The sequence below is a fragment of the Haemaphysalis longicornis genome, unplaced genomic scaffold (genome assembly GCF_048455015.1).
Source record: "Haemaphysalis longicornis isolate Haplotype H1 unplaced genomic scaffold, Haemaphysalis longicornis Haplotype H1 scaffold_2, whole genome shotgun sequence".
Classification (NCBI taxonomy): domain Eukaryota; kingdom Metazoa; phylum Arthropoda; class Arachnida; order Ixodida; family Ixodidae; genus Haemaphysalis; species Haemaphysalis longicornis.
The window spans coordinates 9086596-9374953 of NW_027526295.1; the positions used below are offsets into that span (position 1 = coordinate 9086596).

Consider the following 288358-nt stretch of genomic DNA (forward strand, 5'->3'; position numbering starts at 1 on the left):
ACAGTGCCCTGAGGTGTGTCAAAGGCGAGAATGTCGATATGATCCATAATTATGTCTCCAACCTTAATGATCGCGGTGCGGTACATCAGGAAGCTTCGCACATAGTTGTAGGCGCGCTCTCTCGGGGATACGGTAGTTAGTCCCTGTATGATAGCTGCATGGGAGGCACGGTCAGAGGCCTTCGTGAGGTCCAATGCAAGGATGGTAGCCGTGTCCCCTGTATATGTTAAAATTATGACTTCATGAAACAAATTAAGGTCGCTATCCTGGGTGGATAGTTCATAGCGAAAGCGAATCATTGAATGAGGGAAGGCATTTATGGAGGTGAGACGTTTCGTCAGAAGTGCATGTATGTGTTCGGGAACTTTCCCCGTGCCCGACGTAAGTGAAATCGGCGTGAGGTGATCAATGCTGAGAGGTTGTCATGGTCTTGGGATGAGGAAGATTTTCGCGTGCTTTCCGGACTGGGGTAGGGTACCAGATGTCGAAAAATGATTAAAATACTTGGTGAGAGAGATGGAACGGTCATCTAAGATACGTAACATTTTGTTAGTAATTCCGACTGGTCCCGGAGCTTACGTAAGCTTCGTACACATGTGCGACTGGTGCGCTAGTAAAAAATCTAGGGCCAATAAAAGGCGGGAGAACAGTAAGCCAAGGAATGAGTAATGAGGAATGGAAATCAAGTTGAACTTTTATTGTAAATTCTAGGACCAAGGTACGGGAAGTACTTTCTTGCGCAGGGTGAGCTAACACAGCAGTCAACAGCACGGCCACACATTTGTGATCTGTTTTTCTGCCTAAAGGACGCAGTCGCTGTTCATTAAACATTCATCATGATTTGGGGACGCTTACTGCACAAGCATTGTTCAAGGAATAATCATCTGAACTTCTGGGAATGCTGAAAATAAAGAATACACAGCCAATGCCATATACACTTGTTATTTCCTTATCCGACGCCCCTGGGTTGTGGCGGAGTAAAAATTCCAGATAAAAATAATAATGAGAGTGGGCATGGTCTAGTGGTCTGAAGTACTAGATGTAGTGCGTCGCAATGAGCAATGAGGAATGAGAATCCCGATTACGCTTGTTTCAGTTGATTGCATCTTATTTAGGTAAAGTAGTCTGTACTGCTCACCATCTAGCACTGCGGCGTTCATTGCGCCACGAGCTAGACTGAGACTGACACTCTGGCGAGTTCTCGGTGGCTTGGTGTTGACATAAGCACAGCCAGCTTGCGGGCACAGTGGCGAATCAGCCGACTGTCGACCGTGAGCGAACATGCCTCTTATCACACAAGGACAAGTCAGGCAAAGAGAGCCTTGCAATTGGGTGTATCCAATGACATGGGGGACGATCATTCGCTGCGTACGCCTCGTCTAATGAACATTACGCTTTTAAGCGGTGCTGGCATTTACCTGGCCTATTCTAGAGCCGGCAACTTTGCAGAAGCGCGGTATGCCAATTCCGGGGATATCCAGATTTCTCAACCAGATAAAAATTCGTATGCCAAGCATGTTCTTGCACGGACCCAAAACCAAAACTGGTTTGAACTCCAGCCTTGGACATCGTCCAATCATATCGCAAGAGTATGCGCGTCACTTCTCTTTTGGCCGCTGCGAATGTGGCATGGCAGTTTATCTTCTTTCAGGAAAAAAATTAAAAGCGGCTTTACCGATCGGATAAACTATGAAAAATGTGTTAATTTGAGCCAGTCTGTGCAATGCTAAGAAAACCAGAAGTTCGACAAATTCACTTCAGTGTCCCTTAAACGCAAAAATTTTGGTCTGCTTGCCTGAATGTATGCCTTGCTTGTCTGTCTGCCCGTCGATTCAGCACCCCGATCAAAAGTTAAAATGAATTCTTAAACGGGAGGTTGATATAGGTTCGAACTGCTAAATCTGGTGGCAGTGTTCAAACTTATAAACATTGTGCAGCAAACAGAAAACATTAGTCATATTAGAAGCGAAACATCAATATTTAAGTCGAATTTGCAGTCTTCTTTTAATTAAAAGTACATGGCTGCTTGATTTCGGCGATTGAAATTAAAAAGATATGAGTTGAGAACAAAGTTTTACACAAAAAATACATAAATCGGTAGCGCCTGACCCCAGACCTCGTGGCGGTATTACAAGAAGTTCAACATAACTAAAGGTCCCAGTAGATGACGGGCTAGTAGTGGAACGGGGTAAAAGGGAAATCATTTGAGCTAACCTCCGCCGTGTTTATCGCGTGAGGATCACGGTGGTAGGGGAGGTTCGTGAAAGGTGGGCTGGGAAGGGAAGTGGTAGTATGAAACTTTAATGAGCCTTATAAAGTAGGAGTGGTTCCCTAGTCCGGGAATCCAAGTTATGACCGGGCGATCGACGTCTTGATGCCAGTTGTTGCTGGACGTCGAGGTGGTCGCTGGTAATCAGGTTCTCCCACACCTCATCGAGGGGGAGGGGGAAGGAAATTGTGGGAGGTCAGGGTTAGGCGCACACTCTAATAAAATGTGGACAAGTGTGCCAGGCTTGGAGCAAAAAGTGCATTGGGTGGGAAATTGAGTGGGAAACATGTGGTGCAAGCGAATTGGATCGACGAAGGTAATGGTTTGGATGCGACGAAAGGTCTGATTTCGACAGCTTGTCTGTCGAGTCGATAATACTGTCTAATGTCCTCAAATGTAACCAATGGTGTGGAGCACTTGTTCTTCTGGGGCCTGGGAGGAGAATGCGCAGGCTTGATGATGAGCAAAATTATTGCCCGTCAATGTACAGTGGGTGGGTGTCCAAACGAGGGCGACGTTTCTGTGTGGCTGATGTTGCGAGAGGAAGCGGAAAGTTGGTGGGGCCACCCTCCCCGCCAAGAAGCTCCGACAGGCAGCTTGGGAGTCGCTTAAGATGACCGCGCTCTTGGTGTGAATAAGTGCGAGTGCGATCGCCATTTCTTCAACAATCTGCGTGGAGGTCGTGTTAATTGAACCACGGTTTATAAGGGCTGATTTGGTGGTGACGATTACAACCTCGTGCTACCCGCCTGGATACGAGCTAGCGTCTGTATACATGACGTTCAGACGGTTCCCATAGATGTTCTCGTGGGCTTGACTCCGTGCTTGTCTTCTGCCCGGGTGGAGATCAGGGTGCATGTTCTTCGGTATTGGGCGAACCCGTACAGCAGTTCTCCAAGCCTCGGGGAGTACAGGAATAGCGGGAAGAGGTGCTGGGTGCGCGAGTCGTAGGCGTTTGAGTAAACCAAGGCCCGCAGGTGTTTGAGTGAGTCGGACACGTTGGCTGACACGGTGGCCTTCAATTAATTCTGAAACAGTATTATGAAGACCCAGTTGTAGAAGCCGCTGAGTACAGGTGTTCATAGGAAGGCCCAATGCTTGTTTGAATGCCTTGCGTAAATATCTCGGCAAAATTTGCGCGGCTATCTCAAACTCACTCACATTTTTTTTTTTTTCGAATAACCACTCACTCAAAATCTGACTCAATGCTGAGCGGCACATCTGCGCTCACTCAAACTTAAACTCACAGTAAGCGCAGAACTCAGAACTCCCTCGGACTCAAAACTCGAAATGTACTCAAACTCAAAATGTACCTAAATTCAAAATGTACTCAAAACTCAAAATTTACTCAAACTCCAAATGTACTCCAACTCAAAATGTACTCAGTACTCAAAATGTTCTCAAACTCAAAATGACTCAAAACTCAGAATGTACTGAAACTCAAAATGTACTCAGAACTAAAAATGTACTCAAACTCAAAATGTACTCAGAACTAAAATGTACTCAAACTAAAAATGTACCCAGAACTCAAAATGTACTCAGTACTCAAAATGTACTCAGTACTCAAAATGTACTCAAATTCAAAATGTACTCAGTGCTCAAAATGTACTCAAACTAAAAATGGACTCAAAACTCAGAATGTACTCAAAACTCAAAATGTACTCAAACCTCAAAATGAACTCAGAACTCAAAATGGACTAAAAACTCAAAATAAATTCAGAACTCAAATGGACTCACAACTCCCTCGTGCTAGGAATTTTCTGGGGCTCAGATGAACTTTGATTTCATTAGCATTCAGAGGTTTAAAATTCAAGCGTGGTAAAAATATTACAGGTGCGAATTCGTGAGCTCAAACTCTTGCATTCGGTGCGAAATGTCACCGTAACCCCTGTGAGGTCAGAAACAATTTTTGTTGCAGATTTAATACAGCTATACCTGCTGGCCGTGATGATTAGCGCTTGTTGCAAGCAATTGTATGTGTATATTGGATACCAAACTCTTGATGTAGGCTCCGTGTTCGTGTTCATGACAGAGGGGGTCCAGAATCGATGGTGTGCTAGGGCCCTTGGGCAAAACAAACAAGATTAGGCGAGGGGACGTGCGCTCACTGCTCCGTTCATTTACGTCGAAGCTGTTTATTGTTATGGTTCCGTGTATTCTTGCTCTGCATCCTGAAAAAACACCTTGTGTCAAAGCGATCTGTCCGCACAAATCCCTGAAGTGCGGGGCGTTCATAAATAGACCTTTGCTTATTTAACGCAGCGTCTTCCGGTAACAAATATATGGTTCACTTATGTGCTCTTGTAACTTCTCTTTTTTGTTCTAATAAATGCGTGTGTGTGTTGTTAAACTTGTATGCCTTACGTATAAACATTATTAGAAATGGTATAATTATCTGCTAAACATTATGTCAAACACATCCGCATGCGTCATTGTTTTACTGCCTCGTTATTTGTCGCTATTTATTGTATAATGAACCGCTAGCTTGCCTCGTAACGCTTGAATTATCGTGCTTGTGTTGCTTTTCTTGCCAGTGAACCGGTCATTTCGCTGCTTATTGCGCCTGTGCAATGTACTTTGGGTGTCGGGGCCCTAGTCAGGCAGCTTGTTGCCTTTAGCCCTCTCATCCTGGACAATGTATGTCTGAACGAAATCGGAAATATGCCCAGGTGATTCCCCGAATAGAAACCACGGATTTGATACCCCATTTGCTTTATCGGCCTGTCCTTGAATTTTAATCCAAATCTATTTTTCACCATGACTATCGCATGATCAGAACCAGGATGCCTTTTTTTATTTGTCGCGCGTGGTGCCCCTCATCAAGATCGCAAATTTTATACCCTACACACCCGAGCGGGTTCACTTCGAATTATAACCCTGTATAAGACTCGCCATGACGATCTCATGAATATAACCAGGAAGTATTTTTGTATTTATCCTACGTGATTCCCCTCATAGAGACCATTAATTTGATACCAACACATCCTAGTGGCATCAATTTGAATGTTAACCCAAACAGTGACTAACTATGCCTATCTCATGATATACCCATACCGCATTTTTGTCACACCTGATTTGTCTCATTGCAACCTTCAATTTGATGCCCCGCATACCCTAGTGGCATCATTTTGAATTTTAACGTATTAAGTTAATGTCATATGATAATAATCAGGAAGCATTGACATATTTGTCCGACGTGATTTCGCTCATCGAGACCTTTAATTTCATACGCCACACGCCCTAGTTGCATGAATTGGAATTTTAACCCAATTTATGACTAGCCATGACTAGGTCATAATATAACCATAACACATTTTTTTCCCACGTGATTCCCCTCATCTAGATCTTGAATATGATTCCCCACATGCCCTCATGGCAGCAATTTAGATTTTAACCCAATCTATGACTTATTACAACTGCCCGATGACTATACACAGGAAGCATTTCTTTAATTTACCTAGCGTGATTCCGTTAATCGGGGCCTTTAACTTAATACCTGACACGCCTTAGCGACATCTGTTTGAATTTTTACACAATCTATCTAATAATGCGATCATTATTCTATCTGAATGGGCGTCCCCCAGTCAGTTCAGTTGATAACTCATTTGAAACAGCGAAGGGGACAGCCGCTGCCCCTTGCGCCCGGTGCTCACCTCTCCATTTTTGACCCTAACAAATTAAACCGTGAACAGACGCAGGCGAACAACCAGCAAGAAAGCGCCGCCGTGTCATTTCCCACTACCCTCTCCCACCTTCTTAGAGAATCCATCAAGGGCAAAAGGTGCGATAACCCTTTTTTATGACCTAACGAGTCGATTATTGTTCACATGCCAACCCACTAAATCAGACACCCCCCCTTCCCCACCATCCGCCCCCTACCCACCAACCGATCATGCGAATCGCGAACGTTGCCGTACCCAGAGCTAACCTGAATTGCGAGCCCAATGCCTCCCATGAAACTTAACCGCCAACCATATCTGCCTCCTAGGCTTCTCATGTACTCAGAACTCAAAATAATGTACTGAAAACTCGAAATGATATCAAACTCAAAATGTACTCAGTACTCAAAATGTACTCAGTACTCAATATGTACTCCAACTCAAAATGTACTCAAAACTCAAAATGTACTCAAACTCAAACTGTACTCAGTACTCAAATTGTACTCAAACTCAAAATGTACTCAAAACTCCAAATGTACTCAAACTCAAAATGTACTCAGTACACAAATTGTACTCAAACTCAAAATTTACTGAAAACTCAAAATGTACTCATTACTCAAAATGTACTCAAACTCAAAATGAACTCAAAACTCAAAATGTACTCAAATGCCAAATGTACTCAACTCAAAACTGACTCAGAACTCCCTCGGTCTCAAGCGTACTCAAACTCAGTCGGGCTCAAACTCGCTCAAGCGCAAACTCACCATGCTACAGTAGCCTCGCGCTCACTGAAGCTCAAACTCATGTGTGAGTTTGAGTCCAATGGAGTCTGAGTGAGTGGACTCATGAGTGAGTCCGCCGACCTCTGCTTGTGTATGAGCTTGTCAAGGGCGTACAAGTCTCCTTTCGTGAGGCAGAGTTATGGAGCAACGTAGGTAACTCTAGAGATCAGGCATGCTCGAATCAGTCTAATCATATTGCTACGTAACTCCCGGAACGTTTCACATGTAAAGGGGAATAGCAGTCACAATGGTAGTTGATCGTGGGGGTTTATTTAAGCCGTAGCGTAAGGCAACGGGCCGAGTGCAGGTCCAGCCGGTATGAGCTCGTGAGCGTGAACGTCCGAGTCGGGCCTTCGTCGTCTTCATGATAATCCTCAGGGCATACCCGGTTGGGCAAATGGCGCTTAGGCATCTAATATTGTTGTTCAGCGTTAACTCTTCTCGTTACAATTGCCCCCGGTGCAAAAGGAGCTTTTTCAGATTCAGCTGCAGCCCAGCTCTTGCAAGGCAGGTCAAAACTTGCCGCAGGCGGCCGAGGTGCGTTTTGCAGTCCGAATAGAAAACAACGACGTCGTCCAGATAGCAAAGACACGTCTTCCACTTTAGTACGCTCAAAATACTGTCCATCATTCGCTCGAAGGTGGTAGGAGCGTTGCAAAGCCCGAACGGCAATACATTAAATTGGACTGAAGCAGCATTGGACTGGAACACCTGGTGGTCAATCCATCGTACACTTCATCTATGGGTACGTGCCGCATCAGTGGGCGCGCACGGCAAGCCGAGAGACAAGCCGAGAGAGCACGGCCAGCCGAGCACGGCAAGCCGAGAGAGAGATCGCCCAGAAACGGACTGGCACAAGCTGCATTTGATTCCTTGGCTTTGGTCTCTTGGCCTTCAGCTGTAATTATCTGTAAATAGATTGCTTATGGGCATCTGCCTCGTAACATCTCTTTGGTGGAGGTTGCGGACTGCCCTCCCTGTGCCTGTCACCAGCGCAGCTACACCCTACCACAGAGCTTCGGAGTGGGCGACACATTGGTCGACGAACGATGCCTCCTCCCTCCGAGACCTCACCCACCGCTTCACTCGTCATTGTTTCCCAGCCCCGTGACCCAGGCTTTTTCACCGGTGAGGATGGTGCCGACGTTGGAGAAAGGATCCGCATGTTTGAACGTGCCAGCGCCCGTAACAGGTGGGATGACACAATCATGCTGGCTATTCTGCCTTCTCTTCTTAAAAAACGGCTAACACCAGGTTTGAGACAAATGAGCACACATTGACCTGCTGGGACGTGTGCAAAAAGAAGTTGCGCGAAATATTTGGCCGACTCGTCGAACTGCACATCGCCGCAAAGCTGCATCACGTACATACAAGATGTTTTGGCCTTCTGTTCAAGAGTTGATTCGCAAATGTCGGAAGCCGATAACGTGGGCAACGTACTCAAAGGCATTGCAGATGAGCGCTTCCATCTGCTGATCTGTAAGAATTGCACTACCTTTGACGCCATCCTTAAGGAGTGTCGGCGCTTTGAGGAGGCAAAATGTTGTCGCATTGCCTACCAGTTTGCTCGACTGCCTCACACGGCGGCAACCTCGTCCTGTCAAGATGTGACGCTGCTACCGCGCACACCGCTGACGTCAAACGCGGAGGCTCAGACAAAGCTTGACCTAAATAGTGCGCCGGGAGATCGAGGCTATGACCCCAGTCGCTGCTTCTCCTTACACGCGTGACCGGACGAGATAGCTTTCGTGGGCCTTCAATCGGTTTGTCTTGGGACGCTACGATCCCTGCGACGGGGTACGCGCACCCTGTACCCGTAGTGATGTCCCGCCGTGCTACGATGTCCCACCGCGGTTCTGACGGCGCAGCCCTGGTGAATGATGAACAGCCGATGACCGTCCCATCTGTTTCAACTGCCATTGCGTTGGCCATGTCGCCCGTTACTGCGGTAGCAGCTGGTCGTCATCTCCACGTCTACGGTTCTTCGACAACCGCTACTCCGACTACCACCCTCGACGATTTCCTCCCGGTCCTCAGAAGCCCTTCGCAGCCGACAAAACACGACGCAACCGCACTGGCCGCTCGCCATCACCGCAGCGTCGCCAGTCGCGTTCGCCGCAGCCCCGAAGCCAAACCCCGCCGCCTACTTTCTCAACCTCCATCTCGGAAAACTAGCCAGTGCAGCTCCCGGAGGTGATGCTGCAATAATGACCCGGCCTGAAAATCCTCTGTTGACTACGATTACAAAACCCAATTTGATAGACGTTCATGTTTACGGTGTTCGTGTTAGCGCGTTAGTCGACACAGGCGCCAGTATTTCAGTAATGAGTTCGAACCTTCGCCGCACTCTTCGGGAAGTTATGACGCCTGCTGTATGCCACACCGTACGAGTCGCCGACGGAGGAACGACCACTGTAGCCGGAATGTGCACCGCCCGCGTCTTAATTGCCGGACGTGACAACCCGGTCTTGTTCACCGTGTTGACACATGCCCTTACGAAATTATAATCGGACTAGACTTTCTGACTGACCACGCCGCCCTCATTGATTGCGCCGCTGGGGTTTTACGTCATGAGCTGCCCACCTTGCCCCTTGATGAGACCGAGCCTATTTACCGGCTTTGCAGCACCGAGCATGCTCGATTAGCACCGAAGACCATGCACTACGTGCCTTTATTGTCGCGCCCGCCAGTCCCAGATGGTGAATACCTTGTCTCTCCCGTCACCGATGTGCTTCTTGAACGTAACGTGACCCTTCCTCATACAGTTGTAACAATCGCGACGAACGAAATAAGCCTCCCATTTTTGAACTTCGGTTTCTCCACCCAAGTTCTTCCCCGGGGAATGTCGCTGGCACCCCGTCGCACCTCCTCGCACCTCGTCGACACTACCGGAGTTCAACCTGATCCAGACAAAATCCGCGCAGTAAAATACTTCCCTGTTCCTCGATATGTGAAAGACGTTCGCAGCTTGGTAGGGCTCTGCTCCTACTTTCGCCGCTTCCTCAACACCTTCGCTGCAATTGCCAGGCCACTCACGGATTTGCTTAAGCACGATACCCTGTTCTCTTGGGGCCTTGAGTAAGCTTCCGCTTTTTCAACCCTCGTCGACCGCCTCACGAATCCCCCTATTCTGGCGCACTTTGACGGTTCCGCTCCGACCGAAGTCCACCCTGACGCGAGTGGCCATGGCATAGGTGCCGTACTGGTTCAGAAGCACGCCGGCCTTGAACGAGTAATAGCGTACGCCAGTCGCCTTTTATCACCTTCCGAGCGAAACTATTCAATCACCGAACTGGAATGCCTGGCTCTTGTATGGGCCGTGAACAAATTCCGCCCATATTTGTGCGGACGTCCTTTTTCCGCGGTCACTGACCATCATTTCCTATGCTGGCTGGCTTCCTTAAAAGATCCTACAGGCCATCTTGCACGCTAGATTTTGCGCCTTCAGGAGTATGACTACTCCGTTGCCTACAAGTCTGACAGGCTTCACAGCGACGCCGACAGCCTGTCGCGTCAACCAGTCGACCAACCGGACACAGCTGACCACTAAATCGATTGTTGCGTCCTTGCACTATTTGACTTTATCAACATCGCCGACCACCAGCGCCACGACAAACCATTGCGGTCGATCATTGACCGTCTCACCAAAATGCCATCAGACCCGGCATTAAACGCATTTTTGCTCCGCGACAGCGTGCTATTCTGCCGGAACTTTCGCGCAGATGGCCCTGCCGAGCTTCTTCTTGTTTCTGAGCACCTCCAACCTGACATCCTTCCCCAGCTGCACGACGAGCCGACGGCTGGCGCGTTGGCATCGCTCGAACTTATGACCGTGTGCGTAAGCGCTTTGATTGGCCTGGACTCTATCGCTCAGTCCGCCGCTACGTCACGTCGTGTGACCTGTGCCAGCGCCGGAAAGGCCCTTCCTTGTGGCCAGCCGGACGGCTCCAACCCATAGAGATTTCTTCCGAACCTTTCGTTCGTATGGGTTTGAACCTACTCGGTCCTTTTCTTCTGTCCCGTTCAGGAAATCGCTGCATTGCTGTGGCGACCGATTATGCTACCCGCTACGCTATTACGCGTGCGCTTCTCTCCAGTTTTACCACAGACATTGCTGATTTCCTGCTTCACGACGTTATCCTACACCACGGTGCTCCTCGTCAGCTCCTCACCGACTGTGGCCGGTACTTGTCTCGGGTTGTTGACGACCTCCTCCGCTCTTATCGCACAAAGCACAAACTAACCACAGCCTTTCATCCTCAGAATGACGGACTGACTGAAAGATTGAACAAAACCATCACCGACATGCTCGCAATGTACGTTTCCCCGGATCATCTGTATTGGGACGTCACTTCGCCATATGTTACGTTCGCGTATAACTCATCCCGCAATGACACCGCCGGCTATTCTCCATTTTTTCTTCTCTACGGCCGTGACCCCACTCTTCCATTGGATACCCTCCTTCTTGATGCAATGCCTCTGGCTACAGAATATGCTCGTGATGCTGTCGCTCACGCTGATGTGGCCCGCCAGGTTGCCCGTGCCAAGCTCTCGGCTTCCCAGTCCGCTCAGAAGCACCGACCAGCAACACCGCACCGCCCATTTTACGCCCTACTCCTTGGTCCTGGTCAGTACCCTATGCCGCCGAAGTGGACTTCCCGAAAAACTGCTGCCTCGCTTCAAAGGCCCCTATCGCTTTAAGTGCATGGTCACACCGGTCACCTACGAAATCGTTCCCGTTGCTTCCTCCTCACCGTCACTGGACCCTGGAGCTCAACTAGTCCACGTCGGCCGCCTCAAGCCCTATTTTTCAACAGCCCCACCTGCTCCCTGAGCCTAATTGCCAATGTGCACCGAGACGGTGCTTAGCCCGCCAGAGGAGGTCATGCGACGTAACTCCCGGAACCTTTCACATAGCATTGAACTGGATCACCTGGTGGCCAATCCATCGTGCACTTCGTCTATGGGTACGTGCCTCATGAGTGGGTGGGCACGGGAAGCCGAGAGACGAGGAAGAGATCGCCCAGAAACGGACTGGCACAAGCTGCATTGGATTCCTTGAATTTGGTCTCTTGGCCGTCAGCTGTAATAATCTGTAAATAGATTGCTTATTCGCATCTGCCTCGTAACAATATCTTGTTTTTTCACGCCCCGATGGCGGTTAGAGATGGGTCGGAGCATGGGCGTAACTTGAGTGAATATCTTGGATAATTTGGATAAGGTCAGATCGTTCCGCGTATTCGCTCGTATGGTGAGACCAATAATTTTGATTGAAGAGCTGGGTTTGATGTCCTGGCCGTCCAAATGTAAGGAGATGGGTGTGATGAATGGCAGCGTGAGCGATTAGCCGCGAAAGTGAGCCAGCAGAAAGGCAACGACGATGACAAAGAAGAGCGGCCGCGCATAAGTGATCGCGGAGGCTGGAACGTCAACGGCTGGAAGCGAAGCGGCGGAACAGGGCGCGGTCCGTGGGAACTACCCCGTGAGACGCCTGGGCCACCTAGACGGGACCGAGCTACCCTCCGCCAAGGCTCGAGAGCTCGTCTGGGCGCCGTCATCCAGGTGCTGGTGCGCCGACTGCTGACGCGCCATTCCGGCTGTTGGGCGCTGCCGTTCCTGCTGTTGGAGCACCTAGAAACGCGTCGTGACCGTCTGAGAGTGAGCTGACTGGCCTATTAGGCATTGCTCTCGGACCTTGTGAACTCCGAGGTTACTTTGTGTATCTTTGAACTGTAGACTGTGTGTACGTGTGACCAAAACCCATCCTCTCTGTTACATCCCGACCTCTACTATGCTCACGTCCTGTGCTTGTCCTCCGTCCTCTTAAATATATTCTTCGACGTGTTAAACAGTGTTCGTCCACTGCCTGCCTGCGTGGTCCTTGGCCCATTCATAACAAAAGTGGCGAGCCTGCCAGGATACCACCCATAACATCTGCAGAACGTTGAGTGCTGTGAGAACACGTCAATGAAGACTAGCATGGATGTGGAGAAGCTAGTGGCGATCGGGACGCAGCTGGGTCTCTCAGGACTGGAACTTCGCCAGTGGATCGACGCCCAGCGGGCGGAGCAGCGTGCAGAGAGGGCAGCTGAAAGAGAGGCACTCCGTGAAGCTGCTGAACGAGAAAGAGAGGGACGGCGAGAAGCTGCCCAGATAGCAAAGGAAGCTGCCCAGATGGCCAAGGAAGCTGCCGAGAGAGAAATGCGAATCCTGGAGTTGAAGATTCGTCTTCAAGAAGGGTCGCAAAGCAGCAACGTCGTCACTGCCGGGAACGAAACCAACCCAAATGTGCCCTTCGGGAATCCACAGAAGCTCCTGCCCCTGTTTGATGAGAGGCGCGATGACTTACACGCGTACTTGCAGCGGTTCGAGCGCGTGGCGACTGGGCAAGGGTGGCCGCTGGAAAAATGGGTCGTCTGCCTCAGTATGTACTTGTCCGATGAAGCGCTGACCGTGATTGGCAGTATGACTGCAGAGGACTCGCTTGACTACAGCAAGGTCAAGAAAGCGCTGCTCCAGCGGGTCCGATGCACGGCAACGGCGTACCAGGAGATGTTTCGGAAGGCCCGGGCTGAAGATGGCGAGACGGGAAAGCAGTTTGCGGCGAGGCTCTCGGGCTACTTCGATCATTGGGTGGAAATGGCCAACATTTCCAAGACCTACGAAGGTCTCCGCGATTTGTTAATCTCGGAGCAATTCTACTGTTGTTGCCACCCGAGACTCGTCACCTTCTTGAAGGAACGCGAGTGTGCCACCCTGGATGCCTTGGCAGACGTCACGGACTGTTTCCTGGAGGCGCAGAGCTTTGGGAACTTAGGGAAGCTTCCAACTGACGCGCCGGACATTACGAAGGGTGCAGCCAACACACCGGGGAAAGGCAACACAGAAGTATTCTTAGGCGATCGTCGTCGACAACGCGCGCAAGTCTGTCGCACTGTGACCAAAGAACATGAAAACTGCTCCAAGCATGGCCGCCCAGGTGGCAGTTCCGACAATTGTCGAAGCGGGTCAGGAGACCAAGATAATGTTATCGCATGTGCCATTTACGAGCCTCCAAAGAGAGTCTCAAAAACCAAGTTCCACAGGAACCAGATGTCGCGCACAACTGGACGTGGTTCCAACTATATATTAACACCAGCGGTAGAACTTCACCGTTTCTCGTCAAGGGAATGCCAGTTGTTCCTGGACGAGTGCTAGGAAAATTCGCCAGCGTGCTTCGAGACACTGGAAGTGACACAGCCATCGTCCGCCGAGATATGGTCGACGACAACTGCTTGACTGGGGTGACACGCTGAGTTGTTCTTCTTGACGGCTCCGTCCAGGAAGTCCCAGAAGCAAAGATCCAGGTCCACACGCCCTATTTGGTGGGAGAGATCACCGCAGCCTGCATGAGTCGTCCCATATACGACCTGATTCTCGGCAATATTCCAGGCGTCAGGGAGCCTCACCACCCAGATCGTGACTGGGAGTATGAAGTGGCTGGCGACAGGGAAACACCGAAGAGCAGCCTGGGACGAACACTACGTTCGGAGCCTTGCTATCTGATTTCCGCTGTTGCAAGGACTGAACGACCGCAGACCACACGGTCCAACGTGCCACCGCCTTCGTGCACTCCTTACAACCGAGATCGACTACCCCAAGAGCAGCGCAACGACTACACTTTGAGGTCCTGCTACCGAAAAGTTGGGAGGGAGTCTCGGTCCGCACGAGGTCACCGCTACACTTTCCTCGAAAGCGAAGGCCTGTTATATAGAGAGTGCCAATTTGCAGAGGGAAAGACGGTGAAGCAGATGGTAGTGCCGAAAATCTTCCGGGAGTTCATCATCCGAGCGGCACATGAAAACGTCACACTTCGACATGCGGGCATTCGCAAGACTGGTCAGCGAATTTTAGACAACTTCTACTGGCCGGATCTGCAAAATGATGTTAAGCGGTTTGTGCGCTCATGCCACATCTGCAGCCAGAGAACGACGGACAAGTTACCGCTGCACACATGCTAAACGACACGGTTTAAGGGAAGCTACTCACTGATAGTTTGAGAACCAACCTTTCGTCCGCTTCCTTAGTCCGTGCGTATGAACCGGCAGCGACAAGCCATCGTGCAACTGACTATTTCTGACTGTATGCTTTGCTTGAGTGTGCTGTGACCGTGACCCGGGGCCGGGACTAGTAGAATAGTTGTTTGCTCCCCTAACAACTTTCTTAAGGTGGGGGTGATGTGATGAATGGCAGCGTGAGCGATTAGCCGCGAAAGTGAGCCAGCAGAAAGGCAACGACGATGACAAAGAAGAGCGGCCGCGCGTAAGTGATCGCGGAGGCTGGAACGTCAACGGCTGGAAGCGAAGCGGCGGAACAGGGCGCGGTCCGTGGGAACTACCCCGTGAGACGCCTGGGCCACCTAGACGGGACCGAGCTACCCTCCGCCAAGGCTCGAGAGCTCGTCTGGGCGCCGTCATCCAGGTGCTGGTGCGCCGACTGCTGACGCGCCATTCCGGCTGTTGGGCGCTGCCGTTCCTGCTGTTGGAGCACCTAGAAACGCGTCGTGACCGTCTGAGAGTGAGCTGACTGGCCTATTAGGCATTGCTCTCGGACCTTGTGAACTCCGAGGTTACTTTGTGTATCTTTGAACTGTAGACTGTGTGTACGTGTGACCAAAACCCATCCTCTCTGTTACATCCCGACCTCTACTATGCTCACGTCCTGTGCTTGTCCTCCGTCCTCTTAAATATATTCTTCGACGTGTTAAACAGTGTTCGTCCACTGCCTGCCTGCGTGGTCCTTGGCCCATTCATAACAATGGGCTCAATAGTTCGAGCAGGTGGGTGCTTGTGCACAATTATAATTCTGACTAGGTGGTGTGCATTGAAGGCCCACTGACAATGCGTAAGACTGCACAATGTCTGTGGCTTCTTGGAAAGCATATTGTATGTCTACTATAGAGTCAGTATCTGTTCATATGGTGATATCATCTGCATATAGAGCATGATGTATCTTGGGGAAGGCATCTAGTTGTTTGGGCAAGTCGAGTAAGACCAGATTCAGCAGAAGTGGGGATAATACGGAACCTTGCGGCGTGGCTCGATCACCGAGCAATAAAGGATCTGACGTGAGGTCGCCAACTTTCAGGATAGCCTGGCGTTGGGTCAAAAAATCAAATGATCTGACGTGAGGTCGCCAACTTTCAGAATAGCCTGGCGTTGGGTCAAAAAATCAAATGTAGGAGTGGACGCGATGGCCACATCCAGTCTGAGTGAGCCGGGAGAGAATAGCTGAATGTAAAACGTTATCGAAGGCGCCCTTAGGGTCAAGTGCTAGGATGGCCCTCGGAGAATGACGGGTAGCCGGCGCCAATACTTCTTCCTTCAAACGAAGGAGGATGTCGTGGGTACTGAGGTATTTGCGAAACCCATACATGGTATTGGGGAATAGACCTCGGTCCTCCAGAAATGGTTGAAGACGTCTGAGTATAAGCCGTTCTACCAGCTTACCCACACAGGATGGGGGGATATCGGGCGCAAGTTGTCCAGATGAGGTGCCTTGTTAGGCTTAGGTATGAAGCGTATCTCCGCGGTTTTCTATTGGGGAGGGAGGCGACCACATGACCAGTGGGTATTAATGTGGGGAAGTAGATGATCTAGGGAGTTGCAGTCCAGGTTTGCCAGAAGCCTGTAAGTTACTTGGTCTGGTCCGGGAGCGCTATTGTTCTTGCATTCTGAGAGACCTGATTCCAATTCGTAAATGTGAAAGTCCCAGTCAAGTAGGTCATTCGACACTCCTGTGTATGGGGACGGGGAAAAGATCTTGCTGGTGTTGAGGTATCGATCTGTTAAGGTTTGTAGAAGGGCTTTTGGGGGACTTTGAAACGAATGTATGGTCCGAATCATGCTTCGTTTGAATTCACTCTTGCTAATGAAGGGATCGATCAGACGTCTAAGTAAGCGCCAAGTATTACGTGTGGTTAGCGTCCCTTAAAGACTATCGCATGGTTGAAGCATATTTTCTTTTGATAGTTGTCTGGCATATTCAGTGGCGGTTTGATTTAGTGCGGCAATTTTATGGCGAAGTCGGCGATTATGGCGTTGGCATTTCCATCGCCTATTGAAGCTCCGACAGGCTTCCCAAATGTGAAGGAGTTTGCGGTCGAGGCTGGGTGTTTGATAGGACGTGGCGATGCTTTTGGTGTGCGTCGGTACTGTTTAGACAAGGGCGTCAATCCAAGCGCTAAGGGGTTGAGTGGCTGTCATTTGTGCGGGAGGATGCAGCCTTTCGGAAGGCGTCCCAATTAGTAATACGGGCCACACCTGTTTTGGCGTTGTAATGCTTATTCCGGATGGTGAGTTGAACAATGTCGTGATCATAGCCCAAATTTCCATGAGCTGTAGTCCAGATTACATCTAGATTCCCGGATAAAAAAGATAAGTCGGGAGTTGTGTCCCTGGCAGTACTTGTGCCCGTAGGGGTGGGTGAATCCGGGTGATTGAGCGAGATAAGGTGAAAATCTTCTGCGGCCTGGGCCAGCAGGGCGCCTCTTTTTGTTTTGTACGTGTAACCCCACTGCGGGTGGGTGGCGTTGAAGTCGCCCGCTATTATCAATTGTCTGCCATTCACACCGAGATTTGTATCTCTTATACTGGTGGCGATATGAACTGTCTTTTGAGAAGGGCGAGAGTATACAGGATGAAAAGGCTAGACTTACATTCAATCGAACGGTAGAGGAGGTGGATGAGAACTTGATTGCATCCCCGTTGTCTGGTGATGTGATGAATTCCTGAGATGGTTTTATGCAACAGAGTAAGCGTAGAAAACGTGTCAATGGAACCAAAAGGGACGTAGCCAGGTAGTTTGGCAGATGAATTAGCCTCCTGCAAGGCGAAAACCACCGGTTTTTGTGGTGAAGGGCATTCATAAACGTATTTAAGGCAGATCCTTTTTGTTTAAGACCATGGCAGTTTTATTGAAGGATGGTCGTAATATTAGACTGGGTCCCGGCCATCTGGAAGAGATGCGGTGATGCAGTTGTGGGGAGTGCGTGAGTATGGGACGCCTGTGCGTTAGTATGGGACGCTGGGCCCTGTAGAAGCGGAGCGGCTAGAAAGAGGAAAGAAATCCTTGGGTCACGTGATCAAAACGTGACGTCACTTAACTTGTTTTTGAGCGCCTATGGACAACGCTGAACAGAGACAGTAGGAAAAGAAACCAGACCTTGGCGCGCAAACCAACACCTGCTTCGGGCATCCAACGCGCCTGTGGTTTGTCTTTTCTCAGTCCCTGTTTCTCGTCCAAGTATGCAGCGCCCGCTCAATTCAAATTACGATGTTATGTCCCCACGCACTCTGGCCGCATTTTCAATCGTTTCGTTGTTATTCCTTTTGTGTAGGATCCCATAACATCGCTCAAGTTTGATGGAACCGTAGGCGTGTACTCACCTAAGCGCAGTCCTGGATGCGTGTGGTACAGTGCCTTGATCGTAAGTATGCATGTGTTTGATAGCGTTAATCTCGCTAGTATGTCGTGTGCACGCATCAGAGTTCTAGCTCTTCGTGCAGTTAAGTTGCGTTGCGGGAGATGAATGGAAAGAGTCGCTTCTCTACAGAGAACGTAAGGATATCACGGCCAAAGCAAAAAATCGTGAAGCCGTGAGCCAAAAAAGACGGAAGAGGGAGAGAGAAAGGATAGACCAAACAACGGCGGTAGAATCAGATCGTCCGACGGGCTGTGAAGGTTACGTGGCATTTTGGGCCCTTCATGAGGAGGCACCAGGAGGAACTATCAAAGATGTATTATTAGCCTACCCAACTTTCAGTTGTGCTGACACACCATTTAATACTGTTCCTGCGTCATCTGCATAGGAGGGCTTTCAGTGGAAAAATAGTGCTTATACCTGGCCCCTACAATGTTGGTGCAGGGCATGGAGGGAAAGCCTTGGTCTACACCCTTTCTATGTAACCATGGAAAGCAGGTGAATGCCTCCAGAAGTGGGTTGTTTTGAGGTACACTCGAAATTAGCAGCAGACAGACTGCGTCTGCTCGGAGACCACCCTGGTAGTATGAGAACCAAATATGTAGCTGTGATCTACTTACTAACGAAAAGACTTGATCAAACATCAACTGCCAATCTGTTCAAACGACAAAAACGGGGGATGTGAGGCTTTCCAAAACCAAGTCCACTACCAAATTAACCAGCCCAAAACTGAGCACCTGTTTCTTATCGGGACGGTCTGCTACACCTGCAGTTGTGTCTCTAGTGCTTTACTGAAGCAGGCAATTCATGATCTTCCGTAGTGTGCAACCATTGCCGTTGGGGGTGTGCATTTTGTATGTAATTTTGCCCGTCCATGAAAATCCAAATTGCTTCGACTGTGCTGGAATGGCGCAATGGGATAGATGTCAGCTTCATAACATGAGGGACCTAGCATACATATGTCAAAGGCTACTCCATGGCGAGGGACGAGTCTGTTTTGGATTACCTTGACATAGCTTACTAAAACTTTCAAGGTATTGATGTGCGGCATTTATGGGAAATGTTTAAAGAGCATTGCAAATTTTGTCTAGAGTCTTTTATACCTGATAAGAAAAAACGAACCAAAAGGGACAATCCATGGGTTAACCGGAATATTATTCACTTAAAACGGCGAATTAAACGTATAAAGAAGACTCGCAGACCCGATTGTAATGTCTTAAATAGGTTCAATAGGTCTCCGATCTTTCGAGCAGCGTAAAATTCGCAAGGAAACGGTATTTTTGCGAAGGTTTGCATCAGTTCATTTTAAACGATCCAGGAAAGTTCTGGAATCACATCCGTAGTGCACGTAAATCGGTCGATCAATTATTGGTTGATGGCAAGATTCAAACATCTCATCACTCCATTGCTAATGCTTTCAATTCCTTTTTTCATTCTGTGTTTTCAAACGATCAAGGTGATGAATTTTATATGGAGGCTCATTCGGAAGATCGAGCTTGTTTCTCTTGAAGGAGTTTTTGAAATGCTTCTGCGATTAGATCCTAAGTGCACTGCTGGCCCGGATGAAATCCCGAACGCCTTTCTGCGTCGCTATGCAGAATCTTTAGCTCGGTTTTTGACAGCCATTTTTCGTGAATCTTTTCGGACGTCCGTGCTGCCCCATGATTGGCTTATGCCTAGGGTAATTCCAGTTTTTAAAAATGCTGACCACTTGCATGTTGACAGTTATCGACCAATTTTCTTAACGTGGTGTTGTTGCAAGATCATAGAACATATTGTAGCTAACCATATCCTTAATGTACTGGAAAAAAATAAAACATTGAGTCCCTTCCAACATGGTTTTAGAAAGGGATTTTCTGCCGTTACGCAGTTGCTCACCGCCGTTCACAGTTTTAGTTCAATCTTAGATCACTCCGGCCAAATTGATATTTTGTTTTTAGTCTTAAGCAAGGCGTTCTACAGGGTTCATCACGGTAGCCTTCTTTTAAAACTTAAACAAGCAGTAATTCCATCTACACTTGTAAATTGGGTTAATTCATATTTGAAAGATCGAACGCAATTTGTAGACATCGATGGTACTTGTTCCTCTTCTCTAACAGTGACATCAGGTGTCCCCCAGGGAAGTGTGATGGGGCCCCTGCTTTTTTTTTTGTTGTATGTTAATGATTTAGTGTCTGTGGTTGGTGATACTGTGAATACTGGAATGTTCGCGGATGATATCATGATTTATACTGAAGTGCAGTCTGCTTCCGACCAACATCGGCTAGATAGGGCTTTATGTGACATATCATCTTGGTGCGACAAATGGGGCATGAAAGTTAGCACTACAAAAACAGTTCTTTTACGTATAACCAGGAAACGAAACCCCCTAACTTTTCGCTGCAAAACTAAAAACACCTTAACCGAGGAGGTTAGTAAGTTTAAATACCTAGGTATCGTATTGAACTCCAGATTAGATTGGAACTACCACGTTCGGCATGTAACTTTTTCAGGGCTAAAAAAACTTGGTCTTTTACGCCATAAACTTCGAGGTACACCTAGTAACGTTAAGCTTTTAGTGTACAATTCCATAATTAGGCCTAAACTGGAGTATGCAGCATTTGTTTGGGACCCGTACACGAACAAGAACATTAACGAATTGGAGAACGTTCAGAGGAGGGCTGTTCGTTTTATTTATAATAAATATAAAAGAAGTGATTCTCCGTCAGGTATCATGGCACTCAATAAAATCCAACCACTACACATTAGACGCCAAATTACCCGCTTAAATTTTCTGGAATCCCTAATTGAGTGTAAGTCTGGATTATCACCCACTCCATTCATTAGTCCGTTAGCCACGAGGAAAACACATGTGTAGTTTATCCCCATTCCTTGCCCGAACAAATAACTTTAAGTTTTCATATTTTCCACGCACGGTAGATGACTGGAATAAATTTCCAGGAAGAATTTTTAGGGGAAATTTCACGAAATCCCTACACGATCATTTTAGCAACTTTTAATTACTGACGTTCGGGTTTTTAGCGACGCTTCTCAAAGTTGTGCGTGATTTTCTAGTTTTATTTGGATTGGAAACCCTGTTATGTTTGTACGAAAATTTAATTTCACCGTGGCCTGTTTATTTTGTAGTCTCCAAGTGAATTCTGAGTTGATGTTACCCCATTGTTTTTATTGCATTGTATGTGCGTGTACATTCTTTTTGTTCTGCCCGTCCTGCTTGGAACATTTACGTGGTCTACAGTATTGTGTAAATAAAATAAATAAATAAATAAATAAATACGCATGTGTACAATTTATGGTGCACTCTTATTTTTTACTACTCGCTTTTTAGCGTATCTGAAATTCCTTTAGGATAGCTTCATATTACATATTTCCAATAACAACATCCTGAAAAAAATTCAGCGACCTTGTGCTGTGATGAAGAACGACTAGCGAAGCTGAGCGCAGTCCAAGGAGTGGGCGAAACAACATTCTTTTGATTAACATCTGTGATATTGTCGCTGGAGTTTCACTGCTCACCCTCCCTCACAGTGTGCGAGGCTGATTAGTTTTTTTCTACCTCAGGCATTCTATCAAACATAGTGATCTAAGGCTTTCGCTTTGGAAAAATAGGCCAAAATTAGGAACAAGGCCTGAGCCGCCCCTTCGTGTTTACTCGTCCCTGGCATTCCCGTTTTCTTTCAGTCGCCCTTTCGCCTCGCTTGTAGAACCCCGGCTGGGCTGTGCTGCAAGGACAAACAATAGAATTCGGAAGAGTGGAGCAAACAGACCCCGGAGAAAAAGCGAGGCGCGTAGTGGTGCTCGTCACTATCGGGGTCCTTGAGACAAGCAGCTTGACCCCGGTGGGTTTCGCTGTCTTTGTTCAGTGAACACTTCTCTCCTTGTGCAAATGACCTCACTCAGAAGAGTAATGCATTCTGCCGTTTACTTTTTTAAAGCGCTAACGCGTTTTAAATTGCACACCAACGTCGTTTTCTCGCGTGCTTTCTAAAGCTGTTCATTAAGCCTGCTAAATGGTGGGCCAAGACGGAGCGCTAGGCGAACTTCTACACGACGTTAACTGCTTACAGCAAATGCCGGCGAGTAATGCGTGTGAGCGCTGGGCTTGTTTTTCAAGTTTTCCGTTGACTGGTGTTTTTGCATCCTCCGTTTCGTTGGGTGACAGACCTCAGCCTACTGCGTCACGTATTTTTTACACGTGGGAGAACTCATTCCATCTGTATGAGAGAAGAATTCATAATTGCCTTGAAATTTACATAGACGGAAACTTCAAAGAAAGTCTTTTTGGTGGTTTTTTACACAAACAGGGCAAAAAAAGGAAAGTCAACCTGGCTAGATTCTAGTTTGCTTTCCTGCACGTGGGAAAGGGAAGATTGTGAGTGACAGGTATGCCCAGCGTTACGGGACGAATGAGAAAAAATATGGCTCCGCTCGCACTGGTGGTGCAAGTCTGAAAAACAGCAGCGCTAGCGGCCCATCTCCCTTTATCGGGGACCGGGATATTGCAACATCAACAGCAGCGCTACACGAAGCCGAAGCAGCAGCAGCAGCATGAAGTGAGAAGACTTCGCCTGCAGTGCCCCACTAAATCCATTGCAGGTCAGTCTTGCCCCATCGACTTCGAACTGCTCCTGTCCCGCGCCGCTCGAGTCCAGCCTTTGCCTTCGAATTTTCTTATTAAGTCCCTCCATCGAGTAATTGGCCTTCCTCTTTTTTCTAGAAGCGCCTCTCGGTGTCCACTGTCTCCCCCTCGTCGTCCACCGGTTGTCATTTCCCCTAATTACGTGGTCAGCCCAAATCCATCAATTTTTTTTATGTCAACTGTGACATCTCCTGTTGTCTGAACCAGGAAGCACGTAGCCTGTCATTAAATGTTACTCAGACCATTATTCGTTCCATGTGGTCCTTCGAGAAGACCTAAGTTTGCATTCTAGTTGTTTAGTGAGACGCCCAGTTTCCGCTCCACATGTCATTATTTCTCAACTTGCCGCTGAAAGTTCTCCATGACTGGAAGGCCAGGATCGTTTCGTCCGCAGGCTTCCACACCTCTCCCAAAGTGGACCGCGTACAAGGCCAAACCAAACGCCCGCGCTACGAGCGCAAAGCAAATGCTGTGCGCCCGGAATGCGGCGCCAGCTCAATCTGATAGACGCCGGTTCCATAGCGCCAGGGACCCAGGTTTGATTCTGACCCCGGGAAGCGTTTTTTTCTTTCAAATTGTCTGCACGTTATTGCTCACCACCCCTGCTAACCCATGCCGCAGGGCCTTTGGAGTGACCCAATGGTTAGGTTGCCAGCTTCACGGCGTAGAGGGGCGGAGTGCGATTCCCTGGATCTCCCTGGCCACTTTTTCTTGTTACGGATTCGTGATTTTCTTGTGGATGTCGTCCTCGGTAACTTGCATGGCGTGCGAGCAGCGTGGAAGCCAGATCAAATCTGGTAGAGCACAAGCTGCAGGGACGAGAGACAGATTGGCCCTCTTAAAGAGACAACGCTCCGCAGCGCACATATGTACCGAACTGCGAAAGTTCGCTTTCCTCCTGCTTTCCAATAAAGCCTGATGCCACTTAAACATACGCAAAAAAATTACGCGTTTTTTTTCTCTCAAAATGAGCCAGATCGAGAAAGCGAAACTAGGTCAGACAAGGCCAGCTGCAGCGACAAGAAAAAGTCGCAAGTTTCATCTGAGAAGTGGGTGAGCCACATCCTGTTGTTTCATGGATCAAAATGAACCAAATGCATTTGTGCAATACAAGTTCACTTTTGGCTAAGCTGTTCAGACTGTTTCGTGGGGGTTTTCACGATTTTTAGGTGCGACGCACCTTAAGACCTCGCAATGTCCGACCGTTGGCGTCCGTGAGCACATCAGTAGAAACCGAACATGTGTATGTCAAACCGCCTAAAATGTTGCAAAACGTGGCAAAAAAGCAAAAACCATGACTATCAACACTAATACGCGGAACAAAGGGTAGAGAGAGAGAGAGAGAGAGAGAGAGACGCACCAAACAGTGCAAATCACAACTACTGTGAACAAAAGGTGAACAAGAACAATATAAAAAGTTCACAAAAGGTTAGATAGACAGACAGAGGCGCACAGCACCGGTAAATCGAAACATTGTGAACCAAAGGTTCACAAAGGTTAACAAGAACAAAATAAAAGCTTAACAAAAGGTTAGATGTAGAGAGAAAGATTCACAAAAGGTTAGAGAGAGAGAGGTTGAACAGTTTTGCGTGGCTTCTGGAGAGCCGCTTCTGCGCATGCGCATGCGCGATTTGATTGAATTGGATTTGGATTACAATGATTGAAATGAGTTAAATTCGATTTTGGATTTCGAATGGATTGGATTGAAATGAATTGTATAGGATTGGATCGGAACTCTATATTGTTCCTTTGCAAGAATGAAACAGGCGAAGTAGAGGGCAAAGACAAATGGAGATTTATTTAGGTGAGCTTGTGCCTCTAGAAATAAAGCACCAAAAAGACGTGGTCTCACGCGAAGCGCCGATCACCCAAATCAGCGTTCTAAAGCACGAGCCGTTCTACGAAGTCTCCTACACGCACCACTCGGAGGAGCCTTTCGTCGTCGTCTTCATCTTCGTGGCTCCGCGTCATAGTAGACGCTCTTGTGACAATACACTGCACACACGCGATATCACTCATTCGCATGCGCGAGTGGGCAATGCCACGCGTGATTCACAGTAAGAACGATCCCCAGTCCTTCGGCCACTCGTCATGATTCACTTCGTTTTGATTTGATTTGCTTTTCAGAGCTGGCTTATCGTAAATTCAGACGGCCATTAGGAGATCGGCGAAAGATCATTCCCGGGATGTCGACGACGAAATGAACGGAAGGAGTGAATAAAATGTAACTGAGAGATTGGAAACAAGGATGTCATCTCGTCTCCCCATTCCTATAGAGTAACTCTGGTCATATTTGTTTTTACTCCCATAATTAAAGTTTTAATACTTAACTAAATAGCCACCGCTTACAAGTACGCCCTGCAAATCGCCTGACCCACCCCCTGTGGGGGTACGAACCACTTCATTAAGGTGAAGAGGACGGTATAAGCAGCCTTCTTGGGAAGCGTTTTGGAAATTCATGACAAGGTAATGAAGAGCTTGCTTACTTTGTCAGTGCCTTCCGGAGTGCCAAAGAAAATTATCCTACAGAATAATTCGCCCGTAAAAGAGCAGACACCAAGTCGTTCATCTGCTCTCCATGTATAATTTTACTGTTCTTGAAGTCCTTTTGCTTATTGCCACGAAGCCAAAAACTACACAGTTGTATTCAAGGAAAAAAACTTTATTGGAGCGAAGTTGTACTCCCCTAACAACTCAAAGAATACACAGGCGGCAAAGCACCAGTCAACAAAGTGACGTGCGCAGGCGAGTGTCGGCAAGTCGAATAGTGCGGCACCTCTTCTGAAGGCTTTTATATTTTGGTGCGTGTGGTTCTTGAACCGTCGATTTACGTCCAGAACATTGTAGACCAAAGAAGATTATTCTAGGCTAGTGACGTTAGGGTGAAGCACTCTTATCTGACTGAGATAACCCATGCGGCATAAAAATAAAAGATGGAACCCGCGCTTCGCTTGGGACACAGATCGCCGAGCCGGGCGCAGCCGGGCAGTCTAAACAAATCATAAATTAACAAACCCCATGCATGGTTCGCGTCATTACCCCCTCTAAGAGTGCATCGACCCGATGCTGAAAGAAAACGACAGGTCTGACAAACAACCACTACAAAAAAAGTCCGTCATCTTTCCCAGTAAGGTTTGAGGGGAACCACGTGGACGACTTCGGGTCCCGTGCGTCGTCGTGATGTGCCGGAGTCACCATAGGGGATCACTCCGTAGGTAAGTTGGCCTACACGTCGTAGAATCTGGTGGGGTCCGAAATACCTACGCAGTAGTTTCTCATTGAGTCCGCGTCATCGGATGGGAGTCCAAACCCACACACTATCCCCTGGGTGGTACTCGGCGTCTCGGTGGCAGAGGTTGTATAGTCCCGCATCCACCTCCTGCTGGTTCGTTGTACGAACTCGAGCGAGCTGGCGGGCCTCCTCCGCACGCTGAAGGTATCCCAGGACGCCGGCGTTGAGGACGTCGTCTTCTACGTGCGGAAGCATGGCGTCAAGAATCGTAGTCGGCTGTCTTCCGTAGACAAGCTCGAACAGTGTCATCTTTGTAGTTCCCTGGATCGCTGTGCTGTACTGCTGTACGGAAACGTAAAATACGGAAGGACTTCGTCCCAAGTCTAATGTTCGACGTCAACGTACATAGACAGCATATCCGCGATCATTTTCTTCAGATGTTCCGTTAGTGCGTTCGTTTGGGGTGGTACGCCGTTGTTCTTCGGTCATCCGTGTTGCTGTAGCGTAAGATTCCTTGCATGAGCTCCGCATAAAGGCAGTTCCGTTGTCCGTAATTAGGACTTAAGGGGCTCCATGTCGCAGCAGAACTTGGTTTATGAAAAATTTCACGACTTCTTTTGGAGTCCCGCTCGGAAGAGCGGCGGTCTCTGCTTAGCGCGTCATGTAGTCTGTCGCTACGATAATCCACTTGTTCTCGGAACGTGACGTTGGGAACGGGCTGAGGTGATCCATTCCAATCTCTGCTTTCCACAGATTGGAATGGATCTCCTTAGCCCGTTCCTCGATGGGACGCCGATCGGCTGCAGAAGTCCGGCGGGTCTCTTCGGCGGCGTTTTTCGTCGCTGGCAGTCACGGTAGCTGCGGACGTAGTGGAACACATTGGTTGTAAGGCGGAGCCAGTAGTACTTCGCCTTGATTTTTCCCATAGTTCGTGGTGTGCCGAGATGTCCGTAAGACGGTCGTCGGGTTCGCTTCCAAAATTTTGTCACGAAGGTCTGCGGGGATGACAAGAAGATAATTTTTTCTCGTTCCAGGGTTAATATTTTTCTTCGCGAGGATGGAGTTATTGAGGCTGAATGCAGGTAAGTTGCGTTTGAAGACTCTTGGCACGCTGACGTTGCGTCCTTCGGGATATTCGATCATGACGCGTAACTCGGGGTCGGCGCGCTCCTGGGCGGCTAGGTCGCTTTCCGTCACGGCTCCGAAGAATGCGCCGTCTTCGTCGGAACGTTGTGGTGGTGGGTCGACGGAGGCGCGAGACAGGCAGTCGGCGTCGGAGTGTTTCCTGCCGGATTTATAGACCATTGTAACGTGGAATTCTTGCAGATGCAAGCTCCACCTACCGAGTCGGCCGAGGGGTCCTTCAAAAGTGACGATCCAACACAGAGCATGGTGCGCTGTCATAACCTGGAACGGTCTTCCATATACGCACGGGCGAAATTTTGAAATGGCCCAGGAACTCTTTCTCAGAGGCTGAGTAATTTTTTCTTCCTTTTTCAGACCACGGCTCACATAGGCGATTACTTTTTTGCAACCGCTTTGCTTTTGGAAGGGGACGGGCCCCATGCCTATGTCACTGGCGCCCGTATGCATTTCGGTTTCCGCGTTATCATCGAAATGGGCAAGCACAGGTGGGCTTTCCAGGCGATGTTGCAGCTCGCAGAATGCTTCCTCTTGGCAGCTTTCCCAACTGAAAAAGGTACTATTTATTTATTTTACTTAGCAATACTGCTAGCCCCAACGTGGGGCCATAGCAGAGTGGGTGTACATGGTACAACAACAAAATCAACAGTACAACACTGAGGTCAGAACACAGAACAATGCACTTCAAACAACATAGACAAGGTTTCACATGCAAAGAAAGCAAGCATAGTTAGTCACATATCAATTTTTCAAATTCCTCAATACTGGTTGTTTCAACTTAATTTTGCTGTCAAGCTTATTCCATTGGCAGTGCGCGGAAGAAAAGAATAGTTGCAAACAGTATTTTGGGGCTGGAAAGGAACGACAGTGTGTTTGCGGCCTTGTCTGGTAGAGTAACCGGAAGAGAAGTTTATTTACCTGTGGTGCTAGTTATTCGACCATTAAAGGGGCCCTGAAAGGCGTTTTGAGCACAATAAATGAAGTAGCGCAATCGTTAAATTTGGTCGTCAACGTCATCTGTGCCAAGTATTACTCTTATACGTGCAGCGGAAAGCTCACCCTTCTGTTGCAAAGTTTGTCGCCCTTTTCTCCCCTTCCCTGCATGTTTTTGGACGCCGCCATCTTCACATGTCCATGTCATCGATTCCCAGGTGTGCGTCATGAGGTAGAAATCCTGCTATCGGGCGGATTTTTCACGCATTTCCGGCAAAGGGATGTGTCGTCTGCTCAGCGTCGGCTCGCCGGCTGATCTGCTAGCGGAGTGCCGGAGTGCTTGGACATTTTGCGACTATCAAAACAAGTGTAAACAAACTCTTAACCGTTTGTACTGAATGCAATACGGCCATAACACGACATGGATATTCGCTTACCTGAGTACGTTTCATAAGAAAGCGTTGAAGCCCCGTGGCACTTCTTTCGTGGAATCGCAGAGAACGGCCGGAGCCCAATGCCCGGGTTCGACGCATACATTTTATTCAACCTAAAACAATCCAGATGCGTTTCGAACGAACACAACGTCACAAAATACATTGCAAGTCTGAACCGCGATTGACAGACGATCGGTTGCCTCCTCCTGCGCGTCCTGAATTTGGCACTCACCTCTTGCGCGGTTTGCGGGGACGAACAGCAAGTCGCTTAACTCTGCCGCGCAAGCCGAGAAGGCTTTTAGCCACGCACACTGCACATACCCCATGCGAGGTTCAGTCGTACGTCGCTCGAGAAAGATAATCCAGACTATGGGAAGCACTATCCACCCGCAGAAGCGCAACGTCGCATTTCATCGCGAAACAAACGCGTCCACACACACCATCGCCTCCTGTATTTTTACAATGCCAAACGCATCGCGCACCTTCGAGTGAGTGGTACGCCTACAGTACCCACATGTCGCGAGGTGGGGCCCCGAGCTGAACCAGGATCACGAAACCCTAACTGACTTCGAGAGCGGTTTGTGCCTTGTTGCCAAGGCAACCTATGTTTGAGATTGTCAAAGGAGTGGCGGCCGCGCCAGCGCTAGAAGGCTCATAGCTGCGGCGGAGCATGTTTTTCCAACATTGCCGCTCTCCAACACGCATCGCCCCAAGCTGAACGGATCACATGATTGAAACGCTGGGAAAGCTACCGATTGTGGGAGAATAGAAGGAGAGGGCTTGGTTTTCCTATCCGGTGTGATGCGTTTGGCATTGTAAAAATACAGTAGTCGATGCACACACCCACACACAGTTTCAGTTGCTGGCTTAGCTTAGCTGCAAGCTTCGTTCGGACAGTTAGCGATGTTGCGACGATACAAATCTGCGTGAGGGCGACCTGCTAACCACTCGAAGTATTTAAAAACACAGGGGCAAAGAACTTGGTTCATCGGAAGCAAATTACTGTCCACAGATAAGCACAGCCATGGATGGTTGTCGCGCCGCTACTTGCTGCCATGTTGGAAATGCAAGCGGCCTCACGTACGCACGCTATTTTGCTGAAATAGCGTCCGCTATTGTTCCGTCCACTAAACGCAGAAGCGTCTTAACGTACGGCGCATGCGCAGTGCGAACGATGCAAAAAAATAGCTCTCGGTAACTGTTTGCGTACGGCTGCGTACGTTATTCTAAGACTCTCTATTGCTACCGTTCACAAGATATGGGTGCAGCTTCTCAGAACACGGGTGCACGCTGCTCAAGCGCGGCGATGGTTTGCTCTGCGCCTCCCCGTTCATCGCCACTGATAAAGCGATCCGAACCGACGCGTTTTGTGCACGGGTTCTGTATCGGTTTAAAATGTCTTTTTCACATGACGCCGGTAGGAATTACCACCCCCCCTAAATAAGACCCTGCACCGGCGGGGCCACATCTGGTACGGCGCTTTTTGGATAAACAGTGCGCGGTGCATCAAAGAGAATTGAGCGCACGATCCTCCCCGTGCAACTGCGAGTTCGCCGCCGATAAAAAGTCACGTGTAGCCGATAGCAACTGCAGCAACGTACACCGCGAAAGGGCAAGGCCAGGCCGCATACATGCGGTCAGGTGTTTCGTTCGCTTTTCCAGCCTTGGGCGGAGTGCGGGATTTATGGTGTCAACAAAGATGAGAAAGCCAAAAGAGCTTGCCCGCACCAGACGGCACTCTGTGGAGCGCAATAGCGGAAGTATGTCGGCACTGAGGAACGCAGTATCATCGGAGGGAAGGCTCGCGCACAGTCAACAGCGAAGAAAAAGTGTAAAGGAGGAGGAAATGCGGCGCGACGATAATGCGCGGTTTCGGTTTTACGATTAATCAGCTAATACTCATCGTTTTAACAAAATTCTTGCGGGAGGATATTGCTAGTACATTACTTTACTTGTACATCCATGCATCGGCGGAAGGTATTTCAGGACCCCTTTAACTATCTTAAAGAAGAACAACAAACGGGCAATTCTATTCCTTTCTGAAGTTCGTTTCACCACCGCTTGGCAACTAATTCAGAGACGGACATTGGGCCGTATTTATTGAAAATAATTCGGATAGCCTTGTTTTGGATTCTATCTAGTTTATGGATATTGACATTGGTATAAGGATCCCAGATAATGTTTTCATAGTCAAGAATGGGCTGGATAAGAGATTTTTATGCCAGAATTTTAGTCTCGCATGACGAATATCGAAGAGAACGTCTCAAAAAATGTAATTTCATCATTGCATTGTTATCTATGTAGTTGATAAGTCGATCCCCGTGGAAGTTGCTACATATATGCAAGCCAAGATACTTGTACTCAGTTACTCAATTTAGGGTGTTTCCATCAGCTGTGTAATTATAAACAAGGGGACACTTCAGATTTGTTATCGACATAGCCACACTTTTCTGATAGTTGTCACACATTTGCCAACGACGCCACTTCATGAGTTTCTCAATTACCCGCCGCGGTGGCTCAGTGGCTAAGGCGTTGCGCTGCTGAGCACGAGGTGGCGGGTTCGATTCCCTGCCGCAGCGGTCGCTTTTCTGATGGAGGCGAAAAGCAAAAACGCCCGTGTGTACGAGATTTCGGCGCACGATAAAGATCCCCAGGTGGTCAAAATTAATCCGGAGCCCTCCACTACGGCGCGCCTCATCGCGTTGCGTCGGCGCGTTAAACCCTACAATCAATCATCAATCAATCAATCAATCAGTTTCTCAATTTCTGTGTTAAGCTTTACTTGGCCTTTGACTGTGTGAATAAGAGAATCATTGTAAAATCATTGCCTACGTTAAATGTATCAGTTCTTGGGGTCTTCGGTGTGATGGTCCTGTGAAACGTAGCTGGTACCTCCTTTACCAGTGTGCTTAAACAGGCGTTATATAAATTGGAACGTTCCTGCTTCATTTTTTTCTTAAGTTGACGAGAAAAGAAGGGCAACTCCCCCACCACGAGAGTTGCGATCGCGAGGATAAACATAAAAATTTGGGGGAGTGAATTAGTTATCATAAACACCACTGTGAAGCCAGGTTTCAGTAAGCGCGATAATATCAGGCTCGTGAATTGCCGCCAAGTGTACAAGATAGAGACCGTTATTCACGATGCTTCAACTGTTTACATTAAGCAATTTTAAGGAATTGCAACCGGTTGTTCGTCATGTTTAATGGCGTTTAGGAACACGAACAATAGATCCGCTGGTATCTTCCCACATGTAAAGAACATCGTTAATGGACACCTTGTCGATGATCAGCTTCACTGGCTGTGTATTTTTTACTATTTTCTGTGGTGCAGTCCCACAATTTTGATCTAATATTACGGACTTTCTGAGAAAAGTCTTCTGTGATATAGCAGTTTGACCCCTTGAGTTTAGCGCCGATTTTTAGAATTGCAAGCTTTTCACGGAAGTCAAGTAATTTCACGATGACAGGAAGCGTTTGATCAGGCCGTTTACTGCCAAGTCTGTTTGGCAGTAATTCTGTTTGGCCAAGTCTGTTTGGCATCTTTCTGTTCCTGATACAGTAAGGTCGAGCTGGTCATGCAAAAAAAATTGCGTTGCTCTGTCCCGTAATGATGCACGAGTTTCGCCAGCGGGTTCTTCAATACATGAATAATAATGTGGTTACGACGACTGCGATTTTCTAGATCATCAGTTTTATCGACCATAGAAACAACACTTTTTTGCAGATTGCTAACTTCAGATTCAATGGCTTCCAGTTTGCCTTGCATCAAGGATAAATTGGCGAGAGCCGACTCCAGCGAATCAAGCCTACCCTTACACGGTCAGTGTGTCAGATAATGTATTCTGCGCAGCACTGAATTCGTTCATGCGCTTGATAATCATTTTCTGGCCTGTAAGAACATTGAGTATCAGGTCGCGATCACTTAAATCTGAGATCGATGCTTTGAACTCGGTTACGCCTTCATCGTTATCAGAATCAGGCCCCGGATTTTGCTCGACATCCCCACATTGTACAATCAAGTCAACAAAAGCGCACAAAATGGAACAAACATAATTTAGCACAGGGGGGCAAGGCATCAACACTAAGCAAACGTTATTACTACGAACACACTTAGCATTGGGCAGATAACTATCCTGCACAAGAAAGAAGACGTGCTTGTTCAGCATTGCTGTCGACGTGCTGCCACATTGCCCACTGAAATGCCAGAGGGACGTCGGCCGGTATAAGTAGCTGTCAAGTCGTGACGTGACTCCGAAGGAGACGCTGTAGTCGGTAGCTTCCACGCGTTCGTGCAGCATCGGCTCAATGAAATCGCAGATTGTCGAAACGGTGAATGCGTCCTTTCCTTCTAGAACTGCGGCAGCTGGCGAATCCAAGCGGAGGGAAGCATTTTCCAAGGCAAGCGCATGCTCACAAAAGGTGACCGTAAAAATCTGCACAAGAAAGAAGACGTGCTTGTCAAGCATTGCTGTCGACGTGCTGCCACATTGCCCATTTCTGCCACATCTTCTTCCTGTTACTCCTGCCACAGATGTGCTGCAACATCTTTCGTCAAGTGCGTGAGTGGCTCTGCAATGCGTGCGAAGTTTGCGACGAAGCGCCGGTAGTACGCGCAAAATCTGAGAAATCCTCTCATGCCGTTCTTGTCTTTCGGTTTTGGGAATTCCACTATGGCTAAAGTTTTCGCCGGGTCAGGCAGGACTCCCGCGGCGTGGACGACGTGGTCCAAAAACGTGAGCTCCTCGTACGCGAAGCGGCACTTTTCAGGCTTCAGCGTTAGCCCCGACGTACAAATGGCCTCGAGTACAAACGCCAACCTTGCAAGGTGTTTGCCGAAAGTCCGGTAGGCTTCCTTCGCTTGCCTTTTTTTTTTTTTGTTACTGCGAATACCAGGCAAACCAGTGGCAGACATTTCATTCAAAACCTGCGTTTACTGAACATCCCTCGGCCAGTGTTTAAAGCGAGCACAATGACGGGCTGCCATAATTTTCTTCGTGAAGGCAGTTTTCTTATGACGCGGATGAGCACAACTGTTGTTTAAATGAAGCTGGCGGATGCAATCTGCAATGCACCACCGCCGGCCGACTAGCCCCTTTGTGACACCCCATAAAAACCAAAGGTCAAAACAAGGAGGAGGTTGGGGGTGGGGGGTGGCGCAGTCGCTTCGCTATCATATTTCTTTTCTTGAGATGTCCCTCATTGCCCTCTTTAGAAAAAATTGCCCATGGTGCTGACTGTCGGGACAGCCTGACTTGACCAGCAGCTCAGCAGATGCTTGTTATCAGACGTGCGCATGTCTCGAGACTGTGCCTGTCCCCACCCTCGCTTACTAGCGGCGTCTCGCGACAGGTGCGACTTCCTGGAACACGGCCGGACTCACAAACAACCAAAAGGTCGAAAACCGAAAAAATTAAAATATTACAAAAATCAAATAACGAAAGAAAGAGACAAGTAATAAATAATAACATTCGTCTTGAACGCATCAAAAACGCGACGACTAAAATAAAAAAAACGCCGGTGAAGAACGGCGGAAATACGAGTAAAAAAATTCCCAAAACGAGCCAATCGTGTAATGAATGAATGCCCTGCACTTGCAGAAAAATGCGTGGCTGGCCGAAATACCGCGGTTAATCGTTCTAATAGCGCAAATTGAGCTAACTGGTTTAGCGAAATCTGAAAAAATTAAGAAAACAAAAATAAAGAAACCTAAGAAAAATATAAACTAAACGCACTCCAGCGAAATAGAAAAAATTTAAAGAGAGACCCCACGTGGAGTTTTATAGAGTCATTTTGCCGGAAGAGGTGCCTGGGACCATTTGCTCCGGGGCCTTAAGTTCTAGGACCATAAGTTCCGGGACCATTTTTTCCTACACCCGTGATGAAGCCCTGAGCCCACGTACGCGGCGACATGCTGTACGTCCACAACGTTCTACGCTCCGTCGCCCTTCCTGAGGAGCCCGTTTCGGTTTCCCTTCCCCGTGCGCTGTGATTTTCTGCACTTCACAACGAGATCCACAACCTTTAAAAGAGGACAAAGAGAGGACAATTTAAGAGGAAACCAAGTAGCACCGACAAGTATTCTATAGTGACAAGAAATAATAACCTGAGGTGCGTGACAAACTTCGTGCATAAGAGTGGCAAGGCCAGAAATTAGCTGAATAATGTGGGGTTCAGAAGGGAAAAGGTTCACAGCCACACAGAAAACAAGCGCAGTAAAAAACAGAGGACCTGCCTCGTCCTCCGCTTGTTTTCCGTGTGGCAATGCGGGGTGATGGCTGAACGCAAAGGAGGTGAAACATGCGGCTTGAAGTGGGGACGAACGCGTGGATTTTGATAACGCAGACTCGGCCGGCGCTGGCTAAACTGGGCAGGCAGTGTGGAAAAAGCGGTATGCGCGCACCCAACACGCGAGTGGGCCTGGCAGGACGCGGCGCGTCGCAGCTCCAAGGCCCTGTGCCTAATTACGGCTCCGGCCGGCGCGCCCCTTGACCCCGCTCGCGTCGTCTTCGGCGGCCCGCAGGATCCTGTTCCTCTCCCCGGCCACTTTCTTCCGTGACAGCAGCGGCGAGGCGGTCAGGTTCAAGGCCGCAGTGAGCCGGAAGCTGCGGGAGAAACCCGTGTTGTCCCCCCGGCCGGGTCACCTGCACCAGCACGTGCGCTCCGGGGGATTTCCCGAGGCGCAAAGAAGCTCTCGGAGCGCCCCCACTTGGGAGGCGACGTCACAGGGCGCGATTCCGGTTGGGCGTGCGGCGGCGGCGGCGGCGGCGAAAGTGAAATGGCGTCCAGCGCGTGCGCTAGTCGGGCGCCGTCCGTGCGCTCCTCGGTCTCGCCCGCGCCCGCCGCCCGCCCTCTGCACGGGTGACCCTCGGACACTCAGCTCGCCCGGCCACCTGGTAAGTGTGAAGCCGCCGAACCTGGATACGGCGCGAGAATCCTCCTGCTCGCCGTTGGCTGCGCTCCGGCTGTAGTTCCCGAGAAACTCTGCTTGCACCGGAGTGTTCTGCGGCATTGGTGCTAATACAATTCCGAGCTTACACCGCTGGTGCTGCCGCCGCTAGCCGCTGACCCGTGAGCAAGTTATGCTGACAGAGTTGGCTTTACGTTTGCGCAGACCATCCAAGATTAAACTACAAAACGCTAGCAATGGGGTATTTACCGCAACAATATAACCTCTCTGCCCTCCACTACGGCGCGCCTTGTCGCCTGCGTTGCGTCGGCGCGTTAAACCCTACAATCATTCAATCAATGAACATAGCCTCTCTGAAATCACCGCGATTTTGCTCAAGTCCAGTGTGGCTGATTCCTGATGGATGTCACGGGGGCGGCACGTCAAGTTGCCGGACCATCTTATATGCGAAACTTCTCTTCATGGCATTGCATCTGCTGCATTGCATCTACGGCATTGCATCTGTTGAAATTATTATGTCGATCTACTACCACCGGTAAGAGCAAGGAAATAAGAAACTAAAAGGTTGCAAACTTACCTTGCAAAAACGTCGCCCAACGAAGGGACCGCACCTCCATTGCAACTGCGAAATACGTATACAGCGCTGTACTTGCTCGCTTATAGCTCTGCAATATCGCCTTCCCGCACCGCTGATGTGCCGTTTCGGAACCTGCAATTATAGCGCCGTATTAGGTCTTCTCGACGCTCACGTCGTCCAATGCGCGCGGGAATTTTCGGCGCGTAGGGAAGTCGGCATGCGCAACGGCGGCCGATGTGCCACAAGTGTGGGCTATCGGCACGAAAAGCGCTTTTATCGGCCTCGCATCGCTCTCTTCCCGCGCTTGACGGCGCTCGGAGAAAACGCGCTTTCGAGGAGCCAACGGTGCCGACCAAGTTTCGCTATACAGGCGGAAGAGCCGACTTTGCGCAAAGCTCGCGGGGCTGGCAGTCCGCGGGCGATCGGGCCTATCGGGCGTGAGCGCGATCGTTTCCACTGCGAGACTCGGGCGGATAGCCTTCGCTCGACCCGTTCCACAGGCGCCATAACCGGGTGAGGAGCCCTGCTCTGGCCTCACGCCAACGCAAAACGTCACGCCGCCGCCGCCGACAAGGTAACCACCGCCCAGAGGCGAAAAGCACCGCTGCGCGAACTCAAGGAGCGCGCCCTTCCAGGCGCTAGGCGGCGGGAACACTTTGCGCCGCCGACACAGCGTCTCTTTCGCTGTTTGTACAATTGCGAAGGAGGCATAGGGTTTTCGCAATCCTGCGAAATTTTTATTTATTTATTTATTTATTTATTTATTTATTTATTTATCAGGCTGTAAGCCTTGTCAAAGGCTCAGACAGGAGTGCTACAGTGCAAGAAATATCAGACTTAAAACACCTCTCTACAAAGGTGTTTAGCATGCAGGGGTTAATATTGGTAGCATACATTTATATTTCGCAGGTTAACATACTTTCATTGATGATCAAATTTACAATGTTTCGACTTAGCAACAGGCATGTCCATAGGACGCGCTTCAACAACTTCACTGGGTAATTTACTTCATGTTTCTATTGTTTGTGGAAAATTAAAAAAATTGAAAGTGTTACTGCAGCGATGAACGAAAGGCCTTATATCACGGCTATAACACCGAAAGGCAGGCTAGTTGGTGGCAATTCATAGCTCTAACTTGAGCGCACAAAAAACGAGGACTGAACGAAGACCAACGCTATGGCTGGTTCTACGGGTATAATAAAAAGGTGGTCGGAGGTACGTATTTCATATTTATGTTTAAGCCGCCATGATAAAGGAGATAGAGGAGCTTTAAGAATGTGACAAGGCTGGGAAATTAACTGGTAAGTTGAGGATGGCAGCGTTGCTTCTCTATTGACAGCTTGTTTTCCGCAAGAGAATAGCCCAGGCTCAGCGCCATCTTTCGGTTTTCTTTCGCGGCCTTCCCATTTGCTCTCTTGGCTACTCCTGCCAGCTTTGATTGAGTTGCCCTCTACGGAACAAATTGATCGACAGCACCAAATCTACGTCTTGTCTATCAAACGACAGATTGGTAACAAAAACAGTTCAAAAAACGGAGAGCCGCTGGTCTCTCATCCGTAATTTTCTGACCTTCAAAAATTGTTCCGCCTCTGAACCTCGCTTTTTTTATCAAAACCAGAGCCTGGTTAATGCTGGGCATTGTTCTGGGTGAGACAGAAGCTCCGATAACGACGGGACAACGGGCACGAAACAATTCAGTTACGCTGTCGTGGCTCAGCAGAAACTTGGGCAGACTGGCAGCTTCAAATGCTGAAAATTCCTAGATCAGCTCTTGATCCCCTGCCTGCTGAGTAGGGTAGAACCGATACTAAACAATTACACCCAGAAGAAACGTCCGTCGGAAGCATAGCTTGTGACAAGCATTTACAGTGAGCCACAATTGTTTACACTCCTCTGGACAAGTGACTCCTGTCTTACGCCTCTGGCGTGTAGAGCAACATCTTGGGCTCCCTGCTTATTAAATCGCGTCGCCTGAAGTGCAATGGGAAAAATACACGGATCGCGAAGACAGCGCTGACAGGATTGCGGGAGTCCTGCTGTGTCCTTTTTGTTCGACGTCCATGCCTTTTTTCTTTCATTGCACGGCTGGTATGGCAGCAGGTAAAATACTAAGCGCACCTAACAGGTAAACATAACTAGCTGTGCATAACGGAGTTCCCGTTACGTCAAAATGGTAGATCCATTCGATAAATGGGCTTTTACAGTAACTATGAGTCCAACGCTAACGGCAGTTGTCGTTTCTCTAGAACTGTGATAGTTAAAACAAATTTTTTACCGAATAGACAGGAGCGATGCCGCGCGTCTTGAACCAAATGGGAACTGAACCGTCTCTTCAACTGAGCTTTGAGCACGGCAATTTTACCGCTTAGCCTCGTTGGTCCCCATGATTGAAAGATGTGCCACACATGATAGGTTCGTGGAGGCTTGCTTGTTGGTCACCACGACTAGTCTCGCCTCGGTTGAATAGAATGGATTAGAATAGTTTATTTTGCGTCACAAAGGCCTGCGAAAAAGGCCGAGGAAAAACAGCTTGATGGAACCGCAGGTCCCCACGTTGGCAGGTGAAAAATGCGGAATGTCAGGCGCGATTCTCTGCAGAGCGGGGTGCGGCAAATGGAGAAGAGTGTCTTTGCTCTTGCCGCGTCACCACGCTCGCTCCAATTGGTAGCTGTCAAGACGATGTAAATCGGAGAGGCCTTTCTAATGCAAGCACTTCCTCTACAGCAACGGGAAGGAACACGGTGAAAAAAGTGCAACAAGGTCGAAATCTGGGCGGGTTGGTATATATTCATAATGATTAACCAGCGCAAACTAAACGGGACGAGAGAGAGGAGTACACAACACGAGCGCTGGATAAGCAACTTCAATTTCCGGCAGTGACACCGAAGGCGAGCTAATGCACGTGTCAGAATTCTTTTTTATTAAGAAGGCTTACGAAATATTCCTCGTGCACGTGTCATTGTGCGCAAACAAAACACTTGTATGGTTAAACTTGGGGTACCAACCATGCTTAGAGCAATGCGCCGAAAGGTGGGACGTGAGTGGGCCCTTTAACGTGTTGCGATGCTCCCGCAGGCGCTCATTAATGCACCGCCACGTCTGTCCGATATACATATATCTTATCACACGACAAGGCGATGCAGAACACAACGTTCGTTTTGCATTCAACAAACTGTGACTGGACTCTGACTGTGACTAGCGCTCGTGTTGTGTACTCCTCGCTCGTCCCGTTTAGTTTGCGCCGCGAACCTCTCTTCTCCACTCCTCTAGCCCGATCCTCCCGTGACAAACACGGGGCATGTTTGCTGAAATCACTTCAATTTCCCCCCCTTCTGCTGGTCGCGCTATCATTTGGAACTTTTTGTTACAGTTAATCTTGGAACACTGCCACGAGGTCCGGCTCGCACGAGCTTTTGTTGTATTTTTGGGTCAAGGTATTGTTTACAACGCGTATTTTTTATTAACCGTAGCAAGTATCAAGCACACTTTGATTTTCAGTTAACCAGTTGTGCATTTATGTTTTGCTTCAAAAGTATGTTAGTTTTCTTTTTTGCTCAACAAGGTTTGCAAGCACGAAGTAGATCTCCAGGTTTAGTGCTTTTGAAAGATTTTGCACATATTAACTTCTAGTTCCAGAATTCTTTCAACTTTTGGCTGGAGCGATGAACAGAGGGGCGACAGACAGACAGACAGACAGACAGACAGACAGACAGACAGACAGACAGACTCTAATTTTCGAGTGGAAGCCGCCCAAGAAACACCATCGTCTTTAAAAAAACTTACGAGGACACCTAAGCCCTTCTTATGCGTTGTAAATGCGAAAGCATTGATGTTCATCTGAACGCCTGTGGCGTGTTGCTCTTGCCTCACGTTGTCGAAGGGTTTCGCAATCTTTCCAGCTGAGACGCCTTTCTTCGCAATCCGCGCTAACGCGTACTATGGCTTCGATTTGTCTCGTTCCTCTCGACGACGATGCTAATTTCGCTGCCTGTCTATTAATCGCTCATTGGCTCCGTCCTTCCACTCCGTCACTTCTTCTGCTGTGCGGACGTCCGGCTAGCGCTACTCCGTGTCTTGGCCCGCGCTATGGAATTCCCCGCGCTGTGGAACGCTCTGTGGAACGCTCCGTTTGACGGCTTCCGACGCCGACGCCGTTTTTTGCACTCAATGGGCCATTTAATGCTCTCGGATTCTAAAGCAAGAAGTCATTTTTGCACAAACTCCCGCTTTATGCTTCGATGAGCGCGAGTATATATGTGAGGCCGAAAGCTGTCGACGCTATCACGCACGGCAAAAGTCTCGTCGTGAACTCGCTTGGTCCGTGGGGAGGACGTTTCAAAGTGCGTGAACACTCTTCGAGTGGGCGCAAGAGTCGGCCGGTTATATTTTCTGCATGGCCAATAGGCGGCCACTGCGGTCAGCAGCGGTGCCTTGCAAGATTGCGCGGCTCTCGAGCGACCTTGCAGCTTTTTTCCCTTCTGATGCTTGTGTGTTTTGAGTCTCCCAGTTCGGCCGGCGAAGCTGTGAGTCACACCGGGGCAAAAAGAACATCTCGGTTCGCATGTCGTAATCGGCCGATGCTGTCGGTGCTTGAGCAAGCAGCGGCTCCAAGTTAGACATGTCTCTCCGGAGGAAGCCTTGCGGCAAGCACCGCTTTCTTTTTCCTCGTTTCGAGTTGTTTACAGCGTACGTACGAGCAGACGGTGCGCCTGCGACGGGACTGAAGGTCGCCTGCCCCGCATTCCTTGGTGTCCCGAGAGGTTAAGGCACGGCTCCTGCACACGCGCCTCGTAGCAGCGGCTGCGTTTGCCAGTTTCGATGGCCCTGGATGTGATTCATGGCCACGGCTGGCTTCACGGCACCACGTGGGTTTCTTGCGACCTTTTTTGGTACTATAGTTTGTCGCGGGTGACCCAAGATCGAAACAACTGTTCTGTTCGTCAGTCTGTATGTCATCCGATTCAACGTGCCGGCCAAAATACAGGTGAAAGACCATTAACCGTGAGGTATATGTGGGCAAAGCCATTCCGAACCACCCAAACTGCTGGCATGCCTCAAATTAGTGTACGAATTACTCCGCGCAATGAACACTTCAGCCATATTTGGTGCAAAATGTAAATACAAAACCGACAGCAACAGCGCTCTTTTAAAGCGGCCATGAAGACAAAATTCAAGTTTGCTTGGCTAAAAAGTTCAAATAATATGGTTTCAATAATAACCATATCATTTTTATCACAAACTGCAAAAAAAAGTCTATACTTAAGGAAACATAGATGAAGTAGCGCTTCACCTGCGAATTTCTCGGCCAGCCCATATGACGTCACAGGATCTTGTTTGTGCTACAGGCGACCGCCCACCTGATCCGCCACCAAGAAACAGCAGTTGAAGTGGTGCCTCTAGCTGCGTTTCGTCGGACCATTTCAGTGCTTACGGGCCGTTAACCTCTGATAACTGCGCTTTCAGAGTTCTCCCCAGTGCGTCACTGCTCGTGTGTAGCGCGAAATTTGAACAGCTTTTTATGTGTTACTTTTTTTCAGCTAAAAAACGTCTTTCGTGGCTGGGGCGGAGATCTGTGAGTTACCCAAAGCTAGGTCTTGCAAATAAACGAAGTTGTATTCGGCCGTCATGACCCTTTTAAATAACAAACGCTGCATTCGCTTTTGTGACATCAAATTACGAAGAAAAACCCGTTACAAACGCTGGCGTAGACAGGCGGAATAACTTGCGCTGCTGCAAGGGCAAGACATCCCGACAGAGGGCGCGCGAGCAGTGCGAACGCGGGAGTTGATTTTAGCGAGCGTCCCTTAATTCCAAGAAGGGTGACAGGGTTTTACGTGGCGGCAAAAGCAAAACTGCTGCCTCTCGACGAGTTTTGCAGCAATGTAAGCAGATACGCGGCAGCTTTTCTTTTTTTGTCCACGCGTCACAATTCATGCGGACTCAGGAGTGTTACCGTCACACCCTGAGTGAAACGCCACAGCCTTCTCTGATTTTTTTTTTGTGTGTAAGTTTTTCGCAGTGGCAAGTTTACCGCATTAGATGACGACCTTAGGGCGGCGAACGGCAGTCTATTCCTCTAGGAAACGGCCAATGCAATGGTGGCTGCGCCAGACAGATTCCGTAAGCCTGAAAGATTCCATCCTAATCGCGGCTGTGCCTACACATTTAACAAGTTGCTGTATAACTAACAGCCTGAACCTTAGGTATGCCGTCTGTGAAACCCGTGCCATGAGCATAGGCTATGTTACACGTATTCATGTCTGTGACTCGGGGAAGGTAATTGCAGAAATTGAGAATAACGACAGCATTTACATTCCCCTATGAGCGGTTTTTCCACCCGCATACCCTGGGTTTACATCACTATGTATCTTGTTTCTCGGTGCCCAAGACCAACGCAAAAGGGAGGCATTGGCCTTTGCTCCTGTGTGGCGTGGGACACTTAAGAATTCCCCCGGACCCGCGGCACTTTTCATGCTTACCGATACTTTTTATAGCAACTGTTTTGTTTACTGCTACATCATACTTGCACCTCCGTCTTGACCTTCGTTTCTTGGTTATTTGGTCCGAACTACTTCAACCGGCTTCCTTTCTCCTACACCGTCTCTTTTTCGCCTTCCTTTTTTCGTCGTCCGGCGGGAAGCAGACTAGAAGACGCCACAGCTTGTCTGGATTCTGCGTGGCTGGTCTGCACCCGTTCTACTCACCACTGCAGGACGGAAGCGCGTTTTGGGCTCCAAAAAGAGGCAAGCAAAACAGCGTTTCTGGCCTCTAACGTCGTAAGTTAAGCACTATAAATTTTCATATAAATTCAAAAAATCTCATATGAAGACGTGCGCCACCTTTATCTAGGACAGGAAAACCAAAACCGGTATTGTTTATAATAGAACAATAACAGTTGAAAACGGCCTTTCAATTGTTCCGTAAAACTGTTGGACTACTGACGATTGAACAAGAGCACTGCTCACATTCACGGCCACTGTAGCTTGCGGAGGCATGACTTGAAGGCTGGGAATACTGTATAAAGAAACGCTGCTTTTTTGCCCTAGCGAATCTCGTAGAGTGAATTTCTCCCCAGGCGGTGAACCCCTTAAAAAGTATATCACATTAAAAAAGTAAAGGAAGCCGACACTAACTAGTAAGACTTGAAGGTAGCGAAGCTATGCGCAACCTTCGCGACCATCGCAACGGTTAGTGTGCACCATTGCCGCCGATTTTCTCCTTCGCAGCCGCAGTGACCTTCACTCGATCGTTATTGCTAGAAGTGTGCGCTTTCTTATCTTTTTTGAAAGTGATAATCATTGGACACCACCTTGGAAGGGCGTACGCTATGACGTGTCTTGCCAAGTGTTGCCACGATTACGACTACCGTTGGAGCGTTTTTCTTTGGCCAATCTTGGCGAATCTCCCTAAGTGGGTATGCTCGTTTTGCCCAACTTGTCCAGTGTTCCTAAGTGGATACATTCGGCATTTTCTTGGTATTTTCAACTGCGGGCAGGAAAAATTACAATTTGTCAAACAGCTTCGTTGTTCAAAGCCGCGTGCAGGTCTTTCTTTTGCTCTTCGCTCTCCTTGGCATTCGCCAACCGCTCGGGCCATCAGCGCGGCGGCGTCTGCTGGCCGGCGCGTCCCATTTCACTGCTGCTCGCGGTTGCCGTCCGGTAGTTGGGTAAACTAGAGGTCTAGGTTGAACAGCATACAGATCACAGCAGTCAACATTTCCCGACAACGTGGATAACGATCTTAAACTGCACTCGAAAGAAAATGTGTTCATGTAGGCGTGGAGCTTAAAGATAGGCATTTATAGGCACTTAGGCGCAAACGCCAAAACACGGATTTAGAGGCACGAGAAAAACACCAAAAGAGCCCTTCTTAAAGGGACTCTGCAGCACGCGTTTAGCAGTTCAAATAAACCTGCAGGACGTTTAAATGTCACTGCCAGGAATACCTGAGCCAAATATTACACGCGCACGGGAAGCATTAAGCGCGCGAATATCTGTTAAAGTTGTGGAAACCCAACCGCGCTCTCTTCAATTTCCTTCATTATTCATCGCTTTAACTACGTCATTGCAACGGTGGCTGTCTTATTAGTTGTCGCTAGGGGAACACGGTTTATTTTTCGCTCTTCCGCTCACGATACGCCATCGTCGGCGCTGTGCACCAACCTCTTCTATGCCTGAACCTGCACGAACAGTTTTGGCGTTTCTTTGCGTTTTCAGTGCGCGCAGAGTTTTAGCGACGAACTCAATACTTAACTTTGAACCAGACAACTCGTCAACAAGCGTTTATTGCTTCAAAAATGCTAAAAAATGCGCTTGCTTGCGAGCAGGCACCCATAACTGCCTGGTCGGGAAATCGACTACTCCACATTTCGGAGAAAAAGAGAAAACGCCCCGCCGAAAAGAACATCACCTAGGGGGCGTTGCGCGCAGGCGCAGCATTGAAAGGGAACGATAATGCTCAATTTTTAACCTCGCGCAGCTCCGGTGACAGTGAACCGATTTTGTTCATTCTTGTGGGAGGAGATTGGTGGGACGATGTCCTCTAACCCAAAATTGATCCCATATATTCGGTGGTCCCTTTAAATTCTAATTCAGGCTCATATATTAATGTGGGGCGATAAGAGAGCAAGTAACAAAATAGGCATTTGCCTAAAATCCGGTCCTTCGTCACGTTCAGGTGTGACACTGCACGCAGTATTCTGCAAATTTTACGTTTCCAATTTATAGTTTTGGGAATTTTATGAAGTGGCCCCCTCTACACTCCCGAGATTTTCGGCCGATCTTCGAAGTGCCGCTGTTGTGCAGACGCGGGTTCAAACTCCCTCAATAACACAAGGCAGGATTGAAGGCCCGGGTTTTAGCACTCGGCGAGTGAGTCAGTCCTTAGTTTGACAAGCATCCCGCCATAACCAAGTGTTATAACCGTGCTAATTCAATATTGTGGCGGTAGCGTTCCGGATGCCATCACATATTATCTGCCTGCGGCCCATCCGACACGCCAAATAATTCATTTTCAGTGGGGCCTGACTAGTTACGCCCTTCGAGTGTCTGCGGAAGGGAAAATCACGGTGCGCGGTTGTGTTCCGGTGTCTCGCGGATGTGGCGAGCGGCTGACCCAAAATGGCCGCGCCAACACATAGTCTGTCCATCCTGTACGGCGGAGACCGCAGGTATCAAGGCACCCTAGAGCCTGCGAGACCACTGCGCCGTCTATGCGTGAGTCAGGGAACCGCCTCGCCGGTGGTTCCCTGACCCACGCATAAACTATGATCTTGTGGCGAAGCCTAAAGTGAGGAGCAGGAAGATTGGCGCTGCCCTGCGCCAAGATTTTGGGTTGCCTTGATTTATATTCCATTGATCAATGATGATCAACTCCCACTTGCCGCCTGCCCTCAGTTGCAGTGCTTGCGTGCTCGGTTTTGCAACCTCTGGCGGGGCTCAAGGCGCTGTGGGGTGAGGGCGCTTCCCGTGCAGCTTCGACTTGAAGCAACGAGGTCAGGAGCGATGCGAACGCAGAGCTGACGTCACCTTCTCGGCACGGGCTTTATCGGTTTGTCCTCTGTTCCTTCGCTGTGTTGCAGATCGACGACGCAATATTTTTGTTGCCCTATGTCCTTATTATTTCTCTCACAATCAAATATGCTCAACACGGGTGCGGCGACCAAATAACAGATTACGCTACCTTACCTCGGCAAAATCAGCAGCGTTCACCGCTATCCCGCTTGGCGCGTGCGCCAACTACAGGTTTTCCTGCTGAATTTAATCCAATCGCCATACAATTTGATCCAAGCGCCAGCCAATTTAAGCCCAGTGCCATCTAATTTAACCCAAACGCCATGGAATATAACCCAGGTGCCAGCGAATTCAACCCAAGTGCCAAGCAATTTAATCCAAGTGCCAACCAATTTAATCCAGCTGTAGGAACGTTGTTCAGGGGTGTTTTTTGCGGAATTAGGCAAGCTTTGCGGGCTTTGATGCGTGTGGTGTGATACAAACGTGGTGTTCTTGATGCTTTACGTGCAAAATATCATTTGCGCGTAGCTTAATGGACAGTTACTAACATCCGCAGACCAGGAGATCGGTCTCGTTTGATCCGTAGGTGGCGTGTGGTGATCGTCTGCGACATCGTCAGAAGTGTCGTCTGCACGCGTATTGTCACTCCAGTCCCCAGCAGAGGTAGAGTGTACTAGAAGTTTTAGAGTGGCCCGACCGGCCGCCCGGAGAGGTGCTCGTTTCGCGCAGAAAATAGCGGCGGCGCTGTAGTCAACAACAACTGAAAGCGGCGGCTGGCCGCGCGTACGGCCGCGCGCCCAGTCGGGCCAGGAAACGCTGCTTCTTTCCGCGCGGAGCGCTCGAAATTTGTTCTGCGGGACATCCAATTGCTTCAATATACTGTAGGTATAGTGGACTGTGGGTAACGAAAGGAATAATAAACGCTGCAGCTCATTTTGCGTTAGTTTTGCCTTTCCCGCTCGACAACAACGAAAAAATTACGGATTTTTCTTAATTGAGCGCAACATTCTTAGCGGATTATAAATAAAGTATTTGCATCGACATTTTGGCTATTCCAACTTCCCATCAAAATTTATTTTGCGCGAAATTGCCTGATATGAACCAGTTCATGATTGCTTGATGAGTGTGTCCTTATTGTCCTGCTTGATGGACATAATTGGTCGACACAAATGACATGAAAAAATATGAGGACTGGGATGATGGCTTTTCAGAAGAATTTCTTATTTATTGTCACGCACTTTACGCTCCGACTGCAGTTATGTGGGTTAATATCATAGGTTGTGTTTGTTTTTTTTATTGCGTGAGTTGTTATTTAAGCAGTGGCCCGCTTGTGATAATTAGGGGTCACGGTGGTGTTAATGCTGTCGCCTGTCCGAACAGAAAATTACACGCGCAAGGGAGATATCTTTTTAAATAAAAAAGGGATAGCCCAGCGGTTATCTCAGTTGTTCCAATCACCGTCTTTCACAGAACTATGCCCATAACATTCTATTAATCGCACCACCTTCAACCTGATTCGGTCAAGAAAGGATTTCAATCAAATTAACACAAATTTAATTCACAAGTATGCTGAGAGTATGATTAGACGCACATAAAACCAAAGCAAAGCATAGATCAGAAAATATATTGACCGCGACAAAAATGAAATATAACACGGGAAATCATACACAAAGTCAAGAAAGCTAGCTAACATAGTGGTTCAAATAAACGAAACTAGAACAAAATACACATTGTGTTTTCATTTTCAATAGCCCAGCATATAAAATGTTACGCGGGAAATCATGCACAAGGTCTACACAGGTAACGGTTTGGGAATGACGCTAACAGGGAGATTTAAATTGACATTTTTGGCCAACGCATTTTCATAACTCGCCTGCAATCATTAGCGACGGCTAAGTTTAAGGTGTTGCTCCCGCCTTCGCATGTAATCCCGTAACTTGTTTAAACCTTTTATATAGAAATGAATCCGTGTCACAATGTATACGAAACCAACCAAATTTGCTGTCAAGGTCTCGCTGTGCTGGTCGCAACCAACGCCGTTAAGGTGTTTGTTGTGAATAAGGGCTGCAGCACATCCATAACGCTGTCATGGTGGAGCTCCTTGTCGCTGAAGCAACCGGTAAAAACGTCCTAGAGATCGCTAATAAACTTTAAAAATGCACGGAAGGATTGAGAAGTCCCCCATTACAAGCCTGAGGTAGTAAATACAGCGGCATCTTCCCCTGGCATGCAGGAAGCAGTAGTTGGTTCTGCAGAATTATTTTGGCACTTCGTTTTCAGTACACACTTACTGACCAAGTGCCTGCGACATAGTACGTTAATAAAATAAGAAAGCCCACTAATGACAGTACAAGTACCAACGTTAGGGGTATCTCATAAGAAGGCTCTTAATATTTTCGTTCCAAATAGGAACGTAAAAAAACAGCAAACTTTTTTCAGCCTATAGAATGTGCACCCCGCCGCTTTTGCTTCACGCGCAGAGTCAAGAAGGGCAAGGGAAAACATTCCTGGTGCCTGTCCGTCAAATTAATCCCTCGTTAACTTGAACTCATGCTATCTCAGAATATATTCTCGAAACTTCTTCTTACCGTGTGTTTACCTCCCATAGGCCATACGCATTTGCCCGATTTATCTCGAAACGTTTTTTTTTTTTTTTCGGAGGACCACGGATATATTGAAATACTGGCAGAGAGGACACAAGGCAAAGTCCGCTACAGGCAGCTGATAAGGTCCCCGTTCGAATGCTTGCTCCAACTACGCACCGAACGCGGCCGTGAAATGCAAGTTTAATTACGCGGACTACGCGTCCCGTTACCGGAATGCTGTCTGGCGCGTACATCATTGAGAAAGCTGTGGACGACGCAGCTGATCATGCGGAGGAGGAGGAGCCCCCAGAAGTGACTACGACGGCAGATACAACATACAACAACGGCCGATACAACATAGATGCTGCGTCTGCTTCGTAGCAAGGTAGAATGTAGCGGTGGCGACCACCAATTCATACCATGCATTGAGAAGCTCGAGTAGGCTTTTCTGGTATGCAGATGCGAACGCGGCACAGCCGAGCACAAAACAGTTCTTTCTTCTGCAATAATAAAAGTTTCTTTTTCCTGCGAATTATGTGGCCTTTATAACGAAATCTCCCCTGTGCAATAGTGCTTTTGTTAGAAGCACTAGCTGCTTTTCAGGCCACAAATTTCCTGCATTTGACTTAACTCGAAACTCCGCGCTTATCTCGAAATTTTCAGCTACTTTTACGACTTTGAGTTAACGAGAGATTACTGTAGATCAACAACGTTCTCAGAATACGCATCAAAACATGAGAAAGTATTTGGGGGGGGGAGGAGGGGGTTAGATAAATGTTGGGTCGTACTAGTTTAAAGTTTGATCAAGCGGAGTCATAACGGTCTGCGTCTACGTTCTAAATCACCAAAGTAGATTTAGCTGACCAAAGGCGCGGGTTTGATTCCCGGCCGCGGCAGCCGCTCTTGCGATGGAGGATAAAAGCGAAAAGCGCTCGTGTCTTCGAGATTTCGGCGCATGCTAAAGATCTTCAAATGGTCAAAATTAACCCGGAGCCCTCCACTACCGCTTGCCTCATCGCCTGTGTAGCACGGGCGCGTTAAACCTCATAATTCAAACTAAATCAGCAGAGCAAGCGCAAAACACCGCAGCGAGCAAAGCAAATCTTGCCGCGCGCAGGTGCCGGGGAGCGTCGGCTGTTCAGTTGTCGGCGACAGCAGCGCCGCCGCTATACCGGTTTTATTTTCTGCGCGAAAGTCGACCAGGCGGAGCAATGGGAGAGGCCGCCGCTCGGGCCACTCTAATACTTCTAGTACACTCTAGCAGAGGATACTTCTGTCGCCAGCAGGCGATATATCTGACGATGTCGCAGACGATATTTTGATTCGGAAATGTTGCTTAACACTGCAGAAACGCATTGAATTATTGAAATCAAAATGCAAAGGGCATTTATGTAATGTGTCTTTATCAAAGGAACGTGTGCAGGCAATGTTACGCGAAGATCAGACGATACTTCTGACGTGTGTTATCGACGGCACTGTTGCAGACGATCAGCTGACAGCAATGTTCTGCGCGTGTTGGTAAATGTATATTCAGCTGTTCGCATGACATATTTTGCGCCTATTGGATCAAGAAACACCACGTTTTCATGACACCACTCGCAATAAAGTCCGCAAAGCTGTGCCGAATTTCGCACAAAACTCTTCTGAACATTCTTGTGGTATCTGGATTAATTTTGTTGGGGAAGGAATTAAAATTGCAGGCGCTTGAACTAAATTCTATGGACATTTGGATTAAACTGAGCCAGAAAACCTGTAGTTGCAGTCCGACTTGAGAGTGGTAAATAATCACTTAGACATCTCATCACTTTTACTCCCCAAGCCCCCGATTCTGCCGTTACCCGGTTATAGCCTAACGGATATAAAATCAGCCCCTTTGATTTACTCATTTTCATGACACACGATCCGCACGTCTTATAAAATTTCCTGCGGTAATAACGGCTACATGAATAGATCTGTGAAATTCTTTATTTAGTGGGTCTTTCACATTACAGCGCACAAAGAACAAGTGAACAGCCTTACGACACCTCGCGATATCTCGAGGTGTAATATGTAGCGACCGCACTGAATGTGTTTAGATATTCTCCATGTTAATGGCAGCGCGAACAAAAGAAAAGTTGTGTCTGTCAAACGCTTCACATTCAACGCGAATGATGTTCACAGCGGCTTTTTTCGCGGCGTTAACAACCATGGAGCGCCGGGGTTGTTTTTTTGTCACACCTGCTGGCGCGTTCAGGAGCGCCTGTCGATGTTCCTCTAGGTAGGCCTTGACGTTGAACTTGAACTTTGAAAACACCTCTTAAGTTGGATTGAAGAAAGGGCTGTAGGTCGGAAGTCTTTGGATGAAAGCCGCCACTTCCGCCCGTCGATGGGCTGGAGCCTAGTCAAAAATAAAGACCGCCTCGCCGTCGGGGTCCCGTTCATGTGCTTTCTGCGACCCTTCTTCAAGGAATTCGTTGAACCCTGCCCAGTGTACTTTGTCGGCGATACTCCAGTGGACGATGCCGTTGGCCGACATACAGAGCAGGATGTTTACATTTGCCCTTCTGGTGCCCGTCACAAGTTTTACGGACGGAGCACCTCTATTCGCTCCGGAGCACCACCCATTATAATTGGTCTCATCAATGTAGTGGCGGGACACCGTCCTGCCATCGTTTTGCAGCCATTCTGCGTACTCCCGGCGCTTCGCCGAACTTGCGGGCTGTTTCTCTCTACCGGTCTGAGCGTGACCAACTTCAGGGAGTAGCTGTGGCCATCTAACAACCGGTCGATGCTGGAGAAACTAATCTCAAGGTCTGGTGTGATTTCGGCGAGGGCAAACCAAATCCGAGAAAGCGTGGAAGATGGGTTATTGTCAACAATCTCGGTCAGCGCGTGTACGACGGTCACGTCGAACTTCTTTGACGAACCGCCACGCTTTCTTGTGGTGCTGCCATCCGTTGCTGCATTGGAACTAGCCGTCTTGACGTTTATGCCAAGCGTCTCAGCTAGAAGTTTTAAGTCGCCACCGTGCCAATAAACCTCAACTATCCGGGCTCTGTCGACATTTGAAACGGAGTTGTACTACTTCTTGCCTTCACCCGGCACTTTCTTCGGTCTTGATCGGCACATTTTCTAACACTCGCAGGCCAGGACAGCGGTCTTTTTACTGCGTCGGTGCCGTGTGATGATCGTCTGCGAGTTTGTTGGAAGTATCGTCTGTTCCGGTATTGTTACACCACCAGACTTGCCAGTGTAGTGTAACCCGCGTCAGAATTATCGTCTCCTCCTCGCGTAACAATGCCTTAAGACATCGTATGTAAAAACTCATTAATTATTTTCTGCATTGTTAAGCGATATTTCCGAATTATAATATCGTCTGCGAGATCGTCAGAAATATCACCTGCTGGCGACAGAAGTGTTGTCTGCTCGCGTAAAAATACGCTGGCAAATCCAGAGTTACTGGATATAGGAGTTGCGAAACTCCCCATAGGCCCCATGTATCAAAAAGTGGCCCTGAGATTGGTCCACTGCTTTGGATCTTGTTTTACAGTGGCGCCATCTTTTGGTGACAAAATAAACTACACAACTTGCTTCACGGCCTCCGCGATCGCGGAGGCCGTGCTTGCTTTGCCGCTCGACGACCTGGGCGATAAATGGTATTTGAGTGCTTATGTAAATTTGTTATGTCAAAGGAGCCCAATGTGTTGAACTATGCAAGTGTTTTACATGCATACGGAGCAAAAGTAGTAAACAGAAATGCGACCATGGGGTCAACCATCGCTTATACACTGTCGTCTGCTGCTCGTCCTCTTCGGTCTTCTGGCCACGAAAAAATAAATAAGTCGCTTCGATGGCTTTATGCCACCTGCAACTGCTTATTTAGAGTCGCTTGATCGACTACTGGATTATTTTTGGCATACAATGAGCTGTAGGCCAAACGATAACTCCGAATTGGGTACTTGAGTTCGGACGTATGTTGTGCCGGAGTGCCCGCACAAGCGCCAATTCGTCGAGGCAGATGCGCGGACGCAGAAACAATCGCAACCTGAAAACCGGAGTTAAGACAGCAATTAATAACTTACTAAGCACCAAAAATAAAGAATTATGCACTTTAAAACCAAATTTAACCTTAAATTGTCAGTTCGAATAATTATTTTGTTTTTTGGATAGTGCATGCGGCGGCCGCAGTGGCGCCACGGTACGCACGATCCAAAGCAGGGGGGGTCCAGGCGCGGGCCGTTTTTTGATGCGGAGTTTCGCAACTGCCTACATCGAAGTGCTCTAGCAAATCTGCTGGGGTAACAATACGTCGACACTTCTGACGATCTCGCGGACGATCACCACACGCCACCTAAGAATCAAACGAGACCGCTCTCCTGCTCTGCGGATGTTAGTAACTGCCCATTAAGCTACGCGCATCTAATATTTTGCCCGCAAGGCATCAAGGACCACCACGTTTTCATCACACCACGCGTATCAAAGCCCGCAATGCTCGCCTAATTCCGCAAAAAACACTCCTGAACAACCTTCCTACAGATGGAATCAATTGGTTGGCACTTGAATTAAATTGGTTGGCACTTGGAATAAATTGTATGGCGATTGGATTAAATTGAGCGGGAAAACCTGTAGTTACACCATAACAAGAACAGTCACGTTGTTGGGAATGTCTCACATTTTGCGTTCGTCGTAGCACTGAGATTATTTTGTGTTCGTTAACGGCTTTTCATCTCACAGTCCTCTATTGTTTGTGCGACATATGGCGAGAGCCGTGCATGTTTGTTCAGATGGCGCAATAAACCTAGGCGGACGTTGAAACTGCATAGCTGGAGACCAGCATGGATACAAGCGCAGGCGGTGGTTTGATAGCCTTCTCGCAGCGGCCCCGCGAAGCGGTGAACGCTGTTTAACGCGCGGACCGCGTTTGCCGCTGGCCGAAGCGCTCAGCTTCCCCCCTTGACCAAGAGAGCGACCGAGCCAAGAGAGCGACCGCTGCCAACTGGATAAGGGCCGACCTTCGAGGCAGCGTTGACGGAAACCAGCGTGCTTTCCGCTGCGTGTGCCCTGTTGCGCGCTTGACACTCGGACGGCTCGTCTACTCTGAGCGCAGAGATTCGATGATTGCTACAGCAGTCGCTCGGCCGCCGAAACGGGACAGCAGCGCCGTAGGTGCTTAAAAATGTTTCGATGTAATGTGCCTCTGTTTACCGCGCAACCGAAGGACCTCGAGTGGAAGAAGCTCGGGTGGGAACTCCCTCGTTGCCTTGGCTGTTGGACGTAATCTGGGAATGGTTCATTAGGCTTAGCACTCCGCGATATTCACTGCGTGAAACGTTCGCAGAGGGTAAGTTAAGGTATTTCCGTTCTGCGAATGCTGGTGCGAACGCTGAATGAATCATGACATGGCCCTGCCGCCAGAGAATCATCACTTTGATCACGGTCCGAGTCCTAATACTTGCCTATAGTTCATTACACAAGCTGCATGCAGCACTGTGGAGGCTGCGTTGTTGTTAACAGAGCGCCCACTGAGGGGGCCTAACTCACCGCGAAAGAAAGCTAGAATAGGCGCCGCGGATTTGAGGTTCCACCGGCCGAGAAGGGAGACTGAAAGGTCCTTTCAAAACCCCGTTCGCGCTGAGTTAGGCGCCCTCAGCGAATGCTCTATTGACAACAATGTAGCCTCCACAGTGCTGCATGCAGCTTGTGGTATGAACCAACTGCATGCATGCAGCTTGTGGTATGTGGTATTGTCCAAAGGTCCACTTGGAACGCATACGTTGTTTGGCATCAACATTTCGGGCCTATGAGTCAATTCACACCGTGCTAGACAGGTGGCCAAAGATTACAGGATTGGTTCTTGGGCTTGTTGGTTGTTCCCGGCTGATTCTCGCGCCCGACACCTTTGTCCAATACGGCAAGAGCCCCGACATTTCCCGCTTTCTTTTGGGGCTAGAACACCCGGGGGCCGGAGAGGGCGACTTTCTACCCGGGTGCATTCTTGATTCCATATCGCGAAGGGGCCCATGACGCATGGCGCAATCTTGGAGAATGTTAGAACCTATTTATTTATTTATTTATTTTACCACATTGATCAAGTGCATTAGAGAGGGAAGCGGGGCTAATCTAGGGGGAGCAACGCAACAAAAAAATGAAGCAAGTGCAGCAGCAACAGTAACTGTACAGGTTCATTGTTATTAATGCAGTGAGGAAGCGTTCTCTATCTTGGATACTAGCAATTGGTCCCGCAAAGTGGTTCCATTCGTTCGATGTACGAGGAATGAATGACTGCAAGCAAGTGTTAGTCCCGACGGCTCCTTTGTGGGAGTGATCAGTGCGGGACGAAGGTGGGGAAATAAGGACTGGGCGCAAAAAGGTATTGTGGTAGTAAATTTTGGGAAACAAGCAAAGCTGATTGCATTTGCGACGAGTAGCAAGGTTAGGTAACTTCAAGGAATTTTTTATGAATGTTACACTAGCTGTTCTGCTGTAATTGGGAAGAATGAAGCGAGCGGCGCTGTTCTGAAATAGTTCTAAATTAGAGCTTCCGATCTTCGGTCCCAAATAGAATCTGCGTAATCAAGTTTTGACCGAACTAAAGTTTTGTGGTTTAGTCTCACTTTTTTTCGTCGCGTCGTTTGCGCTGTTTTTCTTAGTCTAATAATGTACCAACTGGCCCGTCAGCATACCCTTCGTGTATAACAGTGTTTTCAATGAGACCGGTCCGGAACGGAAACTGCGACGTAGGCGGCCTAGCATGCGATTAGCGCTGTTAATTAAATGCTCAACATGCAAAGACCAGGTTAGATTATCGGAGATATAAACGCCTAAGTACCCATATGATATAACGGTTTCGAGCGGGGTGTTATTGAGATAGTACGCAGAGGAAGAATACGCCGACCGTGAAATAGGCGAAGGTTTGCATTTAGTGGGTTTAAGTTTCATTTGCCAAAATTTCCATTTCCAAGAATTTCCTCCGAGCACAATCCTGAGATGGCAGCTGAAATTAGATTCTTTTTAGGTACTCGAATACTTCGTTGTAAGAATCCCACTTCGAGGGATCATTCATTTTGACGTTAAGTTGTTAGCAGACGGCGCGCGATCTCGGGTTTCACAAATCAGATCATGCGTAGGCAACGCTGACCACTGCGCACGCAATCGTTTAATACGGCAATAAACGCCTTCTTAGGGGCGAATAACCACACTTCGTACGTGGCCGGCGGCTGGAAGGGGAGAATGTCGCCAGGCGATGCCCAGGGGCTGCAACGTTTCGACTGCCAGGAGCGTCGTTCTCGTCGGCTGGCTGAACCCTAAAAACTTGGACGTTGTCCAATCACACTGCAAACGCCTCTCGCGTAGTTCTACGTCACTGCTGCAGCTGTAGTTGCAGCCGCTGCAGACGACGCAGGTTATTTTTTCTTGAACAGGTTAGCATTCCCGGCACGTAGGTACTCCATTATTACAAAAAATGTGGTTGATCCCTCTTTCATAGGAATCGGCAAAACACAAAAGGGAAGTGGGCCTTCACAGGAGCAGTTGAATGTTAAAAAGAATTTCCTTCTTGTGCGAAGGGTACCCGAGCCTGACCCCGCCAGACGAAGTGACACCGACACGCAAGAAAGGAAAAAGAGGGGAGGGTGCCTCAATTCGCGCGCGTCCCACGTACACGAAGGCGCTGGCCAGCATCGAGGCGCCAACTGTCGGCGCTCATTAGCGTCATGACGCTCTACTTCGCTTCGCCCCTTCTAGCCGGTGCGCACCTAGTGAATGAGTTATAGGGAAGGACATAAGGCGCGTTTGTAGCATGTGCTCACGCCTCGGTTCGTAGCGAAGTGCGAAGAGCGCCACGTACCTCCTGTTGCGGCCTGAGAGTCGTGGGATCGAAACCGGGCGCCGCCGCGTCAACGGAACTTTTTCTGGTGACGTCACTTCCGTGACGGATATCACGTCACCAAACTCTTTCTGTAGCCGGGCATAAAACAATTTCGTGTTAAAAATAATTGCTCAAAAAGGGGCTGACACGGACGAAGCGAGGACGAACACACGATTTTCCACTACATTTTATCATTTTATTGCGCCACTGTATGAAACTTCTTACCTTCACAGGCATCGACAGCGCATGCGTAAGCATTAACCTCGGCGATGCGTTGGCCAAAAAAGCCTACTCCTTCTCGGTGAGCGCAAGCGAGGGGGAGCTGACACATTTATCTCCGAGTCTTGCTAGCGCCTGAGCATCCGTAATTTCTCGCATAAGCTGCCTCCTGCCACGGGATAAGATCGCACACTTGTCAAAGGTAGGTTTACAGCCGCAGTTTAAACAATGTGCAGCCAAGAACCCGCCAGTGCCAGTCTTAGTGTTAGGGCTGTGCTCGCGTATCCGGTCATTCAGACAACGCCCTGTCTTTTACAATTAAGCCGGAGGCTGCACAACACCCTGACCGCACAGGCAACAGACCTTTTCCGGTGCATCTTGTTTCACGTCTCGGGGTGGGGCGATTGGGGTTCGTCAATTTACTCAGCTTACCAAGCTTGTTGGGTGCCGAGAAAAGCACCTTAGTGTTCGCCTTCCTTCGAATCTTCTTGAGGTTGTGAATACCTCCTGCATGTAGGCAACTGCACCGAATTTTGGGCGATTAACGGATGCCACATCTTGAGCTGCTTGTTATGCGCTGGGTCTTGCCTTTCTCAAAATTCTTTCCGCTGCTGATACCAGCACAGGCTTACGATACCCTGCCGAAGATAGACGCCCTCCTTTTTTCTGAAAGCTTGCGTGCAGGAGTGGCAGCAAGGCTTTCTTAGAGCATTCTTAAAGTACAAACTGACGACAGCCCGCATTACAAACCTAGAATGGGCTGGCGTATATGGCAAAAAGGGTTTATTGGCCTGCGGCTGCTAGGACCAGCATGTGTGGCTATTACTGAAGGTGGGGCGAAGGTCAAGAAACCGGATCGGCCCTTAAACCGGCAATTAGTGGGTAACTAAAAGGGGCGTTAAGCAGTTCTCAAACGTAGATAAGGCAACATTCGCCTTCACAGCAAACGGGTCAGAAGGGCAGTCAACAAAAATTTAAAAAATCATCTACATATCTGAAAACTTTATAAACAGTGGTACACCGCATCTGGTTAAAGAGTTTAAAAAGTAGGCTTCATGGTCTCAAGAGGTTAAAAAAAAAAGTCACTAAATATTGGAGCGAGGCAAGAACCAATGCGGTGAACTTGTAATAACACGATAAAATCTCTATGAAATGGCGGTTCTAGAAGGGAATTAACAGCGCCGAGCTCGTCTATATTTTGCTCGATACATGAGAGTACGCTGTCATGTGGTAGGGAATAACAGGGAATCATACAGGTCCTTATTGTCGGTTCAAAACCCCTAGAGGCGTCGTTACGGATCACATTTCAACAAATCAGTCCTGGTTTCTAAGAAAAAAGGAATCGCTAACAGATACGAGGCCGAGCTTGTCCGATAAAAACAAGGCAAACGGCTCTTAACAAGCATCAATTTCTGAAACAATCACGCAGAACGGGATATCGGGCTTGTGCCATTTAGCACTATAGAAAAACTGAAGGTTACCCCCTTTCTTTCTCGAATGTCCCTAGCCAGTTTTCGGAGGTTAAGCCGGTTGCAGAATTTCTTCGCTGGCACTTTTCTTTTAGAGAGGGACACATCCTCAGCTAAAGCTAAAAAGAGCAACGAGTGCTTCGAGAGGTTTGGCGTCAAAATCTCCTGTTGAGAACATTACAGCGACGAGGCAGAAGGTTTTGCTTTAGGTTTTACCTCAACTCTTATTACATGGGACAGTGAATGCTATTTGCAAAACACTGGTGTCTGTATCGGCTCTTACATGGCTCCCACTCTTCATGGCCTGTTTTTCGCCTCTTTAGAAAATGCACTTTTAAGCCAGGTGCGGTGTAGCACTGTTTGTAAAGTTTTAAGATATGTGGATTATTTTTTAAATTTTTGTTGACTGCCCTGCTGACCAGTTTGCTCTGGAAGCGAATGTTGCCTTATTTACGTTGGAGAACTCCTTAACGTCCCTTCAAAAAACCCGCGAGTTGCTGGTGGAGGGGCCGATCCGGTTTCTTGACCTTCGCCCCACCTTCAGTAATAGCCACACATGCTGGTCCTAGCAGCCGCGAGCCAATTAACCCTTTTTGCCATATACGCCAGCCCATTCTAGGTTTGTAATGCGGGCTGTCGTCAGTTTGTACTTTAAACTTTAAGAACGCTCTAAGAAAGCCTTGCTGCCACTCATGCAAGCAAGCTTTGAGAAAATAAGGTAGACGTCTATCTTCACCCTCTACCAGCATCCTATGCCGGTGCTGGTGTCAGTACCAGAAAGAATTTTGAGGGAGCCGAGACCCAGCGCACAACAAGCAGCTCAAGATGTCGCATCCGGCAATCGCCCAAAAATCGGTGAACATGCGAGAGAGGTCCCACAACCTGAAGAGGATTCGAAAGAAGATGGAAATTAAGGTGCTTTTTAGACCCGCCGCGGTGGCTCAGTGGCTAAGGGGTTGTGCTGCTGAGCACGGCGACGCGCGTTCGATTCTCGGCCGCGGCGGCCGTTTGTCTAATGGAAAAGCGAAAAGCGAAAACGCCCGTGTGCATGAGATTTCGGAGCACGTTCAAGATCCCCAGGTGGTCAAAATTATTCCGAAACCCTCCACTACGGCGCGCCTCATCGCCTGCATTGCGCTGGCGCGTAAAATCCTACAATCATTCATCAAGGTGCTTTTTTCGCGGCCCAACAAGCTTGGTAAGCTGAGTAAACTGACGACCCCAATCGCCCCACCCCGAGAAGTGCAACAAGAGGCACCGGAAAAGGTCTGTTGCCTGTGCGGTCAGGGTGTTGTGCAGCCTCCCGCTTAATTTTAAACACAGGCGTTGCCTGGATTACTGGTTACGCGAGCACAGCACTAACACTAAGACTGGCACTGGCGGGTTCTTGGCTGCACATTGTTCAAACTGCGGCTGTAAACCTATCTTTGACAAATGTGCGATCTTATCCCGTGATGCAAGAAATTACGGATGCTGAGGCGCTAGCAAGACTCGGAGATAAATGTGTCAGCTCGCCCTCGCTTGCGCTCACCGAGAAGGAGTTGGCTTTTTGGCCAACGCATCGCCGAGGTTAATGCTTACGCATGCGCTGTCGATGCCTGTGAAGGCTAGAAGTTTCACACAGTGGCGCAGTAAAATGTAGTGGAAAATCGTGTGTTCGTCCTCACTTCGTCCGGGTCACACCTTTTTCGCGCAATTATTTGGTGTGAGAATTTCTTCTTTCTCCTTTCCGTCTTGATAAATTAAAACCACTTGAGTATCTGGGTAGCCGATTAAACATATGCTCATTTGAGCGGAATTGAGGAACATCTATCTGGACAGAAGTTTAGAAAAATCACTTCATGCCCCCTTTAATGAATGGCACCGGGGAATTCTCTCATAATATGAGCTCCAAACAATTCTTAATTCTTCCGCTTTCTTCGGTCTGACCTTGCTACTTCTGCGTTTCTTTCCTATCAGCGATAAGTTTTTCTTCGCGTCTACATTTTTTTTTGTGTTTGCTTCATGTCCCCTCAGGTAACGGCCCTCAAAGGCCGAAGTATGGATAAATAAAAATGAACCAGTGTGGTCCCGGACAACTGTAGGTCGTAGTACCGACAATACGGTTTAACTGCAAACCCTGAAAAACACTGGCCCCATGTTAATTTTGCAGCTATGGTTAAATGTGGTCTATGTCCGTAGTAACACTAGTCTTGCAGCGAGTAACAGAAATAGCCCAATATGTGGTGTGCTTTCTCATTGTTTTTCTAGTTTTGATTGTGACATGGCCAGATGTTAAGGCATTTCCCGTGCGCCGTGTTTTGTTGTAACTCAGTGTTAACCAAGTCGCTGCTACCCCTTTGTGAAGAACCGGTCCAAGCCTACCGAACTGCCCAGCACTTCTTGGTATGGGGACCCATGCCAATGGAAATAATTCTGGGGACAGTTTGACCAAATTATCAACAAAAAAATTGGCTGGCGATTAAGATACGCCCTAACGCGATATTTGGGCGCAGCAGCAGTACGCTGAGGCAGCACTGACTCGTGAGTTTTCTCGACGGCAGCTATGATGTGCCTCAGTTTCGGCGGCACGAAGAGCGTCTCAGGAAGGGACCGCGGACTGCGCCTTAAGCGAACGCACATCCTAGTCACGCGCACGCCACCCTCACGTTTTTGCCAAGCGTCGCGCCGTCGAGCGCCTCGTGCGGGCACAGCATACTGCCCCCTCCTCACCCTGACCGCACGCTTCGGTTAGCGCTGGCTCTCGCAGCCACGGCGAACCACCCTCTCCTCCCAATTTCGCGACACTCTCCTCCTTTGCTTTCTTTCATCGTTCGCTTTTTCTTTCACTCACCGGTCCCGCCATCGTTCACTCAATTACGCCGACAACGCGGCACAGCCCAGAGACGCCCGCCAAAGGTCTGCGCCCTAAAACGACAGCCTTTCAGTTATGAGAAATTCAACTACCTACGGCTCCTGCGAAATGGTGATGCTGTTTCGGCTATTCGGGGGCTAACAACGACAGAGGCTTGCTACCAGGATGCTCTTAAAATGCGGAAAAACGGCTTTGGTGATAGGACCGCCTGGGGCCGTTCTGGTACTTTCCAATACTCCTGGTATTTCGCGATGCTGTAGGGCGCTAGTTCACAAGTAGCCTCCACCGTTCAGACATCTTCCGGCAACTAAACAAAAAGCTCGGTGACTTGCTGCCAGTTCATGTTTACAAAGGCGCAAGAGGACAAGCACGAAGGATGGTTTGTGCACACCTCAGTCCCTCTCTTCTTGCGCCGTCGTGAACATGATGTAGGTACTAGCGCTATCATACGACATCGCGGTTCAGTGTCACCTTATCCGCGCTGCTGAAGTATTTCTCCGCAATCAGGAGAACCCGACGAAGTGCCTGCAGAACTAGGCCGTCTCCCGAAGTTCCCGAGCATTGAGCTGGAGAGCATTGAAAACGTCTTCTTTAGGGTTCATAGAGCGTGACACACCATTCCTGAATACGCTTCGAGCAAGCTCTTCCGCGTTAGCGACACGAAACTCACGTCGTGTGCTCTCCACAGCGACGGAGCAAACTCCGCTGAGGAACGCTCATTTTGCACACACAAACGTCACCTCACCTCCACGTGTTTGCATTCGGTGGGACGTTTTGTCGAAGGACGTGCCTCGCTTTCGCTGCGCGATGAAGTGGCACCGAATACGAGACCGTCGCCGGAGGATCACCCGCACTGCACTGCGGGCGCAGGCAGACACGCATCCATAATCTGCGACCCTCCCAGAGGAAATGCGCTCGCTCTGCATACTGACAAAAGTCCGAACCCGAGCACGACAGTATGCACAAAAGCCTCTTAACGTCGAAATTACAAGTGTCCGCACTGTACTGCTTAGGCGGTAAGTGGCAGTGCCTGTCGCTACGTCAGCGCACGACGGCATGCCCGGTCGCGCTTCAAAGGCACAATCGACGGGAGCACTGAGGTCCAACGGCTTTGCAAGGACGTCATGTTAAAATGCATTAACTTCTTTGAATATTGCTGTAAACACTTTCGCCAGCAGGAAAAGCCACCTTACTTCGCGGTGTCGGATCGTCCAGCTTCGATTACAAAGCCAATTTTCAGATACCGATGTTGTCCTGAGCGCCATAGAAGTACCCCTCATCTGCCATGTTATTGGGGCTCGCTGAGCGGGTGGTGGTTCGCGACGCGGCTGATGAGTTGATCCACCCTGAGGGTGGCAGATATGCACCGTAATTACTGAAGAATCTCTGAGGTCGGGTAAACAACTCCTGGGGGGGGGAGGCGGGGTTTAAATATGCGTACGTGCTTTTGAGGCGCATTCTCGGGGATATTTTTGAACATCTTGTTTGCTGCTACATTCTATTTGCATATCTGTCTTCGCTTTTGTTTATTTTTCCTATGGCGCAAATTACATTGACCGGCTTTTCTTTGTGCCACTCGGTGTATGCGTCGCTTTCGTTCAAATCCCATTCCACTTTTAACAGAAAGGGCCATTTTCTTGACCGGGCAACAACAACGACGACGACGATTACTGGAAGAATTGACGCTTAAGGCTTTCGCCTCAAATCTAGGCCGGCATTGCGGTAATTCCAAACATGGGCGGACGTTTCAAGACATAAGTGCCAAGGCGACAACGAAACCAACCATTTTATGCCGATGGCCCGGTTTTTTGCGGTTGATGTAGCAGCTTGCGACCAAATTTCTCGAACTTTCTGGGAAGTCGAGAGCCCAGAGCTCACCATTTCGCCAATCGGAGGCTACCTCAAAGAGCGCAACGGTACAGCCACGGCCGCACATCGAGCGGCCTTGGTATGGCTCTCCGAGAACATCACCGCCTTGTGGCATCAAAGATGTAAAATGCTGCTCCCACAGAAGACCGATTCCGAGGCTTGCTACAATAATGATGTTGCTTGCAAAGCTTCAGCAACTTCTTTAATGTGAGACGAAGAAAGAAGAGGACTGCTGCCCGTCTATGGCGCGAACCAAACTTGTATTTAAAGAACTGGCTAGCTACAGTGCGCATTACGTAGAAGCCGTCGTCAAGTCTACGTTTCTTACTTTTATCGGAGCAGGCATAGGACAACCGTGTACTTTCACTCCTGCGTGATCTCTTACGCGGTCGCAGACGCACGGTTGTGCTTACCCAAAAGAGCAGCCCAAGAAACGCCCCTGCCACCTGTGTGCGCATAGATGCCGTGCGCGAACACCAGTACAGAGCGTTTGACGGAAAAATTCTAGATACGGTGGATGAAAGAATACTTGTTGCCGCTTCAGGGCGCGCACCTTTAAAGGACGAAAACGGCCACCGGAGTGTTAGCAGGAAACGTGGTGTTCGTTTATTAAACAAAGCCCTCCGCCGAATGTGGAAACTAGCTAGAGTCGAGGACGTCTACAATAGAGCCCATGGGTTTCTTCGCACTTGCAAGATCAAGCTGCATGATGAATTTGTAAAAAACAGAGCGATACAGAGGCCTCTTGAAATTGCCGCCTAAAATTTTTCTTGCGGTCCGGAATGTGTCGAAACTGGCCATCCTCGATTGACCAGTCTTGGATGGCCCGTGGGCAGCCCAAGGACTCTGTTTGGACCGAAAGTCCCGCAGGATTACATGGGGAAACCAAGCGCCGGCTCGTGCCTCCGGCAGTCTTCGGGCGACCCGGGACTGATAATCGAGGAGGTGTCCACTATATTTCTCTGGGGCATAAAGAAGAGGGGAAGGCCAGTTAGTTGCGAAGGAGAGGCCGAGCATACGTTTCGCTCCTCGTAGTTCGAGAGTCGCCTGGTCACCTGCGGCGCCCATCTGGACCGTTTCCTCTTTTCGATTAAGGGCGAGCTTCATTTATGGATGCTCGCTACGCCTTCGCAAAATACTGAGTAGCGTAGTCCCTCTTCACTTGGCAAATTTAATGACACTGATCGAGTTCTACTCCTGGCGGGGAACCTACTAAATCGTGGCGCACAATAATCGCGGCACGGTAAATAGCAGCGACATGCAGCATAGCCTGAGGGGTGGGCTCCATTGCGAGCCGTCGTCTGCGACGCGAGTGCGCGAGGCGTCCTTGAAGGCTCAATGTCGGCTGCCCGGACGATTTCCAGGAGGTGCTCGGGAGGAAAGCCGCCATCCGGGGTCGCGATAGCGCCCGCCGTCTGGGCAGTCTCTCGCGGATACCGGCGCGTGGCACGTCCTGCGTCGGACGTCGTCTTTTCTCACCGCGTACAAAGAGAGCGTAAGGCCGCGGGTGCGTGTAAATACGAGGCGATTTCTGTGGGAGCCATTGTTCCTCAGAAACAGCGCCAGCGCCGCCGGCGGCGGACGCTGAGCGGAAATGTCGGCCGAGTCCTTGGCCGGCTGGCAAGTGTCGCTCGCAGCCTAGCGTATATGCGTTTCCTAGGCAGTACCGCCAGCCGTCACCTGAGCTTGCTTATGGGGGTCATATCACAGCATAAACGTACCTAACGTTTACAAAACCACCGGAATTGAAATAAATTACAACCGAAACGGACATGCAATGGTTGAAAACCACGGTGTAGAAAAATATTCAACAGAAATCGCCGAAACCGACCTAAAAGGGGAAATCCCGCCAACACGCACAAGAAGCAGTAGTTGAAACTGACCAACAGGCAACGAAAATACCCGAAATCACATTTATAATGCATAAAGATGCCATAATGCATAAAGATGCCATGACAAACCCTTGAAAATGAAAAAAACAGTGCTAACGGTATTTGAACCCGGGTTAGAATGTTCACTTCGCAGGAGCGGAACTACTACATTACGAGACCAAGCGGTTCTGAGCGAAAAAAATTGAGGGCCACATGCACGGGAGCATAGTTTCAAACATGCCCCTAATGGCACCATGCGTCGCTTGGCTGTGCTGACTAGGAAACGCCTATGCGCCGTAGCGTCCGTGTTACCCTCCCTCGCTAGCGCCAAGTCACAGATCGTGTTTGTCCTCATCTGGTGTTCACAGTGAAACTGTCTCGCCGTAGGTTCTGACCGAAATTGCGTCGTGCCTCCATCGGGTGGCGTCGACAAGGAGTCGCACGCGCACACTCCACAGCCTCGCGTTCCCTCATGAAAATGGACTTTGAGCTTGCTTAAACCTTGTATTGCGGTTCTATAGAGTCAATAAAAAGTAAATTAAAACTGATACTTTATGGTATGACACAGTCAATAAACATTTTATTGCACAAATTCAACAAGCATTCTATTGCTTTCAAGATATTGAGTTCATATAGCGTTCAGAGTTTTAACAAACCGTCCATTGCGTTCCTATAGGGTCAATAGAACTGCGAACTTGTAGACTGTTACCGTTAGACAGGCACTTACCTTTTACAACGAACATTGAGCAAGCATGGTATTGCCTTCAAAATGTTGAGTTTTAAAAGACTATTGAATTTTTGTTGTCGATCCATGCAGGTACGCTAATTTATCGGTGCATATATATGTGGGGTGCTATTGCGCAGCGTGAATGAACCGAACCAACGCATGAACCGATATCCCGGAATGAACGGCTTCCACTTCGTCTTGGCAGCCCATGGGAGCGGTGGTGCCTGGGATAACGGACATCACTATACTCAATAGGATGTTACGACTATACCAAATAACAATTTTATGAAAAGTTAATTGAGATATATTTCACGAAAACTGAACAGACATTCTATTTCTACTTAGCCCATATGCAACATGATGTTATGACTGGGCACAAGAATAATTTTATACACGTATGACTGAAATAAATTGAAAACCGTCCCAAACTCTATTCAAACCTGGCTCACGCAATACCATGTTAACACCACACTAAACAGAATTTCTGAGAAAGTTTACATGAATTTAACAAAAACTCATAAGAAATTCTATTCAAACTTGACTCGCATGCAACAGGATGTTCCGACTATTCTCATGGAATTTTATAGAAACAGTACTGAGAAACCCGTCAGAACTTCCATTCAAACTTGACTCACTCGCAGCAAGCTGTGACGGCTATACTCAGTAAAAATTGTATAGAATGTTTATGGAGTTTATGGAGACTTTTGTAAAAGCTTTAAAAGAAAATCATAAATAATTATATTCATAACCGCTAACACCTTTTGATTCGGATCTACACACTTTCAGTTAAGACTAAGCGGTGAATTTCTAATAGAAGCTCAGTAGAAATATTTTATGAAGTGTTAACAAATTGTTTATGGGATTCTCTTGATCAATCTCTGTAACAAGTTTATTAAATCTCGGTAAGCATTCTTATGAGGGTTTGCTCCAAAGCTGTTGAAAAATGTTTTTTAACGCGATAGCGTTATTACGCTCATTTCTCGGATTTTCCGTGCGTGGTAGCTGTCCGCTATCAGCCATGCTCCGAGGAACTACGTCAACGAGGCTAACAGGAAACTACAACTGGCGCAGCGAGATACGAGGGCTCGCCCTAATCGGGAGTACAGAGCAGCGGCAACTAAATCGTGGAAAGGAGGACAATTATTCTAAAGCTGAGACGAAAGACCAGACGCGATTTAAGCCGGCGCTGCGCCTGCCTGCGCCGTGTGATTCGGGGGCGCCCGAAAGGTCGCCAGGTGTGCTCGCAACTTACACCACCACCAAAGTTACTAAAACGCAAAAAAATATGGCGGAGATTGCACTAGGGGTGCAAGGCTGGAAAAACAGCGGAGCTGGGGGTCAACCTAACTTGTTTCCTCCTTGAAAATCCGTTGTAACTGGGGGAACACACTGGAACAGCCTTGTAAAATCCTGCTAAACTGGGCCTCACCCCTCACACATAGCCTAGCCTAACAAGAACATCGCAAAACCTTACAAAACTCAGCAAATCCTGGCAGCACCTAGCAAACCTTAGCAACACCGGAAGATACTAGGTTGACACCCAGCTCCTCTGTTCTTTTTTCATACAACTGCAGCCCTATTTCACACCCTTTCAACACCATGCAGAATACCAAGGGCGTTGCAGTCGGTCAGCACCCTTTCACCACACAAAAATAGTGTACTACTAACTACAGTATTGGAACCTAAGAAAAATGACTTTGCAACATTCTTTTTCCACGTATACTACACCTTTTTTACCAACAGGAGTGTGAAAAAGGTTAGGCGGAGTCTTTTTTACTTTAAAGGTCAAATTGACTTTTCACGTGCCAAAGCTTAACTGGGGATTGCAGCGCACCGTATATGGAAACGAGCGATCAATGCAGACGAATTCTTTTTTTGCTTTTGAGCATTTCTTGCGAGGTGTTCAGGACGGTATGAGGCGATGCCTTGTCCTTCGCGGGGGAATTATACATGCATGCATGACCTCAATTGATGAGCAGCTGAACACCTTTTCTACACCCTTTCAACAGCCTACCATATACCAAGGGTGTTGAAGTCGGTCAGCACCCTTTTTCTCACACAAAAACAACGTAGAGCTACGAATAAGGGTGTTGAGATTCAAGAAAAATGGTGTAATGTCTTCCCAACACCCTTTTTTTTAGTTATACTGCACCCTTTTTGACCAAGGAGGGTGTAAGAAAGCTTTGTGTGTCGTGCCTTGGAGCTTGGTTTCCACCCTGGAGGTCTACGTTCCCTTTATCCCCTTTTCTCAAACTGACATTAAATCTTTCTCGATAAAAAAATGAACACTTTGAAACACTAACATTGTCACCATCTTGCTCAAACTGGCAAACACACCGCAGTCGCCACCTTTCACGGGCACATTTTAAGCCAGAAAAGCGTAAATGGTCCCCGCCTTCCCTGTTCCGCAGTGATAAAAAAGCGTTGCTGCTACTCCAGCTCTCGCCTCTGAACTGCGGTTCTTGGAAAGCACGAATGTTAACTGCGGGAACTCCGATTCAAAATGCTCACCCCACGCCGAAGTAACGCTATAGCGTCATACGTCTTAAGACGGAGACGTAGATGTCCCCTGCCACTTTTTTTTTTGTGCGTTTATTTAGTGCAGGCATCTTCAACTGAAATGGGCCGCTGAAACGATCGTATCATTCCGCTGAGTTTTATTTACTTGTGACTATTAGTTAACAGTGAATTTGTGAACTGCTGTCAATACACGCCCTTCTCCGAAGGGAGTACCGTAATAAAAATGCGGCTCTTGTGTTATGGAAACTTCACTTCACTTAACTTCACTTAATTTTCTTAAAGACCCCACAAGGGGGTGTTACATGGGGGGTAGGTTGTACAGAGATGTTACAAATGCCACAATTTTTTAGCAAGACAGGTACATGGATACACTTTGAACAAAACGTAGTGGGCAGGTGATAGAAACGATGTCGCGGGGAAGGCTATTCCATTCTGCAGCTGCGCGGCAGAAAAAAGATGCAGACAAAGTTCTGGTGCCAGAATGGGTTCGGGAGACTTGAAGTGGGTGGCCCGTGCGGGGGGAAATGCGTGCGGCGGGAGCGATGTAAGGTGGGCGGCTGAAAGAACTGTGATAAATCTTGTGGTAAAGTGATAGTGTAGCGATTCTGAGGCTAGACGAAACAGTGGACATACGAGATTCATTTTTCAGGGATGGCATGCTGTTATCATATGAATAGGAAGCATGAATGAATCAAGAAGCGCGATTTTGCACTGCTTCGGTAGCGTTGATCAAGTAAGATTGGTGAGGGCTTTAATTGGGTGATGCGTACACAAGTTTGGGCCAAATTAGCGATTGGTAAGCCAAAAGTTTTATGTGGTGGGGTGAGTGACGCAGAAGTTTTTTAGAAATCGTAATGACAGGTTAGCCGATGAAATAATATTAGTAATATGCGTGCGCCAGGAAAGATCAGTGGTCAGTGTTACACCAAGGTATTTATTAGAATGACTTGCTTCGACAGGTAAGTTAGCGATTTCATAAGAAAATAGGAGCTAATTTTTGCGGCGGTGAAAGGAAACTAATTTACATTTGTTAATATTATGGATCATTAGCCAGCGGTTACACTAGTCTAACCCTATATTAAGGTCATTCTGTGGGGCTATTTGGTCAGAAATGTTAGTTATTTTGCGGCAGATAACACAGTCGTCAGCGAACATGCGGATGTTGCATAGTAAGTTGTTAGGCAAGTCATTGATATATATTAGGAATAAAAGCGGGCCGAGGACAGACCCCTGCGGTACACCGGACGTTACAGGAAGCGAGTTAGACTCGACATTGTTAAGGTAAACAAATTGAGAGCGGTTAGTCAGAAATTTGGCAATCCAGTTTAGAACGTCGGGTGGCAGATTCAAATGAGAAAGCTTCAGTAGTAGGCGCTTGCGGGGTACTATATAAACGCATTGGTGAAGTCAAGAAAGACAGCATCTGTTTGTAGGTTAGTGTCGAGGTTAGTATGCAGGTCATGAAGGAAAAGTGCTAGTTGGGTTTTGCATGAAAGGCCTTTTCGAAATCCACGTTGTGAGCGATTAAAAAAGCTGTTGGAATCTGTTGGAGTAGGAATCTGTTGGAAGCTGTTGGAAGAGCTGGAATCTGTTGGAAGCTGTTGGAGTAGGAATGACTTGAGAGTATATGATATGTTCCATGAGTTTGCACAACACACTGGTTATTGATATGGGGCGGTAATTTAGCGGACAGTCTCTGTTACCTTATTTGTGAACTTTAATGACCTTCCCACACTTCCAGTCGCAAGGCAGAATTCCTGAGGACAAGGATTGAGAAAAGAGCAATAGTAAAAATTCGGCAGATATGCGCTTTGTGTTTTTTAAGGGCTTGGTATTTATTTCGTCCGTACCGGTAGAAGATGACTTGATTTATCTATTAAAGACAGGATAAGGGCAGACTAACAGAGAACAGTTCGGTTTCAGCAGAGTCAGGTTGGTTGGAAACAGCGCGTTAAAACGGGATCACGAAGAAAAAAACCGGACAGGACGAGCGCTAAGAATCAACTGAGATTTATTGAAAAAGAAGAAACGTTTATACATGAAAATTTCGCTGGAAAAGAGCCCGCTGAAAAATAAATGTACGGATCTCACATGAAACGAAATTTTGGATGTCGTCGATGTACATCCAAAATAAATGTGGACCCAAATCAGAACGCAGCGATTCCCGGGTGTGACAGAAGTAGGTGACGATACGATATTACTATGCCACAATGCGGTATATTCATTAATATTTGTCCGCATGGTCGTTCTACTAATAAAGTAAAAACTGCGTAACGTAATTACTAAGCGCTGATCAGGAACCAAATTAAAAGGTGTTAAAAGTCAACAAAGGCTGCATCAGTTTGGTTGCCTGCACGTATACTGAAAATCAGTCATGAATTGATACAGTTGAGATTTGCAAGATTTCCCACGTAGAATAGTATGCTGATAGGAAATAGGAAGTTATTGGAAGAGAGATGTCGCATAATGTACAAAATACGTTCCAAAATACGTTCCAATATTTTGTAGGCTACAGCAGTCATATGGGCCTGCAAATAAAGTCGGTTTGGGGACCTGCCTTATAAATTGGAACGAAAGCTAACTTCAATCTCCTGGTAGTATGTTTTTGTCCAAGGATTGCTGAAGCAAATTGGATTGATTGATTGAATAAACTTTATTCAAAACAGCAAGCGCGATGTTAGGGCGCCCGCCCGGTGAGAGGCGTCCTCAGTCCAGGATGCCTTGGAGGTGACCTGCTCGCGTTGCCCTCTCTACCAGCATGCGCTGGGTAGAGGGGTCGGAGCTGGCCAGCAACTCCACCCACTGCTGTGTGGTGATGTTGGGGAGTGGCGGTTGGGTAGGGGTGTTGGGGCATTCTACGGTAATGTGGTAGAGAGTTCCCATGTTTGGACAAAAGTGACACGTGGCTGGGTATTGGGTAGGGAACATGGCGTGGTACAGTGTATTGTGGGGGAAGGTGTTTGTCTGCAGCTTGCGTAGTGTAACTGCGTCGGTCCTGGAGAGAGTATGGTGAGGAGGTGGGTATTTCTGTCGTTGTAGCCTATAGTGGGCGAGGATATCAGTGTATGTGAGGAGAGGCGTGGACAGGGTTGGGGGCGGGGCGAAGGGGAAGGAGTTATTAGGGCAGTCGGCAACGGCCCGGAGTACATGTTCGCGGGCCGCGGCATGAGCCGCTTCATTGCCTTCTAATCCCATGTGACCTGGAGTCCATACGATATGTGCGAGGGGCAGATGGAGATTCTGGCGTAAAATTCGCAGGGCTTGGTGAGAGATGCGGCCGGTGAGGTAGTTGCGGCAGGCTGATTGGGAGTCTGTTAGGATCGTGATATAATCTTCTGTGGTTTGTAACGCGAGGGCAATGGCGACTTCTTCCGCTGTGGTGGGCTGTGAGGTGCGAATCGTAACGGCGGTGAGTTCTTGACCCTGGTGATTGGTGACGCTGGAAACAAAAGCTTGGGGATTGTATGCCGTAGCATCTACGTACCGAGTGGTAGTTTGTTGGGCGTATGCAGTCGAATGGTGGCGAGCTCTGGCTTGACGGCGGGCGGTGTGGTACTCTGGATGCATATTGCGTGGTATGGGGGCGATGCGCAATTGCTGGCGGATTGAGAGAGGGATTCGTTCCTTTTGGTCATGGCGAGCTTGAGCTGAGTAGCCGAGTGTGGTGAGTAAATTCCGGCCAGTAGGTGTAAGGGTGAGCCGACGTAGTTGTGTGGCTTTGTGGGCTTCGATAAGTTCTTGCCATGTATTGTGGAGGCCCAGTTGGAGTAATTTCTTGGTTGCTGTAGTAGAAGGAAGGCCGAGTGCTGTCTTGTAAGTTTGGCGGATTAGAATGTCGAGCTTCTTGATTTCTGCAGTTTTGAGGAGTAGGTATGGTGTGCCGTACATGATGCGACTTGTTAGTAGTGCTTGGACGAGTCTCGTGGTGTCATGTTCTTTAAGGCCGTGTCGCCTTCGTGCTACTCGATGTAGGAGGTGTGTTAGCTGGGTTACGGTGCGCTGTAATGGTAGGATTGTTTGTGACCCGGAACCGTCTTGTGGGATATTGAGACCTAATATGCGAAGTTGAGAAGCATGGGAGATTGCTTGTCCGTTCAAGGTAACTATCGGTAGAGGAATTTTGTCCTTGACGCGATGAGAGGTCCGTTTTGTGAGAGTCAGAATCGATGATTTTTCGGGTGCACATGTGAGACATCTTTGTTGCATGTAGTCTTGAATGATGTGGACAGCTTGCTGTAAGGTGTCTTGTTGTTCTCCAATAGAGCCAGTGGAGGTCCAGAGTGTCAGATCATCCGCATAGATGGCGTGTTTGAGGTGCGGAAGGGCTTGCAGCAGCGGAGGTAGGTCTTTCATTGCCAGGTTAAATAGAAGAGGGGAAATTACCGATCCTTGGGGCGTGCCTTGTGGTCGTGTAGGAAAAGGGGCAGTGCGTAGGTGGCTTAACCCCACTGTGGCTGTACGATTTGTCAAGAATGCTTTAACGTAGTTGTATGTATGTTGTCCGCAGTTTGTCGAATTTAGTCCGGCGAGTATGGCTTCATGGGACACATTGTCAAATGCACCTTTAATATCAAGTGCCAGGATTGTATAGCGATTGTGAGAAGTAAGGTGGTCGAGGAGGTCTTCTTTTAGGTATAAGAGTATGTCTTGCGTTGTGAGGTGGGGACGGAAGCCAAACATAGTGTCGGGGAAGTGGTGATCATCTTCTAGGTATGCAGAGATGCGGTTGTGAACGAGGTGTTCAAATAGCTTTCCCAGGCAAGAGGTCAGGGAGATGGGACGGAGATTGTCCAACTTGAGGGGTTTGTTGGGCTTAGGTATAAGGGTGATGTCTGCATGTTTCCATTCTGGTGGGATAGTGCCTTGCGCCCATTGTTCATTGAGATAGTCCAGAAGGTGATCAAGGCTAACATGGTCCAGGTTTCTGAGGAGCTTATTTGGTATCTTGTCTTTGCCAGGTGTTGTATTGCGTGTAAGTTTGTGAAGGACGGCTTCGAGTTCGGATAGCGTGAAGGGGGCGTCCAATTCTGGGTTAGGTTGTCCTGTGTACACGGGAAGGGGGGTAAGGGAGTCAGACTGGGAGCTTGCATAGCGTTGCATGAGGTCGTGAAGTATCGCTTGTTCCGAGCCCGGGTAGTTATGGATGAGGCGACGAAGTTGATGAGTTGTAGTTGCTTTCGTTTCTCGTGTGCCCATCAGCGTGCGGAGGATATGCCATGTTTTGCGGGTCCCAAGTGTACCTTGTAGCTTGTCACAGAACTGATTCCAGTTCAGCCTGCTTAGGTATGCGGCGTACTCGGCTGCTTCCTTTGTTATGCGTTCGATGCGTTGTTTCAGCTTTCGATTAGTGCGGTGTTTTTTCCAGCGTTTAAGTAGTCCTGCGCGGGCATCCCACAGATGTTGCAAATGAGTATCTATTGCAGGGTAGTCAGGGGTAAGGGGGATTTCCGTGGTGTACTTGCCGAGTCTGGTAATTAGATCTTGGCTCCATTGTCCTATGTCTGTGATTGGTACATCTTGTTGATGGTCGCGGAACTTCTTCCAATTGGTTAATCTGGCAGTGCCAAAACGGAGTTGTGCGCATTTCTGATTGGTGATCGTCAGTGCAAGGAGGTAGTGGTCACTGCCCAGAGTGTGTGTCGTACATTCCCAATGGGCGTCCTTGATATTCTTGGTAAGCGTGAGGTCAGGGGTGGTGTCTCGGGAAACGCTATTCCCTATTCGAGTTGTTGTTTGAGGGTGGTTTTGAATCGTAAAATTAAATTGTTGGATGGCCTCTTGCAGTTTGGTGCCTTTGATGGTATTTCGTCCGTAGCCCCAGGCCATGTGTGGCGCGTTAAAATCACCCAGGACAATCAGCGGGCAGTGTTTCGCACTGATCGTGGCGCGTTTTAGTAGGTCACGAATTCCGGTAAGCAGATGCTTTGGAGGACTGTAAATGTTAAGTACGAACAAGCTTGGTTGGGACTTGTGGGCAGGGAGAACTTCTATAAACGTGTGGTCTATTGTGCTTGGTAGGGTTATAATCTGCGCAGTAAGGATCATGCGGACAAGGATTGCAGTGCGGGAGTTTGAATTTGACGAATAAGCCGTGTTGTCGCGGAGCTGAACATGGGGAGTGCCGGTTTCTTGTAATGCGATGATGTCTGGTCTGCTCTGTTGAGCGAGCGGAAGAAGTTGGTCGCGTTTATTGGTATACGAGCGACAATTCCATTGCCATACAAGCAGTTTGTTTGGAGCCACGGTGGTCTTCTGGTCAGGGGGGAAATTAAAGGGAGTCCTCATCGTCGCAATCAGGTAGTTCCATTTGTTCAGGGTCAGGAGGCAGGGGATGTTGCTTGGACTTCTTGTGCTTTTTGCCCTGGGGGTGTTCTAGTTGCTCTAATCGTTCTTCGCAGTTTTGGAAGCGGTGTTCCATTCGGTCTATGCGGGAGTTTATGGTCTTGACAGCGTCTGACAGAAAGGCCTTGATGCTGTCTGTGGCGAAGTTTATCAATTCTTGCACTTGCGGTAAGGTGGGGGCGATAGGTGTAGACATCGGGTCATTTTGGATAACATCACCATGGGAGGGGGCGGGGGATGAGGGTTGCGAGTTCTGCATTGCCTTGGAGGTGTTGTTCGCCGTGATGAGTTGTTTCAGTTCAGTGATTTGGGCTTGCAATGCATTAATCTGGTGTGTTTGTTGAGAGAGCTGATTTTTGAGGCGTGCATTTTCTTCTCGGAGGAGGGCTACTGTTTCAGGTTCTGGGGAGGTAGTGTTCGTTGTGTGGAGGGTGGTTGGAGCAGTATTTTGTGGCGGGGCAGCAGTGGGTGGAGGAGAGACAATTGCTGACCAGCTCACCTTCGTTGAGTCAGCGGGAGCCAGTCTTGGGTAGTTAGCTTGCGTCAACGAAGGGGGCATAGGTAGGGCTTGGCTGATGACGTTTCGGAAAGCAGGTGGGGGTGATGGCTTCAGCTTGCGTTTGCACTCCTTGCTGGCGGTAGTGTGAGTAAGGCCACAGAGTTTGCAGCAGGGCACACAGTCATGGGTCGGAGTGGGGTTGGGGGTGTGACACTGCGCGCAAATGTTCCTGTGGGGATCGGGGCAGATGTCTTGACGGTGACCAAGTTCGCCGCACTGAGCACAGCACTGATATGTGTTGCGGTAAGGGCGACAGCGAGTTAAGGCACTGTACGCCCTCACAAAGAATGGAACGTGAGGTCCGTCGAAAGTAATAAGTGCTGCATGCGACTTCCCGAGCATTCTGATGTCCAAGATGGGTGGGCCGGTGGTATGGATGGCCATGCGGAGTTCATGCGGGGTGGTGCCTGGGGTGATGCCCTGAATAACGCCCCGGGAAGTACCCGGGGGCGGCTTCATGTAGGCCGTAACTTCGTATGCAGTAGAGCCGAGTTGGATAGCGGTAAGGAAACGGAGGGCGTCAACGATGGCTTCATTGGGAGTGCTTACCGCAATGAGGTTGTTTTGGGCTTGGGGTTGTACCGTGACTTGGGAGTAGAACTGTGCGGCTGGTATGTTGCTGGCGACTTGCAGGCTGTTGGTTATTTGGTTGGTGGTCCAAGCTCCGACCCGAAGGCCCGAGCGCGGGCGGATAATTATCTTGTAGTCTGTGGCAGGCAGTCGGGGAACAGGCGGTGCACGGGAAGCGGCAGGGGGAACGCTGCGTTCAGGGCTTACTTGAGGCGTACTCGGATGGTTGTGGTTCTTGAGAGCTTGTCTTTGGTGTAGTACTTGTCTCCAGGGGTCGTCGCGTGGCAACGACCGTCCGCTCAGGGGGTCAAATGCTGGTGCGTCAGATGCTGATGCCATAGTGCTTGAAGAGGGCTGCATACGAGGCGCTAGATGTGCTGCCGGCGCAGCTGCCGGGAGCCGAGCGCGTGCCAAAAGCGCGGCGCAGCTGGGGCTTGCGAGCTAGGCCTGATAGGCCTAGCGAAGTGAGCGGCGTGGTCCGATTTCAAAGAGCGATTGCTGACCAGTGGTAGTACGGATCCTGTTGTGGGTGGTGTCCAGGTGAACCGCGTGATGTAGCGATCCTCGTGGTGTAGGTTTTACCGCGATAACTGGAAATTACCGGTCAATACAGCAATCAAGGCGGGAGCCGATGGGGAGCATGTATACATGACGCGGCCCCCTAGCGGCCAGTCAGCAAATTGGAAAGAAAAAAGAGAACTGCATTTCCGTTAGCTTTATTAATTGAGACGTTGTTTGATCAGATGTTATTTGACAGCTATTAGTTAAACGTTGTATGGCTCCTGGCAAACTTTCCAAAGTTATCAAGATATCGGAAATTACGGCATTCTCAGCGTGAGAGAGAAATTATAGCGGCGGAGATATCTTTCAATGGTCAAGACACAAGACAATGTTGTGTTTGCGGCCCAGCTACTTTTAATGGGGTAAAGAAGACGGTTTGTTGAAGCGGGAGTTTTGCTTTCGCTGTGTTTATTAGAATTAATGGTGCTCCAGAATTGCTTGCGATGATCCTAGCGTGAACAAAGCAAGTTTTTGCTTTTTAAATTACAGCATTGCAGGTGCATGAAATTTATTGTGTATATTCCAGTCATCAGAGTGACTTGAACGCTGGGTAGCTTCGAGGGCTCGTTTCTTTCTTCCAATTTAACCCTACGCATAAACCACGGACGTTGCATTGAAATGTAAAGTCGTAGCTTTGGCAAAGAGGTCCCTGACATACAACAAAGCCAAGTAATTAAAACCAAGTTTTGCCCTACTGATTTAGACCTGGAATTGTGTAAATCTTGTACCAACTACTCGTTAAGGAACTCCTTGATCACAGACAAGTTTGCTTCTGAATAATTGCTAATGAACTTCTGTGTTTTTCACTCCTTTGAAAAGTTTAAACAAAGTCAAAATTAGGTTGGGCTCATTGCCCTCTATTTATTCGTCAAAAGCGTTTACTGTAATGCTTTCAGGGTAAGTAGCTAAAGCACACGGTATTAAGGGTGGCTTTCCCTCGAGTGTGTTCCTTAACCTTTGGTTGTAATGAAAACGCATCACGTAAGTGCAGAAAGTTTTTGCACCCGTTCCTAATTGGGCGTACTTGATCGCTCCGCCAATCAATAGCATAAAAATTAGCTACCGCCATGATTACTGGAAGGCGCGGAAACGAGCAGTAAATGCATTCGAGTTCGGCTTGAGCAGTAACGCCGATGGTAGGACGAGCCAATATGAACTTATGAAGATTTAGAGGAAGCGGGGAGAACAAGAGGTGAACATGTCTGCATAGAAGAGAGTAGAACAGGAACGGGAGAGCGCTGAGGGACTTGCGGAGAGCGATTACCATTATATATTATAATTAGATTATAGCGCGAGGGCTGCGGATGTATTTTGACCACCTCGAAATCTGTGCATGTGACGTGGGCAAGACAAGATGGTCTTGTTTCGGCAAAATGCTGCGGAAATTTCCCATCAAAAATAATAAAGGCATACGTTTCTTATCGGAATCGGGGCGGCCCTTGCACTGACGTTCATTTAGGAGAGGAGACTGGCCCCGTATCAGAAGGGTAGCTTTGTGCGGTACAACGGCCTCAGAAGCTGGATGATGTCAAAAGGTCCGTATCATAACAGTAAACGGTTTTTTGCGGGGATGACGAGGTTAGGCGGCCCTGCGGAGAGGAAACAAGGCATGTTGGCGCCATGCACAAACAAAAAGAATGATATATGTTCACGGGACAGGCTACATAACACACCTATGGAAAGCAAAAAAAAAAAATGGCTCCAATCCACGCTGTGGAGGCAGTTGGACGGCGAAGCTGTAAACGACACCCACAACGATTACCCATGCGGCGTCACATGAATTCACACACCTGGCATCCGCTCACTGCTGCCACCCATCACTCTTCGCCTCCCTGTCTCACTACTCTCTGGATGAATTGAACGGAGGTTTAGGAGTGCAATTCAAATTTTCCGCTTTCGCAGTGCCCGCGCGCCCCCTGACTGACAGCGCGAGCGGGAGTTCTTTCTTTTTTCCCTTGCTTTCATGTCGCACGTGCCAGCGCCTACTGCGCAATTTGGAACGCGGCGTATCTGGCACCCACTTTTCGCGTCTTTCGACGCGTGAGGTGGAGGGCGACATGCGTGTCTTTGGCGTCATCTCTCTCTCTCTCTCTCTCTCTGCTTCCTTCTCACTCTGTTTCATGCCTCCCCGCCAAAGAGCGCCTTCCCCTTCTCCAAAGGTTGAATAAGTTAGAAGTGCTTTGGCATCTTCGGAAAGGGAGTTTGTTGCGATAACATTACCTCTTTGGTTGCAGTCATTGATTTCAACGTAAATGAGTCGGTACCGAAAAGGGAGCGGGTAACTCGTTTCGGATTGTAGACATTCGGCTTGCGACGGCCCAACGACCTGGCCCAACACCACCCAGAGTGGAATTATCCAAGAACGTGTCAGCGGCTTTGAGTATGCAGCCGAACAGCATATACTGTCACCCGGCGACAGGACGAATACGCCTTCCTCGTCTTCTCATGGCGCGACGGTATCGACAACGAAGCCACTGGTACTGGCGTGGCAACGAGTTAACAGCTGCGCTGGCCACGCACACTGGCTGTGCGGAATGGCCTCCGATTGGCATCGACGTCAGGGCCACGAAAGTTTTGCCGGTCCGCTGTAAAACCAAATTGTCGCCGATGTAGAATGCGATGACAGGCGTTTGGTGCGTCCGTAATCGCGTTATCTACAGCACGCGGCGCTCCTCGATCCGTGTTCGCCTTTGTAACGTCTCTCTTTTTTTTTATTGCCTGCTTTGGGTCAATACATACATGCAAATCATCGACAAAATTACACCACGAGAGAAAACACTAGCACATACCTTGCTAGTGTGTAAGGTTTAAAAACGCGGTAGTCTCGCCACACTCTCCAGCACAGCCAGCCACTCGGGTGGACTACGCTCGGCTTTCAACACCTCTACTATGTAGCGGACATTTTCACAAAAGTATTCTCTCCCTGGCCTCGCATCGACATCATTGTACCGGCGGGCCATGCGAGCCTTCCATATACCGTGTAGGGCCAGTAACATTATGAAGTCGTATGGAACATTCCCTTCATTTTCTATGGCTAAAAACCGAATTCTATGACTATCCACAGGAAAATCTTTCTTTAAGGTACGCTATAACACGTCCCATAGGAAGACCCCGTCCCAACAATCTATGAACACGTGTTCGATGGTATCTGGTTTTTTGCATGGGAAGCAATCAGGGCCCCAAGGCACAAATAAACCTTTCTCAATCATCGAGGTTTTTACAGGTAGTACACCGACATGCAATTTAAAGAAAAACGATTTAACATAGCCATCTCTCGTCAAGGTCCTCCGCGTGACGGCAAAAACGTGTCACAAACGCGCTGTCCGCGAGAGAAATTTGCGGCTGAGTTTGCCAGCTGCTGTCGACGAACCGAGGGTCCCACTAAAGTCTTTGGCTCTTGGACCCTCCTCTGTATATCCTGGATATTGTAACAACTTGTTTTTGGAAATAATAAAACTTGAACTTGAACTTCAACTTGCTGTCACAGCGCCCTTTTGCCTGGGATGAAGGCGGGTCCACGGGTCATGACTTGCGTTCGTACAAATGTTGGCTTCCACATAGACCTGCGTCGTAAATCTGACGAAATATCTATGCTCAACATTGCGAGACTAATGGCAAAGATATATATATTGCGGTTTTTACGTCTTGATTTAGTGGCGCAGCGGAAATAGCTCGGATGGTGGGAAAGGCATCCTTTGGGAAAGGCAGCCTTACGGAAAGGCACTCTCGCTTAACTGACACAACCAGCTCCAGGCTCACTTTTCCGCGAGGCTAAAAGCTGACTCAGTGGGTGCCTCGTATTTTGTCAACGACGTCATCGAAAACAGTGAGTGTGGCATGCTCGGAGTGCGGTCGCTGATTGACTGTTAGTCAGCGAGCGGCGGTCGCTCCGAGCGTGATCGCCCAAAGCGACTGTCGTCGGTTGCACTCGCGTGCAGCGTCCGCCCGTCGGGGCAGCGATCGCGGCCGCTCGGGCCACTTTCCAGGAGGCCAACCGGTCGACCAGACGACGAAGGACGCGGCTATCGTTAGGCTCACCGTGCATGCGCTCGCGGAGCCTTAATTGGCTGCGCTGTGCAATTTAGAGCAGACGTGCGGCGCTCGGGTGACACGTTAGCAGCGCTGAGAAGGCCTGTGCCCAGGCTCGCTCACTCAGTGCTGGAGCTCAGCATCAGACTTGAGCCCAGTTCCCAGCTGCACGTTTCCAAAGGATGGGGCGACTTCATTTAGGCCGAAAGTGCTGTGGTACTGTTCCGAGTCCGCGCCGCAATAGTCGCAAAAGGCGAACAACGCTACGGCACATCCGCCAGTGCCAGGCGAAATATGACAATGCCAAACTGCTGCTGGGTGGTCACGAGTTGCAAACGAGTTGCGCAGGTCAACCAACTCGCCCACGGACCAGTAAAGCGTAGAAGTCAACAGCGCGTCGTGTCTAGCACCTGTGCCTCTGCGCGTGTACGACGCCTGACTACATCGCATCACATTGCTCGTGCACCGACTGCCTTAGGATTCCCTCCGCCGTATCTATTGCGCCATCCTGGACTGCTGGACTATGACAGTTTTGAAGGAGCCTGCACGAGACAACTGGAAGGACTGTTCTTGCAGCCAGCAACTGCTGCGCGTTCAAAAAGAATCCGCTGTCGCCAAATGATACGCGTCATCCTACTAGGGAGACAAACCCATCAGTGGCTCTTGGCTGCATGATATTGAACATTTGGGCTTCGCACAAACGTTTAGGTCATGGACTAACTGGCTAAACCTGTCACAACTGCAGTGCGAAAGTTAAGGACATGCTGCCGGCGCCGCGATGGGATACTTCCTCACTCGGCATTTTTCCGTTCACGTGCGCACCGTTCCGGTGTTCCGTGACAGCACCTGTAATAACCAGCCCGTAATAGGCGTCGATACGCGTATGTAATTTCGGCTCCATATTAGGACGGAGCGACGTCACTAGCCGCAGGCTCTTTTTTCCGACGACGGCCTCGCGATGGTATCAGTAATTGTCGCGTTAGAGCAGCAGGCGGCGCCACTCCGTTCAGGTGACTGTTGGCGGAAATGCAGCGAGTTAAAGGACACCAACTCTCCTAAATTATGGTCTTTTTGGACCAGGAGTTCCAGGTGTTGTTGTTGAAGGCTTCAAACATTTTGCGCCACTTTCATTGAACTACCAGAAAGACTAACCTTGCAGAAAGGATTTTTCCGTCTCAACGACAGAAAAAGTGTGATGCTCGTGCTTTAAGGAATAGCGCACGGCTCAATCAGAGCAAAGTGTACACGGCGGAGTTTATTGGGCGCAACTCTACGAACAGCGGGCCATGCGATAAGCGGCGCAATCATGTCGTGAACTCGGGCGTCCAAGGTGTCGGCAGCGCCCATTCAACCACTGCAGCACGTGCCCCGAGCTCGTAGTGGGCGTCGTAACGGGGCTGGTTTTTCGGTTACCTCCAATTACGGCTGCACGGGCGGGACTGCTGTTCTCATTGTTTTGCATCGACCTGTGAGCGAATCGTGGCGCCGAACAAAGCAGCCGACCGGAGGCGCGAGACGGCTGCAGCCGCGGCGGTCGTGATGGCGGCGCACGGCGGACTGCGATTCCCGCGCTGCTCCTCGGCGGCCTTGACACCGTTGAGAACGGAACGCGCGCTTTCGCTTTTCAGGGGGCCTCGCCGCTGTTCGCCCTTCCTTCTGCTTCCGTCTTCCCGGGTCTGCTCCGTGCAACGGGCGCGACGGTTTGAGCTCCTTTGAAATCATACGCTGCAGCTGCAATTGCTAGGCCGCGTGAGCAAAATTCATGGGCCTTTGCGACATGGACGGTTCAGGCTGCGCCGCTCTGCGGTGTTTTACAGGCCCTTGCACGTCGTGGAAGCCCACTCTGCCAGTCCTACCTCCCAGTGCCGGTGCAGTGCCCCACGATCACGCGTTCTCCGGAGTTGGGACAAAAGCTAGCACCCCCTGCGGATCCGCATGAAAGAACCAGTCTCGCTGCTCTGCGAATCGACAACTATATCACGCTTGTAAACAAAGGAGGGGTGAGTCGTCGCCCACAGAACCAGTTGGGAGCTGCAAGAACATCTAGGCGCTCTGACCTCGAAAAGAAAATTGGTTTGCGCTTGTGCGTTTCGAAAGACATTCAAGAATTACGCCGCGTACGCACGAACACTATTGAACGCCTTTCTGAATAGTGACAGCTCGTGCTTCCAGATGTCTTAGGCGAAAGCACATGGCAACATAGGACGGGGATTATCTCCGCTGAGGCCAGGAGAAATGCTCTGCAACACTGGCGCCTGCTCACATGCGACGCCGGCCAATGGAAGCTCGGCACATGCTCTTCGTTGCGCGTCGACTGAGCCCAGTCAACCGCGGGGCGGGAAGGCTGCAAAAGATGTGTGGGCCAAAGCCTTATATGCACGTACCTGATCAAAAACGAAAAGTGTCCGTAGTCGTCATTGCCACAAATGGTACCGAAATCGCCGCCGCTTTACAGAGAATATAGCAAAATTCCACGGGCCGTTTAGGTATGCTTACGTGCTTTGAAACGAAAACGCCTCAATTGCTGCATTGTGTCGGCGTCTCTTTCTTCGCTTTCGCTTCTTGCCTCTTGGCGCCAAGTACTTCGGCAAGCAAACTGGCACACGGCGTGCCTTCCTTAAATTGGAATTCTCTGCAGTTGGTGCGCACCTCTTCTATTCGCGTGCCATCACTTCCAGGGCGCGGCCTATTGCATAACGTTTTGCATTTACAATGCGTGCACTCGCTGTTCTTCATTTACTCGGTGGGAGTAGTCTCCGAATGAAATGCTAGCGCCCAGGAAACCACGCATTTACGTTCTAAATGCATGGTTTCACAGTATATGCTGGGGAATCTTTTAGGCCGCTTTAGCCCCGGGACGCAGCCTTTCACGTCGTATTACTCCTCTCTTTTCGTGCGGAGACTTGTTATTTCTGCTGTCGGTGCAGCAAGCGCCACTCCTCTGAGGTGTCGTGAGACAGCCGAAAATGTGTTCCCACGAATGTCTCGTTAGGGTTGTGCTTACCGTCCTCCAAACCCTGCGCGCAGCGTGTCGACACGGTCGCTTTTATCGACAAGCCAAAATCGCCGCCGGTGACGACAGGGATTGCCCAAGAAGCGGGATTCCTCTCCGCGCGGCCGCAGTGCAACGAGCGAACGAAGCAGCCGCCGGTGGCACTGTCATTCGCGCCGATGCTTTGACGCCACCCGCCACTCGCGAGATTCCAGTGCCCCCAGCCAAGCTGCCGACACAGCCTGGAAGGGACTGTGGAGCTCATGGCCGCTCCATCCTTCTTCCTTGGCGTGCCTCGCGAACTCTGACCCTTACGGTGACCAAACGACTGTTGGTGCTGCGCGAAAACCACCATTTAAAGTTTGACCACTACAAAAATATTGAGCTGGTGAATCAACTCTTCGGCGCGAATATTCGAAATGCATCATGCACAAAAGATAAGAGATTGCCCTGACGCTGCTTGTCACGACGGCGCAAGTGAAACGGGGCTGCAAGCTAGGACAAGTCGTAAGAATGGGACCGCACAAGCTGTTCTAGCAGCTCCCACGGCGGCGCGAGACAGCGGCTACTGACCCTGCCTTGCCGTCGGTGCAGACACGCGCTGTGCGGAGGCAGTCGCTGTACCATCATTCGGTTTGACCAAACACAACTTCAACAGGGGCGACAGCCATTGCGGGCGCAAATGTACCTCAACTTTTAAGCGCTAAAGCGCGTAATTGAAAAGGGGCCCCAGATTTTCCGCAAGGGACGTAAGCGACGCAATACGTGAGCGGTACATTCACTACCGGATGGCCGCCCGTTCCCGAGACGATGCCGGCTCGGGATTACTAGTAACGCGAGGAACGGCTGGCCAGGAGGCCGAAATCTAGCACCAAAAGTGGACTTAGCGTGCGTGCTGCCGCGATATATTTTTACGGTGCCCAGTAGGTTTGAAAGTGGAGTAGTCGTTGTTAAATGAAGGTAGATTACGCGAGCAACAGATTTGTAACTGGATCTCATACTGAATAACATTGAGCTACAATAGGCAATAAAGGAAATATAAAAACACTCCTTTTAGTTTTTGTTTTTTTCATCTCAAGGACAGGTAATGCATGTCCGATTCGGATACCGGCCGTGCGCATATTTTCCTTTGTTATTTCTTTCCTGACACCTTGAAATTCCTCATGCAAAAAAAGAGACGCCCTTCCCGAATTTCTTGATGCTGACTTCCATCGCGGTGTTGATTCACTGGGTCCCTTTTCGGCGATTGCCTCAAGAATATATATATATATATATATATAATTCTGAAAAGATAAGAACTCACACAGATCGCGAAAAACATAAGGTTAGTAGAGACAGAGACAAACGAGAAAGACGTAGAAAATAGAAATAAGTTTACTGACGTTTCAGGGAGAGGACTCCCTTTCTTCAGAGGAAAGGGAGTCCTCTCCCTGAAACGTCAGTAAACTTATTTCTATTTTCTACGTCTTTCTCGTTTGTCTCTGTCTCTACTAACCTTATATATATATATATATATATATATATATAGGAAATGAGGGGCTCGTTGAAAATAACACAGAAATAGGAGTTGGTAGCCAAGAACACCTCGGAAAGCAAAGGGGAGGATGCGGTAGGTCATTGAAACAGCTAAAGAATTTGGAAAGAAAGAAAGAAAGGGGAGAAAAAAATGCCCGCCAGGTGGGATCCGAACCCACGACCTCCAGAGTACAGACCGGCATTCTGGAGGTATTCTGGACTGAAATCGAAGGTGGCAAAAATCTGTTGGCGATTACCTTCGTAAGTACCTTGTAGACGACTGACAGTAAGCGGATCGGCGTGTAATTTCTCATGTCCTTCATGTCACCTTTCGTGTGTTCGCGTTCTTCCATGATTTCGGTACACTCGCGGTCAATCTTTTTCGCGGTCAAAAATTTTAATCCAAAAAAGGAAGCTGGCCAGGAACCTGGCCGCTTGCCACGTTCCTGCGTATTTGAACGGCGTAAATTGTGGCAGAAGCTGATATATGCTTTTAATGTGATTCGCTATATTCGATATATGGTTCGCCACAGCCCCTATGGCGAATCACTGCTCTACACTTCTGACAGCTTTCACGTTGAGTGGAACTGTTTTAATTTTTTCTCCCTCGTTGGGCTTTTGCGCCCTACTCCAGCGTCAGGTCAACCAGCTCGCTCGCTCAGTGCTTCAAGGTAGAGACCGGTAAGCTGGCACAGAGCATTTGGCTGCTCGCACTGCGCGGATGCAGAAGTGCGCGAACGTGACGTGCGTCACGTATGCGCTCAAAGAAACGCGACGCACCCGCAGGAAAGCATAACGGAACTCCCTCGGCGTGTGCAAAGCTTGGAGCGCTGTCGCGCCAACGCACAAGGAATTCCAGCCTACCAAAAGGCCTGGGCAGTGCCCTTTGAAATCTCAACAGCAGCGCGAGTGTGGTCGGAGAAGTTTTCAACCCCTCGTTGATTCCAGTAACCTCTCGAAGTAGGGTGCGAAGTTCCTTGCATGGAATGGCCGTGCAGCCGCCGTATTGCTCGAAGACGAATCTGCCAACATCGCACACACCCCCACCCGTGCAGGACACTATCCTAGCACCACGAAAAGCCCAACTCCCACCACAGCAATCCTCCGCTCCGAATGTTGAGAGGAGCAGAGGCAAACCGTACACGGAAATGTGACAGGGGAATTGTCGTGGAGTGAAAGGGCAGCCGCGTGCGCGGAAGCTACGCGTTCGGACATTACGTTCAATTCACTGTGGCGGCAGTGATTAGTCTCATTACCGACAAGCGTCACGTGTCACCCTCCCATCTCGCGTGCTCTTCCTCTTCCCATGTCCCGTTCACCTCCGGTTCGTGCTTCTCTCATCCGCTTACTCACGGGATTCTACCCCTGCCCTTCTCGCTTCCGACCAACGCGCTCCACTCGCTCCCTTTCCCGCGGAGAATGATCCACCGGAGTGGCTGCATCCCTGGGATGCGTGCGTCTCCTTGACGGAGTTCTCAAACGGTGCCGAGTTTTGTTACGCTGTTGTACTTATTATTTTCTCACTGTTGGTTTTCGTATTGCGTGTTAATCGTCGTGTGATAGTTTGGATAAATTTTTCTGCAATAAAGCAAAAAGAAAAGTCGGCTAATGCGGGACGCGCAAATCTGCCTACGACGTGTGACCGGGACGCGCATGCACAAACCACGTCCACATCCCGTAGAGGCCTACAACGCGTAGCGCCATCTATGAGCATATAATCACGTTCTTCTTATACTCTTCAACGAGCAGTGGCGGTGGGATCTCTTTAGAGTGTAATCTCTTGGAGCAGAGTGTCCGTTACTGGCTCCCAATCGCATGAACCCGGTTCAAAGCCGGCAGGAGCCTCTTCTTTCTTTACGAGTCGTGCATCTTTGTCCATGCAGCAGCGGTTATTATTGCGTAAGCAATAGATTAGGAATTTTGGCAAATTATTTCTGTTCATTAGCGGACGGAGGCAAACAAAAGATGAAAGAACGAGAAAGCGCGAGCAAGTGCGCTATTGACTGCGGTGGCGCTACATTCGCACCGTTTTGGACTCAGATGATCAGGGAACGTGGAATGGCAGCGGCACTCATCCCTTCCCTTCTTCTCCCACGGCGTCTCCACGTGCTGTAAAACGGGGTGAGGAGCGAGTCCAGCCCCCAGCAGGCGGAAAAAGAGAACGGATGGGCATCGAAAGCGGCGAAATGGCGGCACTGGTAGTCGACAAAAGGAGCGACAGGCAGACAGTGTTGTTACCGCTCGAGCGACCACACGCGACCTCTTAGATTGCTAGACTGCAAAACGCGGTAGGCACGGTGGGCGAAGGGGATCCGAGAAAAACTTTGTTGAGAGATTCTTAGCCGGAAGAAGGCATTGGGCCGAGGCTCAAGGAGCGGAATGAGATGCCCCCGCATTCTAAAAGATTAATTAGCGGATCTCATCGCTGCTTTTTTGTCGGTTCACATCATCTCGACCGCAGGGCTCGGCGCGCTTCAACCAGGTGCCATTCAAAGGCACTCCCCGGCAGGTCTGAGAGGACAGGTGTTTCGAGGCGCTTAGCTGCCCGAGAACGGCTCGTGCAAGGTCGTCGCCCCAGACGGAGTGGGCGTCGCCAAGTGTCGACCTTGGGGCCGCCGCAGGGACCGATTTCTGCCACGAACTGCACGCGTCACTCACGGATGCAGTGTCGGGCAAGCAGCGCAAGGCTCACTCGGCCTTTGGTTTTCCAAGAAGCCATCGCCTTGCGCCAGATGGTGCAAGATTTGAAGATGGGCAGTAGCCGCGCTTTACACGCGTGCGCCAGCAGATACGGAAACAAGTCTGATCTGCGACACACTCGTCCTGTCGCCCCCGCCCCCGCTCCTGTCGCCCCCGGCTGTCGTCCCGCAGACCACTCAACAGGATTGCAATTCTTACAAGCGTTTGATTTTTGCATCGTCGATAGGTGCGGTGCGCATCGATATAAAAGCGAATCTTTATACGTCTGCGGGGAAAGAAAAGCCGGCGGTCCAGCGCGATCCGCATGCGCAAGAAAAACAGGTTCTAGAGGTGTAAAGGTGAGGGGAGACAGATAGTCTGGGCTTATGGCAGCGGAGCGCGCAAGCGATAACGGCGGGTCGCGGCAGCTTCAATGTGGCAATAGCAGGCACCGGCCACAGATCACTTCGAAATAGGTACTATTATGAGCAATATGAAAGGGAACACAGGAACGCGCAGAAAACACCCTCAGACCCAGATATGAGTGATACGCAGCGGCCACCGCCGGAAACAAAGTGGAAAGGGGGACGCTGTTCCAACAACTGTTCCCATTCCCGCCGTGCGTCTTATCGGCTGTCCGACGATACCGGTGAAATGACGTAAGCTGCGGCTTTGTAGAAATGCCAGCGTGGTAGGGGTGCCAACAGTTCGTGGAAGAGCGCCCTCCTTTCCCCCTTGGTTTTTCACAGCGCCGTCCGCGTATCGCTCCGAGTCTGTTTCGAGGCTGTTTGCCACGCGTTCCTGTGTTCCCTATCATATTGCTCATAATAGTACACGCACTCAGCAGAAGATCAGCGACTGAGCGGCTAAACACGTTTTTCGGACGTTGCAGGAACCGTTGCCTTAAACCAGCGCTTGCCACGACGAACGTTGGAACGGACAAGGGAGCGATTAGATCAACTGGAGGCCACGTGGATCATCACGTGCGGTACACCCATCGAGACGGCCTACAAAAGGATATCGCCTCCTTTGGACTGCCGCACACGCACTCAGCTGCAGCAGCAGCAGCAGCGGAGCTGTCAGATGAGCGACTGAGTGGCTGAACACGTTTTTCGGACGTTGCAGGTTGGTACGTTCTCCTGGCCTCTTGAAGGCCTTTATTGTTCTGTTACGCTTCCTGCTGCTGCTGGGTGCACTTTGAGAGCAAACTTTGAAGTGCATGTGTGCTAGGTATAATGAGTGACATATGTCCTTCATGCGAAGGCAAGATTCATCAATCGGAGTCATGGCTGCTGTGTTCGGAATGCAAATGTACTTGTCATATTGGCTCATGTTCGGCAGTTACTGACGACGCCTACAAAAAGAAATCCGCGGGTGCTAAAACATATTGGACATAGGTAACGTGCAAAGTGCCGACGCGGGGCGCACAGTCCGCGGAAGTGCAGAATGGGGCAGTGGAAAAGAAGTGCTTCAGAGCTGGCGGAAATTCATCACAAGCTTACTGAACTACTTGGAATCAAAGTAAAGGTGAACTCCTTGTTGGGAATAAAAACAACTGTCGATAAAATCGAAGAATCGATGGAAGTTATGTCCAGTAAGTACGATGAAGTTCTTGCGCAGATGACAAAACAATCGTCAGAAATGTCAGAATTCAGAAAGCGGGTTATGAGGCTTGCAGCACAAGATAAACAAAAAGACGTGGAAAAACTTCAGCAGGAGCTGAAAGAGTTCGACCAGTACAGCAAGCGTCTCAACCACGAAGTGAATGGGTTAACTTATAACGAAAACGAAAATCTATTGGCGAAACTCCACAAACTGGCAACTGATTTAAAGCTTCCACAACTTTCTGAGTCTGACATTGAAGCCACCCACAGATTACTGTCAAGAAACGAAAGGACTCGAGACAAGCACAATACTGTGATAGTTCGATTTTCATCTCGCCAAACGAAAGGAAAATGGCTTGAAAAGAAAGGGGAACTGAAGAAATCAAAATCAGCTATATTCTTCCGGGAAAACCTAACGGCACACAACAAGAAGCTCTTCTGGCAAATAAAAAGTATAGCACTTGAAAACAATTACGATTTTGCATGGCACAAGAACGGCAAACTTTTCGTGCGCTGCAGCTCCAATGATAGGTTGATTAGAATCGCAACTGCGGAAGACCTTGAAAAAATACAATGAAGTGAAAGATAGGTGACCACAAGAGAAGACTGCTTTTTATTCGGAAACATGACAACCAACTACTATGACGCCGAGGCCTTCCAGAAAGTTCTTTCACTAAACAAAAAACAGTTATCCCTGATTCACCTTAATGCACAAAGCCTTCAAAATAAAAAAAAGAATCTGTTGACTTCCTTTTGAACAACTTGAATCACTGGTTTGACTTTTTAGCTTTCACCGAAACGTGGTCTACTGATAACCGTGATACCGTACAGTTTACGAACTACTGTTGTGCATCAATATGGAGGCAACATAAAGGGGGTGGTGGTGCATCGATTTATGTTCACGAGAACGTGAAATACAATATTTTTGAAGAGTACACTGTAATATGGACGCATTTTGAATCTGCTCTATATAGGCCACCTCCAGGAGCTATGACTAATTTTCTAGATTTCGTATCTGAAATGCTTGAGTACTGTGAACAAAATGGCGCGCGCGTAACTATTACAGGAGATTTTAACATACATACGCTGTCTTCAAGCTGCACCAAGTCTTGACCGAATGCTCTCTTTTATTTATGAAAATACACATCATGTAGCTACCAGGATAACACAGTTGACTGAAACTGCATTAGATTTATGCTTCACGAACTGTAAAAGTGAGGTTTGCGCAGGGGTTCAGACACCCGGAGTGAGCGATCACCTTCCGACTTTTGCATTTTTACCTGGGCAGCAAAACAACGAAGTCCAGTAAATCCTACCCATTATCGGAAAATAAAGCAAGAAAACATAAAGGGTTTCCAAAACGTTATCGCAGGAGAGAGCCGGAATGGTATTTACAATAACACTGATCCAGTGAGCGCCTACGACATATTCAGAACAAAGATAACAGAACTTTACGATCTAGCCCTTCCGTTCGTGGCATACAAAAAAACCAAGAAGGCAAGAAAACCATGGATTGATGCTACACTTCTAAAAAGGATTGAAGCAAGAGAAGTTATTCACTGAATTCATAAAATCTAAACGCCTAAAGTACTTGATGGAGTTTAAGCAGGTCAGAAATAAGCTAGCGTTTGAGATTAAAACGGCTGGGCTACTACGCCAATAAGTTTGCGAATACAGTCTAGTCCACTTATAACAATATCCAAGTGCCAATAAAATCCCATCTTTATAACCGATAATCGTTATAAGCGGGTCGAGAAAAAAAAAAGCCACAAGAGAGATCAAAACATTTTATTAGCATGCAAGTGAGGTAGTGCAACTACTCGTTTGCAGAAAAGCCATAGTCAGTCAGCTTTGACTGCTTCACGCGAAGCTGACGCACATCTTTTTCGAGAGCATCTAATTGCTCCACATAGCTGAGCGGGAGGTCCTTCGCGAAAATGAAGTCCCGTAGGGATTGTATCATTCGTTGGGCCTCGTGCGATGACGGTACCTGGGTAGGCTGCTCAGCCGCGTCGTCGTCGTCGTCGCTCTCACCGCTGTCCGCTGCACCACGCACACTCGCAACGATCGCCTCGTCACTGAGGCACTCGGACGTTTCCACACCATCGTCGGCATGGAGAAAATCGTCGAGACCCGACGCGTCTTCGTGTAGCGCGGACCATAACTGTGGCACCCCTTCATCGTCGGGTGCTTCCGTGGCCTCCCCTGGGATCGCTTCCTCCTCAGACGCAGTCGACTCGTTTTCTGAGGAGTGGACGGGATGCAAGGCGCGTCGCGTGCTGTCGGCGCCGAGTGCCGGCGCCAGCGCCGGCGGCAGCTCGCATTTTCGGCGCGCGCGGTAAGCGGATTCAATCGCTATATCCGATATCGCGGCTCGGGAGCATCGTAATAAGCGGGTTATTTTACCATAGAAAGCATACAAAATTGGACGGTGCAATCGTTGTCCATCGTTATATCCGATATATTGTTATAAGCGGTATCGTTATAAGTGGATTCGACTGTATACTGAATGATCAAAAAGCTACTTGGAACACTGTCAACAATCTTTTGCAAAACTAGAATACGAAGACCATTTCTCAGCTTCAAATAGAGGGCAGTTCTCATGCCGGCACTCAACTTGCCCATATGTACAATGGCCATTTCTTGAGATCAGGAGCTTCCGATACTTAAATTGGTGCCGTCCAGTCGTATAAATCGTATATTACAGCATGCATCCCGGAGTCTATTTTCCTAACTCCCACGGAAGAATCGGAAGTAGCCTTGCTGATAAAGAATTTAAATAACAATTCTGCTGTTGGCTTTGATGGTTTAAAGGCTGAAACCTTGAAAGCAGTTTCAGAGAATATTAGCGCACCCTTTTCCCACATCTGCAATCTTATCTTGAACGCTGGAACGTTCCCGGACAAATTAAACGTAGCTAAAGTGTCTGTTATCCACAAAGGTGGTGATGAAAATGACGTGGGTAATTAAAGGCCCATTTCTGTTTTGCCAATATTTTCCAAAATCATAGAACATGTTATATATGTAGGATTTGCAAATTTCTGTAGCTCAAAAAAAGTAGTAACAGAACATCACTATGGGTTTTAGAAGTACAAGTTTACTGAAAAAGCCCTACGTTATATTAAAGATAAAATAATCGATAATTTGGACAAAAACGCAACACAATCGGAATATTTCTTGATTTTAAGAAAGCGTTTGATTTTATTAAGCATGAAATTCTTCTACAAAATATTTCCCATTGCGGAATAAGGGGCTCGTCCCTTAATTTACTAAGAAGTTACCTTACTAATCGGTAGCAATATACTGATATGAAACACTCAAAGTCTCAAATGGGCAAAATAAATTACGGCGTCCCACAGGGCTCCATACGTGGGCCACTTCTATTTCGATTATACATAAACTATATTGTAAACGTACCTCTAACACCAGATATTATATTATACGCAGACGACATTGACGTATTTTTTTTAATGTCAAGATACCTCTAGTGTACAAAAACAAGCTAACCTTTGGCTTAACAATTTGTCTCTATGGCTGAAAATAAATCAGTCAGAATTAAATATCAAGAAAACAAAGTACATTATTTTTCAACCTGGAAACCCTCCTATTCTCCGTAACACGCAGCTGACATTTGGAGGAGTTTTGATTGAGCCAGTTCAGACTCAAAAGTTCGTAGGCGTCATTTTTCACGAAACGTTGAACTGGTGTAGTCACATAGATAAACTTCATACCCAGGTATCGCGGTCCAGTGCTGTAATTGGAAAAAATAGATGCTTTCTACCGTGAAATCTCGATATAACGAACTTCAGGGGACCGCGGAAGATTGCTCGTTATTCTGAAAGGACGTTGTAGCGAAAATCGCAATATATAAGACAACAAATAACATTTCAATGCCTAAAACGACCTACCTGTAGAGCTGTGCCTCCTTGAAATCATTTTTCTAAAAAAATGCGCAAGTTATCATGAAACAATGTACGTTTATTTAAAGTAGTTGGCAATTTTCTTCTGGTGCGTGCAGCACAAGCTTCCTAGCACGAAGGACTGTAACTCTTTCATATTCCTGTGGATTGACTCCTTGGCCGCGTGGTTTTCCCCGGAAATGGGCGATTTTAGTACGCTGTCCAGCACATCCGCAGTCGTTACGTGCTAGTCGCAGTCCTCGAGTGCTGCCGCGGCACCCTCAGAGGCATCGTCGTTCATACCGTCCTCACTCCCTTCTTCAACCTGAACGCTCATGCTCTGAAGATCGTCCTCTGTGGTCAGCTCCGCTGATGTCCGTGAAGATCCAGCAAGCAACCCCAGCAGCGGCGGAAAGTAGAAAAACTCGAGGTGGGGCGCGAGTAGCGCGGGCCGCGGCTTTCTAGATGGAGGAGGCCACCCATCCTTCATTTTTTTTCCCTTCTCCTCACCTGATGTTACCTCTCTCTCGCATCAGCTCGCGCATTCCGCGGAGCAAGTTGCGAGACGTCTACTTCTGCGCAGCGCTTTGCCGTGTCGTCTGCTAGCATACGGCTCCGGTTGCCGCGATTGTTTAACGCAAATCTAAGAATCTCCGGCGTTAAAAATATGAGACCGTTGTACTGAGGCGTTGTTAACATGGCACGAAACTAAATAAAACGATCGTTATTTTGAAAAGTTCGCTATTCTGACGTACGTAGTAGTGAAATAATTTTACATTAAAGCTATAAGCAGTCGGCGTAGGATTTCTTAAATGTCGTTAATCTGAAAAGTTCATTAATGTGGTGTTCGTTGTACCGAGATTTGACTGTACCCGTTTGGGTGACAAAGCAACTTTACTATGCGTTAGTTTATTCCCGCATACAATACTGCCTGTTAATGTGGGGCTCGACAACAAAAACAAATAAAAGTGCTATACACAGACTGCAAAAAAGAATGCTACGTATAATCGACATTGTTCCGCGTAGAACGTCTTCTGCTCCCCTTTTCCTTAAGCATGGAATGGTAACATTGAAAATATCTTTTATAAAAAGCTAGCGACAGTCATCTACGATCAAATCAAATCAAACGCAGATACATTCAATGATGCTTACTCCCGGAAACTACAAATGTATAACTTTAGAAGAACCACCTATTACAGTCAGAGGACTCGGACCAACTACGGTAGACAAAAGCTAGCGCACCTTATTCCTTCGTTTTTAAACTCAAACACCATGGCCACCGGCACAGTGAATGAAAGTCGATCACCAGCAATTTTCAAAAAAAAAAGATACACGCTTATCTACTCACGCTTCAAACATGATATTGTTTTTTTTGTTTAAGAATTGTGTATCTCGTGTCCCTTCGCTGAAACGCGCGGTAAATTTTTCAATTCCTCACTACTGTTCAAAACTGCGGTTTTGTTTTTACCGGCTTTTTAAAGGGCTTTTATGTGTAAAGAGTGCACTTATAGATGTGGATATATACCTTATCCTTTCTTCGCTATATATCTATACTTAGTGTATTTCATTGTATTTAATCTATGTATTTATGCTTTAGACAAACACACCGAGTGTTGTGCATTATTGTGGTCTGGGCGGGGATCGGTGCATTGTCAGGCATTCTTTTGCCTTTTCACCACCCTTTTCCATTCAACCACTGGATAAGTGATGTATGTTTGAAATGATGATGAATAAACTTCATACTTCAGGTAGGGCAGCGTCACACGTCGAACACCGGCCGCAAGTCACAGCTTCGCAGGTTGACTGTCAAGTCAATCCACCAAGTAGACAGGTCACACAGAAAACATTTATTGCACAGAGAGTTAACCATATATAAGCCAAACAAAAATGCCCTCATGGTTCGAGTTCGTGGGTGAGTCCTTAAATACGGTGCTTCTCAGTTTACCGTTGATGACTTCCTAGTTGAGGATGGAACCGTGGTGACCTTTGAAGTTTGTAGGCAGTGACCGCAGAAGGAGCCGCCGAGAGGCCAGGGTGCTGCCGTCGGGAAGTGCTTGGCGAGTGGTCCAGCCCAGTGATGTGCTTTGCGAGGAATTTTTCCCTTTGCAGGGAATTTTCAGCAGTAATTTTGGCGAAAAGGTTATTCAGAGAATTATTGAACGCAGAAATGTGAACTTTTCTTCAATGTACGGAACATCACTGGTCCAGCCCGGAAGCCCAGCCAGATGCATCCAAAGTCTCCACACGGTGTCTTGTGGTCCGAACTTTAATGCGTGCAGAACCATAAGCGTACACACTACCATTTTTTCAGCAGAAGGACATGAAAGTTTACTCATTCTACATCACATTCTTCAAAATCAAATTCAAGAGTCCATTATCTATAGAGATTCTCTGAGCGTTGCTCTTGCACTATCATCTTACAGGTCCTGTCACATGGTCAATCGGGTTTTTAATGCCATAATGTTCGCGTGTGACAAAAATCCTCAACTGCTCCTTTGCTAAGAACCAGTCGGGCTTGTTGGTTCATGTTGAATGTTTACAGCGCAGACACACGAGGGACGAAGAAGGACCTTAATGTGTCTGCGCTGTAAACATGTGGTCCTTTACTGTATTCCGGGCCATGCTGGGATCGCTGGCAACGAGTTGGCCGACGGAAGGGCCGCCGCGGCTGCTTCTACAGGAACACAGCTTACATAACAACACTACCACTCACGGCTCACATCAGACAGCATCTTCGTCCCGAACGGCAAGCACGGTGGAGCGAGCAGATGTACAATAAATTACACGTAATAAAACCACACTTGGGACCATGCACAACTGAATAACACAAGCGAACAAACGAAGCTGTCATATGCAGATTACGGATAGGCCACACACATGCAGCACACTCACAGCTGCTCACTGGCTCTCAAAGACCCCTCCCTGTGCAGTAGGTGTGCAGAACATCTATCCCTAAATCACATTCTTATAAATTGTAAGGCACTCAACACAACACGACATGAACACTTCCCGGAACTCTGCAGACAACATATTCAACCATATCCGTCATTCTGTTTAGCCGATGATCCCATCGTTTCCATTAGGTGCATTTAAAGTATTTATTACAAGTTAATTACTTGCAGCAAATTTAACATTACATGTAATCACAACTCTGCCGACTATCATATTAGGTGCGTTTAAAGTATTTATTACAAGTTAATTACTTGCAGCAAATTTAACATTAAATGTAATCACAACTCTGCCGACTATCATGATCGTCCGACAAAAACCGACTATCATTATCCGACTTACCATTATTGACCCATTTTAATTTATATGCCAATAATATATTCTTTATTCTTTTCGCAATCTTTGCCCTTTTATGGTCTTGCGCCATAAAAAGACAGTCATTATCATCATCATGCAACGAGGTTGGGGGGGGGGGGGAGAGATTTACCGCTTACTCGTGACGCCTGCACGCGTACGCCCTTCAGCTGGCTACTCTTCCCCGAAGGCATGACCGAATACGCCGACAGCCCTGCAGCCAGCTTACCACCATGGCTGATGCCGGTTTTTCTGGCTGAAAGCTGTCGTTATATGCAATGTGTGTACGCTAGTGAAGCTCAGTGAACGCTGATGGTTAGCAGGCAATGCCGTTTCCTAAATGGTGGAGCACTGACGCTCATGGCAAGCACCTAAAGCCATCGACACCAGCGGCGCTCTGAAATCCTCTGTTAGACGGAATATAAAGCTTATAATCTCAAGCTGTGAAGGTTTTGTTTAGGCACATCGTTAAAAGCTCTGAAAATCGTTCTACTCATACACCTGTGCTATTTTGAAACGTGACGGAACCGTACTTGTCGGTGCACTCTTCAACACAAGGTAAAGTTCCCGATGCGTTAAAGAGTAAAAAAAAATATTTCATATTGAATGAGCATGCCATATAGCTTTTGTCATTAGATGCCTTTAAAAACTCAATGACTTTGTCCGATTTTCGCAATTTCTTGTACTCGGAAACGGTTTAAATTTTTAGGCAAAAACACCGCAATGCAGTTTTTCCAAGTTCCATTTTCAGATACAATTACCCTTAGAGGGATATCTACCTTGTGGGCTTTCGCACTGAAGAACTTATCCAGGCTCAAACGATTTCTCTAGGGATTTTGAGAGACCACCAAGATTTAACTTTTTACTTATTTTTTTGCCTTTTCTCTGACTTTTTTCAGGGAAATGTTATCTCGGAATCTGAAGGCTGACAAAATAGCTTATTTAGCTTTTGATTTATGGAGCTTTACTTCAAAACAAGAAAGCCCCCTTATTTTTCCGAGAGTAGGAAAAATAGCGCGTTGGCCAGAAGACCGAAATTCGCCGTCGAACCAGAAAAGACAGCGCCCGAGCTGCTCAGCTTGGTGAGGCAAGTATCTTGGCTGGCGAAGCAGAGTCCGACAAGTGCGTGTCTGAAGTTGTGGACGTTCTCTTGAAGTGCCGACAAAACAAACGTGATGCAGGCGGAGTCGTTTTTGGAGACCAACCCGCTACCCTTGCTACCCTCGTACAAAGAAGGGGGCTTTATGCTGCTTCTACGCTACTTCAATTCATGAAGGAAGCTCACACTTTTACAATGATGGAGCAAGGTAGTTGCGGCAGCAGCGAAAAAGCAAATCGGCTGGCATAGTGGACTTAAAACCGTCGTGATGGTCGTGAAGGTTGCGTACCGCTTCGCTACCTTCAAGTCTTACGTGTTAGTAAGACGCGTTAGTAAAACGCGAAAGTGTTCTATTCCGAAATTCACGAAGATATCATTTACGTCATATCCGTCATGGAAGTGACGCCAGTACAAAGCAAACGGCCTGCAAAGGGTGCACCCCTGCGCACAGTGCCTTTTTGTGGGGAAGCACCTTTATACTATAGCGTACCTGATACTTCGGGTTGTTCGTTTTCGGGTTTTATATTTTAAAACCAAAGTGTTTTATGCCTGAATACAGCACGATTTTCTTGACGTCATATCCGTGACGGAACTGACTCCAGTACACGTTTGCCGAAGCGACCCACCAGCAGGACGTCGCTCGCCAAGCACACCCGCAAGACAACCGCCGACCTCAAAATCATGCTCCGCTGCAGATTTCGCTGCACATTTCACTTTCGTATTTCAGCGATTCCTATGACAGAGGAGTCAACCACAGTTCTTTTTTTATTACGCTACGCACACTACGGCGAGCAACAACTGCTCCGCTGCCTAGCTCCGCTGCCTAGCTCCGCTGCCTAGCATGCCAATAAAAGCGCAGGAAAATGGGAGCACTAGCTAGCCTCGTTGACGAGGTTGCTGCAGCGTGGTGCCGCGCCCCCAGCACGGCGATGGTCGCTTCCGTGGTAGCTTGCGTCCGCCCTCTTGGCTGTTTCCAAGCTCCGTGCGTGATACGGTGAGATTGCTGCAAGGGAGAATGAACTTTCATGCTAAGCACAGCAGGCGGGCGCAGTGATGTGTAGTAGCGAGGGGCTTCCACAGATTGATGAGCGCTTGAACTTCCCGCCAGTTGTTTCCTTCGTGCGCTGTTTCACAGCCGGTCTCCTTTACTCCCGTGCACCGTGCTCCCGCGCGTAGCGTCCCCGAACCATGAGTTACAGCGCACTCGCCGACCTGGTCTGTTTTCATATGACTCTGGTAGGCCTTCAAGAACGCTTACTGCTTGCTCGTTCTGCTGGCCGCTAGCGCACTCTGCGACGCGTGGGATGCAGAGTAGACCATTAGGCACGCAGTGCGTCACGGCAAACAGGGCCGCCGGTTTCTCACACGGCGTGGCCGTTCGGGAGATCGTCAGCTCACGATAAGTTCCGTACACCGGTCCATTTGCTGGTTACAAAGTAAGAAACTTTTCTGCGCTCGAGCATTACACTGGGCGAAGCCAAAGACAAAGAAAAAAAAATTAAAGCCCTTTTTAAGAGAAAGATGATTAAAGCGCCAAGCTTTCTCCCATCATCCCATGTAACCTTTGTCATAGTCCAAGTACAGGATCCAAACTGTTTCGACAGTTTCGGAATGGCGAATCAGATAGACGTCGGCTTCATAACGTGGGAGACCCAGGTTCGATTTTGACCACTGAAAGCATTTTTTTCTTGACGCGCTTGACGTGACTTTGTGGAAACTGTGGCGACCGGGCGGGGGCACCCGATCCGTTCTCATTGTCGATATTCGCCATTGTCGATATTCGCAGGTTGCCTGAATTAATCTTGGAGCCTCGTCTACGGCATTGCGGAGTATAAATTTCGAATTTCAAGTAGCACTATCAGGAGCGACCCATTGTACTGAAAAAGTGTGGTAGTGCGGACTTGTTGGTGCACAGGGAAAATTTAAACAACAGCGCTTAATCGGGACAGATGAGTGACATGACAGGGGGCCCTACTGTCCCGTTTAAGCGCTGTTGTTTAAATTTTCACTCCATTGTACATTTTGACAACGATGAGTGAGTAATCGTGAAAGTACTTCTAAATAAAAGTTTCCCTTCGCACTGCGCTTTTAAAGCACTACGGACTACGCTTTTAAAGCAAAGCTTTCTACCTCTACCAGCAAACGGTTCCTTCGTGGCGTGCAGGACACCAAACTTCTAACGCGGCTGAAAAGGAGGAGGGAGGTTTGCACTCACACGGCACAGTGTAGATTGCGCGGCGAACGCGCGCTCTGCGTTCTCTGCGCGGCGACCGGCGTGACGGTGGGAACCATGGCGGGAGCCAATCCATCGGCTTCGCCGTCTGCTTTAGCGACGGTAGTTTTAGGTTTGTTTTGGAGCAGCTTCGTGTCCATTGCCCGCTTCCTTCGAACAGCTTGATTAACTTGTTCGACAGCACCTTCTGGGTAACCCGGACCCGACAGAATTGAGTGGACGTACGGCAAAGATACACTAAGATTGGTTTGCAGGGCGAGAAAACAAAATGTAGATACCACGTACAGACATCTGGCCGCTAGAGAAAAGCTACATTTTGCTTACTGCTAGCCAAGAATGGGACTCCGTTTTGTAATTGATGAATACCGATTCGGTTGGGTTTTAACAGGTATTACAAACGGCGAAAGGAGCAACTGGTTCTGATCAATAGCGATTATAAAAGTTCTCTCAGCTTGCTGGCAATTCTGAAACTTGCTACTAACTAGTTTCAATCGGTATAAATGGGAGTCACTAAGGTCACATGCCGAATTGTTTCTGTGTTTGCGCTTGTGTCGCGCGGTGAAGTAGCTCCGAGCTAGCACATCAGGATGGCTAGGTTACGCTGTCTCACCCTTCGAAAGACGCTCCTCTCGGTTTTCTTTCTGCCGACCGACGGCGGGCTACAGCGACGGCGTCCGTCACCCCCGCGAATTCCAGTTAACGGCTGGTTGAATATCTGGTTTCTCTTGTTGCAGAACCACGTGTGTGAATTCAAGTGACGTCGCATGGGAAATGGATGTGGGTGCCGTTTAAAGCTTTGCTTTTCAACGAATTTCACAGCGTAGATTGGAGCGAAATTTTTTAGTCGGGCACAGAAACGTACAGAAAGCTTAGAGAGTGGCGGCGCCTTTTCACACCTGACCTCAGAGGCGATGTGGAAAGTCTGAGTGATGGGTGACCAAGTTTGAAGGGCTTTTCACCGTGCCTTTTTATGACACCTTCTATCTTCCCTTGTCATTTAACTGGGCTACACTAATAAATTCTGTGCACAGTGCGCAGTTACTGTCTATTACCCCCCCCCCCCCCCCCCCCCCCCCCCCCGCAGGCGCCACGTGGCGAATGTGTACCGAGTGTCGATTTCGAGGCCCAGCGGTCGAGTACTTCTTTATCGGTTGGGGGTGTTAAGGCAAGATAATGTACTGCGTACACCATGGATTTCCATGTGGTTCGTTCATCTGTAAGCCTTACATCAAGCCTTACAGTGGCGCTCTAGAGTGGGTCCACATCACGCCGTTTTAGTTTGCATGTTGTTATTGCGGCTCATTGCAACTGCGTGGCAGCATGCATTGCGCTAGCTCGCGCGAGTCTTTAATCAAGCCGGGTCTCTCCTTGCAGGCCTCCTGCTCCCGCCAGCCGCTTCGACCATCGTGCTGGGAACAGCGCCGCGCGCGGGCTTTCTGACGTCGGTGTGCAGACAGGGCTGCTGCCGCGCCTCCAGCGGGCGCCGCAGCACTGGTAAGAAGAACGACAGTTCGTTCCATTCCGATGTAGAAATAGTGGACTTCCAGGCTGTGGTGGAGATTACGACCTTTAATTTGCGAAGAAGGGAGCGCGCCATGTTTAGGCAGTGCGGCAACTTGTTCCGCTCTGCTGCACCGAAGCTTGCGCGTATACAAGCTTAAGCGCTATTTCGAAAGGTGACCCTTGGTTGGCGGGAGTTAGTAAGCGCAACCGCTCCACGCTCGCGGCAGCCCTTGGAAAAGTGCGCTAGGCAGAGCTCGACAGGCTGTCCCGGCTGGTCGGAGGACCAAGGACCCGGCCGGCTCGCATGTCACGTTTGCTTCATGGCTGATTGAGTCACGCGCCGGCACTTGCAGCGTCGTCTTCAATGGAGGTATTTACAACGGTGTAACTGATTAAGAAGGGGCTACCACTCATGTCCCAGTTGCTTTCCGTGCTGTACATCCAAAGAAATGTGGCGGAGGTGAAATGTCAGTGCAGTCTTCCTTTAATTATTTCCGACTGCACTGCTTTGAGGCGCAACCGCCATTAAACGAAAAAAGTCGGTGTCCTGAGGTCCGTTACCTAAGAAAAGCGCGGCCAGAGGCTGCCATTAATTTTCGCTGAGGCTGCATGTAGCCCAAACCACGGCTGCTTGATGGAAAGCAGGTCTGGTCCGCCAAATGCGCCTCTCCGCCGGCGACTCCGTTAGTTTCCCCTCCCGCTACAGCGTCGGACATGGCGCTGATCACCGGTGAAAGAACCGCGACGGCCGCCGGCCGCAAGAGCTGCGTCTACGCGTTCTGAGCTTCCGCGTTTGTGTCCGACCGTAGTTACTAACGTCGTAATTTTTAAGCTATTGTGGTGATCCTGAGCGTCGCAGAATAACCACAATTTCCGAAGTACACACAGCGCTGCCTTTATTTTCCTCTTAGCGCGACTGGCAGCATGAATGTGTATTGTAGACGTGTATTGTACGCTGATCATTTCTTCAACATTTTTCCGAGTATTATTCGTGCGATGTTTGCACGTCAATGGTGCTTTTTCAAAGAGCTCTGACGAATTCCGTTGATGTTTCACACGGTGTGTGATCATCCAAAGACGAACAGGGAAGGCCACCGCCTCTGTTATTTGTGATGGGCAAAAATTACATAAATTGGAGATGCTGTGGTTTATTTCCTAAGTTTATCTTACTGCGCGTTTTACAACTGCGGCTAGATTTTTTCCCATCTTTCTTTAATTGCGTTTTTTCAAAGTCCTCAAATGGCCCCTTGGATTGCTTGCTTTGTGATTTGTCAAGTTGACGGCCCCAAATTACGACGAAGCAGATTTGATTAGAATAAAATTGCTGAAAAACGTTAACGGGCAGAAATGAGGCTACATTCAACATAATTCTCTGTGGTCGCTGAAAATTTCCGTAGTACCTAATACCTCCCAAGAGGCCCTCTCAAAGCTTTTGAACGGGGTTTCTATCGAGTATCGCATTGTCTTTATAGCGGTTGCACTTGTGAGTGAGTAGTCAACTGGCAATTGAAAGCTTCCGTGTAGCGCAGGTACACGGAAGCTCTGCCCTACGCGGTAAATCAGTTCGCTCATACAAGAAGAAAACATGTCTGGAAGGAGGCTTTTGTGACAAGTTCAGTGTATTCCCCCGAGAGTCGTCGACATCACCAGCCCGGTTTGCAAGCAGGGACCCCAAGAAGCTTCCCTAGTTTCATGGACGCGGTTCTGTCAGTGCTGTTGCTGCACATCATCATCTGGCAGCCTGCGAGGTGGAGAAGCACGGAATCGCAAATAAAAGCGTGCATATTTTTTCTCAGTTCTAAATAGGCGAGAATTTTGCCGTTCCTTCCGAAAATGTGCGTATTGGCTTGCACAGCCGGAAAGTTCGTGGACGTGGCTGCAGCTAAGTGCGATTTTGGGAGGTATGCGGGAACCCCTCCAGTGGATGTTCGGTTTCAACTGCACTTTGCATTTACTGCACACCAGCGGCAATGTTTGGTGGAAAGGTGTTTCTCAAGCTAATATTATTTATTTTTTTATTTGTTATAGTGGATATGTACATACATAAAGATGCAACGCAAGCAAGAAATAACAGACGTAAACAATATGCAACCTACACTAATACGCTAATGTAATTCCTAGTCAGCACCACCGGTCAGCATCTTGGGATATAAAACTGGCGGTTCGCACATATAGCTGAAAATTGAGGAAAAGTGAAGCAGGGGGAGTGTGTCGAAAAACGAGGGACGTACTTAGAAACTTTGGGCGACGACTCAATGCCCCTCAATCACACCACCACGTTTGCGGAAAGAACGGCCCACCATAAATTTAATGTTTTCGTGAGGACACACCACAGTGGATCGCAGGAGGGATGAGGCACATCCTTCAGACAGACAAAAGCTACGCGGGAGCTCTGGCGCGAGAACGGGGTGGAAAGCCAGAGGTATATATAACGACCCAGAAAAATAGAAGCCAGAAGGAAGAAACACGCACTTCCGTTGTCATAGTCACGTCAATCTCATCACAACCTCAACGTACATTTTCCAGGTGTTTGAAAACATATTTACTCAATATATACTCAGATAACTGAATTTGTTTGTGCACCTTTTACCTTCTGGTTGTATACTTTACTCCGTATTTAACTTCGAATGTTTGCCTGTTTTCAATTTTGTGATTGCTTAGAATTTTATGGGTTGCTGTACGCTAACCTGATCCCGATGTTTGTAACATTTGGATTCGTATTCCTTTAGTATTCATCTAGTATTGTACAGTTTCTAATTTTTGTGTCTCTACCTTGCACATCAATATATAATGTTATTATCAACTAGAATTCCTCAATTATCGTCGTCTGGCATTGACATGTTAATGATTTTAATTTATTTTTGTGTATTGTGTTTTCTCTGCCACCACAATAACTAAGTCCTGAACATTTCAGCTAAGAGGTCCTCCTGACAGTTTTTAATTCTGGACCTCCTTCTGTACTAACATCAATTGCGCATTGTGTAAACATTTATTTAATCCAACTTGAAACCTTGAAGAACAGATGGCGTTGCACGCCTCATTTAGAAAAAAAATATTGCCCCATAGGATTTGGGAATAAAAAAGGTGACTATGGGACGTAGGAAGCAAAGAAATGTTATCACGTCCGAAGAAGCTATTCAGAAGTTAGAAGAGGTAATGCAAAACAGAGAGGAGAAAAAAAGCTTCTGGTGGTGAAGGCTCCAAAGGATAAACAACCCCAAGGCAGGGCAGTGGGCATCGAGGAGGACATTACCAAAGATGGCATTTCAGGGGAAATTCTTGACGGAACGACCTGCGAAGAGAGAGACATCCTGGAAAACCACGGGGGTAGAAAATCAAGAAGAAACAGCTATCATATAACTCAAGGTACCGGCATAAGTAGCCAACAAGGGCGCACACATGTGAACGTCGGCTGGACAAGGTATGCTCTTTATGACAACACTTACACACCAAAGTGTCGTCGATGCGCCAGCTACGGGCACACCGAAACCCGATGCAGTCCGATGCTGCAACTGCGGATAGAACCAGCACTACAAGCATTGTGGGACAGGAGTGCGCTACTGCTGGATCGGTGGTGAAGGAGAGTATGCAGGCTCGGCAAAAACTGCGGCCACTCTATGATGTCAAACAGGTGCCCTAAATCATCACCATCATCATCATCATCACCAGCCTATCTACGCCCACTGCCTGGCAAAGGCCTCTCCCATAAATCTCTCATTACACCGGTCCTGTGCTAACTGCGACCAATTTATCCCTGCAAACTTGATATCATCTGCCCATCTAACTTTCTGCCGCCCCCTGCCACGCTTGCCTTCTCTAGGGATCCACTCTGTTACCCTTAATGACCAACGATTATCTTGCCTTCGGATTACATGCCCTGTCCACGTCCATTTCTTCTTCTTAATTTCTACTTAAGATGTCCTTAACACGCGTTTGTCCCCTGACCCACTCCGCTCTCTTCTTGTCCCTTAATGTTACACCTATCATCTTCCACTCCATTGCTTGTGGAGTCGTTCTCAATTTAAGTTGAACCCTCTTAGTGAGCCTCCAAGTTTCTACCCCGTAGATGAGTACTATTAAGATGCAGCTGTCATACACTTTCTTCCTCAGGGACAGTGGTAGGCCGCCATTAATTATCTGAGAATGTCTGCCGTATGCACTCCAACCCATTTTTATCCTTCTTATTATCTCTGCCTCATGGTTGGGATCTGGGGTCACAACTTGGCCTAAGTAGACATAATCGCTTACCACTTCCACTGCCTCGCCCCCTATCTGAAACCTCTGCGGTGTCCCGAGGTTATAGATCATTACATTTGTTTTCTGCATATTAATTTTCAGGACCACGGTTCTACTCTGTTTGTCCAGTGCGGAAAGCATGCTTTGCCCGAAATATCAAAGGTGCTTTCAATATCAACGAACTGGATATCAACGAACTGGAAATATCAACGAACTGGAAAATATCAACGAACTGGAGCAAATTCTCGGCAGGCTCACGTGAACGTGGCAGGAAGGTTGACCAAAAAGTTGGGACTGCTTTTGTCGGAGGCGCCTGTGGCTGCTACGGCGTACAACTTCGGTCCACGTAAGAGCTGTACGTGGCGGCCGTTCTTCAATGCCAGTGGAGTCATCGGATAACTTTCGAGGACCAGAGTCTTCGTGCCCTGTTTCCAGGTCCGCAGGGTGATGGGAGCAATAGTGTGGAAGCGCTGCAGACATTCAGTGGCTGGCAATGGCCGGGGAATCCATGGTGAAGTCTAGCCCGGCGCGCGACCAGGCCTAGGCTTAGCGCAGCGGGGAGGCCCAGCGCACCTACGCACGCTTCGCCGGCAGGAGCGGAGTGGTGGCGTAGTGGCACTGCGGGGTGGGCGTACCCGTCGTGGCGCTTAGCCGGCTGCCCACCCCGCTTTGGAATTTTAGAGAGCCGGAGAAGGCGAAAAACTCACAGCAGCGTCGAAAAGACTCTCCCGTTCAGGACATCTCGGGTACCCAGGCTGGATTGATACGTTTGTCAGCCTTACTGGAGTGGCGTCCGCTGCCGTGCGGCACCGCGGCATAGCCGTCGCAGCCTCAATAAACGGTGGCTGGGCCACGCTGCCTCATCGGCCGCCTACAGCTCAACAAATCATTTGTAGGGTTTTATTTTAGAGAAGCTCCAATGCGTCACGTGAGAATTTTTGTTGTATATAGGCGAAACATATGTAGTAGAGAGCAGACTTACTGCTGTCTAACAGTGGCGCAAGTGCACGAGCATCGAAAGAGCAACACATGAATAAATGCGAAGATTGGAGAGGTTTGATTTAAACACTAGCGGTAGTACCCGGCGGTGCCCGGGTGGGCCATTATATTGCGGACAGCAATGGGTATAACACAAGTTCGTTTATATTTTAGTCGCCATATTAGGCTACTTCATTGGGAAATGGTACACACTCGGGAGCGCCTGCCTGCTGTCAGTACATGCGCTCCAACTGCAGGCGCGTCGTGGTAATATGAAACGACTGGCACTCGAGTTTTACTGCAACTCTCGCTAAACAAATTACACCAAGATGGCGCGCTCGTGCGAGTGGATCAGTGCGTGAAAAAAAATTTGAGCTGGCGAAGTAGGAGTGGTTCCCAATTTCAGAAAGCCATGTGATGAGTGGGCAGCTTTCACTCTGGAGGAAGTATTGTCTGGACATCCAGATCGCTGTTAGTCACCAGGTTCTCCCACAGCTCAAGGTTGGCAAAAGTTCATGGAAGAAGGAGGAGCTTGGTTTGCTTGCACTCTTAATATGATACGAGTATGAGTTCAGGTTGAAAACACAACTTGAAGTCTGCCCGAGATTGCGCTGGGAGCACATGATGGAGGCCGGCTGGGTGAGGTGTATTCTTCCTCGTTGGAAGTGCTATCTCAGAAGATATGAACGATGCTCATCGGTACAGTTTTATCATAAGTAACATGGGCTCCTTACGGGAGGCACGGGGCTGCAAAAAGTCCCAACAGATGCTGAGGGCTAACCTTTGCGCTTTTTACTGGTACATCTTTTTTACATTTATGTTATATGATACCAGCTCCTACCGGAAACGCGTAGTTGCCGAAGGTGTCAACAGATGGCGACCGCTAAGCGAACGCGGGAAAACTCTAGTGAATTTTACGTTCAAAAGGATGCAGATTAAAAAATCTCGCTGGCCTTCTTATGCGCATGTTAGGACAAAATCCTGAAAGTTGTTTTTGGCAATTTAATGGGTAACATTTTCAAGAAAAAACAAATGGGAGATGCCAACTGGCTGTGTGGTTATTTACGAATGTGTAAAAACAGTGTTTCCCGAAATCCTGCTTGCCTCTATTAGGAGGGTGTCATTGAAAAATGTTGTAGAACAGTGTTAAGATAAGTGAGCGAGTTGCCTATCTCAACAAAAACCAGTTCGATATCTGAAATGGCGGGCGGTAAAAAAATTATCTGAAAAACAATTTTACCGCTTTTCACTCTCTTCATGGTGAAATTTTTCACATTTTCAGAAACATGGACCTCCAACATCGTAATCAGAATGTGCCCTTGAAATCTGTAGCAGTTTAAAAGAGTAGTTTGGCTAGACGTGTACATAACCTATTAGGCCTTTTTGGCTCGTCAGCCGTGTCATTTGTAAAAAGCAATTTGGCCCTTTTAGCGGCGTCGCAGGGCGAAATCCTTAAAAACGTTTCTGTGCATTTGTATGAGTAACATACGCTAACAAAAATCAGTTGGATAACTGAATCGGTGAAAGGTTTATTTGAGAATCTTTAGAAACACCATTTTATTTCCCGAATGCGGAATCACCTCGCGGGTGTAGGTTAGGGCGAAATCCAAAAACTACTTTTTAGATATTCGTAAGGGCTACATATACCAGCAAAAATAGCTTCGATCTGTGAATCGGTGACCGAGAAAATCACGAATTCGCCAAACCACAATTTCGCCCTTTTCCTCGGTAAGGAGTGCAATTTCTGAAAAGCCCGCCTTAGTGAGCACCTACTGAATGACGCAAATAAACTTGTGAAATTTCAAGCCTCTAAATCTAACCGTTTAGGCTGGGCGTTGGTGAGTGAGTGAGTGAGTGAGTCAGTCAGTCAGTCAGTCAGTCAGTCAGTCAGTCAGTCACTCGGGCACTTCTTTTTATAGGTACAGATTACAGCTGAACACGTCACCAAAAGGGAACTTTGTAGCAATCGAGATGTCGTATGCCAGGAACGTGGTCGCATGAAAATTAATTATTGAAACTTCCCATCGTGCAAACGTAATGGTACTTCCCGAAGCGTTCGGTTTAGGCAGTTACCTGCTTCGTTTCACGCAGTCGCCAGGAGGGTGCCTTGTAATCAGACAGCCCTGTCGCTTCTTCGGTTGTTTAAACGAACGTTTAAATAAATATCGGCGTGCTACGTGGGACTTAAACGCCATGCCCTGGATGCCCTAGCCTTAATTTGACAGGCGGGAAAACGTCCGGGTGATCAGTTTTCGTGCCTAAGAGATGTCCATGGAGCTAAAATGAATGAAAGGCGTGCAACTGAGAATGGGACGAATTTTCTGCAAACTTGCACCACTCCAAAATGAGGCTGGCTGCTTAGGAGGCATGAGTCGATGCTGTCGAATTTGGAAAGAGCTTTTCACAACGGCTGCAGCAGCCGCTGTAACCGCGGTGCCCATGCCGGGGGCTGTTACGATGGGGACGTGCAACGGCCTGTGGCGCTGAGACGTGCAGGGTGCCTGTTAAAGAGAAGTGTTATCGATTGCGTGTTTGTTGCCTTGCACGCCGGAAACACGGGTTGTGCGACAGCAACACGAAACTGAGTCATGAGCGCGCGTTCAGGAGCGCGCTACTGTGGCCTAAACAGGCCACCACCGGCACGTGCCCCGAGCGAGCGGAAATGAGCCGTCCAAGACAGCCGCGGGCTGCGCGGCAGTACACGTGTAACGGCCTTGCCCTCGTACGGCGGGAAGCGTCGAGCGCCCTGCCCAATCGGTATCGAGGCATGCCGTCAACGCCGCTTGTACACCCTGCGCGTGTTCCGGTGGGCAGCGCCGTCATTAAGTGAGCCGGGCCTCTTGTGGAGTGGTCAGGCGGCAGCCGTCATAACGGAGCGCAGCGGCATTTTCCTGTCAAGTTGTTCCTCCACGAGGGCAAGGCACGGCGACGCGGGAACACCCTCGTCGTCGTTTTGCTGGACACGATCCGATTGTCCAACACGAAGTGGCAGCCCGAATCCCCAAATGCTGAACTTTGGCTTGGTCACGTGGACAGCCGTTGCTGCGGGCCCTGTCTACCTCTGGGCTGAAAGCTCACCGAGATCGGCGAATTGTTTACGTGTTAGCTTACGTCGGTTCCAAAAACGCTTGACTAAGGAGAACAAGCATATCTTTAGGCAGAAGAAATTCTGAGGGGACACAATGCCAAGGCGCCGACTGCAAACCTGTTACGCTGATTATAACCCAAAGCAGTGCGTACCAACCAGCCGCCTTATTTCTAACCTTCAGTTAAAGAAAGAATTATATTGGGCGAAATAAAAATGTGACGAAAATAAGGCCCCAGGATTTCCTAGGCTTCCTTGAGGAAGGCAGAAATACGGCACGGGCGGACAGGGCCATCCTTTTGGAGCGCGCTTTTATAAAGTACTGGCACCAGCATTCGATTACTAAACCTTGCCTAATTCTCTTCATAAAATTTCCACCATGCCTTCCCGCCGTTATGAGCGTCAAACGTCGCTCTGAACCAATTTTAAATTATTATTAGCCACACAGATTCGAGTGGCCCGGAAACTGCGCGGCTCAGCTGATCTGTGACGAAAACCCCACTGTGTGGCGTAGAAACGTCTTGCTGGTCAAACTCGATGTGCTCTGTCCCTTCCATCTCAGCGAGCGACACGCATATTAGCGGGGAACGAAAAGGCCAAGCACGTGCACGGCAAAAGTACAACAGAAAGAAAACGTGTTAGCGGGTCTTGCTGCGTCTGTCGTATTGTTTCGCCCCGCCGGCCCCCAAACTCTGGGAAGTTTCAAACGGGCTGAACGCGGAGGAACTAATCTCTAATTGTGTAGTGGAAAAGACGGTTGGTGAAAAGCTGCTGTGCTCGTTTTTTAAGTCAATGACAAGGATGCCACCTTGATTGTAGAGAAAAATGTGATGCCATGTTGTTTCAGAAGCCCCGCTCCTGTCCTGGGTTTCAGCGGCCGAAACCAAAAGTGATGCGGTGAATGGCGCTATTCGTCATAATCGACAACACGTTTATCACTCTTACTTCGGGCGTAATCTTTTATGAGATTTCACGTACACATTGGATCAAAATAGGTCCTAAAAACACAATTTTGATGTCACTTTCTTTCAGTCTGAACACTCAGGCTGCGATATTCCTTGTTTGGATAGCGAGGCTTATCCGCTAGCAGAAGTTTTCAGGTGGCAGTATAGCGCTTTTGCAAGACGGGTAGGCGTTACTCCGACCATGCTTTCATCAGCATCTCTTGGCCCACTTTCCCTCAAAATTAGCCGAAAGTCAAATTTTTGGCGGACAAGAAGCACGCAAAATTGGAAGCTTGCGAGAGTTTACCATCGTAATACATTGAGTTGACGGAAAGCGCAGGCTAACGTTGGCACAGGGGAAGAAAGCAAAAGCTTTGGCTAGTCTAGATTTTTGTTTTCCTCTTCTGACCCCGTGTTAGTTTGCGCTTCCCGCCAATGCAATAACAGGCAAGCGAATCTCACAGACTTTTGTCATGTTAACTAAAGTGCGGTAGTCGTCGCGCTGTTCGAATTTTTCGTGCTGTAAGGAACAAAACAGAAAACTATTTCTTGTCACTCTCTGAATGCTCTCAGTGATGTGCGGATTTGTCAGGTAATCTTCAGATAGGGTATTTTATTATCGATATATCGAACTATTTCGCAATCCCCTTGGAGTTCGATATATATCCGTGTTCAACTGTACTGTGACCTACACAAAAAACTTTTTTACGCCCTTTTAGCCGAAAAGGGTGTATCAAAGTGGAAACAGGGCGTTGGGAGGCGTTTACACCCTTTTTCTTGAATCTCAACACCCTTTTCCTAGCTCTACACCCTTTTTGTGTGAAAAAAAGGGTGTTGATCAACTTCAACACCCTTGGTTTTTCTTAGGGTGTTGAAGGGTGTGCAAAAGGTGTTCAGCTGTTCATCGAATAAGGTCATGCTTGGATTCATAAGCCACAAGCAACAGGCTGCGGATCCCACCAGTGCCAGTGGCAACACCGGGGTCAGCATGTGCTGCTCCGATGCCCCGGAAGCAGACTTGTAGACAACCAGCCTATCGAGGAAATCTCTAACGGATTGGGGGTCATCGTATCCCTTGTATGTCGGGACGGCCTGCTGTGGTCGTGTCGTTGTCGGTTCAGGAGGCAAGTTAGACGCTGAGTAACGCTGTCACAAAGGCTCGCGACTGTGTCCAGCATTGAACACAATCTACCTTGCTGGTCGGCCATCTCCGGGGCAGCGTTACCTTCCTTTGCTGCCTGGGAATTTCTAATGGTGGTTACGGAGCGAACTTTTATGATTTGGTTCTCACCTGCACTCATCGTTCAGAAGCAGAGAAAAAAACAAACAAACAAACAAAAAAATCAGTTATGTTCCTCTGGCGTGTGCTACACGCACGACGGATTTAACTTTGCGCAATACCTCATCGGGTACATCATTGCACCGAGCGAAGGAAGTGTGATCTTTGTTGATGTGCACTAAAGCATCACTGTTTAAAGATATCTCATCTTCTTCTGTGTTCTGTGACTCACAGTCGTCTTCGCTCGCGTCGGGACAATGACTGTTTTCGCTTCTTCTTGGCTCTGTCGCTAGCTGCATTCCATCATTGGACATCTCACAAACTTCTCAGCAAGATCACTTACAGCAAAGAGATACCTGTGCGCACAAGTGAATGGCGTGAACAACGAACGGCCCACCGACGGGCGCCCAAAGCAGCGGAGAGAGAAAAGGGGCAAAGGCGGCTTTGTTGGCTAGGCTACCGCACATTAAGCTAGAGTTTTCGATGGCAATGAACATGGTGATGGTGATAGCTACTGTACTTAGTTACTGCACATACACAAACGGCGGTTCGGTTTCACGCGAGACTTGCGGTGCTGCTACTTCACCCGAATTCTTAATACTAATGTTCCTTACTATACAGGAGAAAATAAATTGCGGGTGTTATTCTGAAATATGTGCGATATTAAAATTCGTAGTTCTGAAGTATTTTACAAACATAGGCAGTCTTGCGGGGATTTTGAAAATTTTTGCAAATTTGCGAAATTTGTTGAAGTGTGGTTCGTACTAACGAGATATCCCGCCGCACTATCCAAGATCGCGCAAGGGGCGGCCGTCGCATCGTCTTCAGAGTACTCCTGGGCCTGCGGAAGGGTGCGAAGGTTGCGAGCTGGCGGCGGTTGCGTACGGCCAAGGGATTACGGCCCCTCACGATCCTGTGCGGCAAGCTTTCGTATGACTACGGCAGTGGTATTTGCGAACTTCGGCACGCTGGCAGCCACCAACCCGCTAAGGCGGCGGTCACTCACAACGCCATTCGCCGCGGTATGTGCGTGCTCGAAGCGGGTCCTAGTCCACCAAAGCGAGTTTAACGGCGGACGCGCGGCGCGTGTTGACGTCTTGCACAGGACAGCCGTCCTGGCGGTGGCGCCATCTGTCGGCCAAGCGGTGAACCTTCGTCTGGCGAGACGTCATCATCACCGGTCATTGCCGCGCCTCTAAACAACTCCGCTAATAAAAGCGGTGTCCAGTCTCTGTAACCGAAAAACAGCTCCTACAGCGGCGTTTCATTGCCTGGGCGTTCATTAACATCGAACGTTCCACGGCCCGAGATTGAGCAAAAAAATCAAAACATCCCCCTCGCGAGGGGCACGATCAAATGCAGAGCATTTCCGCGGGGGGCGTGCCTGCAAGTCTTATGGATTACGTATTGGTTGTTGTTGTTGTAATTGTTGTCTTCCAGCGTAGACATTGTCGATGAAGTCGATGGTGAAACGTGAAACGTGCCGTGAACCCCCTGCCGCGGCTATTACGCAACGTGGAGAGGCTACGACGCAACGTGGCGCGGCTATGACGCAACACAATCCAACACAATCCACTTTAATCCAACTCAATCCAAATCCAATCCAAGCCAAGCCAAGCCAATCCAATCGATTCCAATCCAATGCCCTTCGCGAGAGAGTGTTATAGCGCCGAAATCGCGCCACCACATGAACGCGAACCGAACGCGGCGAGAGTGGGTGTTGCGAGCGGAGAGAAGGCGAGGAGGACGCGGGGGAGAGGGCGCACCTGTGGCCGACGGTTGAATGAGTCAAGGATATAAGGCGCGTGCGTAACCTTCCATTTTGTGTCGGCTCCGTGGAGCAGTCGGTAAAGTGCCGTGTGCCTTGCGTTCCGCCCGCAGAGTCGTGGGATCGAAACCTGGCGCCGGAAGGTATTGTTTCTTTATATAGTGTAGGGTGCGGACTACGGACGCCAACGCGGGTGACATCGTGAGTTACTAAAATGCTCTGCATTTAAAACATAGCTTTGCCCACGAGCGAGAACCATCCCAAGTGCGCAAATCCTAAACGTTCAACTCAGCGTTTTCCAGAAACGCGCGACCAAGAAATAAATCCTAGCCGTTCTGCGCAGGCACGGAAAACACAAGGAAAATACTGCAAAGCGGTTAGGGCTTTCAAATCACAGCCTGTACTCACGAACGTGTAGCAAAACCCACGTCGGGCGCCACTGCAGCGAACTACGACCTTGCTGCTACCCGGTAGTCAGCAGAGGCTGAGACCACATATCAGATGAACATGTTTATTCACCGCTCCTTGGTCCTTGGTATCGCAGCACCTCCGTATCACGCATTTCGTAGCTGACTGGCCCCCAGGTGCTCTAGATGCAACGTTCTTTTATAGCTGTCACAAGCGTCCGGCGCCTGCGCGCTGCTGGATGTTCATGTTCCCCACCGCACGTGCCGGTTGTTTGGGGGCGGTGCCCACCGTTTTTAATGCTGCGCACTCCGCCGATTCAAATTGCCACGCATAGCTGCTGCCCTGGCCACACCCTTGTTTTAGGGTGTTGAGCAACTTTACACCCTTTTCTCAGTGTGTTCACACGAACACCCTTTTTCCATCTGTACACCTTGTTTTCGACAAAACACCTTTGAAAGGTGTTCGCCATGGGACAAGATTCTTACACCCTTTTCGGCCAAGAAGGGTGTATAGAAGTTTAGTGCACCCTCAGGCAGGCTAACCGAGCTTACCATCTTAATCTTTTCAACGCTGAAGTCGTGAGAAAAACTGCTGTTCTGTCGAAAAGAAAACAGTGTACTTGGCCGAAAGCAGGAACATGCGGAGGGGTCAAAACTTATTCTGAACGGCCCACCGTCGTCTGGTGCGCGGCTGGCAAACGCATTTAACAATTTTTTGTATGTCTCGATAACAGCTCTTGCAATATTTACCACCCAGTAACTCTAGTAGCGCGTTCCTATTCCCAACTGATGCTAATGAAATCTTTCGCACGTTCTCAACCTTTCCTAACAGTAAGGCATGTGATGCCGATGACATTCAAATCTGACCAATTAAGTGCACATTGGTTCGCTTTTTATAAGAACTAAATCACAGTTCGGATTTAGAAAAGATATTTCAACCGTATCTGCGCTTTTAACACATGAATGAATGACTTTATTTCAGGGAGGAGGCTATAAAGCCATGTGGGTAGGGAATGGACAGTAGGATTGGGACAGTAGTAGTATAACTAAGTAATGTTCAAGCTTCACTGTAGCGGCACACAAAAAATAATTCTGCAGGCAATTGAGAATAAAGTGGCAGCATTAGGAGTCTTTGTAGATTTCTCGAAGGTGTTCGGTTGAATTGAACATGCTATATCACTAAAAAGCTCGAGCATTACGGTTTTAGAGGAGAATATTTTACTTTGCTAGAAAGCTACGTTAAATTCTGCTGCCGGGCTGTTGTGATCGCCACTGAAGCATCTGATTATAAGGCAGTAAAATTAGGAGTACCCCAGGGGAGCATCCTCAGGCCATTATTATTTTTACTTTATATTATCATTATATTACTTTATTATTATGATTATGGACGACTCTGGCAGATTTGTTCTTTCTGCAGACGACCTCACCATACTTCTTTCTGGTCAAGATACCACGAAAAAATTGTGTGATGCAAACAATGTACTAAATAAATTGGATAATCGGAGCACAGGTAATTCATTAACGGTAAACACATCTAAAACAAAAGCACTGCTGTTTAAGCCACTAAATTATAAAGCAAGTAATAGCAACAGCATCTGCATTGCTGCTTCCAGCCTCGAAATTGTCCTTTATGTGAAAAGCATTGGTGGTTGTTCCGAGGAACACTTAACACGGAAAAAACACATCGATAATATTTCGAGCAAACTTGCACGCGTCTTTGGTTTCCTCAGAAGGTTACGGTCGAAAAATTTATATTGAAACGAAACTTAACGTAATAAGAGGCTTGAACAGAATCAATAAGGTGGGCCACAAAATTGTTAATTTACCATTCCCTTTTCTTCTCTCACCCTAACTACTGCTTCTTGATTTGGGGACGTGCGACCGCAACCAATACAACTAAAGCACGTCTACCACAAAAGAAACCCGTGCGAGCCGTCTCAAATTCTGCTTATTATGCTCACACACAAACGATTTTCGAAAGGCTCGGTGTTCGGCCCCTTCAAGTACTGCATGCCTGAAAATCTTAGTAAGAGCTACAACACTGAAACCAAAGAAATTTTAAGTTTTTTAGAAAACTTTCGTACCTGACTCTATGTCATAACATTTATAAAACACGTAATACAAAAGCATGGTTTGTCCCCTACCCACGTACCAATTACGCAAAACAATTATTTTACCACCCGTTACCACGCATGTTTAATTCACTTAATCAATGAGAAATGTTGTGTTTGTATTTATTATTGCTTTCCGCATTTTTGTGGCCCACCATATTGATTCTGTGCAAGCCTCTTGTTGCATTGTGCTATGAAGTTTGGGTTTAACATGAATTGATTGTGTTGCTGCGAAGGATTGGGATTTTTGAACAACATTGATTCATGTATATATTTTTGTTTTTCCTCTTGTATACGTGTACACGCTTGCTTTATAAATACATTAAAGGGCATGGACCCCGTCAAGCCGCTTCTGCTGGGTTTTTGTCCGCGGTCGCGACATCGGCATTTTGATGTCGAATAAACTTGACTTGATTTGTAAATAAATAAATGTGGTTGACCCTTCTTTCAAAGGAATCGGTAAAACTCAAAAGTGACACATGCTTTCACAAGAGCACTTTAATGTTTATTGTGCATCGATATGAACTTGCACATCGCTATTTATATTTCGTCTGTATGTCACTGTTAGATGCATGAACATTAGACACAGAATTACACATGCCGGAGCATTGCGTAAATCCGATTAAAACCCCAGGCGCTCGCGAACCCTGCGAACGAAACCGAACCGAACGGGTTGTCACAGAATCGTTTGGTGAAGTCACAGTACTCTACAGAGAAAGCAGCATGATTTTCGGGTCGGCAGCAGCTTGTGGGTGTGCTTGGCGAGCGACGTCCTGCTGGCGGGGCGCATAGGCAAGGGTGTGACGACATTGGTCCTGCTGCGTGGCGTTTACGCGAGACGCTTGCGTTGCGACGAGCTCAGCTTGTGGAACGCGGCGGCGGCTTTCCACAAGCTGAGCGGCGTTCCACGTAGGCGGCGGACGGGTAAACACTGCAGTTGCCGCTGCTACACGCTGCCCTACCGATGCGCCAACTATAGGCGCTCATTACTGTCATGAGGCACTATTTCGCTTCACCTTTCCAAGACGGCAGCACCATCTGAGTGAACAAGTTACAGGGAAGGACATCCGGAGCGTTCGTACAGCTACGGCGGCATGACCTTATGGCTCAGTCGGTACGGCATTTCCCACCCCGCCGCGCCAATGTAACTTTTTCTGGTGATGTCATTTCCGTGACGGGTATGACGTCGGTGTGGTTTGTGTGCCCCGGCATTAAACACTTTCGTGTTTAAAAAATAACGCTTCGGATGAAGCGCAATTGTGCCACTTTCTTGTGTGCATAAGAATGTGGACATTTTTTCTGCTGTTTACTTGTATCACTGATTCATCTTCGCGCCATGTATTTGGTTTGAAATAACGAACGCGGCATAAATATATTTTCGGAAGAGGGAGAGATACAGAAAAAACATGTTTATTGAAATCTAGATATGGTCTTCTACTGAAGCTTCAAGGAGGCGTCCTTACTGCAGGGTTAGGTTGCTCAGATAAAAAAAGTATTGCAGCATCCGTAAATATTATCTGCATTTTGGGATAATTTATATTTGTGCCCCCAGAAACATCTATATAAGAAAGTTTATGCACGCCTCCGTATCACAGCGGCAATGGTTGAACGCGAAGCATTCCGGTGAGGGATTCCTTGGCTATCGCATGAGTTTTGATTTTGACTCGTAGACGGTTTGGACTTTGACTTGTAGACCTTTGACTTTGTATTTCACGCAATTCGGACTTTTGACACCAACGGCTTTGACTTTGGCCTTCGGCACGCACGAAGAAAGCTTCACGTTGAACCGTCGTCGTCGTTTTGGGAGCGGTGCATATTTCTGTCTAATTTTGCACGTACATGCAACCGTCTCCAAATCCAAACTGCTTTGACCATGCCGGATTGGCGCAATTGTATTAACGTCGGCTTCATAACGCGAGATACCTACGTTTGATTCTGGCCACGGGAAGTTTTAATATTTTTTCACTGCACCAACGATCATCATCATCGTCAAAGGAAATTTGCTTTCCTGCAGCGCGTTTTGGGGTGGACGACAAACGACGCCGGTGAGAGGCTGAAAGCTTCGTCTTGAAATATTCCATTACGTTCAAATGAAATATACCTGAATTAGGCACCGAACTCGCGTATCGCGATATCAGTACTCTGTAATACTTTTAAGTACCGCCGTCTGGTACTGTTCTGAAAGAAATTTCAGCAGAAGAATATGACATTGTCTCGGACGTGCGTGAGGGATAGCAGTGCTGATGCGACTGAAGCAGCGGCATAGCTCGGGCAGCAGCGGGGCTCGCGTGGCGACACGAGCAAGGCCATCTCGCTTTCTCTCCGCTGGCCCCCAAACAAACAGGCAGGCTGGCCGCGCGTACTGCCCTTGGATTAGCCGGTGCTCAGTCCTGCTCGCATTTCTCCCTGCTCCTCCTCCGCTCGGCAGACTGGAGGAACTGCTCTTGAGGGCCGTGCGAGAGAGAGCAAGCGAGGCAGGGATCCGCTCGGGGTGTTTGTTGTTGTCACATTGGCTTCTCGTCTGCGTCACTCCTTTGCATTCCCATCACGCAGCGTGTTGGAGTGTTACGGGTGTGTTTCCGTTTTAACAGCAGAGCAGTTTAGGCCGACACAAATCAGTCCGGCCTGGACAGAAAACCCCGAGCGCTCGTGAGCGCATGCCTCGCGGCGTCTGCCCAGCGTCGTTGGTTGGTTGGTACCAAAAAAAAAATGGCTCGTACCCACTCAGGGAGATTGGCCAGGAAATGGGCGCTAACTGAGAGAAGAGGAAAAACTGGAATTTGGATTAAAAGAAGTAAAGTGAATATAAATACAGGAAAAAGGTGAGTGTAAACGGGAATAAAAAGACAATAAGTAACCTGCCAGAAAATGAGGTGCGGTAGCAGATAGAACTCACCAACTACAAAATCAACACAAATAAGGAAATGATAGGCCGAAGGGCAATCGTGTAAAGTACTTAAAAAAATAAAGAAAGAAGATTTGGCAGAGAAGGAGATCCAGTGAGCGGGAAGGCAGAGGATACAGGCGCAGACATGTTTTTAAGAGCAGCCCGCCATCTTGAATTAGCGGCTGGCACGGTAGACGGCGTGATTCAAAGATGAATGAATGTACAGCGCCGCAAAGATCCCCGCGTCCAAGTTTGCGTGTGGGCTTACGCCACGTGGGCAGCCTCCGTCGTCGTCGTCGCGTAGCGACAGCGCTCCACTGGTCCGCCACGTCGAAGACGATGACGACGGATCTGTCATAATCGGTCTCGGAAAACTACTGCAAGGTGAACAGCCAGTACATGTATCAAGGTTGTAAAAAAATTACTAAAGGATATGTGTACAGAACTGGAGCAAATGTTCACTTTCTAAGAAGGCAATGAAAGCACTCCGGAACGGGGGCAGCTCGGTTAGGTTTGCCACACTGGTAGGCAACGTATTCCACTTGGAAATACCAAGCGGTATTTCATAGTTTTTTATAGTTACCATGACATGTTTTTGTGGCCTCTGTGTGTGCGTATGTGTGTAGAGTTCGCAGTCCTGAATTAGGATACGCCAGCATTGCATGGGACCCTTAAAATAAGATGAACGATGTTGAGCGGGTTGAAAAAAAAGCAGTTCGCTTTATATACTCCAAATATTTAACATCGGATTCACTCTCTGCACTTATGACATTCAGAAGCTTTAGACCCGCAGACGCGAACAACGGCTATGTTCGCTTCAATTATTCAATGGTTCCCTTCAATGGTAAACTCGCCACCGATTCATCACCGCACTTATCTTTTCTGTCAACGACGAACACATAACAGTACCATACCAATTTGCTGACCACATTCTTTTGCGAGAACTGACGCATTTATGTACTCTTTCTGTTCACGAACCGTGTCTGACTAGAAAAAGTTACGCGAACCTTATTCGGTGTAAAATGTGTAGAATTAAGCGCATTAGTTCTGCTTGGAGTACATTACTACTTGTGTTGCAGAACGAAGTGCCGTAGAATAAAGTGCATACATTTCTGCATGGCGGACGTTATTATTTGTGTTGTATACGGGACATGCCCTTCCTGCTTGGACCATCTGGGGTCTGCAGAGTGGGTGTTAACCAAACAAACAATAAGCAACTGCGCCATCACCTCGCAATGCTGCTGTCGCGTTCCCATTGCTTCATTTGTTTAACTTGCAGAGCTCTGAGGTTTTCTTTCTGTTCGCAAAGTAACTTCCTCTCAGGAAGAGTTCCCATTGCTAAGACCGTGAGACTGAGTGTGGAGTGGAACTTCTGAGGAAGACATAATGTTTTTTTGAGTACGCCCCATACCACTCCGGCCTTTTAAAAGCGGGGCCAGAATCAAGAGAGGGAGAAGTCGCTGCTCCTTAACACGTGTGATTAAGACAGTGTGGCAGTTGTGGTGCCTCGAATAACACCGTGTCGGTGCTCGCGTTTGCGACGTTCCGGGGCACGTTAACTTTCGAGGGCCAGGTTGTATACCCTCACACCAGCTCCGGCACGCTCGGTTAAACCGGTGGCACTTGGTCAGCTGGGTGCAGGAATTATTTTGAAGGCGCATACTGGCGGGGCGAACGATTACACAAGAAGCCGCCGCTGACAAAAGGTGCGTCGCTTATGGTGGCTCTTAGTGTCTAATTACGTACACGCGCACTCGAGCGGCCTCTCGGGACAGCAAACAGCCGTGATGTGCGCGTGAGTCGCAAGGCTGCGCCGGCACATTATAGGTGAAGGTCTCCGGGTGATTTTCCCCCGTCGGGCCGCCATGCCTGACCCCGCGCCATTCAAGCGGTGGAGAATCACGGAGCGCCTGCGATGAACGTTACAGTCAATGTCACAGTTCCGAAGTCAATCTGATTCTGCTTGATTCGTGCTTTCTAACGACGCAAGAAGAGAAGCAAAACTACGGAATGGCAGCATAATGAAAAAATGACACGTTTCGGTTAGCACGGTTTCCTTTTACTGCCTTTGTAATTCAGCGCACTTTATTATGTCATGGATGCGCAATCTCCCAGTATAGCTGCAGGATGTCCGCTCAAGAGCGGTGTGCACAGATCCTTGCAGTGTTTCGAAAGCGGTAATATATAAACTATCTCACTCGTGCGCTCTTTCCAGGCAGCATTGCAAAGCTATGATTATCGCCACCACAAAAAAAAAAAAAAAAATTACACCATCTTCCCGTAGGGGCACCCTGAGTAGTATGCGAAGCAGGCATGGGGTCGATTCAAGTGCCCATTAGTTTTCAGTTCGTCGTTTCCGTGAGGTTGAGGTACGTAGCTGCCGTTATATTTACCGTTTGGTTTCCATGGTAACTGCCGCACTTTTCACTTACCGGAACTACGAAATGGGAAATTGCGTTGACCCCGAGGCTGTTTCGCATACTAGTCAGGGTTCCCCTACATGGTGTAATTTTATTGGAGGGGGGTGGGGGGGGGGTGTTAGAGTGGAGAGGCGTTAGAGAGAGAGAGAGAGAGAGAGCGAGAGTCGTTGTACGTGGTATGAGTTTGTCTTTATTTAGGCATTATCATCATCATGTTCAACGTAGGTGACGTCGAGCTGTGGTTGGCGTTCCGCTTTGATTATGACCGCTTTATGGTTTGTGAAATGTAAAGTCAAGGGCTGTTGTAGTGGATGAACCCTAGAGTTGCTGAAGATGAGATCGATGCACGCTCCCCGGATGGTTGTGGGCTGCTTGTAATCACAGCCCGCCGAGACTCGCCGACGCACGCCGCTGCCGACGACGATGAAACTTCGAAGGCGCGTGAAGCGTGCTCGTCTTGTGCCGGCCCAGGAAGACACCGGCAACACTGTCGCTCCAGGAGCCATAAAAGGGTAGGACACCACCGGGCGTTCAGCAAGCCGAGCATGCGCAGTGGGGGTATGGACGGCGCCACAACGACAACGACATAGCCCTGACCAAAAGATGCTTCGCATCTAAAAATAAACGGTTGACGATTGCCATACTCCCTAATGCGAAATTTGTGCGCAGCGCGAACTGCAGTCTTCTCGGGAGATGATCGCGTTATCAACGAACGCACTCTTGCGCCATTTCGCCGCGCGTCGCCGCCGCCGCCGAGCGTGTTGTTGTAAATCGTGTTTGAACCTCCCGGACAAATGTCATGTGGTTCGGATGAGCCTAGCGACGAGGAGGGCGCGACGGTTGCCTCACTCGTCATTCAGCACTCACTCCCGAGTGCTGCAGGGCAGCGATGGTAAGCCTCTGCGTCCGTCCTGTTCGTTCGCCGTCCTTGTCCTTGCTGGGGTAGAGGTCTTAGATCTCTTTCATATCTCTATTGATTGTAGTTTTCGGTTGCTATTTGTTCCTGATTTCTGGGGGCGGTGTATAAATGCGTATTTTTGACTATGTAAATTTACATCTTTTGTTTCTTTCTGTTTCTTTTTAGGGTTTTTGAAGGTTGTCAAGTGTGGATTGATGGGCTAGTTGGTACTTTGACATTCTTGAAGCAAAACGTTATCTGTCTTGTTGTAGTGCGCTGTGCTTCAAGTTCTGCTCGACTTTCGTAAATCTCCATTTACGATAGCATTACGATTAAATGTGTTAATTTAAATGCGTTACTGTTTGCCTCCGCTGTTCTTTTATTCCTGACTACGTCGTGTTTTTCTGTTCTTTTTACTTTTGTGTTCGTTTTCGGGGCACTTGTACAAGATACGCATTTTTTATTTAGTTGGCCCATTCTTATCAAATTTTTATATTTTAATTCTTTGAATTACAGGTTTCTAAATTCTTTTCGATAAATTACCTCCATTTACGCTCTTTTAACGAATAAATAGTCCCTTCAACCACTTATGCATTTTTTGTGCCAAAACCGGGCGTTACTTGGTTGGTCCGTCTTTGCAATAGTTTTATTTCTGAGTCGCTCTTTTGTATTCTTTTTCATTTTTGTGTGCGTTTATGCTGCCGGTGTGCAACATTAATATTTGTGCCTGCGTTATTTCGCTTTTATCAGTTTTTATTTTATATTTCCTAGCTTTTAAAATTCTGTTCGGCTAATTTTCTGCGTTTCCGCTATCGAACAACTAAAGGGGTTACTTGTGTCGATTATGGATTTTTCTGCATATGCAGGGCGCTCTCTGGTTTGTCCGTTTGCGCGATCAGTTTCTGCGTCCTTTTTACGGGCGTTTTATTCCTGCTACCGTTTTGGTGGACACGTAAAGGATGCATATTTTTTTTATTACGTTAGTTCATTTTTGCAATATTTTTATGGTTCTTCTATTTCTTGGCTTTTTTGATACCGGTTGAGGAATGACCCCTATTAACGTTACCATAACAATTATACGGAGTGCTCGGAAGAGGATGCCACGCATGAGAAGGAGTAGCGGTCGTCGTTATTTGATTACGGGCCTTGTTGATAACCTCCCCACGTGTCCGAAAAAGTTTGAAGAGATATGTGATAATGTTGGCAACTGTTCTTCCGGTGTGCCCTCACTTTAATTTTTCGCTTTCGCCGTGCTGGGTTATCGACTGGCTTAATGCTGCACTCCGGTGTTGGTGCCCGGTGTCGCCCGGTGAAGCCCTGCAGATACTGCGCGATCAACCGAGGCAAGGCCCATTTAGGTGCAAGGTTCGTTTGTTTGACGTCTATTCCAAAAATCCCCCTGGGCGCCCCTGACATCTTTCACGGATGTCGCGCGCGCGAAGTTTCGCACAAGCCGGCCCTTCTGGCGAAGCAGGATTCCTTGCACAATTGGTCGCTTCCTGCAGGTCTGCCCGGTTCCTTCCCGACGCAGAAAAGCCAACTACGGCGCGTCTTTTCCGAAGAAGTGTACAGGCGCCGGATGCAGCGCTCAGGACCGGCAAGGAGCGGGACGCGGGCGCGCAGAGCGGGCGAAACAACGGGAAGTTACCCACGCACTCCACGAATGACGCTCGCCTTTGGAGGAGGGTGAACGCGTGCCACTTGCGCGCAAATATTCATGCAACGGGCGCGCTTTGCCTGCAACTGCAAGCTCAGGAGGGGGAAGGCGGGGAAGAGGCAGCTGTGGCGGTCAGCTTCTCTCGGCTCTCCACACGTGGATATCTCACGCAGCGTGCACATGTCACAAGTTCTGCTACAGCTGTCAGCAGAGAAAGGACTGGGCAAGTCGTGTTTAACCCGAGGATTTTACGTCTGGCGCCGCTCATTCTGCGCAAGGTGGGAACGTTTTGCTACTACATACGAGTAGAATAGCCGAAGCGCATTTCGGAAGCGCGTACACAATCCTAGTCCACGGGCAAGTTTCTGGGGTTCATCAGTGCCATATGGTGGCAGCGATCCCCTGGGGCCGTTGGGCGTACTTGGAAGCGCAAAGCCATGGGGCAACAACCGCGGCGGGTAACAACCTCTGACAGCTTAGGTGAAAATGGTTCCTTTTTGCTCTGCGCAAGATCTTTAAGTTTTCAGCTTTCAAACACTGAAAGATGCGGAATAAAGTGCTTCAATTCTGCCCGAACTGCTAAGTTATCGTGTCACTTGGAATTCTTTATCGGGGAAAAAGTCACTGGTATTGCGCTGTCAAAAATTACTTAGCTAAAACGGTGCTCCGATTTCAAGAGAGACGCATAAACAAACCGACACCAGCTCATCCGGCGAGTTGCAGACAATTCAACGACCGCCACTTCACAGAAGCTGTTTCATCGAGCACCGTTTCCTCGAACGCCGCTTGGTCGAACGACATTTTGGCGAGGACATTTCATCGAATTAGGTCGCGCACAGGGGAGCAGTGTGTTTGACGTACATAGAAAGAAATTAGATTTTTGTTTTTCCCCAACCTCCTGTCGTGACGATGACTGCTTTTTACGTTTATTTTTTGTGTTGAAGCATGCCTTGATCTCAAAATATTTCCAAATGCATCAAGAAGATCGGACTGTAAGGCTTTATGGAAGGGACGCTCATTTTTCTGCTTTTTTACTACAGTTCTGAGCTTTGGCCTTCCTGGCCCCCGTCCATCCGGGCAATAAAATTCGTCAGATACGTAAACTAACCAGAGTTACTTCTAGAATTTCTTAACACTTGTTGGAGCGCACAGTTCCGACGAACTGAAGGATGACTTTCCCCCAGCTGCCTCGGGGCTGGTATGCTTTTTCAAGCATTACTTCATGGCCTAACAGGAGTGACAAGGTACAGACAAGGTACAGCCGGAAGCACTTCAGCGAAGCCAGCTGCCGCGAAAGCAAAGAAAAGTTTTACTGGCCTAAGAAGAAACCATCAAGCGCGTCTTTGGCAGCCCGCGCATGCGCAGATCACTATTGGAAAAAAGGTACATTGCCCTACGGCGTTAAATGCGACGACGACAAGGCCGGCGTGCAGCCTACGCGGGCTCTGTCATGGCGCTTGTAAATATTATGCATCCCTCGTAGTTGTATCCTGCTGCCGTTCATGTCCATGCACATCCGCCCTTCATGTCCATGCACATTTATTCCCAGTTTGATTGGCAATTGGAGTACATACAGTTACGTGGCTACGCGAAAGCCAATTCCATGTGGGTTAAGAAAAGTTGATTACTGTTTGGTTCTTATCTAGTTTTCGAAACGGCGGTTCCTGTATATTCATTTAGTGGGGAAAGAACCGGTACAGGGCACCAAGAAACGTGACTACTGGAGGATGCTGTTCTGCAAATTATTCCATTTCGCCCTCCGAAGAGAACCTACGCAATAACAGAAAAGAGGCAACACTGACGCGCCCACAAGAAAATTACCCTGCACGTGGGCGAGTAGCTAGATGGGCAACGCGGCAGGGTTTGCCCTAAGAAGGGGGAAGACAATAAGGCCCGCTGTAGTTTACCTCTGTATAGTAGAGGTTTCGCAACCTATTATATCAGTCGCGGTTTTCCAACAGCGTGTGTCGTGCGTAGCTACAGCCAGACTTGCGTCATTACTGCCACCTCTCCTGAAGTCGAGGGGAAGGTTCGCTGTTTGGCTGGAGAATGACCGATTGGGCTTTACCCGAGTCGTATCTGCGCACGTGCTCGTGTGCTCGCTTCGTCCTGGCGGCGCATCTTGCCCGTACTTCTTGCTCTGCTGCGCCTAGTGGGTCACGCCACTAGTGTGACGCGTAAACGAATGTGTCCAAAGAGTGCCGTCCACAGGTAGGATGTTGGAAGGTCTAGCTGTCACCCTGAAAGTGAAAAAGCGGTGCAAAAAAGACCGCGTACTAACCGGCCAACGATCGTCTCCCAAGGATCTATATATACCTGATCAAGGATGATGTGCCGACGCGCACGCTGTTTTCCACTTTGAAAGCAGGCACCAGATTTAAGGATTCTGTCCGAATGTAGACACCCAAGAACACGTTCAGTGTCTACCGTTTGGGCACGTCGGTTAATGTGTCTACTGTATTTCAAGAACGTTTGACGACGGGCGGTTGCGGAATTGTCATTCAGCCAACAATCATAATTGAAACGTACAGAAAGCATATTAAAATATAATAGAGCATCAATGTAAAACATTGGAGCGGCTAGCCTGAACCCTCGGCTTGGAGACATCCGGCTGCGGAGACAGCTTCACAGACAGGAATTCGCCTATACGTAGCTTGAAATTCAACTTCAGAGCAAAGACTAAAAACAGGAGGAAAAAGAGGAAACAGCTGCGGAGGGCATGGAAACTCGTGGGAATTAAGATGCTGGCGCGCATGGGGGTTGCAGTGCTTTCCGATGCTCGCTGACCAGCTCCGCACGTACCCGTGGCGCAACTTTCGTCTCAGGTGTTTTCCCTGAGGGCGCAGAGGCGCCAGACCTGTCTTTTCTTCAGCTTCAAACTGCGCGCCTGAATCAACCCCTCGCCATCTATAGAATCGCCCAATCAACCACGTGCGCTGTGCCACGTTTCTAGAGTTCAGGTTGAACCAAGTGATTTCTGACGGTCACGCTGTGGGCCCATGAGGGGCGGCGCACCTTCAGTGTTTCATTTGTCAATTTGGTACACTTATTTGAAGTATCTCGAAAGCCATGACCCGCCTGGCGTTGCGGGAGAGTAGTGGTTAAGCCTGTCACCTTTCCTCCCGGTGTTCTATGACCGTCCTTGCCATGGTTTCTTTAGTCACATGACGTAACTGCAGCTCCTTTCCTTCCCATTTCGACATCATATCGTGAGTTACGGCCATGGCTCATTTCACGGAAATGAGCGTAATAACTCTGTTTGTTAAAAAGTCCGCAACAAAAAAAGGAAGCTCACACTAACGGCGTAAGACCTGAAGGTAGCGAAGCTTTACGCAACCTGCACAACCATCACGACGTAAGTACACGATTGCCGCCAATTTGCTTCTTAGCGGCCGCACCGACCTTTACTCCATCATTGTTGCTATAAGTGTGAGGTTCATTCATTTTTTTTGCAAGTGTCACCCTGAAAGATACATAACTTTGGAGGGGCGTACACTAGGGCGTATCTTCCTCGTTCCGAGCAAATGTTGCCACGATTAGTGTGAACGCTAGAGTCTTTCTCGTTCCGAGCAAGTGTTGCCACTATTACGGCGAACACTGGAGCTCTACGCAACCTTCACGACGATCAAGACGGTTTAAACACACGATTGCCGCCGATTTGCTTCTTCTTCGCTGCCGCAACGACCTTTACACCATCATTATTGCTATAAGTGTTATGTTGCTTCTTTTCTTTGGAAGAGAGAATCATTGGACATCATCTTGGAGGGGCGTACACTATGACGTGTCTTCTTCGGTCCGAGCAAGTGTTGCCTGGGTTAAGGCGAACGCTGGAGATTTTTTTTAGGGGGTGGGGGGCTATGTTGGCCAGTCTCCTTAAGCGGATATGCGAGGGTTTGGTCAAGCTTGGGAATCTCCCTAAGCGGGTATGCTCGGCATTTTTGTGGTATTTTTAACAGCGGACACGAAAAATTACGATTTTCTAAACAGCTTCGCCATTAAAACGAAACATTGTTTCCTACTCCAGCAAACCATTTCAAAAAACCGTGGCCACTAGCAGGTTACCTTGAGAGGTTATATAATAAGATCACCTGGAAGTTCACACACATTTTTGCATACGAAGAACGTACAGTTGTCCCGTGGTGTATGTTAACTGCGTATGGCATAGCGAGCTGTATAACGTAATCACATTTCTACAATTATTTGAAGATGACACTGTGTTTTAATAAATTTTCAGGACTCTTGAACTCTGCCAATTTAAATCAGCAACAGATCCGTCCAAGATAAAATTATAAACAACGCTCCAAGTTATGTTTCATACCTATCACTTTTCGACACAACATAGGGCCTTTCAGATTTTGGACGGTTTATTGCCAAACTAAAATTATTTCCACCAACGTAGTTAGAAATTCGATGTGGTTGCCCGACTGTATAAAACTCCGTCTTTCATGTGAGCTAAAGGACATGCACTCCACAAAAAAATGGTGTTGGTCCCTCTATCATAGGAATCGCTAAAACACAAAAGTGAAATGTACCTGCACAGAATCAGTTGCATTTTATTCTGCATCGATATGAACTTGCACATCACTATTTATATTTCTTCGGTATGGCACCGTGAGACTTATGAACATTAGACAGTAGATTGCACTCGCAGGAGCACCAAACCGAATGAACAAAAGGAACCGAACGAACCGAGCGAACGAAACCGGATCGGTTGCCAGCGAATGGTTTGTGGAACTCACGGTCCGCTGCAGCGAAAGAGCTTGATTTGCGGGCCTATCTTGCGGGTGCGCGTGGCGAGCGGCAACCTGCTGGCTCGTCGCTTTCGCAGATGTGCGACCACTGCGTCCCTGCTCCGTGGAGAGTGCGGCAGACGGTTGCGTTGCGACGAGCTCAGGTGGCGCCAACTTTCCGCGTTCATTAGCATCAGATGCACTACTTCGCTTCACCTCTCTTAGACAGCAGCAACATCGAAATAGAGACGGTTATAAGAAAGATATGTGGAGCGTTCATACGACTGTCTGCGCTGCAGCTCGTAGCGCAGTCGGTAAAGCGCCAGGCACCTCCCGTTGCTGCATGGGAGCACCGGGCTAGAATGCTGGCGCGGGCGCGTTTTTCTGGCGATGTCATTTCCGTGAAAGATATGACGTGAATCAGATCTTGGTGAATGCCGGCATAAAACATTTTCGTGTTAAAAAAAGAAAAAGAATGGATGTCTGTCCCTCTAATATTCACGCTGAAAAAAAGGGCATGAGCAGTTTTTCCCGACTTAACAAGTATCGATTAAAGGCTTCAAGTTAGCGACTGTCTCCATAATGACGTGCAAGTCTTAAAGTGTGAACCGCATGGAGCGTTTTCTGCTTGCGAAAACGCACCGCGCACACCACAGGCCCGCTGGCGCGTAACCACCCGCACGATGCGCGTGCCGCGGCCGGCGGCGGCAACATTGCGGCGGCTTCGGCAGCGAAGTAGTGAGTGAAGCTCGAGCGACCGCTTCTACGCGCTCTCTAAAATGCCGCTCAAGGCATGAACGAAGTAGCTTGTGCGGTTAAGGAGCTTATAATGTGGGTGAAAACGGTACTATATAACATCATCCGCGCCGCTAGTGAAAGCGCCCATTCAATATCTGCAGAGGTGGTAAGCCTAAACATCCCCGGCGGAGCCAGCCGGCTGTCTCGAGCTCTTCCAAACCGCCTCCATGAGGCGCGCGCCTCCCCATTGGCGCAACTCGCCAGGCTCCTCCCATTGCCGCGCGCGACGCGCGTCAAAATCTAGCCGTGGCAGATGCTGCTGCGGGCGCGCAATCGTCGACGCGGGCGTCGAAAAAACGCGCGCGCAAGCCGACGCGCGCGAATCACCTGAAAAAACGCTACATGCGGTTCGGCCTTTACGACCACAGATCCATGTAGCCGAGGAAAGTAATTTTCATCCCTGATGCTCTGTAACAATCATTGTGCTATACCAAACTCACACAGCCATGCAATACAATTGCTTCTTAGGAACTATGACCCCCACACAAGGCGCCTGTATATTGGTGTCACATTCTAGCCTCAAAAGATGGCAGAAGCTTTGCAAGGATTTTTGAACATGGCATCTCTCATTTGTATATTGTGGTGCTTGTTGAACAGCTTTTATCTCATTTCGTTTCGCTCTGGTGTCTTGCATTGCTTCAGGACGTGACTGCGTACGGAGGCGACACACGTGCTAGGCGGCAAACTGCGCCAGCAGCGCACTTCTAGTGACTCAAGGACTGCTTGAGAAGAGGCGGCGCTGCGAGCGCGGAAAGCTGCGTCATGTTGAGCACTACCGGCTGGTTCGACGCATTCCGGGAGAACGGGGGCCCCACACTGTACACGAGTGACAACAGGACTTCAGTCAGTGCCGATCCCGCCGAGGTGCTCGTGTACATCGCATTCGTCACGCTCCTGGCGGCGTTCCTGGCGATTGTTCCGGGCATCCGTAAGGAACGGGCCACCACTGTTGTCTGCGTCGTCTTCAGCCTGGTCGTGGGTGCCGCCATTTTGGTCGGACTGCATGGGTCCCGGTGGCACGTCGGCCAAGGGCGCACGCGGACTTACTACAGGCGAGTAACGTCATCCCTGGTTCCAAGAGCACAACTGTGCCTACTCCTTTGCGTGGGTTAACTGCATATTTCATTGTCGTAGTGACTACTGTGTGGGACAGAATGTTGACATCTCGCTCCTCATCGAACAGAGGAGATATTGCAGTCTAAGTGGTCTCCGTGGGGCTTCTTCCGCAGAGCGCTCTAGAACGACCAACCGAAGGTGCCTAGTGTGCAAATTCGACGAATCACGGGGACGAGAATTCAGTTGGAATAAAAAAAAGCATCTGCTCAGGGACAGTTCTCAATGCGAAACGTCATTCACGCCTTGCGTGTTATTCCTGTGCGCATACACTTTTGTAGCGTAAGCTATACTGGCCGAGGTTGAGCAGTTTCGCGTGGACCCCGAAAGGCCGTGCTACGAAAGTGCGAGGAGCATTGGATTAGATTGGATTGGATTGGACTAGATTGCATTTGGATTGGATTGGATTAAATGGGATTGTATTGGATTTGATTAAATGGGATTGTATTGGATTTGATTGGAAATGCAATTCAATTGGAGTACGGATGTGCAGATAATTGGGTCTGCACATTCGCTGGTCTGCGCATTCCAGAGGACTGACGTCATAGCCGCGGCAGGCCCACTGGCGCCGGCGCGTGCCCAGCTGTGCACCTCCGTTGCGCAGTAGCGAAGTCTGACGCTGCGCCGGAGTCGCTTGATAGCCGTTTCGCGTGGCTCCTGGAGAGCCGTTCTGCGCGTGCGCGAGGAGCAGTGACTGGACCGGATTGGATTGGATTGGATTGCTGAACCTTAGCTCACGCTACGTATATCCTGGCATAGTCGATTTAAGCCAGTACTAATTTTTTTACCTCAGATAAGAGCGAGCCATTTGAAATAGTGGAAGCGTCTAGTGACGCATGTGCAGTAAAGGTCGTGGAAAATGTACATCACATGTGCAGAGCACGACGTGCAAAGTTGGTAGTCGTTAAATAAATTCTTCGTTAGCATGCAGGCTGCAATCTTTTCTGAAGCTTGGACAACGCGTCTCCGATACCTGCGTCCGCACTCCCGACGGTGGGCAGTCCGCTTGTTTGCGGGCTGCCTTTCAAGTTTTCGCCCTGACACGGACTTCGGAAGTGTTTCGAAATTGGCGGGGGGATGAAACCGAATGAATAAATGAAACTTTATTGTCGTTTTTTGAGGCTTGGTAGCCTAGTTTGGGAGGAGGAAAAAAGGGAAAGGGTGTGGGATGGCCGTCGGAGTCGTGTGGTCAGTTGACTAATATTAGCGAGTTTTAGCAGTCCGTCCGTTCCGTTGCTTACGTAGCTAGCGTGTTGACGGGGACCCATCTGGGGACATGGGCATTCTTGACGGTAGGTGCGCGGGCCTGCTTTCGCAATGTCCGCGCCTCCTCGCACTTCCGCGCGCGCAGGCGCAGACCGGTCCCGGACAACCCGGTAACAACCTAACGAACGGAACTGACGGACTGCTAAAACTCTATTATTAGAGTGAAAGTTCTGCTATGTTACGTCTCTTAAGGCCATTCACCGCATCGCAAGTGACTTTCGGCCCACGAACACCTTTTTTCTTGTATGTTTACTCGCTCGAAGCCTCGCCACGGCGGAAGCACGCGACTAGGCGAGAGTAAAACGGCTGCTCCGCCTTTGCATGACCATTCAGCGTCGGCTGGGCTGTGTGCGCGTCTTGCTCACTGCAAGGAAAGCACGTGACTAGGCGAGGGTTTAGCGGCTGCTTCGCCGGTGCTTAGTGCTCGGCATCGATGGATGGGCTGTTTGTGCGTGCACTATAGCGCAAGCGAAAGGGTGACTCCAATAATCTTTTACATATAGCTAGACGGCCGGCTCCGAAACCTTAAGCAAAGCCAAACTTTCACGAAACTCTCTTCGCTGAGTCCTTGCTTTCGCTCGTTATAAGTAGTTTTAAAAAGGGTCGAGCCTCAGCCATTGTTATTACATCGGAGCTGTATTAGGTTAGGTTTTGACCAAATACTCGCGTCGACGAAAGCCGCCTCGGCAACTTTATAGGCAAAGCCAACTTTCTGGTCAATGCTCTCTAGCTCGCAGTCTGATGTATCTTTAAAAAAATTCATAAATTAGGAGAAATCTCCACTAAGGCTCTTATGCGGACTGTCTCCAGTGTGATTTTTTATAGCTAGATTTCTTTATGAGTATCCGAATGCCTTCCGATGTTTTATTGTTCTAAAGTTTTTCCGTGTTTCCAGCGTTCTCTTCCGGGCTGTTTTGTTCTTGTACCGGTTAGCAAGATGTATAAGATGCATAGTTTTTATTTCGTAAATGCATTTCTGTAGTTTTCCAGACAGTTTTTCAGTTTGTTCAATTTTTGTTTTTCAAACTTGGGTTAAACCAGTGATCTCTAGTAAAGCTAAGCGCGATGAAAGAAAATATGCTTCCACAGAGGATAGGTCACGTCGTGTTGCGAAAAGTGATTCACCAGAACAATCACATCGTAATGCCCTCCCACGACAGAAGGGATCCTGCCGGAAGAGACACTATATTGAAAAAAATTACGTTAATGTTGGCCTTTCGCTTAACCATTTCATTACGCCGAGTTTTATTTACTTGTGATAATAGTTTAGTCTACCGTGAAGTTGTAAACGTTAAAGAATTCCTGCCTGTCATCTTAGAGTGAACGGCTGTACCTCTTGTTTTTTCGAAACAATGCTCCCCAAATAATTACATTTACCGACTACGATGACTCCTTACACTACGCCGAGTTTCATTTACATTTTATGTCGTTACGTAGTGGCAGAACAAAGAACCATGACTGAGTGTAGTGTGATATTGTCACGAAGCGAAAGGTGGCGCCATCGCTTGACAGAAAAACAAGTTTATTGGAGCGAACCGTGGCCTCCGCGATTTGCTGCCGGCGGCGCGCCGTGCCGCCGGTAGCCGATCGCGGAGGCCACGAGCGAACTTGTGCTCCCCTAAAAACTAAAAAAGAAATGCACAGGCAGCGATGCACCAGTCACCAAAGTGACGTGTGTAGGCTAGTGTCGCCGAATCGAATGCCGCGGCGTCTGCTCTGCGGGAATTTACCTTTACGGTTTCAAAAAGGATAGCCTACTATAGAAAACATGCATGTCATCAATGAAGTAAAAGAAAAATCACCCTTTACATGGCATTTATAATTTGATTCAGGAGACACCACTGCACCACTTGAAGAATTAAACAACCAGGGGTGAGGAGACCTACAGAAGAATGCTAGACGGCATGTATAACGGTTTTACAGGCAGCATAATGCCTCACAAGCCAAGCAAAAAGTTCCTGATACGAAAAGCAAATAAGGCAAATATACAGAGAAATACCACCCCGCCAAAAAGTGTTCACAGTATGTGGGGAGGTTATTCAGGAAGAAGACGAAGAAGAAACATATTTATTTAGGATCAGAGTCAGCTGACGGTGGTGGCCACCATTTTGGCGGTGACCGCGGCCGCCCGGGCGACCTGTGAAGGTTGATCCTCCTGGTCTGGGAAGCGCAACACCTCCTCGTACTGCTTACATGGGGTTATGTTCGGATAGGGATCTCTCAGGCAACCCTACATAAGGTGCTGAAGGGTGCCGAGGGACTGGCAGGCAGTGCAGTCAGGTGAAAGGCATGGGGCTGGCTGAATTAGGTGTAATTCAGCTGGATTGGGAAATGTGTTCGTCTGTAAAAGATGCCATGTGTGTTCTAGCTGGATGGTGAGTTGTGTGTGTGCCGGTGGAGAGAGGCGGCGAGAGAGGTGGTAATGTGTGGTAATTTCATTGTACGTGATCATTCGGTCTCTAGCGGATGTGGCGCCATGGTAGGGGAACGAGTTGGGCCCGGCTCGAATGGCGAGTTCTCGAGCCATACTGTGGGCAACTTAATTCCCCTCCAGGCAGCATGCGCGGAGCCCAGATGATTTCTACAGGGTACGTTGGGGGTGCTTGCTGGAGAATTTTGAGTGCCTGAATCGAGGGTGACTGGGAATACGCAGGATTACGGATGGATGGGGAAGGCTTGAGGCATTTGAGGTTTGCTGACGACGAATACCTGCTTAGTCAATGGGCAGAACAGGTGACAAAAATGCTGGGGGAACTACAATCGGAGAGCTTCGCAGTGTGGCTAAAAATAAATGTGCGTAAATCTAAAGTAATTATAAATGAGCATGCTTAAAGCGCCCTCTTCAGCTTAGGCGAAGAAGCACTGAACAAGCAGAATAATGTAACTCATAGAACAGCCTGTAAGTGCTGATCCCAACCACGAGAAAGAAATCCGAAGTAGAATAGGAACGGGCTCGAGAGGGGGGGGCGGGTGCATTCGGCAACCATTCAAAAATAGTGATGTTAAGTAGCACTGTCGATAAAAAAGAATAGCATACAACTATTGCGTTTTTTCGGTGATGACAAATGGAGTGGAAATTTGGCGCTTACTAAGCTGGAAAGCAAACTTTTGTTGACTGAACGGGTCATGGAACGACGAATGATAGGAGTTATGCTTAGGGAGAGGAAACGAGCTTCCTGGATCATAGAACAACCTAGAGTAGAAATTATCATAGTTTAACATAAGAAAATATGTGGACTTTGGCTTGCCATGAAATGAGACGAACTGACAACCGATGGGCCACCACGGCAACAGAACGGATACCCAGACACAGGCATGCAAGATGGGGAAAGCCATTAGCTTGATGGAGATAACAAAGTACATTATTAGGAGCCAAAGACTCCAATCGGTCCACACAAGGCAGGACCGGGTGCGGGTCAGTGGGAGATGCCTTTGTGCTTGAGTGGATTTAAATAGGCTGTTGGTCACGATGGTGATGAGTGTTCACTCCCGCGTGCTTTGGGGTGAATTATTCATACGCGATCTCGTGGGTTTTGGGTAAACTCATACAGGGAGGAACGAAAGACTTCGAGGACATGGTAATGTATGAGGACTGCTGTTTTTAAGGCATCAAGTTAGTGTATAGTTTGATGAACGTTTTAGGCGTGGTTAAATGTGGCCGCACTAAATGTGCACCCCGAATGCATGTTCACAGGCAATTATTTTCATCGCCCTGTTACCTTTGACCAACATCTTAAGGCACCATTTCTTTCTCGACGCCGATGTCCAGAGACGGCCTTTTTTTGATTAAAGGGACGGACAACCAATTTTTGTCGCGTATATGTTCTCGAGCTCATATGAAAGCCAACGTGTTATATATCCCGGTAACCGCAAGCCATTTATAAACAAATTGGCGTAAATAATTTTAATGCGGCAGCAAACTTTGTGAAATCGGAAGGGTGGCGGTTCGCAGTGTCGAAACTTGGCACTACAATGTGTGTCCCGGTCACGTGACCTGCAAACCTTGCAGCTACTGTAACTGCTGAAACGTTTATTTTCATATTGAAAACCTTTTAATTTGTATAAGTTTAAATTGTATATGTATTTTTAAACATTATTTTAGAAGACATGCCGCCCGCTGTCGCTGGTTGCTCTCAGTGTGGCTAACTGAGCCTTCATGCCCAGAATCAACGGCAGCGTTCAGTGAACAGACCCAGTGAAGGAGCTTTGACGATTCTGCCTGAGTCAGGGGCGCTTGTTCTGCGAAAATATTTTATTTCAGTTTTCAAATGCGCCAACGCCAGAAAAAAAAGAAAAGGTCGCGTCCGGGGCGAATCGAGCTTCCGGCCTCCACAACGTGAAGCCAGATTCTACTTATCGTCTACCCCAACAGATGGCTCATTCGTGCAAAATAGATTGTTGAATTAAAAAAAAACACACAAAAGAATAAGAAAGCCTGCAATTCACACATTTTTTAGCTGGGGACAAGTTTTTAAATATCGTTTGTTTTTTTCGGACAAAGACAATAGTATGTTGCCGTGCTACTGTATGTCATGATTGCCAGCGTTATTTTTGGGAGGACACATATGGCTTGTAGATCTAAAAATTCCGATTTAAAAGTTCTAGGGTGTTATCAGCAAAACCTTTCCCATTAAGGTGTTTTAAGTGATGCCCTTTCATTTGGGCTGAAGAATATATACTCGCCAAAAATCGTTTGTGGTCCCTTTAAGATTTGACACCTCCGCTGTTGTCAATGCTGGAAAATCCTGGAAGGGTGCCCGTTTACCTCGTTTGCTGTTTCCCATTGCTCAGATTGCATTGACCTGGTGAAAAAAGTTTCTCTACATAGCCGAAGCCTTCAGTAAAATAGCAAAAGGCCCTAAAACCCTCAACGGGTGAGGTTTTCTGCGGAGCCGGATGCAGCAGCGCGGACAAGAGACGTCCGCCTTGACTCCTCGCACACGCGGCTGTCCGTCGCAAAAATGCGGCCTTGAATAGCGGCGTGTGAGCGCCTTCCGGATTTCACCTCGAGGGTGACGTCGTTGGTGACGGGCGTCCTTTACTAGGAGGCCAAGTGGAGGAAAAGAACATAGGCGCATTGCAGGGAATACCCCGAGACAGAGCTCTCGATGATTGCCACCTTCTTCACTTGTCAAAACAGGCGCCGTTGTCGGGCCTCCTGGCCGCGAGGTGTCCGGGTTCGGAGTAGCCACGACGTGAAAGTTGTTTTTACCGATGGCAGTCTTTCTCGGGGTGCTTAAACCTGAGAATTTCGCCTACCTTTCTGTCTGTCTGTACCTCGATTCAGCCAGCTGGACAAAACTTAACGCAATACTTGAGCGAGAAGTTTCATTGCATGGATATAAGGAATACATGATGGCCCGCTGTTCCGATTCCTTCGGGAATCCGGAGTGTATCTGTACATTTTATTTTTCTTTATGGTCAATAGCAAACTTCCGAAATAAAAAAAGAAGTTTGCATAGGCACAACATTCCCAGACCAGCAAACCTGTCAACAATTGTTCACCAGAAATAAAACGTTAATTTGAGGTGCAATATTATTACATACCTGGTACTAGGCATGGTTCTTTTAGTTAAAAATAGATGCGCGATTGATATTTTCTCTAGGAAAGAAAAAAATGTTGAGAACAATTACTTTACGCAAAAATTCAAAAACCGGTAATGCCAAGACCTCAAATCAGAATTGGAAGTCGAGCAGGAATGGCAGCTTCCAATAGACGGCGCGTGAGGAGGGGACGGTTGAGTTGACTTGGGCGAACCCATACCGTGTTTACCGTAGGAGGAGCGCGACAGGAGGGCAAGAGCGTGAGACGAGCGGCATCTACGTGGCCATTCGCAGCGGAGTGGGCAGAAAACGAATTTTCGCAGAATGCGCCATTTTAGTGGTTTGCCTTGAAGCAGAAACTAAAGGCATTTAGAAAACGAACGGAAAGCAGGCTGGCAATTTGCACAATCAGAGTGAATTCGGCTGCGCTTTAGTGGAGCGATTTTATTTCCGCATCGTTTCTACGTCGTAGTGAAGTGGCACATCATTCAGGGACAGTTGCCCGTTGCTGGGGTGATGGACTCAAAAGGAATCACGAGGACTTAAATGATCCGTTAGTTGCTTTGGAGTGGAAGGGGGCTAACTAGTATCAGTTATCTTATGAATGTACTTCACAATCGAAAAAAAGAAAGCGGACGTTGAAGACGCACACAGGACGATCGCTAGCCTGTGCGCTTCTGCTTCTTACTCGTCTTTTTAATGGGTAGAATTCCTTGCCGAGTACTCACACAGCCTCGACCGTGCGATGCCCTGCATTTCAACTAAAATGCAGATATCTCAGAAGTTCTACCTGTAATCGCTAAAATGCCGTAAATAGAGATAACTGCAAGGTCGCACGAACTTTTGAAAAAATGAAGAAATAATAAAAATATAAAATAATCACGGAAAATGGCGAACTGTAAAACGCTCTGCATTCTCACAATAATGCAGATTTCGCGAAAGTTCCTAATGTAATCGTTATAACAACATAAATGTAGATCATTGGTCGGACGAAATTTTGAAAAACGAAGGAATAACAAAATTTACAAAATTACAGAAAATGTCAACACGTCTACCGCATGGTGTTTCTACAACATTGCACATTTCGCGAAAGTTCCACTTTTAATGGTTACAATAGCGTATATGGCGATAGTTGGTGGAACAAAATTGTGAAAACATAGAAAGAATGCAATATAAAGTAATTACAGAAAATGGCGAACCGTGTAACGCCCTGCATTTCCATTGTAATGCACATTTCGCCAAAGTTCCAAATGTAATCGTTATGATAACATACATGGAGATCCTTGGTCGGACGAAATTTCGAGAAACTAAAAAATAACAAAACTGTTACAAAATTACAGAAAATGTCAAAACGTATACGGCATGGTATTTCCAAAATATTGCACATTCCCGAGAGTTCTACGTGTGGTAGCGTGTAATCGTTATAATAGCGTAAATTGGTTTAACGAAATTTCGAAAACTAAAAAAATTAATTTTTGTCCAATAATTACTCAAAATGGCGAACCGTAAAACGCCCTGAATTTCCACAATAATGCAGATTTCAAGAAAGTTCCAAATTTATTCGTTATAATAACATAAATGGAGATCATTGGTCGGACGAAATTTTGAAAAACGAAGGAATAACAAAATTGACAAAATTACAGGAAATGTCGAAACGTCTACCGCATGGCATTTCCACAACATTGCACTCTTCGCGAAAGTTCCACGTGTAATCGTTACAATAGCGGAAATGGCTATAATTTTTCGAACAAAATTTTGAAAAAATAGAAAGAATACAATGTAAAGTAACTACAGAAAATGACGAGTCATGTAACGCCCTGCATTTCCATTGTAATGCACATTTCGCGAAAGTTCCAAATGTAATCGTTATGATAACATACATGGAGATCCTTGGCCGGACGAAATTTTGAAAATGTAAAAAATAACGAAATATTACAAAATTACAGAAAATGTCAAAACGTATACCGCATGGTATTTCCAAAATATTGCACATTTCGCGAGAGTTCTACGTGTGATAGCGTGTAATCGTCATAATAGTGTAAATTGGTTTAACAAAATTTCGAAAACTAAAAAAATGAATTTTTTGCAATAATTACTCAAAATGGCCAATCGTAAAACGCCCTGCATTCCCACAAAAATGCAGATTTCGCGAAAGTTCTAAACGTAATCTCATAACAACATGAACGGAAATAACGGGTGGGACAAAATTTTGAAAAACTAAAAAAGAAAAACAAAAAAATAACTGAAAATGGCAAAACGTACAAGGCATGGCATGTCCACAAAAATGCAGATTTCGCGAACGTTCCACCTGTAATCGTTATAATAGCGTAAACGGAGATAATTGGTCGGACAGGGTTTAGAAAAAAGAAAAAACAAAAATGGCTGACAAATACACTCAAGAAAGCTGCGCAGCGATTATTCTCTGAATTGCTTCTGAATTTTTTCTCTAGTAAAATGTAGTAAGTTAATAACCAACTACCCCAACTTTCCGCCTTAACTAGGAAGCATTAGTTACCTCATTACGCGAAGAAGGCATGTCGGAAACATGTGGCAGGGAAACGGCACGTCAATTCCCATTAGTTTGGATGCGGATGCAATAAAGGGATTGAAGCAGAGAAGAGGAGTCCATCGCCTGCCTGCACTGGTTCCGTAGTCCGTAGCCGCTGGGCGCTGTCCGTAATCCGTAGCCGCTGGGCCCTGTCTTTCTACGATTCGCTAGGACAAAAGCTGGGATAAGGCGTGTAGCATCGCTGGCGCCTACATGTCAGGGGAGACAGCAAAGCGAGGCCACAGGCGCAAGTGCACTCCCGACTAGGTACGATGCAACGCTACGCCGCAAAGCAATCTCCTTTAGCGAAATAATATTTACCCGCGATGTCCCCGAGAAGGCAAATACCAAAGCGAGCGGTTGTTCAACGAACACGGTAAGCTGCAGCACTGCACTCGGGAATCGCCAGGTATCCGGCGCGCACACAGTGACGACCCCAGCGAGGAAGGCAGCAGGGAAACCAGACGCTGTGAGAGCGAGAACGAGTGGAATGGGGGCAAGGAGAGGAAGCACTTGTTTCAATTATTCGCCGCAGCCCTATACTCGGTGACACTCGCAGAAACAAGTAATGCGCGGCGACTACACCCCATAAGAATTTGTTAGCTGGGTCCATAGTTTTCTTTCATTGAAGGCGTAGAATTGAAATGTTACAACTCATGTATCAATGTAAAAAACTTTGAAGAAATATGAACATTTATTAGTTGTGAGAGGAAAAGCAATAATGTGGTATTCAGTGGAGTTAAGGAGTTTTCTGCAGCGTGTAATATTGTTAACTTTTTGTTTGGGGTATCGGCCAGGTGTAAGAGTCAGCGGTCACTCCCACAAGGTTGGGTGTAAATGCTTCAGACTCCATGGCGGTACGGCACTCTGTCGTGCAGTGCAGCCTGGCTCACTTGTGATTTGTGCTGCTGTGTGAAGCGGGTATGCGTTGTTGTGTGGGCATGTAACTTTGTGTGAGCATTGCACCATATCTTCCCTACCTATTGCCTGTTGAAACTTATCATGCACACAATTTTTTTGCAAATTATTTCCAAAAGTAAAAAGGACAGACAGTGTGCTTGCAAGGACAGGATGGGCTGGAGTGTTTGCAAAAGTGTCCGGCGACTGCATGCATTGGCGAGCTCCATGGGAAACGCCACACATGTGACAATGAGGCTAGAAGCAGAAACGCAGGAATATAGGTACCGCTCATCAGTTGACAAATTGCCGCTATGCTTCAGGAAAATTTCGGAAAACATGTTAATTTTTGTTGGATATCTGACAGTTGTGGAAAAGTATATTTGTACAGTTCGTTTTCCCAAATACTATTTGCCCCCTTCTGTTTTTTTCCCCTTACAGGGTGTGAAAAATAGTGCACGCCGACACGAGGCAGCAACATGATCGCAGATTATTTGCGCTATTCGAGATAATACAATGTATGTTTTTATGAGAAAATCAGGTGTTAAATATGCATTTGCACCACCACGCAGGTCATTCTCCGCTGAGCGACTTCCTGCCACGCTGGGAGTGCATGTGGGCTTGTACTCAGTGAATGTGACGTACGTGGTAGAAAATGGTGGCAATGGGAGCACAGACATCCGCTTCAATGAGGAATTTCCCTGGCCAAAGCCCACCTCGCTGCGCAAGGAGTACCATGATGCCCTCGTCAAGGGGCTCCCTTTCCCCATCCTCACTGTTCTTGACTACTTAAGCCAGGTAGGTTAGAGCAAGTAAGCTCTGGGTTCCCTTCAAGGTTGGCCTCTGTGTCACGGGGGCGGATAAAAAATGTCTATTCCAAGTCGTGCCATGTTTTACTTGATACTTAAAAGAGAGAATGTTTGCTCTCAGGTTGGAAGTTGCCTCTGTAAAAACTCAGTGGCCTTGCCCTCACGCGAACCCTTGTGCGCTAGCCGTGATCTCGGGCTGGCACATTATTTCACTAACCTGGTTGTATAGCGCATGCCTGGGTATATCGGCTCTCTCTAAACAGTGTCTTCCTGAAGCATCGCCGAATGTACCAGCCGGTAGTGGCTTGGTACAGCAGCGTGAAAGCGATCAGACCTCGCTGTAATATATTTCTATTCAGTAACTTCTTGGAAAGTAATTGCCACCGCTTCCAAGAGAAAGCTTCTCACATCTGGTGTTATGAATGAGTTGTTATTTCGGTGCGATAGTTTGGACTTGCCTGCCTGCAAGCGCTTTGTCGGACCAAAGAATAGCTTGTGCAGAAGTTTGCTTTTTCGTTCATGGTAATACATGGTCAACGTGGAGCAGGGAAATGGGGTGTACGCGCACTACCTATGACATCAGAGAGTGTCCTTAGAGGCATCCCGGAGCACTAAGCAAAAAGTCGCAATAAGTCTACAGTCAGGTAGATCCCAGTGTATTCAGGTAGTCAGCGTAGTCAGGTAGATCTGAGGACGTGTTGCAAGTTGCCTTTGTATTTTTTAATAGTGTGCACGAAGGTCTCCCAGAGACATAACATATGGGTATACTATTCATGCAAGGAATATGTGAACACTTGTAAAAAAGACCGCACACAGCAGTCAAACACACATCTCTGTGAAAGATACATTTCTAAAACAGAAAACAAAGATGGAGGGAGAGAATACATGACTCAATTGACATTTACAGTACATTGTTCGCTTCAAAGAAGCACACATGGCAGTTGGGGTTTCAGAATTACACTGGTAAAAAAATACTACACAGGGATCACAAGAAGTATTAGCGGCAATTTATAATCTAAAAATTTGAGCTAGTCATATCGGAAGACAGACGTGTCGGTTATCGTCGCTACCTCGGGGGTGCCTCGTTTCACTCATTTACCCCAACATGAAAGGGGAAGCGTGACATTTCTTGGTCATCGCTAATACGGGAGACGCTTTACATTCGTCGTCAGTGCGGTTGGACTGCCGGAAAAATATTTGCACATAAAAAAGATGTCTCACCATATACACGGAGTGAAAAAAACAAACGGGAAAATTTACGCTGGGTGCTAAGGTCCAGACGATTAAGAATCTTTCTTACTGCTGGTACACTTTGGTATGGCGAGTACGAGCCCAGAATGAAGCGGGTAAATTTAGTTTGAAGGAATGCGCCAAAGGCAGACAGGATTGCTGTCTCAGGGTTCCCCGTAATGGAGGCATGATCGAGGGTTACTCGGATAAGGGAAATGCATGCGCAATGTCTTGTCGCAAGATATACACAGAAAATCGTTTTTTCCAGTGCCTTGTTTGTTATGTGGTCAATACGGATGGCCCAGTTTAAAGCAGGAGTAAAGATCACACCTAAGTATTTGGAAGACTACTGGCTCAATTATGGAACTGAATCACGTGTATTAATTAGTAAACAGGGTATTTAACTTGGAAGAAAATGTCACAACCTTTGGTTTTATAATTTTCCTGTGCTACCTGTTTACGTCATCAGGGGTCATCAGTAATGGTGACCTGCCTATAAATTACAGTCATCAGGAAACTGCCAGAGCGTAAAATTATATTGTTCACAGTGTCCTGATATGTATATATATATGTATTTGAGGACATTATTTTTCAGCACACGTTGTTATAATTCCTGCTGAAGGGGCACTGAGTGCCTGACGAGGGCTCCTGACCCTCTGGAGTTCACAACAGAGGAGTTGACAGCAGAGGACATGTTCAAATCCAATATGCGTGCTTAGCAATAAGGTCCAGCAATACAGAGAGAAAAAAATAAGTAAATGAGGAAAAATACAAAACAATCATACATTTCCAATAAAGAGAATCCCAAGTATATATATATATATATATACAACTAAATTTTTGCCGGAAGCCAGTTGAAAAATACACAAAAGTGGTTCTTTTTGACCACGGTGAAAAAGGATGCGTTTAATACCATTTCGGCCGAGGGACCAGCCTTCGGCATCTGACGAAGGCTGGTCCCTCGGCCGAAATGGTATTAAACGCATCCTTTTTTTCACCGTTGTCGAAAACGAATTTTATATATATATATATATATATATATATATATATATATATATATATATATATATATATATATATATATATATATATATATATATATATATATATATATATATATATATATAGTAAGGAAATGAGGGGCTCGTTGAGGAAATACAGAAACATAGGTCGGCAGTCGACAACGCCAAAGGAGGCATAGGGGTGTGGTTAGGCTCTAGTTTTTACTACGGTTAATGAAGTTAAGATTTTTTTTTAATAAAAGGAAGAAAGAAAGAAAGAAGAACACGCGCCCAGAGTGGGGTCCGAACCCACGCCTTTCGATTAGATCTCGAATGCCTTACCAATTCGGCATTACCGAATTGGTAAGGCATTCATGCCCACCTCCAATGAATGATCTCATGGGGCCGTTTCACAAGCACAGACAAGCACGCATAGAATAAAGTAAAACGAGAATGAAGCAACGAACGCGAGCAAAGAATCGTGAACCGTATTTGGAAAAGGGGGTAACTGCGAAACTACTTTGCTATGATTCGAATCAGCCCTAATGTAAATACTTGTGTTCACCATAAATGTCGACAAAAGAGGTTTTCTGGTCGTTCGCTCCCTCATTTGGCTGCTTCCTACTGTGAAATGCCATCGGGCGTTTCGTTTTGCATATCACAGGTGGCGTAGTCGTTCTAAGATCAGCTTGCACTTGTTGGCCGCCATTTTCGCCTAGAGGAAAATCGTTTTTTATTTATGATCAGCATAAAGAGGTCAGTGTAGGGCTGGTTCCCTATGGTAAAGAAGATAGACCACAAAATAGACCACAATCGTGTGAAATTCGCGCGCAAAGGAGCAGCGCTTCGCTCAGGAAAAAAAATTATCGCCATGTACCACACCTACTCAGGCGCGCGCCTGGGCTCTGCTGCACAGCCACTGCCATGCCGGAATGCTGACATCACATGTCCTCTTGCTTCTCGTCCGAACTGTGTGCTCAGATTTCTAGCGGTTGACCCAATGGTGGATGCACAATAAAATTTCAGACACACCGCAGGGGAAAATTGTAAATTTGCTTCCATAAGACTGGCTGACCCAGAACCTTTTTCTGTTCGTCGAACTAGAAAATTCTTGGTTAATTCTTAAAACATTCTGAACATTCAGTTGAGACTGGTCAAAAGGGTAAATCTTGGTTGTGGTGTTGTGCCTACGCAACGCAAAGTTTAAAGATGCCGGTGCGAGAAACCAGCTAAGGTTTTTTTAGAGGAAATGCATTTTGAGAAAGCGTGCGCAGCCACTCTTCCCTTATTCCGTTGCACAGCCTTCCAACTGGGTGCAAGACACAGGCGGCTTCCTATGGGGCCGCATGTACCGGCGGGCGGGCGACTGGACCCAGCTCTTCCTGTGGGCGTCGTTTGCGGCGTGGCTGCTGGCGGACGTGCTGCTGTGTGCCGTGCCCCGCTACGGCGCCTACACGATGCAGCTCACGGGCGGCCTCATGGTGCTCTCAACCATCATTTACGGCTCACTGCTGCCGGACACGCCACTCGTGATCCCGCTGGAGGACGGCCACTTCCTGCGCCTCGCACTGGGCTGGAACTTCTGGCTCGTGCTTATCTTTGGTCAGTACTCCCACGCACAGCGCAAAAAGCAACTTTCAGGCGGTGTTTCTGCAGCTGTGGTCGACCGTCGGCGCGATTACGTATGCAGCCAGACTCGTGTCTTTTTTACCCACGTGGCCTTAAATTCACCTGTTTACGGTATTCACTAGGATCCAGAGAGGCGCTGAAGGAATAAGAAGGAAGTTAACCAGGAGTTAAGCTGTGAGCAGCCACGAAATACAGGATCGATGAACAATGCAGGGGTGTGCGCGTTCTAGGGCTGAAGGAATGAGGGAATGGCTGCAGAAATTGAGCTGCAAGCAGGCACGTAATACAAAATAAACAAGGGCGTCCCACTTCTTGTAATCTTGCTTTGCTGTCAAGGTGGATGCGGAAGAAATCTTTATGGGATACACAAAATTCGAAATAATTTTGCAAGGACGTAATTTATTTCATTTGCTAGATACTGCAGCCTCAAAACTAAGCAGGTAGACATAAAATATACAATAGAGTGAGTACATCCAAAACAAGGGATTGGAAAACGATCGGAAGTAATCCATATTTAAAATATGGCAACGAAGCTTGACAAAAGTTGGGAGAAAATGGATGAGAAGACAGAAAAAGTTACGAGGCAGTAAAAACATGTACAGAAACGACAGGAGCAGTGGTGCAAATGCTAACACTCTGCAATAAGATGACCTTTTTCAAAATAGGAGACATCACTCATCAAAAATACATTCCACTTTCCCATAGAGGGGGAGGGGGGCGAGAGGACGCTTAAAAAGGTTCATGCGCGCAACAACGGCGGGGCTTGTAGGCGCACCTTGTAGGGTGATATTTCAGCGGTTCCTACAGACAACCCTTCTACAGTTAAATTCTCGATTCTGCATTCTGTTGAAATTCATGCCGTAAGCTTGTCTTTGCTTATGGTATAGCGGCAATAAGCTTGGGGCACAAAACTACCAGCATAAAGCGGGGTCCTGGAACGGAAGTAGCGGATAATACCCAGCTCAACTTAACCAACATATCTTGATCCCCAATTGGGAAACACGGCAGTTTGCTTGAGTCCACTGTTAAAGAAGACTGGGAAATTGTAGCTCTTATGCAGTGAATAATACAGCGAAAAATCTCAGAATTTCGTGAAAACATGCATGAGAAATCATAGGGTGCTCAAATGGCCGAAATAACTACTCTTAATTTGCCTCTAAAGTCAGGGTATAGGTACCAAGCTATTAATAACTCCATATGGCCCTGCATTTCCAGTATCTTGCTGCCTGATGTAAGGCCTCACCAAGAATGGAAGAATGAACATGCAATGGTCATTGGTGAAGCGTACTGCGCGTGCCCTGTCTTTGTAAGGAACTCCACAGAATTCGCCGCTCCTTGCTTTTACACAAAGTTAAGACTGGGTATCTTAACTTCGGCCCTCAAATTTATTTCTAGATATTTGACTAACAGGACCCACATTATTTAGATCCGTAAACGGGTACCATTACAGAAGCAATGCACTTTGACAGAGGTTTATCGCGACAATACATTTTAGGCCAATTTTTGCTTTATGTGAACAACTTATCATTTCGCTCTCACACACCACCTGTTTTTTACACGGAAGTGCAGCAATTCTTCGTACTCATGCATTCCAAGTAGATGTAAGCGAAAATTATTGCTGATCGAACCAGGGTTTACTCATGGGGTTTTCTCATAAACCAGACAGAAATGTAGCTTACTAAAACAACTTTCACCGACTGACCTCAACACTAGCCGATGACATTAAGGGTAATGCCACAGGGACATATGACCCCCGTCTAAGATTATGTGCAATTTCTGGCCAGTACTTTAATAAACATAAAACTTTCATTCATACCCGGCCTCTTCTTTGTGATGTCGTTGAAGGAAAGCGTCGAGCTACGAAGTGCTGAGCATCGTTTTGGGTACGCCCACCACAGAGGCTGCCCTCCCGTAGCTATAAGGCCGGAAAAAAGCCACCTCAGCTACCACTCTATCACAACGTTTTACCCGTTTTCGTATTTAGTTTTTTATTTATTTATTTACTTGTATACCCTAAAGGCCCCGAAGGCCATTACATAAGGGCGATCAGAAAAGCAAAACTTGAACGGATAATATACATTGAATCAGTATACAAACATAGAAGATTTACCTAATCAGGGCAAGCAATACAATTTTTGCGGTAGAGAGTTGCCATCAGCCTAAGAATGAACACAAAATGTGTGTTAACAGAGTAAAGGCAGCACTTGAGCATACAACACGTGTTTTGACAATTTACAAAGTCATAACATAGACGGAGCAATAAAGGAACATATAACACTGGGCTTGAAATTGACAAAGTCAAGTTCCATCTATTTGCGCAAGGTGCTCATTTTGTAGTTATGGTAATAGCGCTGTTTGAGTAGATGGTAAGTTTGTTGAAGGTACTATGTGTTCCGGCAACGCGTTCAATTGTGTGAGGCTCAGGTGAATTCTGGTATTTATTTGCTCTTGCGACAATTGGTTAGGTTTTGGGAGTGGTGTATTCTGAAGGCATCGTAACTGCCAGTGCGAATGTGGAGCTGGCAAAAGGAAGAAGCGCGCCGAAGTACGGAGTAGAAAAAAACTAGTCGATTATATTTTGTGCGCATGGCGAGTGGTGCGAGGTTTACGGAATGCTTTAGGGCAGATACGCTCTGATGACGTGAGTAAGATGACGAGATAAAGCTTAGCGCCCGGCTGTGCACAGATTCAAGTAAATTTGATAGGTACTCGTAATGCGGGTTCCAAATAATTGACACATATTCTAACGATGGTGCAATGAGCGAAGTATGCGCGAGGAGCTTAGTGCTCAAGTTCGCAGGGTGTAAGCGACGTTTTAAGAGGCCCAGTTTTTTAAACATTTATTGGTTACGTACTCTATATGTGAGTCCCTGCTCAGATCAGAGGTTCTATGAATTCCAAGATATTTACACGATGAAGCAGGTTGTACGCCTCTGTCATTTATTGTGTACGATTTAAGGGCCGGTCAAGCAGACAAGAAATCCTTACGTGCTTGTTTTTTTTCGAAGTTTATGCCCATTTGCAATGCATCACACCATTTCCATAGTTGCGTTACGTCAGATTGAAGAGCAGATACCTCAGTGGACTTAGTTATTTGCCAGTATAATACGCAATAATCTGCGAAAAGGTGAATGGAAGAGGTTATGCCACTTTCGATCTCATTGCTATACATCAAAAACGAAGGGGGCCCGAGGACAGAGCCCTGCGGGAGGCCTGATGTGGCGGGAACAGGACGGGAAATAGAGCTATTTAGTTTAACAGACTGTTACGGTTGGTTAAGAATTCACCAATCCTTGTCGTCGTATTATAATCAAGGTTTAGGGTATTAATTTTTAAAAGTAAGCGTTTGTGAGGCACACGATCGACGGCCTTAGTAAAATCTATTAAAACAGCGTCGGTATCAAGGAACGTGTGAAGGGATTTGTGAAGGTATTAATAAAGCTGTGTTTGACATGAAAGGTTTTGCCGGAATCTCTGTTGGGTTTGCAGAAGATTGTATTGGTTTATATAGGTCAATATATGGCTATACAATATGTGCTCGAATAATTTGCTGCCAGTTGATGTCAGAGATATAGGTCGATAATTCGTGTGACGCATTTTGTCCCCAGATTTGAACCATGGCTTTATGTGCGCAGCTTTCCAGTCTTTTGGCACGCACCCAGTTTCTAGTGATTGCTGGAATATGAGGGTTAGTAAGTAAGCTGATGTAGGGCAAGTAATCTTAAGAATCTTTGTACTTATGCCTTCAGGGGCGGGGCTTGTAGTCGTTGAAAGTCTTTTGCACAGGTGACACCATTTACCGTGATTGTAATAACCTCAAACTGGTGTGTGATGGGGCTGCGTGGTGACGTCAGGGAGAGTAGAGGGAGTTTGCGCCTGACATTTTCTTGGAAATGTCTGCTGAAACATTCTGCGCACTCATCTGAAGGAAGCGTGATGCCGTTATCATCTTTTGGATGTGGAACTGCTTGGTTATTTTAAGGTTTAGCAGACGCCAAATTTTTTGGGGTTACTTTTAAAGGTATGCGGACGGGTTTTATTCGAGTATTTATTGTTAGCGTTCTGAACTTTTTGCCTCACTACTTACTTTTTTGCAGTTTAACCAATCATCCGTGACCTTCGTCCTTGCTCCCTCCCTGTACGCTGTTTTCTTTTTGTTTAAATATGTTTTTACTTCACGCATAAAGCTTGGGTCATTTGTCTCTGTCTTGATTGTCGTTGGAGGTATGCATGCGCTTTCAATTTCTTTGAGTTAATTGCAAAACGCCATGCCGTTTTCGTTCGAATTTTGATTGTTGATGTTAACCTCGAAGTGGCTCGTAAAACTCGTCATTATACAGCTTATCTTTTTGGCGTCTGCGCGTGCGAAATTCCGAATTTGTTTTGTAGCTTCTCCTATATCTGAGCGTGCAAAGAAAATGTGCAGTATATCAGCTTATGTTATATTTTATTCGGCCGAGATAAGATAAGACCACTCCGTGGAAGCACCACTCACAAAAAGAGATAGGGCCTGAAATATTTTTTTTCTTTTGTAGCGCTGTTGTTTAAGGGTACTTTACACATGATTGATTGCAATAAAGTGCGCATCTTTCTGGGTTTGTTAAGCTACCAAGCCCGAGAGCGCAGTAAAGCTGGAAGGCCGATACCAGAGAACAGAAAAAAAAAAAAAACAGTTCAGACGTGGCCTTCGTCGTCAATGAACCACAATATTCAGGTTTTCGCGCAAAAACCAGGCAACTTCACTACTCATTAATGCCGAACGCTTTAAAATCATACCAGTACCTAAAATAATGTTTTGGGCAGTCTCTTCCACTCCGCCAGAATATACACACTCCTTCTCGTTCATGTTTAATTGTTTTTGTGCAGTAACTGCTTGCGTTCTTATAATTGCTTTATACTTTTGGTGTTTTGATGCATGCTTTCACAAAAGCCATATACCTAGATTTTCTCGCATCGGAATAGGAAAAGGAGTTGAAGCTGTAGTTAAATAATAAAATGGATGCCCTTTATAATTAGATGCTCCCGTATTTTTACTTTCAGCCGATTGGCAAAACATAATAGCCAGCAAGTCAACAACTACGTATAGGAAAGTAGCACAGAGCCGTCGGACAAGCACATGGGCATCACATTACAATCGTGGTTTTTTTGTGCAGGTATTTTAGCCATTATTTTTGGTGGCTCGATGGCGGTGGTCGACATACTATATCCAAGCAAGTTCCCTACCATACTGGAAGTTGACTACGACACACCCTACCGCTACTTCGTGGCTCAAGGAAACCAGGACAGCAGAACTACAAGTGCAGCCAATAGCACCACCAACACGCCGTTGCCACTCCACAAGTACCAGAAAATGGGCTCAAGTGAAGAATACAGGTAAAAGGGATTTTTCGTCGTTACGTCTGCGAGGATCACATACAGAATGGAAGTACGGCAAGGAAATAATTAACAGCAATGGAAGTTAGTTGTAGGAAACTAGTTTTTTACAGCACAAAAAATATTTCCTTGCTTTTGTTATGCAATGTCTTATCTGAAAACTTCTGAGGATAACCAAAGCTATAGCCATGGAGGATAACGGTATTGTTGCAGCTCCATGTCACGTAATGAAACCTCGGTAGAAATTGGGCTAGTTGGTTGATACTGCTCATTCCGAAAAACAGCGCGAAGGAGGCAGGACGCAACAAATGCTGGGTCGTCGGCTCTTCTTGTTTCGTGTCTTCTTCAGGCTGTTTTTTGAAATGAAGCCTGTGTACAGCGCTTTTCTCGCACACAGTTCGTATGTAAGGTATATGAAAAACTGACTGTAGTAAAACTTTGAAAGTGGCTTCACCAAAAGGTCAAAAGGTCGCTATAAAGAGACTACCAGCTTACTCTTCATGCACTATAGTTATGCATCAGCCAGTTATGGTCCTGGTCGGTGTGTGTTATATCGCTTTATACATTGTCTCTCTGTAACTGGCTAGTTCAATGGTTACGTGAGCGGACGATATTGTAACGAAGCAGTGCAGGCGAAAATATGTATTTAAAGTTTTTACATAACAGAATGCACCGCGATAGCTGGTATCGGCGTGGCTCAAACGTTAAGTGTGCAGCCAACCTCTTTTTTCGTTTATCCTCTGGCCTCCACACACTCATCATCCTCGGCGATTCTGTTAACACCCGTTTACCAACTCACCCGATATGTAAGTGCCGTAAGGCCGTGGGATCTTCAGGCAATCTACTCCACTGGCACTACAAAATTGGGTATTTATTTATACTCAGGCGGCTCAAAACGATAGCTCGGGTGCGGTCGACGGGCCGAGAGCTTCGGCACGGAGACGTCGTCAGCCCGCCTCTTCGCCCTAATTTAAAGGCGGTAGTCTTTCTTGGGCCACTCGAACGTGGAAATTTATGTCTGTCTCTCTGTCCCTTGATTCAGCCACCCGGCCAAAGTTAAGGCAGTTGTTGAACGCGACGATTATATAGCCAGAGCAATTCCTAAACATCGGGATCTGGTGGTAGTGTTCATACTTGTCAACACTGTTCAGTAAAAACAAGGCTTTATGCATATCTGAGGCACAACATCAATACATAAGTTATATTTGCACTGTTCCTTCATTTAAAAATACGTTGCTCCACATTTTAAAGACGGTAGTCTGCGATGACAAACACACTGTAAGAATGCGAAACGCGCAGCCCACCACCGCGGACACTGTGCTGCTCCCCTGCCAGTGGCCCTGGGTGCGCAAAGTCGCGTGTTACCGAGGGCCAGTGCCAGATACCGCCACCAGTGTCGCCAGCAGACTAGCAGTATCTTTGATGGTGTGTTGGAGAAAACGGTGCCAGATCATGCTGTTTTCCACCCTTCGGTGACCATAGCGGCGGTCATGAAGTGCCAAGTATAGGCGCAAAGATATACCCAGAAAACGCAAGGAAAAGATCATCATCATCGTCATCAACAGACTACTCAGGCTAAGTGCAGGGCGAAGGCATCGCCCACTGACTTTCCACCGCTCCTCTCCTGCGCCACTCTAGGCCACTGTTGGTCACCCAGTTTCCCGATTTCATCCCTCCATCCTGTTGGTGACCTTCCTGCTTCCCCTTCTTCTAGACCCGTCTCTTGGTATCCACTCCATTACTCTAATTGTCCACCGGTTGTGGGTTCGTCAGACTTCATGGACAGCCCAAGTCCGTTTCTTTTTCTTCACTTGAACTACGATATCAACTACTCAAGTCTGTTCCCTCATCCAGGAAGTTCGTTTCCTGTCCCTAAGTGTTACGCCTAATGTGATTCGATTCGCGGCCGGTTGCACCGATCTCAGTTTGCTTTTTATTTGTTAGTAAGGCGCCAAGTTTCAGCTCCGTATGACATCACCGGCAGTATGCACTGGTTTGAGATTTTTCTTTTTAGTGATAGAGATAGCTTACTTTTCATGATTTGGGAGAGCTTGCCGAGTGCTCACCAACCCATACCTATTCTGCCCCCCCCCCCCCTTTCGGATTTCTCTCTAGGGGTTTGGGCCAGCGCTAACCATCTTTCAAAGGTCCTGTTACTTCTTCGAGATCTTTGTCTCGTGAGCTGGAGAAGACGTTCTTGGGAGGCCTATTTCTCAATACTTTAGATTTATTCCCAATTATTTTTAGCTCCCCGGCCATGCTTTCAGGTTTTATTTCCTCAAGCATTTATTGCCAGTGTTCTGCAGTGTCACTCAGCAAGACTATTTCGTCTGCAAACCTCGAATGACTCGAGTATTCTCCGTTTATCCTTAACCTGTGTTTTCCCAGTCAAGCTTGCCAAATACCCCCTGGAGACATGCTGCGCACAGTTTTGGGGAAATTGCATCTCCCTGTCTTACTGCTTTGCGAATCAGAAATTTATCGCCTGCCTGTGGATGGTTATCGTGTATATTGAAGAGTACGGAGCGACCGCTCCCACCCTTCGCTGCTGGGAGGCTTCGTCGCTCCGCGCAGTGTACTCTGTCGGGATGAGTGACCATGCGGCACGCGTGCGATTGCGCCTCAAAGAAGGCCTCATTCGTTTTTTTCGTTTTGTGGCAGCAGGTCTCATAACCGAGAAACCGACACCACAAATAGCAGTGAAGACGCGGGACTACACGCCGACAGGCAGGCCCAGCATCAAGCCGACAGCAACCACCCACACACATAGAATTACAGGGTAGTTTGCGGTCAGGGTTAAATTCGCCAAATTAGTGCATCTCTCTAGCCGATTTTTTCAGAAAAAGAGCAAAAAACAACGGCTCAACAGCGGAGCGGATTCGTCACATCAAGGTTAACCGTCGCAACGCCTTCGTTACATAGACGTCGCAAACACATCGATTTCAATGGGGCTGGCAATGGGGAATTTAAAAACTTTGTTAAATCGAGGAATTCCTTACATATAGGTATATTACATCCAGGTTTAACACTCGCTGTTTTGATATTTTTTGCACTGAAGATATTTTTACCACTGCATATTCCTAAGTATGGGCTAAAATTACTGAATTTTTTGTTAAGTCATTATTGTGTTAGCCATGTCGTGGCTCGATCGAAATGGAATAGTACAACGTAGCTTTTGGAAATTAAAAAAAAGGTTTACAGGAGTGCTGCCGCGAAATTTCTAAGCTCGGACAACCATGGGAAAGGTTTTTCAGAACGAAAAAGGTTTGGGCGTGTTGGTTCATAGTCACTCAGAAAACAGAAACTCAGAAAAAGAAACAGAAAACAGAAACTCAGAAAAGGCTTTCTTTGTATATAGAGATATCTCCCAGAAAAATTCAATAGCAACCGTTTAGTAGAACATATTTTAAGTAAATTTTAATCTTTCCGCGCACAAGAATGGTCAGAAGAGACACCCTCTCGAAATCGGCACCAGCAAGACGCCATTTGCTCCTCCTGGCTCCAAACTGCCTACGTGGGGGCTCCGGAGACGTAGCCAGCTGGTGGCTCGATTGGCGCGCTCTGTTCCGCCGTGTGTACGGGTCACTAGTTTGGGACTGTCGTCGTGTTGCCCGGTGGCTCGATTGGCGCGCTCTGTTCCGCCGTGTGTACGGGTCACTAGTTTGGGACTGTCGTCGTGTTGCCCGGCGCGGGGAGATGGTGGGGACCACGACCGGTCTGGACGCGTGGGCGTCCACTCCGGAAGTGGTGCGACGAGAACGATGACGTCACGAGAGCCCTCATGTCATCGTGGCCTTGCCGGCAGTCGTTTATTTGAAATCGAAACTGGCAGCAGTCATCGAGGCTGTAAAGAAATATATCAACTGTCTGATGTACGATTCCATGGTTAGTGGGCTGTGAGGCACCCATAGCAGCGAAAAGAAAACGCGAATACTTTGTGTCAATACTCCTTTAAAGGAGTACTGACACGAAATTTCAACGCTGAGATAGCTATGTAGAATGCTGCCTTTTTATCAGGAGGTATCTCCCAGCAAGTTTCAACAGCAACCGTTCAGCGAAACATACTTAAAATCCATTTTAATCTTCGCCCGCACGAGAGAGCCCAGAGCGGACCGACATGACATCATCTGCTACTTGCCCCAAACTGCCGACATCGGGGCTCCCGTGACGAAGCCGAAGCGCTGGCTGTGGTTGGCGCGCGCTGCTCGGGTGTGTGTACAGGTCATGGTTTTGGGACTGACGTCATGCTGCCCGGGCCTGTGGGGACGGCGAAGACCTCGGCCGGTCTGGGCGCGCGCGTGCGCTCGCTCGCGCGCACTTCCAGAGCTGCAGCGATACGGCAAGAATGGTCACGTCACGTGATACCTCCTGTCATGGCAGCCGCTCGGCGTTCGTTTTGTCAAAACCGAAACTGACACGAATAAACGACGCCGTAAATGAATCTTTAGGCTGCGCTCCGCCGTCTAATCTGTCATTCTATTAATAGTGGGCTGGTAGGCACGCATAGCAGCGAAGAAAACGTAACACCAAAATTGCGTGTCAGTACTCCTTTAATAATCGAGCAAACTGAGGGTAGAGCAGATCAGGACAGAGAATCATGGGAAGACACGTACGACATTTTCTTACTTGAAAAGCCTGCGAAAAAACGGCTGACGGTTATTATTCTCTGTAATGCGAAATTTGTGCGCACCACGAACTGCAGTCGTTTCGCTCACGCGCATAGGTGCTGCATCTCAGGAAGGGAGCGTGTGAGGAGCACCTCATGGTGGCGCGCGCTGATCTGCCATTATTCCCCGGCGCGCCCCCGCCGCCGGGCATGTTGTTGTAAATCGTGTTTCAAACTTCTGCGCAAATATCACGTGGTTCAGATGAGCCACACAACTAGGCGATCGCGGAGCCCATCCACCAGTGCCCACACTCGTTGTTCAGCACTCATTCCTGAGTGCTGCTGCGCGCTGAGGCCGCACTCACAAGTGGGTTCTCTCGACAGCAGCGATGGTAAGCCTCTGCGTCGGTGGCCCGAACTGCGTCTCATGAAGTGAACCATCGCGTCCTTTAACTAGACGATGATTGAACGCATGTCATCCTCGAGCGCCAACGGCACGCGCTGCTATGGCGTCATCTCGCAGGCCGTCGCCAACGCCCAGCATGTCTCACTGCCTTTCCTTACTGCGTCGCGGCCGACGAGCGTCTAGAGCGGGCTTAGTATACTACCCTCCCCCTCACACTTTCCCCACACTTTCTTCCGCCCTTTGTTTGCTTGGTTATGACGCCGACGTCGAACCGCAGTAGCGGCCACCAAAGTCCTGCGCACTAAAAGCAATGCTACAAACTAAACGGGGTAAAGGCACCCGCTAACAAGTCTGCCATAGTTCGCCAAGGTGTGCTTAGGACTTAACAAACGACCTGGGTCACTAGTATACGTAGGAGTCACTGTTGGCTTTCTTCGAAACATTAGATTAATTAAGGAGTTTTCTTTCTCGCTACTGCGCGCTTCTTCTGTGTTGCCAGAACTTGAGTTGGCAACTTGTTGGCAAGTTGTTGGAATTTGTATTGGCAAAGTATTTTGCGTCCGAGCAGCTACAGATGTAATACAGAAAAGGGTGTTCACTATAGCCTCTCAGACATTTTATTTTTATTGTTCAACCCATCTCCAAATTTTACTGTTCCTGTATCCCATCCCAAATCCCTGCTATGTTCCCTGTTCTGCTTCCCTTCATTCTATCTAATTCGGAACACCTGAGATCCAGCCACATTTTTCGTCTTCCTGTTTAGAACTGTTTTTAAGGGCAGTTTGTTTAGTTTTTAGTTTTTCGTCTGCAATACGTGTGGACCTCAGCAGTGAGTAGGATTACTTCAAATCGCAGTGTACACTAGAAGTGTTCATTGTTATGGTATGTCGTTCTGTGCAGTGGACCTTCTTCCAGTGGCCTCAACCAGCTGGGCAGCCTGGTTACACCCTCGGAAGACGGGGACTCCGTTACACAAATGATTGACGAGTCCGACGTGGGCATAGACAATGCAGCCTTCGAGCAAGAGAGCGATGACGGCTGCGTCATGGTTGATGGCAAGCGTGCAGTTACGCTCCAAGACTTTGGCAAGTTTGCCGATGCAAACCGCAGCCAGAGCCCATCAGGATCAAGGGCAAGTTCAGTGGCTACCAAGAGGCGCGTATTTGGCTCCAGCATTGGATTCAATGTCAAGGACGTCACCATTGACATTCACGCGGACTCGTCCAAGTGGTGACGCGCCCAGCAGACGGACATCGCCGGCCTTCCTTTTACTCCTGTCCGAAAACTGTGCTCTCAGGGGGGGCCTGCAGAGCAATGAAGAAAAACGAAGGTGTCCCGCAAGACACTACCGCGGTGCACCGGTGGGTGTGGTGCGCGCAGGTGATGCCTAGTCCTATAGCCCTATGAACATGGATGGCTTTTGGTTTGCAGAGGCTTTCATGCTTGAGTGACTAGCCCAGCTATTGGTAAGAAACTTTTTGGGGAATCAAGTTCTACAGCCGTGTACAGGGGGCTTGTAGCTGTGCTAATTACACTTGCTTTCTACTCATAAAACGTCCATAAACCCTCGTCCATGCACTTACAAGATGTGAGATTTTCTGCTGCAAAACAAAATTATGAATAATTGCAACCATGAATTCTCTAGCATGGCTTTGGTCTGCCAGACCGTGCAGCCGTTATGCAGCGTGGAGCGTAATGTCATATTGCTGGAGAGAGCACAAAAAAGGAATGCCATGTCATATTTTGCTTTTTGTCGACTAATGTAGTGGTTTAGGACTTGTTGATAATAACTTAATCAATATCTTATGTTCCCAGTTTTTGTTAGCAATCGTTGTAGATATGAGTGTTTTATTGTCATGTTTTATTGACTACGAAAATGCATACCAAGCTGCAGGTATTGCGCGAAATACTTTGGTGATAAAGGCAAAGTGTGCTTGTCACCAAAATTATCAAATTAGATTGGACACTTTGGCGTTATATAAGCAAAAAATAGAAAACTTTCGGGTGTAACTCACTGAAATGGAAGAATTGTAAAACTCAGAGGCCATCATAGCAGTGCACCCTGAGGCAAAATTTATTGAATTTTTGTTTGTGAAATATGCAGTTGATGAGTATTTTTTCTGTTTCCTCGTCTAGCTGATCTTTAAGTCAAAGTAACGTGGTCATGGTTTGGGTAGAGCAAGACGCAAAACCAGAAAGGTCAAAGGGCAGTGACTTCTCACAGCTGACACTTTTTACTGGCACGATACCGCGCCAATTTTCATTGAAACTGCGCACTATCCCCGTCTTCTAATGTTGAATGTTAATATTCTCCACTGTTATGGCTGCTTTATGATAGCGCACACTGTTTAATATGTTGGTACCTATAATTTTTCGCAGTACTTGCGAATGTCCTCACATGGGATGGCATGAAATTGTGTGAGGTGGAAGAGGAAATTAAATGTTACTTCAAAACACACCTTCCCCGCGAAGTACACTAAGCGGACAAAAAGAATTGCCAAAAGATACACTCTGTATACTTATTAAGGCTTTCGAAAAATTGAATTAGATACTAGATACGACAGGCCGATTGAAAAAAGCGACATCTGCGGGATGTGAACTGATGTCAAAGACCAAAAATACTGCTGCTTCGACAACATTCATTTCAGAAGCTTGTCCTTGGCATTCTGCATTTGTCCAAGAACTGAGTAGGGAAACAACTCACAACAAAATCTTGGGGAAATTTTAGTTAGGAACTGCGTTTCTGAAAAAGTCTGGTATGAACCTTGGGAGAAAATAATGTTTTGGAATAATCTTCCAAAGTTTTATTGTGACACCTTGGTTTTAAGCAGTGCTATGGACGCCTCGGGAATCTGGAGAGGAGCCAGCCTTCAAGCACAATCATAAGAAATTGATGATCGGGGGCTTGTTGGTTTTGTTATGTTGTCGAAAATTTTGGAAGGGGCAGTTTTGCAAGGAGTAGGCAAACAAAGTGTGACACAAACGCTTGAATGAAACCCACAATCGTATAGGCAAGAAACAGGGCTTAGAGGGCCTGTATAATCGCGACCTCCGTGGCGCAAAGGGAAACTTTCTGCTCTAATAGCGGAGAAAATATTAGTTTCTGCATCGGATTTTAGGAGCTTGTTCCCGAATAGGTCGGTCGCCAGCTTTAGATCTCCCTGGCGCAGCGAGGCCTCTGCCCGCGCTAGAGGCAGCCTTGTCGGCACTCCAACGAATCACCTGTGAGGACTTCACAGAAGCCTTAGAAGCTGCTTCTAAGCTTGTGCCTGTGGCGACGCCACTTTGCTATGCCAAAGTTGCAGCACGTTATTGTCCAAACGCTTAGCGCCTCAACACTGCGCAAAACATACACCGCCTATTCCTTCTGTTTGGTCGGCGCTCACTCTCACGAATCTATGGTGCACAACCGAGAACCGCGTGATTTGCTTCTCTTGTGAAACTGCAGGCCATGACGCGTGCTTTTGGTGCCATCAGCTGTTTCTGCACGGAGATGCTTTCCGACGACCGGACTACATTGGCACTGTATGACCACCTTGCTAGCTTCGCAACGCTGGACTTGCAGAGCAGTCCTACACCTCACCTTCTGACGAATTCGCTTCCAACACCCGCCGGTCGCCTTCCACCTGTAGTCGTTCCATATTTCCAATGCGTCGTCGTCCAACCGTCCACGAGTAAAACTGATCGCCGCTCTTTCGGATGCAAGAGCTGCGGACCCGTCGTAATATCAAAGGCCTTGTATGTATTTTACAAACGTGACCAAAGTGATTGTTGAAGACTTCACATGCCCATGAGGAGAGTGAAGTTGCCGCATCAGCCTTGGACGACATAACAATGACGTAAAATCAGAAAAGTATTAACGCTAGTAGCCGGTTTTACTACCCGCATTGCCACAGCGCATCACGTGGAGTCCTTCATCGTTTGATCCAACCGGATTTTCGTGCAAAATTAGCTGCACGTCTTCGCGTTTCTCGTCCTTATGTGTTCACATGTGCATGTTTGCGTGCAACCTGTTGTCACGTTCTTGCCTTCTCATTTTCTGTGCCCGTGCCGAGGGCGCTTTGCTTCCGCTGTGGGACACCGCAATGGCCAATATACATGCTTTTTTAACAGTGCAAGCCCAAGATTTTATCATTTTTACGCCCTCCGTAGTTGTCATGCCAGTAGTCGGTGGCCCAATACCAGGCAGAACTGCTATGTTCACGCCTCCTGATCTATTTATCCACGGAAAAGGCATTCCTCTCATCCATGCTATTCTTGCTCTCGAGAATACTGCTGGCACAATGTTTAATGACAGTACATGTTTTGAACCAATAACTGCGTTTTGTGGAGGGAGTTTTGGACATGTGGAGAGTGTTGGCACACACTTCATCAGCAACTTCCGAAAGGGCTCACGTGTTCTGTCCCTCCAATCGCTATGACCACCTTTCTTTGTGCATCTGATTCAGCCGCACTCGTTCTTTCGTAGACAACACCCTCGATCCCAAGTAGAACTACCTGACGGGGTAGTTGATGAGTAGTTCCCACGGTTTGAAGCGCAACCAAAAAACGCGGACAGTGAACTTGAAGTAGACAGAACCGGCTTTAACTTCCAACTACTTCATTGCACTATGCATGCACCTATATTCCAACAAAAATCGAGAGGGCGAGAAAGAAGGATAATGCCACATCCAGAGATGATAACAAAGGTGGAGATGGATGGAGCAGTACGTTTTCAAGAAAGCCCATTTCGCTACTGTGCAGTGCAGTCGAGCTGTCACACACACAATCACTTGCTCTCTTTTTGATATAGCATCCTTCAGATAACTTCCTGGCCTTCCTGTTCTTGCTTTTGTTCATTAAACGCAGCGCATAACCGCAGGCATAACAGTGGGCAGGAAAATGCGCTGCCTTATCATTTACAATCGGCAATTCATATTTCCGAGCTAAAACCTTCCGCAAGATACGGAGAGCTCGAAAACACCGACAGCGCAAAGCGCTTTGAGGGCTTTTCCCACTTGCCTTCTTTCTGCGTTCACCCAGTATGCGCGAGCACAAGCGTGCAAGTTTACAACGGTGAATACAAGGGTGATCCCGTATCTCTCGGCCACCTTTTTCGTGTTCTGAGGCACTCTGTGCATGTTCGGCATGACATCCGTTTTTTTGCGGTTGGCAGATGTTTTTGGCTTTCTTCTCTCCTTTCACTTTTCAAAGCAACGTCTTTGCCACAGTGACGATGACAGTGCCAAGGAAACCGGCCGAGTGGAGCCTGTGAATTTGACGATTGAAATCATCCTGCATCTTGTGAGCGCACAATTAATGTGAAGCAGATTCCAGAGTGAGCGAAGTAATTGCTGTTTTAGCTGTTTTAAAACAAAGCTGTTTACCGTCATGCTAATCAGGCGCACAGCATATATACAGCTCAGAATTCGTTGAAGGAAATCGCAAAACAAGCATCGAAACGGCATTACGGATGATGAAGCGCCTGTGACATTGGGACCCTCTACCGCCCCCCACCATGTGTTCCTGGAAAAGATTATGTTTGCAGATTATTTTTGGAGGCTAAGCAGGACCAGTGTCACTAAATAGATCAGTTCTTTCCCAAGGCGCCAAGGGCATGCGTCATGCCGGCATTTGTTTGTCAGCATTTGCCGCCAGAGAAGCCGAGCGTATACATAGTGCCAGTGCATACGGTATTACTTGGTACCGCCACTGAGGCACGCGAGTCAGCAACGGCGGCCGTTCTGTTGGTCACCAGTGTTGCGAGGGCATGCGTCACGCTAGGCATTTTCATGGCAGCAGAGAAGCCGAGCGTAGTGCCATTAGATACGGTATAAGGGTACCGCCGCCAATAAGGCACGCGAGTGAGAAACGGTATCCATTTTGCCGGTCATCAGTGGTGCGAGATGCGCATCTTATGCCTGGCCGCTAACTTTGACCGCGTCATTTGTTAAGGACGGTACCAAAGACTGAGCAAACCGGCTTTCTTTGGACGCACATGTGCTGCTGAAATGCTGTTACACGGGTTATGTTTCATTAGCATTCGCAACGACGCCAATCGCGTGCAGCCGCAGAGCAGGGAGGACAAGCAAAGCCTACTGGAGTTGACCAACTAAACTGCATAAACAACAAAATGGCGGCGCCCACGAACCGTCGCAGCGTAAGGAAATGTCAGGTAACGCGAACTGACCAATTGTCCTGGAGGCGGCACGGAATAATGGGAGAAAAGAGTGCCGATACTAATACCGTTATCTAGTGCCCCCTGCCCTGCGCAACCGACAAGCCCGCCAAGACGGCGAGAAGTATTTTATACCCTCCTCCATCACCAGTTGTTGTGGTTTACAATAGTTTTCCTGGTTATGTACTTTCGCGGGCGGGATGACAATGAATCTTTTGAATGCTCAGATTGATATGGCAGAAATTCTTTCTGAACACGTGGATTGTAACACCAACAAGCATGGTCTTCAGAAAACGTCATGGTAATGTCTAAAAACTTCAGTTCATTGTCAACCAGTACTTTTTGGGTGAAAGCTAGGCCTTTCCCGTGTCGATGAAACAGCTCTAAAATCTTTTGTACCTAGGCAAGCTGCGTCACTAGGGTTAATTTCTTCAAAACAATAAATAGCCATTTACATATCTGAAAACGGCAAGGATAACATTACAGTCAATAACATCATAAAAATTTGGTCTAGACTACTTAAAAAGGTCCTGTGTCTCGCCGATTCTGTGCAACAACACCAGAAGCGCTCCTTAGTCTTGTTGCATCTCTGTAGTTAAGCTTAATAATTGATATTGTTATTTCAAGTGCTCCAGGCAGCACTTCAGGCCTGGGAGATAAGTAAAGCACAATTACATGTATAATTGACTGAGAAAGTCGAGAGGAGTCGCGCTGAGGGCAGCCCCCTCGTGAAATCTGAGGGGGGCGACATTGTTCTGCCGCGTACTCCAGGCGCGCATTGTGAGAGAATATGGGTTTCGCGAAAGACTCGTTCCGGCCTTATTGGGCACAACTAACAAAATTTCAGGTGATTTTTGCGTTATTTGTTCGCAACGGGGTACGAGCGGGAAGCAGAAAATCATTTTAATGAGCGAGGAGTGAGAAGGTCGACTAAGGCAAAAAGCGGCGAAAGCGTGCATGTTGCCTCGCATTCCAATCCACGTATGTGAAAACAAATGAAGGGATGAAAGAATGCCGTTATTTCTCGTACAGTTTACAAACACAGTACGAAGGACGCTTTTGAAAGCAGTTGCTTATAGGTACCACTTATCCCAGCTAAGACACTCTGTAACCGTGCAATATTTGTTTGGTCCTCGCCGCAGTAAATAATCAGCTTTCGCAGTTAAAAACTGATGCGGCTCCGCCGGTTCCACAGCTGGCCCAAAGGGGCACAGACAATAACGGCAATGTAAATGGCGCTGTGATGTTCTCAGAACATGTAACGTGGTATACATATCTCCTAGGACAAAACGGTAACCCAGGTCAGTTTGTGTGAGTGTACGCAGAATTGTAGTTGGAAACCGATCGTGGCTTAGCATCGCGCCAATTTTGTCATGAAGGAGTTGACATTCTATTTGTGTCGCCAATTTTTTGTTAAACGTGGCACAGCACTTACTGCCAAGTTTTTAATCACTCAACGGATCAATTTTATTTGCTTCTCAAAATTATATATGGGTATTTTATACAGAAAATGCAGAAGGGGGTCTCAAAGTCAGCCCCTTGGCGGGGCCTGCTGTACAGAACAACACAGAAAAAAAAGATCAGCAAGGAATACAAACCATGGACAATATATACACAAAATATTTAATACAGAGTCAACACTGTGTGTGCAAAGTACGGAAATATGTTGAATTTGTTAATTTCGAACACCGTTTCTCTTCACAGGAAAAAATGCTGCCATAAAACTTGTTTTACAGAACTAGTGAATCACTCCGTCTGTTTACTTATTGACACATTCCGAATGTCGGTTAAGCCTTTGTGCTATTTGTAATGTGACTCTGTTTCAGCATATAAATGTAAAAGATAGCATAAAACGCACAGCAGACACCTTAAATATATTTGTTGTACGACAGTGACGGCGACAGAAGACGCTCGTGGTGATACTAGGTCTCCAAATAGGAACAGCCTATTTACTGTGCGATCCCCTCCCCCCTTGACATGGCCATGATTATCATACTGCATTTATATCCTCAGTTTAGGAGGGATTTCGGTGTGAAAAGTCCACAGAACGCCAAGTGGCTGTTTGAAAAAAAGAAGTTTTAAAAGGGAATGGAATTGACTTTGTACTTAAAGCCGTGCGAAGGTGATTTTACTGTGCAAAGAGGTGCAATGTGTACTGGTTATTTTTATGTGCGAAAGCTTGTTAGCTCCAAAAATTGTCACTTTGGAGCACTGCATCTATTGTTGCTTGCTTTCTAATTCACACTGTTTTTTAGTTTCATTGTCAGTGCTTGCTCAGACGTTCGTTAGTTTTTGCAATAAGTTGTTGCATACACTGGGGTGTGAGCGTTTATGTTATTTATTGCTTGAACTTTGAGGCCTGAAAGCCTTTGTTTTGAGTGTTCGCTGTTTTAGTGGTCTTAGGTGGCCATCAGATTGGTAGCGTGTGATAAATCACTCTAGTCACCATTGTGCTTGTAATATTCCTGTCACATTAGAAAACACGCCAAATTGGACTTGTAATTTTATGAACTTGGCTCTTTGTTCCAAGAAACTCTCCTCAGATGTTTCAGAGAGTGACATCACAACGACATGTGGCGGTAATGATTTGGACCACGATATTGGCTGCTGCAAAACCGCAAACATTATGGTTATGGAAACAGTAGCCACTCTTGGGAGCCTTCATTTTCCCCAAGTCTATACAAGTGAAATAGGACGTTTTGCAACTGTATTTTTCAAGCACTGGTCTGAAAATAAATCAGTTGCATTTACTGACCTGCCATTGCTCTAAAAGAATTCAACACGATTTTGAATCACGAGTTGAAACAAGCAGCTGGCAGATATTGCAGCATATTTCCTCATGAGACGACATAACTACCGCAGTTTACGGTGCATGAACTTGTAAATCAATCCGAAACACAAAAAAGCTTCATAATGACATTGATGCGCCCAGTGCGGTGTATTCCGAAGGATTGCTTCCGGACATGCCCTTAAAAAATATAAAACTTCGAACGCATCAATTTTTCCCTTTATTGTACATAAGCTGAGCGCAATCTGTACAAACTACGTAATTACGATTACTGGCCCAATTTTGTTCTTGTGCTCGATTGCGCTCATCAGAATGTTGCAAAATTGTTGAATGTCCACTAGAAAATTTTTGAGGTATGGCATTTCTATTTGGCGAAAGTGTCCATGTGAGTAAGTGTTGCTCATCCTTTGTGCGTGACAGCACAACACTGAAATTGGAAGCCGCCGCAATGAAAAGACGGCATTCCTGATGTGACAGGAATATTATTGTTTCGACCAGTACACTCCTGGCCAAGATTTTTCCAGGTGACATCTTTTGTGAATTTTTTGTTATTTGTGAATAAAACATCGTTGAGGATTTTCATTGCTTTCAGTGATCACTTCTTCTAAAATAGCGGTTAAATTTTTTCAGCAACAGAATTCTGGGTAAATGCAAGAGTAAGCATCAATTAATAAAAAAAAACAGCTCGAGACACGAGCGAAAACAGAGAGGGACGGGCGCTGCCCGTTCCTGTCTGCTTGTCTTAGCGCCCGTCCCTGTCTGCTTTCACTCGTGTCCCGTCCTTTGCACTGTTTTTATTAATGGATTCCTACCGACTAGCCCAGCTTCGCACTCTCGTACAGTAATTCACTGCCTTGTAATTCGGTGCCTTTGAATATATTTCGCACTCAACGTTAGTTGCGCAGACTGGCAAAGCAAAGGTGGCGATGACCAGCAGATTTGCGGCGCAACTTTGCCTTGCTGCCGTGGCTATGCACTAAGAGAATGCTTTATTTTTCAAATTACCAGGGACAGGACAGGATTAAATAGATGTCGGGTTATATCAAGGTATCGTGAATTGCCTCATAATTTCTGCGAAACTATATAGGCTGAGGTGGCGCAGGGGAACATAAAAGGCCTATAATTATTTGGCCATTTTGAAGTGAAACAACTGTTCAGTTTTGGCTTTTGACTAGGCAAGGCATTTGACTGGAATAAATATGTCATTTTGTTTCTAAAACTCTGGTATTAAAACTCTCTGTTATTAAACTTTGGTAAAAACTCTCTGGTAAAAACTCTGGTATTAAAATTCTAAAACTCTCGCCCAGCTTTGGAACTGCTACGGAGTTTATGTACTTTTATATATTTATTTATTTGTTTGTTTGTTTATTTATGTATGAATTTATTTATTTATTTATTTATTTATTATATCTCAAAGGCCCATTCGATGTATTACATAAGGAATAGGCATAATTAGCAACGGATGAACAATGTTACAGTCCCGTGCAGTTCCAACCCAAAGGAGCGAAGATGAGCAGTAGTTTCTGCTGGCCGTGGATAAACAGCTTGGTGATGGTTTGTACGGCTAGACAATCGATGAACAGGCAACATATTGGGAACATTAAAAGGATCGGGATAAAATGTGTGAAAAAGACAGGGTCTAGGTATATGACGACGTGATTCTAGCTTGTTGGGGTATCAACGAGCTTTAAGTTCGGAAACGCTGGAATGATAAGAGTACTCAGAGTAGATAACCCGGGCAGCGCAATTTTGTACAGATTTTGAGTAAGTTAGATGAAATTGATGAGGGTCCAAAACCGAGCATGCGTACTCTAATTTAGGGCGAACAAGTGTGGTATAAGCTAATAACTTCACTGACGAGGGAGCAAGTTTGAAATTCCTACGAAATAAACCCAGCGCACGATTAGTAGAGGACGCCCCGTTGTTAACGTGAGATGACCAGGTGAGGTTGCTTGAGAATGTTACGCGGAGGTATTGATATGATTCTGCTGTTAAAAATACGGAGCCAGAAATGGTGTAAGTTGCTAATGTTGCCTACGGTGGAAAGATATTAACGACGTTTTATTACGTTTGAAGACATTAACCAATCGTTACACCAGGTTAAGGCAGTTTGGAAGCATAAGGATATTGTTCCGTTGCAAGAAAGGCAGCAGGCGAATTTGGGGGCAAAGACAAACGGAGATTTATTTAGGCGAACTTGTGCCTCTAGAAAGAAAGCCACCAAAAAGACGTGGTCGCACGTGAAGCACTGATCAGACAAATCAGCGTTCCAAAGAACGAGCCGTTCCACGAACTTTCCTCGTCTCCGTGGCTCCGCCTCATAGCAGACGCACTCGTGACATTTGCCCCACTCTCTAAAGGGCATCGTCCCGATGCTCAGGGTAGTAGCTACACACGGAAAATAGTAGAGAACTGGAGCTCGGGAGAGACAGACCGCATCGGAGTGCTGTCGTCCAGATTTATAAACGACGGTTATGTCGAATTCTTGGTGCCTCAGGCTCCAGCTCTCAAGCCGTCCCGAAGGGTTTCTAAGGCTCGTCAACCAGCATAGTGAATGATTGTCGCTTAGGCTTGAGACGGCCGTCCATACAGATAAGGCCGAAATTTCAACACCGCCCAACAACAACAAGGCATTCTTTTTCAGTTGCCGAGTAGTTCGACACCCCACGGGAGAGCGCCCTGCTTTCGAAAGCAAGAACCTTTCCGGCACCATCTTGCTTTTGTACTAAGACTGCTCCTAATCCGATATGGCCTGCGTCCGTGTGGATGGTGGTCTCTGCGTTTTCGTCAAAATGGGCTAAAACAGGCGGTGTTTGCATGCGCTGCTTCAGCTCATTAAATGCCGTTTGCTGTTCCTTGTTCCACAAAAATGGGGTATCATCTTGGGTTAGGCGGCTTACGGGGGCTGCGATGTGGGATGGGAAAAGGCTGGAATAAATCGGCGGTAATATAAGCAGAGTCCCAAAACGCGGTGTGCGCCTTTTTTGTCCGTAGGTTTCGGGAAATCGGCGAAAGCTGCAATTTTGTCATGGTTTGGCTGTACTCCGCGGCTAACGACGTGGCCTAAAAAGCGGAGCTTCTCGCAACCGAAATCGCATTTCCCCGTCTTTAGTTTGAGTCCGTCTCAATGTAATGCCTGGAGGACCAAACAAAGTCTTTCCAAGTGCTCCTCGAAAGTAGCGTAAAAGACAACGTCATCGAGGTACACAAGACACGTTTGCCATTTCAGGCCGGTCAAGACACTGCCCATGAGCCATTGAAATGTTGCTGGAGCTAAGCATAAACCAAAAGGAAGAACTTTAAAGTATCGGGATAAGATGACCATATTTAAGAACGTTGCAAAGCTTAAAGGAACTAAAATTTATAGTTACGAAAATTTCTCTCCGCAAGTTCGTGCTCTGCGTAAAAAAATGTGGGACGCCGCTGCTCCTTTTCGTGATATATGGTGTTCTACTAGCTTGAGGTTTGATTACATTCTAATAAACAAAGCTTGGTACTGCTGGGATGAAACACCGAATTTCCTTGTCAAAGCACCTAGTTTGCCGAATAATTCCGATGCGATGACCTCCTCGGCTGCATCCGGTTCGGATCTCCGTTCCTCTCCTGGTTAACGTTCCCCGGCAGCAGCGCCTGTTGTCTCCAGTTGACGTCATCCTGGCAGGAATGAAAATTTCGTCCTTCTAAATTTAAACGCTAGCAGCATAATACAATAGCTACCTAGCCTTCTCTCTCTTGTTTCAGCGTATTCGCCTCACGTCATCGGCATAACCGAAACGTGACTACATGATGGTATTCTCAATTCCGAGTTCACTCCCCCAGGGTACACAGCAGTTCGCACTGATTGACTCGAGGGGAAAGGGGGTGGTGTTGCTCTTCTGATCCGTTCGGACTTAAAATTTGCTGTGATTCCAAGCTCCGCCGGCACTGAGTCTGTTTGGTGCAAGATTTGCCTCGAAAAAATATGCAATTGTCGTTAGCGTTTTCTATCGGCCTCCTGCGTCGACTATTCAAACATTACAAATTCTTAATAACTTAATGTACGAGCGGAATTTTAGTGCATCGAACTTCATTTGCGTGGGTGATTTTAACGCCCCAGGGAACCACTGGCCTTCCATTACGTGTAATGGTCGCGAAATTTATATTTGCAGAGGAGTTATATACTTTACAGTATCTTTCGGCTTAATTCGAATTGTTCATGGTGCCACCAGGTTGAATGCTGTTCTCGATCTCGTATTTTTGAGCTCCGCCTTTTCGGATAAAGGCTTTAACTTCGAAAAAAATCATGGCCTGTGTAACCATCAGGCTGTTCTCGTTTCCCTCGCATGCGTAAGGAATAAACCGCGATATGTTTTCACTTCGTTTCCTGACTTTGAACGTGCGGATGACCTTTCTGTTTTAGACGCTTTTGCCGATGCGTATGATGATTTTGTGCTACTCAGCGCTTCAGGTGACATTGATACTCTAACTACCACTTTTGAAAAGCTAGTAAAATCATGCATTTCAGAGTTCATCCCTACAAAGACTAAAAAGAAAAACACTGGTGTTCCCTGGATGAACCGTGATCTTTTCCACTTATCTCGTTAAGTCCGGATACTTCTGCGCTGAAAATCGCCTAGCAATCCAGAAAGTATTATCAAGCTTACTGAGGCCACGAGGGAACTTCGAGAGCAGCAAAATAGAAGTAACGATTTCTTTTTTCGTGTTCAACTGCTACGTTTACTATCCGACAATCCCCGCAAGTTCTGGCGCTCGGTCCTACCCCGCGATGCTTCCTGCAATTCTTACAAAATAAACGACAGAATCGTTGATGGTCCGGCGGAAATTTTGAACACTTTTAACTCGTTCTTTCAGTCTGTCTTTACAGTCGACAATCTTGTTCCTTCTTTTTCCACCTTGAATCAAATGTCTCCAATCCGCGATGTAGTGATCACTGAAGAGGGCGTGTCAAATCTTATACTTAATTTGGACACTAAAAATGTTATGGACCCGATGGTATCCCTAACATGTTTCTCGTTCGCTACTCTCTTTAGACCTCTCAATACCTTACAATAATTTTCAATAAATCCGTAAAATCTGGTACCGTTCCCAGATCTTGGAAAAATGGCAAAATAGTACCTTTACATAAATCTGGTGACAACCAAGTTTTCAGCAATTACAGGCCTATCTCTCTTACCCCTCTTCATGCAAGCTATTAGAGAATATTATATACAAACATATTATTGCATTTCTCGAATCTAACGATCTGTTGTTTAACTTCCAACACGGATTCAGACGAAGTTGTAATACTGTTACGCCGTTAACCGAATTCGTGCACGACATTACTAGTAACCTGGACATTGGTAATCAGGTTGACGCACTATTCATTGACTTTTCGAAAGCGTTCGACACTGCACTTTACTCTAAATTACTATGTAAATAAACATCATATTAAACAACCCACAACTAGTTACTTGGATTTCTAATTTTCTTTCCGAGCGCTCGCGACACGTTTGTTATAACTCAACTGACTTCGATATTGTTAGTGCGAGTTCAGGCGTTCCGCAAAGTTCTGTACTTGCCCTGTTACTGTTTCTACTGTATGTAAACGATTTGCCTAATAACGTAACCTCTAAAATTCGTCTGTACGCGGATGATTGTGTTTTTTATGAACCCATTGACTGTCCTAAAGCTCATCATCGTCTAAATGACGATGATGAGCTTTGTGAATGGTGTGCAACCTGGCAAATGAGTATCAATTTTAACAAATCTGTGCTTATGTCTTTCACAAATAGTAAGTCCCCTTCCTGCTTCACGTACTCGTTTAACGGATCCACCTTAAAAAAGTATCAGAATACAAATATCCTGGTGTTGCTCTTTCCAGCACTCTATCCTGGTTTCAGAATATTAACTTTATCTGTACAATATATTTAAAAGAATTAGGTTATTTAAGACGAACACTGTCCCAATCCCCAAAAAGCACTAAATTACTAATGTATAAAACACTGATTCGTCCTGTACTTGACTACGCATGCCCCGTATGGAACCCACACAAGCAGAATGAAACCGATAGAATCGAGACCATTAAAAAAAAAGCTATCAGATTTATTTTTAATCGCTATGATCGCTACTTTTCACCTTCCATTGCCCTGTCTTCTCTTGAACTCACCACACTACGCTTGCGCCGACTAGAGAATTCTATGAAATTGCTTTATTGTTTTATTAACTAAGTATATCGCATGTCCGACAATACCTACATCTCATTTGCCTCGCCGTCCATAACTCGAAGTAATCACCAGCGTAATATCAAGCCTTACCATTGTCAAACCAGCGCATTCAAATTTAGTTTTTTTTCCCTTTCACTGCCGAACTCTGGAATGGATTGTCTGGTGATACTCGCTCCCTTCCGCTGGGAACTTTTTTAATTGGCCTTGCTGATTTGCGCTAACTGTTCTTTTGTTTTATTGCTCTGATTAAGGCGGACTTGTGGGCAAGTTGGTATTCCATTGCAAAACCGTTCGGAGCGCAAAACATAAACGAGGGACGATGAGAGAGCAGAAGAACAAGCGCTACTTCCAACAAAGATTTACTAGGAAAAGAAGGCATATATATACACAGAAATCATGCGCACACGATAGATTCTTGAGGTCACGCTGCACACACACTAGACACGCATGATAAAATCAAAATAACAATAAAAACACCAATAAAACAAAATAACGAAACAAAAAAAAAACTATTTCTTCGACAGCAGCTTGTGCGACACGCGTATGCACTTTCGTATGTCCAGATACGAAAGTTCCTTTTGTCATAGAGTCAGAAATGGCTTGCTCCTGCATACATCCCCTCCGAGGCGGGCCATTTCAGAAGCTTCGATAAGTTCCCTTGTTAACTGGTTGCTATTGTTAACTGGTCTTGCTATTGTTATAGTCTGATTGAAGGCAGGTTTACATTTTTTACAATCTCGGCAGTGCGCACTAAGGTTCCTCGAGTTTCCACACTCTACATTCCATTTGTGCTCCCGCAGTCGATCATTTAAACACCGTGATGTCTGGCCTACGTAATTGCGACCACGGAGAGGGCAATTACATACACCACATTTTTAGTACACGCAGTGAACTTGTTCTTGTGTTTGACCTTGCAGGTCTTTTTCCGCTTCTGTCCTGGGGAAGTGTCTTTACAAAGCTTCGAAAGCTTTTCAGGAGCGGAAAAAACTACCTTCTCATTGCTGCGGGCGCCGATCTGCTTGAGCCATATGAGAAAGGTGGTGTACCTGCAGGACAACTGCGCTTTTCCCCCTGGCCTGGTCCCTCACGTCAACCTCGGGCGGTTCGTTTCTGAGGGAACGTTTGTCGTCTCCCAGGAGCTTATTATTTGTCACAGAGGTAACAAGCGCCAGTGGGTATCCCGCCTTACCTAGAGATTCACTTGCGCCAACAGACTGTGCGCGCACTTGTGAAAGCAGGATTTGGTAAGCGCGTTTTTCAGGCAAAGGTTAGCGATGCCACGTTTTACGAGTTTCGAGTGGCCCGAAGAGTGGTGAAGCAGCGGCTTCATTGATGGTGGCTCGTATTCCCAGCACACATGTTTGTAAGAAAACCGAAGCCGGAGATCCAAAAACCGAATGCTCTCACGTTCAGGAATCTCGTGGGTGATTACAAGCGGCTTTAAGAAATCAGTGAACACTTGTAGCGTTGTTGACACTTCTGTGTCAAGATCGCCGTTCTGTTCAAGAGCGCCGTGTCCCGTTCACTTCGTTCGTCCTTGTTCATTTTGCGGTTACTTACACGAAGAACAAGAAAGTCGTCCACGTAACGAAAGACGTGAGTGACAAAACACGCTTAACAAATCCTGCTTTCACAAGTGCGAGCACAGTCTGTTGGCGCAAGTGAATCGTCTAGGCAAGGCGGGCTACCCACTGGCGCCTGTTACCTCTGTGGCAAATAATAAGCTCTTTGGAGACGTCAAATGTTTCCTCATAAACGAACCGCCCGAGGTTGACGTGCGGGACCAGACCAGGGGGAAAACCGCAGTTGTCCCGTATGTACACCACCTTTCCCATACGCTCAAGCAGGTCGGTGCCCGCAGCAATGTGAAGGTAGTTTATACGCTCCTGAAAAGCTTTCAAAGCTTTGTAAAGAAACTTCTCCAGGACAGAATCGGAAAATGACCTGCAAGGTCAAACACAAGAACAAGTTCACTGCGTGTAGCGAAAATGTGGTGTATGGAATTCCCCACTCCATGGTCGCAATTACGTAGGCCAGACATCCCGGTGTTTTAATGATCGGAAAGAGCAGCCATGTTGAGACAGGAGAGCTGCTCGCCGTCCGCGGCCCCGCGCATCGCAGTCAGCTTTTCACTAGGTCTGTGACTTAAATGTTTTGATTTAATCGCGCGTAAGTAAAGCGGGAACATTCCGCAACGCTTTTCGCAGCCCGCCTTTAATTTTGTCGCTGATCCGACTCGGAGACCGACCCTGCCGACACAGGCCTACCGTTAGGCCTACGTAGGAGTACGGCTCGGGACCGCGGGAGCACAACTGACAGCACTATCGGACAGCGTGTCTACTAGCGTTGTGAAGTGACAATATGTGCAACTGCCGTTGAGAACGCACGGTACCGCATCGAGAGAAGCCGACATGGAACCAGACAAGCGTCAACTTTCACCGACGACCGACCAGCGACGCTTACCCAGCGCGGCCCACCCCGGCGATTTTCAAGCGAGTTGGTCATCACGCGATCCCAGCGCGTCGGACAACGGGGGTCTGTGGGAGAACGCAGTTTCCCGAACGCAACGCAGAGCAGCTAGGAAGGCCGACGGTGAACCAGCGTCCCCCACGAGCCAAAGACAACGGACGGAGCTCGGCACGTACGTACTGCGTGTCCAACCCACGGTGCGCTGCGACATGACCATCGTCGACCCCGAAGACTTGAACCGAGCGATTAGCTCGTTTTCTGCGGACGCTGCGCTACTGCGACACCAGATACTGAGAGTAAGCAAGTTGTCGAACTCCATCACAATCACAACGTGCGACCCGATTCAAGCGGGCCGCATTCGCGAGATGAGGAAGCTCCCGCTGCAAACAATAGAACCAATCCCGGTACGGGTGCACCAAGTACCGAACGAGGGCATGTCGCGAGGCGTCATCTACCGTTGCAGGCCGAATGAGCCGAAGCAAAAACTCGTGGAGGCACTCTACGCCGATGGCGTGGAAATTCTGGCGGCCCGTCCCATGGGCTCCCGGGGCACCGTGCTCCTATGCTTTGCATCGCCACAACCGCCTAGGAACGTACTCTACTGGGGCTTTCCGCGAAGGGTTGAGCGCTACGAGCAGCGCTCGCTGGTGTGTTCGCGCTGCCACAACCCTGGACATAAGGCGTGCGTGTGCCCGGCCGAGAATCCTGTGTGCAGCACTTGCGGCCGATCTGAACACTCGCCCAGCGATTGCCCCAATGGGGAGCGCAAATACTGCGTCCTCTGCAGGCAAGATGGCCACATGGCCATAGAACCAACTTGCCCTGCCCATGTTGCTTTTGAAGAGAAAGCCAACAAAAAAAATTGCCCCCACCTCCCCGAAGGGAATCGTGAGGAAGTGCGAATGCATTTCTTGCGCAGAGAGTACACGGCGTAGTAATTCTGCCATCGCCTTGAGAGGCGCAGTACCGGCGAGGGGGAGCGAGAGGCGCGCCAGCTGCAGAGCAATGTGACGTCACGGCGCGAGGAGAGGGTGAGCAGACGCAAAGGCGCCAGCGCGCGGTCACGTGGGAGTGTGACGTCACGGCGCGAGGAGCGGTGCGGGGAGCGGCGCGCGCCCGCGCAAACCGCGGTGAGGCGGCGGAGCGCGCGCAGTCACGTGGGGTGTGACGTCGCTGCGCCGTTGCTACGGACGCTCCTCTCCGCTCCTCGCGCCGTTGCTAGGGGAGAGGAGGAGGAGCAATGCGGACGGCGGAAGGTTCGGGGTCGCTTATAAAGTGCATTCGCACTTAAAACATCCCACCTCCACACGCCAGCGTAATAACCACAGACGCCGCCGAGGGCCTTCCGACCGTCTGTTCACAGGCGCCTTGGCAACTGATGCAGGCGGAGACGACACTAGGCTTGCCCACAACTACCATGCAAGCCACGCACCCAGCCCAACAAGCACTGCCGCACCGGGTGTGACTTATGCGAGCACGGTGACACGCAGTGCTACAACACCGGAGGCTGAGCTAACCAACATTCAGAGAGAAATGGAACAGGAACACAAGGCTTACAAGCAAGATATGCAGCGCCTCCAACAGCAGATCAACTGCCTACAAAAACAGGTAGAAGACACCAAGAAACAATACGCTCGGAAACAAAAAGCACGCGAGGAATGTGTGAAAATGCTAAGTGCTAACATCGCTGGCATGAAACAAATCGGGCACGAGTTGCCGGTGCAGAGTGCGGGACAACGGCCTTCTCCCGGCAGGAAGGATAAGCAACCAGAGCTGCACGACCTCCGCCCCTCGGACTCAACACAACAGCACAGCAAACGGCCCGACCAAACCCCAACAACACAGCATCCCCCTGACCCCAAAAGTCCACCAACATGGCAGACAACCACCATAGAAGAGCCAACGTGGCTGAAATCCTTTCAGGACCAGCTGCCACAACAGCACCACAGCCAAGAGCGACTGCTGCAACAGCACATTCAACTGCAACAACAAGCAACTCATGCAGATGGCCATGCAGCCTAGCACAGAGAGACTTAGTCACGGTGAACATGGCCCGGAACAGCAGCACACAGCCCTCTCCGCATGAGCGACCCCCTGACGTCTTGCAGTGGAACTGCCGCGCGCTGCGACAGAGCGCTACCGAGCTCAACGAGCTCTTCCGCCTCACGGGGCAGCCAGCTGCACTTCTTCTGCAGGAGACCAGAGGCACTGAGCCGGGCGTGACCGGCTACAATGGGTACTTTCAGCCTACCATTGAGCACGCCAGGAATAACAGGGGGCAGCAAAACAAGGTTATCGAAGCTCAGGCGCAGTTTTCGTACGGCGTGACATCCCGCAGGCACAGATCGACACGTCGGCCTAATGCAGCTCAGTGAAGGAAGTAGTGGCTGTCCGCTGCACTCTTGGCAAACGCAGACTCCTCATGGTCTCGTACTACGGACGGCCTGAACCCAGTTGTTCCAGGCGTGGCTTGCGTGGCAGAGTGAATTTTCAATGGATGGCAGACCTCCGGCAGCACTACCCAAAGGACTACATTCTCATAGCAGGCGACTTTAATGCGCAACACCAGGAGTGGGGTTACCAGAAAATAGATGCCAGGGGCCTGCAGATCAAGCAAGCAACCGAGACGGCACGCTTGATACTGGCCAATGACACAGATTACCCGACACGCTGCAGCCCCCGAGTGGACCAGCGGGACACCACCCCAGACCTCACCTGGGCTGACAAGGGCCTAGTGACGGAATGGAGACGCGGGGCGGACCCAATGGGCTCAGACCACTACCCGCTCTGGCTGGAGCTGTCTGTGGGTGGCTGCACAGGCCGCCCTCGCCGATCCAAAGCAATAGATTGGGATGCGTTCCGGAAAGCAGTGGCAGAACACGACAAGAGGGTCCCGGTGACCCGACGGCTCCTTAGATCAGCACAGGAGGCCACACGACATGTGATGGTAGACGAGTCAGCTCCTACCCCGGATAAGCACTTACTGAACCTATGGACCACACGGGAGAGCCTTCACAAAATCTACCTGACCAATGGCCGGCAATACGGGGATCTCCTCCGAGTGCGCAACAAAACTGCTCAGGCTCGCCGATATGCCAAGCAGCTTGCCCGTTCGAGGTGGTTTGAATACTCCTTTGACAAGCACACCAGCACTCGCAAGTTATGGCAAACCCACCGAACCATGTCCGGCAAGCACAAGACACAAAACTCGGCACTCAACATACAAATGGCCTTAGACCTGACGCCAGAAGAATTCGAGGTGGCCGCCGCTGAGGCATTCTTTCCACAACCGGCCATCCCAGCAGACCCACGCACCTATGAACCAAGTAAACCAGCCAGTGACCTGGGAGCTGAGGCACCATTCACTCTGCAAGAGCTGACCCTGGCCCTGGATGCTGCCAACGTGCGCAGTGCTCCAGGCGGGGATGGTATCACTTGGCGAATGCTCCTCAACCTTGATGAACCAGAGAAGCTCCTGCTGCTGGACGAGCTGAACGAGATTAGGCGAACTGGGAGCATCCCAGCAGAATGGAAACATTCGATTATCTACCCCATCCCAAAGTCAGGGAAAAAACCCAACAGCATCAAGAATCTCCGACCTATAGCTTTAACGTCAACGCTATGCAAGCTCCTCGAGCGCATGGTGCTGACTCGGCTCACATACCACCTCGAAGAGGAGAACCCAGCTTTTTTCGATCCAGCCCAGACTGGCTTCCGACCAGGGCTGTGCACTCAAGACAGCCTTCTGCTACTGCGCCAGTTGGTGGGAGGGGGCCGTCGGGGTCGCCTTAAGGTTCCTGGCATCCTCCTGGCAGTAGACTTGCAGAAAGCCTTTGACACGGTGGCGCACACAGCGATACTGAAGGCTCTCGATGGGGTGGAGTTGGCACACGAATCATGAACTTTGTGCGATCATTCCTGGTGGCCCGAACGTTTGAGGTCAAATCTGGATCGGGCCACCCAAGGACATTCTCAAATTCCAGAGGAGTGCCGCAGGGTGCCATCTTGTCTCCAGTCCTCTTTAACATCGTGATGCAAGGTCTGGCTGTAGAGCTACGGAAAATTCCGCACCTGGGCTTGACATTCTACGCAGATGACATCACGCTGTGGGTGGACCCCAAGGGCACGAACTTGAACACAGCAGATGTACAGGGAATCATGCAGCAAGCCTTGGACACCATCGACAACTACCTCCCTTCCACTGGCATGCAGCCGTCACCGGAAAAGACTAACCTCCTCCTGGTAGGTGGCTACAACTCTGAGCGAGCGAAGATAAGCCTTACACTGGCCGGCAAAACCATCACCCGACCAGCGGAGCGGTGGGTGAGGATCCATGGGGTTCCCCTCAGTGAGGTTGGTGGACCAAAGGAATGGATCCGTCAGCTTAAGCCAACGTGGCGCCGACACCTCCACCTGATCCGCCGCATAGGCAACCACTTTGGCGGTGCCGGCACACACACCATCAGGACATTATGACTGGCAACCCTCACCTATAAGGCATGCTACGGAGCAGCTTGCTTCACATTGAACCAAACCCACTACGCACAACTGGAGGTCCTCCATCTCGAATGTCTCCGCGCAATAACTGGCCTGCCGCGTCACACGAGGACTGAAGAACTCTACAGGTACTCCGGCCTCCCTCCCCTCAAAGCCTTTATCGAGGCACACAATGAAGGCCATGAACTACGACGGCAAAACACAACTGCGGGTAGAGGACTCCTCACCCTCACAAAAGAACTATCCCCCGATGCACCCAAACTGCCACGCATGCTGGAGCCTTGGCTCGATGTGCTCCTCAAGCTTCCCAAACAACTCTCCAAAAAGTGCCATCAGCAGGATCATGAAGTGGAGCGTAGAGCAGCAGCTGCCTGTACTGACAGAAGCCGGAACTCTGTCTTCACGGCAGCCACCTGGGATAGAGTTCTTCAGTCCTCGTGTGACGCGGCAGGCCTGTTATTGCGCGGAGACATTCGAGATGGAGGACCTCCAGTTGTGTGTTGTGGGTTTGGTGCACCCAAACTGCCACGCCTGCTGGAGCCTTGGCTCGATGTGCTCCTCAAGCTTCCCAAACCACTCTCCAAAAAGTGCCATCAGCAGGATCATGAAGCGGAGCGTAGAGCAGCAGCTGCCTGTACTGACAGAAGCCGGAACTCTGTCTTCACGGCAGCCACCTGGGACCCCATCACGCGCAGAGCCAGGCTAGCTGCGATCTCCCCAATCGGCACATGCAGACAAATCCACGTGCATGAGCACCGACCCAGCCCAGACCAGATTTCACTGTCCGCCATCCTGTGTGCAGTGGACGGTGCATTCTGCATCGGTGCAGAATGCACCGATGTGCGCATGATTTCTGTGTATGTATATGCCTTCTTTTCCTAATAAATCTTAGTTGGAAGTATTTGTCCCTGTGCTCTCTCGTCGACCAAGGTTTAAGTTTTGCGTTTCGAACGGTTCTGCAATTTATTGCTCTGTTAATCTGTTTAATTGCTATTTTTTGTTCCGTGAATGCTCACTCCTGCCATAGCCCCAAATTGGTGCTGCAGTACGTATAAATAAATAAAATAAATAAATAAATAAAGTCCATGCCGTGTCACAAATGCAGTTTTCTCCCGGTCCCGCTCATCGACCTCGATCTGCCAGTAACCACTCCTGATATCCATCGACGAAAAATACCGTACGTGGCGCAGTCTGTCAAGGCAGTCGTCGATTCGCGGTAGCGGGTACACATCCCTCTTGGTGACTTGGTTTAGCTTGCGGTAGTCGACACAGAAGCGGAGACTACCATCTTTCTTCCGCACCAGAACAACAGAACAACAGGCTTTGTGATCGCTGTATCACATCGTCCTGCATCAATTGTCTTACCCCATATAGCGTCTCGTTCTTTGGGAGAGAGACGATACGGGTTTTGGCGAACAGGTCCCCATCCTCCACGGTAATGATCGATGCATCGGAAGGGGCGTTTGTCGTACCTTGGTTGTAGAAGAGAAGGAATCAATAAACTGTTGTAATAGCTACAGCAGGCATTCTTGCTTTATGGCTGGTAGACCAGGGCATATGTCGAAGACGGAGAGTTCACCGCCACCTGGCGCTCTTTCGGCCTGTAAGGCTAGACATTCTATGTGTTCTTCAATGTTCTCAGAACGTGCTACGGCGGTTCATTTGGAGATTTGCTGGCGTTCGTTGCTGAAGTTTGTAAGAAGTACTTCGGTGAATTATCATTTAGGGGCACTACTCCTCGTGTGATTGAGATGCCACGGGTAAAAAGAACCAACGGTACGCAAGGTCGACAAGCATTGTTTGTAATCGAGGTCTCGAGACAGGACATCGGTAGAGCTAGACTGTGACTACACGCTCTGGCATATTGATAATGGCGTGATATTCACGCAGAAAATCCATTCCCAAGACAAGTCTTTGCAGCACTGGGGAAGGATGAAGAAAGTGCCGACAAAGTTCGTATTATTTGTACGGATTCTCGCAGTACACTTGCCCGTCAGCGCCATTACGTCGCCGCCTGCTGATCGACTCTGTGGCCCAGTCCATGGCGTTTTAGATGCGAAGCATCTCATGGTCGGGGCTATGTCCCTCCCTTGTCGTTGTCGTTGTTGCGCCATCCACACCCCCACTGCGCATGCTCTGCTTGCTGAACGCACGGTGGTGTCTTACCCTTCTATGGCTCCTGGAGCGACAGTGTTTCCGGTGTCTTCCTGGGCCGGCACGAGACGAGCACGCTTCCTCTTTAAGGGCTCCTGGAGCGACAGTGTTGCCGCTGTCTTCCTGCGGCACGAGATGAGCACGCTTCACGCCCCTTCGACGTTTCATCATCGTCTGCAGCTGCGTGCGTCGGCGAGTCTCCGCGGGCCGTGATTACAAGCAGCCAACAACCACCCGGGGAACGTGCATCGACTTCATCTTCGCCAACTTTAGGACTCATCCACTACAACAGCCCTGTACGTTTACATTTCACAGACCATAAGGCGGACCTAATAAAAGCGGAACGCGAACCACAGCTCGACGTCACCTACGTTAAACATGATGATGATAGTAAAGGTTTGGTTTGTTGTTTCTTGCTTCGATGCGCCGATGTTGTGGCGTGTAGAAGTTTTCCCATGGTCTGCGTTGGTGCCTGATGGTTGCGGCACTGATGACACGACGATGAGAGTTGTTGAGGGTTTTTAAACTGTAAATTTAAGCGAAAGACATATACAGGATATTTACAGACTGAAGTAGACAGAGTAAGAAATAAAGTGAGGTTCTTGGTCACCTAAGACTTTGTGCACGCGGCACCTCCGTCAGCGACGGACCCTGACCTAAGACTACCCAAGTTGTGAGATCCTCCCTAGCCTGACCTGGCTAGCCCGGCAATACGCTGGCCATGCATAGCACATTGGAACACAGAGGATTCGACCCCGACACCTCGTGTCTCGTGGTTTTATTGGGTCGCTTAGTCTCCACCCCCGATACACAGGCCAATCAGCATCCCCTGGCGATTTGATTGGTCGGGTTACCACATCCGGGTTTGAACTACCGTGCGCAACGCCCCCCGTAACCCTGAAACATCGGTCACCTTCTCTCACAACAGAAAGAAGGAAAATATCAAAAGCATATGAAACAACTACAACAAGCATTCAGAAACCGGCGGGAACACGTGCAGGCGCCAGGGACAAGCTTCTACGAACGTGGTCTGCGTCGCCTGTTCCCACGCTTCTCGTCCAAGACCAGACAGCCGCTCTACGCCAGCTGGAACCTATAACCGTCCATCTTAAGGAAAAGCGGCGTGCTTCCGTGAGTGTCCGCCGTTGACATGCGACACCCGGTTAATTGGACCGTGCGCCAGAATCAGCGCGTAGGGACAACAGGACACGGCGGCCGGCGCAGGCGTCGCCTCTCCAATCCCGGGCCGCCACACGAACACCCTCGCACGCTTTCACTCCGCGCGCGCACGGGCCTACAAAGGAAGCACTTTCCCATAAATCGAACGCCGTCGAACCGCAGTTGAGAGCTCCAAGCTTCCCCGTCTCCGGCGGTGCGATGGACCGAATGGTTTTACAACCGGCGAAACGATAACGCAGTGGCCCCAGAGCCAGCTACTGCCCGGCTCCCTGAGTGCCCTTGAAGCCGCCGTACCGCCAATGTTTTCCCACAGCTGCACCATGCACTCCGACCAAAACAATGCGACGACGCGGCTACGGCGCGAGACAATGTGTCCTCACGCGAAGGGCGTGACCCAGAGGCCGTTTGCTCTTAACAAGCTGGCTGCCATAAAGTCATTCATTCCAATTCTCCAGAACCGCCGCTCCCTCCGCGATCGACACATCCGGCGTCGCTGGCGCCTGGAACTCTTACAATGATAATGCTTAAATAAAGATAAACTCATACTACGTACAAAGTCTCTCTCTCATTGTCTCTCTTTAATGCCTCTCCATTCTAACACCCGCCACCCCCTCCAATAAAATTACACCATCTTCCCATAGGGGAACCCTTAGTAGTATGCGAAATAGCCATGGGGTTAACTCAATTTCCCATTTCGTAGTTCCGGTAAGTGAAAAGTGTGGTGGTTACCATGGAAACCAAACGTTAAATTTAATGGTAGCTACGTACCTCAACCTCACGAAAACGACAAACTGAAAACTAATGGGCACTTGAATCGACCCTATGCCTGCTTCGCATTATACTCTGGGTTCCCCGGGAAGGTGTAATTTTTTTACTTTTCTGAGCTTGTTGGCAAGTCCTTGGCTCATTATCAAAAAATCTGCGCCAGGGTTCACCAGAGCAGTTACTTCCTGCCCGTCGATTAAAACAGAAAGATTGGCGCTCACCCCTTCATCGGCGCATTCTTCCGACGTACGCCGATCGACCGCCGGCGACATTGGACGGTCTTCGGAGCTTCCATCGGTAGCAACCTTACTTCTAGAGGTTGTCGGTTCTAGTTTCCCCGGAGTGGACAAGGTAACCTCTGCCTTGACGCATCCTGGGAGCTTCGACAATTGAACGAAGTGTTCAAGCGAGCTGGCGAGGGCGAGCGTGGCCGCTGTCTCACAGACAGTTCTTGCCTCGCCGCGAGAGAGGCATCCATTTCAAGGCGACAACCGGTGGATAGAAGTACGTCGACGCCAACGAGCCCTTCGAAGCCCAACTACCGCCGATCCTCAACATTCTTCCCCCACTGCCACAGCACGAAGCAACCACCTACGATCGCCACCACCACCAGCCCCGCTTCCACACGGGGACATCAAGATTGTCTTTCGACCCCGAGGCGGATTGGACCTGAACTTCCACGACCCCCTCACCCTAGCCACCCTCCTGCAAACGCAAGCCTTCCTTCCCCGTCATCCGCAAGATCAAATCAGGCTACATCTGCGTGCTAGCTTCGTTGTTATCAGCACTTTGGAAGACCGCGCCTGTCAATATAAGGCGCTCAACAATCTCCGTATCAACAACCAGTTATACCCCCTTTCAACACACATTGCGGCACCAGCAAACTCAGCTGCCGGCGTAGTATCCGGTCTTCCTTTGGACAGGAACGCTGATGACATCCTCGGCGACCTGATACACGTTAACCCCCATCTCCACATCCTCGATGCGCGCCGCATGGGCTCCTCCACCCTCACACAGGTTACCTTCCATGGATCCAGGGTTCCTTATTGGATATGCTACCACATAGTAACACTACGCTGCACTCCCCTGAAGCGCAAGACTGAAGCCTGCCTGCGCTGCTGTACCGTAGGACACCGGGCCGACGTATGCCTCTCACCGGCAGTCGACAATCGCTGCACCATATGCGGCAATCTCAACCCTTCCCCGCAACACCCGTCCCACCCTCGCTGCATAATGTGCTCCGGCCCTCACCCAAGGGGAGACCCAGCTTGCCCACAGCGGTACCGAAGAGCCCCGACCACCCACCGCCGACTCATCGTTGACCGCGACAACCCAGCGTTTTCGGCACCACAAGGCCATCCCTCGTCTACAAAGATGGCCAGCCGACCTCTACAGACAGACTCGGGAACCCATTTCCAGCCATCCACCTTCATGCCGGCTACCAAGCCACCCCATGGACATCGCCAGGGCGCCCTGTTGCTCAAAACTCTGCAACCCCAACCAACGCCCAGGTGAGCGCGCGAGGGTAGGCACCCCTCCATCCTCCTCCATCCCCCCGCAGCACTTCCCCCCGCTCGTACTCCCTCAATACCAATCCCCTCTGACAGCAAGAGGTACCAGCAATGTCAATGGACAGTCACTCCGAACTCAAAGTAGCAAACTCAAACAGGAACAAATGAAACCCACCTACGAACGCACCACCTGTAAAGCGGCAAACCACCGACCCCACCACCCCCTCTCCCCCTACCATCCCAGAACTTACTTCTCGCATAGAGGCTTTGGAAGCCCACTTACAACACCAAGCCTCTACCATCACCACCCTCCTTAAAGCTTTAGAGAACCTCCCCTCCCAAATGTCCCGCATGCAAGCCAGCATCCAAAGTATAGCCCTCTCCCTCCAACCCTCCCAGCCCCAACTTACGCCTGGCCGTGGTGACTCGATCGCCCCTAAACAGTTAGTTATCTGGCAGTGGCACTGCCGAGGCTTTAAGTCCAAACGCGCCCTTCTCACAACATACATTGACCACCACGCCACACAACCCCACATCATAGCTCTGCAACATCCGGGACCTAACGTCAAATGCACGGGATATAAGACACTCCAAAAAGGATCAGATATAGCATTACTAGCCCATTGTAATCTTACGGCCGATATTGTGGATCTTAACGGTACTTTCCCTCCCCACACCCTCATAAAAACTATCGCCATTTGGCCTGAACCATACTATGCATACTCAACATTTACAGCACCCCACGATTACACCACCGCTCTCATAAGCTCTTCAAAACCGCACTCGCAGAGGCAGCTAATGCCCCCCTCCTCACCATAGGAGATTTCAATGCTCCCCACCCCACATGGAATTACCCCCGCACCACACGAAAAGGTCATCTCCTCTGGGAAGACATTCACAGCACCCGCCTCGCCCTAGAGAACGAACCACACATACACACGCGCCTTGGCAACAGTGTACAACGCGACAGCAGACCGGACCTAACGCTCACACACAACATCAAACGAACAACATGTCAACGCCTTGACGACACCCTCAATAGGGACCACTACATCATACAAATTCTACTTCCGCTCCCCTCACCACGACCATGCCGACCCACCTCATGCACCCTTGTTAATTGGTCCAAATTCCACACCTTACGCAGTGCGACTGTCCAACTAACTTCCTTTCACAGACATTTGACATTAGTTCTTTGATTAAGACCCTCAAAGCCGACATCAGTGCACGCACCACAGAAGCTCACATTACAGAAACTGCACCGAACCCAGACGTGCACATGGTTCACCTACTGGAAACTCTAGCTAGTCTAACCCGGCGCTGGAAAAAACAGCGTTACAACCGCCGCCTACACCTCCGAATCCCACAACTCAAGCAAGATGTAGAGAAATACGCTCAGCACCTCCAGAATGCACGCTGACGAACCATCTGCGATTCATTACACAATCTAACCAGCCTGAAACGCACCTGGAACTTCCTTCGCCACCTCCTCGCCCCACGACGACCAAAGCAGAAACTGCATCTCGGCTAGTTACACTAGCCCACAACCTATCCAACTCCCTGCCGAATCCCCTCGACACCCTGCGCAATTTCTACATAGGCCAACCACAACCCCTTTCTGCCCCTCACCCGCAATATCACGCACCCCCTGACTGCAAACTAGACGCTCCTTTCACAAAAGCCGAGATTACGGCCGCCCTGCACCACCTAAATCGTAACACCACCCCAGGCTCAGACGGTATTACATATTCAGCTCTCCGAAACCTCGACACCGCGTCCATCGAAACTTTGCTCGAACACTTTAACGACTGCTGGGCTCATAGTACGCTCCCAGAAACCCACCGCACAGCCACCGTTACCCTCATTCCGAAACCCCATAAACCACTAAATTCTCAAAACCTCAGACCCATTTCCCTCACCTCCTGCATCGGCAAACTCCTAGAACAAATGGTCCTCTCCAGATTAACTCAACATCTAGAGGTCATGGATGCTTACCCTCACAACATGTTCGGCTTCCGACGCCACCTCAGCACCAACGACATTTACCTCGAACTCCACCAGCACCTATTATCGAACCCACCCGAACGAGACACTTCAGCTATACGAGCCGTAGACCTCACTATGGCTTTCGACAATGTTAGCCATTCCGCTATTCTGGACAACCTCAACTCTTTGCAAGTCGGAGAGCGCTACTATAGTTACGTACAAGCTTTCCTCGCGTTCCGCACAGCAACTCTCCGACTTCGTCTTTTAAAGTCCTCTCAATTTCTATTACCTGCCAAAAGCACCGCGCAGGGCTCAATACTCTCCCCCACTCTTTTTTATCTAGCTTTAATACCCCTTGCTCGGGCTCTCCTACAAATACCCACACTACAGGGCGCTTTGTACGCTGATGATATAACAGAATGGATGTCACGAGGCAGCGACGCGCATATTCAACACACACTCCAACTAACGGACACAACAATCACAGCGACAGTGGCGGTGGCAGGGCCATCCTGCCCCCCCCCCCCAAATCACAGCTCCTTCTACTACCACCCACCCACCGACCCAAACAATGGACACCCAAAATCCAAGTCGCTTTGTCGGGCTCTGCCATACCTCTAGCAAACCAAATCAAAGTACTACCCTTACAAAAATGAATGTTGCGATCCTATTAAACTGTTATGCAGTTCTTATAGAGTCTAAAGGAACTCATTAGAAACTCATGGCAGACTCATGACCTAACGAGTCATCTCTGTAAGATCTCTAAAGAATTTCAAAAAAGACCTCCCTATAAAAACTCACTCTCCCCATTTCTATAAGATCTCTATAGAATTTCAGAAGAGACCTCCCCATAAAAACTCACTCTCCTCATCTATATAAGACCTCTATAGAATTTCAAAAAAGACCTCCCCATAAAAACTCGCTCTCACCATCTATATAAGATCTCTATACAATTTCAAAAGAGACCTCCCCATAAAAACTCACTCTTCTCATCTCTATAAGATCTCTATAGAATTTCTAAAGAGACCTCCCTATAAAAACTCACTCTACTCATATCTACAAAATCTCTATGAAATTTCAAAAGAGACCTCCCTATAAAAACTCAATCTACCCAGGCTCGATAAAGATTCTATACACATTTTACTGAACTCGTTCAATAGCAGTTCTATAGAGTCTACTCTATGAAACCTGTTTTAAATTTTTGTAGGGTCTTCACCCTAGCAACTAACTCAATATAAGCTCACTAGAAATTCTATTGAAGTTTTAACGTGATAACTCAAGGAAGTTTGTGTTGGCTCACTTTGAAGTTTTTCATCCAAGTTTTTTCGATGGAGGCGGTGCACGGAGAATGAAAATGTCCGTTACATATGCAGGTTAAAGGATGCATATACCGCGATCACCAAATTTGGAATCTTAAAAAAATGATATAATTGGCTTCAATGGTTTGTGGAGGTCACTCCCAGCAATTTTGCCAGCTATATAGAGCGGGGCCGGAGATGCATGTCGAAAATCAATTTTAACTGCCCCGTCGCGAGAGCCTGCGGATTGCCACGGCACTAGCAAAAAAGGCGAAATATATTAATTCCTTGCTGGTTTTGCACGTACGGGTTATGTCAGATCTGAAATGCACTAAAGTGACTATGCTTGTTGGTTTAACATGATAGGGAAGGGCGCTGTAGTCCCCCATTACATTAGATCTTAGCTACCCCGTTCCGGAATGGGAATCACTCTCCGGCGCTGTTGTGGTCAGTTGTCTCGTTTCGCCAGGCAGTTTTTGTTACATATATGGCATCGTCAAATCTTGCAAAGTGAGAAAAAACGAACGCTGTATATACAGGCTTTCAAAACCAATTGAAGACAGACATCATGAACAAAAAGTGAACTCTAATGCGTTCCAATTAAAACTTAAATCCTGTAAATAACGTATATTACACGAATTTACCAATTATTTTTCGAATTATATTGAGATAAATTATATTTATATTCGAATTATATTTATATAAAAATATTTCGCTGCTGTCGCGAAATTATATTTCGAGACCGCAGCGATGGCTCAGAGGTACAGCACTCGCATCGTATGCGGGAGGTACTGGGTTCGAATCCTGGTACCGCCGGGCACCCACCGGTTTCATTAATGGGTGCAGGCGTCCCTGGTCGAGTGCGGACCCTTGAGAGGGGAATCCACGCCTGGAAAGCTCCCTTTACCCTATCGAGGGGCCCCTGACCCTTCTCCATCTGGCGGGGCCCCCGGCCATCATGCCGCGTTGCGCCATTACCGGGGGTGAAAGAGTCTGGCGGCATGTCCTGCCACAGGCGGTTGCGAGTTGAGCGTCCACCGTGGCTGTGGAAGGCACCATGTGCATTCGTGGGCCTTGGTTGCGCCGGGCACCTACCTGTAAAATAGGTACAAGCGACTCCCCGGCCTGGCGCTCGGCCCTTGTGTGGGACTACAACGCTTGGGAAGTTCACCCGGCTTGCACGGGAAATCGCCCCTATGGAAAGGGGCGGCTGCAAAAACTCAGGAACTTTTAACCGCCGCGATGGCTCAGAGGTACAGCACTCACCTCGTATGCGGGAGGTACTGGGTTCGAATCCTGGTACCGCCGGGATCCCACCGGTTTCTTTAATGGATACAGGAGACCCTGGTCGAGTGCGGACCCTTGAAAGGGGAATCCACGCCAGGAAATCGCCCTTATGGAAAGGGGCGGCTGCGAAAACGCAGGAACTTTTTTTTTCGAAGTTTGGATAAGTACTCGATAGAAAAAGTATTTTTAAACTCAATAAAAAGTTTTACGCATATTCATTTTAAACTCTGTAGGGAACTTTAATAGAAACTTAATAGATCTAGTCTATCAAGTTTCAATAAGTACTCGATGGAAAAAGTCTATTGAACCTCTTCGTCCCATTTCAATAGGAACGCGGTGGCCAAATAACTGTTGAAACTCCATAGGCAGAGCAATGGAAACTTAAAAAGAAATCATTAAGTTCTTTCGACAAAACTCAATAAACTTTCAAAACCAAGGCGATAAAAATGTTTGTAAGGGTAGGGCTCACTATCCAACAGAATCGACTCAAGACACACACCATCCTCCTACTCAAGACCCACGCAGACCAAATTTCGGGACTTCTACGGCGCGTCACCGCGCGAGGACATGGCCCTAGGGAGTCAGACCGCCCCAAGATTACCCACGCCCTTTTCACCCCACGCAGCACGTATACCCTACCATACCTTGCCATCACCCGCACCGAAATGACATGAACAGAGGCCATACAATGCGCACTATATCGCCGTACGCTACAGCTACCCTTCAGCGGTGCTTCCGACGCTCTCCTCCACACGGGCACCTTTAACACACCATCCGAACTTATAGAGCACACTTACAGGCCCAATTATCCCGCCTTGCCATAACCCAAACCAGCAGAACTGTCCTATTCTCCTGAACATTAACCCGCCAATCCACCACTCCCAACCCATCCGGATCCCTCTAGAATATCGAGAAGTTCTCTATCCCATCCCTGTCCCCCGCAACATGCACCCCACCTACCTCACAAACCGTCGCCTGGCGCGAGCACGATACCATGCCCAACACTTCCCTCCCTCCTCGGACACGGTATACGTTGATGCTGCAGAACAGCAACCCCGACGTACATACATTATAGCAGCAGTGAACCAAACCCCAACGTCCTCTACTTCAGCAACCTTCCGTGCTCCCCATCCCCATGAGCCGGAGGAAGCTGCAAGTGCCATGGCCACCACCCTCCACCCCACCCCTAGCCTCATATTAACGGATTTACAAACGGCCGTTAGAAATTTCTGCAGGGGCATCTTTTCGCCCGTCGCACACAAAGTTCTCTGCTCCCACTCCCTCCTGACCGCACCATCTCCCTTTTGTGGACTCCTGGCCATATGGGCTTTGGCGATGCGGAGAAGGCCCACAGGCGGCCCGAGCTTTGATACACCAGACCCCTGAGCAGAGCCCCCTCCCCGCTGCACATCCCCCTCCTCACCTAGAGCCACTGCTTACCTTCTGTGAAATCACCCTCCATCACAGGCTTTCACGCAACACCCTTCCGCCCCCTCACCCCTCGTTATCCTCCCTTGAATCATCCCTCTGGAGACAGATCCAAACGCATTCCCTGCCCACTCGATCAATTCTCACCCACATATCGCCACCCCTCTTTCCCACTGCCGCTTGCCCCCACTGCGGGGACTACGAAGACACCCCCCCCCCCCCCGCCATCTGGCACTGCCCCGCCCTGCTTCCTCTTGCCCTGCCCAACCGCCCCCCCCCCCCCCGACTCCTGGCTGTCTACCCTCGCGCGCTTGGACGCCCAGTCGCAGTGCGCCCTGGTCGACAGGGCTCGGGCCTATAAAGCTGCGCTTCCGCGGCTCCACCGTCCCTACTAAGCCTAACCAGGAATAAAGCGTGTTTCTCTATCTCTCTCTCGCCGAAACGAGGAGGGCGCTGAGCGGTGGGTGAAAAACTGGCCGATGGTACACGTGACTCGCTTCACCGCAATGGTAGCATAGAGTGTTCGGTCTGCGGTGCACCATAAGTTGGTCTTGCGTATCGGTGGCTGGAACATAGGCTCAGTGCGGGACCATGTCTCAGAAGGCGGCTTTCGTTGCGTTGGGAAAGAGGGCCGTACAGACGACCGATGACCCAGCTGCTAGGGCATTCGCATAGCTCACTTGCAAAACTTCTTCGCTGGGTTCAGGTGGGACAATCGCTTTACGGATCTCTTCGCGGACGACCTCAGCAATAGTAGCAATGACTGGCTGCGAGGAACTCGTGGTAAGCTTTCTCAGTTCTTTTAGATGCGAAGCATTTCATGGTCGGGGCTATGTCCCTCTCTTGTTGTCGTTGCGCCGTCCACACCCCCACTGCGCATGCTCGGCTTGCTGAACGCCCGGTGGTGTCTTACCCTTCTACGGCTCCTGGAGCACAGTGTTGCCGGTGTCTTCCTGCGGCACGAGACGACCACGCTTCACGCCTAATCGACGTTTCATCGTCGTCGGCAGCGGCGTGCGTCGGCGAGTCTCCGCGGGCCGTGATTACAAGCAGCCCACAACCATCCGGGGAACGTGCATCCACCTCATCTTCACCAACTTTAGGGTTCATCCACTACAAGAGCCCTTTATATTTCACAGACCATGAGGCGGTCATAATCAAAGCGGAACGCCAACCACAGCGCGACGTCACCTACGTTGAACATGATGATGATAATGCTTAAATAAAGACAAACTCATACCACGTACAGCGTCTCTCTCCCCCTCTCTTTAATGCTTCTCCACTCTAACACACCCACCCCCCCCCCTCCAATAAAATTACACCACCTTCCCGCAGGGGAACCCTGAGTAGTATGTGAAATAGTTATGGGGCCAACGCAATTTCCCATTTCGTAGTTCCGGTTAGTGAAAAGTGTGGTAGTTACCATGCAAACCAAACGCTAAATATAACGGTAGCTACGTACCTCAACCTCACGAAAACGACAACCTCAGGAAAACGACAAATGGGCACTTGAATCGACCCCATGCCTGCTTCGCATACTACTCAGGGTTCCCCTATGGGAAGATGGTGTAATTTTTTTGACAATGCTTCGGACAAGGTCACGCAGGGAATTTTCGTTCGCTCGCGAGAGAATGGCGACCTGCGCCGAAGTTGCGTTGTCCAGTCTTTTGTATATGTGGCAGCGATCCAGCAGCGCTCGTTCGATGGCGGTACCTTCTTTTATAAACTGCGGCACAGTCTGTGGCGGGTTTCGCACGAGTCCAGCAAAGAGCTGCTTCTTCGCGCCGTGCATAACGTACCGGAGCTTTTTTGGCTCGGACTTGTCGGGATCCGCTCGCGAAAAAGACGCGCCATGTCCTCAGCCAACATTGCCTCACTTTCGTTTGGCTTCTGCACGCGCTATTCAAGGAGTCGCAATGCGTTGTCCCGACGATATGCGTTCAGGAATGCCTCGCGAAGGTCGTGGCGAAAGTCATCCCACGTTCGCAGGCTCGCTTCATGGTTCTCAAACTATGTACGGGCACCGTCCTCTGGCGAGTGGTAGACGTCTCTTTGTTTGTGGACCAGAGATTTTACGAATCTACTCGTTCGTACTGGTCTAGCCGGTCGTCGACATCTTCGTACACTTCGCCATGGGAGCTGGCCGGTTGTCTGCCGAGGCTGCTGAAAAATCAGTTGTGAGTTGTTGGACACCATGGTTTGCGTTTCACGAGCTTGACGTGCCTGAGCATTCCCGGGCATGAGGCCGAATTCAGGGGTTAGGCCCAGAATGCGACGGCTGCTGCGATGGACAGTCATGTGGAGGATAGGAGTCCGGCCGGCCGGGGCTAGATGAACGACTGCCGGTAGTACGTCTGGATATACCCCGCCCCTACCCAGTGTTTCGTTGCAAGAAGGGCAACAGGCAAAATTGGGGGCAAAGACAAATGGAGATTTATTTAGGCGAACGTGTGCCTCTAGTAAAAAAGCCACTAAAACGACATCGTCTCAAGCGAAGCGCCGATCAGCCAAATCAGCGTTTTAAAGCACAAGCCGTTCCACGCCCCGCACGGAGGAACTTTTCGTCATCGTCGTCTTCGTCGTTCCGCCTCACAGCAGACTCACTCGTGACAATATCAGTGTGTTTTTTATTGGACGGTACATGAAGCAGTCACCTGGAAACAGGCGAATATTTGGTGAAATGTTAGTTGGAAGGCCATTTATATACAGGAGGAAAAGTACGGGTCTGAGTACTGTGCCCTGTGGCACACCAGTGATTACGAGAAGGTGGTTAGGTAAATGGTTGTTAGCGTACACAAATTGTTGCCGACTGGATAGAACAATGCGAATCCAATTTTAGAATGTATTAATGCTTCAGCAAGAAAGTTTGAGGAGTAGCCGTTGATGCGGAACTCTGTCAAATCATTTTCCAAAATCTAAACAGGGGGCATCGGTGGGTGTATTTAGGTCAAGGCTGGAACTGATATCACTGTAGAATGAAGCAAGTTACGTGTCGCAGGATAATCCTGAGCGAAAGCCATGCTGACTATGGTGAAAGAAGTTGTTACGGTTTAGGAACTTGACGACGTTAGAGTAAATCACATGTTCCTATTAAACTATGCTAGTGAGCAAGATAGGACGTTAGCTGCTAGGCTGGTATGGAGGGCCCTTTTTAGAGACTGGAACAATGTTACCCACTTTCCAGTCTTCCGGCACCACTCCTGGGGATAGTGATTGCTGAAAAATATGGCATATCACACTAACAGTGGGTTTTGTGTTTTTAGCATTTTAGCGTTGATGCCTTCGGCGCCGCATAAGCTTTAATGAGTCACAAATTTGGCAATGCCCTGTTGAGAAAATGGGATGTCCTATATCATGTCGTTATCGCGATGATGGAATAAAAGTATGCCGCCGTTAAGATCAATAGTGAACATGGAAGAGAAGAAATGATTAAGTTGCTCGGCACCTGCATTGTCGGGGACAGGCAAGTTATGATTATCAAACAATGCTAGTGGTTGGGAATCGTGGGGGTAGGTAACGCTCCAAAATTTTTTCGGGTTATTTGCAAGCATAGGCGGCAAATTCTGCCAATAAAAGGAACGTTTCTCTTTCATAGCTTGCGTACAGAATGCTTTTTCCACAGCGTAATAGTAGTTCCATTCACAAACGTTATTCGATGGTTTTCCTGATCGAAAAAGTCTTCTCTTTTGTATTCTTGAGTCATTTTAACATGTCAGTGAACCATGGGGATGTCTTTTTTTTTGGTCATGGTAGTAGTGGCCACGTATTTAATGAGCTGGTCATGGATTTTGTTTTTGAAGACCAACCAATTAGTGTCAAGAAAGCGCTGTGAAAAGTCGGCTAGCAGGTAACTTGCGAATTCTACGAGTTGATCGTTTAGAGCAGAATAGTTTCCTTTGTCGTAAATGTTATTGTTGTTGTTATTTTCGACAAGCGTGTTAGGTGGCAAAGGTAGGTACCATGAATCACTGAATGGTCACTTAAACCAGGCGTCATTCTGGAAACATTATCAGGCTCAGAAGTGAGAATAAGATCAAGAAGATTGGAGGAGCTAGCTCTGTGACGTGTGGGTTCAGTGAGGAGTTGCTTTCATTTAACTGTTGTTGGCAAAATCGCCTTCAGGAACATGTTTGGCGGCTGTGCTTGCCAGATTCATCCACGATATCTCGATATTGCTGGCCAATTAAAATTACCGAAGAGAAGTATGGGATAAAGACGGAAAGGTTTAGTTACGGAGTGAATAGTCTCGTGGAAATTGGGTACAAGAAGGGGGTCAAGAGTGGGAGCCCGGTAACGAACTCCAATTATCGTGGGGAGATAGGCAGCATTGCAGAGAATTAACATAATTTATAAGCACGAGGATACACTAAATTCTGTGCAATGAAGGCTTTTATGACTGCCTATAAGCACTCCACCACCACATTTGTTAGTACGGTCAGGCCGAAAAATGTTGATCTCCGGCAAACATTGTAGCAACTGATTCTGCTATTGAAGGATTAAGCCAAGTTTCGGTTATTATGAATACATCTGACTCTGATGAGCTAACTAGACTTTGTCAGTCATCAACTTTCGAAATAATGCTTCTGACGCTCGTGTAAAGAAATGAGAACGGTCCCCTGGATGTATCAGCACTGCTGGTACCTACGTGTTTAGAGGGCACGGTACAACTTCCGTATTCTTTTGATCGTAAACGGAAGTTTTCTTGCCCATAATAAATTTGTCATGTCGGAGTTTACATGTTTGCCGCTGTGCACTTCAAAGTTCGCCGAAACGTTTTCTTGCTTTAATAGGGCCATGAAGCCAAAATTCAAGTTTGGTTCATTCGAAAGATGGTCTCGTTAGAATCATGCTGACACCAATTTTAACGTAAACTTCGCCCAAATAAGCTGTATAATTAGAAATACATGGAATGGCCACGCGAACCATTAGCTCATTTCCCGCAACAGAACCCATGATGTTATACTAGCCAGATCTGCGATTGGTGGAGGCCGGAAACAGCAAACGCAAATTAGGCAGAAATTATCAACTTGCCGAAGGAGCTATTTGCGCATACATTTAGGGCACATTCTTTTTATATCAGTAAGCATGGTGGGAGAAACAGTGGAAGTTACGAAAGCACCGGCAACATAGAAGTACCGATGCGTACTGCTGTTAAAACTGCGCGCATTATGCTTCGTTTAGATGCACAGCACTGCGGAGTATTGGCGGTGAGCGCGACCAGGGGCGGCGCTGCGGATCGCATTTCCGTGACGTCGGCTTAGGGATTTTCGCATTTGTCGTCGCATTTGTCGTCTGCTTCTGCTTCACTGGCTCTTTCATAGCGTTCAGTTGACTTTTGATGCTTGTCCGCGCGATATTTTGCGTATGCTGAACTTTTTATCGCAATAAAAGACTTAAAATCACATACACGAGATGAAGGCGCGATTTAAAGAGCAGTTTTTGAAACCCCTCCGGAAGAAACATTGCCGGCGTCGCGCCATTCCGGCGAATCATGCCCTGTGCGGAGCGCGAAGAGTCGGAGTTATGTGCCAGCTGCTGTATTCAGCAATCTTTCCAACAAAGAAAACAGCCGTAGCCTAATAACTGGCAACAGCGAAAATGAAAGAACAAAACAAATTCCAGGCCTTCCGGGATGTCGGCTCTGGCAGAAGGCATTGCGATTCCCGTAATCGTATGTAAAGTAAAACCGTTTTTGCTACCTTGCTGAACGCTCGAATGTCTTGTATCAAATCACTTCACGTTGTCGTGGCACGTAATCGTATGTAAAGTAAAACCGTTTTTGCTACCTTGCTGAACGCTCGAATGTCTTGTATCAAATCACTTCACGTTGTCGTGGCATTAAATTATGAAGACATGCACTATGCGGTGCTTAAAATTGTAGGGGGAGTTCCACATAACGAAATAACCTGTGTAGCCGCGTGCTGGTTTTATACCAGGCTTCTTAACCGTACGGTGGCTCATTGAGCAAAACGAGTCACTTGTATGGTAAAAATCTAGCAACACTATGTTTGTTCAGACCCGGAGGGATATATCGATACATTAGTTCCTCTCACCTTACGTCGGTTCCACGACCGCTGCTCTTGCTGTCAACTGACCCACCTGAACAATTAGTCCAACTCAAGGAAGATCTGCGTCGTGCCAAACGCGCTCTCATCCAACCTTGTGGAACATACCTTCCCAGTGGGCTTGGTCGCTGGGAGGAGGCCCTGCTTCATAGACTTCGAGTTGGGGTGGCCCTCTCTCCTGCGGTAACCCGGGCGTGGCCAAAGCGACACCATTCCCCGTTTACCAACAACTGCCCCTTCTGTACGGCTCCTGCCGAAGACGCCGACGCCAACCACCTGCTATGGACGTGCCCTTTCCTGAGTGCAGCGAGATCCCGACACCTTCGCGGCACAGGCCTGCATCCTGGGAGACCCCTCGATCTCCAACGATGGCTGTGGGGGCCCCACCACCGCTGTCTTCTGGACTTCCTCCGAGAAACGGCTGTCAACTTGTACCTGTAGGACCTTATGCCAAAGGGCATTCTATCACAATTAAAAAAAGAACCTCTTTGCTTATGTCCACACGAAATAACTTTGTCTTTAACCTTAAAGTGTGCAAATTTAATCATGACTGGTCGGTTTTTGTTAGCTTTATATTTACCTAAGCGATGAGCCCTTTCGGTATCCATTGCATCAATTGTGATGTATAGTTCCTTTGCTACAAAATTGGAGCACCGCGCCTTACGACTCGGACCACGTTTCATGCTTGGGATCTTGTAGACGAAAAAGTGCTCGGCCTGCAAAGCCAAACAGTTTGGTCCTGATTGCAGTGACATCGTCCGCATTTGGGGCAGAAAGCGCACTGATATTGCCTAATTGTGTTTGCATACGTGCTACTTATTCGCAGTCTTTTTCTATTTCAGTTCCTCTACTGTTAATCTCCTTGATAGCACCATCGTTTTGAGACAGTTTCTGTTGGATAGCCCAAAGTTCTTGTGGCATGGAAGCTTGAACAGACAGGATATCTTTAAGTACTGTCATTACGTCACTCAACTCCAGCGATTCGCTACAGCGAGTGGTAGGACCGGGGCTTAATCCTATGTCGCCTGAGAAAGCTAGTAATTACTTAAGGACATGCACGCAATAAAGCACAACATTGGAACTGGGCTTGGCAACACCAGAAAGGCCGCGTAACGAGTACGACGTGCACACAGTAAGTACCAATTATTTACCTGCAGGACAAAAATTGCTTCTGGCCTAACTCAATTAGGCCTGGGTGTGCGCAGCGAGAGGTGCGGTAATTACTTGTTTAGCTTGGTTCTCTATATAGTTACGACACTTCTCGAGGCGTGCGGCTCGTTCTCCCACCATCTCCTCGGCCGGCTTCCTCTTCTTCGCTTCGTTCCGACGACGGAGCCTGACTTCTTTTAGTCTCTCCCACTCATTTTCTATATCTGACGACGAATCCCACTGAGCCGCCCATTCTATATGTACGATGCAACGCCGGCTTCTCCTGTGTTGTTGCAACGCACTTTCGCCCGCTTTTCCTGTGGCGTTATGCAGATGGCGCGGCGTGTGGTGCTGCCAACTGCGGTGGTTGTTAGGCAACCGCTCAGCTCGCGGTGCGGCCACCGGCCACAGCGAAACGGCGAGAATACGGCCATTGTAGCTCTCGCTACAAAAGGCGTTGCAGATAAGTGGCCGTGGCCACAGCTGGGGTGCTGTCAAGCCCATTAAAGGCTGCAATCAGCCAGTTCGAGCTTTTGTAGTCCGGTGGCAAGGACGACGTTATCCGAAGATTAGCAGTCATTGGAATTACGTGGTGTGGTAGCAGCGGCCGATGCACTGGTACGCATTTTCAGTACGGGGGCGGAGGAGGTGATTGTTGCAGTTGTAGATGCACAGGCCAAAGGGGTAGGTCCGGGTTAGGTTCCACGTTCAGCCATTCCGGAGGCCATGGCGCCTTTGAGAAGCCACCGAAGCGTGCGTCGTCGGACAGCGGCCCGCAAAGCGACACCAAAGCCTGCAGGCAAACAGGAATTGCAGGTAAGTGGCGGTGGCAACAGATAGGGCAAGGTAAATATAACTGGTAGCGAAGCTTCCATAGAAGCCCATACGTTCAGAAAATGGCGGCTCTTAAGCTGCTCATGGGGCTTAGCGCCATCTGTGTGAGGAGGGAACGCTTCCGCCGGAACAAAAAATAAACAGGATGTGACGCAAGATCCGGTCAGAAAGTGACGTCATTTTGGTTGCATTAGCGGGAAAATTTGACTTCAAAATAGTCTTAGCAGGCCTCTGATCGCTGAGGGCTCATGTCATTGCCATCCGACGCAAGTTGGCGAGGCCTTCTCGTGTGTGCTTCAAGTCAACGCCAGCTTATACTCGTGACTACAGAAACGTACTGTAGCATACTGTTGTATGATTTGCCTCGGTGTTTCTAAAAACATCTTGCATCTTCTCTGAACTTTTATTCTGTATTCATGCCTTCCACTGCTGTATAAAAGCAACCAGTTGTTTATTTTGATTGCGGCGTGTGGCAAACGTACCCCCCCCCCCCACCGGAATTTTTTTTCTGCCTTGGGATACAGAGCACAAAATGACACTTGGCCACTCTCCCCGGCCCCCCTTTCATATAAAAAACGTGCCCACTCCTTACCCCGATACCAATTTCTACCAACGCCACTGCTGGGTTTAATTGCGTCGCACATACGCAGGTTGCGTGCGTGCCTTAAGTATTGATCAAGGTTATATAATGCTTGCTCAGTTTGTGTACTTCTGTTCTAAGAGAAGAGATAACGCATAGCCATGCTATAATCAAGACATTTGAATTTTATTACAGGATAAACATAAAACAAATTTACAACACTGCACGCATGCAGTGCACGCATGCGTCCTGGGGGCACAACACCGTATGCCCCACAATGTTCAACGCACTGTTAACCTTCCAGGTCGTGGTATCCTGGCTCTCAGCCAGCACCGCGCCGTCTCCAAGCCCTCTATGGGCACCCGGACCAGCCCCTATGCTTCAACCCTGGAGCGTCAAAATTCCCGTGGAACGTCGAATCCCAGCCGGAAATCCAGTTTTGGCTGGTTTGCGCTTCGCATGGCGGCAACCACCGTCTTCTACGTCATCGATCACATGGCCCGACAGATCGCTACATAAACCAGCAAGCCACGCCGCCCGCTTGGGGCACAACACCGTATGCCCCACAATGTTCAACGCACTGTTAACCTTCCAGGTTAGTTATCTTGACCGTTCAAAACATTATCGTTCTAGTGATCGTTTTCTGCTGTTGGTGTTGTGCCCCAGGCATCCTCAGCACCTTGTAAATTTGAGCTTGTGCTGTGACATGATTACCTGTGCTTTACTGTCCGATTTAATATTACTACTCTCCGGAGATGTCGAACTAAATCCTGGACCATCTGAACCTGTTCCATCTGCCTTGGAAGCCATTAAGCAGCTTGAGGACGGTCAAACCGAATTACGCGCTGAGTTGAACAAACTTAAAGAAGTATGCGACCACTTAACCAAGCTTAAAGAAGTATGTGACCACCACTCCAATCTTCTATCCTTGTTTGAGCAGCGTATCAAAGCAGTCGAATCTAGTCAGCAGTGTTCGCCAAGTGACTGTATGCATGCTGAAACAGGCCAGTTAAAACAGGAACTTGCCACCTTAAAAGCTGCTAACATCGACGTTAGCAACCGCATGCGCAGGAATAATCTTCTTTTTATTGGTATCGACGATGATCCCAAGGAAACTTGGCAACAATCAGAAGAAAAGGTTATAACATTTTGTTCAACCCAGCTCACCTTGCCGCTGCTTTCTAGCAACATTGAGCGAGCCCACCGCATTGGTACCTTTTCGGCCGACAAAAAACGACCCATTATTGTTAAATTTAATAACTACAAAGCAATAAGATGGCATCCTGTCTTGTGGAATCAAGTTGAAAGGTACTAACTACGCCATCAGAGAAGATTTTGCTGCTGCCACTCGCCTGGCTCGCTCCAAGCTGCTAAAGTACATCCGTCCTGCAAAATGTGCTTTTAAGCTAAAACTTGACAAACTTCTGGTTGGAAAACGCTGTTTTTCTTATGATTCGTTGTCGGATAGCATTATTGAATGCACCCAAGAGTTAACAGCCCAGCAGAAAACAAGTGAATTATTTGCAAATGCATCGTCTAGCACAGATTGACGCCCCGTGCACAGCCCTTCTTCCCCCATTTCATCACGCCCTCGACCGTTATCATACCAACCTTTAAACGTGGCCTTCACAAATTGTCGCAGCATATTACCTAAACGTGATCACCTCCACAGTTTAATCGAAGACGTAAATGCTGACGTTGTACTCCTAACCGAAACTTGGCTGCACCCTGAGATTGTTGATAATGAAGTACTCCCGACAAATCTTAACTTCTCCGTTTATCGCCGCGACCGGTTGGAGCGCAGGGGTGGTGGCGTTCTCATTGCTGTACGCAACACCCTATCTTCATCTTTCATATCATGCGACGACTGCCTTGAACTCGTTTGGGTGTGTGTGCGACATCGCACTCTCACCGCTGTATTTGGCATCTGCACCGGCCTCCCGATAGCCACACTTCGTTCTGCTCGTTGCTCATGCGTGCTCTAACCACCGTCAAAGAAAAATTTCCCGATGCACCCCTATTTTTGTTCGGCGATTTCAACTATCCTTCAATCAGCTGGCCTCTACTTTCCACTCCAAATACCTCCCCAACAAGCGATCCGAACCAGTTCATTCAGCTTACTCTTGACTTTAACTTGCATCAAGTCATTTCATGCCCCACCAGAGGTAACCACACGCTAGACCTTCTACTTACCACGAACCCTGATGATGTAACTAGTGTAACTGTGTTGCCCAACTTCAGTGATCACAGCTTTTTGCACATTTGCCTATCCTTGCCTTTACGAAAAAAATCACCTGAATATAAAAAGATTACCGATTATAAAAGAGGCAACTACGATGCTATAAATAGGGATCTAGCCCTATTTTACGAAAATTTCCTGGATACCTACCAAAGTCGCACCGTTAATGCAAACTGGGAAATATTTAAGAATAAACTTATAGGCCTCAAAAACCAATTCATTCCAACAATGTCTGTTAAAACGGATTCACACAATCCGTGGTTTACCAAACGATTGAAATCCCTACTTAACAGAAAAAAGCGCCTGTACAGATCTGCAAAATTAGGAAACACTGCTGACGCTTGGACAAAATATCATCAGTGCGCAGATCAGTACATAAAAGAACTGGGTGAAGCCAAAGAAAAATATTTCTCTGTAGATTTGCTATCAATTTTGAAGTCGAACCCCAGTAAGTTCTGGCGATTGCTTTCCCCTAAGTCAAGGACCACCCTAATCGAACTCGTCGATTCCGAAGGCAGACCAATTCATAGTGAAGATTGCGCATCAGTTCTGAATGACTACTTCACATCAACATTTACCCCCGTGGATCCAACTGCTTCCTCCTTCCCCCCTCTGATTTCCTCCTCCTCTACCCTCCCGACTTTCGACATCCGCCCTGACGGAATTTCTTCCCTGATTCAGAACCTCAAATCTTCTTCTTCCGCTGGCTGTGATGGCATTACTCCCAAACTTCTTAAAAACACTTCTGATTATTCTAGTCTTCTTCTCTCTTTAATTTTTACACAATCTATTCAAACAGGTACCGTTCCGGACGATTGGAAAAAAGCCCAGATAGCAGCTGTTTTCAAGTCAGGCGACAGGTCAATCCCTTCTAACTACCGTCCAATCTCTTTGACGTGCATTTCTTCAAAACTGCTTGAACATATTATAGCGTCTAGTATCATAAACCACCTTGAATCAATTAATTTCTTCTATCCGCTACAACATGGGTTCCGCAAACATCATTCCTGTGATACACAGCTGGCCGAATTTACACAAGACATACTTCACTTCATGGATAATAATCTTCAGGTTGATGCGGTTTTCCTTGATTTCGCCAAAGCTTTCGATCGTGTACCTCATAATCACCTCATTCGTAAGCTAAGCTGTCTTGGTCTCCCTTCTAATTTGTTAAGTTGGATTCAGCACTTTCTTTCAGGACGCATGCAGTTTACCTTCACCAACAACTATCAATCTGCCCTCACCAAAGTAACCTCTGGTGTACCGCAAGGCGCCGCCTTATCACCCCTCCTCTTTCTTATCTACGTGAATGATTTGCCCGTTTGCATAAAATCCCATCTTCGACTTTTCGCCGACGATTGCGTCATCTACACCGTCATAAACAACCCTGACAATGTTTCAACTCTTCAAAGCGACCTCGAACTCATTGCTTCATGGTGCGATAAATGGCTCATGCCATTAAACATAGCTAAGTGCAAATCGTTGTCCTTTACTCGTAAACGTAGTGCAGTTTCCTACCCCTACTCCATTAATTCCACTCCCATCGCCTCGGTGTCATCTTATAAATATCTCGGGGTTAACTTGACTTCATCTTTATCCTGGACTACCCATATCGATACAATCTTCTCTGCAGCATCTAGATCTCTTGGCTACCTCCGACGCAACCTCAAGTGCGCATCCTCCGAAGTAAAAAAACTAGCTTATATAACTTTCGTACGCCCGAAACTTGAATATGCGGCACCTATCTGGCATCCGTCCCAAGCGTACCTAACAACAAAACTTGAATCCATTCAAAACCGCGCCGCCCGCTTCATATCTTCGCAATACTCCCCTAGAACCAGCGTCACTGCAATAAAACTCTCGCTCTCCCTCCCAACACTAGAATCCCGCCGAATTATCGCCCGCCTATGCCTTCTTCACAGCTACTACTATCATCCCCGCTATCGGCATCCCTTGCTTCAACCAGCGCACAGGACTTCAGCACGCCTTCATCACAGCAAACCCATTGCTCGTATCTCCGGCAAAACATCGGCATTCAACACCTCATTTTTTCCCCACGCAATAGTCCTGTGGAACGCTCTACCGGAGCACTGCACGTCATGCACCGACCGCGAAATGTTCCGCTCCAAGCTCACCGACCACTTGTCTGAGCAGCCTGCTTGTTATCGATAATTTGACTACCTCATGTATTTCTGTCAAGAATTCTTCATTTGTACGCACCTTAAAATTGTAATTCTATTTTTCAGACAACATTGCAGTATTTGGTTGTCTTTACTGTCTACATGTATTCGATTCTAGTTTCTGTATGTTTTCTTTTATTTTTTTGTGTGTTATGTTTGAACATTGCTCTGTACCTCGTCACTTGCCCTCCCTTATGTAATGCCCTCGGGCCTTTAAGGTTGAAATAAATGAAATGAAATGAAAATCAGCACGTATACCATAAGTAAAAAATGTTCGTGGGCACTACATGCATTATGATCTTCCTTACGCGCCGAAAAATGCACTTTACCCGTAACACATAGCATTATGAGCAATGAATTCGTCAACAGCAGATACTACTTCGAAACAGAAGAAAAGAACTAGGCACTGCCTCTTGACGCAGAAAACCGGGCTGCAGGAATGCCGATTCACGAAAGTGCAGCGAGCATACCGCAGCTGTACCGGCGTCTTATCAAGTAGACATGGGTTTCTACAGAACTTCACCCAGGATTCACGCCTGCAATTTCCTGGTTGCATTGTTGAGGCAAGTGTCCCAACAGGTAAGTAAAGAGAGGAAAAATGGATCAATTCAAACGAAAGCGACGGCAGTATGTAAAAGCACACAATATGAAAGATCTGGCAGAAGCGCAGCACGGAGCAGCACAACACGGTACTGCGATGTAAATAATGCTTTCGCATACAAGTGCGGGAAGCAACGAGCACTACAAGCGTTGTAATGCAATAGAGAAGACACTGAGATAGACAATTAAAGCGACTCGTTTAAATTCGAGTGGTACTACGCTGAGAAGTCCTAGAGTAATTGACACTACTTGCTCCGAGCCAGCCTGAGGTGAAATCAAGAGATAACTGTGACATAACAAAGCTTTAGACGCATTTTTTTCGAAGCACCACCACGTCCCCTTACACAAACCCCGTGCACGTATTAACAGTACTATAGTTTCGCGTTACCTGTGGAAATGAGAGGAAAATGGTGCAGTAAAACGCCAGGCGTATGGGAGTTGCTCTTGCAACCTTGTACAGTCCATCGTTTCCGTATGTACCGAGGAAAGCGCTCCGCTCCAACCGTTGGCAGCATCATCCCGTAGTTCACCGTGCCCGCCGGGCACGGTACTAAACGTGTTCACCGACGATACAAAAAGCACCTCGCAACTCCACGCACAGCAAAAATTAAGTGCACACAAAATTATCAAGGAAAAATTTCCCCGCATTTCCCCGAGGGGAAGAATGTGAAAGTGCGAATGCAGGAGTTGAAATCGCGCGGTTCGGTAATGTTCGCGAAAGAGAGATCACACACACACACACACACACAACTACAAAGAAAGAAAGATGCATTTATTCACAGACACCTATTTGTGTTGTCGTTGTTCTTGATTGCTAGAGCGGATCTCAGCTTTGAAATTTCGTGTCAGTACTCCTTTAAGCGGGTGCATTAGCCCTTCTCACGCCCGATTCCTGGCCAATCCCCCACGTGGGTATGTGCCATGCACAGACACCTATTTGTGTTGTCGTTGTACTTGATTGCTAGAGCGGATCTCAGCTTTGAAATTTCGTGTCAGTACTCCTTTAAGCGGGTGCATTAGCCCTTCTCACGCCCGATTCCTGGCCAATCCCCCACGTGGGTATGTGCCATGTCAGCGGCCAGACAGCGCGCGCCCATCTCCCCCCGTTGCCAAGGAAGACGAGGAGATTCCTGGCAAATCCCCCACGTGGGTATGTGCCATGTCAGCGGCCAGGCAGCGCGCGCCCATCTCCCCCCGTTGCCAAGGAAGACGAGGAGCGCGCGCACCCGCAGCTGTTGCTATGTGGACGGACGGCGGTCAACGGAATTCAGGGTCGCTTATAAAGTGCATTCGCACTTAAAAACGAATGCAAATGCGCACCACCAAAACACGCGAGGGGCGTTTCCTAGCAGACGAACTTTAGGAGCGCCTTTCCGAGCACTACAAGGACTGCATCACAGAGCAGTGACATGTGCCATTCTTGAAAGGGTGCTACAAAAAAGGTTTTGTAGATTGAACAGCATTTTCATAAATTATTTACACAACGTGCCTAAAGAAATGTGATTCAAAAATAAATATCGTTCGTAAAATATAAATATTGTTTTATTGTTGAACAAAACTTGGTTTTTTGTTACTAGTGTTTGTTCCCTCCTCACCTAGTCGCGCTTCAATCGCCACTCCCATAAGCCCCCCATGCTGATGTCGCTGGCAATAGGTTCTGAACCGCTTTTCGCCCGAAGCTTCGCTACCATTTATATTTACCTTGGATAGGGTGTTGCCAAGCCCCGTTATTTGACAGCCCGCTTATTTGGCAGCTCGATAGATACTGCTGCCCCGATACGCGAGACATAGATGGAGTGGGCACTGTGACGGCTCGTGTTCATCGAAAAGACTTCAGCAGGTGATTGCCCTCAAGAAACTGCGCATGGCACCATACTGGTACGGCGTCATCCGGAAGCACCACCAATCTCGGTAACCGCCGCTAAAAGAGACTAGCGCTGGCTCTAACCTTGTATAGGGCTTGTTATTCCAGTGTATGTGTGTGCGTGTGTGTTCATTGAACTTCTAAGAATCAGCGACGGGACACCGGTCTGTGACCCTTTCGAAAATTGTCCGGCGCGCCACATGTGCACGACGTCAACAGGCCAGCTATGGGAATTTCGGGAGCCTACGTGTAGAGAGAGACAGAGAGAGAGAGATAGAGAGAGGGAGAGAGAGATCATTAAAGCAGCCCATGTCCGGGCTGCCGAAAATTGGGTTCTGGTGGGCCTGGAAAGCGAGGCGGAAATTCCGCAGATGTCAGGGCCCCGCACGTAGGCAATGTGCCGGGCGAGGCGAGGCCAAAGGAGGGGGCGAATATCAGGCGGAGGAGCGGCCCGCCTTTCCCATGAGTATGGAATGTGGCAAGGTAAAAGGTGTGGATGAAGGAAGTGAGGTGATCGCCTGGCGCGAGGACAAGTCGAGTAAGTGTGCTTAACGTCGGGGTAGGCACCACACACCTGACAGTGGGGCATGCCATTTAGGGTCATTATATAGTGAAGAACTAGGTCACAAGGGAGGGACAGAGTCTGAGCCTCGCGGATGTAAGTGCCTTCGCTGCGTGTGAGGTCAGAAGTGGGAGGAGGAAGGTTGCGGCGGGAGCTATGAAGGCATTTCAGCTGTTGCCTCCGGGCCTTGCGATGGGAGGTGCCTTCTTCCTTACGGCTGTAGTCCTGGGGCCAGGGTTGATGGTCGCTCGAGTTATATTCGCACGAACAAGGGTATGAGCTCCTTCATTCTCTACAATTCCCTGGTGTCCTGGTGTCCGGGACCCATTGTAGAAATACGTGCAGGTGGCTGTGGGCTGCCATGAAGCATTTCAGCTCGTGATGGATGTGCGCAGGTAAGAGTTAGTTGCGAATTCTCCGAGGGCGCATTGACTACCCGTGCGGATGGTAATTTGGTCAGTTGAATGGGTTTGCAGCACGATCGAATCGGCAATGGCTTGAACTTTAGAAGCTGTAGAAGAAGGTACATTACAGTGTTGACGGATGATGTCTTCACGTGGACCTACCGCGACAGTTGTGGCTATGTTGTCGGAAAACGTGGCGTCTGTGTAATATGTGTCATGTGGTGAGCTGAAAAGCTGGAGGGCTCTACTTCGGCGCCTGCCGGAGTCTGAAGACGGGTCCATCTGACGTGGGATGGGCTCGACCATTATTCTAGGAATTGTGTCCCATGGTGGAGGTTCTTTTGGTAAAGAAGATAAGTGAGATGTCGCAAACCCTATATGAGCTAGGATGGTGTGACCTTGGGTTGACGTCGTGAGCCTGAGCTGTTGAGCAGCGATGTGCGCGGCCACTTTCTCCTCAAGAGTATTGTGGAGGGCCACGTCGGCAAGAAGATAGTTATGGGCGTACATGGGCACACAGAGCTCCGTTCGTGAGCATTTCCGGATGGCGATCTCCAATTTATTGTTTTGAGTTTTCGTGAGTTTCGTGAGGGAAGGGCGTACAAAACTGTGGAAAGGATTCTACTATCTTGTGAGGCTCCTGTTCTTCGAGGCCTGTTTTGTGACGGGTGCCTCGACGAAGCATGTTATTGATTAAATTGGTCTTATTGATGATACTTTTTGGTCTATACTGTGCTCTTCCCATCTTGTTGCAAAATAAAGCCGAGGATGCGGATGTGGGGTCGTCGGGGAATTGGGTGGCCGTTGACAGTGAGGCTGATTAGAGAACGATAGATGTCTGTTTGTTTGTTACTCTGAATAAGAACAACGACGTATTCTGATTATTCTGAGGAGTATTTCAAGCCCACGGATTTTGCATGACCTTGAATAATATCCAAGGAATCCTGGAGGGTACGCTCCTGGTCACAGGGACTGCCTTGGAAGCTCCAACTTGTGATATCGTCGACATAAATGGCATGGCGGAGATACGGAACCGAAAATATTTTAGAGGGAAGGTTTTTCATAGTCAAAATAAACAGATTGGGCGATAGGATGGAGCTTTGAGGAGTATCACGGCGTATGGAGAAGGGGGCTGGTGGTTGGTTGGCGGGTTCAACAATGCGGGTAGTGCAATTGGATAGAAATTTTTTGATATAATTGAAAAGGCATGTGCCAGGCCGAGTTTCTTGAAGGCTTGGAGGATCGCGTTATGGGCAACGTTATCAAAAGGCTTTTTTAGATTCGTTTCGAATATAGTGCTGAGTTGGGCAAGGCTTGGGATTTCAAACACGTCTTCCTTAATCCGGAGCGCTATGTCTTGGGTGCTGACATGCTTTCGGAACCCAACCAGGGTATGGGGGAAGCGATTTCCGGCCTCTAGATGCCATTCGAGGCGAGTGAGAACGATTTTCTACATTAATGTTCCGATACAGAAGGTCATCGAATTAGGACGCAGGTTCGTCGTTGGAGTTGCTGGTTTGCCGGGTTTGGGGATAAGGGTAACGTGGGCCTCTTTCCATTCTGGCGGCAGACTTCCAGAAAGCCACACCCGATTGATATGCGTCAGAAGCTCTTCAAATTTAGGGTCAGGAAGGTTATGGAGCATTTTATACATTACGCCATCCGGTCCAGGGGCTGTGCGTCGATTTAGTTGAAACAGCTGAAACTTCCGGAGGTCTTCAATAGAAAATTCAGAGTTAGTTCCGGGATCCATATCTTCTGGTTGATCAGATATATACTCGACATTGAGTAGTCGAGGGGCGCATGATGGGTAGAAAGGGTTTCAAATTTCTTATATGAGGGTGGGTTCATCGAGGAGCTGTGCCAGTACTATTTTTTGAAGGGTGTGTCGAGGTATTCTCCCTCCAAGGAGGGATCTGAATAGGTTCCAGACACGGGAGATGTGAAGATGGCCCTTCATGGCATTGCAAAAGTCAAGCCAGTGCTGTGTGGCCAGTTTTTCGGCGTATTCCCGGCATTCCTGCTCTAGGGCTACGATTCTTGAGCGGAGAGTCATATCGCCTTTGTTTAGGCGCCTGTGTTTGAATAACGTGCGACGCTTGTCCCATAATGAGAGGAGGTGGCTGTCAACATGTGCATAGTCTTCGGTGCGGGCGATCTCTTTACTGTGTCTGCAAATAGTGGAACGTATCGCAGTACTTCACATGCCTATGAGCAGATTACACGTGTCAGTGGCGTCCAAAGCTGCTCTAGCGTCTGACCAGTTGAGCCGAGTATGTTGGAAAGCGCCCATGACTCACCTTTTACAGAAGGCATCTTGGGGACGAGACGAGTCGCGAGATGCGTCATGCCTAAGACAGGGGGGCTTCGGGCCCCGGAGTATAGCACTCGCTCGGGTACGACCTCTGACGGGAGAGCGATGCGGGGAGCGGGCGAGACGAGACGCAAGAAGCGGTAGGAAGAAGACAGGGGAGCTCCGGGTTCCGGAGTCTATAGCCATCGCTAGGCTGTGACGTCTGACCATCCGCTTCCACAGCCAACCGACGTCCAGTCACCATTCGAGCCCGCGCAGCAGCAGCCTCATCGCGGCGGACCCTTTGTTCACGCCTGACACGAAGAAGCATCATCGCTGTCTACGACACCTGTTCGTACGGGCCGGCGCAGCAGCAGCCTCATCGCGGAGGACCTTCCGCTCGAGCCCCAGCCACCGCGGTGTCACCGCGGCGAAGGTCAGGCCATTCCTACAAGCCCGTGCCGCATCATGCCGAAGCAGCCATAAGCGAGATCTAGCCCAGGTGATCCTATCAAATACTATGTAAAAATGTCTATGTGTCCGTGCCTCTATCTCCTCATGACCAGTGTGGGCCCAAGGTCACGTTGAGAATCCCGACCATCACAGTACATTGCACACAAAACACATCAAACATCATCAAACAAACATAACATGCATTTGAACCATATTAAAAAATATGGTGAGACAGTTCTGTCGCAAAAAAAGTTCATTTGGTTTTACCGCAAGGTAGCTCCAAATACCAAATAGATTGTTTCAAATATCTTGGTATTTCTATGTATCAGCAACGCTTGGGAAAAATGAATACTTAAAGCAGTGTACGAATGGCTTTAAGGGAACAATATGTGACGGGGATGTTCGGCTATGTACTGAGCCGACGGGTATGCGTCAGTGTTTGGGCTGGAGAGAGGGTCTGATCAGAGCTCAGCAGCTAGAAGAGGAAATCGACGACGATCGCTCTCGACTTGGTTCGTGCGTGAATCTGGACACTCTGCTGTGGCTTCTCCTTGTAAATACCTTTGGTTAATACAATACCTTCCCCGTAACATTTTTGGTGGAGGTGCGGGGTAAGACACGCACAGCACGGAGCTCCGCAGCGGACGGCAAGTTCCCCGACCAACGATGGCGCCCGAGGGAGCTAACGCGACTGCATCCCCATTCATCGTTATCTCCCAGCAACGTGACCTGGGCACGTTCTGCGGCACAGATGATGTTGACCTTGAAGACTGGCTGAAGACGTATGAGCGCATTAGCGCTCATAACAGGTGGGATCCCACCATCATGCTTGCGAACGTGGATAATTCTCTTAGGGGAGCGGCCAGGACTTGGTTTCGAACTAACGAGGAGACGGTAACAAGTTGGGACGACTGTAAATCCAAGCTGCGCGAGCTGTTCGGGAACCCTGTAGACCGTCAAACCGCCGCGAAGAAGGCACTGACTTCCCGTGTACAGACCCCTACCGAGCATTATGTGGCGTACATTCTGGACGTGCTATCTTTGTGCCAGAAAGCTGACGACCAAATGGCGGAAGCGGACAAAGTCGGGCATATCCTTAAGGGAATAGCGGACGACGCTTTCAATTTACTCATGTGCAAGGACTGCACAACCGTGCAATCAGTCATCAAGGAATGTCGCCGGTTTGAGCAGGCAAAAGGACGTCGTCTGACTACTATTTTTACCCGACTTCCAAACACCGCACCAACGTCGTCGTGCGAGGATCGTTGTCTTTCCGAACATCGACCTCCGGAGACTGACATGAGCCCAGCTACGACGAGAAGTCTGACCAGGCTTATCAGACGAGAGCTCGAGGCGATGGCCCCCACGACGCTTCCCCAATCGGAAACGTGCCTTCCGTCCATCCCTCTGATCCAAGCGGTCGTTCGGGAAGAGGTAGCCAAGCTCGCCTTTCAGCCGGTTTGCGCTGTGAGAGGCCCAGCCGTTCACGCGCCTCACCTTTCCTCGAGCTACGGCGGCCGCAATGAATACCAACCGTCCACCTATCGTAGCCGCTACCTTTCGGAATGGAGGACACCCGACGACAAGCCGATTTGCTTCCACTGCCGCCGAGTCGGGCATGTTGCACGGTACTGCCAGAGGCGTTCACCATTCTCGTTCCAGCAAGACCTTTCCAGCTACACGCACCCTGATCAGATGCCTCGTCGCTTTACTCCACCGCCTCCGCCGCAACCAGTAGACGTCAACGCTCCGTTCCGCCGGTACAGCCGATCGCCGCCGCCCCAGTGCCGTCAGTCCCGTTCGCCACAGCCGCCCCGGCGTCCACTCTCGCCGACACCGTATAACAACTCCTGTCCGGAAAACTAAATGATGCAGCTCTCAGAGGTGATGCTGCATGTCCGACGACCACCGAAAATCCTCTGTTGACGCTTTGTACACGGAAAAATTTACTGGAGATTCAAGTTGGCGATGTTGCCGTTACTGCCTTGATTGACACGGGTGCACATATGTCGATTATGAACTCGGAGCTTCGCCGCCGCCTTCGCAAGGTGCTTACGCCCCCCACTTCACGTGTTGTACGAGTCGCTGACGGAAGTACGCCCACTGTCGCAGGTATGTGTGCAGCGCGTGTTACTATAGCTGGCCGACAAACCGTCGTGTTGTTTACTGTGCTAGACCAATGCACTCACGACGTTATTCTTGGCCTCGATTTCCTCGCGGACCACTCAGCACTCATCGATTGTTCGGCTGGAGTCCTTCACTTAGAGCTGCCTTCTTATCACGGCCACGACGACGTCCGCAGGCAGCACTTCTGTTCCTCAGCCGACGTTCATTTACCACCCCTAGCCACTTCGTGTCCTTGCAACTGTCCCCCCTTGTCCGTGATGGTGATTACCTCGCTTCGCTTCTTGCTGGCGTACTCTTCGCGCGTAATGTGATGACGCCGCACGCTGTCGTAACGGTTTTGGATGGTCGCGTCCGACTGCCGTTCACCAATTTTGGCTAAACACCGCAGGCTATCCCAAAGGGAATGTCGCGAGCTACACTATGTACAATTTCACAGTGCGAGGTGAATGCATTAGCCGATGTCACTGGCCTAGACTGTCAGCGCGAGGCCAAGCCCACTTCACCTCTGCCGCTCGATCTCGAACCCATGATAGCCTCTGATCTGCCAACTGCACACGCGAGGCAACTTTGGGATTTATTGTCATCGTTTAGAGACATTTTTGACCTTGACGATCGCCCTCTGGGACAGGCCACTGCTGTTCAGCATCGCATTCAGACAGGGGATGCCAATCCCGTACGCAGACGACCTTACCGGGTGTCCATGACGGAACGCCAAGCCATTCAAGCAGAAGTGGAAAAGATGCTTCGCAAAGACATTATTGAGCCTTTCAGCATCCCCCGTTATCCTGGTCAAGAAGAAGGATGGTACATGGCGTTTTTGCGTGGACTATCGTCACCTCAACAAGGTTACTACTAAAGACGTGTACCCCCTTCCTTGCATTGACGACGCGTTGGATTGCCTCCACGGGGCCAAGTACTTCTCTTCCATTGATCTCCGAACTGGATATTGGCAGATTGCCGTTGATGAGTTCGATCGCGAAAAAACAGGTTTCGTAACGCCGGATGGTCTTTATCAATTCAAAGTAATACCCTTCGGCTTATGTAACGCGCCAGCCAGGTTCGAGAGGATGATGGACTCTCTGCTCCATGGCTTTAAATGGTCTACTTGTCTCTGTTACCTTGATGACGTCATTGTTTTCTCGCCCACGTTTGAAAGCCATCTGGAACGACTTGCGGCGATCCTTGACGTTTTCTGACGAGCAGGACTACAGCTGAATTCCAAGAAGTGCCGCTTCGGGCGACGCGAGATCACAGTACTCGGCCATCTAGTTGACGCCACTGGAGTACGCCCCGACCCTGAAAAGGTTCGGGCTGTCAGAGAGTTCCCTCAACCTCGCTCGCCCAATGACGTCCGAAGCTTCGTAGGCTTGTGTTCCTACTTTCGCCGCTTCATTAGAAATTTCGCGACTATCGCCCAGCCACTAACTGATCTCCTTCGCAAGAACGCTGCCTTCTCGTGGGGCCCAGAACAAACGGAAGCCTTCCAAACGCTCACAAACATACTCACAGCTTCTCCCATTCTGGGACATTTCGACCCGGCGGCACCCACTGAAGTCACCCACGGCGGCACCCACTGAATGTTACAAGACAACGACGAGGATGAGAACAAAGAAGAAGAAGTAGGGCAGGCGAGAAGCCAGCGCCGGTTCGGTCTCATGGCTGACGTCTTGTAAATAGTGAGAATACATTGTTCGCCCATCTCATGGTTCACGTCCTTCGTCCTGCCACCACGTAGCATATTTGGTGGAGTGTGCGGGGTAATCACCTTCATCCTGGCCCACATCATCTCGCCGTCTTGACTCCTGAAGCGATCTTCTCCAGGCTCTTGGAACGCGTCGGCATGCCCCAGCCCCGGTGAGCCATCACGGCATCTGTTCCCCAGCCCGTGCCCCAGCCTATGACGAGCCGAAAGCAGCCGAGACGTGAGAAGCCGCGATCAGATAAGACGACGATGCCAGCCCCCTGCTCCTTTCGCCGGCGCGTCTTCTCAAGGGCTTTGGACATTGCTTCATGACGTCGGCGGGAATGGGTGTTCTGGGGCCAGTGTTCACCAAGCTCTTCCTCCTCACCGTGGTGGCAAGGACGTATTCACTGTGTATTATAATTTCATCGTTCGTACTCACTACACTCGCTCATCTACTAAAGCCTCGACCGGGATTGTCTTCCTCGACGGCGGGGTAATGTTACAAGACAACGACGAGGATGAGAACAAAGAAGAAGAAGTAGGGCAGACGCGCAGCCAGCGCCGGTTCGGTCTCATGGCTGAGGGTCCCATGGCTGACGTCATAGCTGTAAATAGTGAGAATACATTGTTCGCCAATCTCATGGTTCACTTCCTTCGTCCTGCCACCACGTAACATATTAAGTCGGTGAGATCGGGGTGTGGCACGTCGAGTGGAACGACAGAAAGAAATCGGTGCTTCAATGCAACTGCGGTCGTGTATAATCTCATGTAGCATAGTGATACAATCAAGCGTGGGTCAAGGAAGCAGGGGTTCTAACGATAATGCGCGTGCGGGAGATTAGGGAAAAATTGCGTTCAAATCGGCCAAAAATTCACCCTATCGCCTGTTTCTGTATGCCTTTGTGCTTATTTATCTGAAGTGCAGTGTAGGGTGACTATATCACTGAGGCGTACTGTGGTAAGTGTGGGACGAGGGATTTATACCCGGTAAATTTGAAGTTATTGGTAGAGTGCTTGAGTGTTCGTTTTATGTATTCCAGTTTCTTAAGTGCCCTAGCGCAAATTGTTTCAATGTGATAGTGCCATTTGATGTATTGAGTGAAGCTAACTCTAAGATATTTGCATGTATTCACAAAGTGTATGTAGTGTCCATTGCAATTATAACTGAAACTTAGCTGCTCTTTTTTTTTGTTGGTAAAGGTCATTTGGACAGTTTTTTGGTAATTAATACTCATTCGCCACGTGGTGCTCAACCACAAAAGGACGAAAATGCATTGTTGAGAACACTTTATATATATTATTAGGCTAGCATTAAGAACGCAGTCATCAGCGTTAAACCGCAGTTTCACTTGTGTGTTCCTACGTGTGTTACCTCAATAATGTGAATAATAAATAGGGGCTTAAGGACCAAGTCCTGAGTATCCCAGAAGTGACTGCGCCTGATGATGACTGTGCGTGATTAAACGTAACAAATTGTGACCTCAAACGTAGCCAACCAGCTATCCAGCCGAGTATTTTGTCATCTTTAATAATCATTCTGTGCCTGTTAACGGGTTTTATACGACCCAAGCAAATGCATTGCTATAATCGGTGAATGTGACGTCAACTTGACCTCGATTATTCAGAGGCGAAGCGATGTGGTGAGCGAATGCAATGAGCTCAGTAGTAGAAAAAGCAGAGCGGAAACCGTGCTGATTGCGCGCGACAATACGTTATTGTCAGCGAGGTACTGAATATATGTGTATGAATTGTGTGCTGTAAGTTAGTAACATGTATATGTTAATGAAATAGGCCTGTAGTTGGAAACGGGTTGCGCATTGTCCGATTTATATACGGCAATTACATTGCCGATTTTCCAAACGGCTGGTGCAATACTTAGCTCGAACGATTGACGGAAAATTAGGGTTAAATAACGAACCTTCCATTCTGCATAACGTTTAAAAAACATGTTTGGTATGCTATCCAATCCGGCCCCTTTGGTAGTCTCTATACTCATGAGAAGGTTATAAACTCCTGTATAACCAATTTCAAAAAAAGGTACGGTCGAAAGCCCAAATGTAAACAAAGCAGTCACCGTAGCCCCATCTGGTGACGCCGGCTGTGAAAAATCGCAGAATATGCAAGTAATTCACCCGGCGGGGACTTTTAAACATCGAGTAAATGGAGCTTTCAATAGCTCCCCGGTACCACACGAAGTACAACCGGTTATACCCAATTGCAACAGTACAAAAACAGGCCAACCGGCAAAGAGAATTTTGTTCACACGAAGCTGGAGAGAAATTAACGGGAAAGACTTTCTTGCGACCCACCGCCAGGGGGACGAGCCCGGTGGGACCCCTCCTGTCCCCCCTAGGAAAAAGCCGGAAAGGGTGGGTTGCTGGGAACGGGAACTTGGACATCGGGATGGGTTATGGGAAAAGGGTGGGAATGAGGGAAGCAATTTTGCTCCAATCCTTTTGTCTGACTCTCTTCCAAGACTGATTGCTCAGCGAGGGCATCAGACAGTGCCAATGGCCAAATATGCGGCCCCTGCCACGGGTTACCGCTCCCCCATAGGGTCCGATAACTGGGCCCCAACTGTCGGAGACAGGAAGTACCCTATTTAGTGGCGACGGTCGGCCCCCCCCCCCCATCCCCCCGACCCCCAGCTCTGCGGCCGATGCGTACTAACGTCCTCGATCAACTCTCCCGCACAAGGTACTCATGAATCACCAGTGAAGCTTTCCACTATACACGGGTACTTGCAACACCTGCTTTTCACGGTCTCCGGACACCGGAAGTTTGTATGCGAACGTGAACTGAAATCCATGTTGCAAAGCCAACCACGTTCGCAAGGGTCCCACAGGGCTGTTCTGCGAGCCCTTTTCTTATGTCCTCCTCTGTGCCTACTCTTTCGCTCAATGGAACAAGAGTATTGTGGCATTGCCGCTGGGCTGGGCGGCTCGGCGGAGGAGATCGCTCCGGGCCTACTAGCCGTTACTAAGCCAGAAGAGTTTCCCCGGTCGGTGTACTAACCTCACCTTTCCTCGTTTTCCCCTGTGCGGAACACCAAGTAGCTCGTGGTAGCACGTCCCGTGGCAGCCAGAGAAGATCAGTCTATAGGCCCCTCGCAGCAAGGTTACAGGGGGGCGCGACCCCGCCCCCCCCCCGGCCTCATACGGACTGTACAACATCTAGCCCCCATGACATTTGGTTACAGGGGTATGTCACTCCCCCCGACTTATAGCGATCAGGTCGCTGGCCCCGCCAAAGCTTGCGGTTACAAGGGTCGCCAGGGCCCGTAATGGTTTCCCGAATTTAATCGGTATTCCTAATACAACGATTGTACGCTTGCGGCACTTGCTACATTCGCAACTTGACTCGCCGGCCTCCTCCCACGCTGGATTACAGGGGTGCGTTACTTCCCCCAGCCAAAGAAAGTCATAGTTGATCGATCTCGACACGCTTTCCTGCTTCAATCGCATTGCCAAGTGCCGGGTTGACACCCGACCGCCCGACCTCCGCGTAGGACCTGATTCCAGTTGTACCAGGAACCTCCGCAGTGGCGGCCGTTTTGCACGCTCCCTAGGCAGGGATTGTGCGGCCTCCCCGGTTCCTCGAGGAGGTCTCGTGGAATTACCGTACTTCCACGCTCTGGCCCCTATGACATTAGGGTACAAGGGTTTGTCACAACCCCCGGCCTGCAGACCAGTTCGCAAGTTCAACAGAACGAGCCCCACGCTATGGTTACAGGGGTGTGCACGCCCCCGGCTCGGTAGTGGTCTACCCATTGCTTCAGCAATGGTACGCCAACACTACGTGCGAACTGTACCGCTTGAGCGCAGTGATTACGTTGCAACATTGACCCGCTGGCTTCCTCTCACGCTGGATTACAGGGGCGCGTTACCACCCCCAGCCTTTGGCCTCCTCCCACACTGGATTACAGGGGCTCGCTACTTCCCCTAGCCAAGAAAGTCATAGTTGCTCCACAATACCATCTTTCGGGATAAAAGGGATCCTTTGACGAACTCCCGGTGGCTCTGCACTCTCGCCCCCAAGACTGAAGGTTACAAGGGCTCATCAAGTTCCCTCGGTCAGCAGACCAGTTCGCATTAAAGGCCCCTTCCATGCTCCGGTTACAGAAGTTCGCTACACCCCCGGCCTCATTGTGTGTACCCATGCTTCAGAATGGCACGATAAAACGAACTGTACCGCATGTACCAAGGTAATTACCAAGGCGATTACCAAGGTAATCGCTAACCGAATCTCTGCAACCTTAGATTTCAGTCAACCTAAAGAACAAGCAGGGTTCCGTAAAGGTTATTCAACAATGGACCATATTCACACGATCAATCAGGTGATAGAGAAGTGCGCTGAGTATACTCAACCCCTATATATAGCCTTCATAGATTATGAGAAAGCATTTGACTCGGTCGAAACCCTAGCAGTCATTCAGGCATTACGGAACCAGGGGGTAGATGAGCATTATGTAAGAATACTAGAGGATATCTATAATGGGTCTACAGCTACTATCATCCTCCATAAGGAGAGCAGTAAAATACCTATAAGGAAGGGTGTCAGACAAGGAGACACAATCTCTCCAATGTTATTCACAGCATGCTTACAAGAAGTATTCAGAACGTTGGATTGGGAACAGGTGGGAGTAAGGGTTAATGGAGAATACCTCAGTAACCTCAGATTTGCTGATGACGTTGCCTTGCTAAGTAACTCGGGGGACGAATTGCAAAGCATGCTTTCCGCACTGGGCGAACAGAGTAGAACCGTGGGCCTGAAAATTAATATGCAGAAAACTAAAGTAATGATCAATAACCTCGGGACAGCACAGCAGTTTGAGATAGATGGCGAGGCAGTGGAAGTGGTAAGCGAATATATATACTTAGGCCAAGTTGTGACCCCAGATCCCAACCATGAGGCAGAGATAATTAGAAGGATCAGAATGGGGTGGGGTGCATATGGCAGACATTATCAGATAATGAATAGCAGCCTACCATTGTCGTTGAAGAAGAAAGTGTATGACAGCTGCATCTTACCAGTACTCACCTACGGGGCAGAAACTTGGAGGCTCACTAAGAGGGTTCAACTTAAATTGAGAACGACTCAGCGGGCAATGGAGCGGAAAATGATAGGTGTAACATTAAGGGACAAGAAGAGAGCGGAGTGGGTCAGGGAGCAAACTGGTGTTAAAGACATATTAGTTGAAATTAAGAAGAAGAAATGGACTTGGGCAGGGCATGTAATGCGAAGGCAAGATAACCGCTGGTCATTAAGGGTAACAGAGTGGATCCCTAGAGAAGGCAAGCGCTGCAGGGGGCGGCAGAAAGTTAGATGGGCAGATGAGATCAAGAAGTTTGCGGGGATAAATTGGTCACAGTTGGCACAGGACCGAGGTAATTGGAGAATAATGGGAGAGGCCTTTGCCCTGCAGTGGGCGTAGACAGGCTGGTGATGATGATGATGATGACCGCATGTACCCCTATGACTTGGGTTACAATTGCTCGTCACCTCCCTCGGCGAGCAGATCGGTTCGTGTTTATAGGCCCCTTCCTAGCTGCGGTTACAGGGGCTCGCCACTCCCCCGGCCTCATAGTAGCGCTCACATTGCTTCAGCAACCGTGCGCCACTATAACACAAACTGTACCGCTTGGTGCAGTTGCACTTCGCAACATTGACCCCCCGGCCTCCACCACACTGGATTACAGGGGCGCGTTACCGCCCCCGGCCAAAGAGAATCATAGTTGATCCACAGAAATTTGCGACCGCAAATTTTGTTCGAATTACCATTCCAAGCACCAACCTCGGTAGCCACCCAGGCTGTCCGGGCCTGCGTCCGCATCACGCATCGGTGTTCTTGGAAGGCCCTTGCCCTCAGAGTGCCTGGGAGTTGCTTAAGCTCCCATGGGCGTTGAATACCCAATACAGTGGGCCTGGCACACCACTGACTCCTGCCATTGCGACGGACCAAAGCAGGACAGCCGAAACCGACCGACACAGCCCAGTCCGCCGGCAGGGAGGGCCACGTGCAGGCCGGCAGTAAGATTTCCTCCCCGGACTTTTAAACAGTTGAAATAGGTGAAAAAACCCTTCCACTGCACGGAAAGGAACTTACAACAACGAAAGGCAGAAATAACAACAGCACTCGTCGAGCCGCAAGCTTGCTCGGCCCACCCGCGGGAATTAATTCGGAAAAAAGGGCACTATTCATTAGGCAGGGTAAAGAGATTGTTCAAGAAGACATCCGCTACATCTATCACTCAGCTACAAAGGAGAAAAACCCGACATAGGCACAGCGCTATGCCGCAACCGCCGTGCATATACCGAGCTAGGAGTACGGAGGGTATCCGGGGCGACTCAGACAACATCCCTAAAATTTGAATATCTGCACAACTCCTGGGGTCCCACATATGTACTATGACTTGCTCTGACCACCAGAGCAAGGGCTATCTATATGGGACCGGCTTTTATGTAAAAAAATACGGAAATAGAATTTCGAAGCTCTGTCGTGGTTCCAATGCTTCCATGCTTTAGTGACCACAGGGTTGCCTAACTTTCCCGATAGAGTTTTTCGGCCTAGAATAGTTTTCAAATGGCGAGAAAGGACGTTCACACGGAAAAATTCTTCTGAAAAAGAATGAACGTGACCGAATTATTGTGGTGAAGTCAGAGGCCCACCTGAATGAACAGAGAACCCGAACATAGTTGTTCTACCCCACAAAGTTTCAGAATTTCGTCAAAATGTTAAGTCCTCTTTCTCATTCTTCAACTTGAACTGCCGCTCAGCTAGATCTAAAATTGAAGAACTAGAAATACTTTTTTCTGTAATTAATTTCGATTTTGCAGTCATAATACTGACGGAAACCTGGTACGACGGCTTGTCTGAAATGTATGAACCAGCCGCGTACTCTCATTTCTTTGTAAACAGAAATGGCAAGCGGGGCGGAGGTGTATCTTTTTTGGTAAACAAATCGCTTTCATGCGAAAATCAAAAGGAATTTACAGTTGTAACGAATTATTATGAGACCGTAGCAGTTGTTTATGGTAGACATATGTCCATCGGCCTATATCGGCCACCTAGTGAATGTTTCCAGACTTTTTCCAGCTATCTGGAGCGCTTGCTGGAATTCGCCACAGTAAATAAACTTAAACTCACCCTAGGCGGTGATTTCAACGTAAACATGCTCGAAAACAGCCACAAAAAGGAATCGCTGTCCTCCATAATTGCTACGCACGGTTTCGATGTCATTCTTACAACTGCCACCAGAGTAACCGAAACATCTTGCACACTTCTTGATTTCTTTGTCACCAATATTGAACCCTCCTTAATTAATGTTGATGTCATTACTGTCGATTTAAGTGACCATCTACCTGTGTGTATGTTTATATCTGCTGTGACGTCTCAAAAGAGTAACAGTGAAAAAAGGGTTTTTCGAGATATGTCGGTAGCGAATTTACAACGGTTCAGAGATATTTTAGCGAGTGTTACATGGGAAAATGTATATTCGAAATCTACCTCAGACGAAGCGTATGATTGTTTCATAGATGAATTTTGCAATGTTTACAAGGCCGCATTTCCTGTTAAAACACTGTACTTAACTAAACACTGCCGAAAGACTTGGATAAGCAAAGCCATCCTAGACCTAATAAGCTTGAAAAACCGCTTGTATAAAAAATTCATTCGCACTAAAGATCTCACCGCGTTTGGCGAATTCGAAACCTGGCGTAACAATCTGGTGAAAGTTATTAGAAAAGCTAAGATTTCTTACTACAACGACGTATTTTCACACGATGTAGGACGCTCTGACCTTACGTGGAAAAAAATAAACTCTATACTACCGCAGTTCGTAAATAAGAATGAAAACCTGGCCATCTGCTATGAGGGTGAAAAGGTATCCCAAGACAAACTAGCTAACTTATTTAATGATTTCTTCGTAAGACAATTTTCTACGTCAACAGCCGACGATAACTTAATGATTGAAGAGTTAACACCAAACCAGAGCTCGATATTTCTTTCACCCACTGATGAGCAAGAAGTTACGTCCGCAATTATCAATCTGAAAAATAGCAGTGCTGCAGATGTATACACACTACAAATAAAGCCGATTAAGTACGCGGCCGACTTGATTGCTCCTCCTTTGACACATGTAATCAACTTAATCCTACCCACAGGATCATTCCCAATGAATATGCAAATAGCAAAAGTAATTCTAATTTTTAACGGAGGTGATAAAAACGTGTTCAAAAACTACAGGCCCATATCGATCTTGCCCCTATTTTCAAAGGTTCCCTTAAAATTGATGCACTCCCTGTTCACTACATTCTTCACTAAACACTCAATTCTAAACAGCTTTCAACATGGCTTTAGAAAAAATTGCTCAACTGAAACTGCACTACTAAAACAAAAGGAAATAATTGTTCATAGCTTGAGATGCCACAGTTTGACTCTAGGGATTTATATAGACTTGTCAAAAGCATTCCACTCAATCAGCCATAGTATCTTGATTAAAAAAATGCAGTTCTACGGAGTGCATGGCGTGGCGCTTAATTTGATTGCGTCTTACTTAAAAAAACCGTAAAGAATATGTGTCGTTAAACGAGTTTTCTTCAAAATTAAAAACCATAAGCACAGGTGTCCCTCAGGGAAGTATTTTAGGGCCACTGCTTTTCAGTGTGTACATAAACGATCTTCACACACTATTCCAAAAGCCTGAACTTTCGTTAATTTGTTACGCACACGACAACAGTATCTTAGTCACAGGAAGGAGTACTAGCGAAATCGAAACAATCTCCAACCGCAGCCTATACCAGCTCTTAAACTGGACAAAACAAAATGCCCTAACAATTAACCTAGCAAAAACAAAAGCAATTCTTTTCGTCCAAAAAATAAAATTGTCACTTCACCTAAAATAACACTTGGTACTGAACACATTGAGATAGTGGAAAATTTTAAAGTCTTAGGGGTTCATCTTTCCAGTACTCTTAGTTGGGATAAGCATGTCGAAGCAATAAGTAAAAAGGTTTACCAAACTGTAGGCATAATAAACAAACATAGGTTTGTCTTACCTGAGCGTATAAAACTTTTTCTGTATAATTCTTTAATTCTACCCCATATCAGATACGCTCATTTAGTCTGGGGAACGACTACTATGAAGAATTTGAACACGCTTTATCTGTTGCAGAAAAGAGTTGTGCGAATCATTGCAAACGTGCCGTTTTTGGATCCTACAGAGGAATTATTTCGCTAGTACCGCATAATCAAAGCAAATCATTTTTATGATTACCACTTAGCGCGTTCATTTTGCCTGCGAGTGAAGAATAATGATGCATATTTGGCTGGCCTATCTGAGTTAAAGAAGAAAAGGGGATTGTATGATACGCGATTTACCGAAACATGGCTTGTACCGATACCACGCAATAATTATGACATGCAATCACTCTCTTACATTCTTCCACAACTACTCAACAAATTTGAAGCGCAAAACATTCATTTTGCTATTTTGTCAAGAAAACGTCTTCACGATTTGTTTCTTTGATGCGCTCTTATATTTGGTTTCTTTTGTTCAACAGATGTTCGCAACTGGAAAAAACGAAGTTGCAGAGAGGGGATCCTTTTCTTCTGTTTTCTTTTTTTTTTGCTATCACAAATAGTAAGATAGCGGTTACCATTATATTTTCGTGTGTGGGAGTTCAATTGTGCTCCTCGTTGCGTTTTTTATCTGTATGCTTTATTAGGTCACACGAATGAAAATGTATACTGTGTGTGAGTATGTATCACTTTACTTTTCTGTTAAAATCTGCGCCGATCATTGCTGCCAGTACTGGGCCAGCCACCTCGTCAAGCTGCTTGAAACAGCATCTTTTTGTGATTGGCTCATGCCCTATAACAAAAGGAAAATAAATAAAGACGTGATCTGATTTAAAAAAAAAGCACTTCCATCGGACTTTTGGCAGCTGAGTTTCAAACTGGCATTTCATCGTAGCTATACACTTGAGCACAGCATTGGCTCGCTTTTCCAATGGCCAGACGTCAGTGGGTCTTGCACGAGTTAGCTCGAACCTTGGCTTGTTCTATCAGATCCGCGCATATAAAGACAGAAAAAAACCGAGAAACGCTGGCTCAGTATCACTGCAAGCGTGCGCGGCAACATTGTCCGCGGGAAACTTCTCTCGCTTTCTCTCTCTTTTTAGTCTGGCTCTGTGCCGTACCCATGCAAGCATGGAGTGCTGCATGCTCCGTAATTAACCATCATCCCGGATACCTAAGAGGCTACAGTAAAAAGGTTCAACCATGCGAGGAGGCCTCTTGGGACACAAACAGCACTCTTCTACCAAAGAAGGATCTGGCCACCCTGGTGTAGTAGATGGCCGCCACCTGTCATGACTCACCAACTCAACTCTCGGCCGTCCGTCCACAGAAGCTGTAAACTACTTGTCCATGGCGCCGGTCAGAACAGCGATACAGCAGAGGGGGCCAGGAATGTCTTGGTCCGTACAGGCCGCCATTGGAACTTGACCCTTGCGACGTTCAACGCACGCACTCTATCTAGCGTGGGAAGCTTAGCTGTATCACTAGAGCAGGCCTAGGACATAAGTGGGATATTATATGGTTACGAAGCATAGACGGACAGGAGAAGGCTTCATGGACCTCACTAGCGGGCACATTCTGTGCTGCAGTGGACCCCAAAAGAAGAAACAACACGGGGTGGATTTTTAATCCACAGAAAAATAGCAGGAAACCTCGAGGAGTCTTTCAGCATTAGCGAGAGAGTCGCGACTGTTGTGATCATGCTAAACAGGCGATACAGGTCAGAGATAGTACAGGCCTATGCGCCAACAATGACGTATGATGCTGACGCCGTAGAGAGTTTCTCCGAGGATGTCGAATCAGCAATGAATAAGGCCACAACACAGGTAACGAATGCGATGGGAGACTAACGTAAAGGTCGGTAAGAAGCAAATGTTTGAAAGGTCAGTGGGAAACATCGGAATAGACAATCGCCACAGTACAGGAAATACACTGGTGGGATTTGCAGAGAGAAATAAGCTGGGGTTGAAGAACACTTTTGTCTACAAGCGAAAGAAAAGGAAATGGACATAGAAAAGTGACGATGGTACAGCCAAAGACGATATTAACTTCATTTTAACTGACAAGCTGGGTATAGTGCAAGACGTAGAGGTGCTAACTAAGAGTCGGAGCAGCGATCATAGGATGTTTATGTGCAAGCTAAGGATGAATCCCAGAAACGGGAGACCAATTCGTGAAAACTAAGGAACTTCCCAAGGAATCAGTAAGACCAAGATCGCAAGAGTTTAAAATACCTCATCAAAACAAATTCTCGCTTTTGAACGAGCAGAACGAGGTCAGTGTAGACAGAATAAATGACAACCTAACATCGATACTCAGTGAATCAGCAGCAGGTACGGAAGAAACAAAATGTATGTTACAAATGGGAAAACTAACTAATTAAACGAAGCAACTAATTGCCAAAAGTAAGAACATGAAAGTGTTAAGCACGGCGGAACGGACTGAAGTAGCTCAGCTGTCAAAAATGATGAACAGAAGTCAAATAAACGACATTCGTGCATATAACATGGGAGTAATAGAGGAAACGCTTCAAATAAGGGCGCTTGAAAGCAACTAAGAGAAGGCTAACCATCGGTAAAGACGGGATGTACGCACTCAGAGATTAACAGGGAAACATTACGCACAACTTGGAGGAAAGGCAGCAGAACGATTGTACACCAGGCTGTATACAAGTGACGTTAGGCCAGGGGAAACTACTAAGAGTGCAAGCACAACTTGCGACGTCCCACTAGTAACTAAAACGGAAGTTAAAAAGGCTCTCAAAGGCATGAAAACAGGAAACGCTGGAGGTGACGACGCCACAAACGAAGAGCTTCTGAAGGAGACAGGAAATGTCTGGGAAAACTTGGTGCACTATTTTCGGAATGCTTGAAGACTCAAAAAATGTCCGTATCCTGGAAAAGGCCAACATTATTTCCATCCATGAGAAGGGAGATCCCAAGCACCCCAAGCAGTACTGACCAGTTGTTTACAAGCTGCTTGCTGATTAACAGAAGTTAGCCGCATAGGTAACAGCTAGGATTTACAACAAACTAGCGAGAGGCTAGGTTTAGGAAAGGGTACTTAACCATAGCTCTCATTCATGTCGTCAACCAAGTGATAGCAAATTCCGCAGGGTACTCAGACCCCTGTGATGGTTTTAATAGCTACGAGACAGCGTTTGATTCCGTGCTCACCGAAGCCGTTTTAGAAGCAAAAAAGAAAAGGGAATACAGGAGACCTACGTACGATTTATAGAGGACATATGCAGGGGGTTTCAGGGAAGGATTTTAAGTAACTTTATAAAAAAAGGCTCGCGCACACTAAATTTTTAACACCCTTAAGGTGCTAAAAGGGTGCACTCAACATTTTGCACCCTTTTTGCACCTTTTAGGGACCAAAACATTGCTCCGGCACCCAATCATGAGGGTGCCACAAATTAAGGGGTGTAAATCTTAACATTTGTACACAATTTAAGGTGCTAGAGGGGTGTACTGAACATTTTGCACCCTTTTTGCACCTTTCAAGCACCCAAATATTGGTCGGGCACCCCACCTCGAGGGTGCCAAAATTCAGGGGTGTAATCAACAGTTTCAAAGGGTGCTATGACCGTTAAAGGGGTGCTAAAAAGTATTTCTTCTCGATTGGGGTGTTACCACGGCACCCTGTCGTTAGGGTGCCTAAAAGAACGGTGTGTGAATGCAAGCATGCAAAATTGCACAAAAACAGGCTGAATGTTTAAACCGCACATTGCAGTATTTCACCTCCCGTTGAGAGGTTTAAATATGAACTCTCCACATAGACCAGGGGAAATGCTCTAAAATTGCTGTTCGTAAATTGAACAAAACGTGCTGAATGCTTAAACTCCACTCTGCACTACTCTACTTCTTCGAGTGTATCACAAGGTTCGTTTCGATGTCTGGGTGCACGGGAAGGGAAGGCTACAAAAGGCTTCTTGTAGCCCTATAAATAAAACTTTTACGCAAGGCATCCGTGTCCTCAACGAAATCGAATTTACCTAAGAATTTGTTCCCGTATTATTATGCCCCGGGCAAAAAGTCCAACAAGACTTTCTTGTTGGGCTCACAGAACGCCTGTGGGGCTAATACGAAGTTCTGTCGGCACTCTATCGTTCCAATAGCCTAGTCTTCCAACAGGGAGTTTAACCTTGATGGCGTTTGTGGGGCCAATAAGAAGCTCTGTCGGCACTCTATCGCCCCAACAGCGTAGTCTTCCAACAGAGAGTTTAACCGTGATGGCGTTTACCGGCTCGCCAACACGATCAGTGAACGCCAACAGACGCCTTGTTCGTAATCAGCGGCGCGAGCGCGCCATCAGACAGAACTGACAGACGCCCTGAAGGTGGTTTTTAGGGCCTAAACAGCAGCGTCTATGTCTGGCATAGACGCTAGACGTCAACGTTTGTGTTCTGAATTTTCCCTTCAATAAGTAACAGTCAGACGGACGATAACCACGGCAAGCACAATCGTTTGTGGCTGCAGTCTCGGTTGCTCTTCGTCCACAACAAACTGAATCGGCTGTACAGCTTTCTTCGAGGGCGTGTATGCAGGGGTTCTATCTTCCTTTTTTGCGCAGGCCGACGGGGGCGGTCGTGTAAAATCATTTTCGCTCGTCGCTGCCCGGCGGCTGCTGTTCTGCCTACCTGCTTGCTGTACCTATTACGTCGCCGCCACCGCATGCTTCGGTCGCTTTCTAATAATCCCCACATGTTACAAACTCAGAGGTTTTCGCACTGTTAGCAGTCGTTTTACACGATGGGTTTGATGCGCCTGACATGCCAGGAGTGACATCGCACGTAGTATTAGAGCGACGTTGCTTGTCTGCAAGACGGTGCCGGTCAAACAAGCGTTATCAACGCCATAATTCTAACGGCACATTCCATTTATTTCGTGGCTACCGTGGCTTGCACAGAAAAGGTCGGGTTGACTGCGATAGCTTTTCTTGAGTCAAATAATGGAACTTTGGCTCAATCGCTTGCAGCGCTAGGAATGCGGCCTCGTCTGCAAGACCGGTGCGTGAGAAACAAGCGTTAGGACAGCCAGAATTTCAAAAATGCAGTATAAAATAGACACAAGCGACAATATTCGTTGACAACTTACGTAAGTATAGAGTTGTTTTAGGCGCCCCCGAACACCGCCCGCCGAGATAGCTGATTGTTAACGCGTCCGTTTACTGTTTTGTAGGTCAATGGTTCGATTCCTCGTCGAACGTGGTTTTTTTTTTAGGTGAGGGTTTCATTAGCTCATTTTTTTACGACCAGGGTAAGCGCCTGTTCCTTGCTTTCTATCACGCCGACATTTACCGCCCTCTTCCTCAACCCAAAGTAGCTCGTTTTCTCGCACGTTCTCTCTTGAGAAGCCCGCCGTGAAAACAAAACCAAAACAAACGTCAAAACCTCTTTACAATATCAGTATATGTGTCAATTACTTTATGTGTATTCACTTTTTTTGTTTAAAAACCTTAAATTTAAGTTATAAACACATTTCAGACTTTGAAAGCAGAAAGATAATTACCAACTTACAGTACTAACACAATTTTCGTCAAACATAGAGGTGCTGCATTTGAAGTCTGGCAACTATCTCTCACTTTTTGTGTGTTTTTTCATGGCGGTTTGTGCCGAGTGGTTGCTGGCGTGATTTAATCTGTTTTATCTATTTCAAGCTTAAATCATCGTTATAGAAGCTTTATGGGTGATGTCTACGCTTCCAACCTACTCGTGTGTTGAACATGGGGACCCCGGAAGAACGATCATCGCCGGATAAAATACTGCGCGTCAAAAGTGGATGACATTGCATCAGAACAAAGCGTGTTCGTGTGTCCGCGAGATGAAGACGACAGTGAAGGAGAATTGGACGTTGGAAACACCGTTTTTGCTCGGGTAAGTACGCATTTTTTATTATTCTGTATTTGGTTGGAACGAGTTCTGGTGTTTATGGGTCAGTAATTCGCTAGACCACCATCTCGTTTCCTCTGAGAGCCTACGTGAGTTAGTATACTTGTTTGGCGCCCAGTCCACCGTTTCCGCAGAAGTCAGCATCAATTTACGCTGAAGCTAGACCTTGGCTACGATGCTCGCGCTGTGGTACACGGCTGCTAATAATTTCACATCACGCAAGGCTCTTTAACACCGGGGCGTTTGTTTATGTGTCTCTCAAACAGTGCCTTTGCGGTTGCAGATCGCAGTCGCAATTTCGCGTGAGTGGCACAACGCTGTGATTAGTCCTCCCTCGTGAATACCCGCGGTATACCAAGAAATAACATGAACAGTAGGTTCCCTGGAAGTGCATGTGAAAAAGCGTACACTTGATTTCATTGCTGGCGTCTCGTAGGTGTTGTGAAATCTCTCCCCCCCCCCTCTTTACACGAATTCCGTGCAGTGCGCTTCGCAGCTATTGCGCTCGCGAGACCGGCGACCGTACGCCTCGCGGTCTTCGGGCCGCGATATGTGTGCTGTTCTCGTGAAGCTCGACAACAGCGTCGTGAAATTGCCGTACTCGCTCGCCAACGCGCCCCGACAGCGTACGCGTCGACCGGGTGCTGACGGAGTTGTGCTGGAAGAAAAGCAGGCAAGAGATGAGGGCGCACGAGGTGTAGTTAAACAGATGAGAATTTACAAAGTGCAAGGGGGAGAAAATAGTATGCTAGGGCAGGAAACGGTGAGAGTTCGGGCCGCGCGCCAGCGAGCGAGTACGGTAATTTACGTTGCCGAGCTTCGCGAATCCGACACGAATATGACGACGCCCGTCTGAGAGTTCATAGAGGTATAGAATTCACATACGTGCAAATTAAAGGTGAAATGCGCGCATGTGGCCTCGCAGGGAGTTAGCATAGTCTCGGGGTAGTGGGGGAGATTTCACAACGCCTACGAGGCGCCTGCCGATTCCGTCAGAGTAGCTCTCGGGAAGTCTGGGGCTTGATATCAGAGGCATATGTATTGTTTAAATTAGTGCAGAAAATTGAGCCAATTCGCAAGTTCTCATTTTCGCAAAACCGCAGGCCATACAGAGACTACCAAGAAAGCTGTAGGCACTCACTCAACTCGATTTCTATTGGAGAATTGAACGTGCAGATACAAGTCAGACATTGAAATGGAGGAGCCTCAACTATCACACACCAGTTCCGATTGAAAGCAAGGGATACAGATGAGCTGCTAGCATGCGTTCCATGCAAATTAGCTCAGTAGCTAGCTTTGCATATATCATGCATACCCCACTCACAGTACCTGCGGGTCTAATAAATACATTCTTACTGTGACCTAAATTTCACTTGGGGTGTTTTGGGAATGTTCTTATTAGTGCCTTGGAGGTTACTGTCTTTAAACGATTAAAAATCTACTTGATGTAAGCATTCGTGCTTTGTGTGTGCTCTTCTTGTATTTCAACAAGTGTCAGCACACTCACAGATTATGCACCTGCAGGTGCTGCTGCTGGCTGTCCTGGGTCAGCTGCCTTCCAGTCCAGTTTCAAAGGTTTTGCCAGGGCCTCCCTTGGCCAACAGACACTGCACCTGCTGTACCCAAGTACTGCCTGGCCTTTCATTGGTGCTCCGTACGCTTTGCCGCCAGGAATGGTCATTCATCCATCATCTGGCCGCTTGGACCACCCGTTCAGAAGTCAGCGCATTTGCTCGACACATCGATCCAGGCACTGCTGCCATATCGGTGCACCCACCGATTATGTACTTTGAGGTTAGTTATTGCATGTTGTGGAACCTGCCATGATGTATACCTGTTAGCAGTGCTGTGGCCTCTGATTATTTGAAACATTTTCATGAAGCAGTGCTGTGCGTATGGAGCGTGTCATTGCTTAGCAGAGATATTGAAGAGAATCTGGGGCCGACGACTAAAGGGCAAGAAGAGAAATTGAACTGACTTTGAAGCAAGTATTCGTATGTAATCAAGCCAAGCAAACATTTAGGATCTTTCGATATGGTTTTAAACTTGCAATACAAACTGGTCTACTTCAGATCATACTGGTATTAATAATACTATACCGAAAAGTACATCCCGCAGCCTGTAGAATTCTGACAGCGCTTTTTTCGCAGTCTCTCATGACAGGCACTATTCTGAATGGTTGGAAGATAGTCTAGGTAGCACCAATCTTTAAATCAGGAGACCGTACTTCACCATTAAATTTCCCTAACAAGCACCATATGCAAGGTCGGGAAACATTTCGTCCACTCTCAGGTCGCTAATTATTTATAAAATCACAATATCATATTCGAGTATCACCACGGTTTTCACAAGGGTTACTTGAGAAACACAACTTTCAGGATTGGTTCACGATCTACATTGATCCATTGACGCAGGCTTACAAACTGCGGTAGTTTTTCTCGATTTTTCTAAAGCATTCAATCGCATTGCACACCACAGACTACTTCTCGAACTTCACCCTAATGTCCTCACTTGAGCGAAAGATTTTCATTCTTCTCAGATGCAGTTTACTTCTAATAACTATATACTTCTTTTGCTCGTGCCACTTTGTTGTCCCCCCAGGCAGGTTGCTTGGTCTATCTTCCATGTTGCATATCCTCCCATGTAGGTCTATTTGCAGATGATGTTGTAATTTACCACACAATTTCTTTCAACTACTACCGTCAATGCTTTCAATCTGACCTTAACACAGTTAACTCCTGGTGCTGCAAATGGCTAATGTCGCTTATCTCTAAAACAAAGTGCATGACTTTAACAGTGGCAAGTCTCGAATTGTAAATACTTACTTCATTAACAGCAGCCTGATTACCTCTTGAGACAAAGGTGTTTTGGTAGGCCGGTAGGGGAGGGGGGATTGCATGGTGGATTTCAAAAGGTACATCGATTGGGAAAATAAGACGTGTGATTAATATTTTCAGTTGCACTCCAAAACTCGCTTCATTTAATATGTTTAACCCACTGCAGTGGCTAGGATGGTGTGCTGTGGAGGCGAATGTCGGTTAGATACCGCTTGGTGTGGCCGCTTTTCAGATGGAGGCAACACGTAAAGACGCCCGTGTTTTGAGATTTCGATGCGCACAAAAATACCCAGGTGGTCAAAATTAATGCGAAGCCTTCCCCTACAGTGCTCCCCATATCCGAAGTGTAGCTTTGGCGTGTTAAACCACCGTTTTTTTCATGTTTTTGGTATATTACCAGCTGCTGTAGCAGGTGCAACTTAAAGGTAAAATTATACATGATGTTTCCAAGAGCTAAATATAAAGGCCATATAGAGATATGGGTCTATCTCGTAGCAGTAGTGAAAGGTTATATACTCTGGTGCAGGTTAAGAACGACAATGGCTCATGTGGTGTAGTCCAGTGTTTGACGGAATGCCGTGTAGGCAGGTAAAAGCATTATTGCAGTGATGAAACGTAGGTCAGTGACCAAGTCAAGAAAGCCATTTAACGGTTTGTTGCTTGTTCATGGTGAGCATGTGTCGTGGAAAACAAAGCTATATATTGGGCATTACGCGGCGCAATGAGTTTGCATAGATATGGTGCAGATTGCCATCCATTATGTTGATAATGTTGGGCGTCGTCTGAACGATGAGGGACTCGAACAGTAATCGAGAAGATAGATTGCACTCAGTTGTCAGTAATTTTGTCTTGTTCCAGTCGACCACGTGTCCCGTCCTCTCACGGTGCTCTGCCAGTGGACTTGTTTTTGCATGGCCCTTGTTCACTTCGTTCCAGTGCTGCATTAATCTTCTGTGCAGATTGCCCGTTTCGCCAATGTACACTGATTTGCATTCACCTCATGGAATCTAATAAACAATACACGGAAGCTTGGAGCGTGAGAGGGGGTCTTTCACGCTGACAACGTCAAAACATAGCTTGTTGTGACTTCCTCGTCTTCACCCCTTCCAGCAGACGACGCTGATCATCATCATTTTCATCATGCTCTTCACGAGCTGCCGCATGCTCTCGTGGCTGCGTCGGCTCGCTCCACTTCTTCTTCTAGTTTTCCATTAAAGCCTCATCGGATCACGACGTGTCGCTCCCCTTCCTGAGCATCGCGCCGCAGCTGGAGGACCCAGAGGTCCAACACATGGTGCCGAGAACCCGGGACTTCTAGACGACGCCAAGCCCATCGACGCACGGAGCCGCGAAAGCCCAGAAAAAGACGCGGCGCCTGCGATCTTGGCGAGTTCACAGCTGCGTGCGACCCAATGGAACGACAGCTTCGACGACGCCGCAGCCTACGGGCGCAACTGGATGGCCTTCTAACGGAAGCGGAAGGCCACATTGGCAACAGAGAGGCGACGGCAGGAGCGGTGAGTGTACTGCTCGAACGAATCAATGCATTTTATGGCCAGATAGAGAAGTTGGACGAGGCGATATTTGAAGAGACACCGGATGACCTAGTAGACAGCGAGACGACAGACGCGGGACAATACCGCGACAAGGTTGTCAGCGCTACCGCGAACCTTCGTCTCAAGCTGCAAGAATCCCGGTCTTCAACGCCACGTCCGACGACCGTCCACCCATCACCGACTGGCAAATGCAAGCTTCCCCAGCTAGAGCTCCTCAAATTTGACGGGAACCGCAGATCGTGGCAGCGATTCTGGACGCAGTTTTTGGCAGCCGTCCACAACAACGACGAGCTCAGCACGGCTGACAAGTTTAACTACTTGAGCAGCCTCGTGACTGGAGCAGCTGCATCGGCCATATCTGGACTGCAAGCGACCGAAGAGTGCTACAAGGACGCCATCGAGATATTGAAGAAGCGCTTCGGAGATGATCGCATCATTGTGCAAGATCATCTGCGAGGCCTCCTGGACCTGAAGCCGGTGTCATCGTCACCCGACGTCCTACAACTGAGGCACCTTTACGATCGGGTCCAGGTTCATATCCGAAGCCTCAAGGCGCTTGGCACGAGCTCCACGACCTACTGCACCATGCTGCGTGAAATCCTGTTAAGGGTACTACCGACAGACATGGTCCTGCGGTTCCATGAGGGGCTCAAGACGTCATTTTCCCCAGATGGCGCTTCATCGAACCCACACGGCGACTCATCCGGTTTAACGGCCTCCCCTGACCAGGAGCTTCAAGTGCTTCTGGAATTCTTCGACCACCATCTTATGTGTCGAGAGGCTGTTGCTGAACGCGCGGAACAGAAATTTCATCGCACCCCAGAGAAAGAAGCACGAAAACGGAACCACCCGTGTGATGTTCCCACGGCAGCTGCTCTACAAAGCTCAGTGAACCCGCCGCAGCAGTGCTTCTTTTGCCACTCTGGAGCTCACTCTTCCGAAGCCTGTGATGCCGAAGAACTCAGCCTTTCGTACAAAAAGGAGATGCTCGCCAAAGCTGGACGATGCTTCCGTTGTCTCAAGAAGGGTCACTTGGCGAGAGATTGCAGAAGCCAGCTAAAATGTGGCAAGTGTACGAGAAGGCACGCAAGATCCGTGTGCCCTGCAGACAGCACTAACGACACGGAGAACGTGACGTCTGCACCGATCAACCTGGTCGCGAAACAAGCAGGCTCCGTCGTGCTGCTGCAGACAATCTCAGCCACAATAGCAGGCGCGAAAACGTCAGGGCGCTACCGAGTTCTGTTCGATGGAGGAAGCCAGCGGAGCTTCATTACTGCGAGTGCTTCTGAAAAACTCGGTTGCAAACCGCTGGGTGAGGAAACGTTGACCGTAGGCGTGTTCGGCGGTCAAAACACACGGAAAACGATGAATAAGGTGCGAGTTCTCCTTTGCGCTGCAGACAACAAACGTCCAATCAGCATCGATGCCCTGGACGTGGACACGATTTGCAGCGAAAACATCCCTGTACCAGAAGAAAGAGTTCTAAGGGAGATGAATAATATGCACATCGATACGAAGGCTCTTTCGGTACGAGGAGTGGAGGGTAAACAGATTGCGGTCCTTATCGGGTCAGATTATTATTGGGAGCTAGTGACCGATACCGTCAGACCTGTGCAGGGAAAGCTGAATGCGGTGAAGACTAAATTAGGATGGACGGTACAAGGCCCTTTGCCTGTTTTTTCCGACTTCGTCCAGTGTTCCAGTGCTGTTGTGCTTCGATCGTCCGTTGAAGGCCAAGTGGTCTCGAAACTTGTGACTCCTTTAAGGGATCATGAGAGCATCGGAGTCAAGGCTGAAGACAAACGAGCGACGGGCAGCGACTTGGCGCTAGATAAGTCAGTGCTCAACAAGTGGACATCTCCACAACCAGACCATCCACTACCCTACTTAGGCTCGTGGAAAATGACTAGGACGCCTTTTGGAGCTACTTCTAGTCCTGTCCTCTTGACGGCTACCTTGAAGCACCACTTTCAACTCGCCGAAAATCACTACCCACTGGCACACCGACCACCGCAATACTTGATGGGTACGAACGATTCGCTCATAGGAGCCAACATTAATCAAGAAACGATGGAGAACAAGGAAACAGAGATCGTCCAAGAAGCTTCCACGAACTTTTGTGAATCGGCCAGTAATGACCCTGTTGTAGACGCCCCCCTAGAACAAGGAATGCATCCGCCGGAAAAACCCCTCTGCTCGCATCCCGGAACCCTAAAAGTGCTGAGGCCTCGGTGCAACAAGCAGCTGGACACCTCTTCGTTCAAGAAACGGGGCATCGGTCACGTCATCGTGGAGCACCAATGCACCATCGAGGCGTCAAAGCCTACTGTAAATCTGCGTGAACGAGTTTCTCCAACCTCATCCCAGTGGAGAAAACGTGCAGAAAAAAAGGTGAAAGCTCGAGGCAGAAGGTTTTATACCGAGCCGAAAGTGAAACGTCGAGTACAAATTTGCGGGTGGCAGACAATGAACACAGGAGAAGAAACTAAAAGGCCGGGACGTTTAGTGAGGAAAAGAAAAGAATGCAAAAACTTCCCTCCACCGAAGGATGGAGACTTGCAAACAAAGTTCACCCTGCTCAGCAGGTTCCCATGCCTCAGAAACCGTTACGACTCCTACCTTCATCGAGCGAGTGACTTCAAGGATCGAGTGGTTAGCAAGTGGAAACACCGATGGCGAAGAAAACGTTGTTTGGACGTTACGGAACTGTTGCCAGCTGCTGCACATCCGACCAAACTTAGGGAACAAGACAACACAGTGCTATTCGTTGGAAGACAGCACCCGACATAGCTCTGTCGTTGAGCAAAAACTCATCGGTGGATGCAATGTGCATCGTTAGGGTGTACAGCCGGTAAAATGCTTGTCTATAACACAGCGTTCGTACTCTCAGCCCTATCCTGCCCCGCCGGAGCGGGATTTGAATAAAACTACTGCGGAATTCTGAAGTCTTAGCCTTTCGCTTTTGGCTCCGACATGTTTGGGACGAGTATGTTTCGGCAGTTTTCGGATGTAGCTGGTTGAAGCTGAAATCGCTGTTATAGACAAGCGTTTTACCGGCTGTACTCAACTTTTGCCCAGCGACACCACAGTGAAGAGATCCATACAGCTACTCCACCCTTTGGAAGCCACCTAGCGTCATCTGTCGGCGGGGGAGACTGTTGTGACTTCCTCGTCTTCACCCCTTCCAGCAGACGACGCTGATCATCATCATTTTCATCATGCTCTTCACGAGCTGCCGCATGCTCTCGTGGCTGCGTCGGCTCGCTCCACTTCTTCTTCTAGTTTTCCATTAAAGCCTCATCGGATCGCGACGTGTCGCTCCCCTTCCTGAGCATCGCGCCGCAGCTGGAGGACCCAGAGGTCCAACATAGCTTGCTAGTGGGCACATGCACGATGTATGCACTGCGTTTCTTGAAAATGTGTGCGAGAGTTTCACCGATGGGTGGGACGTAGGTAATTGCTGCATGTTTTGATGCAGTCCTTGTGGCTGCCTAAAGCATTATATTCAGAAAGAAGCGAAGAGGGCGACTAGCAGGAATCCGCATTGACATTAACAGGCAGAAGCGTCTACAAGGCCTGTGTCAAAACGGGCTGCAATTCTCGTCCTACACATCAATCAAGCTTTTGCACGAATTTTAAAGAAACACATTGTGCACATCATTCACGTGCCCACTAGCAAGCTATGTTCTGACATTGTCAGCGTGAAAGACCCCCTCTCATGCTTCAAGCTTCCAGGTGTTATGTTTTGAACGAAAAAAGGGCCATTTAAAGGTGACACCTCCTTCCTTGCCGATTTCTGATGCCTGATTGTTCAGTTTGTGGGGATAAGTTTAGCAGATTGCTCACATGTCTAACCTGTATTTGTGCTTGAGCAGTCAAACGCTTTTGTTAGCAGTGAAGTAGGTGAAAATTGTACTTTGATTGTAGTTGTGTGCAGATTACTTACATTGTGTTAATTCGTAGAAAAGCAAAATTGAGGTAACCCTGCTAACTGTTCCACATTGCAGCATTTTATTATGCAAACGTCAAAGGAGCCATGAAGAGAAAACACAAGTTTGGTTCATTCAAAAGATTGTCTCGTTAGAATCATACTGACACCACTTTTAACGTAAACTTCGCTCAAATAAGCTACATAATTAGGAAAAACGGGAATGGTCATGCGACCCACCAGCTCATTTCCCGCAACAGAACCTGTGATGTCACATGGGCTAAGCTCTGCGATTGGCGGAGGCTGGCAGAAGCAGACGCAAATTAGGTAGAGCTTACAAACTAGACGAACGAGCGATTTGCGCTTAAATTTAGGGCACATTCTTTACAAAGCAATAAGAATGATGGGACAAACAGTGGAAGTTACGAAAGCACATGTAAACATAGAAGTACTGATGCGTTCTGCTGTTCGTACTGCGCACAGCATGCTTTGGTTTAGCTGCACAGCACTACGGGGCTTGGGGTTGTCTCAGACGACACAGGCCGATTAACGCAATCAACGGTGTCTTACGTGACCCCATTTGTCGAGCGAGCACTGTTTCAGGGAACGAATATTTTCTCCCAGAACAAAAACAAGCCAGGTTTAAATGCGGGCAAAAACAAACCAAACGCTTGCCACGGTATGGTGGCGCCATCTAGGTTACGGAACGTAAAGAAACGCGGGAACAAACCACACCGCTGTACAGGGTGGAGACAACCTTTGAACGGTCCCGTGCCGCCGCAATTGGGCCAACGGGCTCAACGCGTTATTCTTTTCGTTTCCCACGAGACCTAGCAACGCGAAACAGACAATATGATTCAAACTTCTTCAGTAAACCGCGTTGCGGCGATAATTTTAGCGCGGTTTTGACACAATGACTTGCTTCGGCGGCGAGCGAGCAACCGAACATGGCGACGCCAGCGTTACGTGTCTCTACCCTGTACGGCGGATGCGTGAATGAAGGTATTCTAGGCTGCAGAGCGGTCGGTTCCCGTGATGTCACTTGGGACCACGAAAACGCACGATTGAGCGGGAAAATCAAAATTTTAACCTAAATTGTTTAATTTCTCAGTGAATAAAGCACCGTTTGTATCCGGACAAGCGCTGGGGGCACTATAAAACACGAAATCTTTCGAATAAAACCAACTTGCATTTTCTCTTCATGGCTCCTTTAAGGAGTTCAGCTGCTTGTTAAAGGTGCAATAAACAGTGGTACAAAACGAAGAGCATCTACTAAACAGAAATATCTTCACAATCGCAGGATGCCAACGGTCCGCCTACCAACTTGTGTCCTGCATCGTTTCTGCTGGCCGGAGCGGCTCATGGAACATTTTCCAGCTTCTCAAAGTTTGTGGTCAAGCGCTCCTCCAAGTGAAAGACGCCGCAGAGGGATCTTTTGTTTTAATGCCACAATTTCATGTGCTCAGCAGCTAATTTACTCGTAAGGCTTTTTAAATATTCATCACCCAAGAGGGCATGTTACCTTCGTCTTCGGTGGAATGTGTCTGCACTCGGGTTATTTGTGACAGAAACAAGTGAACCGCGTCGTGAGGGTCATTGAGGCCTTGCTGATTGTGCATGCTTCTGAAATGACATTTTCATTCGGCTGAATACTTTCCAAATATTACGATTTGTGAACACATTATGGTAAAAGTCATGATTAGTTGTACTACAGTGCAGGAAGGAAATGCCAACATACGTTTTAAGCACCTCTGATATTTCAGATCGTTGGCTGGTGTGCAATAAAACAAAACTGAATTTTTTTTAATGTAAAATCAAATATTCGTTGTCACCAGTGCATGACCATAGTAAAAGCTATCTAGTCACCAAATTTAGAATTAGACACGAAATGCCAAGAAAAATAGGGAAATAAACTAGACAGCTCGCTACAATAAACCAATTCGTAAAATTCCTCAATGTCTATAAAGTGATGATTAAGGCGGGTTAAGATGTCAGTGGGTTTACACACCCAACTTGCAGGGAAGCACATGAGCTCTCAATATTAACATGTTTTTAGTGAAGACCGTCTTCCTTCATTAAGCTGCTTTGCACATTGATGCCAGTCTGATAAATGTAGTCCTGAATTTTTGTTATGATCAATCTTTGTATGGGAACCATATATTTTTATATGATGTCGCTGTGTATTTCTGAAACTGTATCTAGTCACCAATTCCAATTTGTTGTGGTCAGGTTTTTTCAACTAATTCGTAGCTTTTTTAACAATTATGGTATATTTCGTGTGCCTAAAGGAATGCCTCATTGCATGTTTAGCCTATGTAGTGTTGAAAGCGGACATTTTGCTTCAAAGTGGAATGTCGGGCTAGCAACATGGTACTTTGCGTGCTGCTCACTTTCATTCATGCCATTATTTTTTATATTATCATTTAAAATTAAAAGCCAACCAATTTGCTGTCGTTTTAATTTTGTCACCTACTTTATACTTTTTTTAAGAGAACGACGGGACAAACTTGTGACGTCATTCTGTTTTAACTGTTTCCTGTGTTTACCACTGGTTTTTTACGCATTCAAACATTTTTTATGAATTTGTTAAACAGTGATTAGTTCAGGTGCTCAAACAATTTTTGGTTGCGAAGGCTCCCTGTAGCATTTATATAAGTGCTCTCTGCTCTATTTTTGATCCAATACCCCATCACCAGTCTTCATGAGGTGGTCTTTTGTAGAAATGAAGTTGAAATAAATATTTGTTTGCATTGCTTTACATGTCTTGAAAGAATTTCTTGTTCATTCTTGTTTCTTTGAACCCTGTTTCAGAATCCTGCTTAAGGAATTTCCTCTGTTATTTTTTTTTCAGAACCAGGAAGGGTGCTCATCCTCGGTTCTTGCTGAAGCAGCAGTATCCATACTTCACACGTGACCTCTGAACACACAGTAATTATGGTATGAAACATTCTACCAGCATAAGCTTGCTTTGTAGAGGTAATTGTAGATGTCAAAGCTCTTGACAGTGTAGCCCAATGTCTGGTGTAACGCGCAATGTCTACAACTTGTAAAAATTAATTTTGTGGCTATAATGTTTGAGATTATTTTAAAATGCACGTCAACTACTATTAAGAATCACTGTCTAAATTGGCAGCCATTTTCCTGGTGGATACAGAAAGTGAAAAAGCGCATGTGTAGAGATTTCAGTGCACCTTAATTGTCCCAAATTTGCTAAAGCTAATCCAGAGCCCTCCCTGTGGTGCACTTCATATCCCATGTACAGTTTTGCGTAAAAACAGCTAAAATTTATGATCAATTTAAACTTATTTTAATGTTTTTAGCAAATATTCTCAGTTTAAGTTGCTATATTTAGAGTAAAATATTTTGTAGCAATTATATAGCTACCAAAGGTTTACAGAAAAGCTTTTTGCTTTTGGTTATGCACCTTCTTATCAAAAGAAAAATGTTGTTAATAAAGGCAGAAGAAACCCAAATATGGAAATTAGCAAACCCTAAAGCTGCGGATAGACTGAATGTTTTGTAGAGAATCTTTTGCTGATTTCAGTTCTAGTCAACTCTACAAAAGTCTATCGACGTAGAATGCTTGCCGTGAGGCACCTCGTAATACTAGCCAAAACTAATGGGCCCCGGCTGTTGGCTTTTAATTTACAACAGTGACAAATGACCCCACATCTCCCGGCAGGGACATAATGCAAGGCACCATGTACAAGCTAGCCTCATGATAAAATAATGTTTTATGAACCATGACATTACATTTCAACCATGGGCTTCACCAGGGAACTTGTATGCATTGTTGTGTGATGTTTGCAGTTCTTGTTATTTCTATGTGGGGTCATTTAGTCTAAATGTATGGTTATAAAACTCCAAGGTTATAAAACCTTGCACGTGCTGTACCATGTGAATATTTTTTCGTAAAGCAAAAAGAATAATGCAAACGAAAATAAATGGCTTGGGTGTAGTAACCGGCATCCGGGCAAGCGTGGAAAACGTTGCTTTATTTCCCGAGGCGCGCACTGGCAGCCTCATAACTGAAGGACGCGCACCCAAGCCGGGTGCGCCAATTTATACACAAAGCGTCGCTGCTGCGCACGCGCTGCTAGCCAACCGCTGCGCTGATAACACGATCGCGACACGACACTCCCTCCCTGCACAATTCTAAAAACTATCGTAGGTCAAACGGTCCGGTGGTCGTCGTTCCCTGTTGCTCCTCCGCAAAGGGACCGCTTCTTCATTGCTGGCCGACGGCGCTACCGTGGCACGTGTAGCCGGCTCGGCAAGGCGTTCCGTTGTAAGTGCAGCAGGGACCACGTCAGGTGCATGAGGCAGTTCGCATTCAGGGTGGTTGTCTGGATGATTGGTCGATTCAACGCAGGATGGTCGCAGATGGTCAGCGTGCACGAACCTCACTTTGTTTCCGACGCACACCAAATAGGTTGACGGAGACTTGACACGCGTCACTCTGCCAAGCCACCATTTCACCACATCACCGCGCACAGAACGCACCAACACACTGTCACCCACAGCAAACACTCGGGGCCGACCTCTTCGCTTGTCAGCCAGAGTTTTCATTTTCTCCCTCCTCACAACCATTTCATTTCGAGTCTCTGGCCGTAGTAACGACAACCTGGTCCGCAGTTTCGTTCGCAGGAATAATTCCGCGGGTGTCCTTCCCGTAAAAGTCTGAGGAGTTGTGCGGTAAGAAAACAAAAAGTTGTCTAGTCTGTGTTGAAGAGACCTCGTAGTGCCTTTTTCAGAATCTTCTAGATTCTGTTTGAGTAGTGCTTTCTTGGTGGATTGCACCGCGCGCTCCGCAGCTCCGTTAGACTGCGGATGATAGGGGGGTGTCAGTGTGTGCCTAACACCATTCGATGAAAGAAAGTCTTCGAACTCTTGTGCACGAAACTGCGGACCATTGTCAGTTACCACTTCCAAAGGAAGTCCATGCGCAGCAAACCAAGATCGCACAACTTCAATCGTCTTCACGGCAGTTGTTACACCCATAGGTTTAATTTCCAACCATTTGGAGTAGGAGTCTATGGCTAGCAGAAACATTTTTCCTTTTTCTTCTGCAAAATCAAGATGTACTCTTTCCCATGGGTTTTGGCACACTTGCCATGGTGTCAAAGGTACAGGTTGAGCTTCAGGAAGGACAGACTGACAAATTTTGCACTTCCGCACAGTTTCTTCCAGGGCGCTATCCATGCCTGGCCACCATAGCATTGACCTTGCTACCGCTTTCATTTTGGTTATCCCTAAGTGCTGTGCGTGCAGCAACCCCAAGACAACACTGTGCAAGGACTGCGGCACAACTACGCGATTCAGCCACACAATGCATCCGTTATCTACACTGAGTTCAAACCGGCGCAACCAGAATGGCTTTAACTGCTCGGGTACAGTTTTTTTCCAGCCGTGCCATATGTCACGAACGACACTCAACAGTTTGTCCTGTCCAGTTTCGCGCTCAATATCTTTCACTGTCAGCGGCAACTCATTCAGTGGCGCAAAATAAAAAATATCTTCACTGTGGTCGTCCGTGTCCGGCAGCGGCAAGCGAGACAACGCGTCCGCATGACTGATAGCTGACCCTGGCTTATGCTTTGTCTTGTAGCGATAGCTCGCCAAAAATGTGACCCATCGATGCACTCTTGCAGTTGCAAGAGCGCTGCCCTGCCGTTTAAGATCAAGCAGGGTTGTCAGGGGTTGGTGGTCCGTTAACACGTTGAAATCTCGCCCGTAAAGATACTTGTGAAATTTCTTCACCGCGAAAACTATGCTCAGGGCTTCTTTTTCTATTTGCGCATAGTTACGCTCGGACGGGGACAACGACCGTGAAGCAAAAGCGATGGGTTTTTCATTCCCGTTTTCAACGTGCGATAACACAGCCCCTAGCCCGTATTCCGATGCGTCACACGTGATTTGCAGTGGCTTTTTTACATCGTAGAGCTGCAAGACGCTTTTGTCGGACAGCATTTTCTTGCAAGTTGCGAACGCCTCGTCGCACTTACGCGACCAATGCCATCTGCTGTCCTTGCGGAGCAAGTCGTGCAGCGGTTCTAGAATCGTAGCCAATTTTGGCAGGAACTTTCCATAGAAATTTACTAAGCCCAAAAAGGCCTTCAGCTGCGTCACCCTAGTAGGTTTCGGCGCCTCTTTGATGGCCACGACCTTTTCGGCCGTAGGGTGCAAGCCATTTTTGTCAATGTCATGCCCCAAATACGTTATGCGCTGCTGAAAGAGCCTACACTTCTTGGCATTTACTTTGATACCATGTTCACTCAGGCGCCTTAGCACCTCCTCCACTCTGTCGTAACACTGCTTGTAGTCTACTCCGGCTATGACAATGTCATCCAAGTAGCAGGCAGTGCCAGGCATACCTTGCAGGATTTGATCCATTACAGCTTGGAAAATTGCTGGAGCACACGCTACGCCATAAGGCAAGCGACGGAACCTAAAAAGGCCCATGTGAGTGTTTATGGTGAGCAATTCTTGTGCTTGCTCATCCAGTTCCAGCTGAAGGTACGCCTTCGACAGATCAATGACAGAAAACACGGTTCCGCCTTCAAGTGTGGCAAAAATATCCTCGGGCAGCGGCAAGGGGTAATGATCGACTTCAATTGCCGGATTTACTGTGATTTTGTAATCCCCACAGTGCCGAAGTTCTTTTCCGTCTTTCTTTGGAACAATCACGAGAGGCGTCGCCCACTTGCTGTGCCTTACCCGATACACTACCCCCGCTTTTTCGAGATTAGCGAAATCTTGCTCGACTCGCTCGCGCAAGGCGTATGGCACTGATCGCGCTTTGCAGAACACTGGGCATGCGTCCTCTTTAAGTACAATGCTTGCTTTGAAACCCTTGATAGCACCAAAACCAGCATTAAATACATCACGGTACTTTTCAGTGAGGGGCGTTTCCCTTTCCAATGCCTGCACGGAAAAAACCTCACGCCAGTAGAGTTTTATCTTTGAAAGCCAATTTCGGCCAAACAGCGTAGGCATCCTTGCGCCTTCAGTCTCTTTAGCAATCACCAGAGGCAATTTGAAACACTGTCCTTGATACTCAACTTTTACGTCGGCTACTCCAGCAACAGCGACAGGCGTACCGTTGTACGTCATTAATTTCACATCCTCTTGCGTGAAACTGGCATTAGGAAAGTGCCTCGCCCACTCTACTTCCGAAATAATCGACACGGCCGCACCCGTATCAATTTCCATAGGAACTACCTTCCCATTTATCGTAACGTGTACTCTAAATGGGGGTGTGTCGGAACGGTTCACGTGACACAAAGTAAGCAAATCTCTATCCTCCTGCGGCTCTACACTATGCACATGTTTCGTTTTACACATTTTCGCAATGTGATCCTTTTTTTTTACATTTGAAACAGTCACTAGTCAAAAAAGGGCAACTCACAGGAGGGTGGTGTCCTGCACACCGGTGACAGCTCGTTTTAGTCCCTTGCGACGCCTTCTTAGCAGGGCTCGTTTTTCTTCGTCCCGCTTTGCTTGGTTTTCCTTTTTGCGGAGATTTCTGCGTCCCTCGTTGCCAGTACACTTCCGTACTGTCAGAAGATGCTCCCGACTTGTTTGGTTGCAGCATCTCTTTCGTGTCCTGGCTCGCTGCTTCCATGGCGATGGCGACCTTGCACGCATGCTCCCACGTGATTTCTTCGTCCGGAAGGGCCAGTAACCTGCAGCGTACGGCTTCAGTGCCCAATCCCGCCACCAGCCGATCCCGAAGAGCGTCGTTCAGGAAATTGCCGAACTCGCACGTCGAAGCCAGCTTCTTCAATTCCACTATGAAGTCTGCCACGCTTTCATGTGGCGCTTGTTGGCGTTGGTTGAACCGATAGCGTTCGGCGACCAGTGAACGTTTTGGAGTGTAATGTTTCTTCAGCACACTCACCGCTTCCACGTACGATGCCTTGGCCGGTGTCTTGGGCAGCAGTAAGCTCCGGAGCGTGACATAGGCGGTTTCCCCTATGGCCGTTAAGAAGACTTGCAGTTTCTTCTCTGCAGCGATGTCATTGGCGGCAGCGAACAATTCGAAGCGTTCCAAGTACACCTCGAAATTACCGCTGTCCGGCTGGAACTCCGGCAACGTGCCGACGGTTTTGCTGTGCACAACGGGCGCAGTCATTTTAGAAGCTCGGTGCGGATCCCATCCTCGTCGCCACTTGTAGTAACCGGCATCCGGGCAAGCGTGGAAAACGTTGCTTTATTTCCCGAGGCGCGCACTGGCAGCCTCACAACTGAAGGACGCGCACCCAAGCCGGGTGCGCCAATTTATACACAAAGCGTCGCTGCTGCGCACGCGCTGCTAGCCAACCGCTGCGCTGATAACACGATCGCGACACGACATTGGGTACCCAACTTTTATAAGTAGATTATAAGCCGCAGTCAGGAGGGAACTATATTATGAGCCGCAGTACGGAGGAAACGATACATTTTGCATTTGGTCTTCCTTCATATTGAACCTTCCTGCTCAGCTCAACAATAAGGCACTAAACATTGCAAGTAGCTACCGTGATTGGAAGTTTTATGCAATACTGAGAAGCCAAGGGTTTTAAGGTTCAAGGAAGTTTTGTGTGGTTGAAGTGTTGCACACCTAATTGCTTTCACTGCATAACATGGTTATGCTGTGCAGTGAAGCTCGAAGGATGTGTACTGCAGTTCGGCAAAGTGAACATATAATTGGTTTTTTACGAAGTTTTGGATAATCAACTACCTCTAAAGTTATAACTCTGTACTGAGATGTGGCTCCTGACTCTTTAAATATATGTTTTAACAATCGGTGACTCAAGTTCAAGGAAATTATCAGCTGACGTTGAGCTTCAATAGAATGTCTCACAGAACCGAGCTTGGAAAGCACGAATGTTTCATACCATAATCATGTGTCATATTGTGCAATATGTGGTCTCACACCTGCTGCACCATTTGTGAACCGAGGATGACACACCCTTTTTGTACCCCTTTAGGTGGGTGCTTTTGCAGAAGATGCTCCTACAGATTGGGGTGCTATGTAGCACCCTAGGATACTTTTAGGTCGAAAAGGGTGTTATAAGGCACCTGTCTTCTGGGGTGCTTCACAAAGGGTGCTCCTGCGGCGACAGTATCCAAGCACCCTAAAGGGTGCAAAGTTTTCAGTTTTTAGTGTGCTCCTGCGGCGACAAGCTGAAGCACCCTTTTGGGCGTAAAAATTTTTAGTGTGTGGAGGTAAATTTTTTTCTCTTGCGCCAAGTGATCAGGAGTCGTGGCTGGCGCTATAAAACGGGTGTATGAACTAAAGAATGACCTGGGCACAGGCAGGGGGTGACAGTGGATTGTGAGGGAGAGGATGGTGCGCACTGCCTGGCTCAGAGTGTGTTCCGTCGCTTTACGAGAACGGGGTGTCTGGATCGTGAATTCTCTATTTGATTCTCCATATGCTGGCGCCGTGAAACCCGGGGTTCGAGGCACGATTGGACTGGACTTCGACGGCGCAGCGGCTACGAGGCTCGCGACCACTGAAACCGATTTGACTGATTCATTGATTGTAGGGCTTAACGCGCCGACTCGACGCAGGCGATGAGGCGCGCCGTAGTGGAAGGCTCCGGATTAATTTTTAACACATGAGAGTTTTTAACGTGCACCTAAATCTTGTACACACGGGTGTTTTGCTCTTCGACTCCGTCAGAAAAGCGGCCGCCGCGGCGGGTAATTGAACCCGCGTCCTCGTGCTCAGCAGCACAACGTCTTAGCCACTGAGCCACCGCGGTTGGTGCGAGGCCTCAAAGCCTTCGCGCTACTTCATCCAGGAGGCCTTGCCTTGGACCGCTGTTAATCATGGCTCGTGACCAAGCCGGCCCTCGTTTCGCTACGCCACCCCTTCCCGTGAAACACCTGAAGCTACGCCGATGGCTCCTGCGAAAGAAAATCACGGGGCTGATTGCGGTCATCGACGGCCTTTTCGAGGACCGGGATCACAAAGATCAGAAAGATCTTCCGCTTCCACGACACGCCGATTGAGACACGGGCCCTCGACGCTGAGATACAAAGGAACCTGACGGGCGACAAGCAGAAGGAAGGTCACGTATCGCAACACTTCTACAACAAAATGCGCTCGTGCCAAACGCGTATGCTCCTCCACCCGGTTGGCAAAGCCGCTATGAATTCCGCCGCCGCGTCCGAACCAAATGGGTGAGTTACAGTCGAGAGCTCATGAGTGTTCCCAGCGGGCCGCGAGGCACCCACTTTCTAACTATACCGCGGGTTCAAACTAAGACGCTCCCAGAGCAATCTGAAGAGCCCATCTGCGATAAAAATGCAGCTGATGCTCGTTTGGCGGCCTTGGCTGCGCTGTTTTACATCCCTGTTCGGAACGCTGCCCGCGATGACCTTCAGCCCATCAATCCAGTCACCGACAAAGTAGTGGACCTCTAGATTTTGGAATGTGCGTGCAGAATGATTCCACTGACATGGACGTCCTACCTACCCACCACACCACTGCCACCGAGTGAATGGCCTGACATTTCGCACAGTTACGATCCTGCTGAAACGGTACTGCTAGCTGGGTTGCGTATGTATGGCTGACCCTCCCCTCCCACAAGCACGTGAGGGGCCTCCAAACAGGAAACGAATGAAGTAGCCCGGTGATGTCGACATGGGGAAACAGGACAAGACGCTTCGTTGGAAACCACCCATCTTGTTGGCCGATCAGACTCCACCATCAGCTCTGAAGCTCCGGCGGACAGCTCGGTTCCCAATCTGGCGCCTCCCGGTGAAATGTCGAATACAGCACGCCCCGAAAGTGCTGAGGCTCACAGGACAACAAACCGTGATGAAAGCCAGCCCGCTACCAATAATTCTACAGCACGCCTTGTGTTTCGCGCTGCCACTTGCGTTTTCGTACCGACCGACGTACGTAGCAAGGGGTGCGTGCTCGCTCGCGATCAAGAATTACATGAAGGCACCCCAGCTAACCGGACGCCCGTACGAACCCGGGGGCTACCGCACGGCAAGTGCAGTAGTCACGCGCGATCGCCACATTTCCAAGATTACTTCAAGGAAAAGAAAAAGGCCAAGGAGAAAAGATGTCACAAGAAATCTGAAAGTACTGCAGCGATATAAAAGACGCTTCTGTCCAAAAAACGCGTGAGCCTGACTTTGAGAAGAACGATTGTGGTACAGGCGGTCGATGAGCTGATGAGTATGCGAAGCTGCATCCAGCAGATAGCCTGCCTCCGCATTCAGATCGCCTGCCTCCGCACAACAGAGTAAGGCGTCCAAGCAGGTGCAAAAGTGGAGTTGTGGAAACGACGTTGTTGGCGATGCCGAGAGTTTCCATAAAGGAAAGTTACCAAGGGTCTGCACTGCAAAGTCGACCCCTTCAGTGTCCCAGGTCCACGTCTTGGACTAGGAAAAAGATGCGCCCGCAAACTCTTCTTGCCGAGCTACGTGGGGCTCACCGCTTGGAGGCCGCGGGAGACTTCGGGTATTTTTCACCAGGCACGAGAAATGCTTTCTCTGCGCGGACATCTTCCCACTAAACTTTTTTACACCCTTTTTAGCCGAAAAGGGTGTACAAATCTTGTCCATGGCTAACACGCTTAAAAGGTTTTTTGGAAAAAAAAGGGTGTACGGATAAAAAAAGGGTGTTGAGGTCAACACCCTTAAAAAGTGTGTTGAGGATGCTCAACACCCTAAAAAAATGGTGTTGAGCCTCACACCATTTTTTTAAGGTGATGGCATGCGCAGTGGCAATGTGAATTGGCGAAGAGCGCACCATTCAACACAAAGAGTCAATACGCACAAGTTACACTTGGAAGACAAATGAATTGAGCAAGAAAACCAACGGAATGCGAACGGTACAGGGTGTGCATACTTACTTAGTAATACATGTGCTCTTCTTGCTTTTATATCCAGCACAGGAAAGCCCCCCGATGGAGTCAGTGGGCTTGTCACAAAAAACAAATATTTTAGCGCTAATTTTGGAAGTATGGATTTTACTATGAGAATATACAAATCGACACGCGGATTTAAAAAGCTTTTTAATTACGAGGTAGTTTTTGTGTTTCATAACTTATGGAACTTTATTAAGTACCAAAACAATCTTCCCCGCCACCTCAACACCCTTCAAAAAGGGTGTTCAATATTTGAAGACCTTTTTCCCAGAAGGGTGTAAAGCTACAAATTAGGGTGTTTGAAAGTAACAAAAAGGGTGTAAAGAGAAAAGGGTGTAAGAAAAGACCGCCAACTTAGAACAAACATGAAGAGACCTGCAACTTTGGAGGCATTTTGTAGCTGTTTACGCGGGTGGACTGAACATTTTCTACAAGCGGGGGGTGTTTTGTACATCACGATGTTTAAACCAATATGAATTGGCATAATTTCATACCAGTGAAGCTCTTTAAGCTTGAGCTAGTTTCGGTGGCGTTAGCAAAAAAATACAAGGAAAAAGAGCTGCGGCACGTGTAAAGGGTGAAACACCGCAGATAGGGTATTATAACAGTGAAGTCGGCTTTTGAGCTTGTTAGGGTGTGAGCACAAGGAGCGTATACGTATGCGCACCTCTTACTCTACCATTTCAAAGGTACTAGTTTTTTTTAGGTCCTAAAAGGCAAAAAAGTGGAGCAGCTTGCAATAGTGGTACAAGGCTGGCGAAACAGCATAGCGGGGGGCCGACCTACCTTGTTTCCCCCTTGGAACCCCTGGCAGTGGGACACACACACACACACACACACACACACACACACACACACACACACACACACACACACACACACACACACACACACACACACACACACACACACACACACACACACACACACACACACACACACACACACACACACAGATATTGGGACAGCCTTGGAAAATCTGGGTAAACTTGGCCTCACCTCTCAGCGGTCATCCTAGCTTAGCAAGAACATTGCAAAGCTTAGCAAACATAACAAAACGTAGCAACACCGGAAGAAACTAGGTCGACCCCCAGATCCGCTGTTTTTTTTGCAACTCAACACCTATTTCAAACCGTTTCAACAATCTACAGAACCTCAAGCATGTTGCAGTAGGTAAACACCGCTTTCGCCACACGACTATAGTCTTTTTAATTTTGAAGGTTCAAATTGGTGTTTCACGTGCCAAAGCTAACCTTGGGGCATGAGGTGCACTGCATATGGATACGAGCGATCATTGCATACGAGCAATTATTGTTTTTTGCGCTTGAAAATTTCTTGCTAGTAGAGGAGTATATAAGAGGATGTGTTCTTCTTTGCATTATGCATCCAAGCATGGCCTTATTCAATGAACAGCTGAACACCCTTTCGACACCCTTTCAACACCCTTAGAAAAACCAAGGGTGTTGAAGTTGATCAACACCCTTTTTTCATACAAAGAGGGTGTACAGCTGGGAAAAGGGTGTTGACATTCAAGAAGAAGGATCTAAAGGCCTCCCAACACCCTTTTTCCACTTTTGCTACACCCTTTTTGGGTAAAAGGGTGTAAAAAAGTTTAGTGTGTACATAAGAACTGCGGTGGTACAATTACACCTTCCGGGGTGCTTCAAAAGACGCCATCCGTCATTGGAGCACAACGGATTTTGTCGGCACCATTGTCAACGCGAATGGTCCAAAACGAGGATGGTTACATTAAGCAGCAACGACGAAGATCGCGGTTGTGGGACAAAAGGCGACACCGCTCTTCTTTTAGCCGCTCTTCATGGTCATACCACTCTTCGAAGAAATGGAGCGACTGCTCGCGCTACTCATCACATCTCCTGCCGCCCAGGTCACGACGCACAAGTAGGGCGGCGTTACCACGTGTCAACCTGCTGCCGTACACGATGTTGCCTATAGATATGTACACCATTCTACCACCACCGCTGTGAACATTGGCACATTCATTGCCGCGTGGTCACTGGAACCGGAATTAGGTGCCCTAGTCAAAGGCCAGTCCTTGCCTTTCTGGCGGGGGTGTTGGAAATAAGGAATGTGGTGGGCGCAGCCAGGGGACGACAGCGAATTCTGAGAAAGAGGAAGCTGCGCATTGCTGCGCTCAGTGTGTTCCATCGCTTCACGGGAACGGGGTGTACGCTTTCCATCTTGGATTCTTCCAGTGCTATTTAGGGGGATAATTAACTAGAATATGTTAACTAACTGTTAAATAATTCTACGTATGTGCTCGGTAGTAATTAGAAAATTGTGGAGAATCATGAATTCATCCCGTATCGATTAATAAATTTGCGAAATTGTAATTGCGTCCAGAGCTACAGCGGTCAGGGCATCAACTCTCCAAAGGCGCGCAATGGCCTCCGTTTGGGTGCGGCGGCACGCTGCATGTGGGAATAATATCAAAGAAAATAAAAATAGAAGGAACTGCTCAGTTTGTTTTCTAGAAACCCGGCAGTCAGTTCTTCTTCTTCTTCAACATTTAGTACCTACAGCGCCTTTTTCGCATTAAAGGGGCTGGGGGATAACAAAAAGAAATAAATCATGTAGTTACATTGATAACCAAAAAAAATGTTCCAGAGGCCGCGAGCCGCTTTCAAGATACATTCGTACGCACAAGGAGGAAAAATAAAAAATTCACAGCATATCCACGGGGTGAATGATGATGAGTGGGCGAAGCTCCTGAGGGGAAATCATCGGTAAAACCGTGACTCTTCAGTGAAAGTTCGCCCACTACATCTGTGTCCGAACGTAACGTTAGAAAGTCTCGCTTAAACCGCGCGTCGGCACCTTGGGGCTGAGCTCGCCTGATGCGTTTTGCAGACGCCTCACGAGCTCTCACTGCATCGGGGTCTGCCTGCCGATACGCGCGCTTTCTCGCCGCTTCCCGTTCTCTGACGTTTTGGAGATCCTCTTCGCGCCGCAGCCGTGCCGCTTCGCGTACGGCAGGGTCCTCGCGCCGTTGCCGTGACGCTTGGGCCTCTCGTTCTCGAACGCTGGGATCTTGGCGGCGTCGTCGCGCAGCCAGACGACACGCTTCGGCCTCCCGCTCTCGTACGGCAGGATCTTGGCGGCGGCGTCGCGCAGCTTCACGGAGCGCTTCTGCCTCGCGGGCTCGCACATCTGCAGCCTTATCCATCGGGCGACTCCGAGCGCGCGCCAACAGCGAACGGATTTTATTACTACGCTCCCCGCCATCTAGTACACAATCCAAGAACTAAACTAGACGTAGCCACGCCATCTAGTAAACAATCCAAGCGCATCTTTTCATCATATACAAGTACCGCCATCTAGTAAACAATCCAAGAACTAAACTAGAGGTGGTTACATACATATGTCGAGGATGGACAGACCCACGCCCTAAGGAGCTTCGCCCCTAAAAATAAAAAGAAAGTATGTGCCATGCTGTTCAAATTTAGGAACTGACCATTGTCAGTCACAGCACAAATGGTACACAATATCAGCGAGTTTCAGTAGCTGTACAAAGAAAAGGCCGCGGCAGGTCGCCCCATTTGTTTCCGCTCAGTTGCTGGCGCACAGAATATATGAAACACCGCATCAACGACAACACGAGCAAGAAATAGAAGAAAAAGTGAAAGTACAACACTGTCCTACCATATCAGGCTACAAGGCAGTTCGAGTCTCTCTCTCTCTCTCACTCTCTCTCTCTCTCTCTCTCTCTCACACACACACACACGCACACGCACACACACTACACACACGCACACACGGACACACGCACGCACGCACGCACACGCACACACACACACGCACACGAACACACACGCACGCACACGCACACACATCGCAATAAATTCCCAGTGAACAAATGTGCATTAGTTCGAAGCTTTTAACAAACACATACAAGCGTAAAATGCATCCACAGACTGTTCCGTAACTACGAGCGCAGGTAACTTATTCCATTGGTGTATAGCTTTCGGAAAAAAATGAGTTTGTCAATGCAAATGTGTTGCAGCGAATTTCATGGACATTGCAGGTGTGATCCATTCGCGCTTACATGTAATGAGGTGCAAAAATGTAATCATCGCGGGGAATGTCAATTTGAGACTAGTATATGGAATGATATAGTTTTAAGCGAATCATTGCCCTTCGATCTTTTAGTGTATCCCACTTCAAAATCTCTTTGCACCGACTTTCGCTAAACTTCAAGTTCCTAAGACCCTTACCAATGGCATACCGGGCTGCAAGGCATTGCACTCTTTCTAATTTATTTTTGTCAAGAACCGTTTGAGGGGCCCACACGGCGCAAGTGTACTCTAAGATCGGCCTTACGTTAGACTTGTACAGCAATTCGCGCGTTGCCTGCGGAAACTTTGTTGTATTGCGCTGCAGAAACCCCAGAGTCCTACAAGCTTTGCGTACGGTGTAATCGATATGCCGATGCCAGCAAAGCATAGGAGTGAAATAAACTCCCAAATATTTGTACTCTTCTAGAGATTGTAGAGGAACGTTTTTATTGAATAAGGGAGCTTATTTGGGCTTTGCTTTCTTGAGAAGGTAAGGCCGACAGCTTTGTTTAGATTAAGTTGCATTCCCCATTTTTTCGCATAAGTCGTCTATATTTTTCAGATCGTTTTGCAGTATTTCGCGATCATTTTCCCAAGTAATTTTTCTGCGAACAGTCGTATACATGAAGTGATGTTATTGCTGATGTCATGTAGAGAAGAAATAATAAAGTACCCAAGACGGACCCATGGGGAACTCCTGACGTTAATCGTATTTCTCTGATGATGCGCCGTTCACAACCACATACTGACGTCTGTTATTTAAATACTCCGAGAACCAGGAAAGTATTTTGGGTTGAACACCATAAGTCGTTAATTTTCTAAGCAATAGCTTGTGAGGAATCGTGCCGAATGCCTTCTTCAAATCTAGAAAAACATAGTCAACGTATGCGCGGTTGTCTAGCGCCTGGGCAATATCGTGAGTAAATTGGATCAACTGAGTTACGCATGATAATCGTTTTCGGAAGTCGCGCTGGAAAGGGTTGAACAGGTTGTTATCGCTCAATTATTTTGGAGCACCAGCAAGTTAAAGAAATCGGGCGGTAATTGGAAACCGCATTACGAAGTCCAGATTTGTGAACAGTAGCTATAGAGGCGATTTTCCAGTGTACAGGGAGGTCACTGTATTGCACCAATTTAACAAATATTATTTTCAAATATGGTGATATATAATACGCACATAAATTTAGCAAGGCATTGAGCAAACCATCAGGCCCGTCTGCTTTCGATGTGTTTAAGCCTTCAAGTAGTACTTGTATCCAACGCCAATCAAATGTCACGTCTTCCATACGCCTTGTCACTCCTAAATCACGCATTCTCCTTTCGTCCGTAGACGTCACCGGCAAAGAAAACACAGACGTAGAGTAGGAATTGAAGCATTCTGCTTTTTTAAGAGGTTCCTCAATAGTATTGTTACTTTGCATTGAGGCTGGTATTGAAAAAGTATCCTTTTTATAGCGCTTGATGTATTTCTATATTTCCTTTGAATTCTTTCTGATACACGATTGAAATGAATCAAAGAAACGTAATTTAGCCTGGCCTACTGCATTTCTCACTTCTTTGGCTATTTCTTTCAGTTTCCTAAGGTTACTCACTGAAAGATTGCGCTTGAATGCTCTAAACATTCTTCGTCTCCGTTGTGTTAATCTGTGTACTTCTTTTGTGTACCACAGTTTATTTTTGTTACGTCTTTCCGTTAACAAACAGGATGGTACAAAATGATCGCGCAGCTCGAAAACATTCTTTTTGAATACTCCCCACAATTATGATACCGGCAAAGTATCAGCGAATGTTTCAAAAACGATAAAATGATTCTCTAGTGCCTCAGTAATGTCCCCTACATTACCTTTTCTGTAATCAAAAACTTCTCTTGCCTTCTTGCTATATGTGTTTTCAGTCTCGAAGGGATAATCGTTATGGAGTTTACGTGTTCAGGTTCATTTGTGAGAAATAGGTCTAGAACGTGTTTTTCTCTAGTTGGCTCCAAGACAATCTGGGTAAGTGTAAATAGATGCATTAAATTTATCATCGCTGTATTGTGGCCATTAATTTGTACCGGGAAACGCAGGTTGGTGCTGCCAGTCGAGATCCGGTAAATAAAGTCGCCGGCTACTACCATGTGATCAGTTTGGACTGCCTCGGCCATACAAGTAAACCGACCCAAAACATCGGCTGAAGATGCCGGTGGACGGTAAAAGCTACACACAGATAATGATTCGCCCCTACCTAGCTTTATTTGACACCAGACTGCCTCGCACGCTGAGGATGGCACAGCGATAGGACTTGAAGGAGAGAGAGAAATAATTATTTATTGGAGAGTTTAGCTCCAACCCAAACAGGAGCTGGCTACTCCAGGCATTGGAGTATACAAAAGGTACAATACTTGCCCTACAGGAACCACAAGGGGTTAGATTAAGTACAGCAGCGGATGAAAGATGCGCACTCTGTAACTACTTGCTCTGTGTAGTACACAAGCACACCCATATATATAATATATATATATATATATATATATATATATATATATATATATATATATATATATATATATATATATATATATATATATATATATATATATATATATATACATGATTCCTTACAGCAGTGGAATATAGTTAAAAAAAACCAAGAGAACTATACACATCTATATACAGACGACAACCACGACGCGACACAGGTAGTTTCGCCAATATGGGAATATAAGAACTGTTGGGGCATGGAACCGGCTGCGCCGGTTCCATGCCCCAACAGAGCACTGGCGATTTCCGCTTTTTGAAGGCCGAACGTATTGGCGATATCCCAGGGTTTAGAGACTACTGTGGAGCATTGCCCGAAGTCGTCTACGGCGCATGTCGAATTCCAATCTTCCGAATTGACTGAAGCATAGTTCATTCCCGTGACGTTCACTAACAAGGTTTCCTTGCGTTGTGGATCTGCGCCGTTCCCAGGTGCGTCACAGCAGGCCAAGGTTTCCCACGATGGAAAAGAGTAGGTCAACTGTAACAGCAGTCAACAGCAGCAGCAGTAGGTCAACTGTAACAACCATGGCCATGCCGCTTTTCATCATCATCATCATCATCATCATCATCATCACAACCAGCCTATCTACGCCCCCTGCAGGGCAAACGGCTCTTCCATTATTCTCCAATTACCTCGGTCCTGTGCCAACTGTGACCAATTTATCCCTGCAAACTTTTTGATCTCATCTGCCCATCTAACTGTCTGCAACCCCCTGCTACGCTTGTCTTCTCTAGGGATTCACTCTGTTACCCTTAATGACCAACGGTTATCTTGCCTTCGCCTTACATGCCCTGCCCACGTCCGTTCCTTCTTAATTTCTACTAGTAAGTCCTTAACACGCGTTTGTTCCCTGATCCACTCCACTCGCTTCTTGTCTTTTAATGTTGCAACTGCCTGTTAAGATGCGGACTCAAACAGCAATCAGGAGCCTCAAAACTGTTTCGACTGGAATGTAATTTCCTCAAGCTTGAATGTGAGTAGCCACCAAAGTGCTGTTGCCTCGCCGCGGGCCGCGAATGGTCAGGTGCAAGTGTAAGCAATGGTCAGTCACCGTGTATATATACAGCGCTTTATTTCGTTCTTCGTGTTGTGGTCCTAAGTAATATAGTTACAGCTTTTTTGCTAAAATGCAGATCTGATGGAGAAACTTCATTGAACTTCGAATACACAGCCCGCGACGCTGCCGACGTGCGGGGCGTACGTCCTGGTGCGGCGGGTTTGGGAAGATCACGGCAGTCAGCGCTAACAGACGTTGCGAGTCGAGCAGGAGAGGGATGGAGAGGGGGAAGTTCTTCAAAGGCATTGAAGGACTCTACTGGCACCCCACACGCAGTCATTTCGAGACCGGAGACATATGCTGAGATAAAGGTCTTTAAAACAACATTGATCACGTGATTTTTGGATGATTTTGCAGATGACAATGCGCGCACCACACTCAAAGAGTCTGTATAAATGACAGTTGGGGTGATGATGTTCAACAATATGACTGGCAAGTCATGACCATCGCCCTCGTTCTGCTATCACTGGTGCAACAAAATACGTAGCCCGCGGCCGCCGTTTGCGCGGCGGGCAACATTTAATAAATCTTAGGCTATGATCAGACTACCGAAGCAAAAGCCATGTCGTTATCTCTGGACGTAAAAAAAAACAGCGTGTCACGCAGTTCGGTTAGCTCAGACGCGAAATGACGTCATTCTTTAAAGTTATTATGACAGTTGCCAGAACAGTCTGAACCCGGCCTTATCTTCCAAGAGGCACTGCTGGTTGACCACGAAATATATTTTTATTTTCAACCAAAGCTCCGATAAACTGTCAGCTAACCTGTAATTGCCGTTGTCGTCTCAGCAGCTAATTATCATGAAATTTCTTTTGGGGTAGTTCCGACAAAACAAGTGTTACAGCCCTTTTAAAGGCAGGTATTCCGTATCGCTTACAGCTTCCCTAAAAACAAACTATGGCAAGTAAATGTGATTCGGTGTAATCCTAACGTCATCCTCGCGGCCAATTTCAGTACGATATTGAACATGATACCTACATAGACTGAGCGCTAAGTCATTCACCAGAAAGCTTGCTTTACCGCAAGATTAAATTTGGCAACGCGACTTTTTTCTATGCAGCCCGTGGACGGACGCAGTTTCAGACAGGTAGCCTAAATAGCTCCTGTAAAGTAAATTTATTCGTAGACCATTACATGACTTGAAAGATAAGGTTCATTCAATGATGCGCGCCGGGCAAACGGCGGGCGCGGGCTACGTATTTTGAAGCACCAGTGATAGCAGAACGACGGCGATGGTCACGTGGCGCCGCCGCGGCTGCCGCGAATATCAAAAGAATGTCGCGGGCAAGCGAGCGATGAAAGATGCCCGGTAACAAATAAAGGCCAGGCATGCGCAAAGCGCGCCTAGCACACCAGCTCCTTGAGCCTCGACCCGGCGCTCGCTGGCTGCAGATGGCGCAGCAATGCAGTTGTGCGCCGCTCGCCCACGCGCTGCACGTCCCGCAAACTTTTGCTGGCGACTGTACCATTCAGTTATTCACAACGGAGTTTCACCTTACGACCGCGCTATCTGCCTCTTTTGCTTCGCTGACGCGGTGCAGGATTAGCTTAAGCCTAACGTGATTTCTTTTTTGAAAGGGCGGTTAAAACGTATTTACACCGCAGGCCCGAAGGCGGCCTTTTAGGGAAGCAAAGTAAGCGCGAGTGAGGTGAACTGTGGAGGTGAATGTCTGTGCTGGCATTTCTTTGTTGATATTTCGGCCACCTGATATCGTTCGACTGATGGCGCCGCGGCGGGTGAGCGAACACTTATCTTCGGGGGGCAAAAGCTTTTCCTACCGCAGTGATTACGCGTTACAGATAACGGCGGCGTCTTATGAACTGTGAGAAGTTGCTAGTGCGCCAAGCACGGAGTTAGTAATTCCGGAGCCCCTGTCAGTGTAGTTCTTGGCTTGTGTGTGAATGTCGCATAATGACAGGACCGGTGCGCGTCAGCTTTCCCGCAAAGCTTTCCTGTCATGCGGACGAACTAACTTATCCGTCGCGCGGACAAACCAGCTTGTATCCCAATGTTGTACATGAGCAAAAAACCTTAAATATAAGCTAGCGTTTCGCAAGGTCATTTTTTTTTGTTTGGATTACATGAAAAAAAAAGATATTCGGGGGAAGCAGTTACACTGCCTGACCGATCGTGATACGGCCCCCGGCACCTGCGTCGCGTGATTCTACGGACGCGGCCTCCGGAATGCTGGCCGCGCAGCCAGCTTGCAATTGAAAACCGATCCTCCGGCGAAAGCGCTCTGGCGCGACGGGCAATCGCATTTGAGCACCGAACGTAGCTCGCAGTCTAATTAAAGGAATTATTTTAAATGCGAATGCATTTATTAGCCGGGGGTTGTCTTGCTCCGTTGGCCGGCGTGCGCCTGCATCCCTCCAGCGCGAGCGCACGTGAGCGCGCGCACGTGCGCTCGCGCCTCGTAGTTCTGCCTTCGTCGTCGTCGTCGTCGTAAATGCGAATGCATTTCTTTCGCCGTCGTCGTCGTCGTCGCACGTGCGCTCGCGCCTCGTAGTTCTGCCTTCGTCGTCGTCGTCGTCGTAAATGCGAATGCATTTCTGGACGCGGCTATGGAAAGTGTGCGCGTGCGCTCCAAACCCTCTGACCCCATAGTCTTGATTGGCGACTTCAACGTTGACGTGCGCAAGAAGAGTGGCGAGTGGCTGGTCGAGTACATGCAGACCAGGCACTCTATGCATTGTCCCTCTGCCGGCTTCGACACGTGCCCCACTACCATTCACGGGAGTTGCATTGATGTGGTCTTTACGCGAAACTGTGACGCGCGTATGCTTCTCAAAGACCCTTTGACCGTGCACTTTAGCGATCACAAGGCAGTGATTGTGGCCGTCAGGTACAACGATAACACAAACAGGTGCTGATGAATAAATGATTACGTTCACACTCTCGTCATTAATTACGCCATTACTCGCAACACACTCATCGGTGCACCCAATGCATTCGCATTTCTGCACGATTCCCTTCGGGAAGGTGCGGGGGAATTTTTTGGCTTTCCTGAAGTGTATACGTTTTCGTTATGCTCAACTACAGGGGCAAAATACGCTTGAAATGCTAATGCTTCCCACTTGAGAAACATTGAAGGAAGGAGGCGCGTGCTGCTGATCATGGAGATTTAAGATGTACCCACCCGCTCGCTCTTTCAGCCTTTATTAGCGCGGCAGTGCGATTGCGCTGCACAGTAAACGCCGCGTGGCGGTGGAAATTTTTCGAGAGCGGGGAGGCTATTCGCTATTGATACGAGATCAAAGTTAATTGATTGATTGTGGGGTTTAACGGGCCGACGCAACGCAGGCGATGAGGCGCGCCGTAGTGGAGGGCTCCGGATTAATTTTGACCACCTTGGGAACTTTAACGTGCGCCGAAATCTTGTACACACGGCCGTTTTAGATGCGACGCATCTCTTGCTCGCGGGCATGTCCCTCCATCGGCGTTGCCGTCGTGGCGGCGTTGTCCGCACGCTCACTGCACATGCGCAACTCTCCTCCGTTCTTCTCTCCGACAGCTGTGCGCAACACTCTCACTCCGTCTCATTATCATAACAACAGTTGCGCCTGTGCGCTTCGCTGCTCTGGGGGCGCGCATGTGTGCGCAGCGCGCGACTCTCCCCTCCGGCTCCTCTCCTTTCAAAAGCGGGGATATAAGCGGGGGAGTACACGGCGCCGGATCAGTCCAGCGCTCGCTCTCGCACTTGACTTGATTTTGCTTGACGATACCTCCGTGCAAGATCTTCAGATGAAGACGTGATGGAAGCGACAGTCCCTTCAGCGAGTGGACTGACGCAATCCAATACCAGCGTCAGTCCAAACGCTCCCCCCTGATGCGTCGCATCACATCAGGGTTCCCTCGCCGGAAGATGGGAGTAATTTTTTGCCTTTCGCCTCCATCAGAAAAGCAAAGCGGCCGCCGCGGCCGGGAATCGAGCCCGCAACCTCGTGCTCAGCAGCGCAATGCCTTAGCCAATGAGCCACCGCGGCAGGTACGAAGACCACCTCTACAGTGAAATTATGGGGTAAGGTAGACACATAAATATAAGGTAATTATTGATTTCGGAGGCTTAATAAACTAAAATTGATTGATTAACTTTTTAGTGGCTGCAGTAACCAGACAAGTTTGTATTGGAAAGTTGGACGCAATCATGTTTCTACGCAGTTTCAATTGGCAGAATTATTCTAGCGCATCCGTAGTCCGAGATACTAAAAGGCGAAGTTCAATTGCCGTTCGCATGAGTACGCATGCAAGACAGTCTGCACAGGCGCAAAGCTCCTCCCTTCTGTGATGTGCCTGCTGTGTACGGTGTTTAGTTCGTCAATGGGGTGGGGCACAGCAAAAAGCGATAACTGGCATCCATTCATCCTTGGCTGGTGTTATTGCAATCTGCAGTACTCGGAACCCCTATTAAAACACAGAACAAAAGGGAGTAGCTATGTGCCGGTCTTGACTTCTAGCATGCGTAATCATGCGAACGGCAATTAAACTTCGCCGTTGGATATCTCGAACTACGGATGCGCTGGAAGAATTTTGCCAATAAAAACTGCGTAGAAACACGATTGCGTCTAACTTTCCAATACAAACGTGCCTGGTTACTGCAGCCACTAAAAAGTTAATTAATGAATTTTACCTAATTAAGCCTCCGAAATCAATAATTACCTCCTATTTATGTGTTACCCTTAGCGCATAATCTCACTGTAGAGGTGGTCTTCGCGTAAATCTAAGCGCGTATTTTTAAAGAAACCTGTTGACTTAACTTTGATCACCCTGTATATGAAGTGTCCATTTGAGGTGCATAAAGGCCGCTAGGTCTTCGAAGAATGTTTCGAATCAACTTGAGATAAAAGTGTTGGCTTATCAGCTTGAGGTTCACACGTGGTCAACATTGAAGTGAGGCTGAGGGTGGGTTGCGGCTCAGGGAAGGTCAAACTCAGTTGTACTCAACTGACCTACAGGCCAGCTTGCCAAGTAAGGTCCAGAAATAGAGGCAAGGTAAATGTGAGCTTGAAGTGAGCTTGCGAGGCTACTTCAGAGAACTAATTTATCTAAGGTGAGGTCAAAGGTAATGAGCTGAGTCGTTCACCCATCTCGGCTAATGACATAAGCACTGCTTCATTTTTCAGCCACCAATGTTTCACACTACTGAGCAGTAGTTCTGGATACGTGTTAAAGCACAGTATAGTTGTCAACATCCTTGCTATTCTTCTGAGTGATTTGCTTGTGGACTGCGAGATTACAATTTACAACTGTGATTTTCAATTCTGCCTTCTTTCACAAGCTTTGCTTTGTTGTTAGTTCTATTTGTGAGCACTTTGCTTCTCTAGTGACATAACTCTAGGCGTTTCACTTCATTTTGGTTTCTTTTATTTGAAATTCAGAACTGCATAGGTTACACAGAAAATCTTTCGTCATGTTTTGACGCAGGGAGTTTTCAAGAACTTTTGATTTCTAACACGTGCTATAACTGACAAATGAGGAGTACACAGTTCGTTTCAACATTCTTTTTTAAATTTCTTTCCTCCCTTTTTTCTTTTTTTTTAGCTGGAGGTATTTTTAATTGCTCATAAATAGTAATTGTTGACGTTGCAAATTTTTTTGAAGACGTGACATTTTTTCTGTCTTGGAGTTGCTTTATGATGCCTACTATCAGGGGCGTAGCCAGGAATTTTTTCCGGGGGGGGGGGCGTACTCTACCAAAAGTTGGGAGGGGGAAATGTGTAGGCAAGGCTTCTTGCGCGTTGTTTTTCAAACAAAGCTCGAAATAACTGACTTCGACATGCGCTTTGTGTACGCTGAATGCTAACAGTAAAGCCCACCTTAAGGATCTTACATGATGATTATGATGACCTAAATTCCCGTTCGACGGTCTATCGGTAGGCCACGGGTGATTCGTTTATCCGCACTGCAGGCTGTTATGCGGGCACGCGCTCAGGAGAGTGATCATGAGTGTGCTCGTGAGTGGCTCGCAATCCCCGAAGTTCGTTGGGCGGAAATGGAGACAAACACTTACTGGAGGCAAACGAGAACCTGCCGCGAGCCTCGATCGGCTCGCGGCAGGTTCCCGGCACAGCTGGGTGCATCCGGCGGGAAATGTAGCAGGACTAAGTATGTTGAGATGTACAGCATCTGGAACAGGCACAGGGACCAGATGTTGACGTAGCCCTTGTTTTCAGCTTTATATGAACAAGAATGTCCTTAAAACTGCAGGTTCCACGCCTGCAGGCAACTTCAGGCAGGCAACTTGAGCCGCACCCCAGCCTGGCACGAAAATTCTCGGAAGGTGGGGGGGGCACGGGACCGGTGTGGCCCCCCTGGCTACGCCCCTGCCTACACGCCTGCCTACTGTTGCGTTAACATAAAATTGGTCAACAAGGTGGCTGCAGTGCTTGCATTCATTCAGAGGTAAGCATTTGTATGTGCATCATTTTTTTGGTCAGAGCAGAGTGCCTGCTTATCAGCTACTTTGATTTCGCTGCCATGGTATTTGAGATGGATGTACAATAAGTTGCACTCACATAATGCAGTTCCCCTGTTACTGAAGCGTTGCAGCGAGCATAATGTGTGTTGGGTAACTTAGGTCGACAATGTAACTGGAGATGTTTTGTCGTGCAGTCATGTACAACTTTCACACCGTGTTCTGATAATGTGTTTGCTTAAAATAACACTAAAAACAAAAACTAGTCGGTGTTTTCCTGACTTCGTAGTAACGCGTGTTTGGTGCAGCAGAATTCTGGACAAAAAGTATTCACACGGTCTTACTATGTGAACAGTGCGTCCACAGAATCTGCGACGCGATGCACATGGCAGCAGGAGGGTTTTCCCGAGGAATTTTTGAGATGTGAATATTTGTAGAACAGAAGGGGTGGTGGCGGTGGGTAGGGAGAAGGAAGTTTGTGAATTTCAAATTTGAATCACAAAAATGGAACAACTCTGGTTGGATACCAGGCATTGTGGGGCTTCCACCAAAGTGAAACGTGAAAGCTCTTGAACAGAATAAGAAAGTTAAAGCGCAAACAAACTATGACTCCAAACATTGGCCTGCAGCGGACAATATTTATTTATTTATTTATTTATTTATTTATTTATTTATTTATTTATTTATTTATTTATTTATTTATTTATTTATTTATTTATTTATTTATTTATTTATTTATTTATTTATTTATTTATTTATTTATTTATTTATTTATTTATTTATTTATTTATTTATTTATTTATTTATTTATTTATTTATTTATTTATTTATTTATTTATTTATTTATTTATTTATTTACTCATACTGTTGGCCCAGGGGCCGGTACAGGGTGGATGTACAACAGAGAACATGGAGGCAGTAACTGCCGCCTCAGACACGAGTGCAACGCAGAATGTGTGCGACACAGTATGCCGAACAGTATGCGGCACAAGTATAGTATTCAGCTGCATTGTGCACAGGTTCAAAATGCAGAGGTACAAAGTACAAGGGTACACAACAATAAGCAACTCTGACAAAAGTGCAATTAAGGCAAACTGGATACGACACATATCTTCCGTATGGGCGCGGACCCCACTATAGGGCCAAATCATCAAGAATTCAAATTCAAATTCAAATTCAAATTCAAACTTTATTTTCCTTGAATGCACAAGGAGGGGCAGTCGCAATAAGCTGCACTGAAAGGCAGCTTGACGGGACGACTGTCCCCACATTGGACAGCAACTAGGGGCACGAGTCTCTCGGGTCAACACATTGCCCTTGAAGAAGATACGGTTTCAGTTACACTTCAAGAATCTGTTACAGTTCAAGAAAAATATCAGTGTAGATTTATACAACAAAAAATCAAAGAAATAGTTTAAACAAGCGTGAAATCTGATAGCGGAAACAGTCAAAAACACGTCATACGTATATTTACATTGAGCAAGCATGAGGGAAAAATATTACATGTGAACAACACAAGCGTTTAACAGAACATTCAATGTTTGCGTATTACAACACCACAGAAACACAGGAAGTAAAGTATACAAATTCAATTGAAACAGTAAAACATATTAAATAGAATTAAAGAAATAATTCCCGTAAGTTTCGTTTAGAGAGGCGTGATATATCTATTTCTGCCGCATTCATTTTATTTAAAAGAATTGGAAGGTTAACTGTCAATGACTGCAAGCCATAATTGTTTTTGGGAGTGGGAGTGTGCCAGGCATTAGTGAAGCGCGTGTTGTACATAATTCGGATAATTGTACATTACATTAATTGTACATTAATTCGGATAATTCAGTATAAAATGGGTTATTGTTTTTAACTGCATTTGTATATATTTGCGTTAGTCTAAAATCATATAAGCGATTAATATTAATGATTTTATAGTTATCAAACAGTTCTTTCGTGTGAGAGGCAAACGAAGCATTTGCCACGATTCTGATGGCTTTCTTTTGTAATAGGAGCAACTTATTCAAATTCGTTTTTGTTGTTGTGCCCCAAACTAGCTGGGCATAAGTTAGGTTTGGAAGAAACTAGGAATTATAGATTAAAAGCTTTATGCCTTCAGGCAATATGTGGCGGGTTCTATTTAGTATCCCGGTTATTTTGCACAATTTTTTGTGGATTTCATTGACATGAATGTCCCAAGTTAAGTTACTTGAAAACTGTACTCCTAGAACTTTCATGGTCTCAACTATAGCAATCGGTTCTGTGCCGAGCGCTATTTTGGGTACTGGTGCAATTTTATTTTTAGGCTTAAAAAGTATAGCTTTCGTTTTGTCGGTATTAATTCGAAGACAATTGTTATTGGTCCACTCAAAAAAAGTTGGTAACATTTCTTGACAGATATTTTCGATATCGGCTGTCATTTTTCCTCCAATTAAAAGAGTAGTGTCGTCCGCATAGCATATGAGGGAAACCTCAGGACGTGTCGCAATGCGGTGCGAATTATTTACGTACAATGAAAATAATAGGGGGCCGAGTATGCTCCCTTGGGGTACTCCCGTTTTAATGCATCTACGATCAGATGAAAATTTACCTATGGATGTATATTGTTGCCGGTGATTTAAGTAGGAAGCAATAAGGTCATAAGCGGTACCGCGAATTCCAAGACAGTGCAGTTTATTTAGTAGAATTTTATGGCTCAAAGAATCAAAGGCTTTAGACAAGTCGACGTAAATCGCCAGTGTTAACGAGCTGTTGGAAAATTTTTTTAATATAATTTCTTTTTGCTTGACTAATGCAGTCTCTGTTGAAAAGTGCCTTCGAAAACCGTGTTGAAAACAATGAAGCAAGCTATATTTGGAGAGATAATTAGACAGCCTACAATATATAATCTTTTCAATGGCCTTGGAAAAAACTGGTAATATCGATATTGGTCGATAATTTTTTAAGAGATTGCTATCACCGCCTTTAAACACTAGCACCACTTTCGCAATTTGTATGCGTTTTGTAAATGTTCCACTAGCCAAAATTATGTTACAGCACTATCGGCTTCTATGTAGTGTAACAATAATTTTTCAAAGTGCGCTAAGGAGTCTGATTTAGTAATTTCTGGCAGCAAATTGTTCCAGTCTTCAATTGTATTGGGAAGGAAAGAGTGTTTAAATGTATTTAAACGAGTCATTATAAGCATTAATTGGTTAGGGTGACTACTTCTAAGTGTACGAGACAGTCGAGGTTTCAAATATTGCTCTGCGTTAAAGTTAAAGTAGTTACGGTGCATTAAGTAAAGAAACTTTAATCTCGCTACTCGGCGCCGTGTTGCGAGAGGTGGCAGGTTAAGTTTATTTAGCATGGCAGTAACCGAATCTGTTGACCTGTAGTTGGATAGAATAAACCTTGCGGCCCTCCTTAGAATTTTTTCAATTTTTTCACTTTGGTATTTCTTCGAAGGGTCCCATACGATGCAGGCGTATTCTAATAGTGGACGGACAGTGGTTGTGTAGGCAGTCAATTTGGCTTTCGTAGTTGCTAGTTTGAGGTTCCTTCTCAAGAACCACAATTTCTGTTCAGCTGCACTACATAATTTGTTTATATGCGTTTTCCAATTTAAATCTTCAGAGATTGTGACCCCCAGATACTTGAAATGAGTGACACGTTTTAAATCCTTTCCAAGGAGCTCATAATTGAAGGAGAGGACATTTTAAGTTTTGTTCGTTATTCTGGCGAATACTGTTTTGTCATAATTAATTTTCATATCCCATTTCGTGCACCATTCATGGATTGTTTTCAATGCTGAATTCAAAGTTACTTGACCACTGCGACTGGATATTTTAGAATAAATTAAGCAATCGTCCGCAAACAGACGAACTGTGAGCTTTTTGTCAATACTATCTGCAAGATCATTAATATAACACAAAAATAAAACCGGGCCGAGGACACTCCCCTGTGGCACCCCGGACTTGACCTCTAAATGAGTTGATTTCACTCCCTTAATCTCGACATATTGCGATCTGTTCGTGAGATATGATTTAATCCAGTTAACAAGGTTCTTATTAACTCCAAAGTGAGTAAGTTTAATTAAAAGTTTAGCGTGCGGTACGAGATCAAATGCCTTCGATAAATCCAAACAAACTGCGTCTATTTGACCTGAATCGTTTAATGCGCTAGCGAAATCATGAATTGTCTGGAAAAGCTGCGTTACTGTTGACAGTTTGCGTCTGAAGCCATGCTGGTTAGGAAAAATTAACTTAGAACTTTCGAGGTTGGTAAAAAGACTTCTAGATAGTATATGTTCCAATATCTTACAACAGGTGCAGGTATTTGAAATAGGTCTGTAGTTTTCAATATCATATTTGTTCCCGCTTTTGTATACAGGTGTAACTCTTGCAGTTAGCCAGTCATCAGGCAGTTGGCTTTGATTTAATGACACGGTGAAAATTATCACTAAGTACTTAGCCACCCACTCTGCATACCGCTTCAAAAATTCGTTCGGAATACCATCTGGTCCAGGTGACTTCTTTACATCGAGGTCCAATAACAGCGAAAATATTTCTTGTTCTGATAAGACAATGTCCGGCATGTCAGGCGGTTCGTAAGAGCTGGGTGTGGGAGAAGCGTGTACGGAGGATTTTTCGGAACGAGTAAACACAGAGTGGAAGTATTCATTAAATCTTCGAGTTATTTCCGATTCGTCAGTTGTAATATGTCCACCGACTGAAATATATTGGACCGTTCTTTGCGACGGGGAAAGGTGACGCCAAAATCATTGTGGGTAGTTAATCATAAACTGGGTCAGAGTTCCTGAGTAATATTTTTCCTTAGCGGCTGACAATTTATGCTTGAGGGTACGCGAAAGATCCCTAAGATCAGACCTATTGCTTGCCTTGTTTTTCCTCATGCGTTTTATTTTACGTTTTAAATTAATAATGTCTCTATTAATCCAGGGATTGCATTTCCTAATCGGTTTTACTCTTTCAGGAACAAAGTGATGCAAGCAATGGTTTATAATATCTTTGAATTGGTTCCATAACACATTAACATGAGACGCCTCTTGGAAGGAGTACAGTGACAATTCTAAATAATCAAGAATGCTAACACCGTCAGCACTGGAAAAAAGTTTTGCAAGTTACAGTTGGTCTCTTACCATGTTTGGTTGACAGCAATTTTTTTATAGCAACCAAAACCAGCTTATGACCGGAAATACTTCTTTAATTGAGACATCGTATTCGGACAGCCGGCTATCTACAAATACAAGATCAAGGGTGGATTCTGAAGCAGGCCCTACCCTAGTTACACCTTGAACACACTGGGTAAGGTCATAAGTAAATGCTATGTCAAACAAAATTTCGCAGTGTTTGAAGTCTGCCGAGTTTATTTCAAGTTTATGCCATCGTATCCCGGGAAGGTTGAAATAACCTGCGATGATTAACCGAGTTTTATCAGAGGTATTTGCGTACAAAAAATCTTGGATCGATTTTAAAAAGGAAAGACGAGCGTTCGGTGGGCGGTAGACTGCCCCGATGACACAAGGCATGCCGCTCAGTTCTGTTTTACAGCAGACATTTTCACAATCAGGACTATTAGGCATTGGTACAAGCCTTAGCTTTTCTTTAAAAATGATTGCGACGCCACCGCCCCGTGTATCGCGGTCTTTACGTATCATGTTATATGCTGGGGGATTGATTTCGCAGTCTTTAATTTCTGGTCGCAACCAGGTTTCCGTTACGATGACTATATGAGGGTTGTATTCAAAAAGAAGGCGCTCGAGGTCCTCTGTTTTGTTTGCTAGGCTGCGCGCATTGATGTTGGCTAATACCAGTTGCCCTGCTACGTTGTTACAACGTCAATCTGAATCATCTTTCTGTGAATTTTTCTTGTCTAACTTTACCCTACAATCCTTTGCGTCATCCCACACGAATGTTTCTTTTTAATCGTAATTTTGTCTCGCACTAGCTTTACTTGCAGGCCCCTGGCCCTTTCCTCTTTAGCACTTTCCCACAATTTGCGTTGCTTTTGTAGCGTGGTCTGCGACAGATCGTTTGCGATGGAAATATCGCTGCCCTTAAGTTTAGCACAGTTCTTAAAAATCATAGCCTTTTCATTGTAGTCAAAGAATCTCATAATTATTGGTCGCGTCTTACCATTACGTTTTTTCGCCAGCCTGTACAGGTATTCTTTCAATTGTTGAAACTGAGACACCAAGGCGCTTTTCGAATACACCGGTCAGGAATTTTTTTCTTAGCTCGTCGTCAACTTCGTCCGCGCTCTCCGGAATTCCAAAAACTAAAAGATTGTTTCGACGACTCCGGTCTTCAAAGTCGACTACCTTGTCCTGCTGACACTCGATAAACGTTCGAATGTTGTCTATGTCGTCTTTCAGCTGTGCAATTTTCGCCTCATTTATCCCGACTCTTTTGAGTGCAATTTCAATTTCCGAAATTTTTCGGTTCATGGCGTCGAGTTGAGCTGAGAATGCCGTTTGCGTTGTTTTAATTACTTGTATGTCTCCAGCTATGGTTTTCTGTCCTTTCAAGAGTTCTTCAAGCATCTCATGCACAGTATCAGGCCCAGGATTCAGCTCTACATCACCAGCTAATAGTAACAACATTGAAAGACACTGCATAGAATTTGCGGCAAGCACTTTGGGGCACGGCACAACAATAATAAATCTGTTGTCGCTTCTGTAAAATTTAACAAATTTACTGACCTGGAATAACAGAACAACAGGTTCAGTTGTCTTCATCGGGAAAGCTTCGCCGTGCCCACAGGATGGCTCGCCGATCACTGGCCTTATGTAGTCCGTGCAGCGGGTTGTCGATGCGGTCAACGTCCCGTGCGCACGCGCCAGTCCTTCGTAGGGGGCGGTGTTCCTTGTAGCATCCGATAACAAGGCCAGTGCTTGAAGCTTGCACTGCCGTTGGAACAATGCACAGCAAAGCCTGGAATAACAGAATACCAGGTTCAGTTGTCTTCATCGGGATTTCCAAGCCACCTGTTAAAACTCCTTTTCACATAACGAGATGGTGGGAGGGGCGCTCCACTGCTGCTGGCATTGCTGTTGCATAGTGGTAGTTTTTAGTTCTTAAGGAGCGCATTTCAAACGGGTGGCCTAACGAAGTGAGCGGGCGGTGAAGTGGAGCAGCGGGTGGTGGTGGTATAAATAAGCGGAGAACCCTGAGCAGTCGTGAAATAAACTGGTACCAATTGCTTGATGCTCTTCTTAAACGTAATAAAGGAAGGCATTGTTTCTCAAACCGCATGCTCTGCAATTTATATTTTTCACTGCAAGTGGAAAATTTGAGTAAGTGCAACAACGATGTTGGACACACTTTTCATTGCAGTTCATATATACTGCAATCATTGGTTATAACGTTATTTTTTTGGTTTTTCTATATTATTAGTGGACTGCACTTTACCACTTAAGTGTTCAAGGAAAACATGAACCCTATAAAAATGTTTTCTTTTTCCGTAATTCCAAGTTGGCATGTGATAGCAAATGCTTGTTTCCCTGTAGTATATTTTGTGAGGAACTCTGGGCTGCCTCTAAAACCTCGAGCCCGAATCCTGTACCAAGTTTTGTTGCCGTTTACTAGTACTAACATACCAACACCACAGGGTACCATGATGCAAGAAGGTAGTTTAAGCGAGGCCTGGCTGTTAATTAGTTGGTCCCTGTAGGCACCGGACAGTGACACGGCACGAAGCTGCAGCACCCAGCGCAATTTGCGGCACTACGAACAATGTTGGCACAGTGGCTATGCCAGGACTTCAGTACGCTTCTTTGTCGTAGCACAGTGTAAAGCATACTCATTGTCACTTTTAAGTTTATTAAGAGGAGTTATAACATTCTACAGTAATTCCGCCACGCTGTCCTGGTAAACGAAGACACATTTACTTGGTTCAACTCACGTACGGGAGGCCAGGTCAAGGCAACTTTGCGTGACGCCTAGCATGAGAAATGCAGGTAGAACATATTTTGTGCCTCTTATCACTTACTTCAACAACTCACTCAGGAGGTATATGGTTTGGTTTGAAAGCTAGTGACCTTTTTTAACAATTTCGTGACCGCCCTTATTCAAAATCGTTCAATTTGAACGATAGTTTGAGAGCGCTTTGTCATAGCGTTCCAGGAGTTGCTCGAACAAGTAAAGCTTTTTGGAGTTAAATCAGCAATGGCCTTTCAAAATCACTTTTGTTTTTATTTTTGCAACAAAAACGTGATTTTAAACACTCGTTTGAAGCACGTGGGTGTGGAAAAGGGGTGTGGTCATCGCGCGTCACTGCTACCAAAGAAGAATGCGCGTTACTAGCAATTATTCTGCATCAGTGCTTATTTTTTGTTATCAGGGCATGAAAGGTGAACCAGAAAACGATTTTCAATCGTCAGGTTTGCACTATGACCGTAATAATCTCAGAAATCGGCTGAAAATATTAAGCAGTGCCTGTTTGCAAAGCTACTTTATGATTTTAGGCAATTTTATTGCCTTTGCGCACGTAGGTCTAAGTTGTGTGGCAGTTCGAGGACCATTCGCGAACAGTTTACAACACTTTCAGTTTCATTTCTGCATCGCGAAATTTATATTTAGCGCTACTATGCATTGCCTAAATTCAAGGCTACCTGCCATGGCGCCTTGGGTGTCCGCAACTGATCATCGAACAAAGCTTGCCGCTCCTGGTTTCACCCAACCTTAACCCGATTTCTGCAATAAGAACTTCAGATGCTACTCAAAAGATCACACCCAGTCGCCATATATCTGTTCCGTCGAGGACAGGGCTTCAAACCGCCCTTACACACTGCCAGCTGTTCGCCTGCCAGTTTAGTTTCCATACCAGGGTATCTCCGGGGTTCTAGTGTTGCTGCTTAGTTGAACGGTCTATTCGGACGGAGTATGCACTACTGTTTCATTTCAAATATTTCTAGGTGGCGCTGCAACGGGGGTTGCAGCGCCACCCCCGTTTTCTGCCATCGAGGCTACAATTGCTAGTCAGAAGATGATAATAAAGCTCAACTTAATGTTTTTTGAGAGATAACTGACTGTTAAAGTCAGCAAGATCCAATCATGGAGTTCCGTTTTCAACTTCATGCATGTTTTTCCGTACCGCGTGGTTGTCTTAAATACTGTGCTGGCCATAACTGCAAAGTCAGTTATCGAAAATGCGTTTCTACGCTACTTCGGGGCAAATTGGTGCCTCTGATAATGTCAAACCGTTAGATTTCTGCCAGGGAACCACCCAACATTGCACATTTTGAAATGGAGGTTAGGCCTCACCGGAAGACACGAGCACTGCGCGTCCTAAAATTTTTAAATATCTGACAAACTGTTCCGCGCAAGTCTGAATTTTTTCTAGGGCGTGTTTCCGAAATGTTTCCCTACAAATTCTATATCATATTTTTTTTTCTATTACCGGTGGTTTGTTATACACCCGTCCTTTTCTGTCATTTTTTTTGACAATTTGACAAAAAATTTGATTTTGATATTTTTCTCAACTATTTTTCTCAGCCTAACCTCCATTTCAAAATGTGCCATGTCGGGTGGTTTTCTGGAAGAAATATGACGGTTTGACATTATCAGAGGCACCAGGTTGCCCCGAGGTAGCGTAGAAACATACTTTCAATAACTGACTTTGCAGTTATGGACAGCACAGTATTTGGAACAAGCACGCAATGCGGAAAAACATGCATGAAGTTGAAAACGGAAATCCGTGGTTGATGCTTGTTGACGTTGACTGTCAGTTATCCCTCAAAACATCAAGTTGCGCTTTATTATCATCTTCTGACTTGCAATTGTAGCCTTGCTTGCAGGAAGGAGGTGCGATGCCCTAGAATCATGCCCTGCAAACTTTGGCCGAGTAGCTGTTGCGCGATCAACAAGATCTGCACTACAAGCCTCCTCCATTGCAGCACCACCTAATATTTTTGGAATGGAGCAGTACAAAACTTACTGGAGACTCAGTTCGAATAGACAGTTCAACTAAGATGCAACACTAGGCCCCCAGAGATGCCTTCGTATGGAAAACGAACCTGGCAGGTGAACAGCTGGCAGTGTGTAAGGCCGTTTTGAAGTGCTCCCCTCGTCGGCACAGATGTCTGGTGAATGGGTGTTATCTGTTGACTTACGTCGAAAATTCATTATGCAGAAATCGGGTTAGGATTGGGTGAAATCAAAAGTGGCATGCTTTTTTCGAGGATCCGTCGCGGACGGCCAAGGTTCCATGGAAGGTAGGCTTGAAGTTGGCATAGTAGCACCAAATATGAATTTCGCGATGTAGAAATGAAATGAAAACTGTTGTAAATCGTTTGCGAATGGTCCTGTGGTAAGCAGAACTACAACACGACTTAAAGCAATGTGCACGAAGGCAATAAAACTGCCTAAAATCATAAAGCAGCTTTTCAAACAGGCACTGATTAACATTTTCAGCCGATTTCAGGGATTATTACTGTTAGAGTGCAAACCTGACGATTGAAAATCGTTTGCTGATTCACCATTCGTGCCCTGGTAACAAAAACCAACCGCTGATGCAGAGGAATTATGAGTAGCATGCATTCTTCGTTGGTAGCAGAGACGCGTGATAACCACCCACCCTCTTCCAGACGCAGGTGATGCAAACGCGTGTAAATAAAATCACGTTTTTGTTGCAAAAAAAAAAAACTCATTTCGAAAGGGCATGTTCTGACCTAACTCCAATAGCCTTACTTGTTCAGGCAACACCTTGAATGTTATGAACAGGGGCTCGGAAGGTATCGCTCAAATTGAACGATTCTGAATAGGTGCGGTCACGAGAGTTATTCGCAATTTGATTCTCCCTAAATGGAAATAGTAACAACAAACTTTGTGTTTGTGTATAGTGAAAGTTTCATGTTGGTAAATTGAACGAGTACAAATTCTGGTCTATACACTGAATGCCTATTTTGAATTCATGAACTGTGTTATAACGTCACTACAATATTACGAGGCGCATTGTGTTATCTTCTCTCCACATCTGGTATTTCACTCGTGCAGGGCTACCACGGGATAGATAAAATTCCCCCTCTCGAGCCTCTGGATGGGGCCAAATGGCTAACTGTGGACCGATGGCCGCCCTTCTGTCATTTATGAGTTTTCATGTGCATTTCAGCATGCAACTTAAGCAGTAAAAAACAGCGCAGTAAAGAAAACACTCAATGAGAAATGCTTTCGATGAACATATATTTGGGTGTTGGGCTGGCGCGGCATTCAACTAACATATGGGAGCTGTGGTATATTTTTATTCGTTAATTATTTTTTACACCTCAAGCTGTGACTTGGGATCTTTGTAATTGTAGTGCATTTGTCCCATCCACCCAATTAGCAGGAAAACCATTTGTTGAAAAATTTCAGTTGCAGCTCGTGAATTTCAAATTTTTCTTCAGGCCAATGCTATCTCTATTTTCTATAGCTATTCAGTGGGGGAGACAATAATCGTTCGTTTTTTGCTTTCCAAGAAGAAATAGTTTTATGCTGTTGAATAGCTCACAAAACATTTCGCACCGTCAACGTCTGAAAGTCTGTATCACGTTTAGTCATATGTATCAAATGCGGAAAAGTCCATGAAATTTTTGATGGTGCAGAGAAAGGTTGGAAACCAAAAGGAACCAAAGGAAACTCTTTAGAAATTGCACTTGTGGTGCTCGTGCTAGCGAAATTAGACAGCCTGCTGGCATTTTACAGCTAACGTTAATTCACTCGCTCACCCTTCTGTTCAAAATGCAGGGAACACAGCGTTGTATATAGAAAAAAAAGGAATCTGGGGAGAACGCACAACCTTGAGAGCAGCCTTCAGAGTTCTGTTTGCGCACCACCCAGCAGTTAGAGTGATTGTGAGAAATTATTGCACTGTTCAGGAAATACTTGCAAGTAATGTTGTGGCACTTGCCTTTGGGAGGGCACATTCACTGGTGCTGTAGGCAATCAGCGCTGCTCAATCACTCCAGAGTCGTGCAGGACTGCCTAGCGCTGCATTCGCCTGGTAAAGTTCGCTGTCCATACCTGCTACAGTCATGTCTCGTTAATATGGACACCCTTAATATAGACACCCCGCAATATGGACGAAATTTTCACCGACCGGTCTCTCGCCATGCAATTCTGCCCTGTTAATATAGAAACCCACAGTCCGGACTATGGACACCTATTTTGGGGACGAAACGGATAAATACAGGCACTTTTGTCTCGTTATTATGGACACGGTTACACAAAGCAAAAAATCGAACAAATGACTGGTGACCTTCGAGGCCCCAGCGCGTTACAGAATTTTTTTTTTTGCCAAAACATGACTTTACCTCGGAATGCTCTTCCTTCCAGTACCATAGAATCAAATTTAGAACATTCGTAATCAGCGAACAACACTCTAGGGTAGTGACGACAGGGTGACACCCTTTCCCCATAAAACAATTCCCAGTGCTGCATATTCCAGAAACAACTAATCATGAGGCTCAGGACAAGATAACAGGACGATAATAGTGTGGTGAAGGTGCTGGGTAAGTGGCTCAGCAATTTTGGAGAATCCCTCAATAAACCGGCGGTAGTAGGCGCAAAGGCCAAGAAAATGCCGGACAGCCTCTTTATCTCGAGGTGCGGTAAAAGAGGCAACGGCAGCTGTTTTTTCTGGGTCTGGTCGTATCCCTTTGGCGCTGACGATATGTCCCAGGAACTTAAAGGGACACTGAAGTGATATGTAAACATTGCGGGATTACTAGCGCAAATTGTAGTCCGGAGTCCCCAGGCCATGTTTCGACCACTCTAGGCGCGTTTACGCGATTTTATTTAGTAGAAAAACTAATTCGAAAATGCTGTCCTCCTCTCTTTACGCTCGCCCATTTTCTGTGGCGTTTTCGTGTGACGTCAGGAGGGGCTGAGCTGGCAATTGGCTGCGCCACGGCTGCGCTACTGCACGGCTCCCCGGCCGACAGAGTCACTCGGCCCAGCGTTTCGTCCGCCGGCCGCCGGCGGGTCGTCGCAATCAAGGAGGTTAAAAAAAATTGCTTGGTCGCAATTCGTTCGCTTAGTTGAAACGAAGCCAGGACACGTTTGTGAATGGAAGAATGTGCCTTTCTTTGCTTGGTTTGTTTGTACACTGTATCTAGCTCCGAGTCAAGGTCGTTTCACACAAGCGCTGCACAAGCGCACATGCGACGCTTCGCTGATTGGTACGCCAGTAGGAAAATATAAGGCCTCTTGAAGGCGGGAGAAGAGTCAGCGAAGTCAATATAAGTACTAAGGAAATAAAATCAACTGATATTTTTACCGTACAGCGTAAAACTAGGGCGCGGGAAGCACTTTTTTGCGCTGGGCGAACAAGCACAGCGGTCAACAGCACGACTACGCATCTGCGAACGCTTTTCCGACTACGAAATGCAATTGCTAGACGTGAGCTACTGTGGAAACTCGGGCGACGCTTACTGCACGATCGCAGTACAACAAATAGTCACCTAAGCTGCTTGAAATGCCGAAACTAAATAAAAGTGTAAACCGGTTGTACAATATATACCCTATATTAACTGGACTTTCGCGTGCTGCTCCGTGGCCTAGTTGTCTGGGGCGCCAGGTATGTCACCGCGGATGTTTTGCAAGTCACGCGTTCGAATCCCCGTGGGTACGTGCTTTTTTTTTTTGTAAGTTAACTTTTTTGTTTTCCGCCGATGTTTTCTATATTGAGTTCACCTTTTTTTGAGCCGCAACGTTCATGGCTACACGAACTAGTTCACAAAACGCGCGCAGGCTGGCACTGGCGCGCTAGCGAGTTCTCGTTGGCGTGCTGTTGCCATAAGCACCGACTGCTTGCAGGCAGTGGGCACAGGCCAGAATGAACAGACCCTTGGCGTGGTGCGAACACGCTTTTTACGATACAGGCATGAGGGAGGCAAGCTCCAAATATGGGGGAAAAGCGCATGACATTTGGGCGTCTGCGGGTACGCGGAGGGCGTTCATGCACTGCGTAGGTCTCGGCTAGTGAATGCTACGACTACAAGCCGTCCTGGGAGGCTTATCTTGTGCATTTTACAGTCGACAACATGGCAGAAGCGCGGTACGATGATTACTGAGATATTGAGAATGCCCATCCAACAACGCCATTGGTTATGTTTTACAGAACCGAAACCGAAACCGAAACTTGTGTGATTGCTAACCTTGGGCATCGTCCAATCACGGCGCCCCTCCTCCCAACGTCACAGCCTTAGTTGGTGCGGCCGCCGCAAACCGCGCATGGTAGTTTTTCTTCTTTCGCGCTTTGTAAGATAATTACCGATTTGTCAACCGGATAAACGATGAAAAGTGTGCTAATTTGAGCCAGTCTACGCAGTGCAAGCAAAAACGGGAGCTTGACAAATTCACTTCAGTGTCCCTTTAAGCTCTGTAAATCCAAAGTGTCATTTTTCGGGTTTTAGCGAAAGGCCGGCCTTGCACACTGCCTCGAGCACTTGTCTCAGCCGGGAGAGGTGGTCCTCAAACGTGGTGGAAAAAATTACGACGTCGTCTAAATACACAAGGCATGTCTGCCACTTGAGACCGGTGGGTACAGTGTCCATCATTCTTTGAAATGTGGCTGGGGCAGAACAGAGGCCGAAAGGGAGCACGTTAAACTCGTAAAGTCCATCCAGCATGATGAAAGCGGTTTTCTCCTGGCCCCTTTCGTCGACTTCGACCTGCCAGTAGCCACTTCTCAAGTCGATTGACGAAAAGTACTTGGCCAAAGAGTCATCTGTGCAAAGAGTCATCTGTCTGTCCAAAGAGTCATCTGTGCGTGGTGGGGGATAAACGTCTTTTTTGGTCACACGGTTCAGCTTGCGCTAATCGACGCAAAAGCGTAGAGCAGCACAAGCGACAGAAATAATCTACCGAAGCGAACCACCTACAAAAAAAAGGCTAGGGAGTGTGTAAGGTGAAGCGCTCAGTCGGCGGGGACGACGACGACGACGACTTCGCGGACACATGCCCGTGAAGGGATTGTCCTCGTTTCGGCACGGCCGAAAAAGACGAAGTGGCAGGTCACACGAGCCAATGACGGTGAACGCGAGGGCCCTATGAGAGCCGGCCACGACGGAGGCGGGACGAGGCCAGACGGGAACGAGGAAGGACGGCGATTCGAGTGGAGGAGTTACGAGAGGACGGTTCGAGGAGAGCGGCGTCCAGGCGCAGATCGAGAGCTCATCGGGTCTCGGGGACCCAAGCTCAAAGGGATTTACCTGACGCCAAGGCCTCCCCTGACCAGCGTCCCATTCCCCAGTGTCCTGGCCCGTGGCAGGCACACGCGCTGCGTCGTGCCCCGGTCCTGAATGACCACGGCCTGTAGATCGTCTACCGGCGGCTACCGGGTGCCGGCTGCCCGCGGCCTTCCCTGACGTGGCGCCTGGTGGTGACCAGGTTCCGGCCACGACCGCTCCTGCAAGTGCCGTTCGTGGAAGAGCTGCGACGGAGCAGCTGCATCGTCAACGGGCCAGCACGCGAGACTTCCGACGCGACCCTCATCGCAACGCAACGCGACACCCCGACGCCCCGAGTACTACGCCACGTCACGGTGAACTCGTTATAAACTTTTTGTGGCACTTTTCTAGCGCTTAGATTTATAGGGTTTTCTGTGCATTAGTTAGATGTTTTGTGTTTTGTTAGCTCTCTGGTAGTCTATCGTCTAAGTATTGTATTATTGTCTGCATCGTGCTTTGTTCTGTAATACATGTTTTCTTTATAACCTCTCAAAGCGCCCTCGTCTGATTAACTGGTGACTGTGGCTACCCCCAGTCGCCACTGAACACACCCTACTCAAGAACCTGCAGAGGGGGTTTCCTTCCCTCCTCACAAAATTGGCGTCCAGGGCAGGACGAGGGCGTTTGCGCATTGAGAGGTTACGGTGCGACAGGTATACCTGCATCGGTGTACCATGAACGTGCAAGAGTTAGTTGCCACCAGCGAGCGTCTTGGGTTGCGTGGGGCGGAGTTGCGTGCGTGGGTTGACGATGCTCTAGCGAAGGCGCGAGATGAGAGGGCGGCAGAGCGAGAGGCTAGCCGCCAGGAGCGCGAGGCTGCACGAGTGCGACTCGAGCAGGAAGAAAAGAACCTCCAGCTAAGACAGGTTTGCAGAAATTGGGGAGAGTAGAGGCTCTGGGGAGACTGCTGGTGACGCGCATTCTCCGGACAGCCCTGTCTTTAATGTCAATCCGCACAACTTCATTCCCGTCTTCAATGAAGCTCGTGATGATTTCGACGCTTATCTGAAGCGCTTTGAACAAGTGGCGAACGGACAGCACTGGCCGAAAGAGAAATGGGACACAGCGCTCAGTTTGTGTCTAGCCGGAGAAGCTTTGAAGGTCTTCGGACGGCTGTCTCCTCAGGAGTCCGTCGATTATGACAAGACTAATCTGGCGCTACTGCAACGTTTCCGTTTCACGGCTGAAGGCTACAGGGAAAGGTTCCGGCAGAGCAAGCCGCAAGACTGTGAGACGGCGAAGCAATATGCGACGAGACTAGAGAGTTTCTTCGACCGCTGGGTGGAGATGGGAGGTACTCCTAAAACCTATGACGGAGTACGAGAGTTAATTGTCTCGGAGCAATTCCTGACCAACTGCCACAGCGCGTTAGCAGTTTTCCTACGGGAAAGGGACTGCACGAAACTCTCGGAAATGACGCAGGCCGCCGATCACTTCCTCGAGGCCCAGCATCAAATCAACCTGCTGCGCTTTAAGGGAGCGCAGGGCGCTGGGTTGTCAAAGGAGGCGAGGAATATGACCAACCCAGCCAGAACCCCTCGGTGCTTTCTGTGTGACAAGCTGGGTCACCAAGCCTCATATTGTCGGTCGAGGCCAAAGCAACCGTACTGTTCGGATTGCCGTCAAGTTGGTCATAACGTCAAGTCTTGCCCTAAACGAGCCAACAGCAAGGAGACAGCATCTTTCTGTATGTCACCGACAGAACGCTAATGCGTTTCTTCGAAGGACAGGGATGGCAGTCCTCTTTGTGATCATTCCTGTCCAGAGAGGGGGCAAGAAATGAGGGTTGCCCGCGCGGTACAAAAGAACTCCACGCGGCCTCGTCTTCCAGTGCTCGAAGGAGAACTCTTCGGGAAGAAGGTTTCTGTGTTGCGGGACACCGGAAGCAATACACTGGTGGCCCGTAGGTCCCTGGTTACCGATTTGGCGATGACAGGGATAAAAGCTACGTTGCTTCTAGCAAATGGGGAGAGCGTCGAGGTCGAAGAGGCAGTTGTCGAAGTATTAACGCCTTATTTCTCCGGAAAGGCTACCGCAAGGTGTATTGCAGACCCCCATATATGATGTAATTGTGGGAAATATTCCAGGGGCACGCGATGCCTCAGATCCGGATCCCGCGTGGAGGGAAAACGGCAGCTTATTATGGGCCACAGAGACAAGTGGTGACGTGACCGCCGCACCCTCCACCCAAGTCGTCATGGGGACGAAAGGACCTACGACACGCAGAAGGAGCCCCACAGCGGCCTTGAACGTCATCGAAGTAACCCCGCAGGAGCTTCGGCGGCAACAAGAAAACGACCCGACTCTACGGATATGTTGGGACAGGGTCGGAACACCCGTAACCGGCAAGCGAGCGGGAGTTCACACGTTTTTCATCAAAAACGGACTTCTGTGGAGGCAATACGAAATGTCAAGTGACAACATGTTTCAACAGGTCGCAGTCCCGAAGAAGTTTCGGTCCCAAATACTGAGCTTGGCACACGAGAGTCCAATGTCGGGACACCTGGGAATCAAGAAGACAGTTGGGCGTCTGTTGGAAGCCTTTTATTGGCCCGGGGCGCAAGCGCACACGCAGCGGTACGTCCGATCATGCGACGCTTGCCAGGGGACGTTTCCAAAAGGAAGAGTCCCGAAGGCACCACTTGGGTGCATGCCGCTCATTGATACACCGTTTGAACGAGTAGCGGTCGATATCATTAGTCCCATATCGCCAAGGTCATCAAAGGGCAACCGATACATTCTGACCTTGGTCGACTTTGCTACCCGCTACCCAGATGCGGTAGCGCTACCAGATTTTGACTCTGCTACGCTGGCCGAAGGCTTAGTGGAAATGTTTTCAAGGATAGGTTTTCCCAAAGAGGTCCTCACAGATCGGGCCTCATGCTTCAATTCAAAGTTTATGGAGGAAGTTAACCGTATGTTGTCCATCAAACATCTTGGCACTACGCCGTACCACCCCATGAGCAATGGTTTGGTTGAAAAGTTCAACGGCACTTTGAAACAGATGCTGCGGAAATTGGTCCAAGAGCAACCTAAGGCATGCGATCGTTACTTGGCACCTCTCCTGTTTGCCTACCGGGAGGCGCCCCAGTCCAGCACAGGGTTTTCCCCATTTGAGCTCATCTACGGACGGCAGGTGCGAGGACCATTAACTATCCTTCAAGAATTGTGGACTGGAGAGAAGCTCGTCGAAGAGTCGAAAACCACATATGGCTACCTGTTAGACCTCCGCGAACGGCTTGAGAAGACGTTGGAGTCGGCTCGACAAAACTTGCTCCAAGCCCGGGGGTCCCAGAAGAGGTGGTATGATCGACGGTCTAAAGCACGAGAACTCAAGATCGGTGATCAAGCTTTGATTCTGCTCCCAACGACTCACAACAAACTACTGATGCACTGGAAGGGGCCATTCAGGGTCTGTGGAAAGAAAAATTCTTTTGACTACTGGCTCGACCTTGGGCACTCCAAAAAGCTATTTCACATCAACATGCTCAAACGCTATGAAGAGCGAAAACCGGAAATCGCCTTGCAGACCTCATCATTCATCGTGGTAGAGGAAGCACAATCCGAATCCCGGTTTCCTGACTACAGCGCTCCTGACCACTGTGGAGTCGAGTCCGTTAAAATTTTGGATAGTCTGGGTCACTACCAGAGGAGACAATTGCATGACCTCTTACAAGATTTTCAGGATATATTCTCAGAGCTTCCAGGAAAGACTAATCTCTTGGAGTGCCACGGAAAACCCCATCAACACACCGCAATATCTTCTACCGTTCAAGGTACAAGAAATTGTGGACAAAGAGGTAAAAGACATGCTGAAACTCGACATCATTGAAGCCTCCAAATCGCCGTACAACTCCCCGCTAGTTCCGGTGAAGAAACCGGATAACAGTTATCGAGTTTGCATAGATTTCCGCCGCATCAATGACATCCTGGTCGCAGATGCGGAACCTATCCCAAGAACAGACATTATATTTGCGGAGGTCGGAACAAAGGTTTTTTTTTTCGAAGTTTGACCTGACCAAAGGGTACTGGCAGGTGCCTATGGACGAGGCTTCACGGTCAAAGACTGCCTTCTCAACGCATTCTGGGCACTACCAGTTTAAGTACATGCCTTTCGGCATCAAGACGGCGTCGGCGGTTTTCACACGCCTCATGAGACTGTTATTGCAGGGCATGGATAACGTTGTTCACTACATCGATGATGTCCTGGTCGCCACGAATGACTGGGAGGAGCATCTCGCGACTCTCCGGGAACTTTTCGGAAGGATTCGGTCTGCTGGCCTGACAGTTAAGCCACAAAAGTGTGAATTGGGCGCCACTTCCGTGACTTTCCTCGGACATAGTTTGGGAGAAGGCAAAATACAACCTGTGGAAGGTGTGGTCACGAAACTCATTGAGTCGCTGAGACCAGAAACCAAGAAGCCAGTACGCTCGTTTTTGGGACTTGCCGGATATTACCGAGACCTCATCCCACGTTACGCTGAAAAGGCACAGCCATTGGTTGAAATGACCCGAAAGAACGAGAAAAACAAAGCCGAGTGGAACCCTCAACGGGTGCGAGCTTTCGAGATTTTGAAGGCTGCCTTGTCTTCTGGACCTGTCGTCAGAGCTCCGGACATTCGGAAGACATTTGTACTGCGCACCGACGCATCGGAAAGTTGTTTAGGTGCTGTACTGATGCAAGAGCATGACGGAGTGCTGCACCCGGTTTCTTACGCCAGCCGCCAACTCCTGCCTCGTGAAACCCGGTACTCAGCCATCGAACGGGAATGCTTGGCACTAGTTTGGGCCGTGGAGAAATTTTACATCTTTTTGAACGGAACAACATTTCTTGTCCAGACTGACCATCAGCCCTCGAAGTACCTCGCAAGCGCCAAACACCTTAACAGTCGAGTTCTCCGGTAGAGTCTAACTCTACAAGAATATTCATTCAGAGTAGAGTACATCAAGGGGTCCGAGAACGTAGGAGCGGATTACATGAGTCGCCTGTTGCCGCCAGCCGATAAGTAAGATAATTGAGGTAATAGGGTAACGGTGCAGTGGTTGGTGTTGTTGGGTTCAAGCCAAGTGTTCTAGACGACGTTCTTTTGTACCTAGTGGTGGCATGACATTGCGAATCGTGAAGTGTTGTGGTGACTCACGGGAGACTTGTAGTGCGCGAGTGTGTGTGACAGTCACTGAATGTAAGTGATTGTGTTCACCGTGTGCGGTATGGTGTTCACCGTGATTGCAACTAGGTCTACCCCGTCCAACCACCCAGCAGTGATTCTTCACCTCCTTGTGCAGTTTTTTTTTCACGGAAGAAAAAACTTTCTAAAGGGGGAACACATGTAAGGTGAAGCGCTCAGTCGGCGGGGACGACGACGACGACGACGTCGCGGACACATGGCCGTGAAAGGATTGTCCTCGTTTCGGCACGGCCGAAAAAGACGAAGTGGCAGGTCACACGAGCCAATGACGGTGAACGCCAGGGCCCTATGAGAGCCGGCCACGACGGAGGGGTGACGAGGCCAGACGGGAACGAGGAAGGACGGCGATTCCAGTGGAGAAGTTCCGAGAGGACGGTTCGAGGAGAGCGGCGTCCAGGCGCAGATCGAGAGCTCATCGAGTCTCGGGGACCCAAGCCCAAAGGGATCTACCTGACGCCAAGGCCTCCCCTGACCAGCGTCCTATTCCCCAGTGTCCTGGCCCGTGGCAGGCACACGCGCTGCGTCGTGCCCCGGTCCTGAACGACCACGGCCTGGAGATCGTCTACCGGCGGCTACCGGGTGCCGGCTGCCCGCGGCCTTCCCTGACGTGGCGCCTGGTGGTGACCAGGTTCCGGCCACGACCGCTCCTGCAAGTGCCGTTCGTGGAAGAGCTGCGACGGAGCTGCATCGTCAACGGGCCAGCACGCGAGACTTCCGACGCGACCCTCAGCGCAACGCAACGCGACACCCCGACGCCCCGAGTACTACGCCACGTCACGGTGAACTCGTTATAAACTTTTTTTGTGGCACTTTTCTAGCGCTTAGATTTATAGGGTTTTCTGTGCATTAGTTAGACGTTTTGTGTTTTGCTAGCTCTCTGGTAGTCTATCGTCTAAGTCTGCATCGTGCTTTGTTCTGTAATACATGTTTTCTTTATAACCTCTCAAAGCGCCCTCGTCTGATTAACTGGTGACTGTGGCTACCCCCAGTCGCCATTGAACACACCCTACTCAAGAACCTGCAGAGGGGGTTTCCTTCCCTCCTCACAGAGTGTTAAATAAAAGACTGTAGAAAGCCTGCACGAAAAGAAGAAATTGCTCAAAACGTAACCGTTAAACTGACGAAATAGGCGAACGAAAGACGCTGCATGCTAGTAACGCCCCTACAACCGTACAGTGGGGCCTGTGTGTTTCGCATGGGCGTTGGTGAGTCAGTCGGTCGGTCATGCCGGCCCATGTCTCTAAATATGGCAATTGCAGTAAGCAAATTTGTCATCTCAATGCATTCCTTTCTAGTATCATGAACCACGGAAACGCGATAGTTTTGTGACCATATGACCAGGCCATAACGACTACAACAAAGGTTGCGCGGTATGGTAGCCCCTGTGCTGCAGGTGTGGCATAGCAGGCGATGACGAAGCACCGTGTTGGCTTTTGGGTTGTTCGCCATCTTGCCAGCCAGCGCTGTCGGATCCCGCCAGTTAGCCACATCGCGCAATGAATACTTTACTGCCTGCGTGAAGCCAACCTGCCTCTCTGTTGGCAAGGCGCAATATGTTTACTCAAGAGATTTTTTCCAACTACCTAATCTCTTCAGCTTAACATTATACTAGCGTATCTACATAAAAGGGGCCTTATTCAATAGACCGATAAATAAACTATCCGAGACACACCCCGATCAGGTGGCACGGTAAATGGAAACTGGCATTTCTTCTTCCCGACCCCTGATAGCTCGCGCCCCGCGTTTCCAACTGACCACTCTTGCGGGGAGCAACCCATCTGCGCTAAATTCTGATTCTTCCTCGCTTCCGGCACGCGAGGCCAGCCCTCGCAAAGGGCGTCACGACAAGCTTGTTAGCACGCGTCGCAAGTGGCGGCGCAAACAAAAGGCGAGGCGTGCTGCGAAGGTCGTTTCGCCCGCGGACCGCTTTCCTAGCGAAATGTGCTTCCATATTTCGCGACCTCGCGGGGCACCTTGACACAGCGAGCGATTGAAAGCCAGGGCAGCGCCGAGGTTGCGGCGTTCCAATTTCGTTTCCTCCCCCGCGGTGATTGGCAAAGCATAGGAGGAGGGATGCCGTAACATAGCGAACCTATGCAGCAGCCGGGGGTACACGTATACCGGTGCCGACCCAGCCGCCGTGAAATTTGTGGCTGAAAATGCCGGGTTGTCCTATGTGTGATGTCTGAGCGGATGTGAATATAATATGATCGGGCAATGAGACCGCAGATGGTCTCGGAAACATCTTTCAACCGAGTCTGCGCTTCTAACACAAAAAGAAATAATCCTGCAGGCAATTAACAATAAACTGGTAACATTAGGAGTATTTGTAGATTTTTCGAAGGCGTTCGATCGAATTAACCACGCCATATTACTAAAAAAACTCGAGCATTAGGGGCTTAGAGGTGAATATCTCACTTTGCTAGAAAGCTACCTTAAATTCCGATGCCAGGCTGTGGTGATAGACAATGACATATCTGATTATAAGGCAGTTAAATTAGGGATACCCCAGGGGAGCATCCTCGGGCCACTATTATTCTTAATTTATATTAATGACTTGGTAAATATCGACAACTTTTGCAGATTTGTTATTTATGCAGACGACACCACCTTACTTATTTCTGGTAAAGATGCTAGACCTCTACAAACGTGGGACTGGCACTTCGGCTCTCAGGCTCCCATGCTGTCACTCAGGGCCATAGCCGGCATGTTTTAGGGGCGAAGCTCCTTAAAGCGTGGGTCTGTCCATCCTCGACGTATGTATGTAGCCACCTATGGTTTAGTTCTTGGATTGTTTACTAGATGGCGTGGCTACCTCTAGTTTAGTTCTTGGATTGTTTACTAGATGGCGGGGAGCGTTGTAATAAAATCCGTTCGCTGTTGGCGCGCGCTCGGAGTCGCCCGTTGGATAAAGGCCGACCTCCATGCAGCGAAATGTAGGCGAAAAGGCGGCGAACGTCGCCCGGCGGCGGCCGCTCCGCCGCCGGCGTCGAAAATACGGCTGTTCGTCGGCGATCTACGCGAGCTAGATGTCGAACGCGCGGCGGCGAACGCGACCGGAAGCGGCAAACTGCATTTTGAGGCCGCAGCCAATCACAGCCTCGTACTTCGTTGTACTTCCTGTCCTGTCTTCCATCGGCGGCGTTCGCCGGGTCACGCTGCATGGAGGTTGGGGTGGACGAAAACTGAGCGGCGCGTCAAACCACGGCGTCCGCCGCGCCAAGATGTGAAGAGTCACGGTTTTACCGATGATTTCCCCTCAGGAGCTTCGCCCACTCATCATCATTCACCCCGTGGATATGCTGTGAATTTTTTTTTTCCTAGAGGGTTGCTTAGTTTTTCCGAAAGTCTCGCATACGCGCTGCCTAAAATCAATTTCGAAGGGGGTTTGAACCCCCCCCTCCCCCCGTAGGCTACATCCCTGCTGTCACTCACCAAAACCGAAGGCACAAAGCTGACGGTTACAGAAAGAAAGTGTAAATGCCGCGAAGTTTCCACGGCCACACGGTAATCGACCTCGTACGTAAGTGCCTTTCTCTTCAAAGCACACGTATTGAGGTATTCCACCGTTGAAGTTGGCGTGGAAACCATAGTCATCGAAGCCAGTGAAGATAATTTGAAGTGGTAGAATTAATTACTACTTCAAATAGTTTTATTCCTACTCAGATCGCGAGGAGCCAGGCGCCGAGCGCTGCAAAAAGCGCCAATGTCAATGCACTCCATTCGCAAGCTTACAAGCGTCCGATAAGGTTACGTAGCCGTTAGTGCATTTAAAAGAAATGAATACTAATACCATTAGTTTTATTCGTACTCAGATCGCGTGGAGCCAAGCGTAGACCAATATGAAAAGCGCTCATATCATTGTAGCCCATACCCAACTTTAGAAGCGTCCGAAAAGTTCACGTAGCCGTTATCGCATCTAAGAACCCAACACATCAGTCTAGACTCCGTTTCACCGCACATATCCGCTCACAACACCACGAAAACAATCAAAGCAGCGAAGCAAACACGGAAAAAACAGCGGGAGGCCGCGTAGTTCAATGCACTGGCTCATTCCACTAACGAGGACTGCGCCTAGTGGTGGCGCCACCCGTCCCTATAAACATTGAATTAGGGCGCCTCGATTCACGCGCGTCTCCGCCGTGCGTCAGCGCTGGCATCGAGGTACTCGGCTTCCTAGTCAGCACAGCCAAGCGACGCATGGCGCCATCTAGGGGCATGTTTTAAGCTGGGTCCACGTGCTTGTTGGTTATGTGCCGTCGGCCAACCAGCCAGCAGTCGTCGTTTCATCGGATTATCTCTTCGATCATCAACGCCGGCGACCGATCCACGTTTTGAAGTTTAACTTGTGCCCAACCGAAGAAATATAAATAGTGATGTGCAAGTTCATATCGCTGCACAATAAACATTCAAATGCTCCTGTGAAGGCCCATTTCACTTTCGTGTTTTACCGATACCAATGAACGAAGGATGAACCACATTTTTTATTACGTGCTCACGGGCAGCCCCCGCGGCCCGCCCGCTTCGTCGTCCTCTTCTTCGGTCCTTGTTAGAGCACGCGGTATTTCCTGCCTTGCCCTTTGCCGTGGTAACCTCAACACATGTAATCAACAGGCAGCCCCACCTGTAGAGGATTTCGGAATGGGAAAAAAAGGTAACATCTCCAATTATATCTCCAGTCCCTCGGCCCCGCACCAGCTATTCTGGCCCTTCAAGAGCCTAGAGCAGACGCTAAACTTCCAGGGTATAGCTCATTCAAGGGGGATTCTTCGACTTGCATCCTGGTGAGCAAGGCGTATGTATACGACGCTCCAATTTGATCTAGATCTGGACACCGAACCGGAATACAGTGTGGTAAAGGTCCTTTCACTTAGACGTCGTGATCCTCCAATACATGTGCTCAACATTTACAGCCCCCCGCGCAAGCCCCGCATAACTCTTAACGAAGTCTTCTATCGAGCACTTAAATCGGCTGACAAAGAACCCCTCGTGATAGTTGGGGATGTTACCGCCCCGAGCCGTCATTGGGGATACCACTTCGAGCAGGCCAGGGAACGCAAGTTAGCGCAGTTAACCTCCACGCTTCGACTTACGCTGCTCACGGAGCCGGCATGTCCCACGAGTATGGGAAACTCGGTAACTCGCGACACGTGTCCCGACCTATCTCTAATTCGAAATAGTAGAGATGCTACTTGGGAAAACCTGGAGGAGACACTCGGTAGCAATCACTGCCTCCTTAGGATCACCCTCTTTGCGGAGGCTGCTAGAAGAAAGTGGGGCCAGGCCAAACTAACCTACTGGCATGAATTTAGGCTGCAAGAAGTTCCACCTGTTCTTCTCACAGACAGCCTAACGGAATGGGCAAAACAGATCACAACCTTACAGCAGCAACACGTTACAACAATTCATACAACTGCAAAAAAAACCAATTGTGGCCAACCATCTGATGCACATATGGGAGGCACGCCGGAGCCCTACTAAAAGATGGAAGAAACAGAAACTTAATCGCAAGCTTCGAGTCCGCATCAGTGAACTAACTGGAAAAGAGGCGGAATACGCTGAACAACTCAGCGACGCAAGTTGGATAGAGAGATGCAATTCGGCTGCGCGACAAATGGGATCAAAGGGGACATGGCGCCTTTTTCGTAGTCTCATTGACCATACTCAGACGAGAGGGGAAACGCAACGTCAACTCCGAAGAGCCCTACACGGGTACCAAGGTACGACGACCCAACTCGCGGATACTCTATGTGACAGGCATCTCTGCCGCACGGATGACTCCAATGGACCTGAGTATCAGTACGCCGGCAAACAGAACCCAGACATGGATGCCCCCTTTACACTACAAGACCTTCCGGCAGCTTTAGCTAAGATGCGAGAGGTACAGCCTCGGGAAGAGACCGTATAACAGTCCAACTATTGGCGAACCTATCGGACTCGCCCTGATTGCAACTGTTATATTACATAAATCAAATTTGGGACGGCCGTCTACTCCCCCAAGAATAGAAGACCTCCTTGGCCACTATGCCCAAACCAGGAAAAATTGTTAATATTGATAATCTGAGGCCCATTTCCCTCACCTCATGTGCGGGTAAACTCATGGAGGCGATGGTCCGGGATCGTCTCTTTCCACACATTGAGTGCACGGGCCTCTTAGCTCACATTATGTTCGGGTTCCGCCCACATATGTCAGCACAGGACATCCTTCTCCAGCTACACCGCGACGTGATTCGACCAACCACAATGCGACACAACGATAAATCCATCCCTGCCCTAGATCTCAAGGAGGCACTAAACAACGTCCGGCACAGCAGCATACTAGCATTAAGCACAACGGATTGTGGTCAAAAAGCCTTCGCGTACGTCAGAGATTTCCTCTGCAAACGTCAAGCATTTCTGAGGATCGAAGATGAGGAGTACAGTCCATATTACATGGGTACAAGGGGTACTCCACAAGGAGCGGTTTCGTCACCGCTACTCTTTAAAAGCGCTATGATGCAGCTGCCACAAAAATTAGCTCGAGTAGAGGGCATACAACATCCCCTTTACGCCTATGACATAACAATCTGGAGCACAGAAGGCAGCCTCGGGAAAATGGAGTACCGCCTTCAAAGAGCGGCCAGCATTGTCGAAAGCTATGCTAATGACTGGGGCCTCCAAAGTGCCCCAACAAAATCATAACTTTTGCCCATTAAACCCAATCCTAAAGAGAACACAAGGCTTTGCATCTCTTTCACAGGTGGTTCTATCAGAGAAGTGGAAGAAATTAGGATCCTGGGCCTGCTTATTCACAACAAACTTAGTCCAGAGACCACCATTGCCAAACTGAAGCGAACAGGTGAACAGGTCGGACGGATGATGCAACACGTATCCAACAAGAGCGCCCGGTTACGGGACAGGGACGCGCTCCGGCTCGCCCGTGCCTTTGTGACCAATAGAATCCTCTTCTCCG

At 47.9% G+C, this 288358-nt stretch overlaps 2 protein-coding genes across 6 annotated transcripts; one reads left to right on the plus strand and one right to left on the minus strand.

The window, feature by feature from the left end:
- Nucleotides 1-35281: 35281 nt before the first annotated feature.
- Nucleotides 35282-164545, plus strand: LOC144168731 (dual oxidase maturation factor 1-like). 5 transcript variants are annotated; one of them, XM_077697676.1, is made up of 8 exons: nt 35282-35447; nt 87650-87886; nt 100270-100389; nt 129239-129648; nt 140537-140762; nt 144306-144606; nt 149787-150006; nt 155919-164545. In XM_077697676.1, exons 4-8 carry the CDS (start codon nt 129359-129361, stop codon nt 156250-156252), a joined length of 1371 nt encoding a protein of 456 aa, XP_077553802.1. In that variant the 5' UTR covers nt 35282-35447; nt 87650-87886; nt 100270-100389; nt 129239-129358; the 3' UTR covers nt 156253-164545. The 5 variants fall into 5 exon arrangements, with proteins under 5 accessions (XP_077553802.1, XP_077553801.1, XP_077553803.1 ...); XM_077697675.1 differs by having other exon boundaries at nt 87650-87882; XM_077697677.1 differs by lacking the exon at nt 87650-87886.
- Nucleotides 164546-239113: 74568 nt separating this feature from the next.
- LOC144168733 (uncharacterized) lies at nt 239114-243417 on the minus strand. The gene has a single exon (XM_077697680.1). The coding sequence runs from the start codon at nt 243202-243204 to the stop codon at nt 242407-242409; it is 798 nt and encodes a 265-aa protein (XP_077553806.1). The 5' UTR covers nt 243205-243417; the 3' UTR covers nt 239114-242406.
- Between the last annotated feature and the right edge of the window lie 44941 nt (nt 243418-288358).

Excerpts from the sequence above, each read along its gene's own strand:
- LOC144168731 (XM_077697676.1), top strand. The coding sequence starts at position 129,359 with ATGTTGAGCACTACCGGCTGGTTCGACGCATTCCGGGAGAACGGGGGC. Across the intron at positions 144,607-149,786 it reads CTGGCTCGTGCTTATCTTTG|GTATTTTAGCCATTATTTTT; the intron begins GTCAGTACTCCC and ends TTTTTTGTGCAG. Across the intron at positions 150,007-155,918 it reads GGCTCAAGTGAAGAATACAG|TGGACCTTCTTCCAGTGGCC; the intron begins GTAAAAGGGATT and ends CGTTCTGTGCAG.
- LOC144168733 (XM_077697680.1), bottom strand. The coding sequence starts at position 243,204 with ATGACTGCGCCCGTTGTGCACAGCAAAACCGTCGGCACGTTGCCGGAG.